Source organism: Pseudonaja textilis, chromosome 5, assembly GCF_049901715.1.
Source record: "Pseudonaja textilis isolate UNSWEBS1 chromosome 5, rPseTex1.2, whole genome shotgun sequence".
Taxonomy (NCBI): Eukaryota; Metazoa; Chordata; class Lepidosauria; order Squamata; family Elapidae; genus Pseudonaja; species Pseudonaja textilis.
Window position 1 is genome coordinate 41,269,128 of NC_141994.1, and position 265,930 is coordinate 41,535,057.

Genomic DNA, 265,930 nt, shown 5'->3' on the forward strand with positions numbered 1-265,930 from the left:
GGCTGAGTTCTGTGATAGAAAAGGGTTAGCAAGGAGAGAAGTATAGATTATGGTGATATGCTTTTCTCCTCGGTCACAGACAATAACTATATTTATAATAAGTAACAAATCTTAAAGACAATTCCAAAATGAAGTCAGAGACCTTTTTACAAATGAATGCCAGAATGTCAGACTTGCAGGTTTAAAATATTATGATCTATACATAACATCCTTTCAGCATGTTAGTAGGAGCAGGAGTAGAAGCAATTAAAGGCTAACATACTAGCATTTATTTTGCATAAACTAAAACTTATGTGATGCAGAAAATATTATCATATCGTAATTGACACTTGTAAACAAAACATTTTCTATTATTTTACAAAGTGAGTCACATCATTTTAGAAAGCATGAATGAAGTTGAAATCCATTCACAATTACAGATTAACTAAAGCATTTTATCCCAATCTAAGGACCTTCAGATATGGGGAACTGTAAATCCCGGCATTTTCATGTTGTCTAGTGATGATGGGAGTTATGTTCCATATATTCAGAGAACACCAGGCTGCAACAACGAAGTACATTAAGCCATTATTTTGTTACTTAATAAGTCACAACTGGCTGGGATTTTATGCCTAGTCACAAACCCTATATGCATAACACCCCAAGTCAAAATGAGACATCCACCGTACAGACTGGTCTGAGATATAAAGCCTATCTTCTGACTATACTTTAGTTAATAACTAATTGGCAGAACAAGTTGAATGAACAATTATACAACTGTGAGGTAGTCATTTTCAGACTCCAATGAACTTAATTGTACACATTGAATCTATAAATGGACTCCCAGATTCACAAAGAAATTCCCCTTGAAACTTCTGGAAGGTAAGTTGGCTTTAAGTTTTAATTTCCCTGCAGAATATACATGCACCATCAAATAGTGGATCAAAACTTTCTTTACAGATTTCATTTTATTCTTCATTTAAAAAGCTAAAACACTTTTTATGTATGAAAATGTAGTTTATAAGAGTGTAAGTAAATATCAAGAACAACAGGAAACAATTTAGTAGTTGTGCTTTTCCCAACTGGCATCTAAACCAATTGTCTGAAAGAGAACAAGGAAATTGCTGTAGCATAGCAACTATGATGTTAGCAAGCATTGAAATAGTATCATTAGCTACAACAGCACTCTTAGTATCTGTATGATTTGAAAGGAAATAAATCCATTTCCCACTAAGGCAGAACTGTAATTAGCAAACATGATTTTTTTCTTCATAAGAGATAATGTACATAAGAACCACTCCACTATGCCAAATAATTACAGCAATGACAGAATTAATGAGATGGGTTCCTTTTTTAAAATGACAAAGCTAAAGTCTGGATTCCAGCTCTTTGTGCTTTAAGAGAAAATGGCTCCAGTAGAAAATGCAAGTCACTGTGCTCCCTCAATGATTTCAGCCAATGCTCCCAGCCATTTTGTACAGCTTTTATTCTTTCCTTTGGCCATACTTATTTTCTTATTATTATATGCGTGATTATTTGTCAGTTCCATTCTGTATGGATCAACTACATACAAATTTTTGATGATACGGTATTCAATAAACTAAAAATGCAATCATAAGTAACTGAGGATAAGTGCAGGAGTAAATAAAAAAATACATGGCCTTCTTGATCTTGCTGAACTACAACTTCTAGGAAACTGCCAGAATGACCACACAGATAGGATACTGAACACTACAATTCAGAAGTATTTTGAAAGACATAGATTCCCTAGTTCTGGAATGAAAGAATAACTCCATTAATTTGTAAGTGCTTATTTTATCATGGGTGTGTGTGTGGTGTTTTATGGTTTTAATTGTTAAAGTTGATATTTGGAAGACTGTTCTGAATGTAAATTTGTTCTATTAATCTGTTCTAGAAGTTTCCTCCTGCAAAAATGCCATTAGGTAAATAATGGCAAACATTTATTAGGGTTTTTTTGTACCTGTTTGCTACCATCCAGGATTAATATGTATTTTAATAATAAGCCTCATAACAAGCTCAGTTTTTCTTCTGTGTACAATACAGTATGATTCTACTAATGGTGGCATTTCTATCTATTTTCATCAGATAGAAAAATAGGGAGTCAGATTTTTCTTCTTATTCAGTGTTGACCCCAGTATTATGAGGAAACCTGATATCCTTTTGAAGCAAATGTATTGGGCATATGTAAGTAAAGGAGCCACCCGATCAGGACGAAGTTCTTTGTACAATTTTATACTAGTTGAACATAAAATTGTTTAGTCTCTGTGTGTTCCTACTGCAGTCCTTGGTGTTCTTTTTGTTTTGATGGTGTTTCAAAATAGAACTGAACATTCCCCTAAGATTTCAGAGGACTCATCTGGGAATGATGTTGTTAAGAAATCAGACCAGTGGGTTCTATTGCTGTGAATCATTCAGAAAATTTGATTTGAAGAAAAGTTGCACGTAAGAGGCGTTGCTTGCTTTGTTTTGCTTTATGGGATGTTTGTAGAATAGGGACCAATTTATGTTCTTAAGAGCGGGAAACATCTTATTAGAACCATCAAGAGATATTTTTGTTATATAATTGAGAGTAGAATCTTAAGCTGCTACTTATTGGAAGAGGTTATAATACCAGGTATTGCATTAAGGTTGTTGTATAGGAAGGGATGCAATGGCTGGACTTATCAGCTGGGAAGCTGACAGCCTGGGTTCAAGAGCTGAATACGATGCAATGGGATGAGCTCCTTTCTTTGCCTCAACTTCTGCCTACCTAACAGTTTGAAAACATGGAAATGTGAGTAAATTAATAGGTACCACTTCAGTGGAAAGGTAAGAACATTCTGTGTGCCTTCGGCATATAGCCATGCTGGCCACATGATGATGGAAAATGTCTTTGGACAATGTTAGCTCCCTCGGCCAAGACAAGTATCATGCCCTAGAGCGGTGATGGCGAACCTATGGCATATGTGCTGGAAGTGACACACAGAGCCATTTCTGCTGGCATACAAGCCATCACCTGAAACTGATGCACTGTCCATGCACACGCTCCCCCCACCAGCCAACTAATTGTCGGGTATCTGTCATGCCTACGTGGGGGGAAGACGCCGTGCAGGAGACACATGCACATGCACAGGGGGCAGGGCATATGGGGAGGTCGAGCACGCATGTGCTGAAGGGGGTCTCATGCACATGCACAGAGGCATGTGGTGCACACATGGGGTCATGCATGCATGTACAGGGGCGGGGGGTATCACGCGCACTTTGCATTATGGGTGCAGGCATGCATGTGTGCGCACATGTACGCGCACACACACACACACACTTTCGGCACGCAACGACTAAAAGGTTAGCCATCACTGCCCTAGAGTCAGATATGACTGGACAGGGAAACTTTTAGCTTTTTATAACAACAGAGGCTTAATTGTATTGTGTTTGTATAGAAAAGAAACAAGTAAATCATGCTATGGTTGCAAATACAATAAGAATAAAGGTTAATTAAAACTTTGGTATGATTTACCCTTCATATATGAGACTTTGTAATAGTATTTTTGTGAAAGTATTTTTGAAAATCTGTATTATTTGGAGCTACTGTATTTTTGTGGAAATTGAAGGAGGAATAATGAAATAATGGCTTTGTCACTAGGCGAGAGATTTGTCATTCAGTTGCTTAAAGACAATTTTTGGGGCTCAATTACATGATGAATTAAAGATCTGATATTAATTGTGATTTACAAAAATACTTTTGGAAAGATGTGTAGAAAATTATAATGAAATATGATAATTCTTTATTAAAATGTTAATATTATGCACACAGACACATGTATGTGATGCCCCCTAATTTTTTTCTTTTCTGTTAAATTGAATAAAAGCATAATAATAAAGGCATTACAATAAAAATAGTAGAAAAGTCTATTTTGTCTTATTTTTCAAAACAAAAGTACATTTAAAACCAAATGACATATTTAAAATGTTGGAAGGTGGTCATATACTACCACTAATAATAGTAATACTAACTTACTTATTCCAGCACTACCATTAGTGATTGGTTGATTATGTGCCATCAAATTTGGTGTCAATTTTCAGCAACCACATAGATTTTCTCCATCACGTTCTGTCTCTAACTCAGTCCTTCAGGTTAATGGTTCATTCATTCATCATCAGGGTAATTAAGTTCATCCATCATACTGTTGGTCCTCTTCTTTTTCTCTTTTCTTCCACCTTTCACTGCCTCAGAGGCTTCTCCAGAGAACTAGGGCTTCACATAATGTATCCAAAGTATGATAATTTGACCCTGATCATTTGTATTTTGAGTGAGAACTCTGAGTTGATTTTTCTACGATCCATCAGTTTGTTTCCTTAGCTGTATATAATATTTAGAAATCTTCTCCAACACCAAAAGCATTAATAGTCTTTCTACCTTGCTTCATCGAAGTCCAACTTTTACTTCCATAGAATGTCACAAGGAATATTATGCTTGCATTTATATGATTTTTGTAGGTATAGATGCAATTCACAGCATCTAAATGTCTTTTCCAAGGGCTTCCTGAATTTTCTACCAACTGCTAGTTTGGAGAATATTTCTTGACAGCTTGTTCCCTTATTAACAGCTGATCCTAAAAGGCTGAAGATATTTACTACTTTGATATCTTCATTATACATTTTAAGCTAAATTGTACCTGTAGTCATTAGTTCGGTTGCCTTTAATTTTAGTCTCATTTTCTCACTGTGCTCCTTGAGTTTTCTTACTACGGTAGAACCTGTCAAACCTTTGTATTTTCTGCTATCAGTGTGTATGATTATTAACACCAACCAAATTTGCCAAAAACTATAGCCAAAGTTCATGTTCACTAATTTTTTTTCAATAGGTAGGAAAGAGAAGGGGGAAATGAGCAACAAGATCTTTCAGCAATAGGTTTTAAAATTCAATAGAAGAGTGAGTACTGCTTTAAGTGAATAAGGCTAGAATTGTCTACCTTTTCATTCTTTTTTAAAAAGTTTGGTACATTTTACATGTTTGGGAGGGTGAAATATCAAGTGTGTTGTGGACTGTCAAATAATGGTTACCACAATAAGTGTTTTTAGTTTCAAAACATTAACTTAAGCCGAAAGCCAACTGGTGATCTCAGAGATAAGCAACCTGCCAAAATTCAAAATATCAAATTACATATTTGTCCCATACAGTATACGAAAACACAGCTTAATAGAAATCAGACTGAGGATACTTAGAATACCCCATCCATTATATTTCAAAACAAATGCAATATTATCACTGGTGTCCATTGGTAGGCGAGATGGGTAGTCAAAAAGTCCAGATACCAATCTGTGCAGTTGAAGCCCTGCACTTTTCTACCTGTGTATGCATAGACAAAAACGTGGGGTCATTATATAGTCACAATTGTTATTTCACCTTTGACACACAATCCCCAACCTGTTGCAACTAAATATTTTTTCTTATTTATCAAGTGAAAGCTACAAGTCCAAATGCACCTTAAAAAAATGGTTAAAATACAATTCCAGCAATAAGCTGCAACTAGAATTAAATTATGCATAAACTAGTTATCAAAAGAGAGTGACCTTCTAAAAATTTGTTGCTTCATTTTACATCAAATGAATCTTTTATAAAGGCTGAACTAGACCATTGTTGTTTTTCAGGCAAAAAGAAAGCTCTAGAATCTAGATCGTTTTTCACTGAGACAACATTGGGTTGCTGTCAAGAAAAACTATAGTTTTCAGAAAGAAAATGAAAACAGATAGAGCAAAGTAATTTCTTGAGAACATAAGCTGATCATCCAAATTTTATAGGTAATCAGTAATAGATGGACTTGCATACAAGGAAATCCTTGCAGAAGTGGTAAACAAGTTTTATGTAGTTGAAAAATGATATTTAATCACTCCTGCAATATCAACAGTTTGGTTTGGTTTGCAAAGCTAATCACTATGATGGTTATTATGTAATTACATGCAATTTTTCAGTATAATTAAAATACATAGATTAATGCAATGTTTCCTTGGAAGCTGCAACACCTTAGGCAAGTCACATTAAAAAAAAGCCTGATCAGATTTACCCAGGCAAAGTGGGAACACTGTCAAAACTGTTCAACTTTCTTCCACATTTTGTCTGTTCAGGTCCCTAGTAGGCAATTCTAGTTCAAACTCTGAGAACCTTTCTGATACATAAAAAGTAATAATTAAAAGTGGTATATTTATTTATTTATTTATTTATTTTGTTTGTCAATTGCTTACAAGATAATAGGTATAAGTAAAAACATAGTTATGAATACATGGATACATATAAGAAAAATAAAAAAATATATAAAAGAAACAATAGGACAAGGACGGTAGGCACAGACCTCTTAAGAAAAGTGTGAGGTCAATAGTAGACAGTCTAAGGTTAAAGTTTTTGGGGTTTAGGGAAAAAAAACTACAGAGTCAGGTAGAGTATTCCGACGTTGACCACTCTGTTGCTGAAGTCGTATTTCCTGCAATCAAGTTTGGTGAGATTAAACTTGAGTTTGTATTTATTGTTTGCTCTTATGTTGTTATGGTTGAAGCTGAAGGGTTCATTGATAGGTAGAACATTGCAATGTATGATTTTATATACTATACTTAAATCGGACCAAAGGTGGCATAGTTCTAGGTTTTCTAGGTCTAGAATTTTGAGTCTGGTGGCATAAGGTGTTCTGCAACGAGTAGAGGAGTGGAGAACTCTTCTTGTGAAATATTTCTGGACTTTCTCAACTGTGTTAATATCAGATATGTAATGTGGGTTCCAGACTGATGAGCTGTATTCGAGTATTGGTCTAGCAAATGTTTTGTACGCTCTAGTTAGTAGTGTGATATTACCAGAGAAAAAGCTACGTAGGATTAGGTTAACAACTCTTAGTGCCTTTTTGGCTATGTAGTTACAGTGGGCTCTAGCACTTAGTACTCCAAGATCCTTGACAGAGTTTGGATCATCAACAAAGTCTTGACTATTCAGCCTGTATTCTATTTTCTGATTTTTTTTGGCAATATGTAAGGCAGAGCATTTATTTGTTGAGATTTGAAGTTGCCATTTCTTTGACCATTCTGACACATAGTCAAGGTCTTTTTGAAGGGAAGCAGTATTGTCTGTGGTGTTGAATAGCTTTACATCATCATCGAAGAGAACACAGTTGCTCTTGATATGATCACAGAGGTCATTTATGTAGAGATGAAGAGAGTTGGTCCTAGAACACTGCCTTGGGGGACACCACTGTTGACAGGTACAAAATTTGATAGGACACTCCCAATTTTGACCATTTGTTGTCTGTAAGATTTTAGTTTTAGGAGTAGCTTGTAGTGTACCACTGATTATTTCTTATCCAACTGTGACATCAGTGAAATTTGTGTAGAGGGATTTGTTTTATTTGCGTTGTAAGAATAACTTGGACTCATTTACCATTTTAAGGGACTGTAGCAGTGCAACGTTTAAAGCCCACTGGTTTACATTTCTGTTCTGCATGTTTCTTGTCTGGGGAACTGTTCCGTCATAATGTATTGAATACTGTTAAGCCATTCTCTAGATGGGCTATAAATGTTTAGGTATAGTAAGACAGATTAATGGTTGTATAGGGACATATATTATAGTCAGGAAACATAGCAATATAGTTTTCAATAAATATCACATTATTTTTTATATTCAGGCATAAGGATGGAAACCTGAACAGTTTGGGTTCAGGTTTCCAATAATTAGTCTGTTCTGTCAGATTTCTTCAATTGAGGATCCCTACTTCTCTTAGGTCATTTGGATATTGCTTGATCACAACTAGGAGTTACTCAGGAATTAAGTCAGCAAAAAGGATAGTAGTCTTTGGTGTGTTTTTTCAGATTTGAATCTTTTTAAAGTCACAGTAGGTATTTACAGAATCACTGTTTAGAAATATAGTTAGTGATAATGCATATACATCAGCATTAGTTTAAAATATTTGCAAACCCAAATTATTTCTCATCTCTTTAATTTCTTTTGGTAAGTACAGGAATTGCTTGGATACCCATATAAATTATATGGCTGAAATTCCTCAGCCTTGATGAGGCATTGTCAGTTAAGGCAATCATTCTTAACTAATAGATCAGTGAAATTAAGAATCATTAACTTAAAATTGACAATGCTTTCAGGTATCCCAATTATTAGATAGCATACACAGTAGAATGTTATGAAACTTCTTACCTAGCTGCACATTTACACTTTATTGTTTTCTAAATGGAATATGCAAGAAGTACCTTTCTATCTTTCAAGATTCCACAAGTCCTGTATTAATTATAGATTCAGATAAGCCAAAAGCTAATTTATTGAACCAACAGGTTAGCTTTTTTATTATGTCACTCACAAACATGTCTGTTGGTTCAGATTTCCAAATCATGAGTCCCTCTAGATTGCTATATAAAATTACTTAATGTTTACTCTTTCAAGAAAAAGCTTTCCTAAATTGGTATTTCAGGGAATTAATGTTTTTCAACACATCTCTATCAAGCAATGTAATAGTGTGTGAGCAGAAATACTGGTTTAGTTTGTTGTATTTCTCAGTTAAATCATCAGTTATCATTCTTGTCTGCTTATCCTTGTCCCACAGTCAAAATTAATTATATCTGCTTAATATAAGTAGGATTTAAATAGATTCAAGTGGGAGAATCTTAAAATTTTCACAAAGCCTTTCAGAGGTAATCCCAGTGTTGCAGTTCCCATAGACAGGTGCATTTATGTTGGAGTTGCCATTGAAAGGATGAATTGTCTGTATAGATGTTCAAGAAACAGGATTTTTGAAAGAGTGATTATTTTGTTTCCTATTTGTCCCAGAAATGAATCCAGAAATACCAAAAACACTTTTGCTAGGCGTCCTACAATTTTTTCCTACAATGCTCTTTTGCCACTCTTCTCAAAGATCTGCATTGCCAGTACTTGAGGCTCTAGCAACTTCATACAATGGTAGAACATTTGAAAACAAGTTTGGAAATAAATGTTTTATTGTTGCTTTCTGTCCATGGGAAATTATGTAACATCATAGAGATCCAGCCAGCAAATTAACCAGCCTATAGTATAGTCCATCCATTTATGAATTTTACACACTAAAATAACAGAAAAACAGAGTTGGAAGGGGCCTTGGAGGTCTTCCAGTCTAACCCCTGTTCAAGCTAGAAACCCTATACCATTTAGACAAATGGTTGTCCAATCTCTTCTTAATTTCCAGTGTTGGAGCACCCACATTTTCTTGAGGTAAACAACTCCACTGATAAATTTTTGTAACTCAAGATATTTCTACTTAGTTCTAGGTTGGTTCTCTCCTTGATCAATTTCCATACATTGCTTCTTGTCCTGCCTTCAGGTGCTTTGGAAAATAGGTTGACCCCCTCTTCTTTGTGGCAGCCCTTAGATATTGGAATACTGCTATATCTGCTCTGGTCTTTTTCATTAAACTAGACATACCCAGTTCCACGCAACTGTTCTTTGTATGTTTTATCCTCAGTCCCTAATCATCTTTGTTGCTCTTTACTCTAAACTCTTTCCAGAGTCTCAACATCTTTTATATCATGGTGATCAAAACTGATGCAATAGTGCAAGTGTAGTCTTACCAAAGTATTATAAAATGGTATTAACACTTTGCATGATCTTGTTTCTATACCTTTGTTAATACAGCCTAGGACTGTGTTGGCTTTTTTGGTAATTGCAGCACATTGCTGGTTCACATGGTATTTAAGTGATTGTCCACTAGGACTCCAAGATGCCTCTCGCAGTCACTACTATTGAGCCAGGTACCATCTATTCTATATCTATGCATTTGGTTTATCTTGCCTAAATATAGAACTTTACTTCTATCACCATTAAATTTCATTTTGTTAGATAGGATCCAATATTCAAGTCTGTCAAGATTGTTCTGCATCTTGAGCCTATCTTCTGGAATATTTGGTATTCCTACCAGCTTGGTGTCATCTGTAAATTTGATGAATTCTTCTTCTATACCCTTGTCTAAATAATACTAAATATAGTATATAAATAAAAATAAAATTATTTAAAAGAATCAGAGGTAAAAATTTAAAACAATGAAGTGATAGTTGTTCAGATATTATTGGGGAAAGGCAGTTCTCTCAAGTACCCATATCCTGAACCACATAGAGCTTTATAGCTAAAAACCAGCACCTTAATCTGCATTTAGAAACCTATTGAAAGCCAGTGTAGTTTCCGCAGGACAGTGTCACTTAGATGCACACAACTTCCACTGTGTTCTGAACTAGTTGAAGTTTCCACTTGGTCTTCAGGACAGCCCTATGTAGAGTGAACTACTCTTTTATTTTTAATAATTTTATTAAGAGATGATAAGTGTATGAGTGACCTTTTTCAGTGCATCTTGTTTCAGCTGGCGGCACTTAGGACACTGGCTCAAGCTATTAAAAGGTAATGGTCCCATCTGATATTTTGAGAAGGAACCTACTCTATCATAAGCCACAAATGGTAGTATTGGAATCAGCCCCGGAATCAACCATCACTCCAACTTGTTTGGGTTGTGTCAATTTGTTTTCCTTATTGAAACCCAATCCGCCACTAGACACTTGGTCATTTATATTCTATCTCTTAGTAGGCCAAGGGTGTAACTGAGTATCATTTGTGTATTGATATTTCACCCTCAACCAAAAGGAATCTCTCCAGTAATTTTATGTGGATCTTAAACAGGGGAAAAAAAGACTGAACTGAGATACTCATAACCAAATGGTGGATATAACTTATCACCTCTGATAACTATTTTATGACACCCATTTACTGTGTTTCCCATTTTCTTTTTTCCAAACCAAGCTTAGGACATGACCTCAAACCCCTCTTTGTCAGCCTCCCCTGAACCTGCTCCCAGAATCACCACAGAGCCACAGCTGTACCTTCAGCAGTAGTCTCCAGAACAATAAAGACTTCACACATTTTTATTACTTTAAAAAAAATTGAGGCCAAAGGCTCAAGACCATGTGTACAATACCTTTTCTCAACTCTTCTAAGCCATCAAGGATACAAGTAGTCCTTAAATTATAATGAAACTGGGATGGGACTTCCATTGCTAAGTGTTGCCTGTGTAAAATTCAACGTCACATGCCCACATCATTTAGCGACAGCAATCTTGGCAGTCCTTATTGCTATTGCAACCCCAGGATTGTACACATTGTTAAGTGGGAAGAGACAGGAGTCCCAGGCAGAGGGTAGAGGATTGCATGGATACCATACTACACTACAGAGAATGATCTACACCTCTACTCTGTGTTGTAGGGGGTAGGATATCACAGGCAGGACCTAAGAAGGGCAGGCAGGTTGGCGGAACCTGTAAGTGGCTTGGTGAGGACTGCAAGCCAGGTTGGCAGAGATTGATGGCAGGTGGTATACAGCATGGGGTTAGTCAGGAGAAAAAATAGCAGAAGCTATTTGCAGAGCAATTTGCAACTTACCAGAGCAATTTGCAACTTACCCTACTGGATTTTCCATTGACTTTGCTTGTGGGAAGCCAACAGGAAAGGTTGCAAATGGCAATCCTGATCATGGGATGCTGCAACTATTGTGTGAGCTGATTACCAAGCATCCAAATCATGATATGACCTCAGGGGTGTTGCAATGGCTGGAACTTCGAGGACTGGTTGCAAGTACTACTTGTTCAGCACTAACATAACTTTGAACAGTTGCTGAACAAAAGGTCATAATCCAAAGGCTGCCTGTAGTCAGCAGTATTAAAAGCAGCTGAAAAAACATCTAGGGGGATGATCATACCACTTCCATCCAAGCCCCTCCATAGGTCAACAATGAGTAATTAATGTAGTTTCTGTCCCATGCTCAGGTTTGAATCCAGACTGTCAAGGTTCTAAATAATTTCTGGCATTTTCCCATCTCTCAGAGACACATTGGCTTTAGATTGGAGATTGGATTTGCAGTCCCTGTCAGTTTAATTAGCCAGCTAGGATTAGAGGTCCAATCTATAAGTGGCGGAACTAAGTAAGATTACACAGAACTCAGTACTTAACTTGAGCCTACAATACTTGAGGTTTGAAAGCTTCCCAAGTAACATAATACATCACCTCTACCATGGCAAAAGATTCAGCCAGATATTAATTCAGAGTAAATATTTTTTCCACAAAAGGCTTATATTAAATTAAATTAGTCTTAATACATTAAGGCCAAGGAAACTTATTTATATTTTAAATATTAACTTTTTAAAATATAAAATGCTATCCATTTGTGTCCAATTCTGTGGACTAGCTCTCTCCATATTCTTCATGCTGTATGGTTTCTTTCAGTTGTTTTAGGTTCTAGCTCATTGACTTTGATGATATCTAGCCAACATGTTTTTTGGTAGCCTTGTTCCCTTGTACCACCAACCATTCTGAGCATAACTGCCTTTTCCAGTGAGTTTGAATATATGGCATGGCTGAAATAATACAAAATTTAATGATTTTGCCTCTCAGCAATATGCATGGGTTTATACGCTCCAGTACTTGTCATCTTTGTGGACCAAGGAATGAGCTCTCTCCAATACCACAGCTCAAGTAGATTTTTCTCCCATCTGTCTTGTTCATGGCCCGACTTTCACAACTCTAGGTAGCCATAAGTAACACAATACAGATAGCCCTTTATTCACAACCAGAATTGAACCCAAAATTTATGTTGCTAAGTGAGACATTTTTGAGTTTTGTCCCATTTTATGATTTTTCTTGCCAGTTGTTAAGTGAATGGCTGCACCTGTTAAATTAGTAACACGGTTGTTAATAAATCTAATTTTTCCATTGACTTTGCTTATCAGGTCACAAAAGGTCACTGCAATCATCCTAAATGAGTCAGTTGACTCACATGACCATGGGGATACTGTAGTAATCATAAATGTGAAAAACAGCATAACTCACTTTTTCAGTGTTGTTATAACTTTGAATAGTCACTAAACAAACTGTTGTAAGTCGAGGACTTTCGTGTAGACCATGGGTGTCAAACTCGCCATGTCACATTGCCGTCACATGATGTATCGTGACGTTTTTTTCCCCTTCGCAGAGTTGGGGTGGGCATGGCCTGTGCATGACGCATCCAGCCCACAGGCCCCAGTTTGACATCCCTGGTGTAGACTAACCTACATTTGGTTGGCAAACCAATGTCTTTTCCATACTTGATACATTTAAAATATGTATATGCATATATTTAATATATTCTGGAGTGATAGGTTTCTTTTTATCATATATAACAAAGATGTCTTTATCTGGCTGGCCTCTTTCAAAAAGGAATTGTTCCCTTTTATTTTTTAAAACTTCTGATTTTGATAGGAAATGATCAATGGCCATTGTTTCCCTGAAAGGAAAAGGCTGAAAGGAAATTAATACTGGAGGAGAGGAACGGAGAGAATGAAAAGTTAGCAGCCTTTTTCAGAAGACAGGCACACCAGAGCTTGATAGCCAGGCACCAGTTTTATTGGACAGTATGAAATACAGGACTGAGTGCTAGTTCAGCTAAATCTAAATTAGAGCTGAATGTCAAAATATACTCATAAACTCCCTCCCTGGCACTGTCTGAAATGAAGCAAACCATGGTTAGTCTTAGCAATTAATAGGTAAGCTAAAAAACTGAACTTGAAACATAACTTTTAAATTGTTTCCACTTACTTATTCAAATTAATCAGTTTAGGATTCAAATGAGACAAAATGCAACTAATATATAACAAAATTAGGATATGCCTTGAATATTTGTAATATTAATCTTAATTCTCTAAACACTAATATGAAAATAGCTTTAATTGTATTCCATATCTACCGCATCTAAGAAGTTACCCAAAGGGCAAGGTTCTGAACTAGTCCTCAGCTTTTACACAGATTCATATTTAGGAAACTGATTTATTAGAATTATTAAAATGTATATACAGTTTCAGGCAGAATAGTTTTTATAACATGGCACCAAAGAGATATACTCAGAAAAATATTTGAATATTTAAATGTACTCAAGAGAAACAACTAGGACATAAATTATTATTTTCATGTTTAGCTTGAATAGTAGTTATGCACATTATTTAACTTTACAATATGTTAAAATTAAATCAATATTAAATTCCGTAGGACAAAATTGAAAGACAAAAAGGACAAGTATAAAAAGTGGAAAGAGGGGCAAATAACTAAGGCAGAATACCAGCAAATAGCCCAAGCCTGTAAAGATGAAGTGAGGAAAGATAAGGCTCACAATGAACAAAGGCTTGCAACAAAAGTAAAAAATAATTTAAAAAAAGCTTCTTCCAACATGTTAAAAACAAGAAAAAAAGCCAAGGAAACAATTGGTCCATTGCTGGGAGAAAATGGCAAGAAGGTGACAAGCAACAGGGAGAAAACAGAACTACTTAACTCATTTTTTTACATCTGTCTTTACCCAAAGTGAAAAAACAGCCCAACCTATCAAAAACAGCATAAAAAAAAACAGGTTAGAAACACAAGTTAAAATAGGAAAGAAAATGATAAGTGAACACCTGTCTACCCTAGACGAGTTCAAATCACCAGGACCGGATGGATTACACCCCAAAGTTCTGAAGGAACTGGCAGATGAGATCTCAGAACCACTGAACTATACCTCTTTCAAAGATCCTGGAGCATTGGGGAACTGCCAGAGGACTGGAAAAGAGCTGATATGGTTCCCATCTTCAAAAAAGGAAAAAAAATAGAACCAAAAAGCTACAGGTCTATCAGCCTGACCTCAATACCAGGGAAGATTCTGGAAAAGGTAATCAAGCAACGAATCAGCGAACACCTAGAAGCAAACAAAGTAATAACCAAAAGCCAACATGAATTTGTTAAAAACAGATCATGTCAGACTAATCCTATTGCATTCTTTGACAAAGTGACAAAATTAGTTGACCAGAGGAATGCTGTCAATATAATTTACTTGGACTTTAGTAAGGCATTTGATAAAGTAGACCATAACCTACTCCTAGATAAAGTAGAAAAATGTGGGTTAGAAAGCCTCACAACCAGATGGATTCATAACTGGCTCAGCGTGTAGTCAGTCCTCAATGGAACTGCATCTACATGGATGGAAGTATGCAGTGGAGTACCCCAAGGCCTAGTACTCTTCAACATCTTCACCAATAACTTGGACAAGGGGGTGGATGGGGAACTCATCAAATTTGCAGATAACACCAAGCTGGCAGGAATAGCCAACACTCCAAAAGATAAGCTTAAGATACAGAAGGATCTTGACAGACTTAAACATTGGGCGCTATCTAACAAAATGAAATTCAATAGTGAAGAAAGTAAGGTTCTACATTTAGGCAAGAAAAATCAAATGCACAGATACAGTATATGTGGTATAGTACAGGTACAGTACACAGGTACAATATATTGCTCAATAGTAGTAACTGTGAGAGGGATCTCGGAGTCCTAGTGGACAACCATTTAAACATGAGCCAGCAGTGTGCAGCAGCTGCCAAAAAAGCCAACACAGTTCTAGGCTGCATAAACAGGGATAGAATCAAGATCACGTGAAGTGTTAATACCACTTTATAATGCCTTTGTAAGGCCACACTTGGAATACTTTATCCAGTTTTGGTTGCCACGATCTAAAAAGGATGTTGGGACTCTAGAAAGAGTGCAGAGAAGAGCAACAAAGATGATTAGGGGACTGGAAGCTACAGCATATAAAGAATGGTTGCTGGAACTGGGTATGTCTAATCTGATGAAAGGAAGGACTGAGGTGACATGATAGTAGTGTTCCAATATCTCAGGGGCTGCCACAAAGAAGAGGGAGTCAAACTATTCACCAAAGCACCTAAGGGCAGGACAAGAAGCAATAGGTGGAAACTAATCAAGGAGAGAAGCAACTTAGAACTAAGGAGAAATTTCCTGACAGTTAGAACAATTAATCAGTGGAACAACTTGCCTTGTAAATGCTCCAACACTGGAAGTTTTTAAAAAGATGTTAGATAACTATTTGTCTGAAGTGGTGTAAGGTTTCCTGCCTAGACAGGGGATTGGACTAGAAGACCTCCAATATCCCTTCCAACTCTGTTATTCTATTCTATTCTATTCTAAAATGACAGCAATGGAAGGAGAACTTTCTAAAGCACTAAAAAGGGCTTACTTAAGATCTTTTACATGTCAGAGGTGACATTAGCTGAATGAATTCCTAGCAAAAGGAACGTCTGGGTGACTTCTTTATTTATAGTTCAGTCACTATTCTATAACAAGGAAAAATATTCTAAATACAATATTTAGTATTCATTTATTTGATCAATTTTGATGTAAAAATTATTTTAGCTCAGAATTTGGTAACTAGTGTAAGTTTTGAATATTCTAATGACATTATCAAAACACAATTGAGGTTCAAAATTTTTACACTGTTGATTCTTTTAGGTATTATAAACCTCTAAACAAATCTTAAAAGCATGTTAATTTGAAGCACTTCAAAACATCCTGTATTGAACAATAGAAATATTCTTTTCAAGGTCCGATCAAAAGTGCAAGAAATAAAATGATTCCTTATTACACTATATTTTCACTTTATTTTATTACCCTGATAGTGTTAACATTGGACATTCAACAGACATCTATATTTCATTAGCTTTTTGGTATGATGTTACAAGGTGGAATCAAGAAATTTTCTTTGGTTCACTTAGGTCAGGTCTGTCAAACTCCCAGCCTGTTGGGTGAATGTGTCACATGGTAGCCACACTCATGCCGTTTAGCAAAAGGGAAAAAAGTTCTGATACATCACAAGCTGCCATGACTTTGATACCCCTGACCTAAGCTATAGGTTAACTGTTCTACACACATGTGCTTCAATACTATTTTATGACATGTTTGAAGTTAGTTGACATTCCTCACTTCAGATTTAGTGTCTGATTAAGGTTTTTAGCATTAGTTTTTCGATTACACACTGTGTGACATGAACCTTTTATACATCTAATTTATATATCCAATAATTTCTATATCCTACAATAGAGATCCATTAACAGCAATAGCATTTAGACTTATATACTGCTTTACAGCCCTCTCTAAGTGGTTTAGAGTCAGCATTTTGGGTCCTCATTTTACCTAACTCAGAAGGATGGAAGGCTGAGTCAACCTGGAGCCTGGTGAGATTTGAACTGCCAAATTGCAGGCAGACAACAGCAGAAGTAGCCTGCAGTACTGCACTCTAACCACTATGCATCCATCTAGTGAGGTCAGGAAGAGTAGGTAGGTTCCAGGTTCCATCAATCAAACATTGTATCTTCCTTATGACAACCTTCTAATCCTTTGAAATGACATCCTCAGAGGGGTCTATACTATTTCCTCTTAGTGACTTTATGTAAATTGTTGAAAGCTTGATTGTTTTCCCAGACCATGGACAGAGTCTGTATAATATGGCAAGGTACATTCTTATTTGACCGTATATTGTTTTCTTGTAATTATAGGCTTCCCAAAGTTACTGAGGAATTGTGGACTCTCAAAATTTAATTTATTTAAATACTGGTAATAAATTTATTATATTAGAAATATACATGGTAATATTTTGTAACGAAAGCTACTGGATTCTACCAGACTCTCAATTCTACAAAAATATTCCACAACATGCACTTTTACAGCATTTTATATTATTCTGTTTCTGCCCATTCATTACTCAGCTAAATCTTTCCCAACAGTATTTTGATTTCAAAATGTTTTTAATAAAAGTTTTTATTTTAAATAAAGATACACAACAAATAATCTTTTCTTTACAAATCACCATGTTCTTTTTCTTTCACTTGCTAGGTGTAGATGGTGGAACCCACTCTTGTATCTTCTTACGTGTTGTAGAGTATGGTACATATTGTTTAGGAGTACCACTTTCATTCATTTTATGATTTTGGAAAATGAATTTACGACTCACTGGTGGATGTGTAGTTGGGGGCTCTTCTGTCATACAGTGAATCCAACGATGCCTTGTAAAGAAAAATACAATAAAAAAGATTTCTTAAGGACATATATTTGCACACAAAGATTCACATCAAATTATGTTTTATGGGAAACAGTAATACTACCTAAAACATCAAAAATAGTTACATTTTAAAAATTATGCAGACTTATCAGTTAAATTTTATATTTAATAAATTTGAAGTCATAGAAATTAAATATAGTTGTCAAAAAACAGAGCAATTTCTCATCATTCAATAACTTGACAAAGCTAAGGCTACAAGATTTGAGCTGCAAATGCTACTAGTTTTATAGACCTTTCTGCTGCCAATGAATGGTAATCGGGAGTTTTGAAGTACAGATGCAGTAGTCCAAGAGAAACTTATGCTTATGACAAGCTGACTAAATAAAAATATGATGAAAGTAAATATGAGCATAGACTGAAAAATACGGTAATTTGTATGCCACCCATCTTGCCAGAAGCACTTTTAGGTGATCTACATACATTCAATTAAAATGTAGTAAAACATTAAAACAATAAATAAGGATCATAAATTTAAAATCCAATTAAAATAAAATTAACTAGGATGGAGAGGAAGGGAACAAAGTGTGCACAGGTAAGGAGTGGGGTGTTATTGTGGTAAATTAGCATAATTACTATGGCAATTGTTTGGACTATTGGCTCTCTCTCTCTCTCTCCCTCCCTCTCTCCTTCATATGTAATATTGTTTTTGGTTCTATCAAACTTTTTGTAACATTTTTTTTCAGATTTTATCACAATGAAATACCCAATAAGGCCATTTAATTTTTCCTCAGAATGCTACCAATCATTCTACAAGTACATAAAACAAAATTCCAAAGACACTGGTCAATTTCCAGTAATAAATATGCATTTATAGTGACGTTTGAACCTAACACTTTCACTGATCTGAAATAATGATTCATAATGATACATTTGCTGGTAAAGTGTTAGAGATTGAGGTATAGTTTAAAAGACTCTAATTAATTTACTTTATAAACAGAATTGTTCTAAGCTACCTGTTCTACAAGTTAATAAAAACATAAATAAATGTATGTATCAAACTATCTGATTTACCATTCAGGAGGTATCATGCTTCCATCTAAATCCCAGTATGTGTTCCTGCCATCCATTTCTGCAGTATATATGACCCACCTATGACGACCTAAAAGATAACCATTTTAAAAAGTATATTGGAATTTTTAAATGATGAGTCTATGTATGCTATTTTATTAATTACAAACTAATTCTCTTACAGTTACACAAAATCAAGTTTTGTGGTCATCTATATTTCTATTCTCAATTTTGAGAAGGACTAGCTTGACATATGGAAAGAAACAGGATAATTAGAAACCAAAAATATCATTCACATATACAGTTTTTTTTTTAAATCGAAGAATGCAGGACAACATATGTAACTTTGCTATGACTTCCCAGAAACCAATTTAGTTTAACAATTTAAATAACTATTATATTTGGTGGGGGGAACTTCTAATGGTAAAATTTCAAATGGAATTACAAGCACAAATACCTATTGGTTTTCTATAAGATAAACTACTTGTTTATACTTTTATTGTTGGTAAATATGTTAAATAATCCTAATTCTTTAGAAGAATAAACTCAGATAATCCATACATCCTTACTTACCAAAAAAGAATCTTTTGTCTTCATAGTATTTGTTTCCATATTTATCAGTCCCGACTAGGGTACCAACCTTCAGATCATTGACCCTGTGAATGTCCAAAATAAGATAAAATCTTCAAGGGGTTTATAGTTATGTGACAGTCTACAGGCTTTGCATGCAGAAAGTCTTGAATTTAACCTCTGCCATCTTCAAATAAATTGTGAAAATCTCTCTCTAAAAGCCTGGAGATCACCATTAAATAAATAATGCAAAACTACTGTATAAGGTAGCTTTGGTTGGTTTTACCTTTCAAATATCTTATTAGGGCAATCAAATGGATAAGAATTTGTTTTCAGTTGCTGCTCCAAATAAATAAAACTATTAGGGGAAGGTGAAAATAATAATGTCCCCTACATATTACTTTAATATTATTTATTACATTCTTAAAGTTTACAAATAACACTGCAGAAGTATTATTTCTACCTAACTTGCTTGCAGCTAGACAAGTTATCTGCCAAATGAGTTCACTCAAAATAGTGTTTTGGGTAGCAGCCTGAAAAATTATTCCCAAATAATTTTAATTAATTATCTGTTCTCTAAGTGACTAACCACCTCTGCTGTATTACTTAAACTATTGCTATCCCTTCCTTTAGCACAGCACCGGTGAAACAAGCAGCGCAGATGTCTTTCTTAGTCCAGTTACAGTAACCTTGTTAAAAAGCAAGGTCGAGAGGCAAGGAGCAGCTCGAAGTCAAGAGCTAGGCCAGAATGACAGAATGCAATCTGGACATCCCAAACCTTGGACGGCACCATAAACGGCGCCCCGTCCTTTCGCAGGGATTACGCCCCAGTCAAGAATAGCACAAAGTTAGAGAAATGTTCTCAAAAGTGATCTTCCCAACAACAGGCTTTGCAGCCACTATAAGGTCGCTCTAATTCCCATCTCGAGAGATGCCCGCTCCGGACATCAAAGGTCAGCTTCCCTTCGGCCCTTTTCTGCTTAACTCACGAATTTTTGGAAATACTCTTTCCTCTAACGATCCTGAGGGTCATGTCATTCAACCCTGCGAGACGCAGTTTCCAGCAAGGCATTCCCCAGCAGGGAAGAACCGGCCACCCTCGTTCCTCATGTTGGCGCAACCATCACATTTCACCTGAGCAGTTGCCACATAAGGCCACGAACGCCGCCATGTCCACCGAGCTGTTGCAAGGCCCTCTTCATCACCTGCACATATTCCGCCATTTTCCCTATTCTCGTGGAGCTCCGCCCCTCCTTACTCATTTCTGCGCCTGCGTCGCAGCTCCTTGATTTTTGAAGATTCAACAAGGGAAACTGTTCCGTTTCGCTCAGCTTGCGAAAGGCGATATTTTCAATTTTAACGCATAATTTAGAGCATAGCAATTAATTTGCGTGACAAAATTGAATATGAAAAGAATAACATTTAAACCATTTGGAAATATAACTTTTATCTTGCCATTTTATAACATTTTCAGTTTCAGTATTACCCAATGTGTATCAGACTCAGATTATTTTTTCTGTTGTGCTTCAAACTTGGTACAGTCTCTTAAAACAGGAAACCAAACTCAATTGTATAGAAACGGAGAAAGTAAACAGATAAGCAATAAACAACTGGAAAAACCCTAATGAAGACTCAGTGTGATCATTCACGTTAAATTTCAGAAAAATATTAAACAAATTACTGTATATTGAACTGTAATATTGATGTATAATTTGCCTAAACTTTCTTTAAATAATGCAATTAACAGGATTCTCTAATAAAAGTTACAATTTATTTTTTAAAAAATACAGGCAAAATAGAATTTACACTTCTTTAAGTTTAAAGACATTTACAACAGTATATTACACAATAAGGTAGTAATTGGGACATTATGATGTGTACATTACAAGCGAATCACTAAAACGAATAAAAAATTGGAATGGAATTCAGAATCAATTTCTACTGACTGCAGAACAGATTTACAGACACCATTTAGGGAGGTGTGCAATTCAAATGATTTTTAAATATGCTTTAAAACAGGACAATTTATATATGTAAGATGTTGCCAAAATACATCAAAAGCTACCACAACCGTAGATATGATTAATTTCTGCATGTGCCCAAGTATATGCATATATTTTGTGTGCATAAAAAATTAACTATTCATTATTATTAGGTGTTTCATTATGAAATATATAAAAGATATCCCTTTGTAGTCAAATAATTTTTAAAACCTTGAAGTAAATAATCTTATCTGTCACACATTACATAAACCCCTTTTTATTAATTAGTAGAGCCCATAATTTGATAAAAGTGGTTCTATTGCTGATTAAGAATATCTAAAGTAAGGTTGAATTGTATCATCACTGTATCAGTATCCCCTGATATAGTAATATATTGAATTAATGCTCAACTACCTTTACTAAACAACTAAGGAAAAACACACTTTTAATAAATCTGAAAAGTGCATTTGGAAAAGTTTTCAAAAGCTGAAAATACAAAGCAGCAAATTCAAACATGGAAACATAAAATATGAAATAGGATTCTAGTGCAATCACTGCTATTTAGGAACAACATGCCATTTAGTATGCAATACATATATTTCATCAAGGTTTATTCACTTACTGCCTTTTCAGATTATTTTTTCTAATTTTATCTGAATTCTTTTATGAAAACCTGGAACTTAAACTTTAAAGTTTTAAGAACATAGAGAAAATGAAAGATGGGAGAAGAGTTTTTCCACAGATTAAAGTCTTAAACCTTTAAGGTTTAAGTTGGTAATTTTTATCAATAAAAGTGATAATTTCATTCAGTAGTGTAATTCTAATAGTGGAATAGCATCAATCTGTGGAAAAACTCTTCTCCCATCTTTCATTTTCTCTATGTTCTTCCCAAATTTGCTCCAGGTTTAAGATAAGGGAGCAAACCTGGGATACACAAAAGGACTGAGGAAAAGTACAATGTGCAAGCTTCATTGCTCATATAACACTGGATGTGGCTGAATGTGTTGTTTCACAGAGTTGCATACAATGAAATTCAATATATTTCTCCAAATTTACCTAGATACATGTGCTTAAACATTATTAAAGCACAATCACAATGGCAAATGATTTTGCATGTATAAATAACAGGAGTTAGGAATAACAATTTTGATGTGATTAAAATATCTAGGATTATGTTTACTCTGAAATCTTGGCAACTGATAAATAACTTTGAACATAACAATTATTTGTACTTCAAATTAATCTAAGTACTGCAAAAGATGTAATCACTGATTTGGAAGGCTAACATGAGATAAAGCCCTGTTTTAAGTAATTCCAAAATCACCTGTTTCTGAATAAAAAATTAACTTCTGAAAAAAGTAGCTGAGTTATCCAGAATTGAAACTCTGTCTCAGAAATGGAAGCAGAAAGGAAACTGACAAAAGTAAACTTATAGAAACAAAATACTGAATCCAGAACATTTGGAGAAGAAATTTATTTGTCCTAGTATCAGGTTGAAATGTTTTTTTGAAGCTTCTCTTTATCAAAGGTTAACATGTGTATTTGCTTGAAGTTCACAAGTTCCATGTATAGCTAAGCTACAAAAATAGGATGAACTACACTTCTTGATTTTCACTAATTATCAGAAATGTACAAAGTTCTTGAAAATCAGATAAAAGGCAAGTCATCCTGTACCAGCGAAGATATTCCATTGTCTTTTCCAGATGAATTGCTAAAGAAGAATTAGCACCTTCCTTTATTTTTTGTGCTACACCTTCACAGGAAAACTTTTTTTTATCTCTTGGAGATAATGTACATTTAAATCACCACGATTGCCATGGTATAGAAACTGGTTTATTTATTTTTTTTATATAGTATGGCCAATTATTTGAGAGTTATAGTCTGCAGTCTCCATTCGTAGAATATATGGTATGATACTGTCAATCTGAACATTTCCAATGAGTCCTGCAAAAAACAGTTCTTCTGTGATAGCTGCACTCATCAGTCTTAAGGCTGGCAATCTGAGAAGTAGCCTAGAGAGCCTGGAAGACAGATTTGACAAACAGTGGCGCACTTTTACATGTATAGATGAGACTGATTCTTTAATACCAACAAATATTAGCAAACAAAAAGTATAGTTTTTCAGCAATAAATGCTAAATCAAGCATTATTCATATTTTTCATGATACAATCCTGTTGGCAACTCAAGCTAAATACCTCATTTCTGAAATTTTTGACAGACACAATATGAGGACCTCCATCCTCCCCACATACTTTACACCAGGGGTCGCCAACCTTTTGGACCTCAGGAACAACCAAACTCATAATTTTAGATCCCAGGGACCACTAACCGGTTCTGCGGGCATGGCCTAATTTGTGGGTGTGGCTTGATGGCTGGGCATGGCATATATGCAAATATTATAAATATTTATATACATATTTATTTATTTTTAAAAGAGCAACTTTTACCCAAAATCAGGCAAAGTAGGCAGGCAGATTGAGTTGCTCACGGAATCAGATTAATTCAGAAATTTATCTATCTGCCATTGGCTAGCTCAGTCTGTCACATAAAATTTGCTTGCAAGCAAACTCATAAAATTAACTCACAACACACCATGTATGTAAATATTGAATTTTTTTATTTAAAAAAGAGCAACTTTTACCCAAAATCAGGCAAAGCAGGCAGATTGAGTTGCTCACAGAATCATTCAGTGATCTATCTATCTGCCATTGGCTAGCTCAGTCTCTCAAATTTGCTTGCAGTGAGTCTGCACTGAATTCGCTTGCAAGCAAAACTTCAGTCCTAAGGGAGGTTCAGCTGTGCTTAAAAGCAGAGCCGAAGATCTAAAGACTAGCTAGAAAGCAAGAAATCCAACCATTTCCTGCATCCTAGCTAATCTAAATCTCCCGGCACAGCAGAACAGATGATGGTCAGAAAAAGGAAAAATAGAAATTTAGCAGGCAAGTTTACTGGGTAAGGAGTGGGTGGGAGGAGAGGGTTCCTGTGGGCCATGTGGGCGGCGCAGACTTGTGTTTTTGTGCAGCCTGGATTAATTGCTTTGGAGGGGTGCTCTGGGGGCAAGATTTCTCTGTGGCCCACCAAAATTTTCTCACTGCCCACCAGTGGGCAACCACTGTTCTAAAGCACCATTTTTGCTTTGAATCCAATATCATGAAGAGAACTACATTTGTAATTAAATTGAATATTCTGTCTGGGTAAACTTCACTACTATTATCTATGGGTTAGTTTTAGCAGAAAAAGCAATTTGATAAGTTCATTTTTGTCAGTGACCATCTTAAAACAAGATTTAACAGAATCCAGCTATGCATGTACAATTTATATGGATATAAGTAAAATAACACAGAACTACATTTTATTAACACTAAAATAAGAGCTAAAACTAATATTTAAGATTAGGTTAGATTTTTTTAAAAAGAATAAAAAATTAATTAAAAGTGAACTCTAAAACTAAATGCTTGGTTTATAGTGCAGTAAAATGTTATATAAAATTATATCCAATTATAAAATCTAATACATTAATAAGTGAACAATTGATTATTCATATATGATAATGTTTGAGAGAGCAAACATGAAGATATTATTCAAATAATCTAGAAATCAGTTGTTTGCATAAATTCAGAGTTGTGTGAAATTTTGCTACATTATGTATAATAAAGCTCCATGATTGTATATCTGACAGACTCAACAGCTTATTGTAGCCCTACGTGGAAATGAAACAAGTATGCTATCCTCCTTGCTAGGAAATTTTGATCTTGAATTATTATATTTCATTCATGTAATTTTGCACTAGCTTTTGCAAGTGATTCAGTCCTAAAAACTGTACAAGATCATACAATTAGGCCAAGTAACTTTTTAGTCCATCAGTCTTCCTCCAATAGGAAGCAATTAGATGTCATTGATTAGTTCACTAGCACACTAGATAGTATACTGAGGTTTACAGTATTGTCAAAAGGAGTAGGGGGTGGCAGTCATGGCCAAGAGGGTCTTTGTGCCAATTGTGTTGTGCACCAGTTGCACCCTTAGCTGGATCTGTACATGGTCCCTCATATCTTAGCTGGATCTGTACATGGTCCCTCAATCATCTCTTGGCTGCATTACTGCCTCATATTCTACATGGAGCTACCCTTGAGTAATTGGAAGCTGCAGCTGATGCAGAATGCAGTAGCATACAACACTTGGAGATCCTAGGACCACAACTGCACATGCTGTGCTGGTTACCTTCAGGATCCAATTCAAGGTGTTGGCTGTTACTTTTAAAGGCCTATATGGCATGGCAGGATATCTAAGGAGCTATGTCTCCTAAATGAGACTAACCTGCCCCACTCATGCCAGTGGAAGAGGTTGGTATGGATCCCATCCTCTGAGGAATTCTAGCAGCAGGTTCAAGAAGAGGCATTTCCACTGTGTTCCATCGCTGGGGAAAACTCTATCACTGGAGATGAGAACTGCTTCCAGCCTTTTGGCCTTCTGGAAGGGTATCAAAACTTGGCTTTGCCAGTTGGCATGGGACCCCAAGAAGGACATTCACCAATCGATGTGGCTGATGGGGTAAGAAGATTTCATTCATGTCCCCTGACTCTTGGTTCTGATGTCAGTATACTTTTAAAATCATAATCTGTGTAGTTTTAATGTTTTAATATTCTAATTTTTTTTTACTTATGCAGCAAGATGGAGATTTAGACTTCCTTGAGGGATTATTTGTCAGAGGGCAAGAATTAACCAGTCCAAATCTTAATTTTATAAGATTTTGTTATATTAATAATAATTGATTATTATTTATTGATAAAAAAGTTTTAGTGCCATAGGAAAAAGAGTTCAGTGTTCAAGTGAACACAATATTGCCTGGAACAGAAATGTTTTTTACAAATGGCACTAAATTTGAAATATTTACTTGTGCAAAATAACTGACAGGTTCTTGAGCTATGTGTACTTCAGTGGCACCATATAGTTTTTTATACTAATAAACATTTAAAAAGTGTGTGCAACCATACAGGATTTTTTTTACTAGACTTTATACAGTCTGTAACTTTACACCCTATTATTTTAGGAGAAAATCAAATATGAATTTAAATTGATATCTGCTCTCCATTTAATGTTAATCCTGCAAGAAAATACAACGAAGTAACACTATAGCAATATCATCGCACAATGAAGATAAAAAAAGGTTGAAGTTTCTCAAACAAATTTTAAAAGCATTTAAAATACTGGAAATAGATACATGTTCAGATTCTACACACCTGTAGGTATCATCTGGATATACTTTCATTACATAATCCTGGAATTCCATATATGCCTTTTCTTGAAATTTTTCAATCTGTTCCACATTTTCTAAGCCTGGATGATCTAAAACAAATCTACAGTTATATTTACTTGAAATAATATAGCTATAAGAAGGGTGCAACTAAACGTATTTTACGACAAATATTTTGATTTTAAAATTGTTCATCACATGTTGAAAATTAGGACTACATCATTTATACTTTGCTGGAATAGTAACATTTTATTTGAACAGGTAAAGACATCAGAACTCAATAGTTCCCATAAAAATTATCAGAACTTGAAATCTATTGAAGTAAAAAATGCTTTCTGACCCACTTATGGGGAAGATCATAGTCCTTGGGTAATAACAATTACATTACAAAATTGGACATTCCTTCCAAGATCTATCCAGAGTAAAGGATAGCATTTTATTAACTTGAGCTTCCTAGGCAATCATGGCAGATTTCCAAGTGAAACCCTGCCTTCCCAATAAAATTAAATGAATCCCAAGATCTTGCATTAGGTTATCAATATTTTGAGATTTTGACGATCCAGCCTCCAGAAATTATGAATGCTCCAACACTGGAAGTTTTTAAGAAGAGATTGGAAAACCATTTGTCTGAAATAGTGTGGACCTAGGGGTTCCTGCCTGAGCAAGATGTTGGACTAGAACTCCTCCTCCAGGGTCTCTTCCAACTCTGTTATGCTGTTTTGTTTTGTTCTGTTTTGTTCTGTTCTGTCCTGTCCTGTCCTATTCTTTTCTACTCTACTCTATTCCATCCCTATCCCTATCCCGAAATTTTGTTACTGAGACATACACATCGTCAGATTCCACAAATTGCTCCACTTCAGCATCATAACCATGTAAGAACTTAGCATCAATCTGGACCACATTCACAGCCCACATACTGATTTAGAGATGACTGAGACATCCATATATTTTTGTTAATTATTTGATTATATCTATGTGTTGGTAAGATGAAACATGAACAAAATTGATTATCTCAGTCAGTATATTTATAGAAAAGTTAACTATGGCACAAGCTATTTCCCTCATGGAGAGAATGTTTCCATGCCAAATACTGTATATTCAAATATGTCTGAATTAGATGTATTGAAATTAGTGTAATACCAAGTAAAATAGCTAAGGACAATCATTTTTATTGCCATGCATAAGAATTTATATATGACAAGGCAGCTATTCTGTTCCATATTTTCACACAGACAGAAGAAGGACAAATGCTTTAAATTCATCTATTTACATACCAGGACTGAAGAGGACAATTGCTTTCAAATAAGCATATTCATAACCATCAAGACAAAGCTTCACCATGCTGTTGCAGAACTCCTGAAGTTTGAAGATATGCTCCATCATTAGTTTTCCTCTATCTGCTGATAACTTATCTACATTAATACAAAGCAATACAAAGATTCTTACTATCTTAGAATTTTAAATTATTTTAAATTTAAATAAATTTAAATCCAGATAGCCACTATTATACTCTTAGTCAAAAAATTGTTAATTACACTTTTCACAATCTATGTAGCAGTTTATTACTCTAGCTGCAGAAATACATAATATATTTATATCTATCTATCTATCTATCTATCTATCTATCTATCTATCTATCTATCTCTATCCTGTTAGAATTAACTAAATTCTCAGCTAATTCACTGATATACTAATATTAATTGGATTGACATGGGCAGCTATAGAAATGGAATAAATTAACAAACAATTAACAGATGAATAGAAATAATGAATTAAGTATGAAATCATAGAGAAGATAGTGTAATAGGAGAGTGATATAAAAAAAACAGAATTATAATTGTTTCTACATTTACTCTTTTCCTTTCAATTGCCACGTTTTATTCATCTCCTTTTTGCATGAATTCAAATATCTCTAAATAATGACACATCCTTATGTTTTTTCTACACTATTATATTTGGCAAAAAAAAATTCTACCAGCCTGTCCAGAGGAAAATAATAAAAAAATAGCTTTTAAAAGATGCTGTCAAGCACAACTGGAGTTAGTGATTTACTGTCCTTTTATTAGTCAAGTAATGGTGACTATTTCCTGTTATTTTTATAATGAAATAGTGCCATTTCTGTTTTACTGAAAAAGACTGAAAACAGTCTCTTTTTGCCATGAATGCACTTAAATATACACATATCAATTCAGCATTATTTGTATTACCCCACAGAGTACATTAAACTTGTCTGACTATTATTAAAGATGAAGTTTAAAACTTGGACAGATTAAAATGGAAGAAAAAAAAGAAGGAAAAGGTATATAAGGAAAAAACAAATATAAGAAATACAATTAGATGCAAATAGGCCTTAAGATTTCAATAGCAAAACAAATAACACAAGTTACTGAGACCACCCATATCTATGTACCCTGGTAAGAATATATTTACCTTGCTGTAAACTATTGTGAAGATGATTAACAAATGCAGTTAAGATTGTTGCTACATTCATTACTTGTGAACACTGTGCCAGACCAAGTGTAAAAAGTTCATTCCAGCAGGCTTTTACTAATGATATGCTATTATCCTGCCTATTTAAAAACAAACAAAACCCATAATTATTTAATGAAAATATCTGCTTCAATTCAACATGTGCATAACTCTGTTATGCAGTCTTTCTTATTATACAAGGAAAATTTCCAGGCATAATTTTAATAAAATGTGTCTCATCAATAAATTTAGTGCGGCAATCAGGAAGAGGAAAAGAGATGGGGTAGTTGGTTCACACATATCACACAATGCCATAAACAATGCTTTATAAACTACAATGGTTGGATTCATACAATCAAACCAAATCAGTATTATAGTTCAGTATGAATGCATTTCAAAATCCACCCAAGTAACATGATAAAATTATTTTCCATAGAATACTATATGTAAGATGTTACTCATCTGTGTGGTACCAGTTCAGTTGGAAGTATTCTGACAAGACAGAAAATGAAATTGAAATGCTGAGAAAAGCCGATATTTATGAAGTATTTTAGTAAGATTAAAATAATTTATCCTCTTACTTGGCCTTTTGGGAATTGCATTTGGAAAATATCAGATTGGAAAAAGTTAAATTTTTGATATTTTTGATTTAATATAAGCCTCAAGTAATATAAAGCTGTGTTGTAAAGCAAGCTCAATTGGAAAAAATCCTGCTCTTACTTTTTGTTTCTAAAATAAAGGCCAGATAAACCAATCTATGGCACAATCCCTTTTTTTCTCATGTGTAAGGCAAAAAAACAAAACAAAAATTACAAGCAAACTTCAGGGATTTTATTTGGTCACGGCAAGTGCATTATCACTGTCTGCTAAGTATGATCAATAGTAGGTAATTATGACAGTTGTGTAAAATAAGCAAAGTATCTAGAATATTCTGGCCATAAAAGTTCTCTCTGTCAAGAAAAGTTGAAAGTGAGGTTGGAAGCTATTGGAAAATGCTAATCAGTGCTATTTATGCTTGTATGCTGTCCTCATCCCAGATAAAGGTAGGATTTTGTATAAAATGTTTGGCCAACTATAAATGTTTGGCTTGGCCAGCTAAAAATTATACATTTTTAAATGTCCATGCACCATAACAACAATATTAATGCAATTATATTACAATTATTCAACCTAAATATTTTGACATATGCCAAGAGAAATATTGCTTAGAAACTTGATTAATTCACCTTTTTCAGTACTTACCCTAAAGCTTGAAAAGAAGGAATAGAACGGGCCCAGTGCATAGATAAGAAAAGCAATCTGGACGCTGATTCACAAATATAATGAACATTCAAATATTCAGGCATAGGTGAAGGCATGGTGAGCTGTCAGAAAAGAATTTTAAAAATGAACTTTTCTGATATAAGTTGTATATAAAGTGTGTGTGTTTCAAAGCCTAGCATAGTATCAACTATCAGAATTGGAACACTTTTTAATTAATACCAATATTCTTAATAATCTGTCTCAGATAAATGAATTATTATAAAAACTTCACATAAATATAAATGTATTTCCTTCAATAAAACTATACTAAAAGAGAATAAAGAATAGCATATTCAAAATAGTTTACAGAATAAACAATGTCCATATAATCTGTTCCATTCCAATATCACTGTTAACTTAGCAAAGATAAATGCTTCTTTTTCCTTCTGACCCATTCTTATTTCCTTAAATTCTCTGTTGTGCCAGGTGGCATAACAGATTTGAGTGGGTCCCAACCTCCAGGCCGCCTGGAAGATGTTAAGACCTAGGCTGAGATACTACAAGAATTCCAAATTAAGTCACATAATAGTGTGGGAGGCATGTTTTATTTTAAAAAGGCCCATAACTAGTACATTCTAAAAAACCTGAATTTTTTAGAAACCTGAACTTTGTTTACTAAGAGATATGTTGCACTGGTTTTGATATGTGAAATAATTTATTCTTTAGCAGCATATTATTAAAATGCATAATTAAACTTGGCTTGGAAAAATTAAAATAGCTACATCCTATATAAATTACTTAATACTGTTTTATTTAATTTCACATCTAGTAAAATTAGTCTACAGAGCTCTCATGGTGGGTATTTAGCCTCCATATCTATCAGAATTTCTACTGAACCATTCTATTATGTTCAAAGAGCTGTGGTGGTGCAGTGGTTAGAATGCAGTACTTAGGCTACTTCTGTTGATCACCAGCTGCCAGCAGTTTGGGTCTAACTGGCTCAAGGTTGACTCAGCCGTCCATCCTTCTGAGGTCGGCTAAAATGAGGACCCAGATTGTTGGGGAAAAATATGCTGACTCTATAAACCGCTTAGAGAGGGCTGTAAAGCACTGTGAAGTCTAAGTCTAAGTCTGTAAGTCTAAGTGCTATTGCTATTTACTGCAAAAGTATCAATTCTCCTTACTACTAAATGTTCTGTATTGGTACTCCTTGTTTAGTGACTGCTTTATACAACAACTATGCACAGTTACAGTATTTACCACCTTTGGACGTCTGTAAAGCAAAACATGAAAATCACAAGCACAGTAACAGTTTTACTTAGAGACTGCTCAGCTTAATGACCAAGCTGCTGGTTCTATTTGTGAATGTTAAACGAGGAGCATCTGCATTGCTCAATTAAGCAATTGATGTTCTCTAGAGCTGTCAACCACTACAATTGAACTCAAATACATTCCTCAAATATTAAATATATATAAACTCAAACTTTAAAATAATCCCTACAGAAGTTAAAACAGCAGATTTATAGATAAATGCATATTTTAAGTACCCGGAAAGCTACATGAGCATCGGTAAGTAGTGGGCCTTCTATTTCAACAATATTCATGCTTGCTTCTTCTCCAGCTAAATGAGCACTTGCTTCCATACTTTCTGCAGAACTCGGACATGGTGTACTTTCTCCTGGGTTTAATGCTTTTGCAAGAGTATCAAATGCCCTATAAACAATACAATGGATACTAAGATTAATCAACTATGAAAGTTATTGATCCAAAGAATACCAATTAAATTAAATTGTAAGAGGAAAGGAAGAACCAGAAATAAGTTCCCAATCCTGAATTTTGAAGACCAACTAGGCAGAACCTGAAGATACAATTTCCTTTTAGTACAAAGTGCTGAGGTGTGAGCCACAAACACTAGGATCCTGTTAATTCATACAGTTCATTCTTACTATCTAATATGCCTACAGTTCAAAACTCAATCAGTCAATATTAAAAAGAAAACTGTTACATAATTTTGAGTATCAGCATATATTTAGGATATTCCAAGAAATTCTGGGACATACCTCCAGGAAATTAGTTATCAGAATCATAAATCAACTTCAATCTGTGATGCAAGGTTCTGTTTTTTTTTAATCTAGTTAAATAGTTTCCTAAATTGAAACTATTGTTAATTAACCCATAAAAAGATGGTTCAAGGCACTCTAAAAAGATAAGAATGCCAAAATAATGGAGCAAGTGAACATAATATTCATGCATGTATCTCCTGCTCGAAAATCAGGTAGCGAGCATGACCAGTTTCTGCACAGCTCTGGTTTGTGCACCAGCTGCAATCTTTCCTGGTTTCTGACTCCCAGTGCTGTTACTCAAGCCCTAGTCATCTCTCATCTGGACTACTGCATATCCAAGGGGTGAAATCCATTCAGAAGTTTCAGCTGGCATGAAGTGCAGTGGTGTTTGGAGCCCATTTTATACTTCTGCTCTGCAAACGTGATTGTCTACAATCTGCTTCTGAGGAAAGATCAAGGTATTATGATCTTTAAAGCCTTTAATGGTAGGTCTAAGTTACATGATGAATCTTAATGGCACAGGTACAGGTTTACCTTGCCTGTCCTACTCATGCCAGCAGAAAGGGCATACTATAGGTCCTGTTGGTCAAAGAACTCTGACTATCAGGATCCAGAAGAAGAGCCATCTCTGCAACAGCGCCTGTCCTTTGAAACATCCTAACCTCGAGAGTAATATCTGTCCCCACTCTCTTACCCTTCCATAGAAGTCTGAAGACCTGCCTTTGCCAGTTGGCCTGAGGACCCAATGGGGGAGTTCCATGCTTGAGGTGGATGCTTGATTGATGGCAAACTCCACCTCCCCTCCTTGCTCTCTGCTCTTCACCCATCCACCTTTTTGTTATTATATTGATATATCCTTATTGTTTTTTCATTATTTATTTCATTGTTTTATTTTACTTGTTTTGTTTACATTTTTCATTTCTTTCTTTTTACAGGTAGACTTTGATTTACAAACATAACTGAGTCCAACATTTTTGTTGCAAAGTTTTCTTGCCACAGCTGTAAGGTGAATCACTATGGTTGTTAAGTTAGTAACAGTCATTAAGTGAATCTGGCTTCCCTATTGACCTTGTTTCCTAGAAGATGATCACATGACCCCAGGACACTGCAATTGTCATAAATATGAGCCAGTCGCCATGTGTTTGAATTTGATCTCATGACCTTGGGGATGCTGCAATGGTTGTAAGTGTGATAAATTACTTTTTCCAATGCTGTTCTAACTTTCAACAGTCAATAAACAAATTATTATAAGTCAAGGATTACCTGTATTGTGTGTAAGCTGGTTAGAATAGCCCCATTGCCAGTTAGGCAGCAAATAAATTTGATTAATTAATCTCGATAATAAAATAAAGTACATGTATCCCAAATAGGTATCTCTGTTAAATTCTGTTAAACACTTAGGTGGCTGATTTATATTGCCTACTAAGATACAGTTGAACATTCAACATTATTTTTTCAAATTTCTTCAAGATTGCATTTCCTATGTTATGACAGAACATTTGGATACTATTACTCCTTACCTTGAAACATCAGCACTTGCATGTTCATCTTGCTGAAGCTCTGATAATGATGTATCTCCATTGCTTAAGTTTTCTATCATTGACAGATCATCACTATTTTGAGATATATCTTTGGACTTATTTAGATTTGCTAATGAAGTTACAACATTTGCTAAAGTACTTAAATCTCCTTGACACGTTTCAACCTAAAGAATGGGAAAAAGTAACTTTGTCATTATTGATAGGTAGTATTCCTGGCACTATTCTTATTATTGCAGAATATTTGTTGATAGTTTTATAAGGTGCTTGATTAATAGACAAAAATCAAAGTACTGATACTAGCCAAATCATTATATATTTTAATTAAAAGTTATTGTTTAGCAATGTTTTTGACAGAAAGCGTTTTATAAATACTAAACTGGTAGAAATTGCTACAATCTTTATGTTAATAACCACTGAAATATTAGATGATACACAACTAACAATGACTACCAACTCTTACTTGCAGAAACAAGAACCTCAATAAATCTTGCCATAAAATTTCCATTTGAGAGATTAGCATAATGTTGCAACCTAGGAATTTAAACACAGTCTCTGTCATGTATTGAAAGAGAAGTCATTTGGGTTTTGAATATAAAAAGGGGATTCTTGCACATCCAAATATCCTCTCTATGACAACTTTCTTTGGCAGAGATTACTCAGGAAGTACTTTTGTCTTCGACTGAATTCTGATGTATATTTAATCTTTTTGTGGTGAGAAAAGATTCAATCAAACTATCCAAAGATTAGGATAAACACTGAGGTGATGATACAAGGAGGAGATAAGCATTGAAGAATAGGCCAAAAGAAAGTATTTTAAAACAATGTACAAAAGATGCATTTTAACAGAAAAAGTACAAGTCTTTAAAAAAAGACAGTCAGATGAACTCACTTTCTAATCACATTCAGAAATGTTTAATTGAACTTTATAGATAATAATATATTCAAAACTGTGAACAGTTTGACACCTAGTAAAATTTATCTTCTTAGGTTTAAAATTTTTTAAACAGAGTAAAGAATTTAAAGCAATTATACAATTAGCAAAAAGAAAAAAATGAAAAAGATTTGACTTTAAGAAAGTTTTAAACAGATTGGAAAACCGAAAAGATTTTGGAATATTGTTATTTTTGTTGTAAGAATTGAAAAACAAAAATATAATTAAATAATATACTTATGGGAAACAACTCAAATGGATCTAAATTTGTATTGGGAATGAGACTTGATGAAGATTGCAAATGGACATTGCAGGGAACTTATCAGAAAAGAGTTAAAATGGCTAAGCCAGTTCAAAAGAATATAAATTTGGATTATTTGATCAGGAAAAAATTAACTGTTTGATATTTATGGTAATTCCTAATGACTTTTTGCTGAACAAAGACCGAAAAGATGGCAATTCCCTAACTGCATATAGTTAAAGTTAGGCTAAGGGGAGAAGTTTTTTTTTCCCACCTTCATTTGCAGGTGTATTTTCACCTTCATTCATGAGATTTTTTTAATTTGTTCTTTAAAAAGAGGGTGGAATGCTATTATATTACCTTATGGATGGTATGATAAAACTTGGAAGCCACTTCTTTAATATTATAAAAATATTGTAAAAATCATTTATTTTATCCAATACCTTATCTGCAGTCATCAGTACTGCAGGTTCATTCTTTAATCCAGACTGATGAATATTAACAAACATTCCAGACTCCAACATTCCTGTTGATCTGAAATGAAAGAACACAAACATTGCTTCATGATTTTAGAAAGGCCTCAATGTCAAAGAGATTGAAACTAGATTAACATTTACATACCTTGCTGTTTCGCTATCTGTTACAAAAGTAGGAGTTGCTGTAAGTGGGCTTCGCAAATCTTTTCGAATATAAATCTTTTCTGTAGAAGCTGCACAATTTGAAGATTTTTCTCGCGATGCTTCAACGGGTTTTCTTTCACATTGTACAGCTACAAAGAATGATGGAATTATCAAAATCAATTCAATATTCAACACATTTGGCTTTAATTTTAGAAAACTGTTTTGGATTTTTAGTTACTTGGTCAACTTGATAGTTTTAAATGTAATTGCTTCTTGTATCAAATCTAACCAATTTATTTTGAAACAACCTCAGATATTATTGATGATTATCTTATGGCTTGAAGTTTGGTATACAGAATAGCATACCATTATTTCTTTTATACGTAAATTCTAATAGAAACAGCATACGTATAAATATATATAAATGTATAAAGCTTATCAAGATTAATATTATAAGATCAGAATTCATGCAGGGGAAACAGGAGGTTAGGAATAAGAAGATCATAACTTTATAGTATTTTCTAATCACTTTTTATTACTGAAACATTCCCAGTATTGTATTTCTATCAATGCATAATTATGCAAAACCTAAATAAGAACATTTTTTACAGTATTGCCAATTTATGTAACTGTACATTTTCATAAGAAAATATTCGTTCGTTAACATTTCTACAACAGTAATTTCCAATCTTATATTGTCTCTGGAATGTTTGAAGATATTCATTCAATTATTTTCTCTCAAGTCTGTATTTGTTATCTCTGGAGAAATAGTGAGCCCAAAGGGCTTAGCAAAGACTAACAACAGGTTTATTTACTGTATAATTGTGTCCGTTTGCACAGCAAGCTCAATCCTCTCATTTGGTTGTATGTTTTAAAGCAATTACAATATCTTTGGTAAACCTCCAAGAAAATTGATACTTATTTTATTGAGAATCTCTAGAAGCCTCCTAAGGAATCTTGTGGTCTGTTCAAACAGAATTTGAAAGTGATTGGTCTGAAAAAACTGATGCCACTGTTTTGAGCATCAGAGAAAGATCTCTTTCAACCCAAGTAAATGAATGAGTTGTTTTTCATAGAGGTCAATATGTATAGTTCTCTGTTTTATAATGGCGGAAAAGAATGAGACTTGTAAAATCTAAAATATCTTACATCTTTAAGATATACTGCAAGCCTCTTTATCAGTATTATAAACTATGGTGGCGCAGTGGTTAGAGTACAGTACTGCAGGCTATTTCTGCTGACTGCTGGCTACCTGCAATTTGGCAGTTCAAATCTCACAGGCTCAAGGTTGACTCAGCCTTCCATCCTTCTGCATAAAATGAGGACCCAGATTGTTGGGGGCAATATGCTGACTCTGTAAACTGCTTAGAAAGGGCTATAAAGCACTTTGAAGCAGTATATAAGACTAAGTGCTATTGCTATTATATATGCACACATCTAAGAATTCTAACCTACAGATAGTCCCTGACTTACAACAGTTCATTTAGTGACCGTTCAAAGTTACGTCATTGAAAAAAGTGACTTATGATCATTTTTCACACTTACGACTATTGCAGCATCCTTATGGTCATGTGGTCAAAATTCAGACATTTGGCAACTGATTCATATTTATAACACTTTGCCTTGGCCGAATAGGTGGCAATATAAATTCAATAAATAAATAAATAATGTCCCAGAATCATGTGATTTTCTTTTGTGACCTTCTGACAAGCAAAGTCAATGGGGAAGCCAGATTCACCTAACAACCAAGTTACTAATTTAGCAACTGCAGTGATTTACTTAACAACTGTGGCAAAAAAGGTCATAAAATGGGGAAAAACTCACTTAATAAATGTTTCATTTAGCAACATAAATTTTGGGCTCAATTGTGGTCATAAGTCGAGAACTGCCTGTATAAGAATCCTAATAAGAAAGATCATTCCCAAAATAATTTAGTCTTTACGGCGTTAAGTGGCATTTTCTTTCTAAAACTTTTAATTTATTATTTACCAAGATAAATGTATCATGCAAGAATGGTGCAAAAAACAATACAGCATTACATGAGTGTATTTCTTTTAAACTTACAGTCTTGTTTCATTCCAAATGCAATACATCTCTGCAACCTACAGTACTGACATCTGTTTCTATGATGCTTGTTAATCACACAGTCTCTTGTTCCCCGACATGAATATACTAAATTCTTCCGTATACTTCTTTTAAAGAATCCTTTGCAACCTTCACAGGTCACTGCTCCATAATGGCGTCCTGATTTCATAACAAAATGTATTAATTTTACTCTAAGTTTGCTTCTGTTAATACACACTAACAAATGTACTGTTCTCAGAACTACTGTATGCTCAAAATGTTCTCAAAATACAAAATGTTTCATGCTTAAAATGAGATAAATGTTGCCACTGAGAAAAGAATGCAGGCTTATGGAATGCAGACATTTTTATATTTCTAGCATACACTCATCAGAGATACTCCTATCAAGTACATGGAAATAGAAATTGATATGCTCAAAGAACTGTGCTAGTTATCACATATAAGTGCTATTCAAAATGGCTCATTTTAAGCAGAATTATTTCAGGCTTTCAACAGTTTGATTTTTCCTTTCTAATATGTGGCAAATTGTTTTTAACAGCTCGTAGCTTTGATGCAGTCATATTTATGCAATGTTTATTACTCATAAAAGAAAAAGAAAATTAAATGCTTCATAAGATGAACATAGGTTAAACAGTCTTCCAATTCAATCTTCAAAGTATATAGTGATTTACCTGAAGCCTTGTCTCCACAAACAACACAAAGATCAAATACTTTATTTAAGGTTTGTTCTGCTAAAGAATTGTCTGTCAAAATCTGAAAAAAAAATTACAATATAATACATCTTGTTTTCACTTACTTGTTTGCTTAAAGTCATATCTATAGAAATCCCCAAAAACCAAGGAAGCTAAGCATATTTCAAAGGTGTGTGTATGGTAATATTTCAGAAATTATTATAGCTTTACCTATAATCCTGCACTTGGTAAAAAATGAACAGAAAAGAATAAAAATTATTATTATTAAAGGCTTATAAGTCTTTCTTTAATTTAATTTTTCTATTTTATTGAATCTATTCAAAATTAAATTGTATTTACTTTAAAATATTAAGATTTAATTTAAGATGCAGAATATGTAGAATGATTATGAATACAGTTTTATTATATTTTTTCTAATTTCATGAGTATCATAAACAATAAAACTATTCACTGGACTACATTCTTCATTATCTAATTTATATCAAAGAACTCAGTATTCCTCTTATCTCAAGTTGCTATATGTTGATAGCATGAAAATGCTTAGCATAATTACTGGGAACAAAGCTTTCATTTTTAAAAGTTGTATGAATAAACTATCATAAAATAGGACTTCATACCTGAATGTGCTGTGCAGATATATCTGGAGTTGTAAAAAATAGTTGGCCTCCTGCAGCATCGGGAGTTGTTAGAAAAACTTTTCCTGGTGTAGCATCTTGTCTTGCAAGGATCACTTTACTTGGGGTAGAACCATCATGATTTGTTAAAATGAACTGCTTGCTTGTTGCAGTCTGATCGAGTGCTGTCACAATCTGAATTTTCTGCCCTGTCTGTTGATCTGTAACGATCTGGTGACATATTTACTTCAACTTATTATTGTGGTTTATTATAATTTTTTAAAAAAGATGTGATCTAAGATAAGCTGTGATATTATCAAGTTTGACTGACAAAATGAATCTGCTTTCAGAAGGTCATCAAGTATAGTATTCCATGAATTAACATTAAGGACAACGATATTTCAGCCTTAAAAATTGTGCCCAGATAACTCTCAGAATCCTCGTCTGTGGAAAATTACTCAATGGAATACATTTTATAGTTGAGTTCTCAATTTACCAATAATTTTAAAAAATCTATACTTGCTGGCCTGAAAAGGATTTTATAACTTTTATTAAAGAGATAATAGAAATCAAAACCCTAAAAAATACATGCACATATTGGAATTGTTTCAATTCTTTTCAAGGCAAGAATTTATTCCTAAAAATGTACAATAGAAAGAATACTAGACAGCCATCCATCTTTCTCAGTCAACGTGTTGGAAAAAAATTATTATCAAACACATTGTCAGGTTTCCAAGTGATAAAATCCATTTTAAAAGAAAATAACAAAGTCCATCTTCAAAAAGATTTCTTTTATTCAGGAAAGCATCAAATTGGCAAAGTCCATAATAATTCCAGATCTGACCCAACCTGGAATTACCCCACAACATTAGAAGTTAGAAACAACCCCCAAAAGTCACATTCTCCAATAGAAGTAATTCAACGTTGCTTTGATGTCATAAATCTCCACCTCCAGGGACTCATTTCCCATAGGAAAGAAGATCACCTAGCCATAACAATCTCTTTATCTCCACTCCTCCCCCTTTAGGAATGTGTCAAGCCCGAAACCTTCCCCCCATTACTGCCACAGAGAAAATAAGAAAAAGAATATATATTAAGACAAACTAAAATGGCTATACTTAGGTCAATTTCGGGCTGAACAACATTAGAAGAAAAGAATTGGAAGGGACCTTGGAGGTCTTCTAGTCCAAAACCCTGCTTAGGCAGGAAACCCTACACCACTTCAGACAAATGGTTATCTAGTCTCTTCTTAAAAATGTCCAGTGTTGAAGCATTCACAACTTCTGGAGGCAAGTTGTTTCACTGATTAACTGTCAGGAAATTTCTTCTTAGTTCTAGGTTGCATCTCTCCTTGATTAGTTTCCACCCATTGCTTCTTGTCCTGCCCTCAGGTGCTCTGGAGAATAGCTTGACTCTCTCTTCTTTGTGGCAGCCCCTGAGATAATGGAACACTACTATCATGTCTTCTCTGCACTCTGAGTCTCAAAATCTTTTTTACATCGTGGTGACCAAAACTAAATTAGATGGGAAGGCTAATCTAATGCATTAATGAGAGACCATTCCTTTTATACTATTGTATGTAAGTAATATAAAGTACATCAGTCCCCTCAAATGTATAGTCTATTTCTGCATTCAGAAGATAATCTCTTCTCCATAAGAACACAGGGGAGCTTTCACAGTTGCTTGTGTTTTTCTGGAAAACACTTTTATATGGAAATGAAAGAAATCAATATTCTCACTGTTTTCTTCTGACTTGTTCCTTGGCTTGAAGAATTAAGAGGTACACAAATTGAAGAACAGAGTAACAGTTTGTAATCACCCTTTTTTTCTTTTCCAAATTACACATCTTTATTTTCATTGTTAACAGTACTATATCATAGATATTACATATACTTACATTTATTTCAATACATTAATCCTTATTCCTATGTTCTACCCACTTATACCATTTATCCCATACCACGTAGTATTCTGATTCCTCCTTGCCTTTTAGGTCTATTGTAAGTTTGTCCACATTCTGGTATTTTTTGTATTAACACCTCTTCAGATGGTATGTTTTCTAGTTTCCAACCCTGCATGAAAACTACCCTGGCTGCTGTTATTATGTGCAATGCGATGTATTGGATTTGTTTGCTAAATTTCCCTCTAATCATTCCCAGTAGGACAAGTTCGGGTTTAAGTTGTATTTGATGCTCTGTTATCACCTGTAGCCATCTCTGTACCTTCGTCCAATATTTTCTGGCTTTGGGGCATGTAATTACCCTCTAATACTGAAAATATTGGCAGCTTTCTTTTTACGGAATATTTCTTTTAAAAGATAATATCATATTATGTAATAAAAGAATGTATGTTATTCTAGATATTTCCATTTTATTATTTTTTTCTGTGTATTTTTCTAGGGCTTTAAAAATCATATTATTGTACATCTGATGTTTAGATACCAAAATTTTTTCAATTATTTAATTAAGTGCAAAAAGAGACAGCTTTTTACCTCTATCCGCTGTGGTAAGGAAAGTCCTGCATCAGCAGGAACAATCTGAATTCTTTGTGCTGTTCCGTCCATTAATGTCTGTGTAACAGATCCTTGGGAGTGTGTTATCTACAAAAAAAGAGTGAAAGCTGCATTCTTTATTGGAAGAAAACTCCTCTAGCACGAGATAAAGTTATTTGCTTTGTACTCAAGATGTCTATAAAATTCTAGCGTTGAATAATGACCTACTAGAAAATTTCTATAAACTCCTTATTATTAATAAAACTTGTTTAAAAATATAAATACCTCCCCCATTTGTTGTTCCATAATTTGATGGGCCAATTCCTCAATAGTTGCCATGATTCTGAATCATCAATATTCCCTGTTAAAGAGATATTTTCCTTTTAAAAAATTATAATACAAATAATGAACAATTTGGGTAAGAGAAGTAGTTGACCTCATGTTACTTTAATTTCCCTCTTTTTTGCAGAGAAAAATGTACCCCTTTCAAGGTCTATTCCATGTAGGTTCATGACATTAGCATTTCCTGCTTATGCAAAAAAGAACAAATAGTCTTCTGGCAACCACAACTGGTAACAAATAGTCTTCTTCAGGCAACCACAACTGGTACCAGCAATTTGATCATAAAGTGAAGCAGTCACTAAGTAAAACCTTTATTATATATATAAGTAAAACCAGCCTTTGTGATCTTATTTCAGTTTTCCTTTGCTGGAAGTCTTAAATGAAAGGATTGGACGTAAAATTATTTTTCATCACCTTCATCACTGCAAATAGTTGCTAAACAAGGTATAACTGCAAGCGAAGCAATCACTAATGAGGATTACTTCTATTGTTCTACATTCCTAGTTATTTATTCACCCAACATACTATATTAGCACAACAGGTAAAGAAAAGACCATGCTATATGGCTATATTTTTAAAAGTGGACTTGACTGTACACATAATTACTAAGTTTTTTTAAGGCATCTTTTAAAAGTTGATTTTGAACAAATATCTATCCATTACAGAAGTGTATATTTCCTTAATAATTAAGTATTAATTTCAAAGCCAGCATAATTTCTACAAATTTCCTCCCAAAGAACATACCTTCTAGGATAATGTTTTTGGAAGAAAATGTTTGTATAAGAAAATATCTAAATAGCAATCATAATAATAAATCCAGGAAAACAGGAAAATAGTTTTTTTCCCCATCTAAACTGAAGCCATAAAAGGCTACACTGGTGGCTTTCACAGATCTGATTCTGTCACTCACTACAGAGGCAATATAAATTTTATCTGAAATACCTGCTTGATTTTACTACACATAATCTTTGACTTACGACTACAATTGGGATCTAAATCTTGGTTGCTGAATGAAGTAGTTGTTAAACTCACGATTGATTCACTCAACAACTGTAATGCTGGCACTCTTGGCTGAGGTCATTAACTGATCTCCAGGGTGGTTAAGGAAGGGGACAGAGTGAAATAACAGCCTGTCAAAGGATTTTGGTTTCTCTCCATGCGTGGAACAGAATTTTGAGATCTGAACTCCGTTTCTGCAACCTAGTGAAGTTCAACTTCCTTCTGTGCACAAACAAAACGCCTTTGTCAGGCTGCAGGAATGGAACTTGGAGTTCCAGCATCCAGGATCTATTTCTGGAGTCCAGTAAAAGAATTTAGCTTCCCTTAGCAGGCAGCTTTTTGACCAGCCCCGGAGACAAGAATTCTTGGCAGGCAGCTGCAGCATTCCCTGTCGGCTTCTACATTGATTTTCTGGAGAAGCTGGTAGAGAAGATCGCAAATGGCAATCATATAATTACAAGGCACTTGGCAACTGGTTCTAAGTGCAAACAGCTTGCCAAGTGCCCCAAAAGCACAAACTGTGATCATGAGAGGGATGTTTTATGAGAGCTGTAATTACTTAATGAACCATAAAACATTTTCCAAGGCCATTATAACTTTGAATGGTTAAACCACCGGTTGTATGTTGAAGACTGTTCTTTTTTTTTTTTTCAAATTGTTTCTTTTCATTTTTAATATAATTAAATATAATTTCTGTATTAGATTTTCCAAATTATATCCATCCTAAATGATTCATCCACACTAGAATGCAGGCTTTATGTGCTTAAATACATAAACATTATTTATGAGTAGACTGATGTCAGGTGTTTAATTTTCCTTGTTTGTATTATTTTTATTTTTTTTCTTTTGTTAATTGTTCCAGTTGAATTGAATGATGAAATATAAACGAACAGAAATCAAGCATTCTTCTTACCATAGGTATAATGTTATACTTCAGTTCCTGTATGCATAATCATTATTTGAAGACTCCTGTGAGTTTATAGAAAGAAATATAATTCATTATAAAGCATTATGAAATCCAAAAATGGATTTATAGAAGAATTTTTAATTCAATGCAAAAATTAGCCAAATACCAAGCACATATATTTTATTAAAATTTAATTATTTGAAGTGAAGATTGTCAATGACTTTTCAATATTTTTAATTGATTATGAATATTTAATATATACATGCACACATTCAGATCTGGATTCTAAAGGGAAAGGTGATTGGGAATGCATACATCATATCTGTCAGCACCCCCTTAAAGTAGATGCATTTTCATTAAATTTGTGTAACAGTAGTTGTGTAAATTAGAAAAGGAATTACTGATAGTGCAAGATGAGTGCCCATATAGAGGAAAAGCAAGGACTGTTCAATGCTAGACTACCATCTAATCCTCTAACATTTGACTGAAAGTGTATTACATGGCAAACTCATTAGACAGCATTAATTGGATCTCAAGAAGCAGGATATGGGAGAAACCAAGTCTCATCCACTGATTATTGATCTTCCCACACTAATTATGAAAAATAACATCATACTAGTCCCATGCAGCTATTCAGACCATCTCTCCTCTCTCCAACAATATATACTCAGAAGGTGATGAAGCAGGGATGTACATTTGTCCCAACTTCATTCAACTACTCTATATTAGGCAAACTATCAAAAAAGTAACACCACCCACCTACTATGGACAATAATTAATTATTGGCCCTTAATTGGCTATAATAAAATTCTACTGGAAATATAAACATAAGTTTCTTGACCTAGATTTTTTTTTAAACCCTAAGATTTACTTCAAAAATCTGAAACTTAGGCATGCTAGGAAGGCCATTGTCAGGTCAAATACCTTAACAGCATTTTGTGTCTAGATGCAAATGAATCTGTACATTAGCTAGACTCAATGTTTCATCTTCACCTTTTCAAGAAGGGTATGGAATGGCATACTAATACAATAACATCCATACATATAGAAAAATTGAATGAATGTCCATGTCTATGTTACCCCTTTTATTTAAATTGGCATTAAAGACCCGATTACACTTCTTTTAACAAGAGACAGGCAAAATACAGATGCTAATCTTACTGACGCCTTTATAGCAGACCCTTTGGATATGACCTTAGGAGAGTGGCCATTTGTCCTGAGATAAGTTTAGTTTTCCCTATATAATTTTATAATCTTCTGATCAAAGTATTTTAAAAATCATCACATTCTATAATGTTATGCAACAATTAATGTTAGCTAATAAATGTGTATTACTTCATTTATGTTAACAGAGTTATCACTTAAGAAATTAAACATTCTAATTACAATTAACTTAAAAATTAAATATTTGAAGTTTTTTGTGATGGATAATTTAATATTTTAGTAATTTAGTAAATTAGCTCTGAATATTTTATACTGTTAGCTTTATAGATTTTTTAAACTCTTATTTATTTTATAATGGTCTACCATTTTATCGGAATTTACCTTTTTCTTTTAACGTAATGTTTTTATTTGTAGTTACTGGTAATAATAAAGCTATTACCACTAGTGCCTACATACATTGTTCTCTGAACTACTTTGCTCATTTGAAACTTTATCACTGCCTAACCCTAACATATATACACACACTTTATGAGATACTTTTTATGGCAACTAAGATTTTTTTCTTAATATAATAAATAAATAGCACATTAAAAAGCATATGCCCACTATTTTTGTTCTATCCAGTCATACCAGCATTCCCAGCTTCTATAATATTCTGATGTTTCTTTTTCCTTAAGTGCTAAGGTTAACTTATCCATCTCTGCACAGGCTGTTATCTTCTGAATAACCATTTCCTCTGTTGGAATATCTGCTTGTTTCCAACACTATGCAAAGGTTATTCTGCCTGCAGTAAGAATGTACAGTATTATATATTTGACTTTTTTAGAAATTTGTCTATTAAATATCCCCAATAAGAATAATTCTGGTTTTAATTCAATTTGCTCCACCGTTATTTCCTCTAACCATTTTTTAATTCTATGCCAGTATCTTTGGGCTTCAGTGCAGGACCACCACATGTGAAAGAATGTTCCCTGTTTCTTTTTACATTTCCAGCAATTCGGATTCATGTTAGGAGACATTTTTGCTAATCTCGAGGGTGAGAGATGCCATCTATAAAACATTTTATAGGCATTTTCTTTATATGTTGCCGATTTTGTAATTTTATTATTCCTTGATTAAAAATAGTTATCTTTTCCCATTCTAATAATGTAATGCTACGTCCTATGTTTCTGCTCCAAGCTTTCATGTTGCCTTCCTCTTCCTCTTTTTAAAAAGCATATGCCCACTATATGGCATTATGTACATTGCAAACCAAAATTTGTTCAAATTATATCAATAAATGTCTAGTTCCTAAGAATGCATCCTTCTAGCAATTACTTTCCAACCTTGAGAAAAAGCTAGATGTATTAGAAACTATGTTATAACAAATTCTTGGTTAATGCCATGTTTTTGTCTTTGTCAATGCACTGACTCTTGACTGCCCAGAGAAATCCCTGCAGTGTTCTTGGCAAGGGTTTTTGGAAGTTGTTTATCACTGCCTTAGGGCTGAGACAGACTGGCCTAAGATCATCCAAATTGGCTTCATGACTAAGGCAGGACCAGAACTAATGATATCCCAGTTTCTAGCCTTATGCCTTAACCACTACCCCAAATTGGTCTCTAGGTACCATATATTCTCAATTCCTTAAGTATTTTTATAACATTAATCTTCACTGTATCTGTTTACAGAAAGTTCTTGTTCATTATGAGTGGATTAAAAATTTAAGCTTCATATAAACAGTTTTCTATCCATGGAATATTTGAAATGATCATAATTTGTGTATCTGAAAAGATTTTTCTTCACAATTTCTGAAAATTTCTTAGGTTAAAGTTGTTGAGACATGTTATTCCATAGCTAATCTTGTTTGATTTTTTTTTGTGACTGAATGGACATTATTTTGTTGGAATCTTGGTTCCTGGAGATCTTATAGATTCATGCTAAGTCATTGTGATACTTCTAGCTACTATATTGTCTGTTGGTCTTCAATTACCTTTGATTCTTCCAAGCAAGATATGGATGATTCTTTACACTATATAGCCAAAATATTTAAGCTTTATTTTTTTATTAGCATTTTCAGTCTAATTTTTCTCCATGTAGCATTGACTGTTTTATTCTTACACTCTATAAAGTTCTCAATGAATTTATTGAGAACCACACTTCAAAGGCATCCATTTTTCTTCATTCGGCTTTTTGAATATGTTTTCAAAGCCATATTTTACAAATCAGAAAACTATGATCTTGACAATATTGTTTTAACTTTCTTGAGAATGTTATGTCTCTGCATGTACATGTAGTCTTCAACTTATAACAGTTTATTTAGTGAATGTTCAAAATTTTAATGGCACCAAAAAAGGTGATTTATGACCACTTTTCATACTTACAACCATTGCAGCATCCTCTGGTTTTTCTGAATTAAAATTCAGATGCTTGGCAACTGCTTCATATTTATGAGTTGCAGTGTCCCGGTATCATGCAATCCCCTTTTGCAATCTTTTGACAAGCAAAGTCAATGGGGAACTTAGATTCATTTAACAAATATGATACTAATTTAACAACTGTAGTGATTCACTTAACAACTGTGGCAAGAAAGATCATAAAATGGGGGCAAAACTCATTTTACTTTCTCATTTAGCAACAGAAATTTTGGCTCAATTGTATCATAAGTCAAGGACTGCCAATATTGTCTACATATTGTTATTCACTAACCTCATATCCTGGGTTTGCATTGCAAATAGGCTTTGGACATATGCGACTGCATAAACAGACTAAATTTGCACAACATGCTAATTTTGTACAGATAGTGCTCAACCTATGATAATTTTGTACAGATAGTGCTCAACCTATGACCAAAATTGGGACCAGAATTTCCACTGCTAAGCAAGGTGGTTATTGAGTGAGTCACACCCAATTTTACGGTCCTTTTGCATCGTTTGTAGGTGAAATACTGCAGCTGTAAATTGCATCATGTAGTCGTTAAGCAAGTCCAGCTTCCTTCATTGACTCTGCTTGCTGGAAGCTGAGTGAAAAAGTCGCACATTACCTGGGATGTTTGACACCTTTTGGAACAGCAAGCTATACTTTGTTTAGTAGATGAATTGCCTTCTCCTTACAATTTTTAAATTCACTTTTAAGTTTTTGGATTAAATAAAAGCAAAAAGAGTGGTCAGATTATTGGTTGTGGAAAATTAGCAATAGATTTAGGATTCAGATGGACTTTGAATTGTAATGTTAAATTATTGGAATTCCCCTCATGGGAAAGTGGGATTTCTTGGGTTTTCTTAGGTCAAACAAGATAATGGACATTGGAGATAGCTGGAATATAAGAAAGAGGACAACTGAATAAAGAATGGAAAATATTTTAACACCATGTTCTGATGAAAATTTATGAAAAATGGTCCTGAAATGTTTAGAAATGATGAATACATGGATTGTTAAGGAAAAGAACAACATTTTTTTCTGGATAAATTTGAAATTAATCTGAGTTTAGATATAAACTCAGTAGCAAACAGTATACAGAAAAGGATGTAGTTGACTTACAAATGAAACAGGATCATGCTTTATCCAAGCAATAATCCAGAAAAGAGATGATCTGCTAAAGTCTTGAACAATTTTTTGAAAAGTGACCAAAAAACTGTCCCCTTATTATATGCACAGAAGACACCTACAACAGTTTTAGAAGATTTTTGGTGAAAGGACAAAAAAAAAAGACAAGAAATTAAGCTCTGGCACTCCATTGCAAGGAGTTCAGAATTAAGAATCTTAAAATTATAGAGAAGGAATATAAAGTTGACTTATTCAATTAAGGTTAAGAAAGGTTAAGAAAGATAATTAGTTATATGTGGCATCACTCACTGGACTTTTGCTGATAAATTAAGAGAGAAGAGATGAACAGAATACATTCTGTATCGTAAGAGAGGTGATACATTGTTTGTACTTGTTGGGATGAAGAGTTGGAATGAAAAGTCACTACCTGTGAGATGGATGGCCATACAAATTTGATATGCAAGTAAATAAGTTAAGTTTTTCTTCATATTTTTCATTTCTATATTTTGTATGGTAATTTGTAAACTTTTTCTTTTACTTATACTGTTCAATAAAATTATTTAGAAAAAAAAGAAGTATAAAAATTGGAATAAAAGAGAAAGCAGGCTAACAATGAAGCAGGAAAACAAATACATCAATTAAGGAACTACCAAGGAGAAAACCAGACCTCCACCAAACCATCTTCTTGACCATGCTTTTAGTGTTTTTCAGTACCTTATTTGTTTTCCATTATGCTTGGATTTTTGTATTGCATGCTTTATCATGCCTCTATATGCCCAGAATCTATTAGGATTGCAGGAGAATATAAATACTGGAAATAAACATTACAATTAAGATGATGATATCTGTTCAATTGTGTCAGATTCTCAGTGATTGTATGGACCACCTCTCTCCATATTTTTCTACCTTACAGGTAAAACTCGAAAAATTAGAACATCGTGCAAAAGTTCATTTATTTCAGTAATGCAACATAAAAGGTGAAACTAATATATGAGATAGACTCATTACATGCAAAGCAAGATAGTTCAAGCCATGATTTGTCATAATTGTGATGATTATGGCTTACAGCTCATGAAAACCCCAAATCCACAATCTCAGAAAATTAGAATATTACATGCAATCAATAAAACAAGGATTGTACATAGAACAATAGTGGACCTCTGAAAATGTATATGTACTCAGTACTTGGTTTAGGCCCCTTTTGCAGCAATTACTGCCTCAATGCGGCATGGCATGGAAGCTATCAGCCTGTGGCACTGCTGAGGTGTTATGGAAGACCAGGATACTTCAATAGCGGCAAGTTTGCTGGCCAATCAAGCACAATAATCCCACGGTCATTGAACCAGGTTTTGGTGCTTTTGGCAGTGTGGGCAGGTGCCAAGTCCTGCTGGAAAATGAAGTCAGCATCCCCATAAAGCTCGTCTGCAGAAGGAAGCATGAAGCGCTCCAAAATCTCATGTTAGACAGCTGCATTGACCCCGGACTTAATGAAACACAGTGAACCAACACCTAGTCAACATGTTTTCAGGCAGCCTCTTTTTTATCACTAACCATTTTGAGCATATCTGGCTTTTCCAGTTAGTTTAATTGCATGACATGGCCAAAATAATTTATAATTTATGATTTTGCCTTCCAGTGAAATGCCTGGTTTTATATGGTCTTGTCACCTTTGCTGTCCAAGCCTTCTCCAACTCCACAGCTCAAACAAATTGATTTCCTCCTTTAATAGTTTTTTCATGGTCTAAAAACTAATGTATCAATACAGTAATAATACATTACAATAGTATAGGTAGCAAACACTCCTCCTCCAAATGCTTCCTAAAAAGTTATTTTTATTATTTTTCAGAAGATCATTAGTATGAGCACTGATTTGACAGTGAGATGTAAGTAATGAAATACCACTGACAGATGTGTTGGAATACATATATATGTTTCACACATAAGAAGGCAATCTTAAAAAGAATAGAAGCCAAATTACAGAGGTTTTAAGGTGAAAACCAGCATTCTGAATTGGACTTGGAAATCTATGAATAACCAACTCCATAGCAGTCAGCATTAATTGCAGCTTTTTGGTGATCTTAAAAGGCAGACTTTTACACATTACCAATCTGGCATGACAGTATCTTCATTTTACTATGGGAAATGGGTAACCATGTCACTACAAAAAATAGCTGTCACACTGTATTATAAAATCCTCAGATACTGCTGAATTATTGCAATTAATTTTTTACTATTAGCTATGCAGATTAAAGTTGCTAATAGTTATTCTATAACAGGGGTCGACAATCTTTTAGACCTCAGGGACCACCAAACTCATAATTTTAGATCCCAGGGACCACTAACTGGTTCTGTGGGTGTGGCCTAATTTGTAGGTGTGGCTTGGTGGCCATGTGACTGGCTGGGAATGGCTTGTATGTAAATATTATAAATATTTATATAAATATTGATTTTTTTTATAAAAAAAGACCAACTTTTACCCAAAATCAAGCAAAGCAGGCAGGTAGATTGAGTTGCTCACAGAATCACAGATTCATTCAGAAAACTATCTATCTGCCATTGGCTAGCTCAGTCTGTCACATAAAATTTGCTTGCAAGCAAACTCACAAAATTAACTCACAACACACCATGCATGTAAATATTGAATTTTTTATTTAAAAAAAGAGCAACTTTTACCCAAAATCAGGCAAAGTAGGCAGGCAGATTGAGTTGCTCACAGAATCACAGATTCATTCATAAATCAATCTATCTGCCATTGGCTAGCTCAGTCTGTCACATAAAATTTGCTTGCAAGCAAACTCACAAAATTAACTCACAACACACCATGCATGTAAATATTGAATTTTTTATTTTAAAAAAGAACAACTTTTACCCAAAATCAGGCAAAGCAGGCATACTGAGTTGCTCACAGAATCATTCAGTGATCTATCTATCTGCCATCGGCTAGCTCAGTCTCTCAAATTTGCTTGCCATGAGTCTGCACTGAATTTGTTTGTAAACAAACCTTCAGTCCTAAGGGAGGTTTGGCTGTGCTTAGCTAGAAACCAAGAAATCCAACCATTTCCTGCTTCCTAGCTAATCTAAATCTCCTGGCACAGCAGAACAGATGATGGTCAGAAAAAGGAAAAATAGCAACTTAGCAGACAAGTTTGCCGGATAAGGAGCAAGTGGGTGGGGAGGGTTCCCGCGGGCCATGTGGGCGGCACAGCCTTGTGTTTCTGCACAGCCTGGATTAATTGCTTTGGGGGGATGCTCTGGGGGTGAGATTTCTCTGCGGCCCACCAAAATCTTGCCGCAGCCCACTGGTTGGCGACTGCTATTCTATAATATCCTAAGCATCACAAACACCTTAATCCTGTTATAGCTTATGTTTCTATTTTTGGCAAATGTACAAATCACATCTAAAAATTACTTGTAAACACTTTAATCTGGATTGCTTATTCCTGGGTAAGGAATAATCTACAGAAAGTATCAGAATAGTTAATTTATATCAGGAAAAAAAAGGGAATCTACACTTATCAAGAAGTATTTAGGTACAGTTGTGATTTTTTTTGGCTATTCTTATTACTGACTTTATCAGTTGTAATACATGAACAATTTTTAGACCATGATTTTTAAGAAAACTCAATGGCTGCTTTAATACACACAATTAACAATACATAGAGAATAAGCAAATAGAAGCAGAAAAAAAGAGTTTTATACAGGGCAAAGAAGAGAAATAGTTCCAGTCAACCAAGGCAATCTAACAAATGCATGTTAAGATTAAGTAAGAGAATGGTCAAGGGAACACTTTTAATGTCATTTTTAAAGAAAACCTGACATGTATCTCTTTTATTGAATCAAAATACAACATCCCAGACTTTAAAATCAGATACTTTTTGATGTCATTAATGAGAAGTATTTTCACCACCAGGAGGCAGTATGTGTCTAGTTTTATTATGATTGGGACTCATTAGGTATATATAATTACAGACCTTTTCCAATGGGTTTATCAGGAATTGAATTTGCAGGCAACTGCACTTTAGAAGACTATGTATCTCCTCAAAATGAAGTCAGCAAAATTAAAACAAAAAACAAAATAAAGGCTCCATCACTATTATCATCCCCCCCCCCACCAAATATATTGTCAAGTGCCTCCAACATCTCCAGGGCAGAGGTGGTATTCAGCAGGTAGTAGTGGAAATTTTGAGTAGTTTGGAGAACCGGAAAATACACCTCTGACTGGAGATTTTACAGTATCCTTCCCCTGCCACGTCCACCAAGCCATGCCCATAGAACCAGTAGTGTAAAAAAAAACAAATTGGAATCCCACCACTGATCCATAGGCCATCAACTCCAGTTCTGCTGACACACTGCTAGCCTCTAAACAGCTGATCAGCATGCCAGGTATTCCTTTGCAGCTAATAATTATTAATTTATCAACATGACCCTTGTTGTATGATTCATTAGCTTTGGAAGTTATTCAGTCCTAGTGGTGAGTGCTATTGCAGGGAGGTATAAGGGGAATCATTAAGAGGGCATGACATAATGTAACATTTGCACTGTCTCTGGTGTAAAACTTAATAGTGGACTGTATATACCATGCTAAAAAGAAATGTAATTAGACATATTTTCTGGAGCAGAAACAGGTACATTGCTACATTAGTTATGGATGCCAGCTTAAAAGATTAGCCCACAGTAAATTTGTATCAGCCTGAGAAATTAATTAAATCATACTGAAAGCGTTTTGCCGTTAATTATGAGCCACATTGTGCATAAAAATAGATGCACAGGAGGAATGAATCAGAAAGTATTTATACCATTACTCAAAATTATGGGATAAAAGAACGAGAAATTTAAGCTTAATCTTTTAAAATTAAGAACAGAGGTTACCATCCCTTTTACACAATGTACCTGTACAGACTGAGAGTAATTCTTGCCTTCAGAGAGAGTAGCTACATAACTGTGTGTAACAACAACGTATCAGGAAAAACTAGGAAAGGGCTCCCCTTTCAGTGACACCTAACGTGCCTAAGGCTTTGTTGGAGGGTGTGCTGGTGCTGTTGTGGCCACCAACGTTCAAATGATACAGGAAGGGATTAGCCTAGTCAGCCCACTTCCTCTGGAGTTTTGAGTAACAGGCCTCAAGGGCTGAGCCCACCGAGAGACCCGTCCGTCAAGCAGTCGGAGGGAGGCACCAAGCCCGCTGTCACTCGCCGACACAAAATGGCTGCTGCGGGGCGAGACTGCAACGCTCCGAAGCCTTTCCACGCAGCAAAGCGGCAACCTAAGTAACGACCGGGCCGACTCCAACTCCATCGCTTTTCCCATAAACCAGAGGGCGAGGTCCACAATGAAGAAAAGGCCCCGGGGCGCGGCTAGGATCCGGGGAGGGGAGATACAAGCCTTTCCTGTGGGTGAAAGGTCAGAGGGGCGGCGGCGGCGGCAGCACCAGGAGGAACTACTTCTACCGCCCAGCACATGCATAACGGCATCCTGCCACTACAGGGCACGGAAGAGGCCGCAGTTAGGCAGCACCGCGACGACGCCTCGCCAGCCAAGATCCGAAGGAAGGGAAGGCCTCCCTGAGCTGGGATACTACCGGCGGCGCTTCGGCTCTCTATCCCCGCCCTCTCCTCCTCTTACCTGTCAGGCGCAGCTGTAGCTCTTCGGGGTTTATTTGTCGGTGGCGGCTCCGGATCTGGGAGGTCAGAGTTCGTGACCCCGCCTTCTACGTTCGGTCCTGTCCCGTCGTGTGGCGTGGCGTAACGTTCTGTTTCCCCTCCCCCTCCGCAGTTAGCCTCCGCCACTCGCAGAACGGCTGCGCATGCGCAAAGTCAGCCCTTAGCGAGGGGAAGAACGAACGTCACCGTGCCGGCGAGGGAAGGAAAGGAAGGAAGCCTTTCGCCTTTGGTAGCCGTAACAATGAGGGGAGGGCAGGGGAAGGGAAACAACACGAGAACTAGCTAAACATTTTCTGCGCGTGCTCGCGGGCTTTCCTGTCAGTCAGGTTTGGAATCCCCGTTCAGTATTCCGGGAATTTTTCAGAGACATGTACTAGGAATACATTTTATCGCTTGGAAGCCCCTGAAAGACTTCGTCTAAACTTGACACCAAGAAGGACTTGATCTACTAAGTACTCGGGTGGGTGGTCACCATTACTCTAGCCTAGGCTTTACTGGGAAATCGAGGGAGCACTTTGATGCCAAGAAACTGTACACTTGGATCTGTAGAAGTCCTTGGGATCAAGTTTAGAAAGCATCTTTAATCCGGCACGTTATTTAGTATGCTTTATAAGTGATCCCTTTGTACTTAACGTTTAAACATGGAGATGTCAGGACAGAAGGAACTGCAGGCAATTTTTGCCTCCTGAAAATCTGTTTGCTGTCAAAGTTAGAAACTATCAGAGCTTGTTATTGGTTACTATCACTAAAGAGGGCTGCTTCTTTTTCTTACCCTTTTGTCTTGTGAAAATGCTTGAACCCACCTTTCTTCATTCTTTAATTGGGAGCGGGGAAAAAGAGATGAAGAATTACTGGATTAAGAATATGGTTTGGTTTGTTAGGTTGTTGGCTCCAAGGGCCATTATGTGCTTGAGTAAAGGGAAATAAAGCTTGGTGTCATCAGTAGAATCAAGTTACTTCTGTAGGAAGGCAAGGTGAAGAGATCAAGAAGCCAGAAGATGATTGCTCCTGTTCTGTACCGGTTTCCCAGTGGTCTTGGGAGACCTCCCCTTCCACTTAGAGCAGTGGCCCCCAACCTTTTGAGCACCAGGGACTGGTTCCGTGGAGACAATTTTTTCCACAGACCGGAGGGAGCATGGTTTTGTGTCCTGTCTGCCTCCCGTGGATGGGGCTTCTCGTTTGCCCAGCCCAGTTTCTGGTATGTCACAGGCCGGTGCTAGTCCACAGACAGTGCAGTTTAATTTGGAACATGAACAGTTCTCATCCCTGATGAAAAAGAGTTTCTGGTTTTACATCACTCTGACCTAGCAAGGACTCAGATCTCTCTACCTGGCAAAGTACCACTCCAAATGATTGTACAAAGAATTTACTTCTCAATGAAATCCTCTTAGTGAAATGCTCTGTAAAAAAAATTCAGATAATGGCTGGACTGCTCAAGGCTAATCTGACTCCCAATCCATTGCAAAAGGTTGCAATATGTTTGAGGATATACCAGCTGCAAAGGGTGTGCTACAGTTTTTGCCAATTTTACTGAGTTTAAGAGATTGCCATCTGATCAGAGTTTAACAGGTCAGCTTCAATTACTGCGACCTAGAATTCAACAAGATATTGATGTAGTCACTGTTGCGTCATGATGGCTACTCAGATCCATATTTTTATGTATTTATAAATCATATTTAAGTGGCCTAGTGGTGAAGCCTCATATTCAGAAGGTAAAGCGTTCAATCCTAGATAGCGTAGAAAGAAAAAATTATCCGCTGCAAACTCCATAGGTGTCAGGAAGGGCATTTGGCCAATAAACATTCAGCTCTACCCAGTCACCCTGACACTATCCCTAAGTAAAGGGAGTACTGAGTTGTTAAAAAATTATAAATCACATGTATAAGTACCTTCAATAAGATGATGCTGGAGAGAGTACAATCAAATCTCCAATGCAATATGCAATCAAAAGGGGCAATAAATCAAGAATATAACAAAAACTCCCAAAAGTGCATAGTTCTCACCCAGCAGCTGGTGAAAGAAAGAAGTCTTAAAGGCTTGTTGAACTTTGGGATATTCTGTTCCAGAGGCCAGGCGCATTAAGTGAGAAGACTCATACATGCACCTTATCAGCTGGCAAAAAGATTGGCAAAAGATTGGAATCTGAAGCATTCTGGTTGCGTTGCATCTTATTGGATGAACAGAAATGATGGGAAAAAATTGGTCTCTCAGATACCCCAGCCTTTGTCTCTCAGATACCCCAGGCTTTGTAGGTCATCAGCATCAGTATCATTGACAACTGGTACAATTCATGTAGCAGTGTTACTACATAAGCGCATCTTGCCATTACTGCCTGTACAGCTGAATTATGGATCAGGTATAGCTTCCCAGTAGTTTTCAGGTAGAATCTAATTGGAGAAATCCAGTTAGTGGTCAGTACCTCTTTATTGAGGACATTATTGATGCCTTGAAATAACTACATCCATAGATTCTAAACAACAAGCACCCAAAAATAATTAATTAGGAAAGATTTCAGCCATGCAACTACAAGTATGACCAAAAGATTGTTTAAATCTTGTATAGTCTGGTTTCAGCCAGATATAGCACAGAAAGTCCATATCACTGTGCTCATATTCCTGTATTTCTAAGCAACTTTTAATAATACTAGCAAATTGGTTTGGGGGTATTGTTGGAATGGGTTGAGTATTTGCTAGAAAGTTGCAACTAGAAAATTATTTGTCCCCATGGCACTTGTATTATGAGGCACCAGAAGGTTCTATTCTTCTGGAACACAAGAAAGTAGTGGTCTATTGAGAATAGTGACCCAGAAATGTAAAGTGATATGTCATCAGGAAAACTGATGTTTGACAGATGTTTTGAGGTTGTGATAAAGTGGATAATGGCTAAAAATCTGAAGCTCAATCCAGATGATGGTTAGATTATTGCAAAACCTGGCAATAAAGTGGTAGCCAGTATTAGACAACATAGTACTCTCATAGTGCATAGCTCGAGGGTTCTCTTACTTGCTATCCCTGGAAATTACAGTGTTTGTTCTTAGCGGTCGGCAAGGCCAGTGGCTTCTTTTGTTTGCTAACTTCAGCCTTACTAAGCTAGTTTCTGTGTCTCATATCCTAATGGGTTTTGTGATTACTGTAATGTACTCTCTTGAAGATAAAACAAAAATACAAAGAAAAGAACTGAACCCACATGAACTCCTGGAAAGGTCATGTGATCGTGAAGAAACTTCTGCCAACTTGGAAGAACCAGCTTAAAAATAGTGTTGTTTTTTTAAAACAAAATGGGCAGCTATTTCATTTTTTCTTTTGATTCTAATTATACACATTTCTCTGTGATTTCTGGATAAAAATATTTATACCTGAATCAGGCATATAGATAGAAATATCTAGATAAAGAAAAAAGTCATCCTCCTGTAGCTTGTTACCCAACTGAACAATTAATGTTGCTTGACTATCCAAAGAGAGAGATCTAGAAGGAGTGGTATATTCTTAATCTTCCACTACAAATATTTGGGCTTTTTCTGCTATAATGTTTCATTAATTTTCTGGGAACGGGTCTAGTTCAGGCTTTAGTGAAAAAAGTATCACACAAAACCTTCCATATAGAGTACCAGAGAGTGTTCAGATGCAGCATTATGGAATATGAAAAAGATAAATAATATAAGAGATTAATGTGCAATTAATCATTATAAAGTTATTTGTACATTGCCTCATGTAGGCCAATTAATAAACTTAAACTTAGTTGTTTCAAATATGAAATAGTACTATATGTTTGGTAGAATGCACAGTAGTTCAGTTGATTTACCAAAGATTAAAAAAGCAAGAAATCCTAAAAGCTTACTGAAAAATCTTACATTCTGCATGTGTGAAATTAAATAACAAATGGAAAATTGTCCTTGGAACACAATAGAGAAATACCTTGCTGCACTTTTCCATTGAATGATACTGTGGTTTATAAGGTTCTGTAATCAAGGAAACTTTCAAATTCAGGTTGAGTTTCAGAAATGATTGACCATTAGCAAATGTAAAACAGTGGCAGAGTTTAATAAATAACATATTTTGTATGACAACAAGTATTCACATTTTTAAAAAAATCATTATTCCTGAATCAGAGACTAGGTTCAGACCACTTTTTTAAAAAAGGCTTTGCCCGGGCAAATTCATTGACTATAACATACAGAACTGTAATGTCATTTAGTTATCTGACATTGTCTTTAAACCTAGAATGTGCTACAATATTGTGGCTTCTTGGAAAGCTTCTATCCACCTATTGAAAAAGAGAAAACATTATTTTAATAACAAAACCACAACCCCATCCCCATATGCACTCTCATTAACCTGCCCACCAGCCTCTTCATTGAGAAGGCAAGCTGCTAGTTAAGGCATCTCTTTCTTGTTGTGAAAGAAGCACATGGTTTTGGCACATATGAAACAAGCAGCTTCTTTCAAATTCCTCCTTCCTGCTCATTTCTTTTTTTTTTTTTTCAAATCACTCAGGCGGTTGCTAGGCAAAACTCTGGAAACAAGTAGGATTTAAAATAACTATTTAGACTTAAAGTATAATTTGCAGAAAAAAGCATTTGCTAAGAGTAAGTACTGTATGAATGAACAAAGGATTATCTATTCTCTAAGGCAGTGATGGCGAACCTTTTTGTTGTGGTATGCCGAAAGTGTGCATGTGCGTGGTAACGCACGCGTGCCAGTATCCACAATGCAATGTGCCCCCATGCATGCGTGCACAAGGCCCCCCCTACCTGCACTGCGCATGTTCCACACCTCCCAGCTGATTTTCAGCCCATTTGAGGCTGTTTTCACCCTCCCAGAGGCTCAAAGGAAGCCTCTGCAGCCTCAGGAGGCTGAAAAACAGGCCTGTTTCATCACTTCCAAGCTCCAGGGGCCCTCCGGAAGCTGAAAGCGGGCACCTGGTATTTCCAGAAGGCCCGTTTTTCGGCCTCCCGAGGCTGCAGAGGTTTCCCTCAAGCCTCTGGTAGGGCGCAAAAGGCCTCAAACAGGCTGAAAAACAGCTAGGAGGCGCACATATGCACAATGCAGGTAAGTTTGGCTGGGGCTTGCGTCCCCTTGCGGCTCTAGGGAAATAGGAAAAGCTAGGAATTTATGTTTAATTTCTTTGCTGTATCTACTGGTTAATGGTTTCTTGTTTCTGATAGATTATTTCATATTCTATACATTTTTCTATGGGAAAAATGTTATCTGTAATGTTAGTTGCTCAGTATTTTTATCATCTCTGCTACTGAATGTTTTGTGTCTATTTAAAAATAGAAAAAAATCCTTTTCATTTCTTTTTAATAAAAGTTTTGATTCCATGTATATTCTGTACGATTGTTCTGTCTCTGTAAGGGGAGGTTGATCATTTTTCTAGTCAGCCAGCTTAACAGAGGGCCAGCAGATATTACAACATAGTGTTACAGCATTTATTTCCATTTGTCATTTTCTTTTGTTAGTAAGGCACATAGATTATGGGTGCCATATTTTCTCATGTGTCAGGGTTGGAGGAAGGTGCTAGATCAGGGTGTCAAACTTGATTTCATTGAGGGCCACATCAGGGTTGAGTTTGACCTCGGGGGGCTGAGGTGGGCATGGCCAGCTTGATGTCACTCATGTTGGGGGTGTCTGTGGTGGCCTGAGCAATCTGCCAGGGAAAATGGACTCCCAAGCTCAGTTTTTGGCTGTGATGGCCTCCTGCAACCTTCTGCCAGCGGAAACGGAACTCCGTTTTTGCTGGCAGAGGCACTGCAGGCCAGTCCTTCACTGTTTCCAGGGCAGCCCCGCAGGCCAGATTTAAGCACCCTGCTGGCCGGATCCATGGATCCCCTGGGCCTTGAATTTGACACCCCTGTGCTAGATAGAGATTTCTTTTGAAGACAGGTGAGAACAGTAATTACTACTAATAACACTAAGTCAGGAAAGGGAGCTCAGATATGTAAATCCAGACAACTTCTAGGAGTACAAGATTTCAAAATTTACAGCTGTGTTACTACATCAAGTATAATGATTTTCAGAATATATATAATTGGAGCATTCACCAAATTGGAATATTTAAATAATTGACTCAGTTTATCCTGATTTAACATAATTGCAATCAAAGCCACACTAGAGGATGTTAAAGTTAGTTTCCTTGAGGTAAGATGTGAGGCCTATTAATTTTATAAACAAGTAAAAGACCATGCATAATCCTAAATGACAAATGGTTAAGACAAGTTTTGATTTTTAAACAGCACCCTACTTTTTGGACCTGGCTTTTGAAAAAAGAAATGTTTTTTTTTCCTGTATTTTTGTTCAATTTATATACATATCAAATGCCTGCTTTTTTCTGCTAAACTCTAATGAAAAAAAACTTCATTTACTCTTGTTTTTAGGTACTTCATTGAGAATATTAAAAACATATCTATTTGTTGGCAAAGTAATTTCTATAAATCAGGGAATAATCAATAGGATCACAGTCAATACTGTATTTTGAAACTGTCAGAATATCCTTAATTTATAACACACACATACACATACGTACATATATTAAATAATTGGCCACTTACTTCTGTGCTGACTGGTAATCATCTGATCTGAATATGTAAAATAAAGTATTTTTGTGCAATAAATTGAAAACTTTAGATTCTAAGTGTTCATCTTTAACTTCAGCGACTGTAAAACCCAGTAAAGGTTGGCTCTCTAAAGCAGCTACATCCTAATATTAAAAAGAAACCCAGAATTAGATGCGACTTCATTTTTGAAACAATGAAAATGCCATACAAAAACATTTCTTGCAATTCTAGGCTAATGCCAAATCCTGAATTTGATTCTAAATCTCCCAGTTGTGAGCAAAATGGAATTATTTTGGTTCAGATCCTTCAATTATTTAGCTAATGGCTCAATGCATAGGATTTCAACCCTACACTTCCTTCCAAACTCATTATTATGGTTAGCCTGATATATATGCTACACAATAATTAATTTAGAATATAATCACTCATCAAAACTAGATGTCTGTTTAGGCTTCATGAAGCTACCCAGTTCCCTTGAAATCTATCAGAATTGCTGGCTATTGCTATATCTGAGAATAGTGAATTCCAACTATATACTGTTCATTGTTTTGTGTGAATCATTTTACATGTTATTTTTTTTCCAATGATTTGTTTAAAGATACTCTCAGTTTAGGTGCCCTTCACTTATTAATGACCAATCAAAATTATGACAGTGCTGATTTGAAAGGATTTATGAGACTTGCCTGAAGTTATGGCATTGCAGGGTCTCCACAGTCACATGTTTTGATCTGCAATCTGTTGTTACCTAGTTCTGCATTCATGTGATCACCATTTGCAATCTTGCCTACCAGCTTTCCCAGAAAACCAGCAGGGAAGGTACCAAGCTACTGTCACCTGCTGAGAAGACTCCCTCTGATTTCTAGTGGCTGGTGAAAAAGGTTCAACCAGAAATGATAGCTTGACAACATGATCACACACGGTCAGTAGTGCTGGGATTGTGGTCATTGAGAGAAACAGGCATGTGATCTCTCACTTAATAACCACTTCGCTCAACGATTGAGGATTCAAGTGTCAATTGTGGTCACAAGTCAAGAACTATCTGTAAATGGAATTCATAGGAGTAAAATTCCAACATTCTACCTATATGAAGTGTTTTCTCAGTTTTTCATTTCTTACCTCACTAGCAGCATATGTGTATAACACTTTATTTTTGATCACAAACCACAGGTGTTTCCATGGTTTCTTGGTGCCCTTTGATCTGTACAAGTAGCCACTTATTGAAGAATCTTCTGTATTAGCTGACACCTATAATGAACACAAGGATGTAGTTTAATTACAAGAGAATGTAGTATAACTGCTCCTCTCCCTGGTGTACTGATCATTATCTTCATTATAATCCTGCTAAAATATAAGTAATCTGAGTCAAGCATAACTGCTTGCTACATTTATATACTACATTTTTGTTGATTTACTGTCCAAATGCCCAAGTTCTGCTAGTTAACTGGCTTTTCAGCAACTTTTGTGCTCTATGACATTTTCAGCATTTCCAAAAAACCTAGGGATCACTCTTTCCTGCTAATTAGCCCTCCTTCAGTCAAGTAGAGAAGGGGTCCCTAATCCCCAGGCCACGAGTGGGCCACGGCCCCTTCAGAAATGGGCTGTAAAAGTGGTGGGTGCTTGTGTGCACACGTGTGCACATGCAGCTCCGCTTGCTTGAGCAGCAGGCACTCACATGAAGCTGCATTTGAATGAGTGGCAGGTGCTCATGTGCAAAACTTCATTTGTGTGAGTGGAGAGCTTGCGCCTGCAACTCACATGGAACTATCCCCTTCCCCCTTCCAGTCCGCCAAACCGGAAATGTTGGGGACCGCTGAAGTAGAGAACTATTTTTAAAAGAAACAAAATATTTTACAAATGCAATATAGAAAATAATGTTTGAAGTAAAGTAGAATAGAAAGCTTAATTGGATCAAGATTGACATCAAGGCATTATCTAACTTTCTGAACTCAGAACAGGCCCAGCTTTGGAGAAACTCCATTTTCTCCTCTACCCAAGATTCAGATGAAATCCTTACCCAATTTGCAGATCTGTGTCATTCCCTGAGAAAAATTTCAATAGTCAAACTTCCTATTACAAATTGTCAGAAATAAGTTCAAATTGGTTTGATCGGCTGTAGTGGTGCAGTGGTTAGAATACAGTACTGCAAGCTACTTCTGCTGACTCTTGGCTACAGTTTGGCAGTTCAAATCTCGCCAGGCTCAAGGCTGACTCAAAGCCTTCCATCTTTCCGAGGTGGGTAAAATAAGGACCCAAATTGTTGGGGGCAATATATTGACTTTGTAAACGGCTTAGAGAGAGCTGTAAAACAGTATATAAGTCTAAGTGCTATTGCTATTCTGTTTATGTAGGAGAAAAGCTATTGAAGGCAGCAATGTGTCAAGCCCTGGAACACCCTACCAAAAAAACCCATGCTAAAATGCTAAAAATTAGCACAAGAAGTTGTTAATATTTTTTTAAAAGTCTAGAGTTAAAATATGGTGGGATCTGGAAGTTTTAGCAAAAGGGACAACTTTCTTCTGGAATGTTATATCAGGTAGCATCATTGAAGGAACATAATGTAAATTGCAATTTGACATCAATTTGGGAGGATTTTGGGTTTTTGCAAATCTTTTTTCTAATTCTAACCATGGTCTCCCAGACAAATTACTAATACTGTAGCCTTTGAAAACCTTTCTCCCTGGCCTCCAGCGTATCAGGAATCAAATTTATAATTTGATCGCTAAAATCTAATAAGGCGCCTGTAGATTTTCTATTCCCAGAACTTTTGAAGACTCATATTGATCGGTGGGAGTTAGATTGGAAGTTGGCATTATACTCCCCCTATATAAAAATGGAGATAAAAGTGACACAAAAACCTACAGGCAGGTAAGCCTTATTGGAACTGTGGCTAAAATGTATATGAAACATCCGTTAAACAAAACAGAAAACTGGATAATGGAAATAAATCTCTTAATGGAGAAACGAGCTGGATTCAGACTAGAATGCTCCACAATAGACAATTATTTTGACCTTACACTATCTCATAACAATTAACAAATAGGAAGAAACTGTTTACCATATTTATGAATCTTAGTGTGGCTTTTGAGTCTAGAAACAGAAACATTCTATGGATGAAATTGGCCTGCTTAAATATGGAACCTAGACTCTATTCTTGGTTAAGTTCCTTTACTCAGAAACCTATTTGAAAGACTGTACAGGTGTTAATGGTTCTCTAATAAACAGTATACCCACCCAAATCAATGTCAAGACAGGATTGTATTCTAGCACTAATGCTTTTTAATTTCTGTGTCAATGATTACTAGGATTTCTGTATGCTGCAGATACTCATATTGCCAAAGACCCCTAATAATTTTATCTTCTTATATGTTGAGAACATGGTTCTAATTGTACATTTCCGAATAGGCCTGAGAAGACTGCTGCAAAAGCTAAATATCTACTGTGCTCTTAATTTTTTAAATATCAATAAAACTGTATTTAAAGTAAGGGTATTTACCAGAACAAGTGTGAAATATATCTGGGAAATATATGGGGAGCCTATTCAACAAATGCATTTTTTACCTATTTTGGGGGTGGCTTTTAACCAGAACTGGGTCATGGTTAAATCATTTCAAAAGAAACTCAGCAAGTGCAGAGGTAAGTAGTAAGTACTAGAAGATTATACAAATTTAACTACAACTACTTGGGTAGACCTGCGGTGGCACAGTGGTTAGAATGCAGCACTGCAGGGCTAACTCGGTGCTTATTCCAGGAGTTCAATTCTGAGCGGCTCAAGGTTGACTAAGCCTTCCATCCTTCCGAGATGGGTAAAATGAAGACCCAGACTGTTGGGGGCAATATGCTGACTCTGTAAACCGCTTAGAGAGGGCTGTAAAGCGGTATATAAGTCTTAAGTGCTACTGCTATTGCTATCTTGATCCTTATGGTGAAAGTATTCAAGGAAAAAATAATCCAATGCTATGCCCAGAATTGTGGGGCCTTAATAAAACTACAAAATTCTTCTTTGAGATGCAGTATTCATGTTAAAAAACAAAGACTTGCTTTTTAAGATGCATACTGGGAACTAATAAGAACACATCTTCCCCTTTCCTTGCACAGTCACTTACTTAACTAAAATATTCCTATACTGGCAGAGGATCCATTCAATGAACCCTTACAGACATTACAAAACATGCCCATCAGAACAGATAAGTATGGCCCAGCCCAATTCCTGGGTCAACCAACTTTTCAAAGTTATTTCACAACGCGGCTTTTCTACCCAACATCTACTCTTAATGGCCTTCCAGACAGAGGAAATTTTTAAAGCAATAGTCCTGGATATTAGCACTCAAATCAACATGGAATTAAACGGTTAAAAATAGATCCCAGAATTGGCTAACAATAACATGCTGGGTAACAAGAAATTTTTATTTTTAACCAGAGAAATATCTGTCATTAAATGACACAATCTTTAAAGACCTACTCTAGAGCAAGATTTGAGTTATTGGTTTCCATGGCCAAATATGGGTGCTTCCTCCACTTGCCTTTAGAGAAGATGACATTGAAAATATTTCTCATATTTTGTTTGACTGTCAATTATATGCCCTGATTAGACTTAAATACCTATCATCTCTTGGAAAGAATAGCCCACTGGGATCCTAACCACAAATTGTTGTATTTCCCTCTGCCCTCAAATGTACATAGAACTCCTAAGTTTATAACAAAGGGAGTGGCTTTATGAACCACTGTATTCTGTAAGGGAGATTCATTTATTTGGTTACTGTCTCTTTGTATTAGTTACACACATATATTTTATCACTTTATTTCTTCCTAGCTTATTGCAAAATTGGACTATGTATTATATTTGATTTGAAAGGTCATGAGACTAATAAATCAATAAACTACTACTATTACCACTCCCCGTCAACCCAAGGAAGGAGGCAAAGACATGAATTCTGAAAAATTGACAAATCAGTTTCAGATCTTCCACTATCTTGGTAGATCTTTGAATTACATTGTAGCAAAAGTGATCTAGAGCTTACATACTTTTGGAGCACATTTTAATTGGGTTTAATGTTGCCAAACTATGGTTCTCAGTTTTGTTACAAATATCAGATACAAAATGTGCCAGTTTAGTGCATTGTGTAAAACTTTTAAGGCTGCCGCTTCAAAGCTGCCATATACCATTGTGTCTTATCAATACATTCAAATTAAGACAAATAATGATGTTTCATGGTATAGATCTAGTCATTGTTCCACTTTCAATAGCTGAGAATAAGGCAAGTAATCTTGCCTGCTGTCCCCAGAAAGAATATTGGGAGAGAGAGAGAGGGGAAATCAGAAAGCAGAAAAAACAGAATAAAAATAAGCAGTTATTCTACAGCTACTATCTCTGAAAAGAGCAACAGTTAAGGTCAGTACATTTGGTCTCTCATTAAGCAACAGGTCTTTATTAGTAAAAACAAAAAAAATAGTGCTGAGAAAATCTGACATACTTCCTTCAGTGCAGCTGGAATTTTTTTCTGCTTTCTGCCAGATGGAATACTGTGTAATACTGTAGACAAAGTGTTAGTTGGCGATCGGTGATTCAGTGGAGATCCATTTTTAGAAGTGTACATATTATCTGAAATTAAGGTAACCATTACAGTTATTTCTGATTCAGAGAACTAAAGGAATAAGTTTTTAGTTTATCATTTATTAATTTTATAAGTTATACATCCATCTCTGATGATATTTGTATGCAGTATTTCAAAAACAGTTTGTAGCTTTTTAAAATGTCTTAATGTTCAAGTGATTGTACAGCTATTCTGAATGTTTTGCTTTCTCATTACGTCTGATCATAGGTGGAATTATTGGTGATCAAAGATGTGAAGGTAACAATTTTCATGTCAGACAGAGGCAAGTTTAAAAAAAAACAGTAGCAGGCATTGTAACTGAAAATGACTGACTGCAAATAATTTAAAAGAGTAAATAAGATAGTTTTAATCAAGATATATATTTTAATGCTTGAAGAACCACAATAATATAAACTAAAATGTTGCTAAATACTTCATAGGGTTTTATATTTAGAATTTTTTTTTGTATTTAACTCTTGAAGAAATTGATATACTGTATGCCATCCATTTTAAATGAAAGATTACTCTTGTAATCCTAAAAATTCTAATCCCTGAAAAGAACACCTAAAGTAAATATATGGCAAAAGTGAAAAACAGGCAAACATTTAATTTTACCCTGTTTCTGCAGCTCTTTAAAGCAATGATCACACACTCTTGCGGGATGATTTTTCATGTAGTCTAATCCATGTTTATTTGATGAACAAGCTTGGCAGATTATCTGAAAAACGAAACAGATAATATATGCACATGATGGAACTTTTTCAAATGCGTTTGTGTTCATTTTCTTCTTCTTTTTTTAAAGCTAACAATATTAATTTTTTACAACCTTCCCACAAGCTCTGCAGTGGTGCCTTCTCCATGTCAGAGTGAATTCACTGGTACAAATCATACACATGGTAGCTCTAGTATCAGGAATCCAAATTGGAGCTTTGGATCCTACAGGTCTTTCTTCTTCTTTTTCTTGGTCTGCCTAAGAGAGTGAGAAACAATGTATGCAGAAAAATAGATTTACAGGGTTTTGGTTTTTTAAAATCTATTTCTCATGTAGAAAAGCTCATATTACAGGCTCATTATCAATATCATAACAATTTCTTAGATTTCAAAGTATATAAGAATGGGAAATCAAAATGTTATTTGAAGGATAAACATTCTCAGCAAGGTGAAGAAGGTCCTTTTCTCATATCTCATACAATCAGAGTTGGGCAAAGACTGAATAGACTATTTTCCTGACCAGTACAGGAAATGGAAAGTTATAATATAACCCAACAATTGATTGCTCAGCCTTCTCTTGCATCTCAATGTACAGAAAGAATGATAAGGCCTCTTTTGAGTATTGAGTATGACATGGTTTCAACAGTTTATAATTTCACATAAAAATGTATACCCTCTAGAACAGTGGTCACCAACCAGTGGGCCGGGGACCACTGGTGGTTTGCAAAAATTTTTTGGTGGTCCTCAGAGAAATGTCACCCCCCAAATCACCCCCCTGAAGCAATTAATCCAGGCTGCGTGGGAACACAAGGCTGTGCCTCCCCCCCACCCCCACCCCCCACCCCCCCGGAGAACAGAGCTGGAGATGGTATCCTGCAATCCCAAATAAAGAATGACTGATCGGTAGAAAAACGAAGAATTTTCCTGAAGACTTTTGGGGGGATTTTCCCAGGGTCTCTGGTCTGCGGGATTTAAAATTATGAGTTTGATGGTCCCTGAAGTCCCAAAGGTTGGTGACTTCTGCTCTAGAAAGACAACCTACCTCTTCCAGACTTTTACTAGGGTTAAAAGTTATTCTTTTCTTGGTGTAGTCTTCAATTGATTGAGAGATGGTTTCTAACCATTCATCTCTCTCTGTAGCAGAACTGTTGGGTTAAATACACAGACTAGTTAAGCACTTTTCCCATAAAACATCACTAAATAGATTTTCCTTTGACTTTATGACCAACTCTCAGTTTTTGGGAGGGGAACAGGGCAGTTGCAGCACTTACTTTGCTGAGAGGATGAAGGATCGTTCTACACTTTCTATGTTCAATTCATTTTGATAAGCTTCATGGGTTGGTTTCTTAACCTGACAAAGTAGTAGAAGAAAGTATAAAAAGAGAAATGTCTATCATTTGTCATTTTGAAAAATTAAACAAATGAGAGAATGGCATATTATCCCAGCCATAAAGCCGGTTTGCATGGCAGGACTAGCCATGCTATGGTTCACTAATACATTTGTGCCACTGTTCTAATTATGTCTGCTTAGCAATATTTGCAAATGATCAAGTCTAAGATGCCATGGGAACAAACCAGTGAACTACAACTGACTTTAAAAAAAACTGAAAGGAATAAGCCATATATAGTTGTGCTCATAAGTTTACATACCCTATGGCCATTTTTCAGAGAATATAAATGATAACACAAAAACTTTTCTGTCACTCATGGTTAGCGTATGCCCGAAGCCATTTATTATCAGTCAACTGTGTTTACTCTTTTTAAATCATAATGACAACAGAAACTATCCAAATGACCCTGATCAAAAGTTTACATACCCTGGTGATTTTGGCCTGATAACATGCACACAGGTTAGCACAAAGGGGTTTGAATGACTATTAAAGGTAACCATCCTCACTTGTGGTCTGTTTGATTATAATTAGTGTGTGTGTATATAAGGTCAATGAGTTCCTGGACTCCAGACAGACCCTTGGATCTTTCATCCAGTGCTGCACTGACATTTCTGGCTTCTGAGTCATGGGGAAAGCAAAAGAATTGTCAAAGGATCTGCGGGAAAAGGTAGTTGAACTGTATAAAACAGGAAAGGGATATAAAAAGATATCCAAGGAATTGAGAATGCCAATCAGCAGTGTTCAAACACTAATCAAGAAGTGGAAAATTAGGGGTTCTATTGAAACCAAACCACGGTCAGGTAGACCAACTAAAATTTCAGCCACAACTTCCAGGAAAATTGTTTGGGATGCAAAGAAAAACTCACAAATAACTTCAGGTGAAATACAGGACTCCCTGAAAACATGTGGTGTGGCTGTTTTAAGATGCACAATAAGGAGGCACTGGAAGAAAGATGGGTTGCATGGTAGAATCGCCAGAAGAAAGCCATTACTACGCAAATGCCACAAAATATCCCGCTTACAATATACCAAACAGCACAGAGATAAGCCTCAAACCTTCTGGCACAAAGTCATTTGGAGTGAGGACACCAAAATTTAGCTTTTTGGCCACAACCATAAACACTACATTTGGAGAGGAATCAACAAGGCCTATGATGAAAAGTACACCATTCCTACTGTGAAACACAGAAGTGGATCGCTGATGTTTTGGGGATGCGTGAGCTACAACGGCACAGGAAAGTTGGTCAGAATTGATGGCAAGATGAATGCAGCATGTTATCAAAAGATACTGGAGGAAAATTTGCATTCATCAGCCCAGAAGCTGCTCATGGGACGTACTTGGACATTCCAACATGACAATGATCCGAAACACAAGGCCAAGTCAACCTGTCATTGGCTACAGCAGAATAAAGTGAAGGTTCTGGAGTGGCCATCTCAGTCTCCTGACCTCAATATCATTGAGCCACTCTGAGGAGATCTCAAATGTGCATTTCATGCAAAACAACCCAAGAATTTACAGGAACTGGAGACTTTTTGCCAGGAAGAACGGGCAGCTTACCATCTGAAAAGATAAAGAGCCTCATCCACACATACCACAAAAGACTGTCATTGATGTTAAAGGGGACAATACACTATTAAGAACTGGGGTATGTAAACTTTTGATCAGGGTCATTTGGATAGTTTCTGTTGTCATTATGATTCAAAAAGAATAAACATAGTTGATTGATAATAAACGGCTTCAGCCAACCACTAACCATAAGTGAAAGAAAAGTTTGTGTTATCATTCATATTTTCTGAAAAATGGCCAAGAAATAATAAATTCTTCCAGGGTATGTAAACTTATGAGCACAACTGTAGAAGGTCAGTCATAGGACATGTCTACCTGTAGAACAGCCAGCAGAGGAGATCTCCTGAAATAAGCTGGAGCATGGTACTTATTTGTTAGTGAGACCTGTTAAGGCTGTATGATGTAAACTGGCTCAAATGATAGAACTGGGAACAGTCTAACATACAGCCAGAAAATCTGGCAAGCTGTGGATAGAACTTGCCATCTCTGCTCTTTCCCTGCACTTCTTTTTTTATTAGTACCAACCTTTTCTGAAAATGAGACAGCCAATAGCTACATTTAGCATAATGTTCAGAGTAACTGATTTCTCAAATAGCAATTTCAGACTGCTAATTTTAGTGCACAAATTCAAACTCTGTTTTATAAGACAAGCTACTGTACAAATATATATATATATATATCTCACTCACTTTCATTCCAGCCAGTGATAGCATGTTGTTGAGTTTATACATTCCAGACTGCAGAGGAGTTGTATACAACAAGGTGTCATTAAACTGCAAAGTAAATTATTTTTTTAATGTAGCTGACATATCAACTTACAACTATACAAGTCTGGTGTGGAAGGTCTATCTCATTCCCCATCTTAATGGGCATATTTTGTGAATTGACATGAGATTTGTCTTCTTCCTTAGGGTTTTTCCTGCCCCATTTTTCAAGAGTGAAATTCAGATTTCAGAAATTTCTACATTTATGAAAATTACAAAAAATGATAAAATTGCACTGATAAACATGAAAACATTAATATTAATGAGTAACTGTCAATCTGTTAGGATAAACCCAAACAGGAAATACATACTCCACAGGAAATCTAGAATTATATATTTTATTGAAATTGGTTACAACTACAGATTCTTGGAAATCCAAAATATGTGTTACCTCCCCTCCTTCTTATACCTCAGTGAATAAAGGAAGCATTTGTCTCAGATGTTCCAAATATATTTGTACTTTAAAGTCATCTTCTGGATTTTTTACAGTAATATATTGGAGAAAGCAGTGAAAATAGCTAATCCTTAAAAATAGCCTTTTTAAATTTACAAAATCCATTTAAATTATTTGCTTTGTATGAAACAATGCAAATCTTGCAACACATTCTTGATTAACAAACATCCCATCCACTGCTATTTTTCCCCTGCAACTGGGAAAGTATTTGGCCCCAAAATACAAAGGTCACATTGAGCCTCAAAACTAATGGACTTACTTCTACAAATGCATCTAATTGCTCTTTTAAAACTATCCAGCTAGCAGTCACCCCTACTTCTTATGGGAATGAATTGTCCAAGTTAATTACATGCTGTGCCAAGACAATATTTCTTCTGTCTTAAATCTTCTAATTAGCTTCACTGGATGAAGCACGCCCTAGTGCAGTGGTGACTAACCCTTTTGGGCTCCTGTGCCAAAAACTGTGTGTGTGCTTGCACGCTCGTGTACCAGCATCCAGAAGGCATTGCGCGTGCCCCCCACGCCCCCTATGCATGCACGCGTAATCCCAACCTCCCTACCCCCTGCTGCCCCCTTACCTGCACTATACCTCACAGCTGATTTTTGGTGGGTTTGAGTCCTTTTTCAGCCTCTCAAAGGCTTGAGGAAGGCTTCTGCAGGCAAAAACTAGTCCCGTTTCGTCACTTCTGGTATTTTTGGAAAAACAGGAAGTGATGAAACAGGGCTACTTTTTGGCCTGCAAAGCCTGCAGAAGCCTCCCTCAAGCCTTTGGGAGGCTGAAAAAGGCCTCAAACCTGTCGAAAATCACCTGTGAGGTGCACACATGCACAGTGAGGTAAGTTTGCCTGCAGTTCATGTGCTGGCACAAATGGCTCTACGTGCCACCTGTGGCACGCATGCCATAGGTTTGCCATCACGGTCCTAGTGTTTTGAGAGAGAAAAACATTTTCCCCCTGTTTACTTTGTCCATGTCATGCTGGCTTCCATACACTTCAATTATATTCCTCCTATCGATCGTTTCCAGTTTAGCTTTCAGCCTACACACTCTAGTCAATTCCTACTTCCAGAATATACAGAACAGCTGGAAAAATCCAGTTGGCATTTATTTATTAAAAATTAGCAAAGATCAAAAACTTTTAACTGGCAAAAAAGTGGATGAAAGGCAAATATAACCAGGGAAAGAGACTCATGAAATCAGGCAAACATTTACATTATCTATATTAAAATATTAAATATATTAAAAGACAGAGGAGAAATCTTTTAGAGCAGTGGTCGCCAACTGATGGGCCACGGACCACTGGTGATCCACAAGAAAATTTTGGTGGTCCGCCGAGAAATGTCACCCCCAGAGCAACCCCCAAAGCAATTAATCAAGGCTGCACAGGAACACAAGGCTGCGCCACCCACATGACCCACGGGAACTCTCCCCATCCACTCACTCCTTACCTGGCAAACTTGCCTGCTAAGTTGCTATTTTTCCTTTTTCCAACAATTGGCTGTTCTGTGTTGGGAGATTTAGATTAGCTAGAAAGCAGGAAATTGTTGGATTTCTTGTTTTCTAGCTAATCTTTAGATCTTTGGCTCTGCTTTTAAGCAGAGCCAAAACTCCCTTAGGACTGAAGGTTCTATTATTCAGTTGCAGACTCAGATAGCTGATGGCAGAAACAGATCTCTAAGTGAATCTGATTCTGTGAGCAACTCAATCTGCCTGCCTGCTTTACCTGATTTTGGGTAAAACTTGCTCTTTTTTTATAAAAAATTCAATATTTACATAAATATTTATAATATTTACATACGAGCCAAGCCCAGCCAGTCACATGACCACCAAGCAAATAAGGCCACACCTAAGAACCAGTTAAGAAATTTGAATCCCACCCCTGCCTTTGTGTGTGTGTGAGAGAGAGAGGGAGAGAGAGAGGGAGAGACAGATAGGTTAGATCAGATCTCTCTCTCTCTCTCTCTCCCTCCACCCTCTTTCCCACCAACGTCAGCAAGCTACCATCAGTCAAAATTCATATTAGTGGTCCCCGAGATTTAAAATTATGAGTTTGGTGGTCCCTGAGGTCCAAAAGGTTGGCAACCCTTGTTTCAGAGTCACTGCAAACAGTACTGTCAGAAATTATGGACAGTCCAAAACAAATGGGACTTTGGTTATTCCAGTCTTAAGTCTTTTTTTGTACATAACAGCAGCAGAACAGAGATAGAAAGCAGGTCACTTAGATGATCCTCCTATTCTGTGCCATGTAAAAGTTCTACGAAATCCTACATTACTTGCTGGTCTTTAAGCTGGAATTGTTGTATTGTATGGTATTTTATTATATGGAATTTGTTGTATTGTAACTAGAATCTTGTTTTTTCTGAAGATTAATATGGTTCAGTGATTGGCTCATAAATCACAACAAGCTATCATTTCATTTTGTTTGGTTTCAGCTAAGTCAACTATGCACATTCAGTCAGTATTGTTGGTAAACAATGATCTATGGCTTAGTACAATTTTTTGCATCTTAAGCCAGATATTTAACATATTGTTAAAAGAATTATGTGATTATGAAATACATATTTGAATTGTACTTAGGCATATACCAAATACACTTCAAATATGTTATAGATGAAAAGTTTCAAATTACAAGAAGTGAGTTGCTTGAGGGAATCTTTCTCAAAAACAAAAAGACAATGAAGACCACCAACTACGGAGGAATGGTTACCTCAATTCACTTATAAAATATTAATGAAGCCACAATAAAAGAAAAACAATAGCATAAATTGCAGTGTAAATTATTCAAAACCATTAGCTGAAATTGCTAGCTGTTGGTATTTAAGTTCTCCATTAAAAACTGCTTTAGCATTAGGGTGTTCATCTTACCAAAAAAAACATTCTTGGCTGCATTACTTTCCGGGAGAGTTTCATCAATGTTCCTTCTTTCAAAAACACCTGATTAACAAACATACACACAAAATCAACCAAGATGAATATGAGTCTCCCATCTAGTAGTAATGTACCAAACTCCAGACCTTTTGATACGCCCTTGCGAATATGCTTTCCTTCTGACCTCTCGCTACCCCTGCAGCAAGAGAGTAAAGTTGCTTCTTACACAAAAAGTAACAAGCCTTACTTTCCATGTAGCGATTGGTTCTTCTTGGCAGAAAAAAGCCACTGTTTGCAGCTGGTTAGAACATTGTGTGTTGCTTTTTCCAAGCTAAGAATAAACAATCTTGAAGATTTTTCATGACTGTTTCTTTAAAAATATTTAATTTTGTGAATAATTTACTCTAAGTTATTTTCTCCTCTAGAAAACAAAAGGAGTCAAGTTTAAGAAAAACATTAGACATATTGGGTACAGAAGAAAGTTGCTTGACCTTTGGTGAAGAAGTTGTAGGAAAATTATATTGGTTTAGCTTTCATGTGGGAATATAATATTTTCACTTTGTCATTATGGGATACTAAGTGTAAATTAATTAGGAAAAAATGAATTTCAACAACTATAGAATCAGGCTGAGCATTACACAATTTACAAAAGTGAAGGGGGTCTGAATACTTTCTGAATGCACTGTACATGGAGCCCTGTTTGAAAATAGTTACAAATTCTGTAAAACCTTTGATTGTGTTGACAATGGTTCCACCCAACCTTCTTTTAGAGCTTTTGAAGATTTTTGTAAAGGCTGTTCCAGGATCAATGAAAAAGCCTGTGCTTTCAGACCTCTACGAGCTTCTTTGAATGTATATTGCATCTGGATTTTTTTAGGTGGGGGAGAGCTTACTATCTGGATAAACCTCCCCTCCCCAAAAGAAACTGCTATAGAGACATAGGGTGTCTCTTACAGCAACAGTATAAATAGCCACAAGGGTTATATTCCCTGAAGGGAGAGGGCAGTCCAATGACACTTTCCTGCAAGGGGATCAGACCTTGAGGGTTCCAGAGTTCCTTCAGACTCCTTTGTGCAACACATAATGTTTATGTAGGACATGATACTGCATTTTCTGGTGAAAAAAAAAAACCACTTGGTCCAACTTCATCGTGAGTATGTGTGTGATCCTTCTAACAAGTAAAGAAGGCTACAGAAGACAGATAGATCCCCAAAATAGGCAATGTTCATGGGATAGTAAAGCAATTTTTGCACAGGAGGAGAGGAACAGGGAAGCTGATTTATAATCCAGACTACTTTTAAAACTAGATGCTAGAAAGACAAGGCTATATTAGCTATGTAGACTTCATGGAGCACCAACAGCCACTATGAAACAGCGGACTGTGCTTGTGACATCATACTTTGCTTTGTCTCTTATAATGGTAGCACCTCTCTTGCTTTTCAAAAGGAACAGAAGTTAATATCCTAACTGGGATGAATAATTATAGGGCTTTTTTTTTTCCTTTCAGAGCTGTTAATCTGCAAAGGGAATGAGAGGAAAGACTTCAATCTATAGTTTTCCTGTGATATCTAAATGAACTTACCCTCCCAGGTTGCACGATTTCATGATGACCAGTTAAGCTGTATTGTATTTGCATAAGCTTCTGAAAATTATCCTAGAAGGTGAAAGTAGAAATGTTACTGTCTAGTTTTTAACATCTTTATTGTTTTATTTTTGTTCACTACTATATTCTTTTATTTATGAACTGCCCAAAGTTGTTGAGAGTTGAGCATTTAATAATAATCCAAAATAACTCACATGATATAAATATCAGAAATCATTCACGTGCAATTAGCCAATATGGCCATTACATCCTCTCATACACACACACACACACACACACACACACACACACACACACACATCTTTTAAAACAATTCTTGAATAAATAGCAATATTAAATATATTTCAATATAAACAAATTATCAACAGCATGTACAAATATGATATTCAATTTGTATACCTTTGAGCTTTGCGACAAAGCAATAATTCAAATTCATTATAACAAAAAATGGTGTCTGCCATTTTAAAACTTTAAGAGTTTTTACAACTGGAACACCACTTACCCCCTGTTTCATAATGTCATTTGCATGATTGGCCACTTCTATGACAACAGCAAGAGCATCTTAAAAAGAACATATAATTATTATTATATATTTTATATTGCTTTATTATATATTCAATACTTACATTCTAATTCTCCTATATAGGCACTGCTTGAAATGTATCAGAAAGAGATTACATATTCTAATTAGAAGAAAATTGGTACCCTTATTAATAAGACACTTTAAAAGCAGTCAAACTACAATAAACTTAAGGACCTCCAACCTATGGAGAAAACCTTAATGATAGTAGTTCATGAACTTGATTACTGCAGCATAGTCTATCTGTGGCTGTCTATGAAGATGATTCAGAGGTTGCAAATAGTACAAAATCAATGACCAAACTGCTAGCAAGGAAAACCAGATTTGGCAGAATATCACCCATTTTGAGTTGCTGCACCTATTATCAATTAACCTCTAGACCCAATTAAAATATTGTGTTTTAAATTTGAATGCATATGGCAGTGGCTGATGGAGCCTGCCCATTATGTAGGACCTCCAGATCATACCTGCTCAGAATTTCATCCAGGTATGTGGTAAAAAGAAACAGATCAGAAAAGGGGCTTCTCAGTGGCTTGCCCTATGCAAGGCAGCACAATGCACCCAAGGGTACACTTGGCTGTCCTTTTAAAGTAGGTTTTCTTAGCTTAAGCGGTGCTAGGAGACAGTTTGTTCTTTCACTGTAATCTAGAGTTAATTGTATTAAGTGAGACTACTGGATTGCCTCGTGCTATTTTACATAGTATTCTATATCTAGCAAAAATTGTAGCATTGGACAGTATAATTTTAATAGATAACAGATAATCAGAGTTGGAAGGGACCTTGTAGGTCATCTAGTCCAACCCCCCACCCAAGCGGGAGATCCTTCACCATTTCTGACAAATGGCAGTCTAATTTCTTCTTGAAAGTCTCAAGTGATGGCGCTCCCACAACTTCCGTGGGCAAGGTGTTCCATTGGTTGATTGTTTCACTGTCAGAAAGTTTCTCCTTGTTTTTAGGTTAAATCTCTCCTTGTTCAGTTTCCATCCATTGTTCCTTGTCTGGCCTACAGGCGCTTTAGAAAATAGCTTGACCCCTTCCTCTCTGTGGCAGCCCCTCAAATATTGGAAGATTGCTATCATGTCTCCCCTGGTCCTTCTCTTTACTAGACTAGCCAAGTTCAGTTCCTGTAACCATTCTTCGTATGTTTCCTGGTTGCTCTTCTCTGTACTTTTTCTAGAGTCTCAACATCTTTTTTATAATGTGGTGAACAAAACTGGATGCAGTACTCTAGGCGTGGTCTTACTAAGGCTTTATAGAGTGGTATTAGTACCTCCCTTGATCTTAATTGTATCCCTCTGTTAATACAACTTAGGATTGCATTAGTTTTTTGGGCTGCTGCTGCACACTGCTGGCTCATATTTAGCTGGTTGTCCACTAAGACTCCAACATCCCTCTCACAGTTACTGCTATTGAGCCTGGTTTCACCCAGTCTACATGTGTACTTTTGGTTTTTCTTGCCTCAGTGTAGGACTTTACTTTTCTCTACATTGAATTTCATTTTATTAGATATGGCCCAATGTTCTAGTCTGTCAAGATCCATCTGGATCTTGAGCCTATCTTCTTGGGTGTTAGCTATTCCTGCCAGCTTAGTACCATCTGCAAATTTGCTAAGTTCCCCTTCTATTCCCTCATCTAAGTCGTTAATGAAGATATTGAAGAATACTGGGCCTAAGACGGAACCTTGTGGGACCCCACTGCTTACTTCCCTCCATGTAGACTTAGACCCATTAAGGACTACTCGTTGAGTATGCTTTGTCAGCCAGTTGTGAGTGGTACTATCTATTCCACTTTTTTCTAGCTTACTAAGAAGTAGGTTGTGGTCTACTTTATCGAATGCTTTGCTGAAATCTAAATATATTATGTCCACAGTATTTTGTTGGTCTACTAATTTAGTCACTTTGTTGAAGAATGAAATAAGATTGGTTTGGCATGATCTGTTCTTAACAAACCCATATTTTAGAGGGAATAAAATTAAATATTTAATAAGTATATTTCAGGAAATGTTTTCAGCTTGCCCTAGAGAACTATGACTTTCTCTAAGTAGCTGCAGTTACAATCAGTATAAAACTGGCTGTATACTTAAGTTCAAACACTATGCAAACACTTAAGTGTTATCTTCCAGAATTTATTTGAATCGTTTAAATTCCTTACACAAGTTGCACATATGTTAATATATTATGGACGGCTACTTGGAATTATGGGACTTAAAACGTAACACATCTGGGAGAATACCAAGCTGGGAAGACCCCACATTGAGCATAGCATTTCTCTGCTATTCATTATGGGAGTTTCATTTTCAAACATGAAAATCTAGAAGGTCAAACTCCTTGAAAAAATAGTAGAGAGAACCTGTTCTTAAGTAAAGTCTAAGGCATTTCCTCAGAATCCGTTTTGAACTGTGCACAACCCAAAAAGTTATCTCTTCTTCCCTCTATGTCATATCACACTCAATTATAGCATCATGTCAAAAGGGGAAGTTCCAAACCCTCACTTCAGTTTCCCAAAGGGGCACATAAATCTTCTCAATTGCTTGACTACAATTAAACCATCCAGAATGGTAAACTTTATGTAGCTTTAGGATTTATTTAAGACTGATTTCTAGGCAATTACCAGAACACCTTTTCAGCTAAAATCAAAACTTTTTTGTTTTTGGAAACTCTGCTGTACTGATAAACCCATTCCTGATCTCAGAAGATTTTACATTCCTTGAGTCTGCAAGTATTTTTATTTCAATAACTAATATTCAACAAAATAATTACCCTGAGTATCTTTGAAGTCCGCTGAATCTTCTAAAAGGTTCTTCAGATAATCTGCAAGGGGAACAAAATCATGTTATTATCAAAAACAGGCATGGGATCAATAAAAATTAGTGACCTGAAATTTAAAAATATGAAGAAAAACTTTTGTACAAGCTAAACCAAGGATTTTTAACTATTGAAGGGTTATGACAAATTGAGATACAAAATACAGGCATATTGTATATGAGAAATATTTCTCTCTTTGCTACAAGGGAATCAGAAGCTTTTAGTTTCAAGGGAGAAAGAAATTATTCAAATTTCTAACAGCGCACTTTTATCATGGTGTTCAGTGACACTTTTCCACTAATAAATTGGACTGTGGTCTTACTAATAGTTTTGCTCTTGGCCACTAGGTGGCTGAGTTGAATACAGAATAATTCTAGCCCTCAAATCTGTGAAAACACAAAAGCCCCTGATTTTAAAGTGCTTGCTTTTTCTGCAAGAAGATTGCAGAAAGATGATGAAGGGAAGGGAAGAAATGGAGAGGAAGAGAGAGAACCCATTTCAGGTTCTTGCTAAAACAAAATAAAAAAAAAATATGGGCTGGTTTACAATAACAAAACTTATTGGAATTGGGCTAAATGCTTAAAATGGCATTGTCTTATCTAAATGGTAAGACATTCAAGGAGATTCTGACAAAGAAGTGGAACTGATATATTTTTATTTAATATATTTATTCCCAAACTTCCTTTCTCCTTTTCTGCCTTAATATGAGATCTATGCAGATCTCTCACACAATTTTTTTTTATTTCCATGAGATTTCCTTAAAATTCACAGTATAAATAACCCATATTCAGAATCCACTTTAACATAATTCTTTTTTTCCACATTTTTTTTTCTACATTCAAGTTTAACATGACAAAAATGTTAGGGGGGGAGGATTTATTTCTACTGAAACACAGAGATTTTGGAATATTTATTTCAAATATTTGAACTTCTAATTAATGCAAAAGTTAAGGAATACACAAAAGTGCTATTCTGGCAAAGAAGTACTATCAAAAAGAGGATATTGCAAGTAATAATAGTCTACAGAAAGAAGAGGAAGAGCAGAAGGATATGAGTAAACGGAAGGAAGGGAAATAAATGATCCTTTTGAGTCAGAAAGACCTGGAGGAACATTTTGGTCCTCTATTAAAGTAGTTCTGCTGGAACTTTTCTATCACAGATTAATCTTCTGAGCCAGAACTGTTCTAGAACCAGCTATCCTTTTCTATAGAACAAGGAACCCTGGAATATATAAAATTATGCCATTGTTTCCAAAGTATAGGTGAAACTTGTAACATGACCTAACCTGTTTATGTGACATTAGAAGGAAAATTTGCTAATTTAATGTATAATTCGGTTGAGCCCACATGCTATAAACCTACAACCATCTTAATTATTATGATTGCAAAAATACAACCCAAAGTTGTATCACATCTTGATTGACTTGAATTCTACCATTTTTACCACTACATTAAGAAAATAGCACAGGCAAAGAAGAACAAGTCATTAAGTTTTTCTTCAGCTGGAGGACACATAAAGGAAGTGGGGTTAATATAAGCTGATGCAGTTGAACCATTATACAATAGTATAATGTGTAAAAAGTACATTGTGCAGCTATTTTTTTGGTTTGACTTTCTCTAGTGTTTGTATACAATATCTTGACTAGGTAAGAGTCTTCCTAATCCTTTTCTCCGCCTCAGTTTACAAACAATTTGCTATATTATGAAGGTGCAGAAGTGGAGTGAAAAACTACCTAATAATATATTTTTATTATTAAATAAGAGTCCTGGAGACACTTTCCTACAGTACACAGAGTGTCCCCTATCTGGATCTTTTTAAAAAAATCAAATTTCTTTTAAAATTATGTTAGCAAGAATCTTGTGTTTCAATTCATTCCCATAATTTGTTATGATTGCAGTCAAAATATTGAAAACAAAATACACACGCCCAAAATTCTGTTTTCCATGCCAGTGTGGAATACAAAAATAATATTCAATTTACTGTTGAAGTTCTGTTTCATTTTTACTGAAAGCATCAACTGTGAACTTTTGGTTTAAATAATTTTAAAACACAGTTATTAATTCCAATCATAGCTATTACCCAGTGAAAGATTTACTGCATGTATAAAAATGGTTACCATTATATAGCAGTGGATGTCAAAGTAATCTATTAGGTGGACAGGAGGATCTAGAGCAGGGATATCAAATTGGATTACTTGAAAGGCTGGTTGGGGGGGAGGGGCCATCCAGGCCAAAAATGGAGTGTGCAGGGGCCGCTGTCCCCCCAAACCGCATTTTCACTAGCAGGATCAAGGGTTTTACAGAATAAAACACATCAAAAATGGCTTATGCAAAAGAATGACCATAGACTGGAAATTCCCACTTTTGTTACATAATTTTCTATTATTGCTTACCCAATTGTTATACATGCAAAATTTACTCATTAAAATAAAGAACGAAGTGATATTTTAAAACATTTAATTGGGGGGGGGATCAAATGGCCTATATAAAATACTGCTGCCCCTTTATTATACACATAATACACCCACCCACACAAATATTTTTACCTTGTAAAGCCTTACCTGTTAAAAGAAGCCTGTATTGAGGGATTCTCTGTACTGGCTTCAGCAAATAGTGTTTCAGTGCCAAGTTAGCACAGCGGGGACTCATCTGAAAAATAAAATTCTAGAATTTCCACACCAACTAACTTCATTTAAAGCAACCTAGTTTAAAATTTGCAGAGTGAGTTAATTTGAACCAGATGAAGCAGTTATCATCCTTGTGATATATTAATTTTTATATCACCAAAGAACTATTGTGGGCTGACTTCACTTTAGAAATGTCCTCTAAAAATAAATAGCATGTCATTTTGCTATGATTGAAAAAGCTTTACTGTTTTGTCTTTGCCCATTCATGAATGAGCCAAATATAATTCATCCATACTAGGCAGATACCCACTGTAAAACATTGAAGAAAATGGATATTTTTCTCCCTAGTGAAGCTGAGGCATTATGCCTTCAAAATAGATTCATGATAGATTCATAGATTTACATTCAGATATACAAAGAAACTAAACATGGAGGTGTGGTGATTTTGGCAAAATGTTTCATCTGAAGTAAAAATGGTTTTACCAAAAGTCTTGAATAATGCTAACATTTAATAGCAAAGTGATGGGGTGTTGTGATCATATTATATTAACCAAAGCTATCGTGGACCTTATAAGCATTTTAGGTCAATATTTTGACAGTTATATCAAAATATTGATATAGTTATATCAAAATATTGATATAGTTATATCAAAATATTGATGTTTTGTTTGTTAACCTTATGTTGACATATGTGCAATTTAACCTTCACAAAACCCTCATTCATATACAGTATATACTATATCTGGAAAAGAGATATGTGCATTTTATATCCTGAACTTACAATACATAAAACTGTCCTTAAACCCAGAGTCTGTAGAGGGGATGGAAACCAATATATTTGAAAAGATTAAATTACCTCAAATTCTCGAACAACAGCCGCAAACCCAGGGTTCTTTTTACAATGTTCATCAAGGAGGGCTATATTCCTATCAAATTCTTTTATGTAAGTTGAATACATCTTTAAGTAAGGCCCCTTTTTCACAAATATATCAGCAATTCTCTGATGGTCAATCCTAGAATTCAACACAGTGAAACAATTGGAATTTGCAGCTGAAGAATGCAACACAGGTAGTCCTCAACTTAAGACCACAATGAGACCAGAATTTCCACTGCTTAAACATAACAGCTGTCGAGTCACACCCAATTTATGATCTTTTTGCCATGATTTTTAAGTGAATCACTGCAGTTGTTAAGTGGCACATAGTCATTAAGTAAAACTGACTTCCCCAATTTTCCAACTTCACCTGTGAGAAATTGGCTGGGAAGGTCACAAATGGTGATTCCAGGATGCTGCAGCCATGCCAGTTGCCAAGTGCCCAAATTTTGGTCACAAAACTGTGACGATGTTGTCATGGTTGTAAGTGTGAGTACTGGTATTGGTGAGTGCTTTTTTCAATGCAGTTTTAACTTTGTATGGTCATTAAATGAATGGTTATAAGTTGAGGACTATTTGTGTATGTGTGTGTTTGTGTGTGTGTGTGTTTCTCTTTCTACCCATTCTGTCTTTATATATTCTGCATCCAGAAGTCAAGGAATCTCAAAAGAGGCCACACTCAGATCTAGGTATTCAGAGATAGGTTTCTTTGAAAATTTAATCCAGTTGCTGTAATAAACTCAAAATCAAAGGGAAATTACTTTCAACATATTCCAGAATATATTCCAAGTAGCTACCTAAATTCAAAGGGCTCCCAGTAGCTTGTGAACGAAATCTAGGCTTTAGACAATCATCTTATTCTCTACCCTAAATGTTATTGGATGTCTGGAACTATTCAAGATAGACATTCTATCAATCTCCACGAGAAGCAAAAGGTATAGAAAGAATGAGAGAGATAAAGAAAATATTACCAATGAGAAAGGCGTTCTTCTAGTTCTCTCAGGAGATCCCTATTAAGCTCATACAGCTGAGGTAGATAGTACAAGATCTGATTCAGGATCTTCTCTTCAATTACTGGCTTTCCAAACTGTCTAGAAGCATGTGCCACTGAATCTCGAAAATCCTATTACAGAGCAAGTGAGAAACATATACACATACTTTGAGAAACCAGTCTTCAAACAACAATGCAGGTTGCATTTCTTTCTTTTGTACAGACACTGATTATCCATTTACCCAACTTTCTAGAACCAGATAAGCAATCCAAGGTAAAATAGACTTTGGAAACAAGCTTGAACAAAATATAGATTCAATCTCTTGGAAAGTTTGCTTTGAAAAGACATGACTAATTCTATAAACCATTTCTCTGACTTAGTAAACTTCTATCTTAATTATATTGAAAATATATAAAGTAATTTTATACAACTTTAACTCTCCTTGTTTCCTGAAAAGAAAGCAGTAAATTGTAGTTTGGCAGGAAGGATTATTTGTAAAAAATTCTTCTATAGAACACTTTTTCCAAAAAGTTGTCAGTAAGATGTTTTATTATACACTTTAAATACATTTGATTCACTTATAAAATTAGAACACAACTTTATAAGTCTGATGTGATAAGGAATATACTGCATGAATTACAGCACTGATTATTTCTTGTGGCCTTCCAAGAGTTTCCGAGGAAAGTATCGTTAAAGTAGGTTGTATCAATTCAGGTTGAAATTTTGAAATACCTTAGTCTGTCCAGGATTGTAGATTTTGAAGATTTATAGAGCAAGTAGTAGCTGTAACATACATAACTCTTGATGTTCCATATTAGGGTTGCGCAAGGACCATTCAGTTAAAGAAATGGTTTTTTAAAAATGATTAATCCTGTGTTGTGACAGTAGCCAGTATTTTATGATCCTAGAGCATGTATCAGAAAAGCCGACCCCCACCTTCCATTCTAGAACATTAGAACATGACCACAAAGAATCACTCATGCCCCAATCATCTCCTGATTGGATTACTGTTAACATGCTCTACGTTGGATTACCCTTAAAAAGTATTTGGAAGCTACAACTGGTACAGAACACAGAAGCGTGGATAGTTCTGAATGCCCCTTGGATGGCATATATGACAAAGTACGAGCTGCACTGGCTGTCAGTTTGATTTCAGCTTCAATTCAAGATGTTAAATGTTATCCCTAAAGACCTTTCTGGGTCCAGGGTATCTGAGAAATTGCCTTACTCTGATCAGATTAGCCCATCCCACTTGATCCAGCAGAAAGGACCTAATTCAGATCCCAATGGCCAAATAATTTTGGCTGGCAAAGTTCAGGAAAAGAGCCTGGATAAATAAATAGGTGTGCATTACTCAAGGCTTCACTCCACTTTTTCTGTCTAAAATGCTGCAGTTTGTACGACTCTGGACTCTGTACATTTTACTCCTAGTAACTGCCAAGTATTGCACTAGATCAGGAGTGTCATTGAGGGCCACATCAGGGTTGTATTTTACCTCAGGGAGCAGGGGTGGGCATTGTCACTCATGTCAGGGGGGGCTATTATGGCTGTCAGCAAAAACAGGCTCCCGAGCTCTGTTTTTGGCTGCAACGGCATCCTGCAACTCTCTGCCAGCGGAAACAGAGCTCTATTTTCACTGGCAGAGGGTACCACGGACCTTTGCTGTTTCCAGGGCGGCCCCGCGGGCCAGATCTAAGAACCCCAGGGTCCAGATCTGGTCCCCCAGGCCTTGAGTTTGACACCCCTGCACAAGATGGAAATTTGGGAAAAGTAGTATAAAATTATGCCATGTTGTGTCCTGCATATAAACATGTGTAGTTATTTGACAGACTTGCTGGTAATTCCTGTATCTGTGCTTTTGATCTAATTATCAGACCATGGTCAATTGGTTCTGCTATATATTAGAATAGCCACATCATAGTTGAGAATCTTTTGTCAGCTGGCTAGGTCCTTGGAATTGACTCCTACTTGAATAACATTTGGAATTAGGTCATTTAAATTATTAAAAGTGCAGCTATTCATTTGAATATATAGATGTTATATTAGTACAGTATATGTCCGTGATAAGTGAACCTATGGCATGCATGCCACAGGTGGCACCCAGAACCGTTTGTGCAGGCACGCAAGCCCCAGCCAAACTTACCTGCATCATGCAAGCACGCGCCTCCCAGCTGATTTTCAACCTATTTGAGGCCGTTTTCACCCTCCCAGAGCCTCTGCAGCCCTGGGAGGCTGAAAAACGGGCCCCTTTAGTCCCTTCTGGTATTTCCAGAAATTACCAGAAGTGACTAAAGGGGCCTGTTTTTCAGCCTCCCAAGGTTGCAGAGGCTTCCCTTGAGCCCCCAAAAGTGCGGAAACGGCCTCAAATGGGCTGAACATCACCTGGGAGGCACGCGCGTGCACAGTGCAGGTAAGGGGGGTGTTGCGCATGCATGTGCAGGGGCGGGGCACATTGCATTGTGGGTGCGGCGCACATGCACGTGCACCATTTTGCACATGCACATTTTCAGCACACCAGAACAAAAAGGTTCGTCATCACTGGTATATGTCACGGATTTATTTTATATCACACTTATGATTTACTGTAATGTGTTACAATATTGTTTCATTGTGTTGATATTTTTCTTATAAACATATGATGAATAAAATTACTACTGTTGCTATTTTATGGAGAAAAAAATCTATTTACATATATGATCAGTTGGAGTTGAAAATGACTTGATGGTACATTATCAATCAATCCTACTTATTGTTTTTATGCAGATCTCCTAGCAAAATAGCTACATTACCATACAGAGTTTATCTAACAGGAGTTGTGTTTTATAAAATGTTTAGTTCTGCTATGTTTAAATTGCTTGGTATCTCTCCTGCAAAAGGTAGATCTGACTAAATTACATATCAATCTATATTCATTATTAAAATGTATATATCGCTTGTACAATATTCTATCACAATTAGTAAAATATACCACCTACAAACCAAATGATTCTTGTGCAAATCTAAATACACACTAAATAGAGAATTATTTGCCCCCACATCTGCCAATTTGAAATGGAATAACTGCATGCTTTTCAATGAAAATAAGGTACAGCAATTATATACACAGATGCACAGCTGTTTGAAACATTGGCTTGCGCACAATTTAAAAAACAGTGCATCAGAGGAATAAATATTGGTAGGTTTTCACTTTTTTTTTTTAGTTTCTTGTAACCTCCTTTTAACATTGCATGACCTAAAACTGGAATGGAAAGGGATGGAGATGCCTCTTGGTATTAAAGCCTAAAGTACATTAAATTCCAAGGTAAAACAGATAGATGGCTTTGTCCATATGGAAATAAAGTTTATTCATACAATGGGGGCCACATTTAACTAACTTCTTGCATTCTTGGCGGTTTATGATCTTTAGATACAAAGAAATAAGCCAACTAACTGGCAATCTGCAGGCCAGATACATCACATGCAGGCCACGTCCACCCTGGCTTCACAAAGGCAAAAAGCGTTGCGATACATCATGATCTGGCCTGTGATGCAATCGAGTTTGACACTCGTGCATTAAGCGAATAAACAAGCACAAAGTGGTTTCCAAAGGAATCCCTTTTAAACTAGTGTCTATTTGCCCAAATTCTAAATTTTCATTTGTTCTTGCTGCTTATGAAATCAAATGTTTTGCTAAAATTATATATCTAAAAATGAATAGTAAGCAATTTATAGGATGACACAATAAGAAAGACAAAGAATAAAAAATAAATAAAAGTGCTATTTGAAAATTGGAAAGATCTTTTTAAAAAAGAACTGTGTAGAGCTATCAATTTGAAATATAAACTTTTAATAGCCCATTCCATCAGTTTTAATAGTGATCATGTAATGAAGTCTAATTTTCTGCACAAACAAAAATTTAGATTGAGCTCTTTAAATATGCATCCAACTTCATGCTTTTAGCCTTACTCTTCAAAATATAAAGGAAAATAGGAGGTAGAATCTTTGCTTTAAATTTTGTGAAGGTATTTTAAATTTCACATGTGATAGGCTACAAAATTAAGAAATTCCAAACTGTCAAGCAGCCTGGGTCTCTGAACTTTGCCAAAAGAAAAGAAAAATCTCAACAGTCAACTTTAAGCATAGGTGCCTAATAAGTCAAGCTCACATACTTTTGGTAATACTCGAATATGCTCGGGTAGGGGGAATGGGACAGTTATTTAAAGTTTAGTTAAAGTAATACTATCAGAATATTCAAGTCTTATTGTATATTTCTCCATCACTAGTTTGACTGGGGTTTTTAACACATGTAAATAAAGCTTAAATATTCTAAGAGTGAAATAAATAACAATATATTATTTTGCTATTTTCCACTGTCTAATAGCAATATGTAACATTTGTTCCCAAAGCACCTCATAAGAGATTATATTCTGCTCTCATTTAATTGCATAAATTATCATAAACTATGTCCACTTTTTATAGGCTTATGGATCACAACTATGATTAGATTAAATGCATATAATAACATTATACCATATAGTTATATTATATTTTCCTAATAGCAATAGCATTTTGACTTATATATATCACTTTACTGTGCTCTCTAAGCGGTTTACAGAGTCAGCTTATTGCCCCAACAGTATGAAAGTTCACCTATGTACACACAAATGAAGAATGTTGAGATGTCAAAAACAAACCTCTGGTTCTACTACATTTTGACCTTTCTGAGAATGTATATGAATTCCTTTCTGTCTATCATGTGCTTATTTTCAGCATTGTTAGATCTGAATCTAAAGACTTAAGAACATCCTATTTCAAACAGGACTTGGTCCTGTCTACGATTCAAAACTTTTACAGACTTTGGATCAAACATCTTGACTTCCCTTCTGTTTTAACTTGTTAGCAGAGTTCCATGAGATTTAGGGTGGAGGAGAAAGAGGAAAATTAAAGAGGAACATTTTAACAATCCTAGTTTAAGACAATTTTTTAAAGAATTACAGAGATGATTAAACTAACATATGTTTATAAAAGTAAAATTAAATACTTACAATGTGCAGGAGCTTTAGAACATCTACAAACCTATTGCCAAAAGAAGAACAAAAGTATCTCAGTAGAAAGGGAGAGGAAAGGTAAGGGAAAGTAGATTTAATTAAGCACCACACAGATACTTACACTTTCTCTGAGCTCATGATTTCCTTAGCAATATGATAAACCTTTGTTTTCTTCTCAGCTACCCTAAACTAAAAATAAAAGCAAATATTTTAAAAATCAATATAAGAAGAGTAAAAAAGCAATATTACTGAATAATGTGTATTTTAGACATTAATTTTTTACACATAAAATGTCTCCTATAATTTTAATGCATGCAGCTCTATTGTCTATATTCAATTGCATAATATTCCATATGCAGGTAAATATTCAGTTATTATAATGATTGATAATATATTATAATTGGAATATTATAATGACAACTGGTTCCATTTCTACACATTTCTTGATAGATAAGATAGATAGATATTTGTTAAGAACAATAATAAGAATTGCAGTAAATTAATTTAGAATAGAAAAAGTAAAACAGAAAGAATGAACAAAAAGTTAAAAGTGCAATAAGAAAATACAGGTAGTTCTCAACTCATAACTATTTGTTTAGTGACTGTTCAACGTTACAGGGGCAGTGAAAAGGTGATTTATGACTGTTTTTCACACTTACATCTATTGCAATATCCCCCATGGTCACAAGATAAAAAAATCAGATGCTTGGCAACTGGCATGTATTTATGATAGTTGCAATATCCTGGAAACATATGATCACCTTTTGCGATCTTTGACAAGCGAAGTCCATCCGGGAGCCAGATTCACTTAACAACTATGTTACTAATTTAACAACTGCAGTGATTCACTTAACAACTGTGGCAAGGAAGCTCATAAAATGGGGCAAAACTCACTTAACAACTGTCTTGCTTAGCAATGGAAATTTTGGGCTCAATTGTGGTTATTAGTTGAGGACAACCTGTAGAAGAAATAGCAAGAGATAAAGAAAGAGATAAAGAAAAAGCCATAAAGAAGTGGCTTCTGATATTCTTTACAGCAGTTAGAAATATATTTTAGCCTCACTCTTTAAAATTACTTCATGACTTTTTTTTACTATCTAGCCTGTCAAATCATCAAAACCATAAAACATGTTCATTTTTTTCATTTTTTAATTAAAAACTTGGGGTTTTCCAAGTCATAAAAACTTAGGAAAGGGGGTTTCCAGTCATCAATAAATATAAATATTGTCTTTTCTATAATAAAAGAAGTCATGGCATATCTTTTTTTCTATTGCTTTCATTTTTTCCAATTGTTAACAATATCCTCTAAACACTCATTGACAAAATAGATTATTTAACTAAATGTTTTAGTCTTACTTGCTTGTTTTCTTGTGCATCAGACTCCCCTTTACTGGAGTCTGAATTTGTATCATCCTCATCCTCATCCGAGCTGTTCACATCTCTTGGCATTATTTCATCATCTGAATGTATATCTTCTAACATTAATTCTGATCCATCACGTTCTGTTGATGACCTACAATATTGTGCAACATAAGCAGAGTTCCATTTAATTGTTGGCTAAAGCACAGAATGCTATTCACTATTGAAATCTATTAACTATTAATACAACTAATGCAATCTTCAAAGAAAGAAATAAGTTTCATAAAAGAACACAAATCTTGTTCAAACACAATTGTTAACGTGATCATCCAAGCCTCTTTACAAATTACCTTGTTTGGTGGATCTCTTAAAAAAATCTTCACTGATAAAAACATTTCTCACGATATCATTCATTTTTCTGTCCCACAATGAGAGAGATGTGTTATTATTTTCTGATGACTTCAAAATCATGTTTACCCATACTCACTTTCAAACAAAAGCATATTGATATTCGAAGTTTTCTGAAGGCACAGTTAAAATATGTTATCCAAATGTTAATGTTATCTGTTCTATTATATAAGTATTAGCCAGCTCAGAACGTAAAATATACTTTCTTAGTAAATAAAAACACCTCAAAATATCATCATTGTTCATTAGCTGTATTTACCTTAGTCAGATTATCTTATATACTGATCTCCTGTAATAATATCAAATAATGAAATGTTTTAAATGTTGCATAAAAGGAACCTTACCAAATATTTTGGAGTAGCATACTAGTAAGCACATTAAGTTAGCATCAAAAATATGGCATGGCATTACATTCTGAATTAAGAATAAAATTGTATAAACTAGTTTAACAACATCAGCACCCCTAGCAGACAGTGTTGACTTTTGCCTTGTGCAAAGCACAGCTATGCTGCTGGAAATAAAATATGAAAATTGAAATTAATTGCCCGAAGTTGTTTTAGAATTAAACATCCTCTAATATTCCAGGTTCTAGTCTGAAATATTCAGGTACAGAGTGGATGTGTTACGTGGCATGATGATTCTGGAACACATTATGTAGACAATAAGAAGCTTAACTAAAATGTGGTTTCATTCTAATTTAGGGTGTTGTGAGAACTGAGACAATTGAGGGTTATTTGCCTAAGGAATGGCCCTAAGCCACAGCTCAAATGGCATAAATCATAGATTTTCAAACTGCAGACATAACTGAAAGTATCAAAAGTGCCTCAGGAACCATAATTGATCTTAGGCTTCTGAGAATTAATAAATTATGGGTTTTATATCTGCTTCCTGCATAAAGAAATTTAAATGATCAACAATCTGTAGTTTTAAAATTATTATTCATATTATAGAGAATTATTTTTGGTATATGCATACACATAAATATAATCAAAGTAGTATATTTCATTAGTAAAACCATTGGTTTTATTCATAAAGAGTTACAAAATTCATTTTAGAGAATTGTGATAACTCAAAGTCTGAGAACCCCTGCCATAAAATAAAGATATTAGACATATGCAGCTATATTGGAAAGCAGAGCAGAAGGCGCAAATGTCAAACACCCAGAAAGGCCAGATTTGTGGTTACTCAATTTCTCACATACTGATTTCAAGAGAGACCTGTCAAAAAAGGATAATTCTGAATATCAATGTATTTCAATATGTAAGCTAAAAATATAAGCATACGAGGCTCAATTAAAATACTCCCACATTGTCATGTTAAGGATTACCACACAGTAAGGTTTTTGGGTTTGGGGGGGTTTTTTTGGAAAGAGAAACTTCTGCATAAGCAGTCATGTGAAATAAATCACTACTGAGTCATTACACTGTTCTTTGATGAAAAAAATGGCTTGTCACAGCTTGTAAACCAACACGTCTTCTCATACCTAGAGAAAGCATTCTGGTTTGCTGAATGTAATTACTTGATTTTACTTTAAAGCAAATTAACTCAATTAAATAAAAGAATACTGCACTAGATTTTTGCTATGTTAACTTCAGAAGACAATTTCATTCCAGTGACTGTCGAGACAGATGCTCTTTGTCTTGATCTGCTTCTAATAATCATGTATAGCTTTTCCATAGAAAACCAATAATCTATCTGATCCCATCTGTCCAAATTTATCTGTTGAATTCCCTTTCTTCTATTTCCTCAACCTGGCTCACATAATTTATTATCCAGCCAGATGGTCCAAATATGCAAGTTTTGTCTTGCATATGTGGTTGTTTGTTCTTGCAGTCCACAATACACTTATTCTATTTCAAAATCAATAATTCAAAGCAGATGTAAAAGTATGTAGATCTGGTTTGAGTAGGAAGATGGGAGCTATGAACCAATAAGGGAGGGAAGAGTATTAGCCAGTCCTGGGAAAAAGGAAAAGCCTTGGAGAAAAACTCATAATAGCCCCGCCTTGATTTTGTTGCTCTAAAAATGTGGTAGAGTGAAACTGGTATCTTTGAAGTTTTTGCTATGCTACCTTTCAACAAAGAAGAGATTGCTGAAATTCTTGGTTTTCTATGTGTCCTTGCCTTCTTCAAAGGACTGACGGTATAGGTAGTCCTCAACTTAGAAGAATTAATTTAGTTATCGTTCAAAGTTACAATGGCATTGAAAAAAGTTCAATGTGACTATTTTTCACACTTACAACTGTGGCAGTATCCCCATGGTCACATGATCAAAATTCATATGCTTGGCAACTGATTCATATTTATGACAGTCGTAGCGTCTTGGGTTGCATATGATCACCTTTTACAAACTTTTGACAAGCAAACTCAATGAGAATGCCGGATTCACTTAACAACTGTGTTACTCACTTAACAGCTGCAATGATTCATTGAACCAACTGTGGCAAAATAGGTCGTAAAATGGGGCAATATTCACTTAACAACTGTCTAGCTTAGCAATGTAATTTTGGGCTTCCCTATGGTCGCAAGTCGAGGACTACCTGTAGTCTAATTTCTCTCACTTTTTCTTAGTGTCCAGTTTTCACAACCACTGGAAGATAATCACTTTTATGATTTTTCTCATCATGGTATGGCATCATCCTCCAAGATGTTATATGTTTTTGTTATTAATTTAGTTCTTAGGATTAATTTTCTCTTTGCTTCACCATTTTTATCTGTTTTAGAACAGAAGAAAATAAAACTATCATTCTCTTCTCTGCTATCAACCGTAATTAATTTCAGATATTTAAATTCACACGTTATTCAGGCAATACATTGTTTTGAAACACGGGCTAAATCTACTTTTTACAGATTTCATTCTTTAATATTTAAGGGGACATAGTTATAAAATCATAAGTTGTTTGTAGACTGATCATGGTAAATAATGAAAAAGAGCATGGTAAGTTCATTAAAACGAATAATTTTTCCTTCTTCTTTTCAAATCCATTTTTTGCATCAAATCTATTAAATTATAAATTCTGAAAACAAAAACTTAAATATATATATATATTTCAGAGAAAACTGACCTTGATCATTTTTTACTGAACTGGTTATGTTCAAGGTACTACACTGCTCAAAAAAATAAAGGGAACACTTGAATAACACAATGTAACTCCAAGTCAATCACACTTCTGTGAAATCAAACTGTCCTCTTAGGTAGCAACACTGATTGACAATCAATTTCACATGCTGTTGTGCAAGTGGAATAGACTACAGGTGGAAAGCATAGGCAGTTAGCAAGACATCCCCAATAAAGGAGTGGTTCTGCAGGTGGTGACCACAGACCACTTCTCAGTTCCTATGCTTTCTGGCTGATGGTTTGGCCACTTTTGAATTCTGGCAGTGCTTTCACTCTAGTGGTAGCATGAGACGGAGTCTACAACCCACAAAAGTGTCTCAGGTAGTGCAGCTCATCCAGGATGGCACATCAATGCGAGCTGTGGCAAGAAGGTTTGCTGTGTCTGTCAGCGTAGTGTCCAGAGCATGGAGGCAGTACCAGAAGACAGGCCAGTACATCAGGAGATGTGGAGGAGGCTGTGGAGGGCAATAACCCAGCATCAGGACCGCTACCTCCACCTTTGTGCAAGGAGGGACAGGAGCACTGCCAGAGCCCTGCAAAATGACCTTCAGCGGGCCACAAATGTGCATGTAGCTGCTCAAACAGTCAGAACCAGATTCCATGAGGGTGGTATGAGGGCCCGACGTCCACAGGTGGGGGTTGTGCTTACAGCCCAACACCATGCAGGATGTTTGGCATTTGCCAAAGAACACCAAGATTGGCAAATTCGCCACTGGCGCCCTGTGCTCTTCACAGATGAAAGCAGGTTCACACTGAGCACATGTGACAGGCATGACAGGGTCTGGAGACGCCATGGAGAACCTTCTGCTGCCTGCAACATTCTCCAGCATGACCGGTTTGGCAGTGGGTCAGTAACGGTGTGGGGTGGCATTTCTTTAGGGGGCCACACAGCCCTCCATGTGCTCGCCAGAGGTAGCCTGACTGCCATTAGGTACCGAGATGTGATCCTCAGACCGCTTGTGAGACCATATGCTGGTGCGGTTGGCCGTGGGTTCCTCCTAATGCAAGACAATGCTAGACCTCATGTGGATGGAGTGTGTCAGCAGTTCCTGCAGGACGAAGGCATTGATGCTACGGACTGGCCCGCCCGTTCCCTAGACCTGAATCCAATTGAGCACATCTGGGACATCATGTCTCACTCCATCCACCAACGCCAAGTTGCACCACAGACTGTCCAGGAGTTGGGGGCTGCTTTAGTCCAGGTGTGGGAGGAGATCCCTCAGGAGACCATCCGCCACCTCATCAGGAGCATGCCTAGGCGTTGTAGGGAGGTCATACAGGCACGTGGAGGCCACACACACTACTGAGCCTCATTTTGACTTGTTTTAAGGACATTACATCAAAGTTGGATCAGCATGTAGTGTTTTTTTTCCACTTTAATTTTGAGTGTAACTCCAAATCCAGACCTCCACAGGTTGCTAAATTTGATTTCTATTGATAAATTTTGTGTGATTTTGTTGTCAGCACATTCAACTTTGTAATGAACAAAGTATTTAATAAGAATACTTCATTCATTCAGATCTAGGATGTCTTATTTTTGTGTTCCCTTTATTTTTTTGAGCAGTGTATTTTATAAATATCTGATTAGTGTTATCATACAGTTTATGTTTTCTAGAATTAATTTATAATTTATCTGTAAAAAGCAGTAGCACTTCTATTGGCCAAAGCAAACTCTCTCTTGAAATAATACCTTATTTAGATCAGTTAAAAGTTTAAAATGTATTCATCAGCTACAAATCCTATGCCAGAAAAGAAGGAGACTTTTGCATCATTACACATTTTCTGTTACTTGAATGACAGTTTCCTGTCCTCACTAAATAATTTGATTTTAACTGATATCTTTTACCATATGATATGTTTCTATGGAATTTGGATTGATCTATATATTCTCTCAAAAGTACCACAGATTATTAGTCATTTTCTGGAGACAGACAAAAATACTTAAGTAGATTTGATTTTAGCACTTTTTCTTAACTATGGATTTAAAGTAGATATAGATGTATTCCAGATGTATCCCATAAATAGATTTGATTATATTTTGCCAATAGTTTGTACTAAAAAAACCTTTTACTTTGAGAGCTGACCCCAAATTTACAGTCAAGCAATATCTGATTATCAACCAAATTCTCACAGGCTATATATACATTTTCAGTTGACAAACAATTCCTGAGGTGTCAAAAAAGTTAAGGCTATGTCACATGTTTTTTTTTTAAAAAAAGCAATAGTTTTAACATGGCATCATATAATGCAATTATATGCAATTACATACAGTGCAATTTATTATACCTATTTCATTAGGTATAATAAATTGCACTATATGTAATTAGGTATAATAAATTGCACTATCTGCCATGTTTAGCAGAAAATTAAAGGAAAAAAGGACAAAAGATTAAAAAGATGGAATAAGTCCCATCCTACACAATAAAATCGTAAGTGCGCTGCATTTGTAAAGCATGAATAAAATAGTATCTAAAAACTTCCAAATGTACATTTCCAAAAATTAAACGTTAAAACACATTTTATATCAATTCAGATATCATGTTTCTCACAAAATAAGGCCGGGCCTTATTTTTTTTTTTGAGCTCTGAAAAAAGGGCTAGGACGTCTTTTCGGGGGTGAATTAATTCCCCCCGCCCCGCACACAAGCGCCGTCTCCAACAACGGCATCTGAGTCGCTCCCACTTTCCCTGGTCCCCGTAACAACAGGAAAAAAAAGATTTTGAAGTACCAGGGAGCGCCGCACACTGCATTTTGATTTAATCCCGAGTGACTGGGTGGGCGTGAGAAGAGTCGAGCGAGAGTCTCTGCTGCTGCTACCCTTGGTGCTCCAGCCTCGGGCTCTGCAAGTTTGCAAAAGTCCTGGTGCACAGCCCGTTCCTGCATTCCAAGTGCCCAGGCCGAGCTGCAACTGTCCCTCTCTCACCAGTGCCGTCTCCAATAACAGTGGCAGCAGCGGCGAGAACCGTGGAAGCGTTTCAGCTGCTTCTCGGGTGGGGGAGCTGCCTCTATAATTTCCACGGTTCCCGCCACTGCTGCCGCTGTTATTGGAGACTGCACTGGCGAGAGGGACAGCTGCAGCTCAGCCTGAGTGCATGGAATGCAGGAACAGACTGCGCACCAGGACTTTTGCAAACTTGCAGAGCCCGAGGCTGGAGCACCAAGGGTAGCAGCAGCGGAGACGCTCGCTCGGCTCTTCTCACGCCCACCCAGCCGCTCGGGATTAAACCAAAATGCAGCACGTGGTGCTCCCAGGTACCTCAAAATCTTTTTTTCCTATTGTTACGGGGACAGGGGAAAAGCTGGAGTGACTCAGACGCTGTTGTTGGAGATGGCGCTGGCGAGAGAGGCACTAGCACCAGTGAAAACCAGGGAAGCTACAGAGGCCTGAGAAGCAGCTGAAACGCTGCCGGACATCCACGCCCACGCCGCCCGCCAGCTGACCCGGGTAAGGGAGCCCTCTGTGCGCCACCATGGTGTTAGGAGTGGCTGACGGTAAGGCGTAGCTACCTGCAGGGCACTCCTAATGGAAAGATCCCCCTGCCTTCCCCCCCTCAATTTTGCATGTTTTAAACTAGGCCTAAATTTGGGGGGAGGGGCTTAATTTCATTTTATGCCTAGAAAACATGCTGGGTCTTCCTATTGAGGGGGGGCATATTGTTGGAGAAACACAGTATATATTCTGTAGTTTGTAAAATAAATTACATTATCGTTGCTTTCTTAAACAGTCATCTTTCTAAATTTCAATCTTTAGCTCTTTATGTCCCAAAAAAGGAACTATAATTTAACATTTATACAATTTCATATTTTTGCATTCTGTCCTATGACTCCTAATTTTAGTGCAATTTCTTAACATTTGTTCAAGTTTTATATGACATCATTTCTCAATTCAAAAGCTGAGTTATCTTTATTTTATACTACTTTGCTTCCTCATCTGTCTACTGACAGTGCAAAAAATGCAGAAAATAGAAAGTTTCATAGTAATATGATGTTCCCTCAAAAGTAAAAATATCTTTTGTAATGCAGATAATACCAAATGAAAGTTCTGCATATTTATATCAACACAGATCATAGAAGCAATTCAGGAGCAAACATGACAAAATGATTTCCAAGTTATTTTATTGTTCAAAACAACATGATCTTTTTTTTTTTAAAGCACAATATCAAAACATCAGGAATGCATACTACTTCAAGATAGGACTTCTATACCTTTTCAAATGTTGCCATTGTGTGCTACAGATACTATGCTATTCTTGCCAGGAAAAGCCCATCACTGGTATTCCTTCATGTTAATTAATGGTATGCTGTCAACTTATGCTTATCCTGGGAACCTATTCATCAGTACTAATGAGCTTCACATTATGAAGGAATTTGTTTTCTTTGCTTAAATACAGATAAGAATAGCCCTGATTGCTGCCATAAGGATCTTTAGAGAAATACTCTTACTATAACACATAATTGCTTTTAAGTTTTGTAACTTCAGGCTTCAAGAATAGAGGAGTATGAATTCAATGTTTCCTATATAAGCTTGTCATGGAGAAAGCTAGCTATTTGAATTATTCTCTATATGTGCAGGGAATGTAGGGTGTGTTTTTCTCCTGGAAAAAGATTTAGATCTTGCAGTCTCTGACATGTAGTCTGACATACAGTATATAATTTTGAAACAGGCTTGCCAGCTCATCTTATAATACTGCAATATAATACTGCAATATAGACAAGTTCAACAACTACCAAATGAATGTAGCAATTTCTGTTTTGAAACTATGAAAAACTAGACCATTTTATAATTCTAACAAGTATAGGTTTATATGTTGTGGATTTTTAATGCTGTAAGCTGTCAGAAGTAACCTGTGATTGGGGAGGGCAATGAATCAATAATACCTATTTTTATCATCTTCAAACTCCAGTGAAGTCATAAATGAGATTTGTATGCAAGTTTGCAATCATTTCATCAAATATAGTTCAGGTTTGCTTAAGGACATTTGCTAGTGAATTGGGATAAGAGTTACCATATTTTCAGAGTATAAGATGCACTTTTTCCACCCCCAAAAGTGGGTGGAAATGTCTGTGTGTCTTTTGCAGAGAATGTTGCCGAAGTCCTGCCCACCCAACGGCCTCCACCCTTTGGCCTCTGCCTCCTAGCAATTTGCCTCTTTACAACAAACAGCAAACAGCCTGGTCAGTTTCAGCCCAGCCTGATTAGGCTAAGCAGCTGATTGTTGGTAGGATCGTCCTCTCAACTATCAGCTGTTTCAGGCTGCAGGGATCGCCATTGCCTATTGCTACCTCTGTGCACCCTATCTTTGGCCTCCGTGCACTCCATTGTCCACCCGTTTCGATCCGTGCTGCCCAGAACAGGGTAAAAATGGGGCACACAGAAGCTGTAAATGGGATGCGGAGGCCAAAAATGGGGCAAGCGGAGGCGGCAATAAGCGATGGCGATCCCTGCAGCCTGAAACAGCTGATCGTTGGGAGGCCAATCCAACCAACAATCGGCTGCTTGTGCTAATCAGGCTGTGCTAAAGCTGACCAGGCTGTTTGCTGTTTGCTATAAGGAGGCAAATTGCTGGGAGACAGAGGCAGATCTTTTTTCTTGTTGCGCCTTATAAGAGTCTTAGTGGCGCAGTGGTTAGAGTACAGTATTGCAGGCTACCTCTGCTGACAGCCATTTGCCTGCAATTTGGCAGATCGAATCTCACCAGGCTCAAGGTTGACTCAAGTCTTCCATCCTTCTGAGGTGGGTAAAATGACCCAAATTGTTGGGGGCAATATGCTGACTCTGTAAACAACTTAGAGAGGGCTGAAAAAGCACTATAAAGTGGTATATAAGTCTAAGTGCTATTGCTATTATACTTTAGAGCATCTTATATGGTAAATTCAAAAAGTCAAATTATTATGCCATAAACTGCCTTCAGACAAAATCAAGCCGTTATCCATCGAAAACGTCCAAAGAAAAGTATGTATTTAAACAAAATATAAAAATGGGGAAGTAGCCTGTTCTAAAACAGCAACCAATAAAAGTTCTCTTGCAAACCATGTATCAGTAAAATAACAAAAGTGATTATGACATATATAGAGACCAAATGCACTATGCTTCTGCTTAAGTTAAAAGCTATTTTTGGAGCATAGAGATGTCAGCAATAATAAAATGTTTCACACATCATGCTAATTGCAGTTTTAAAAAGTATGCTTTCATGCATAATGCTATGCCATAAACAGTTTACAAACCACAATAGGTGAATGTACACAGCCAATTAAAAGCAAAAACAACCCTATAGATTGATGCTATGGGAAAACCACACCCATACATACACATATACATTTTCCATTTTAGCACCTTACCTGCCAAACTCTAAACAGCTCCCTGTAGGTTCATACAATTCTTCCACCTCATACATATTAGCATCCTGGTTTTCAACAATGTTAGAATTTTGCCTATCAAAATGTATGTTTTTGTCAGTAGCTGCAAAAGGCAAATTCTCATATTCTGGGATTTCTTCGTAATGGCTCACATTTTCATATTCATGTATGTTGTCTTGAGTAAGAGAACTCAAGTGTCCTTGTAATGAGAAAGTCTGTTCATCTAAAGACTTTGATCTTTGATTGATTTTAATTTCATTCTGAGCTCTGTTTTTTTGTTTGCCCTTTTGTGAGAAAAAGCTACCTATTTCTGCTGAGTGCGCCTTTGCTGGTTTAGCTTTTCTTCCATTTGCCATGGCAGTCGCATTCCCATTTTTGCCAGACCCCTCTCCACTAGGAATATCCCCATTAACATAATCTGTAGACTGTGTTCCTTTTGCCAGAAATTTCTGGAAGTCACTTTTCAACATCCAAACAGACCATTTCATGTTTAGGAATTTTTTTAGTGAACTTTTCTTTTGAGGTTCTTTTGGAGACTTGTGTATTCTGTCCATATCTACAGAAGACAAGGATTTGGCTCTAGGTTTTGTTACAACACTGAAGTTTTCTACTTTTTTTGCATTTTTTGTGTTTTTAAAGGTTTCTGGGTTTCCTGAAAATGGAAGAATAGGATGAGGTAATTTCCAAATTGGTTTTTCCGAAGATGATGTTGGAGTATCACACAATAGGACTGCATTTTGTTCTCTGCCTGAGAAATGCCTTGTCCGAGCCCCCTCCAAAGGAGCCTCTAAAGTTTTATTTTTACTAGAAAAGTAAGCACTTGTGTCTAATAGTTCCTCTGATGCAGATTTTTTCAAAAGCCCAGCAATGCCATGTCTTTGAGGTTTCTTCGGAATGAATCGAGATGAACATTCACCTTTTAAGTAAACATCTTTAGCTTCCTTCTTTTGTGCAGAGTCATCAAGGGTCACCAAGTCAGGTAAAGGTTGATTGCATGATAATTTTATTTGTTTAGGCAAACTCATCGATAGGTTACTACACCTTACAAAGCCAGTCTCTTTAGCATCAGTTGCCAACAAACTGTTATCTTCCATTATGTTAATGGAAGGTTTTATTGAATTAGGGTCTGAAGAATGCCCAATATTTTCTAAGAAGTGGCAGTGTTCATATACAATTTCAGATGACTGGCTTTGTGGAATCAGTTCTTTGGTATCAATAGATTCTGATGTTGGATGTACTTTTCTTACAGAATATGAAGCAACTTCAGATTTATGCACTGCAGTTTGATGTTCTTGATTTTTATAGGAAACACTTTGAACTAGAACATTAATTTTTGCTGTATTCTTAACGGCAAACTCATGAATCCCAGAACTATCACATTCATCCTCTCCTGAAGCATCTATGCCATCTTGGCGAACTAGAGAGGGAGTGTGTAGCTTTCTTGGTTTTGGAACTGGAAAAGGTTTAGTTGATATTACCGAGTTGGTTCCAAAGGAAAGTTTGTCAGTGTCTTTTGTGCAAGATATCATAGCTATATTATCCACATCCATTTTTTCCACATGTGCTGAGTTACTCAAAGAGAAACAATTATTGTTGTTTTCAGTCAAAAGAGGAACTTCTAACATTTCAGATTCAACAGCAATTAACCTTGCATCATTACCTGAACTCTCCTTAAGTTCTTCTACATTGGATATAGATGGGGAAAAGTCTGAAAATTCTATTTTAACATTTTTGTTAGAATTAACTGTATTAACTGTTTGAAGTTTACTTAAATGTTTTTGCGTCAAATGGCCATTATTAGGGTAAACATTTTTTATCATAACATCTTCAAGTTTTTCCTCTAGATCATTAGCCTTTAAGACAACCTTATAGTTATTTAAATTTTCATTATTGCTTTCAAATATTGTCCCACACTTTAGAGATGATGATGGTTGTTCATCTATATTAATGTTCTCTAGGTTTTCTAACTGTTCAAAAATGGTTGCATTTTTGTGGGTATCCTCCTGATTTCCACATTTATGAACGCATTCAAAATTGCAAGAACACAGTGATATAATATAAGCCGTATTGTCTGTTGGAATCCCATTTTTATAATTCAGATGAACCAAGTATTCAGATGAGTCTTTTTTGTGATCTTCTAAATTTCTCCTTATGGAAGCAGGGACAGTCTTAACTTCAGGAACAGTCAAGCATTTAAGCACCTTTGGTTTTGGTGCTATCGCTGGTTTTGTTTTTCTTGAGGACTGCAAAACATCCACCGCCACAACTTCTGGTTTTGGTGCTACAGGAGGTGGCACTATTTTGTGTCCTATCACCAGTCTTGGTTTTGGGGCCACTGGTGGCTTCTTAGTTTCTAGGAGGAAAAAAGAGAAATATTAGGTTGGTCAGAATATTATTGTGCAAGGTATAAAATGCAAGCCTTTGTAGTTTATGGAAATAGATCCCTCTCTCTCTAATGAAAAGCTTCAACAATGGATGAAAAGAAAGGTTAGTGCTAATGAGTCATCATTTAATTGTGTTTATTTATTTAATAAATTGATACACCACCCATCTCACTATCCCGAGTGACTCTAAATGTTTGTCTGCCAAGAATGGCTCTTCTGAGCAACAACAGAGTGGGAGTCATCTGGATCTACTTCATTCCAGGGAGAAAGCACAGTTACAGAAAGGACGTTTCCAGTGTCCTGGTAGATGGCATTCTTTAATTTAAGGAACTCAGAGAGCACCAACCCTTCAAAATCAAAATGGATGGATAGACGCTATCTCAAATAACTTGGTCCCATGCCATGTAGGGATTTATAGGTAATGATCAGCACCCTCAATTACACACAGAAGCAAACTGGCAACCAATACGATTCATGAAGCAGGGCTATAACATGCACATATCAAGGCATGTGTCCATTACTGCTCATGGCTTTGCATTCTGGACCATTGAAGTTTTTAGTTGTCTTCAAGAGCAGCCTACTATAAAGTATGTTGCAGTAGTCAAGCTGGGTAATGACTAGAGCATGGGTGACTATCTGAAGGGCCCACAATAAAAAAAAAAGTTGGAATTTCAGAATGTCCAAAGCCTTCCTGGCCACAGCTGTCACCTGTTCTTCAAGTAGGAGCTGCCTATCCAGGAAGACCCTTAGATTGTGCACCAATCTTGAAAGGGAAGTGCTACCTCATCCAAGATCAAAGATGGAATATCAGTATCCTCATATCTGGATGATCCTATCACCCACAACCACTTGGTCTTGGTAGGATTGAGTCAGAGATGGTTCCTCCCCATTAAAACCTGCACAGCTTCCAGGCCCTGGGATAGAATCTTGCCAGTTTTAATTAGCCATTTCAGATTTGAAATATATAATTGGGCATCATCAACATACTGATGACACCAAAGGCAAACTGGTAGATGGCCTCCCCTAACGATTTCATACAGAGATTGTTGGGGGAGGGGGAAGAGAGCATGACTTTATGGCACCCCACACAGGAGAGTGCTGGGGAAAAATCCTTTGCCCCTCCCCTTTCCAATCAAGCAATGACTGCACCCAGCATTATACCTTGACTATATTTATTTCTTCCACTAAAATACTTGCCTAAATGTTCCTATCAAGATACCAAAATCATGATTCCTAGCCCACAAACATTTGAAATTGTCTGCCTCACTATGACCTGGAAAAAAAGTACCAGTTAAACAGCTGGCTTAAGGCAATTCTGCAGTTTCTGACTTTAATCTCTTTGCCCTGAAAAGTAAGGAGCTCGTCAGGAGCATGCACCAACAAGAAAAATAGTACCGACGCTCTGAGGAATGAGACAAGATAAAAAACAAACAAACCAGGAATGTAATAACTTCAAAGAAAACCGTGTGGGGTTTGTTTTCTTTCTGTGGGAAACGGGAAATGAAATGAATCTATTTTAGAATATTATATCTGTAAATAAAGTTTCAGTCTTGCTCTCATTTGTTTGTAAATCTTCATTCATCATAGATGTCCTGGCTATTTGCAAGCCTACTCTAAGAGACCCTATGCAACTTGAAAATCAATATAATACATTCAGAACAGAAAACAACCTATTTTCCATGCAACTTTGTCAATAATTCTTGGCCACTTACACACTAGACAATTTAAGGTAACTCCCTTTCCCCCATCCTTTAAAGAAAACCGTTCCCCCCAACAGTGATAGGTCACCTTTTCTTGTTACATTGAGAATCTCTATGAATATTTGTTATCAATCTATAATCCCTTCACATACAATGACTGTGGAATCAGAGGACAGCATAACTAATGTATGTATTAGAGCTATTAGGAATGAGTTCATTTAAAACACAATGACCATCCTGTACTATAGCCCAAATTTGATATTAAAAAAAAACAAAACCTGGGCACCATTCTGAATATTTATGTAGTTTTGCAAAGAACATGTAAGCTAAAAAGGATACAAAACAGGAGGAATAAGTTAAGAAACACATTTTTGCACTTCAAAACAGAATCCCCTCTCCTATTCACAGCAGACACTTGTCCTGAACAACTAGAGACAAACATAATTTTAAAAAATAAACTGAGATTCTCTCCACACTGAGATGAAGTAGCCTACCCTCACTTTAACCTTCAGCAGATTAAAAAAGTGTAGAGACTAATACATCTAAATGTATCCTGAAGCTCCAAAAGCTGTAGTTGGAATAATCAGATGATCTTCCATTTCTCTCCAGTTCCCTTGTACTTCATGACTAAATTTTACCCTAATAACCTCTTTTGACCTACATTTTTACTCCAAAAAAATACGATCATCTGTTATGGCTCTATGAACAAACTAGTAGAGATTATTCTCAGGGATGTGATCCGACCAGTATAACTACTGGTTCTGTTGCTCTGCGTCACACGCGCATGCACGCAAGTCACGTGTGTGCAATTTACGACCTGCTGAGCTGCCTGGACAGCTGAGCAGCGCTGCGTGCAAGTGCGCAGCAGTTGGAAAAGCCCTTTTTTCCTGCTTTTTCAACCGCAGCTGTGTCGCACAAAGCAGCTGCGGTTGAAAAAGCAGGAAATAAAAGTCAGGTAAGAGCCTGGGCAGGCGGGTGGGCCAAAACAGCAGCAGACATAGAACCGGTTCTATGTATGCTCTCTGTCTGCTGCTCTTCAGAACTACCAGTTCTACAGAGGTGGACAGAACCGGTAGAATCCCACCCCTGATTATTCTATAAACATCACTAGAATTATGAAATATTTATGAATAGTCCTCAACTTACAACTCTTTGTTTAACAATGGTTCAAAGGTATGACAGCCTTGGAAAACAAAACTTACAACTTCACTTACTATCGCTGCACCCGCTTCACATGATTGCAATTTTGGTGCTAACCAACTAACATTTTTTACCCATTGCAGTAACTGTAGTTCTGGTTTGCAACCTTTCTTGCCAATTTCTGTAAAAATGCCCATTGGCCAAGTTGGATTCAGTTAACATCCATGTGATTACTTAACTACCACTGTCAATATTGTTGTAAAATCAGGTCTCATTTGATTTACAATCACAATGACTTACAACGAAAATCCCGGTCCCAAGTGTGATCATAAGTTGAGGACTGTCTGCAATATTAATAAGAAATATGGAAGACAGGAATCAGAATTCTGGAAAAATTGGCCTGAATTTGGCTCAGAATAAGGATTATTTATCAGCTATGACTTTCTTATCTAACCTCAGCCATCATTCAGCAGGACATACACCTAGTTAAAGTTAAGCTTTTAAATCAATGAATCTGCGTATTACTTTTACAGAAGTTATGGCAAAAAATGACAGTCTTTTCCATCAATTGGTGCCTTCTCTAATAATGAGGCTGCACAAGAATGCAACAATGAAGGTTAGATGTATAGATGATAGTGGATTTGCCACACATATCCAAACTCCAAAAGAACATAAAGAGAAATTTATTTATTTGTCAAATTTAGATACCACCCATCTCACTCATGGATTGATTTGGATGATGTACAATTAAAACATAAAACATAACAACCATATAAAATGCAGTACCTCAACAAAAATCCAGATAAAAACAATAATAAAATGTATTAAAAGGTTGAGGGATGGCCATCAAGGCACCAACCATCTTCAGGATAGCATTCTGTTCATTGATCCCCATTTAGCAGAGCCAGGTATTCAAGCTCCTACAAAAGGCCAGGAGAGTGGGGGCCTGCATCACTGCTACAAGAAAAATATTCCAGAGGGAGTGAGTCATGGTAGGGAAGGCCCTCTTCTTGGATGCTGCTGGTTAATTTTTTTTAACCAATGGGGGCCATAGTATATTTTCCCTAGACATAATGGATATGAGACAGTCCCTCAGATAACCTGGTCCCATACCATGTAGGGTTTTAAAAATAATAACCAGCACTTTGAATTGGATGCAGAAGGAAACTAGAGCCCTCTACCGTGTAATTTCTATATTAATTGCATTGTGCAGGCCTTTACCAAAGCCAAATTTTATTCTCTTGTCTTTGGTTCATAATTCAGTTTCCACATTATCTGGACCCATTTCAGTAGGGTTTGATTGGGGCAGTGGGCACCATTGATTACATTTTTAAGGAACCTCTGGTAAAATCAGAATTTGTATGGTATCCCGCAGAGAATTACAATGCTGATCCGGCCCTTGAAGAAATCCATTTTGACAACCCTGCTCTAGAAGTCATGTATGGACTAATAAAAAACACATGTGCTGTCCTGGAAGATCACCCAGAAGGTGTAGCCGATTCAGAATAAAAAGGTGGAGCATATCACACCTGCCTCAGTACATACATGTGATGCTCCTTCTCCACTACCACCTGCACTGATCACCAGTTGGCTTCCAAGTACAGTTAAGTACAAGTTAATATCTAAAAGTTCTTTGTAGCATAAGGGCTAATTATCTGAAAGATTTTCCTGTCTCAAATACTTTCTGCCATCTTGTATCAGGCTGAATGGGCATGTTCCAGCAATTAAACAATGTCTATTGGGACTCAGGAATCACTCCTATTCTGTCACAGTATCATCATCTGGAATTGTATCCTTATAGAGATCTATATGGTTCCCACCCTGACAAGTCCTTGAAAAGCTGACCAGTTCTGCAGAGCCTGGGTTATGGAGTGTGTGAAGGCCCTTCTGGATTTTATCTGTTAGTAGCCATTTTATTTTGAGACATACAGTGTTATTTTGCTTTTTTGTTTTTACTATCATAATGTTATACATCACACAGTCTTATGGAGTTGGGGGGCCTTATAATTTAAGAAATAAATATCATTATGCACTGATCATATTGTTATCCTTCCTGTATCCTAAGTAGGACTGAGACAAAGACTAATGCATTACATTAGTCTAACAGTTCAAAATATAGGAAATCAGCCATATAAAACAAAGGTGCTTTTATTTACTAAATGGTATACCAATCAACCCCCATGTCTGAAAAATGAACAACCAGATTTAACAAATGAAAATATATAAGGATAGCTTTGTGTTACACTGTTTCTAACATCTAATGTTCATTCTTGGGATCTATGCTCCAATCCAGTTGTAAATGGAAATATCTGATTAGAGCCTGGATAAGTCTCCATGGAAATCCATTTGAGGCTCTACTAGATAAAGTACTGGCTCAAACAAATAAGTAGGATCAACCTTTTAGCCCTCTTTGTATTTATAGACAGATAATTTTTTTCTGTGGAAGAATAAAACTTTATCTAATCATTGTTCATTGTGAGCTTACCCCGGTCTTTATCTATGCTATACTTAGGCAAAACCTGGAGCATTTTAAGCACAGAACTGAAGATCTTGATGTGCAAAAGGATAGATCTAACACTGTACACCTTTGTTGTAATGAATTCATGTTTAACCTCTTTTATTCTTTCACTTTGGTTCAAAGCTCCAAATATCCTTGACTGGAGACAAAAAACTCCCTCCACAAGCAGTTACAAAAAAGGAGGAAATGCCGTTTAAACTAAAAATGCCTATAAATTATAAAGAGTAAAAATAACACAAACCACATTGAAGCAATTAAGGGGACCAGGCAAGATAAGGACTTGAAGACATCCACAGATATCGGAACACACACTGGGAAGGACGCCAAACTCAGAGAGCAACGACAGACTAGAGATATTTCCACGCTTTGTTTCCAGCACTGGCCCATACGCATGTCAGTCCTTTTAACCAGTTCTCACAGCTGCAACCCATGAAGAGGATCAAGGCCCTTTCCTCTCCTGTAGACCACGCCATTCACATCTCTCCCTTATCCTCTACTCCTTGTGTGCCCTAGGATGGAGAGGGGATGGGCCTGGGTCTTCCTCTGACTGCCCAGCTGGCCTCTGCCCTTCCCCATCCTCCTCTACAACCTCCGCAGCCACACTTCCACTCCCTGTCAGCTGTTCCTCCTCTCCCTTGGAGTCAGTCTCCAACAGGCCCATGACACTTGATCTCCTCTCTAATGATAAATTATTTGGTCTGTAAACTTCTATTGCAATTTCCCCCAAATGGTCAAAGTTTATATTGTAGAAACTAGTTGTCACAATTTATGTTTGGCTGTGAATGCAGTTTTCAGGGTTTATATCTGCGGTTAGTTTTTAAAAAAACACTTTGAAAGTTAAAATTTGAAACTCTTTCCCGCTGGATTCTCATCATCCACAAATACCCACCAAATATTCAACATATCAAAACCTTCAAGGATATGGAAGATTTTCATGTCTCCATGTGTCAATATATTTTTCTAACACACCTGCAACTGACTTACTAGCATAATTAGTTTTTCTAAAATAGACAGCCAAATCTGAGAAAAGGTATCAATTTCAGAACATTTTAAACAAGTATTATCACATCCACTCCCACTTCTATTTTATTACTCCCTGATTTACATCATATTTACACATTATTTGCTTAATCATTATCTATTATTAAGCATATGTACCACAAGTGGCTGGTTCATACAACAAGCTAAGTTCTCAACTATACTGAAGAAACCAAATTGCTAAAAATACATGAAACAGGCCATAGCATAACTAATTGTGATACGCGAGCTCAGCTAATATGTGAATTTACCAAATGGTTTACTTCATTTCTCTAAAGGTTGTAATCAGTTTAAGGAACCCATGACCTACCAGATGTTGTTGAACTACAAATCCCAGCAGCTTACCATACACAACTGGCAAAGAGTATTTTCTTCTGCAGTATTTTCTATCATATTTGATTTTAATGCACTAGTTATGTCAAACAAATGATTTCAATTTGGCCATAATAAAAGAAGTTTCAAAAATTGTTGTTAGGCTTTTAGTTTGTTAGAAATCAAAATTCCACCTTTCTATAGAAAGCTGTGTGCATATACTGATACTATATTCTTTCTTAATCATAAAACACATATAAATAATCTAATGGACCACAGACCTATTTGGAGACATATAGTGTTGGGAAGAGTTGAATTCATTAATATTTTATCGTGGAATGCTCATAAGATTACTTTTGAGTAATCACTATCTCAGTTCAAATTACCCCAGAAAATTGTAGTGAGAATAAGGACAGACCTTCATATATACCACTTCAATTTTCAGAAGAAATCTGAAATGTAATTGTGTAACTATAACAAGAAAAACTATCCTATCTGTACAGGTTTTACAGAATACAAGTCTAAAAAAACCCAAGTCTCTTAGTAACTGAGAGTAAGACAGTACATTTAATTCAGAAGCTTTTATAGATTTATCCACTTTAGTGAAACTTAAACGGTAACACCCACATTTAACAAACCAATAAGACTAAAGGCTCTTTCATTCATGAGTTATACAGCACTTTATATTCAAAAGCAAAGAAGTGTTCTGGGATATATGGTGCTTTAATTATAGCACCTGTCTACAATTCTTTACACCAGACACATATTTTCCTCATATCACACATTAAATGCAGAAAGTAGATTCTTGGAAAAAATAGTTTCTGAATAAACCTGTCATATACAAATAGTGTCCTTGCCTTTATATCTACTTTATATCTACTTTCAAAGAAAAACAAACCCTCCTTTCTCTAGATTTGTCACATATTATGTTATCTGGATTGTATATGCTCTGGTGCAAGATACATTCTGTTCATTGTCAGTGACCACCAGATATTATGGACAATTGGTCAATCAATCCACATGTAACCTTTAAAAATAAATTTAGATCATTTTTTCTACAATACTCAACAGAAAGCCTGCTATTTTTTCTGCAAATAATAACTACTCTGAAGCTGATGACTAAAGATTTTCTTCCAAGCAATCCACTTTATTTTAAAGGAAAAATATCCTTTTAACCCTAATCCTAAATATACCTACTTTAATTCTAACCATTTTTATATATGCATTCAAAATGAAATTTTGCATTCTTAGAAGTTATAGCCTACTGTTTCCATTGTCTCAAGTTGTATTTTCAATAAATATTTATACTCTCAATTTTACCCTATGTCATGACTCCATTACACCAATTTGGGTTCTACAAATTAAGGTGAAGAGTTATCAGTGATCTCATAAAAGAATATTTTTCACAGGAAAGTCCCCAAATTGTTTAGCAGCCACAGACAGTTTTAATTAATGCACGACTCCTATATTGTTCATTTTACCACAGGTTGAAACTTGCCTTTTGATCTTCATAATCAAGTATATATCCTACAAAAAGTTTTATCAAGTATGAATCACAGTCAATGGCATTTAGTAATTCATTTTTCCTTCAAAATGCTTCAGACTTCTTTGCTCAATCATGATAGCAAATAATCTGTCAGTGGTTGCTTTGAAATGTAAAACTATCTGTAAAATCTCAGAATAAAAGCAAATTTCTTATACACAAAGGGAATTTCAACAAATACTTCCCTCGACTTTTGCTAATGAAGCAGTATTCTTCAAGCTTCATTATAAAATATCTCCTTTTATTCAGTCATAAATTTATTTTCTTTCTTAATTTATTTAAATGTTTCCTTACCACTGCTCTCCCATAATAGCCATTAGCATTATGCACAACAAAAATACATATTTCTTCTTCCAGTTTGATGCAAACTTAAAAATAATTGATGCTGTTTGTAAGATGACTGTGATATCTTTCAGGTGCTTGAAAGTGTAAACATAAAAGGAAATCACTCACAAAATCCCGAAGGTGTTGTTTAGAACTTTAAGGGATGAAGAAAGGGAGAAAAGATAGTTACCATGTAATGTTGGAACCTATCTCAATACTGGACTACTTCAACAATAATATTTATTCTAAACAAAACATTTACTGTGTTTCAGATAGGAAAAAAAACCTCCACTGGTTCATTCAAACTTCACTATTGCTAAAACTACTAACTAGCGTTTTTAAAAAATAAACAAATCCTTTCAACTGATTCCGCAAATCCTAGAAAATGTATGGTTAACCTAAAGACAAAGCTAACAGGAATACTAACTTAACACAATCTGAAAAAAAAAATAGAAATTCTATAATCATCAAAATTAAGAGTGCAACCTTTATGCAATGTTTACAAGAATTAAGCCAACTGTGTTCAACTACATTTTCTTCCAATTTATTGTACCTGCGAACAGTCATATGAGTTATAGTGCTCAACCAAGAGTAGCTTTTTTAAAAAGGAAATTTGGATAGACTTTTAATGTTCTTTTCATAATCATGTCTTTTGCTTCTCAACGAACAGTCATAGTCTAGTAGATGTCAACATTCCTCAAAAACACACTGAAAACAACTTTTCTTCAATTAATGAGAATTAAAAGTAGGAGCAGATGTTAACTCATATGTTCTTGCTATGTCAATGTTATCTGCCTAGCTTTCAAACAACTTTAAAATCAAGACTTTAAGCTGATTTGCAAGCCCAGAACAATGCTTACTTTTATCTTGATCAGCTTCTCTACCCTTTCTACCAGGAGCCATGGTGGTACAGTGGTTAGAATCAGGGGTGGGTTTCTACCGGTTCTGTCCACCTCTGTAGAACCGCTAGCTCTGAAGAGCAGCAGACACAGAACCAACTCTATGTCTGCTGATGTTTTTGCCCACCTGCCCGCCTGGGCTCTTACCTCACCTTTATTTCCTGCTTTTTCAGTTTAAAAAGCAGGAAAAAAGTGCTTTTTGAAGGCTGCTTATCAGCATGCAGTGTGCTGATGATGATTTACAGGCGTGTGCGCTTAGCGTGCAGAGAAGCACATCGTAAATCACTGAATCTCATAAATCACCGAACCGGTAGTTAACCCTGTCGGATCCCACCCCTGGTTAGAATGCAGCATTGAAGGCTAATTCTGCACTCCTGACTCAGCCTTCCATCCTTCCAAGGTTGGTATCTGACTTTCTCCATTGATTTTGCTTTTGGAAGCCAGCTGGGAAGATTGCAAATGGTGATCATATGACCCTGGGATGCTGCAATCATCATAAATTCCAAATGTCAACCACACAAATTTTGATCCTATGACTATAGGGATGCTGTGAGGGTTGTAAGTGTGAGTATTGATTGTCAGTTTTCCAGTGTTATTGTAACTTCAAAAGGTCACTAAGCCAATGGTTGCAAATTGATGACTACCTGCATTTATTAAAAACAGCTGTTTAGTAGCATTTCTTTCTTTTTTTTACTTCTATCACCAATATTGTTTTAGGAAAATATATAACATTACTAAAAGAAAAACAACTCTTTCTATAATTAATATGACTGTTATGAATCTGTAAAAAAATTAACCAAAATGAAGAAACTTAACAATATTGTAAGATATACCTATAGACAACTATGGATCAACTACAAGGCAAGGAATAAAAGTAAGAGAAAATGGGCTTCATCAAACATTACAATTACTAATTAGTCCTTTACAGTTATAGTTTACTATTTTACAGTTATAGTTTACTATTGCTACTTCAAAGTCACCTCAAAGGAGCTAATCTATATGTTTTATTATCATGCTTTGATTCAATGAAGAATTTATTTTCAATGTTATTCATATAGACAAAATATGACTACTAAGCTAGAGAAAATTAAAAGAAAATGGATAAATCTGAAAAAAATAAGTACAATGATTAACATACTTTTTTTAAAGTATGGCTTTCCTTTAGATTTCTAAATTGACAATTATCAACGAAGCTAAATCATGAGTGTTGGTCAAAAAAAGTATTATTCATGAATGTTTTGAGTCTTATTTTAACTTGATGGGACATGTATTCATAATTCATTTTCCTGAAAATTCAAAGTCCAATAATTAAAGTCAGTGGGCAGGCATTACTAAGGAACTGAATGCTTTCAAATACAAGGCTAAATTAAAATTTTATCAGAATTATTATCAGACTTATCAGGCCCCAGCAAATAAAAAGTAACATCTGATAATCTCCAAATAAGCTTCCTTAGAAAAGCCTACTTGGAAGGGTAGGTGATGGATTTTGCCACAATTTCTTTCAAGATATCAAATGATTTGTAGTAAATGTATCAATTTATTGCAAATGATTAGATAATTTAAAAGAAATTTAGATCTAATGCCTTGGCCATCCTGATCTTGATTAAGGTAGTTTATATACTTAAAAAGTAAGAAATATTACAATGAAAGTTGCATTAAATATTAAGGCACCTAAAGCAAAATAGCATTAAGAAATATTAACTATTAATGGTAAATGTATGTATTCAGCATTGCATCTCACACAAGTATAGTTCTCCAATAAAAAAGTAGCAACTAGACCTAATGATAGTTTACGAAGTCCAGAGCTCATCCAGAATATAAACTATGTGTCAGCATCATCAAATGGATAACAGATAAGAATTTGAGCTTTACTCCTATACAGACTTAATCCTATAGACAACAATCACTATCAAAAATCTAGTGGTGCTTTCAGTATGCACTTAAATTCCAAAGGTTCAGAAATTTCTAGACTACCAAGTCTATATTGATTCTTTTCCATGCCACTTTTCATGTCTATCGTTAGCTAGTATGACTGCTCTCATTCCTAATATAGAAATATTATTTATTCCTCATAGAAAAAAAGAAGCTGCATAATCACGCAATTCTGGTTAGTTCAAAGAAAAATAAGTTCATAAATAGTAACGTATAACTTTATATACTAATAAAATGCAGCATACAAGTACAAGAAGTATATATACATATTTACAAAAACAGACTAAAATATCTGTATCCAGATGAACCATCTCCTGTTCCATTTCTTCATCACACTAGAATGACATGGAGGGAATTATAGATACACACTTTATTATGAAGTTGCTTAACAACTATTTTTTATCCAATTGTTTACTTCGCTGCCAGTGAATTTACAGTATATTTTCCAGTAAAGCACTATTATTCAGAGCACTTTAGTACTGACAGCTCCTATGAGAAACCCAGAGAACAAAATATCACAATTACTGCCATACCATATATTTGATTAGGCCAGTCTCCAGACTCAGAGTGAAACACGCTATACATTTCTAGCCATAGCTTCAATTCTATATGCATTTACAAGAAAACAATGAAATCCAAAAAGAAGAAAACTGTAAATTCAATTGTTTGCAATTAAGTATGATGCAAACAAAAGATTGGGCAAAAGTAGTGTCTAAAATGAAGCTTTCTATCATAATTATATGTCAACCAGTGTCTGGTTTTCTGATTAAGTTCAATTTTACATGCTCCCAAGAAATAGCTGTTTTCAAAACACAGTGATCATAAACTAATTTAGCAGGCTGCGTTTATTAAAATATGTTATTTAAATGTAATTCGGTAGTCTGCTATTTAGTATGTCAAGGCACCCTTTAAGCACCACTGATTCCCCTGGAATTTACTTTTGAATATACATGTATACGATTGTTCTATAAGTAAATCAATAGGTCATAAAAAAAAACTTTGATTTACTCTCAAAATACTCTATTTAAAAACGCACTGCAGACCATTTAATGTGTGAATTCCCACATTTGAAATAGAAACAATGTATGTTTTCTCTGAGAAGAGCAATGGCATTCACATGAAAGTAACAGATAGCAAAAACTGTGCCAATGACTTAGGCACAGATAAGAAAACAATTATAAACAATTATATTTTTGAATGGCACAGCAGTTTAAATCAGAAAACTCTTACTATGGTATTTCAAGTCTATTCCTGAACACTTATTTGTAATTAACAGCTTTAGAGTTACTTTCATATTCCATATTCAAAATGTCAACAAAAAGTATTAATTACAAAATGCCCTTAACAATTGCCTCAACATACTTGTGTAACTTTTCAAGAAAGGATCCCTTAAATCAGGGGTTCCCAATGACGATATTCCAGGGGGTGCGAGAAAAGTCCAGGTAAATAATAGGATATTGGCTATATGTTGGCATTTTTATTTATTATGCAATGGATTAACTTTGTTTTCATTTTAGAGTTAAGTATCAATATTTAGTGGCCGTTACATACATAGCTGAAAAGATTATATCCTACCATATATTTAATGCGTTCAGTAGTTCCCAAAGTCTAAATTTCAGGGAGTGCGAGATTCGGGTGAAATTTCTTTAGGGGCAAAAAAAAGGTTGGGAACCACTGCCTTAAATCATTCCCTTACGTATCTGCACAAAATACAGCAAGACTGATTGAAATTCTTAGACATAAAACACAAATCCTATAAATGTTTTTAATCCTTAAATCTTGCCTTGAAAAAGCTTATTCTTTATTTCATACACTACTTCCCCGGTCTATTTAAGGTGATCTCCGCACACCCAAAAAGGGTGGGAAAAGAAAAAGAAAACACAGAGCAAAAATGGATTCTTTTCCAACTACAGAAGGCAGGAAATTGAGCGTTTGTTTATTCCAGTTTTCCTCCAGATGTGTTAGCCTACAGGTCTCCTCAATCCTGGCAACAACGAAGGAAAGTGTAGTTCAGTTCTCCCAATTGATAAGAACGAGAGGGGGGAAAAAACTTTATTAGACAATATTTAACAGTTCAGGAAGAGTTACTTTTTCACTCTCTGCTGTCGCTCAAGAGAACACGGGCTAGGAAAACTTAATAACACAGATCTCACAGATAAGAACAGGGGTTGAGAAATAAAGTAAACGTGGAGGGCATGGAAGTCCTGGAGACCTTTTATTTCGAGGACAGTTGATCTTCCCTCGCTTCTCCCTCACTCAGGAAAGATAAGAAAACAAAGAACTCCGGGGTCCTTGGTGCTCTCCGAGTTTGGTTGTTTTCTTGAAGACGTTTCATTACTCAAACTAGATAACCAGCACTGATGAAGTTACCTAGTTTGGCTAACGTAACGAAGAACTCAGAACTGAAGACCAACGCCAGACAGGGAAAAGAGATCTGCACTTCCAACCCTGAGGAGTTTCTCACAAGTAGACCCTTAAGCCACCTCCCATCTCTGTTGGTGTTTTAAGGCACAAGGGCAAGGAGAGGAGAGGGCTCTGTGGAGGAGAAGCCATTTCCTCCTATTATGTCCCTCTCGTTCAGCTGGCTGTGGGGCATTTTTAAAATCTGCACTTTGACCCGCCACATCTGTCGCGGTGGCGGTCGCCAGAAAAGTTCCCAGCGCTTTTACTTCGCTCCCCGCTCGTCGCGTCGAGCACTCACCCGCTGAACTCATGGTGCCTCCCTTCCATGCGCTTTGCCTCACTCCGCTCCTTGTCCCTCTTTAAAGCATAACAACCCCTCACAGTGGCTGCATAGAAGGGTAAAATCCACCGAAAAGCGCAGCCCGACGCTCCGGTTCCTGTATAACATTCCCGCAGCGAAGAGAGGAAGAGCGCGACTGACCGAACGGGCTCTGACGGTCTTTGCCGTCTAAGCGAAGTTCCCTGATTTACCCCGCGCGAGTTGCAACATGGAGACCTCTGCAGGCCAGAAGCCATCAATGCAGGCGCCCCCTACTTCGCTAGACCTCGTCTGCCCGTTCAATCTGCGCAGCAACACCAGATTCTTCTCCTCCCCTTCTTCCCGCAGTGGCTATTGGGTAGCCATAGTTGTTTGGCCGCCGCGGTGGGGCTTTGTGAGTGGGTGGGGGGGCATTATAACGCCGGGCTCGGTGGACTCGCTTTCCCATGGTGCCTGAGGAGAGGGGAACGGATGGCGGAGAAGGATGACACCGGAGTTTGACGACGAAGTGGTGTTTGAGGTGCGTAGCGTAGCAAAAGGGGTCGGTGGAGAGATTTGGGGTGCCTGAGAGATGGCGAGGCTAGCTTCTTTTTTTTCTCTCTCTCTCACGCTGCCGTTGGCGAAACGAGGTGGCGCCGTAGAACGGGCGTGTGCCCAGGGCAGGTGGAGCTCTTTGCAGGGCCCTCTAAGGCAGGGCTCTCCAAGCTTGGCCACTTTAAGCCTGACGGACTTCAACTCCCAGAATTCCCCAGCCAGCAAAAACTTTGCTGGCTGGGGAATTCTGGGAGTTGAAGTCCGTCAGGCTTAAAGTGGCCAAAGTTGGAGAGACCTGCTCTAAGGAGCATTTCCCAGGGCGGTTGAATTCAGCCGCGTCTCTGGTCGTGAAACCTCTCCTCTGAAGGGCGGGAACAGTGCTATTAGTGGAGTTGGAGAAGTTTGGTGTGAACCAAAGTGTGACTAGCAGATTATTCATGCCTAGTTCGAAATAAGTGCCACTGAGTACAGTACGAACTTACCATCGCAACCTAAGAATAATTGAGGAAAGGTTACACACCACATCTCCCAGAAATAAAGCGTATTTGCAGCGAGGTAATACTACTTGCTTTCAGCAAAACAGTATCCTCTAGAAGGATAAGTGCTAAGCATTTTATTACGACACATTTCGGTGAACTGGTTTTTCTTCAAGATGTATAAATTACCACGTTAATATCCCTTCGTTTATTTGTATACAACTTTTGTGTATTGTCTACTATCTGGGACTCAAGATGGTTTGTAATCTGGAACCAAAATAACACATGCAACTACATTAACAAAAACTAACGCTATTAATTGGTTTGCTAGAAAACATTAGGGGAATCTTTAGCGTGATCTACCCAAGTCTAATCAGTGGGATAGAATTGATAAAAATAAAGAATTGATAAATTCTAATTTCTGTATATAAAAGTTCCCTATGATATACCATATGAATCTGTTTTGGAAAAATGTTAGTAATAAGGCCAAAAGTTTTTCTACTGTTGTCTCCCACGGCTCACTAGAAGAATGTAATTGAATTCTGCTTTGAAAATACTACCAATTGTAAATTGCATGTGAACAGAATAATCAAAAATTTAAACATCACCTCTATTTATTAGAATTCATGCAACAAGTACTATATAAGTATGTGAGCAGTTTTGATATATACTAATGCTGCAGAAGCCTAGATTGGCTTCTAGTTATTAGTGAGATGATCCCTTTCTAAACTTTACAATTCAAAATACATAATGCAAAGAAAGGAAGGAGGCAGCATTACAGCATTAGTGATCAGCTGCAATAAAAATAAGGTAGTGTAACAGAGTGGCTGCTGGCTGGGCTACAGTTGGATAAAGCACAAGTCTGCAGCATGTTAAAATGGCTGCTGTTAAGTACCGTATTTATCGGCGTATAACACGCACAGGCGTATAACACGCATTCCCTTTAATATGCGGCGGGCGCAGCGTCACGACGCTGCGCCGCCGCTAGGCACTATTGGGAAACGGGACATCGGCGTATAACACGCATACATCATTTGCCCCCTATTTTCAGGGGGAAAAAGTGCGTGTTATACGCCGATAAATACGGTAGTTTATGATAATGAATGTAGCTTAAGGCATAAGTAATCCATTACATTATTATATATGTATATGTATATATATATTGATAATAGTATTTATACAGTATTGATTAGAGACTATTAACACTAATGTTTTGATAATTAGACCTTTAAGGAGAAAAAGATATATCAGTGTTAGCTACGATTTGAAATGTGGATGTAAGAGCTTGTTTAAATTTTGCATCCAAAGCTAAATTTAGTGTTAATAAATAATTGCAAGTAACATCAAATTATTTTTGTACAACAAAGGTTTCTGTCTTAAACTGAATACTTAATACCAAGGTACAATATTGTTGCTTAGCTTTCTGCTTTGCTCTTCCCATATTCATGAAAAAGTAGCTATAAGAAAGGCATTGGAAACTTCTAATGTCAATTTGAATGGTTTATAGATTTAACAAGCCATCATTATTTTATAGCACTATTCAGATATTAAACTGATAGTAATCTAAAACTATTGGGCTTTTAAAAGTGAATTGTGTATACAGCCCAAATATCCAAATGATCTACCTGCCTACTATGGGTCTGTATATCCAACTATAATTGCTTAGTTTCATTTTGGGAAAACTTACCTGATAAGAATATTTCCCTCAGAAGATATGGTCCCGGCATCCAAAACAAAATATGAAAGTAGACTATAGTTAAATGGAGAAGGGAATTATTGAGGATGAGAGCAAAAATGTGAAAGCTTGAAATGGTCCCTACTGACATGTAGAATAAAAAGCAAAATACATTTGATGGTTTTTCAAACCATCCTCAGTGTTATAGGATTTTTTTCCAAAATGCATATTTTTTGTTTTTGAAGAATACCATTGCTAAGATTGTTGCTTATAACATTGCTAATGAACAGGCCTTAAATGTATAAGTTCAAGCTTCACACCAGCTGATAATAAATCATAAATCTCCAAACCTTATTCAGCATTCAGCTTCACTGCGGAAGACTCTCAGATACAATTTGGCTAGGTTAGAATATTCTGATCCTCTCCGCCTGCCCTTCTGAGTTAATGAATATTCTGCTAGGTCTCTTAATGGACTTGAAAGGCAATTGAGATAACTTTGTATAATGGTTCTAGTCTAGTAACCAATTGTTCTTTGTGAGTTTCAACCTTAATACTTTTCCTATTTTCTCTTTCCTTCCCTCGATGACTCTGAATGTGTCACATGCTTCTCACCTCCCTATTTCTGGTAATGGGTAGCTGGAGGGTACTGTGCCACCTCTTCCATTTTCATTTCTCTTTTGGCTGGATCTGAAAAAATTTACCCCCTTTCAATCCCTCCATTTTATGACACGGAAGGAGATGTTTCTAACTTTTAATTCCTCAGCATTAAAAACTTCTGGCAGCTACAAAGACCTTGTTTGCCAGTCAGATAATTTGGACTTATATGTTACAAATGGAACTGTTAAAGAAGATGTGTTACTTGAGTGTCATCTGCCATATCTCAAGTATATTCAGTTTCTGGATAGTTTTTACAGTGGATCAAGTATTCAAATCCACCCATCCTATATTGACAGACAAAAATGCATTCTACACTGAATTATTTTCCCCTGCCCATTTGAATGGAAGATTGTGTTCCAGGACCAGGAGAACAGTGAAGAACTATATTTTAGATTTATGCTGTTAGAGAGAGGGGGGCAATAAACTAGACATTCAGTTTCATAGCCAGTTGGGTAGAAAGCTGAAATCCAGTACAAAGAGAGACATGATCCCCAACAATAATCAGGGAGGATCTTTCTGATATGAAATCAGAAGAATTATGGAAGTCCTTGGCATGATTTGATTGATCTTTAAGAAGGTGCAAAGAAACCTGATAATTCTTAGACAAAACAAATTATCTGAAAGAAGAAAAGGCCTGGAACTGTTTATCAAAAAGTGCAGGTGGCAATCATAGTTGGCCTGAAATTACTTCATTCAAGTGGAGAATGAACTGAGTTATTATATAACAAACCCATCTTTATATAACAAACCCATCCATAAAGAAAGGTCATGCCCATTGTCTTGCTGCTAGATTACAATGAAGCAGTGAAAGTATTGTTCTAAATTTGCATTTGTCCTCTGCACTTGTACATCTGACTATGGGTGATGGGTAGAAGGCAACTAAAGTTTTACATCCAGTTGTAGAAATGCAGTTTTAAAATCTTCCATGAAGATTGGATTGGCCAAGCTTTAATTTTGGAAAATTTGCTCAATGACCAACAAACTATTTCAGAAGCGTAGGAAAAAGCAGAACAGACCATCTACCAACAAAATAGCATTGTGAAGGTCACATGTAATGCTCCAGAAAAACCTCCCCAGGGGAGATGATAGAGCAGTCCAGATAGCATGCTGATGAGAAATTGGCATGAAAAAAACATGACAAGAAAAAGATACAGGCCTTGACATCTCTAATGCAAGGCTGCCAAAAGTTTCCTCCCCCCAAAAATGGGTCATTTTGATTTATCCCCAAGGCTGCAGGCACAGATCTGATGGGCAGGCAAGGTCTCTAGGCTTTCTCCTTTCCAAATACATCAGCCTCCTTTGTGTACTTGGCAGGCAGGAGTGAAAGTTATACTTGCAGACAAGTGTTAAAAGATGGAAATGTAAGCTCCTGCAGACTTAGTTTTGCATTCTAGACAATCAAAAGTGATTTTGTTGTGGCATAAATGAATATGTGGATTCTGAAGCCCATGGCTCCTCCAGCAACAGGATTACAACATATGTGGTCTCTCAGTTGTGGGACAGTTTGTCCCACGTGCCAGGGTAGTTGGTTCATCATGTGGCCTAACTGGTTCTCATATTGGAGCAATATATTGCCAATATTGCCAATATTTATTTATTTATATTTGACTTTATATGGCTAACTCTCGATAACTAACTTGAGGTCTGCAGCTTAGTTAAATTGTTGGTCTCTTGTGATGCTAGAGGAAGGAGATAATAGATACCTGAGAAGCTAGTTCCTATCTCAGTCCTCATCACCCCATTTATGACTTCAATCAGGACAATCATGTAATTGAAATGCTTAGGCCTTCAGAATAGAACATGGTTTGTGACAATATTTATTCTTTATGTATGTTTTCAATATCTGTATGATTCTGTTCATTTGTTGAGGATAATTTTAAATTCTAAGATTATTCTTGGAGCACAGTTATTGAGCAGTCTTGAGGGGAAATTAGTGTGTTTTTTTGTTCTTGAAATTGTCAAGAGACAATTACAGAAGATAAAGTTAAACAATATTTGAAGGAAGCAGAATTACCTAAAATATCGGAAGAAATTAAATTAATGCTAGAAGAAAAGATATGGAATGGAATTAACAGAAGCATTAAACAGACAAAACAACGGGAAGGCTCCTGGCCTGGCTGGGCTACCAGCAGAACTATATAAAATATTACAAGATTCTCTTTGCAATATAATGTTAGAGGTATTAAATGAAGTACTGATAAAAGCCAAAGTACCAAATTCATGGATGGAGGCTTACATTACTCTTGTACTGAAAGAAGACTCTGACTTACAACAGATAAAAAACTATAGACCGATATCCTTGTTGAATGCGGATTATAAAATATTTACTTCAATAATGGCAGAAAGATTAAAGAGATTCTTAAATCATTTTATACATGGGCCAAAATGGCTTTTTGCCTAAGAGACAAGATAACATGAGGACAAAAATAACATGAGGACAATATTGAATACACTGGAATACTATGAAGCACATCCAGAAAAGCAGATGGCGTTGGTATTTTTAGACACACAGAACTGGCAATTTATGTTGGCGCAAATGGAAAAAATGGGTTTTGGGGAAAGGTTTATCGAAATGATTAAGGTAATATATCAGTTCATTTGTTGAGGATAATTTTGAATTCCAAGATCATTTATTGGAGCACAGTTATTAAGCAGTTTTGAGAGGAAATTAGTGTGTTTTTTGTTCTTGAAATCTTGTATTTAATTGTGTTAACTTGAAAATGAGATTTTGAATGTTTCTTCAGGTGAATCTTATGAAAAAGGCTCTAATATAAAAACAACAGAACTAGTAACATAGGTAGAAAATTTTTAGAATTGCCTAGATCATACTGTATAGATGTTTCCGACAACATGTGAAAAGCTGACATTGTATGAAATGCCTAGGAAATCTATAGAATGTGTGATGTTTTAGACAAAATATGAAGTCTATTATTTTAATATATAGTTTTCCTAACTATTGTAGGCATTATGCAGAATGGCAAGATCTATTTGGGCAAAGTAATGAAAAGAGAATCATGAAAAGGGTTTGAGTTTCTAACCCTTTCTTGAAAAAACATATATGAAAATGAAAGAAGAAATGCAAAATAAAGGACTTTCTTACTTAAAAAGAAAAAGGATTGACCTACTTGTTGCAACAAGGAAGGCTAGAATGGCATTTTAGCAGTAGTATTTTACACTTTGCTTGTTTGCCTTTTGGCATTGCTTAGAATGCCTAAGAAATGTGTGAAATATTAAGCATTTGATACTTTGATACTTTCCCATTTTTGGTATTTTTCCTAGGCATTCTATAAAATGCTTAATTCACACATTGATGGTAACATATACATGTCCAGTATCGCTCTCCCATACTTACCTGAAATGAGATTAGAGTAATTGATAAGTAAACCAAGATGATTATGCTCCAAGAACGTATGACTAAGACTTTTAAATAGAATTGCTTGCCAAGATCTGCAAAAGATTTTATTGATGTGCATCATTTCGTTTAAGCATCAGCTTTCTAAAAGCCTTTCATATCTTTATCAGCTGATGCTGGGTTCCTCCTATTGCACAGGAACAGAAGAAACATCTTAGTGAGCTGCTTCTGGCTGCAATGCCAGAAAAATGTACTTGGATGAAAGTAGAGGTGCAGTTTCTCTGATTTATACTTCAGATTTTCTGCTCCAGTCACCCTGGAGAGACAAGTAGAAAGAAATGGGGAGGTGGAAGAAATTCTCTCGGATGCACTGGAAGTGTATTTAAGAGAAAGGTGGAATCATATTTTCCAGGAGACAAGATTCATTTTGCCTGTAAGTTTTCTGGACATGTTTTAGCATGAACTTTCAGCTGCATTTATTTTAGCAATTAAAAAATTGTCTCACAAGACAGGTGAAGGTAATTCTTGAAGAGTGTTCCTTAACTTCTAACTTTTGATCCATCTTTACTGTGGCTTTAAACAAGGATATAATGGTCTTTTAATATGTAGCAGTTTGTAAATTTATGTAATTAAGCATTAATAAAAAGGTTTGGTATACAGGAGATAAAATAGGGTGGAGTAGGGAAGACCTAATGGAGAAAGTCTTAGTCATTTCCTTTACCTTGCATCAGCAGAAATGTTCTCAGTATGCCTTAAATATAGGCAGTTATGATAATGCATTTGATCACTATTCATGTGTATATATATCTTAGTTTCAAATTATTTTTAAAAAATAAGTTTATTTTTTATAGAATGCATTCAGTATGTTAATTAAAAGGATGTTAATGTGAAAAAAGCAATAGTAAACTTTGTTTTGCTTTAACTTTTTCATAATCTTTTGTGTGCTTATTCTTTCCTACCTGCTAACTTTTATTTTTGCATTGTAGTTGAATGATTATTTCTGTTTATTTTGGAAGCATTTAGTCTTTATTCATGGTATTGTAATATAGTATTACAAACCTAAAACAAAACAATTGGTTACAGCATCTTAACTATAAAAATATTTTATAACTTTTGATCTTGTATATTTAATGACTATTCCATTGTTAGACTAATTCAGTGGTGTATAATATGAAATGCTAACTGTGAGCTTTGTCAGTTATCCATTATCCTGTTGCCTTGATGAAATATACGAAAGGCAGTAACTAATATGAAAATTAACTATATGGCATATGTACTTTTAAGACCAACTGTTAGTAGCTAGAAAAATGGACTATGGAAATGAACTTGGGGAAATGAGGGAAAAGATGCTGCCTGGGAAACAGACAAGAGACCATGAGCCTCCAATGGCTTAATGGTTAAAGAAAAAAAAATTAGAAATGACCTGCCCTAATGGATCAAGCAGTTAAATGTAGCAGTGGGAAATTTTGTGCTTTTAGACTTGCAAGATTCTGTTAATGTAGCTGTACAATAAAGTAGATTTAACTCATCTACTGTGTTTCTCCAACAATATGCCCCCCCTCAATAGGAAGACCCAGCATGTTTTCTAGGCATAAAATGAAATTAAGCCCCTCCCCCCAAATTTAGGCCTAGTTTAAAGCATGCGAAATTGGGGGGGGAAGGCGGGGGGAACTTGCCATTAGAAGCGTTTCAGCTGCTTCTCGGGTGGGGGAGCTGCCTCTGTAACTTCTACGGTTCCCGCCATTGCTGCCACTGTTATTGGAGACGGTGCTGGCGAGAGAGGGACAGCTACAGTTCGGCCTGGGCGCTTGGAATGCAGGAACGGGCTGCACACTGGGACTTTTGCAAACTTGCAGAGCCTGAGGCTGGAGCACCAAGGGTAGCAGCAGCAGAGATGCTCGCTCAGCTCTTCTCACGCCCACCCAGCCGCTCGGGATTAAACCAAAACGCAGCGCGCGACGCTCCCAGGTGCCTCAAAATCTTTTTTTTTCCTGTTGTTACGGGGACAGGGGAAACACGGGAGTGACTCAGACACTGTTGTTGGAGATGGCGCTGGTGCGCGCGGGGGGAAGAAATTAATTCACCCCCGAAAAGACGTCCTAGCTGTTTTGGGGGCTCAAAAAAAAAAATAAGGCCCAGCCTTATTTTGTGAGAAACACGGTAGTCATGTTTGGATTACCTGGACAGGCTGACAAAGTCATAAATGCCTGCCTAATTTTTTTCACCTCTCTTTTGTACTTAAGAAAGCCTTTCCAAAGTTCTATGCACTTCTAAATCTCATCAGAGGAACTCCTCCTTCCAGGAATAGGTCTACAGGTAAGTCCTCAACTTATGACCATTCCAAAGTTATAACTGGTCCACTGCAACATTTCCACAGTCACATGATCAAAATTGAGGCACCTGACAACCATAATATATTTACAACAATTGCAGCATCCCAGGGTCATGTGACTGCCATTTGAGACCTTTCCAGAGTCTTCCAACAAACAAAATCAATGGGGGAAACTGGGTTCACTTAATATCCATGGGGGTCGCTTAATGACTTTAGGGAAAAAGTCATAAAACTGGGTGCATCACACTTAACAACTACATTGCTTCATGATGGATGTTCTGGTCCTAATTGTGGTCATAAATTGTGGACTACCTGTAGTTCCAATAGAGAACAGGTTTTCTTATACTTAAGCTGGATTCCCTTTATGTTTTTGCAAAACATGCAGTTGGCTTTTAAAGTAGCCTCACCAATGTCATTTCTTGACATTTTTGGCTCCATTTGCATTGCAAACAATGCATCCGATGTGTTTCATCTAATGTTTTGTAATATTTCAGTAAACTATAATTTCCAGGTCTTCTTTACAAACAAACTACTTATTTCTTTTTTCTTTTTTAATTTCATTTTAGAATTCACCGCTTTATCAGTACTTACAGGATCTGGGACATACTGATTTTGAAATATGCTCACCATTGTTGCAGAAGTCAGAAGAATGCACATCGAAAGAGGGACCAAAAGATATGGATGTAAGTGTCATTCAGGAGGTAGGTAGGTAGTGTTATACACTATATATAAAATCTGCTGTGAAAAATTTGATAACAAGTATCTGTTTAAAATTGCATTGTCCTTACATAACTTGCCCTATGTTTGCATGTAAATGCTTTTGGTGACATTGTGTATTTGTTGGCTAATGCCTTTGCTTTTGGATCTATTATGCCAGTTGTTCAGAATTTTAGGTTTTAAGGAGCTATTAAAGTAATAGACACTGTATTTTTGCCTGCTGTGTTTTGGGGTAGTTGCAGTAATTCGGAAGACACTTGCTACTTTTTCTTGTCTTATCCATGTTATTAGACCTTAATATTGTGTTTCTGTTTTCAGTTGTTCCAAGAGTTCTGTCTCATCTAGGAGATAGAGTTAAAGTGTGTTTTCTTCTTTGGCAGAAGCCAAAACATGAGAGATCAGTGATTTGAACCCCAAAGGGTGCATTTTATGGATGAAAGAGAAATATGGACTATTATGAAATGATAAGCAGCTCTACCAGTTTTCATAATTTTCTGTTCCAATTTGACTATTGTGCTATTTTCATTGCCTTAAGGCTCATAGTCCAAAAATAAAGGAAAGGAAAGGATGGATGGATGGAAAATAAAAAATCTCAGGTACCAAAGTGGTATTAAATCAGATTGGAATCATTAATTGGACTGGAATGCATGTGTGTAGAATGACGAAAAGGAAATGATGTTTCTGGAAAAGAAAAAATGTAGAAACTCCAACTGAATGTTCTAAAGAACTCTTGATAATTAGGTTCCTTGATGTAATTGTTCTTTTGAGAGTGATTGATCAGGGGTAGTTTCCTATATGTTTATATTGGAATTCATGAATCCTAAGCTTTGTTTGTAATTTGTATTTATTCTCTGGTTGGTGATGCAGTACAGTGCAGGAAGAAATGAAGTCTGCATGGGTTTGCCACATAACTAAGGTATCTTCATGGTACAAAATTACCCACAAAATTACTGGTTCTTAATTTCAGGTATTTTTTCCTGGGTTTTAGCATTACAGTTCCAAAACAGAAGTTCCCATGGATAATACAACCCCTGCAGGTTGCTGCTTTTGTTTTAAGCAAAATAGCAACTATACTTATCTTGTGAGACTTGGTCAGAAATCTGGAATCTAATTCCCTGTTATTTTCCTGTAAGTTAAAATAAGCTTATTGTTTACATCAAGTTCAGTCTGAAGGCTTTCATTTTAAAATACAGTATATATTTGGAGTAAAAACAAGGTCTGTTTATTTTAGTAGAGATAAGATGAGATGATGAAAATTCTGATGGATTGCATGAAAAAGAAGAGAATCAATCAATTCAGTTTAGTGGTTAAGATTCCAAGTAGAAACTGAGATCTGATCCCACCTTACTCTTATAATCCACCTGACGGACTATAGGTCCGTCACAATTTTCAGTTTCCTCTCCATTCTTAATCTGAAAGCATCAAGTTCTTTTCCTGAACTTCCCTCATTTTTCTTGGTGATTGCTAGATTTGCCCAGCTATTCATTTCCTTCTTTCCTTATGTGGAACTAGGTTTCACTCCTCTCCCCTCTTTTTTAGGCTTCTTCTCACTAAGTGGTTTGTTTATATGGCAACATTTATGGCATTTATGGCAACCACTAAGTGGTTTGTTTGTATGGCAACATTTATGGCAAAAAAGGTCTTGATATATGCTTTAATACAGTGTTTCATTTAAGCAGTTTAACCTAATATTGAATAATGCTAACATATTTAGTTCCTAATTATACTGTAGATAATAGAGTTAGTTAAGCTGGCATTCTCGAGTGGGATTTACTCCTCTGGACTAGCCATATATGATCATTTCCTTTCTTTCTTCAGCTTTTTCAAAGCTATCTGCATTGGGTAGATTTTTCCATGGCTGTACTTTTGTTCCTTCAATGCTACTTTAAATCTCTTTCCATTCACAATCAGTTAAAGAGACATTCCCCCTGGAAACAATAAACATTCAACAGGTTTGTTGGTCTGGTAGTCATTACATCTTTTTTTCTCTTCTATTTTCTTTTCTTTAAATTAAAAGTGACTTAGCTTCCTATAGGAAGTTATAAAAATCTTGCTATCTATCTACTCTTGGGATTTATTAACAGTGGAAAGTACAATATTTCTGGTTGGTTGGATAAGTTGCAAAAGTCATGGGCAACTACATATTATCACATCCCTTCTTTATAAAATGCGTTGGTTATGGTTAGAGTAGCAAAGTTCAGAATTGTTTTTAAAAACAATTGTCAAAGCCTCCCAATGGGAGATGGCTAAGGAGGAATGGATTCTACTTGTTGGATTAGCACCAGGAAGATCCAAGTGAAGTGCCCATTCTGGCAATCTGGCACAAATGCTTACTGCATGACTTTGAGCTAGATACTATCTCATAGCCCAACCTAACTCATTTGTTACGAGCAAAAAAAAAATGGATTAAGAATGAAATGTAGGCTGCCATGAGCTCTTGAGCAAAAGGCGGGATATAAGTCTAATAAATCATACATTGTACATAGGCCATCCTGTTGATTGACCATAAAGGTAAAAGCACTAGCAGGGGAAGTAGTGGAACAAATGAAACTTTTCTGTAGACTCTCATTGATAAATTCCTTTAGATGTATCTGACATTGGGTAGTGATATTTTGGGAATCTAGGCTCTAGGATTGATAGTGGAGTCATAGAACTGATGAGAGGGATCAAGGTCTGTTTCTCCCTTTTCAGCAGCATATCTACATACAAATTTAGCAGCCAAAATTGAACAACGCACTTACTGAGAGATGATGATGTTGGTCTGAGGCCCGCAGTTTTGCATCTTGGGCACTCTAAGATGTTGTTACCTGGCCCCTGTGATGATGAAGATTGTGAATCTGTGGTCAATGTTTTCTATAGACCATTACAGAATACAAAGTTGCACAAACCTGTCACGATTTCTGATGATTTGCAAAGGTTTGGAATACTTTGTGATGGGTGTTGAGAATAAGTCCTTCAGAAGTGTGGTGGCGGTGATTCTTACAAGGACATTTATGTATAGTATGGACAAGGTCTCCATAAAATAAATATACAATTTATGTGCATGAGTGCAACTTGTCTCACGCAGAAGACAAGAGGTATTCTTTTCCAAAAGAGTATGATTGGGAGACATGATCCGTGTATCTTTGTGTATGCATAAATAGAATACTTGTCATTATCCTTTCAATTTTAATTATATCTAAGGATGTCATTCCAAGATACATAAATAACTTAATAAGGGGGTAATCATTGGTATATATTGACAGAATATTGGCTTGGTGTATTTTCAAGTGCTAACTAGTTAACACATCATTCTAGAATAAGATTTTATGCATTAAAATGCTGGGTACTCTTATTGAATTGTAAAGCAGATTTATTAAAGTGCATAGATAATATATTAGTTTTTTTTAATGTACGATTTTATAAACACCACATTTAGTACTGTTTATAATTTTAAAAACTACTTGACTTGCTATACATTAACTTGGTGTGCTGCCAACAATCCATAAACTGATCTCTAATATGTTATGGCCTGCTTGCTTTAGAGTATGGTTTCTTTGAACTTGGTTTGAATGCAAATAATGTTTATATATTTAAGACTTCAGACAGTTTTTAATTCTTTACAGAAAGACATCCTGTCAAACCTATTTGAGAGGTTAAAAAGCTGGCTTCCTTTTTCCCTATATAAGAAAAGGCATGATATGTTTCATCAGTTGGTAAGCACCTGTTATTACCAGGTCACTTTCCTGTCAAACAATTCATCCATTTTCCTTAATATTTTTATATTTAATTTCCTTATGAAATATTTTCTCATTTTATTAAGCATTTGTTGATCATATGACATAGTATTCAAACGGAAATGTTTGGTGTTTAAATCTAAATAGAAGGTAATCTAGATGTGAGGGAACTTAAACTGCCTTAACTGCTTAGGAATCATTATTTTTATATGTGTTAGAAACATAAGTACTCATACAAATGAAGCTGCTAATAAGTATATCTTTTAATTTTTTGTTGTTTTTATTTTTGTTTTCAAAATAAATATGACATTAATACTAAAAACAGATCTTCATGTAAAAATCTTGCGAATTAAATTTAATCCAAAATTGATGTAAGAAGAGTAGCTTGCTGGCAATTGGTTCTCAGTCCTATTTCAAATAATCACTCCTACACATATTGCTATCTCTTGCCTCAGTTATTCTTTCCCACTCTGGAATGTTACCAATTGAGGAGACAAGCACTGTTAAAACAAAATGCTATCAGGTTACTGCCGGGTCCATAGTCTGTGCATCTCTTTTGAAGACTAGATCCTTGAAAATAAGTATCTGTTTCATTCATTTGAACAAATGAAAAACCCATCAGACAGGCTGAGAAGATCCAGAGCTGCTATAATCTTTGGCACAAATATTTGTGGCTCCTGATATAGTATTACTACACTAAGGGCAGAGCCTAAAAGCAGGAGGTGTACTAAGCTGGCATTTTCTTTCTAGCACCCAAACTCTATCTTTAACTGGTCGGTCAGAGACTTCAAATATTTGCTTCAAGAACTCACGAGTCTCTCAATTTTCCTCAACACAGACAGCTGCATGTTGCTTACTTTTTCTTCTTTCCCCCCATTCTTCTGTGCAAATTTAAAGTTATAAGCACTCTAGAAGATTATGAGTGATGGCTAAATTAAACATACATTGGTGGCATTGGTAGTATGTAATAAAAACAAAATTACAAATGATATAAGTTTAATGCTTGCTTTTGTGCATGAACATGGTGGGTTGATGTGTTTTTCTCTTCCCTCTGCTTTAAGGATGTTGGTTTTCGTTCAGAGTCACTCTGCACCATCCTGCAACAGGAAGTTCTGCTACAGGAGGATGTTGAACTGATTGAACTATTTGATCCTAGTATCCTGTCTGCAGGACAGCTCAAACAGCAGGAATATGGACATCTTCCAACATTATGCTCCCTAGCAACTCCTAATATGTGGTATTGACTTGAGCTACATACATGTTATGTGAACATATATATATTGTTAGAGGAAGTGTATTTGCATACATGACCTCCCAGCGAATAGAAGTATTATTTAGTTTGTTTTCTCTCTTTGTTTTATAGCTCATGATTTTGGTATTGGCTACATCTCTATGTATTCCTTGTTAATTTTCAGGAATATGTTTTGCTTTATCGTATTTTCCCAACAGGCAAATGACCTGAAGTTTAGACATCCTTCCCTGAAAAAAAATTAGAAACATTAAAATTCTAAATAGAAACATTGAGCAGAATGTAATATCTTCAGATCTTATGTTTCTATGTGTGAATTTGTTTTAAAATATAAACTTGGATCACTAATTATAAAAATAAGAATCAGAACTTTGAAAATCAAGCCATACTTAGATATGTCTTGTGTTGTTGTTTTTTGCAGGGATATTTCATTATTATTTCTCTTCATCAGCACACTGGTGACGATTCCTTCTTTATGGAGTGGATTCCTTGGGTCCATTTTGGGAGTAGTTTTCTTGGTTTACATAACTATGCGAGGTTTGGACATAACAAGGATTGCAAAGTTGCAAATGTCTCTTAAAAAATGTCATCTCCAACTAGAAGATATAGTGGTTAATTGCCGTGCCTTCACTAACCTTGTGAGGAAAGCATTGCGACTCATTCAAGAAACTGAAGTAATTTCCAGGGGATTTACTCTGTGAGTCTGAATTGATTTGCACCCATTTTTCAAATCTTAAGTTAATGAATGGTGAAGAAAATTTTCCTTTCAAATTCAATCTCAGATTTTAAAAATGTATGCAGTTTTATCTGATATAACAAGTGAATTCCTGGCCCTCACATCATGCATACTGTATGTGTAGAAAGATGATACAGTATTGTAACAAGGGCAAATTTATTGTTTGGCATCTTAACTTTTTACTAAACGGTGTAAACATTTCAGTCAAGGAGACTTGAATTAGTATCGTAACTGAGAGAGACAAGGAAGAGTAAATTCTTTGACTGCTGAAATGTGAATACCAAATGCAATATACACATAAAATTATATGTATGCCTCTTCCTAAAATTTATAGGACAGCATCTAACTACCTATTATGAAGTTTTAATAGACTAGGCTTAACTACAGATGTTTTCCATGTATGAATACACGCTAGTTTGTTTTTATATTAGCACACAAAAATGGAAATGTACATTTTTGATTATTGATTATTATAGATTACTTGACAGATTGAATCATCTATGAGTATTTCTCTATCCCTCCCCTCCCAATTTTTGGGAATTCATTTTTACAACAGGTTTTCCACAAGTATGTATTCTAATTAAATGGAAAAATTAACCTGTGAAATTCAAGTTTAAATTGAATGGTTCAAAACAACAGTTCTAATTTGTCAAATTCTTATACACTTCATACATATTTGATCACTTATTTTGAAGCACATGTAGACAATAAACTGTTGTTTGCCAGTTCAAATAACTTTGTTTAAAAATTGTAGATGTCTTCAGTTCTCAAATCATGGATAATAAATCTGCATTGCACTTACCAAATACACTTTTTCTTTTTAAATATTCAGGCTTGTATAAGGCTGCCTAGGTCCATTAGTGATAAAATAAATGTACAATTAAAAATGTTAACCCCACTGTTAACATGAGGTTTCAAAAAGTATAGCTGCAATATGAAAGAGATTCTTCTTTGTTGTCATTGAAAATTATTGTGGGAATACCATAAGAAGAGACATGTATGTTAACCCTAGTAAAATTGAAAGCCAATTTGGTCCAGTGCTTGAGGCACCAAGATAGAAACTAGAAGACTGAGTTCTAGTTCCGCCTTAAGTATGTAAGCCAGCAAGATGACTTTGGACCAATCACACTTTCTTAACTCACAATGTAAGATTAGGGTGACAAGCCAAGTCAATCAGTTCCTGTCACAACCAATGGATCAACACTTATTTGATCTGAAAAAAGTGGACCCTGCACTTGAAAAAAAAAAAAAACTGCTAGGAAGAAAAAAATGTCATAAGTTGATGCATATGTTTTAATTTTAAGACTCAAATATCATGAAATTTAAGCAATAGAAGCCCTCTATTTTGTTTCATATAAAAGTCTAGAAAATAATATTGCGCACAATAGTTTAAGAGAGGAACAGATTGCAAGCAATTGTTATAGAACAATATGGTATATGCTTGCTATGTTTTCATACAATATATAAATACTGCAAGTCTATGAAATAATATTTTTAAACTATTGCAATTAGTTTGAATATGGCATTCCTGTTTATATCTTCTACCTATATATATAAAAATGAAATACCACTCACACAGCATCATGAAATCTCCAGAACTGTAAAGCCTACAAACTGGAAATTTGGCCTGTATGTTCCCCTTGGCTTCTAGGTGCTCACTAAGAAAGGATTTTTCCAAATGACCACCAGAGCATTAGTATTTCGTATATTAACACGCTATGATGCTAAGGAGTTCCACTCCCCTTCCCCATCGGAAATGAAATCTGTTCCAACTACCAGTTGCTATTACCATAGTAACTTCATGTCCATTTGCACCACCTGAGAATACAGACAAGCCTCCAAGTTTCGTCAGCGACTCTCTAAAAGGATGCAGCAATGGAACAGAGAAAGGAAAGGAAAAGAAAGGATAAAAGGAAAGGAAAGGAGGAAAGACGGACAGGAAAGGAGGAAGGGAAAGAAAAAGTAAGGAAGGGGAAGGAGGACAGAAGGAAAGGAAGGGAAAGGAGGAAAGAAAGGGAAAGGAAAGGAAGAAAGGAAGGGAAAGGAAAGGAAAGAAGGAAAGGAGGATAGGAAGGGAAAGGAGGAAAGAAGGAAAGGGAAGGAAGGGAAGGGAAAAGAGGAAAAAGGAAAGGAAAGAAGGAAAGGGAAGGAAAGGAGGAAGGGAAGGGACAGGACAAAAGAAGGAAAGGAAAGAAGGGAAGGGACAGGAGGAAAGAAGGAAAGGAACAGAAGAAAGACAGAAAGGAAGGGAAAGGAAAGGAAGGAAGGAAAGGTAAGGAGGACAGGAAGGGAAAGGAGGAAAGAAGGAAAGGAAAGAAGGAAAGATAAGGAAAAGAAAGGAGGAAGGGAAGGGAAAGGAGGAAAGAAGGAAAGGAAGAAAGACAGATAGGAAGGGGAAGGAAGGAAAGGAAAGAAGGAAAGGTAAGGAAAAGAAAGGAGGAAGGGAAGGGACAGGAGGAAAGAAGGAAAGGAGGACAGGAAGAGAAAGGAGGAAAGAAGGGAAAGGAAGGGAAGGGAAGGGAAAGGAGGAAAGAAGGGAAGGAGGAAGGGAAGGGACAGGAGGAAAGAAGGAAAGGAAAGGAGGAAGGCCCAGGCTCTTTCATAGTCTGATTACAAAGTTTCGTCGCAAAGCACAGGTACCCAGCTAGTTGTAGAATAAACTCATTATTTCTTATGGTTATGTATTGAATTTTAAAATAGTGGTAGAATATTAGCTTATAATTCCATATATCTTTCACATTCCTTTTTTAAAAAAAATAATACGTTTAACTTCCAATGAATGATACTAATAGGCTTAACGTGGAAGTATGTTTTTCTCATGTTAAGAATGGTCTAACAAGGCAAACATGTTTATCCATACTTATATAAAAAGTAATTCTTGAAGGTAAAAATAAATATCTCAGAAGGAATAACTATGACAAGGAAGTATAAAAATATATACTTATTGAAAAAATCCATTTTGTTTTCATACATATAGAAAGGAAATTGAATCCAGTTTGATGCCTGACCCCAAAAGCTTTTACTTCCTATCTGAATCCTTTAGAAATTATTTTCAAATAGAAACAGTGTGCCTGTTTTAAAAGTAAATCCATTTTTTGTTTATTTGTATAGTTAATTTCATTATTTTAAGCATTGCCAAATAAATGTAAAGGCCATTTTGCAGTTTAGATCCAAATTAATAAGTCTTAAACTAAGAATTTCAGGACTGTTAATTTTACAGAATTGGAAAGAAGAAAGTAGAAATCCAAGCTCCGGTGCATTTTCATTTAAATTTTAATAGTCAATATTTTAGTAAATGGCTTATTTGCTACATAATATTTCAATTTGTAAATTGAAATAATATCTCAGGATACATGAAAATATATTCTATAAATTCAGAGAAAAGGGTGTATTATTGTTTTATATTTTTGTCATTCTTTAGGACATCTGTACAGTTGTATCACATTTTACTTTTCAAGTTTGCTTGACAGGGTTAGTGCTGCTTGCCCATATAATAAAGGTGGACAACATCCTTGTCAGCATCTGATTGGTCTTAGAAAAGCTGTGTATCGATCAGTAAGAGCCAACCTCAGAGCTTCAAGACTCGCTACCTTATATATGCTTAAACAATATCCTTTTAAAAGTAATAGATATCGGGGTGGAAATTAGTAAACCATGGTGATTGGCTGCTATGCAGGAAGAATATGGTAAATTGCCTAGGTTTTAATTAAAAGTTCTATGTTCCACCCTTTTTCTTAAAAGTTCATTTCAATTCTTTAACAACCTTAACACTAAGTAAACTTACCCACTGAATTCTGAGAGTGACAATGTCACAAACTACATATGTGTGGTGCCTTTTAAGGAGCTTGGTTTGGGATTAAATGAAGAACAAGTATCTGAAGAAGAAGCACACAACCTCACGGATGGCTTCAGCTTGCCTGCACTAAAGGTAATCTAGTATCATTTCAGTGATTATACCATCCACTATTCTATCATTGCTTTCAGCCTATAGAAGCTAAACAAAACAGAATGATCCTGAATTACACTATTATTTTAAAGTTTTAAATACATTAGGTTTATATGATTCTGTAACTTTCTTTGAATCTGTTTTTAGTTCATGCTAAGACATATTATAGCTTAGATCTGAATAAGCCTAATCATGACTCATGGCTATACTATGAGCAGGCATTCATGGTTTATTGTACTTATTATAATTTGGCAAGCCTAGTATTTTGAATCACACCATGAAACCAATCCATTCATTTCTTTCTTTAGCCTGTTACAAGTTCCTGATTTTCAAAACATTCTGAATAAGTCATGTAGGAATGTTTAAAATTTGTTGTCTATTCCAATTTACAAGAAGAACCTTTGGATGTACTCTGTTCACAATTAAACTGTTATAGCATACTGCATTTTGGGTGGATAAGTATTATTTTGGATGATTTTACTCTGAAAGAGTATTTTAATTTCCAATATAAATTGATACAAAAATAATTTTCCCCATGTTATTTGTACTATTGTACAAAAGGAACCCAGCATGTAAAATAAATTACAAATAATTTATAATATGTGCATTATTACCTAATTTTTATTATGTTTGTACAACTAGTCCTTGTGGTAGGACTGTTCATTCAGCAACCATTCAACATTATGATAGCACTGAACAAATGGTATTTACAACCGATCCCCAGCTATAATTTCAGCTGTTAACACCATCCCTGAGATCACATGATCACAATCTGGGGACTTGGCACCCACTGTATGATTACATCACTGCAAATTGTGATCACATGATCACTATGCCCGACAATCCCTTCCAACTTCCCACAGGCAATCATTGGGGAAGGCAGCAGGAAGTAAGAAGTCATAGTCATGCAAGGTGCTCATTTACAAACCTGCACTGTCCTTATTAAATAACAACAATCAGAACTGCCAGAATTGCTCACATGATCATTTGATGTGCTTTATTACCATATCATTTAGCAACAGCAGTTCTGAGCCCAAGTGCCCCCATAAAGGAGAGGACTACCAGTATATGGAAGTGTTAAATCTCTACCCCAAAAGAATTAGCCTTTTTGGGGGGGGGGAATAAAGTAGAGGGATCTGCATAGTTCTAATGGATAGATCAATATTTAATTCACGATAATTTATTTAGTTTAAATTATTTAAAATATTTTTAAATAATTTATATCTACCTCTCCCACCTTTCAAGATAATCAGTGTCATTCCTTTGCTTAAATATACTGTTCATGGGAAAATAGGGAAAATAGATAACAATTGATTCCTTTTGTTTCTTAGGTTTTATTTCAGCTTTGGGTCGGTCAAAGTTCTGAATTCTTTAGGCGACTACTTCTTCTGCTATCTCCCTCTAATGCATCTCTCAAGAGCCTGATTACACCAGAACGTTTGCCTCTTTGTATCTTTTCTGATATAATTCAAGGTCTACCACATGCTCATGCTGCTTGTTTAGAAGAACTTAAAAGGAGTTATGAATTTTACCGGTATTTTGAAACACATCATCAATCTTATCTGGAACGCCCAGTCAAAGCTAAACCAAAATCAGGATCACTAAGCCATCTCCACACTGCTGTGCGCAGTTTGCAACTCCATCTAAAAGCCTTACTGAATGAGTAAGTTAAATATAGGAATAATTTCTCAGAGTTAATAATTCTAGTTTTAGGGATTGTACTTTTAAAAATAACTCAATATCAATTTTTACCATGATTGGTGGAGATAGTTATTACTGTTACCTCTTTATTCTTATCATTCCAAATTAATCTAATTTTTTTTTTTCTATATGTGACAGTTGGGTGTAAAATGCTTAAGGAATTTGTTACTACTACCAATCAATTTCACCATAAATTGGAATTTCACTTAAGAAATACAAATGTAGTACTATTTTTGTTCAACCACTTTTCTGTGGTCAGATACATCAACAGTATGGTTCATATTAACCCTTCAGAATTATTATTGCCAGCCATTTTTATCCGCTTGTTTAGCAGGAACTGACAATGCAACTTTGTGCCTGCTACTTATAGATCAGTTCACTGAATTTAATAAAACTTTTTCTGAAATAATTCTATATCATGCAGTTATACATGTATCAACAATTATGTATATATAACATCTACAGTATAATGGCAGCATACCAGATTAGGAACCCAGAGATCATGGGTTCTAGTCCTGCCTTTTTTAGGCACAAAGCCAGTCACCCTTTCTCAGCCCTAATAAGAAAGCATTGATAAACCACTTAAAAAAATGTTGCCAAGAAACCTTTATAGACTTGTCCAGGCTGTCATGATGAGACAAGTCAGATTCAAAAACACAAAAATATGTTTTGATTATGTAGCTTTACTTTGTAGGGTTTAAAAATAAAAACATACTTTATATATGGCAAGTGTTACATTGCTCATCACTTTGTTGAACCCTCTCATTCACACAAAGTTGACCTAACAATTTAAAGAGATCAAGGATGTGAGATAAATCCTTATGCATAAAGGGAAACTCTGTGTGTGTGTGTGTGTATGTATGTATGTGTGTAGAGAGAGAGAGAGAGGTGTGGTGGCAAGAGAGAGAGAAAGATCTTAATTTTATTAGGAATGTAAGGACTTATCTTTAAACTTTCTGGAAAACCTAGGTTGTAATCAGATGAAGAGCAAAACTTGCTACTTTCAATCCTTGCAATAATTTTCATTTTTTGAACCTTCCAAGTACTTTTGTTATTATGTTCCATCACATTATTGTCAATTCTTAGCAATCATGTAGATAGATTTTATTCATGACAATCTAACCCTAAGTTTGCCTTTCATGTCTTTCAGTAATGCACCCACTGCCACTTTAACTAAGTCCATCCACCTTGCTGCTGGTTGTTCTACTTTTGCCTTCCACCTTTCTCACTATTAGAACTTCACCAGAGGTCTAGATATTTGGTTAATCGGGTGGGATAATTTGAGCCTCATTATTTGTGCCTCAAGTGAAAACTCTGGGTTAATTTGTTTGATGACCCATTGTTTAGTTTTCTTGGCTGTCCACAGTATTCTCAGGATCTTCCCTAACAGCAAAGTTAAAAAAAGTACCTACATGTCTCCTCAAAGTTTAACTTTCACTTTCATAGTGTCACAGGGAATACCATTGTTTGTACTGTTCAGATATTTGTCGATATAGACAAATCTGAATATTTTTTTCTAAGGCCTTCGTGGCTGCTCTATCAAATGCTCGTATGTGTATTTCTTTACTGCTTGTTCCTTACTGTTCATGACTTTTTTTTTATTAACATCTCCCTCTCTCCCCTCCCTCCCCCTCTCCCCCCTCTCTCTATATCTATCTGTCTATCTATTCTCTTCAGCCTTGCAATTATTTGAATTTATCAGTGTAGATTCTTCAGTTCTATGTAAAGAAAGACTTTAAGTCATGAGATTCTCTGTTCTTTGATGTTCTGGTTCTTTTTTCTGTGTTTGCATACCTTTTTTTCCTTAATAGGCTAATAACCTTGGTTTTGTAGGGACACGGTCGCTCAGTATCTAAGAAGTGTCTAAGTTTGTCAATCAGAAAGGTCGGCGGTTCAAATCTCTAGTACTGCGTAACAGAGTGAGCTCCTGTTACTTGTCCCAGCTTCTGCGAATCTAGCAGTTCGAAAGCATGTAAAAATGCAAGTAGGGACCACTTCAGTGGGAAGGTAACAGTGTTCCATGCACCTCTGACATTTAGTCATGCCAGACACATGACCACGGAGACATCTTCAGATAGCGCTGACTCTTTGGCTTTGTAACAGAGATGAGACAGTCTCCTAGAGCCGGAAATTACTAGCACATATGTGCAAGCGGAACCTTTACCTTAACCTTGGTTTACTGATCAAAACTATTTGTAATTTCCTCCCTGTTTTTTCTGAAATACTTGTATGAGATTATATTTTTTATTTTTTGTTTTTACAGAATGATAATTCTTGAGGATGAACTTGAGAAGGTTATGAATTCCAAGGAAAGCCCAGAATTAACTTGGGAGGCCTACCAAATTGCAGATCAAAAATTTAAATTGATTCAGCCTCATATGCATGCGAGCAATAGTTGTTGGGAAGAGGCTATTTCTCAGGTGGAAAAAATGATTCGAAGAAATTCTGATAAAAAAGGTATGCCATTTTCATGTGGTATGAAAATGCATATAACAAAAACTGAAGGTTTAGGACAGAGGAATCTGTAAAGCCACATTGTTTGGGTTAGATCTAAAAGGAAAGGTTCTCATTTCTGATGTATGTGCACAAAATGGATCATCTGACATTAGGATATAATTAAAGGCATTCACAGCGAATTTTCTATGCAGATAAAACTTTAAAATAGTAGTACTCATCTACTAATGGTCTAATCCTAGCTAAAATTTGTTTTGCGGCAATTGGGTTATAATTCAATAAGGCTTAATCTGAGGGAAAGAATAGAGTTCTGATTGATTAATTCTAACATGAGCTGTTCAGAGAATCCAGTAGTGGGAGGTGCTTCAATCTCTGCATGTCTAGGCTGGGCTTAATTTGTGGAACGCTCCTCCTCCTCCACGGAACTCCTCCCCAGCGTTCCCCAGTTTTTGCTCAGCCTCGTTGTGGGTAGGCAGTGCTTTTTGTTCTTCCTTGGCCGAAACAGGAGTATTACTCAGCAGGTTTGGATATAGTCCAGTTCGTTTTTTCAGGCTTTTAGCCTCCAAATCACTTTACGATCTCCCGACGTTAGCTCTCTCCATCTGGTCGTCGATCATTTGCATTTTCGGGCAGCGCTGTTTCATGCCCAAAGCGGCAGGCAGCTTCGGCATTGCTCCAAGCCCCCGCCATCTGCTTGTTCTACCCCCTGCCACTGTGATTCCGCATTGCCTTTCTCTATATCGGCAATAGCGGCATGGGCATTTTTGCTCTCATCTGAGTCGTATCGTTGAGTTTTCCCCTCAGAACACCGTCTTGGTGTGGAAAGCAGTAAGAATTCGTTCCACCCCTTCCCCCACCATTCCTTTTAGCCACAAGGAGAAGCCGTGGGAGGCATTTCCCCACGCGGCAGGAGTTTGTTGCTGGGAAGCATGCGCGCGCCAAAATAACGCCCATTGTTTTTGCCTTTACTTTTAAAAAAAACAACTGCGTGGCCATTTGTAACTCGAGCTGTGTGAGATAGTTTTCCTTCCCGATCAGAGGTTTTTCCTTCTGATAACCTAAGGAATTATTACACCTCGTTTTCTTATTAGATTCGAGGCCATCCGTGTATTATTGTTGGCTTAACCCTCACAGCCTTACCCAGTGGCACAACAGCGAGCACCATGGCCCATGTCCGCCTGTGCAGGGAAGCTGTTGAAGGCCTCTCTTTATTACCTTGGCCTTTCGGGCGTTCTTAATTTGGCTGTTTGGATATTCACTCTATCAAGCTGTTTCTCTATTAATTTAGATATATATTTCTATCTATATGTATGGCATTCGGCTTTGTTCGGGTATTTTCCCACGTCATAGTAGTTGTGCTTTTAAAGTTGTAGCAACATTTCAGCAGAATCTCATCGTCACTACAACTTTAAAAGCACAACTACTATGACGTGGGAAAATACCCGAACAAAGCCAAATGCCATACATGTAAGTACCCGCGAAAACTTAAGAAAACTTCTATCTATATCTATATACATATATTGGTGACTTTCATTCACTCCAACAATAATAATAATTATAATAATATTATTATTATTATTATTATTATTCAGTATTAATATCTTAATAAGGAAAGATATTATTACTGTGATATGACTCATATTATATATGCATATATCTTAATTAAAAAACAAAACAAAACAAGGGGATAAGATTATCAGGGCAACCGGTCCCTTCTTGGATCAGGCCCCTGGGCGTGCCAACCGCCTCAACAAGAGGCGGTCAGGACATTTGGACAGCCGGTGGTGGACCTCTTTGCTTCTCCCCTCAACGCTGAGCTCCTGAGATTTTTTTCCAGGTACCCCTCGCAAGGAGCGGAGAACTTCAATTCACTCCACTGTCGTTGGCCCCCAGGACTTCTGTATGCATTCCTGCCACTTCCACTGCTTCCCAAGGTCATCCAGAAACTGTTAGATGAGAGGGTGGAGCTGCTTCTAGTAGTTCCTTACTGGCCCAGACGGCCATGGTTTGCAGACCTCTGCAGTCTATCCATATCAACACCATGGAAAATTCCGCCAGACAGGGTCTTGCTAACCCAGGGACCCCTTCAACATCCAGACCCTCAGTGGTTGCACCTGACCGTCTGGAGGTTGAGTGGAGTCATCTGAAGAGCGAAAAGTTTTCCAACAGAGTTATCGCCACCATCCAAGCTGCCAGACACCCCTCAACAACTCGCATTTACAATGCCACATGGTCCAGTTTCTGCAAATGGTGTACCAAGTCTCGAATTGATCCTATCTCTTCATCTGTGGCTCAAACCCTAGAGTTCTTGCAAGAGGGACTTGACGAGATTATCACCTAATACGTTGAAAAGACAGGTGGCAGCCTTGGCATCAGTTCTCACTTGTGAAGGTCTTCTATCTCTTTCCCATCATCCACGCATACAGAGTTTCCTTCGAGGCGCCACAAATTTACGCCCTCCAGCGGTTATCCCACCTGGGACCTTAACAAGGTCCTCGTCGCGCTCACTAAGGGCCCTTTCGAACCCTTGAAATTGTCAAGGTTCCAATTTCTGACATATAAAGTAGTTTTCCTTGTAGCGATCACTTCTGCTCATCGTATTTCGGAACTTGCAGCTTTGTCTATCAGACAAGATCTTTGTGTTTTCCATTCTGACCGGCTGGTCCTTCGTCCTGATCCTATGTTTATTCCCAAAATTAACTCGGTTTTTCATAAGGCACAAGAGCTGATGCTTCCTAATTTTTGTCCCAGACCATTCCAAGGGTTTGAACTACAATGGCATAGGCTTGATGTGAGGCAAGCATTGTGAATATATATTAACTGCACAGCAACTTTCAGAAAAACGGAAGCCTTATTTGTGTCGTTTCAGCCCAACACTCAGGGATGCAAGGTCTCATCTTCTACAATAGGCCGTTGGCTACGGGCCGCGATAGCGAAAACGTATCACACTCAATCACTGCAGGTGCCCAGGGGCATAACAGCTCATTCAACAAGGAGGCCACACAGGCACCAATAACTGCAATTTGTTGAGCCGCAACCTGGGCCTCTCCATCACCATTCATTAGGCATTATAAAATAGATGCGTTTGCATCCGCTGAGGCCTCCTTTGGCAGAAGAGTTCTGCAACGGGTCCACAGGGACCAGGAGGGGTTTCCAGGCCAGATTGAGTCCCTTCCGTAGGACAGGCCAAGCTTTGGTATGTCCCACTACTGGATGCTCTGAACAGCTCATGGGAGAAAGAGCATTGGTACTTACCTGACATGCCCATTCTCTTTGAGCTGTGAAGAGCATCCAGCCCCACCCTTTTTCCGTCTGGGGTCCTGTTTCAGCCAACGTATTTGTTAGGGCATTGAGACCGAGGGCATTTATTTCTCTTGTCTTCGCCAAAACTGGGGAACGCTGGGAAGGAGTCGGAGCGTTCCACAAATTAAGCCCAGCCTAGACATGCAGAGACTGAAGCACCTCCCACTACTGGATGCTCTTCACAGCTTAAAGAGAGTGGGCGTGTCAGGTAAGTACCAACGCCCTTTTTAAGTTCAATTGAATATTTGTACTCTGGTCAGCTCAGATGATAAAGTTAAATTGACATTTGCTACAGATGTCAATTTGAATGGTATTTTGCTACTTTCCAAACCAATTTATTAATATTTCTGTACCAATAAATACGAATCTTGCATTTACCATACTCCTGCAGTAATAGATTTGCTTAATTAGGCTGTTCTTAACTGAAAGTTACTAAAACATAATACACACAAATATTTGATCATGTATGGAGCCCATTATTCACTTGAATCACAATTCAGCCAGGAAGACCAATTTAAAACCAAACTGGAATATTAAATATAATACAGCCGTTTGAAAAAGCTTTCCTGGCTTTAGGTAGTTTCTGGACCAAATCTAACTAAAAGGTTCTAATTCTGATTACATTGAAAAACTGGAATAAAACAGTAGGTATAGATTGTAATAAACAAAACTGATGAACCAATATGACTAAAACTGATCATAATATATCCTTAAGAAAATCTTTCTACATTATTATTCCAAATATTCCAATCTTATGATATACCTTTTTACCTCCAGGTAAACCTGAACCATTTTGTGAAAACAAGCATTGCCCTACTGTACCTTTAATGCAGCCGACTGTGCATATAGAAGACAAAGACCCTGTTCCTGAAGAACAGGTAATCATAGTATAGAACTTTAGAAAGGTTTTATTCACAAAATAAAATGTAGAGATTATTCTTCATGCATTCAGATAGGAAAATCATTATTAATAACTGCTACAATTTTTTGCAACAAATTCTTTGTTTTTTAGGGGAGGAGGAATTAAGTGGGTTATCAATAGAGTGCATATTTGTCAGTTTGCATCCTATCGTTCTATTCAATTCAGAAACAGTATTGTGTAACCTATCAACCCCCAGAATTTTCCATCTTTTGTGAGAAATAACTTCAAATTTGGAGGCTAGAGCAGAGAAAATATCATATTTTGTGTGGAAGAGACAAATCTTAATATTTTATTTTGCACTATTTACAAATATTGGTAGTTTTCTGCTATGGTATTTAAAAATATATGTTGCACTTCAAATATGCAAAATTGCACTCCTTAAAAATGTGTTTCAGTGGTGCCACTTCATGCAACACTCTACTTCACATGTTCACGCAATAAAGAAAAGCTGAAGTAAGATCGTAAGCATAGTTGCAGTTTCACTTAGTGACTGCTTCATTTAGCAACAAAGTTGCCGGTTACATTTGTGACTGTAATTAAGGACTACCTGTATCTATTAACAGGACAGAAATAGTTACCAAATCCATTTTATATCCTCCTGTTTGCTATATATTAGCAAAAGAAATAACTGTTCCTGCTTACTATCACTAAATTGTGTTTTAAAGAATTATATTATAGTTTAAATTATACTATTAATGCCAGTTAAACTTATTACTTGGCTGAAAAGAGTTTATTCCCAGGGTTAAAGGTAAAAATCAAGATTGGGCATTAAAAATAGAATTATTTTATTATTTCAGTCATTAGAAATTCTGTAGTCTGCATCTGTGTATCCACATTATAGAAATGTAATCACAGATAACTGAACTGAATTTAGTGTGCCTTGACTATCATCTTGCTTGGGTTGAGTAATGTGCCAGTTTGGGATAAGGTATTATTAGTATACAGATGATTTTCAGGTATATATTTCACCCTGGGCTAAATAGGGTTCATGGCAGAAGTCTTTATCCAGTCCTTGGTGGCTTGAATGAATGAAGAGAATCCAGTTCAGAACTGGACTCAACCCAAACCAGACAGAGTGACACTTAATTCAGAAGCCTACTAATTTCCTACTAAGTCCCCTGGAGCAGGGGTAGCCAAGCTTTTGGACTTCAGGGACCACCAAACTCATAATTTTAGATCCCAGGGACTACTAACTGGTTCTGTGGGTGTGGCCTAATTTGTGGGTGTGGCTTGGTCATGTGACTGGCTGGGCATGGCTTGTATGTAAATATTATAAATATTTGTATAAATATTGATTTTTTTATTAAAAAAGAGCAACTTTTACCCAAAATCAGGCAAAGCAAGCAGGCAGATTGAGTTGCTCACAGAATCACAGATTCATTCATAAATCAATCTATCTGCCATTGGCTAGCTCAGTCTGTCACATAAAATTTGCTTGCAAGCAAACTCACAAAATTAACTCACAACATACCATGCATGTAAATATTGAATTTTTTATTTTAAAAAAGAGCAACTTTTACCCAAAATCAGGCAAAGCAGGCAGATTGAGTTGCTTACAGAATCATTCAGTGATCTATCTATCTGCCATCGGCTAGCTCAGTCTCTCAAATTTGCTTGCAGTGAGTCTGCACTGAATTTGTTTGCAAGCAAACCTTCAGTCCTAAGGAAGGTTTGGCCATACTTAAAAGTAGAGCCGAAGATCTAAAGACTAGCTAGAAAGCAAGAAATCCAACCATTTCCTGCTTCCTAGCTAATATAAATCTCCTGGCACAGCAGAATAGATGATGGTTGGAAAAAGGAAAAATAGCAATTTAGCAGGCAAGTTACTGGGTAAGAATGAGTGGGTGGGGAGGGTTCCCGTGGGCCATGTGGGCGGCGCAGCCTTGTGTTTCTGCACAGCCTGGATTAATTGCTTTGGGGGAGTGCTCTGGGGGTGAGATTTCTCTGCGGCCCACCAAAATTTTCTCACGTGGGCCGTGGACCACTGGTTGGCAACCTCTGCCCTGGAGAGATAGGCCAATCACTTGGAGATTCTTCTAGACTCAGATCCTGCTGGAGGAGCTATGGCAATAAGGGGCCTTGCCCAACTTCATTTGGTACACTAATTGCAGCCTTACAGGGAACAGGTTGCACTGAGGATAGACTTTCATGCCCTTGTCATCTTACAACTGGATGGCTGTAACTTGCTCTACATGAGATGTTCTTAAAGATTATCTGAAAACTGCAGCTGGTTCAAAAATACAACATGGGGCATTCTTAGAACTTCCATTGATTACTGATGTGTTTCTGAGTAGAATTTAAAGTGCTGATTATTTTCTATAAAACCTTGTATGGTTATCTAAATCCGTTGGCTTTTCTAGAAGATCACTGAAAATTGATCACTGTGGAGCCATTAATGCCAGGATAATATATATTATATTAGACATTTGCTGGTATTTCTTTCCTCACCTAAATGGTGTACATTGCCTGCACTCCTTGTAGAATAAGTGAGAAATAAATTCTAGAAGTAAGTATTTCAGAAAATTCCTTTGGAATTTTAACTCCATTTGAAATCTGCTTCTTTAAAATATAAATTAATAGATGATCAAAAGTGCTAAAAATTTACAGGATATGGTAATATATAACTGAAACCAAGTATTTGTTGACTTTTCTTCAGGAACTTGAAGCATATGTTGATGATATAGATATGGACGAGTGTAAGAAAGATGATTTTTATTACTTTTCTCTGGAAGACAGACAAAGACAAAAACGTGAAAGAGAAGAATCTAAGAGAGTGCTGCAGGAACTGAAATCTGTGTTGGGATTTAAAGCTTCAGAGGCAGAAAGACAAAAGTGGAAACAACTGCTATTTAGTGATCAAGGTAGAGATAACAATGTAACTATTTTTTAATATAGAACATGATAAATCATGATGTATTTGCAATCTTCATTTATATAGCAAATTATTCCAATTGTTCCAACTTATCTGAATTTGTATTTTGTAAATTAATTTCTGCTCATCAGAAGATTTCTGAATGATGTGATCTGAGTATATACAAAAAATTATATACAATTTATTATGTTGTGTTCTATTATTTCTTGAGAGGAAATATGATTTACAGCATTTACAGTCTAACATCTGTATAAAATAGAAATTTTATTCTTTTTAAAAAATTAAAGCAAAAACTTTGTGTATTGGTTACTTAGAGTATTCATTTTATTTTTCTCTTTACCAAGCTGCAATGAACACTTCTACTTCAGAGAACTGTGTACCAAATTCGGAATTACTTAAAAATTCAGACAGAGACATGCAGGATTGTAGCAAAAGTGAAAATCTAGAAGAAACCATTTCTGACCATAAAATGAAAGTTCCCAAAAATGAAAAAGAAACGATTGAATATTTATTTGATGGCCTTGGAATGAATGAACATGATGATGTTGCTATTGCTGCCTCACCAGAAGTTGAAAAAAGAACATGTTTCCAGTGCAACGGAGAAGATGAGGAATCTAAACAAAGTGCTGTAGATAGAGTAAATATGACAGAGTCATCTGAAAATAAACAGTCTTCTGTCAAACAAAGGTTGGCTGAACTCCATATATCCACAGATTTTAATTTTACATCAGGTCTAGCAGCACAGGTTGCTGCCAAATCCCTCACATTTAGAACCATGAAAGAACAGATGTTTGGAGAAGATGAGGAAGCGATGGAGATTCAGGAGAATGAGGACATTTTTGAAAAAACAGAAACTACATGACTGAAAATGACATTTTAAAGCTCACTTTAAATTTGCTTTGCTGACTTGAAAGCAAGGGGCACAAGAAAATCAGAATTTAGCAATGGATGACAAGGGATATGTATATCTATTGTTATTAAACTCATATTATTTACTAGTCTTTTGAAATGTATACAAGTGCAAATACAAGCCAGGCTCAAGATGTACAGTACAATTCTTATTGCTGCCAGAGGTGACAGAGTGTTTTTATTAATATTTTATTTATTTATATTATGAGGGTTTTTTCCTAATAGAAAATTATTTGTTGTTTCCTTAATAGCAACACTAATTTAAATAAAAATACTTGAAATTATTAACAGTTTCTTGTGGTTCTCATACCAGCTTTATTTCTTCTATTGATTCTGCTTTATATCACTAGGTTTTGTTGATCCGTTACTTCATCGTGGTTCTATGCTAAGAAGTATCCTATTGAAATAAAAAAATCACATCCATTATTGATGTATGATAGCAAAGAATTAAATCATTTGCCTATGTTCACTTCTGACTGGAAAAAATAATTTGAATTTATCATGTATTTGCAACATTTCTTTGTACTAAATTTCTAGCCTATTCATTATAACTATTCAGTACCCTATTTGTACATGAGAAAAATTAAACAAATTTTGAACCAATCTTCCTCTTTGCTCCTTCTGTTAATTTCTTTGATGAATAAAAGCAATTTTGTTTCTTCTATAAACATTCTGATACTTGATTGTAATAGTGTACATATCTGATTTATATCAGTTACTCTCTATTCAGGTAACTCAATTTATTTTATTTTTAGTCTGAATATTTCAGATTAGTAATTATTTAACACTATTGATTGTCATTAAACAACATTAGACTATTTTGCCAAACATAAGGTTAGGGCCTAAGACTACATGCTTTTATGAATTAGATTGCATATCTTAAAAAGCAAGAAAGGGTGGATTAGGCTTGTAGCAATATTCACTTTTATTAAAATAATAAATGGGTTTATGATAAACGTGCTAGTTCTCCAGATGAGCTGTTCAGAGCATCCATTGTTTGGGATGATGCTTCTGTCACTCATTTGATAGGCTGGGCTTTGTTGCTAAGTAACATATATCTTTAAAACTAACAACTGCTAGGGCATTTTTGTTTTAGATAGGAGTTCATATGGGCAACTTGGCCTTGTGGTCTCAAGAGATAGTGGTTGAATACAAGTCAAAGTGTTAAATTGTCCAAAATAAGAGGAATAAAGCTGCATACATGTAGACATAATACCTGTAACAATCCTGTACTCTCTGAGCCAAAGATGATTGGATATCCATGAATAAAATTTGTTTTACTGATAATCTCTTAATGCTACTGCACTGCAGTCTCTTATGAGATAAAAATTGTACTGTGGGGGGGACGACGACTCAAAATCATGAATGATTGTTATTAATTTTGCAGATTAGAAAGGAAATATAATTAAATACCAGTTTCCATTCTTCACTCCTTTGGAATATTACAGAGTATCTAAATGAATATTCTAAAACATCTGAGGATATACAAAATTCCATGTCATATTTATGAATTAATAGTATACTATACTATATATACTATATATAAAGTAATTATTGTAAAATGGATGTATAGGTTGAATTAAAAAATACCTATCTCTAAAAATATGAATATTTGGGAATGCAATGAGAAGATGTACACACATAAACACACAATTTAACCAGTTTTTGAATGGGGGGAATCTTAATATATAATTTATACAGTGTATTCTAGAAGCTAATGGAAACAAATATACTTGTTAGTAAAAGGTTCATTGTTTAATGTATCAGATTTGCTTTAATCTGAAGACAACTAAAATTACAGTATTTACACTCCTCTAAGAATCCATTTACAAAGGTAGCAGATAGATTTGAATCTGGGCTTCCCCAGTGTCAATCCAACATTTAACTTCTATATCTCACTGACTGTTACTAAATTCATCCAACTTTCTGGATTTGAACAGCAAACGTAATTTATTGTTGACTAGTAATTCAGGGGTCAAGCAAACATTGTAGTAAAAACACAGGAGCTGTTCTTCCTGAGACCATTGTCTATGAACTGTCCCTAAATACCACAGTTTGTTTCCTGCTATGTTATAGAGCCCCTGATTACGACCTTAGTTATATGAACAAGCTAAGTGCACTACTAATGTGGGCAGCTTCCTCCCGTCACCCCCTTATCTTTCTTGGTGACCTCAATTTGCCTATTATTAACTGGACCCTAAACGAATGTACAACTGAACCTATACATGCAACCCTGTACAGCGCTGTTATGCTTTGGGGTTGGAGCAGTTGGTAAAGAACAACACTTGGCTCAACAATTACTTAGATTACTTGGCTCAACAATTACTCATCTTCTGCAATAGCTTAAACTCAATTTATGGCCTACAGGTTAATGAACCTTTTTCCAACAGTGATCACAGCATGATTGATTTTGATCTCAATTTGTGTCCTTGCAAAGAGGATCATAATGAAAGAACCCCAAATTATAACTTTAAAAGCCAACTATGATATCATAGCTGCTGACCTTGTCTCTCTTGATTGGCACCTTCTGTTCACAGTTGTATAACTGCAGAAGACCATTATAACACTTTTTTGCTCAAATTCAATAGAGTCATTAATCTATACATATCTAAAATAACCCCTAAAGCAAAAGAAAAAAGCATTACCCATAACAATAAGAAAGTTACAATCCAAAAAAAAAAAAATCTCTTTGGCGAGAAAACAAAACTGTCAGTTTGTATCCTAACCCTAACCCTAACTTTAAAAACCGCTACAAAACTTTAAGCTTCCAGATAAAGGCCAAATGTACCAATCATCATTGCAAACACGAAGAAGAGCTGTTAAACTCGAACCCCACCCAAGCCTTCTATAATTTCGTAAATGCCAAACTTAAAGACTCAAAAACTATCCCACCCCCGAAAGGGCCTAATGGGGAAAACTAACAATGAAGCTGTTAAGGCCAACCTCTTTAATATGTTCTTCACTTCAGTCTTGGTTGACAGCAAAGGCTGCTGTCCCCCATTTCCTAGTCGTACCACAACAAATTGTAACTATTTACTACATACTGATTTTACAGTAGATAACATTGAAACTGCACTACATAACCTGAAGCCATCTCTATCCATTGGCCCTGATGGATTATATGCCTACTTCTTGAAAAAGCCCTAGCTGAACCTCTATGCACAATCTATGAGGTATCTTTCAGAATCAGCTCCTTGCCAGACTTGTGGTCATTAGCCACGGTCATACCTATTTTTAAAAGAGAGACCTAGTCTAGTAGAAAATTACAGACCAATCTTACCGTGTTGTGTCACCTTTAAAGTCATGGAATCAATTATAAACCAATCCATCATCCTCCACTTAGAAACAAACAACCTGCTTTCTAACAAGCATTTTGGTTTCAGGAAAAATTTGTCCTGTAATCTGCAACTCCTACACTGCAGAAACATTTGGACCACACATCTTGACCAGGATAAAGCAATAGACGCAATTTACATGGACTTCTGCAAAGCCTTTGATTCAGTGGTGCCCGACAAACTACTGTTGAAATTAAGCTCTTACAGATCCCTGCACAAGTGGGTAGCTGTGTTCCTGTCAATCAGGCAACAAATAGTCAAAATAGGGAGGGCCCTATCAAATCTGGCACCAGTTAACAGCAGTGTCCCCCAAGGCAGTGTTTTAAGACCCACACTGTTTCTGCTTTACATCAGTGAGCTATGATGTAAAATTATTTAACACCACTGACAACGCTGTTGCCCTACAAAGCAACTTTGACTACGTGTCAGAATGGTCGTGTAATTGGCAACTTCAACTTTCAACTAATAAAAGCTCTGTCCTACACATTGGCAATAAAAATCAGAATACCAAATACAAGTTGGGCAGAAACGATCTCATAGACAACCCTCACTCTGTCAGGGACCTAGGAGTACTCATCTCAAATGATCTAAGCCCCAGAGCCAAAAAGGCATTAACAGTTGTTAACCTTATTTTGCGAAGCTTCATTGAATTGATAACTAGGGCATACAAATCCTTTGCCAGACCAATTCTTAAATACAGCTCATCAGCCTGGAACCCACATGGTATATCGGACATTAACATGATTGAGCAGGTTCAGAAATATTTCTCAAGAGTACTCCACTCCTTTACTCACAATAAAATTCCCTATGGCTCCAGGGTTGTAATTATGGGCTTGGACAATCTAGAACTGCGCCGCCTGCGGTTCGATCTAAGCATAGTATGCAAAATTGTCTGCTACAATGTCTTGCCTGTCAACGATTTCTTCAGCTTCAACCACGATAATACACAGGCAAACAATCGATACAAATTCAAGGTAAACCGCTTCAAACTGGATTGCAGAAAATATGACTTCAGCAACAGAGTGGTCAATGCCTGGAACGCTCTACCCTACTCCGTTATTACAGCCTCAAACCTTCACAGCTTCAACCTCAAACTGTCTACCATGGACCTCATCCCATTCTTAAGAGGGGGTGTGCATAAGTGCACAATCATGCCTACCGTCCCTGTCTTACTGTCCCCATTTATCTGTATTTACTTCCTTTGTTCATGTTTATATTCATATTTATACTTGTTATTTTGTACATGTTTGACAAACCAATAAAATAAAAATAAATAGGTGGACAAATATTAAACCCATAATTTCAATTTTGTATTCCCTTAAATAGCCTGCCATTTTCTTTTTCTTTTCTAATTTGCTTTATTCAATGTCCTGCTTTAGTCTTTCTTCCTGGCATCATCCTCTCTTCTTTCAGTGATTACTTTAATCTGTACTTTAGTCTATATAGCCTTTTCTTTCCCCATTTTTCTTCTTAAATGGATGGTATGAAATTCAAAATTCCCAGACGATAACATGAACAACTATAAACCTTATATACTTACTCTATTTTTCTGCCAAAACAAGTTCTTCCATTACTTGATAAGAAATCAATGTTGCATTAAATTATGAAGTATTTTGCTTATAATTTATTCTGATGCTTAAGATCAGTATATTTAGTACAAATTATAGGAAACTATGTTCATTCAGTCATAACGGATAGTCAGGAAAAATGTGGAAAAGATAAGTTAGCCCTACTTTGTGGAAATATAATTTCATTTACTTATTTTAATATTGAATTTCTTAATTACTGCTTTAAAAAATAACCTTAGTTGCCTCCTGTAAGGTTCTGCTGTGTATTTCAGAAAAGCTTGGGACAATTTAGATGACAAATTCTTTGCCTGGCTCTTTGGAGAAGAATAAACAGATGCAGGGACTCAATGCAAAGAATTTCTAACGTTTTATTGTACCAGTGTGGTTTCCATAATTACATGATAAGCAGCAGGAAGCTTGGAAGATTTTTCTCTTGGCATAGAGATGTGGCAATTAAGGGAGCATCTTCTCCTGAACTATTGCCTATTATAACATTGATGAAAACACGTGTAATTTGTATAACAAAATAATACTACTCTAATGATTGACTGTAAAAATATAGGTCTAAATTGCTATTTATCTGGCTTCTAACAGCAATATGTCAACTGCTAAAATCTTAGCTGTGTGGCAGCTGATCCAGAGAACAAACTGTACTTCTACTTTCCAGTGTGGAGATAGAACAGTTCACATCAGTCTCCAATTCTTTCTTTCTTTCTTTCTTTCTTTCTTTCTTTCTTTCTTTCTTTCTTTCTTTCTTTCTTTCTTTCTTTCTTTCTTTCTTTCTTTCTTTCTTTCTTACCATGACCAGTTGTAAAGCTAACACTGAGAGAACATTATACAGTGAACCTCATGCTGGATATCGGGGATTTGCAAAATGAGGTTAAAAACCTAGATGGCAGCCACAAACTTCATGATCAAAGTCCTGTCTATTTTATACAAGCATGAGACAGTGGAAAGGAATTGTGGAAACAAAACTTTAGTTTTGTGTGTGTGTGTGTAAAACTTTTATTTAGGAAATAATGTAGGGATCATTTTGGAGAGAAAATAAGTCAGGTAAAATATCTGAAGTATAGAGATATATACTATAAAGTATATAGAGTCAGAAGAAAACTGAAATGAGAATGGAAGGAAGTGATGAAAACCCTGAGAATAGCTGTCCAATCAATAGGATACAGTTTACGTACAAATATGCAAAGACTTGTAGACAAGCACAGGATCTTATCGCTAATGTTTACAAGTATTCCTTGAGATATGATGACTTATTTAGCAACTGTTGAAAGTTACAACAGTGCTGAATGAGAGAGACTTGCAAGTGGTACTTGAAGTTCCTGCTATTTCACTATCCCCATGGTCATGTAGTAATTCAAGTGGTGGAAAATTTGTTGGACTTTAAATGGTTATAGAGCCCCATGTCACATGACTTCCATTTGTGAGCTTGCCTGCTAGCTTGCCACAAGCAAAGTCAGTGGAGAAGCCAGCAGGAGGTTGCAAGTTACTTTGGTAAGTTGTTCTTGCTCTTGCTGTTTTATCTTCCACAAAATGCCTGGGGGGCTAGGGGAATGTGGGCTGTGGGTGGCTGGGCCAGCTACCCACTCAGCCGCATTCACACCATGTTGCAGCATTCACCCATGTATCCAGGAGCACTCATGTCATGCTATAGCACCCACCTGTACACTCTGCCATACTTGCACACTAGCACCATCCACATTACTGGATGCAGCACCTTCCCTCCACCCACTTGCACTTCCACATGGCTGGCCTGCTTGGAAGTTGCCTAAGGAAAGCCTTGTAACTACGGTTTCCAATTTCCTGGTGGTTTCCCCATTGACTTTGTTTATAAGAAGCTGGCAAGAAGTTGAAAATGATAGTAACATGAGCTCCACACTTAACAATTCTCATTTAAAGATGGCAATGGAAGCTGCTACAATTGCTATCACTAGGTGATGCAGTCATCAACATCATGCTTTACAACTGGATTAGTTAGCAGTGCAAATTCTGTTGTAACTCAAGGACAAGTACATGTATTTCTCCAGCAATCAATAGGTTTAAAATAAATAGGCTCAACTTTGCCTTATATTGAATGGGCCAACATGCCACGTCAATGAAAATTAACTATATGTGCCTCTGCCAAATGAATCAGAAGTTACTGGCTGCCCAACTCCAGTATTATTATAAAACAGATACAGTAATGCCAGATACTGATCCCAAAGGAATAAGTTATTCTGGAAATTGTTTGAAAAATTACAATATCTTTTCTTTTGAAATTTACACATTTTTTTATTTCTCAATCTCATGTTGAAGGTTACCACTAGGTAGGAACAAACAAGCAACTCAATCTCCAACAAATACTTGGACAACATCATGGAAGGTCCTTGGCTGGGATTGTTTTTTAATGCAGAAGTACAGCCCCACTGCAATAGCCCTTTCACAACTATATACTAGCATGAAGAACTTCTTACTTTCTTCTATGTGGATCAGGTAGCACAATGTTCTGCCACTTCCTTCAATATTTTCTATCTGCAAATAATATTTGACTATACAACAAAATCGTGCCTCAGTAATTCTGTGCCATGTATCAGATATTGTAGTAATTGTACGCTACTAGTTTTACCTGACATGTCTGAATGGGTGTGGCTGCCATTTCATGTGGTAAAAATTATCTTCAATGTTTCATGATAGGAAGGGACTTTTCACCATAAAGTCAAGTAGGTATCAAACTGTTAGCCTCTGACTCCAGGACTCAATCATTGGAGGCCGTACTTCTTTCATGACAAGAAGAAGAAAACAAAATCCAGTCTGTCCTTCAAATCATAAAACTGTTACTTCAAAAGCAAGCTTTGCAATCATAACTTTGCAATTATTTTTCCCCAGGAAAAAAACAAAAAAAACTAATGTGACCTACGTATTAACTGAGTCATCAAGATTTCCTACTCCCTACCATTTACACTGGTGAAGAAGGATGGCTCCACTTTCATTAGTCACCATGCCTCCTTCTTGATTAAATAGCAATGCTGTGGTTGCAGGAATCCAAAACCAGTTTTTCTTGGTACAATTCAGAAAAGCACAGTAATTCAGGACTCAGTTTTAATCTTTTAATTAACATACCTATATTTTAATAATTTCATCATATTTTTTCACATAGTATTCAAGACACAGTATTCAAGACTGGTGTGCATGACAAATATGACTGCACAATCTATTCAGAAATAAGCAAATAAATATGGAATCATTAAATTGCTTTACAGTGGGAAAGTATAACTATAAAATGTGCAATTGTCTGAAAAGTTCAAGGAGACTGATTTTGTAAGCCTTTATTCCAAGTGCATTTCACTGACATGTATTATATATTTTGCTTTACTTTTATCCAAAGCAAATTCCAAATATCAGTTGCTTTGACTTTAATCTACAAACAATATTCATGGAAATATTTACTTTTAATTTTTTTCACTGTAAATATATTTTCTCTTTCCCCAAGGGAAGATAAATGTTTAAAAAAAGAACTTTTGCCGTTACATGCCCTACAACACTAGTGACATGCATGTCAAAGGTGTCAACCATAACATTTTGGGTGATACATCAGTGTTCTCCAACACCTGAAAATAACTATTCTCTAGGTCTCTAAACTCATGGGCCACACCCACCCCTGGCTTAGTGAAGGGGAAAAAAGTTGTGATAACATCATGTGACATGTCATTGTGAGTTTGACACTCTTGCTCTAAAGTATACCCCATTTTTGCATGATTTGGGAAGGTTGCAAAGGCTGCATGAGAACAGGATGTGTTCTCACACAACCTCCAGATCCTTCAAAAGTTCTGTGAGAGGGCCATGCTCTTACATGGTCTCCAGAGTCATAGAAAGGGCTGAGAATATAATTTTTTGTATTCTGCATCTTCTCTTAGAACCAATGAAGTCTTTACACCAAGTGTTTTTCTTCATTAGCAGTAGTTATACCTGAATTGTACAAGGGACAAACAGGTAGAGAAAAAAAAGAAAATGAGTGATGTCTCTACATAGCAAGTTGTGACATAATCACTCTTTCTATCCAAATTTATATTACTCTATGCCACACAATCACCTGGCCTACAGATTTCAGTCACTTTCTTAATTCACTCTGAAGTTGGGCATGCTGTAAATTTTGAATGTTCATTATTGTAAAATGTCTGTATATAGTTGTTTTCATTCCATTTTGTCAACAGCCCTTCTCAATCTGGTGTCTTGCAGATTTAAATGAACTAGTGTTACTTTGTAGGGAATATAAGCATGTTTACCTGGAATTCACCAGCTTGAAGACAGTTATGCTATACCATTAAACTAGCCTTGCCAGTATTTTCAGTTAGCTTGGAAACTTTGGTTAGGACAGCATATATTGCTATATCTAAAAGGAGACAAATAGATTAATAACTAAAAAAAATCAAAACTATTAATTTTTAAAATAAAAACCATTCACCAGACTGACATTTTATTTCTTTTGTTGAAGCTTTGCAAATGTTTGACTAAAATCCATGCAATATTTTATTGTGCTTTAAAAGTACAAAATGAACAGTAGTCAACTTCTCTATAATGGGGGGAAAACGTTGGCAAAAAAGCATTGTTTTAAACATATTTCAGTAACGTATCAAGTATACAATCCAAAAGTGTCTGTGATAACTACAGTTGTTTCACTGAACAATAGCTAAACAATAATTAATCAAGATGTTCAACCATTTTACAGAATAAACAGAGAAAAATATTAGTTTAGTTTAGCAACGTTTAGTTTACTTTATTGTGATTGCACTTCGTACAACAAAATCAAACACCATCTTCAGTGCACATCATGACCATGAAAATAAACACAAATACACATCCTTCACACTCCACACATTGAACCAAAAACCGCCGACACTGCACCCACACTGCACTATACAGTAGAATTCAAAAGAGCTACTGCCCTGGGATAGAAGCTGTTTTTCAGCCTATTTGTCCTTGTTTTTTTATTCTGTACCATCTGCCATATGGTAATAGTTCAAAGAAAGGGTTGCTAGGATGAGATGGATTTTTGAGAATGTCTTGAACCTTCTTAAGGCAGCGGGAGCTATAAAGCTCTTTCAAAGAGGGGAGAGGGCAACCAGTGATCTTCTGGGCAATGACATTAACCCCCTGGAGTGCTTTCCTGTCTGCCACTGTGCAATTGGCAAACCATACAGGTGCAGTAAGTTAATATACTCTCTATGGTGCAGCAGTAGGTTACCAGCAGTTTTTCATTCAGTTGTTTTCTGAGAAGTCTCAGATAATATAATCTCTATTAGGCCCTTTTGACTCGTGCTGCAATGTGAGCACCCCAGGTCCAGGTCCTCTTTTATGGTAACACCCAGAAACTTAAAACTGGCCACTTGCTCCACTCGGTCTCCATTGATAAGCAAGGGCTTTCCTAAATAAAAGGAACTGTTTTTGGAAGATGGACTTTGTTCTTTTCTTTTTAAATGGATTTCATCTCTTGGAAACCTGACAGCCTGGATGTCTGATCTGTTCCTTCTATAGTCAATTATAAGCTCCTTGGTGTTATTGGTGTTCAGGACCAAGTTACTGTCTCCACACCACGAAAACAACTGGTCCACCTCATCTTGGTAGGCAGACTCATCCCCCACAGAGATATGTTTTTATATCAAGCTTTAATTAGTTCAATTCATCAAATACTTTGTCATTTGCTGTTGGATGAAGAGCTGCTATCCATTTCATAATATTTTTTTCTGGCCTAATCACTCCATCATCATTCATATAAACTCTTATCTCGCTATAATGCTTCCTGCATGATAGAAAAGGAGCATAGTCTACAAAAGCTCACACTAATATATATAGAACTGATTTAAAAATTTGGGTTATATTATCAGTGGCTTATCCAATGATGGTATGATCTACCAAAATTGCTTTGTTCAGATAATTATTTTTCCATTTGGAATGCTTTTAGCAATTTTTTCCTTTACCCGTATTCATAGATCATATAAGAATGTAACAGTTTTTAAATTCAAGACAAAGCAAATCTGTACTTGTTTTTCCAAACAGCCTCAGATAAAAGTTTGTAACTGTAAGCTACTTGGAAACTGCTTAAAGAGGTTATGCATTCTCTTTGTAAGCTTTTTTTGAAGTGATCTGAAATTTAACTATAATGTTTATTCAAAAGCAAAGCCAGTGCAAGTAGGCTTACTTCCTGATAAATGTATTTAAGATTTATAATTTTACTTATGTTAAAAGCATTTCCTCCTATTATCACATGATCAGACTCCCTTTTATTTGATGAGATCAAATGATATTAAATTAAACTATCAATCAATTAATCCATAGCGCAATTCTTAAAAGGCTGGCTGAGTCTGCTTGTTCTGTAGTAAATAAGGCCCATGGAGATGACAGACTAGTCTACCTATTAATGTTTATTGCAAAGATTTACTTTGTAATGTTGCTTTAATGGGAGAGAATAACAGGTTTGTCAAAATTCAAACATATATTATCTCTGTTTTGATGGCTTTGAGAAACCAGCTGAAAAAAATGGCTCATTTCCATATTGTTGATTTTGGAGATGAAAAAAGAGAAATGAAAACATACAGCCATGACAGCTCTGCTCCCCTGCAATACTGTACAGCAATACATTTAATCATTAAACAATATTTTCAATGGCTAATATCCAAGGATAACAAATACTCAGGGTATTCACTTTTGTTCCCTTTTTGAAATATAGACATGCTTTTTTTTTCTCTCACCCTTGAAAAGTGAGTGTTCTTTAATGAATAATTTGAAATTTTTATTTATTTGTATTCAAACCTTTATTATGCTTACAAATAACGCAAGGCAGCATATCCAACATACCTAATTTTGCCTAGTTTCTCAATTTTATTTTAGGTGGTTATGTATTTTTGTCAAATTATCAGTCTGTATGAATGATAAAAACAAGCTTTTTGCAGAAAAATAAGCCTGGTAACTTTAATAACTATTTCTTTTTTTCTGTAAATGTTTTCCTCAACCTAGTGCCTTTTTGTTATATGTAATTTCACCTCTCAGTAACTACAGTAGCTGAATATTCTGAAAGTTTTAGCCCCAGCACATTTGAAAGGCATCAAGTTATATAATACTATGGATTTTCTGCAACAAATTCTTATAAATAGAAGTCTTCTATTAATACTTTTGGACACCCAATACATTTAAATAAATAAATACTAGGTCAACAATTGCTTTCTCCCTCCTAAAAGAATCCACCTATCATTGTCAATGGCAAAGTCCTTAAGAATACTATAACAGCTATACAAAGAGCTTCCTAAAGGACAATTGAAAGTATAAAGGGGGGAGTACAGCAATGGAATTTCCTTCAAGGTCACAACTTTTGACTAGTATCTATACAAGCCACTACGTGCGCCATTTCAGTTAAGAGAGATATAAAGGCATGGTTTATTATACCTTGTAATTCATCATATTTAGTGGAAAAATATGGCATATAGCAGTTTTATTTCAGTTTCCCCATAATTTATTTTAGTCTATATTTATTTAAAAGACTAAAATGGGTGCTGGTCACCTTAAATCATAACTCAGGGCAGCTGTTAGACATCAAGTAATAAAGTTAATCAAAGTAAAACATGCAGGCTATTAATTATACATCACAAGTAGCAAATCATTATAGATGCCCATAGTATTTAAGTGAAAGAAAGTTAAGGAGTTAAGAAAATTTGCTCTGATATTATCAAGCCAATATCAAGCCATTATAACTGAAGGGCATAGGACACCTTTTTGCCGACCAAATGAAAACAGGCACTTAATAATACTGACTCAAGCTCAATAGTGTTGGCAAAGAAACTTGGCAATAATCAGTCAAATACATTACAAAATGAAGACCAAGATTTTAGCGCTAGGTATATGTGCCAACTGAGGTGATAAGTTCTAAAAGAATTCCTTTTTCCATTCAAACCCAAAGTACTTCACCTTCTTATTATATGACTTAATAACAGTCAAGAACATCAAAATTAGCATAGTTGTGGTTGAAGTAAAATTTGCCCTTGGAAATCCTCAATCAAGTATTTTCTTTCTCAGTCTTGATTCTTTACCTTCCAGGATAACAGGCTGAGGCACTGGGTATAAAGAAGTATCATTTTAAGAGTTTCCCAGCTCTAACAACTGGGAAACAAAAGCCCTGTTTACATTGTGATGTAGAATAAAAAGGCAACTCTTTCAGTCATTTCCTTGGATGCAGCCTATCTTGTGCAATTACAGCTAGTTTGGGAACATGATGTACAGAATGCACACACCTACTATAAATAATAGCAAATAAAAAGTGCTTAATGGTTGACTATTCAAATAGTTGATAATCAAATTCAGATAATTTGACACAAATATAACAAATGTGCCTTTTGCATATGACATGTGGGGCAAATACACACATTCACCTCCAAATATACTAGAAAGTTAACAGAGTTGGAAGGGACCTTGGAGATCTTCTAGTCCAACTCCCTGCTCAGGCAGGAAGCTCTATAACATTTCAGACAAATGATTATCCAATTTCTTCTTTAAAATTTCCAGTGTTGGAGCATTCACAACTTCTGGAGGCAAGTTGTTCCACTGATTGTTCTGGCTATGGTCACAAGTCCCTCCCTCTCTCCTATATTTGTTCACTAGCGAAGGCACTAATTACCTTGGCACATGACACTTTCTTGGCTTGGGAAAAGCTTTGTAGGTACTTGGCACATATATTTTACTTTTATCAAATTAAATTACATTAAAATCATTTTGTAACTTAAATAAGTCTTCTCATGCATCCTACGTCTAACTAGTCACATCTCCTTTCATAGAAAAAGCTGTAAACATCAATTAAATTAACTGCATATTAAATTGAATCTATAGCTATCTCTTAGTGGATAGGAATATATATGTGTGTGTGTGTGTGTGTGTGTATATGTATATTTATATGTAGGTCTAGGTGTGTTCGGGTCTTTTCCCGTGTAAGATTAAGAGTATCTTGGCGACGTTTCGGCGAGCTCCCACTCACCATCCTCAGGCTGGTGCTTTCGGCTTTGTGACAGTGCAAGCAGTGTGTGATCGGAGCTGCTGTCTCTCTATAAACATGTGACAATCTACGAAAACATATATATATATGTGTGTGTGTGTGTGTGTGTGTGCGTGTTCATAGATTTTCATGGGTACAGGTATGCAGGTCTTGGTGTGTTTGGGTCTTTTCCCATGTAAGATTGAGAGTATCTTGGTCCCACTCACCGTCTTCACCATCGAAAGCACTAGCCTGAAAATGGCGAGTGGGACCTTGTCGAAACGTCGCCAAGATACTCTCAATCTTACACGGGAAAAGACCCGAACACGCCAAGATCTGCATATACACACACACACACAAATTGGGTGCAAACCCAATTGGTTTTAATTTACAAAACAAGATTATAATTTTACATGTGCTAACTTATGCTTTATAATTTATTCAACAGACTATGGTCAAAACAGAATGTAGCTTAGCCTCAGAACAATGAGGATCCAGCTTAGACACTTGTCTACATTTCTTCTTTCGATATACTTAGGTAGTAAAAAATCAAGGCTGCTTTTCAAGGTATTGTAAATTGTATATCAGGAATATGTTGAATTGTAACAGGCTATTTACAGGCATGAGATCCAATTTCCCAATTTCACGTTTCTTTTAAAAGCTTTAAACTAAGTCACAGAATTCTATACCACCTTATAGTGCAGTATTCAATTATTTATTAGCCTTGGGCCTTATCAAGTGCAAAGTTCCAGAAACAATTACTAAAATTTAATAAATGCAATTTAAAATGGAATTGGATAAAATACAATTTAAAATGAAATTGGAATAAAATACGATTTAAAATGAAATTGGACTAAAATATAGTCTAAAATGAAATTGGAATAATACAATAATTTAACATATAAAATATGATAAAATTATATTTCGGTGTCACCCCTGCAATCTACCCCAATCAGTCCCACATATGCAGATCTCAACTGAACCATTTTGCTTAAGTACTGTGCTGTATTAAATGTTACTTTCAGATTGAAAACTGTCCAAATCTTTTTTTCCTAGGGTTGTCATCGTAAACTTTTAAGCACACAAAGTGGCCACGGTTTTCATTAAAGTTTTCATCTGAAGCAGACTTCAGCATAAAAACTTTTGCTGCAGTAACTGTGATTCCGTTGGTGCTTAGCTGGAAACTAGTTTCATTCAGTTCAGCGGGGCTCATTTCCAACTGAATCCGGCTTTAATCACTCGTCGTGTTCTTTCCTGCAAGATAAATCTGTAAAACTCAGAACCATAATATAGTTTGGTGGGAAAGACGGAGACCTACTAACTCTATATAAAAGAACAATTAAATTCCCACGAAGAGCCACAGAGCACTTCGCAACTCAAACCTCGCGGAACCTTCCAGGCGCACGTGCCGACAACCGCCTCCTTGCCGAGTTCTCCACTTTCCCGGCGTGCCTCACTCCTGCACCATAGAGTAGCCGGAGCACGAGCGGCAGCCCTTTCCGATATCTTGCCCCTTCTGTGCCTGCTGTTAGTGGCAGTCTTGGGAACGTCGATGAGCGCTCAACATGGCGGGCGTGGAGCAAGAAGCCATCCCCGTGGAGGAAAAACACCTGAACGGAGAGCTGCTTTTGGAGCCCGAGGAAAGAGAAAGCACCGGTGGGGTTGCCGCCGATGAAAACGCCAAGAAAAAACGCAAGAAGAAAAAGAAAAGCAAAGGAGGAGCTGTCGGTACGAAGGGACCTGGGCCGGGCAAGGCAAGCTAGGGTGGAGAGGCCCGGCCGCCACAGGGAAAGGAAAGGTTGGAGTGGCCGAGGAAGCAACTTTTCCGAAAGCAGGGCGGAATAGTTGCCTGAATATGGGGAAGCGTGACAGGGGAACGAAGGTGTTGGCCATATTTAAGTTCGCATTCGAGTGGAACAACAGTGGACCAACCCTTTGGTTCCCGTGGAAAGGCGTTTGAATGATACCGGACGATCGCCTTGTTCCCTGGTGCCCTACCGCTGCTGCTGGAGAATTTAAAAAATGTTTTCGGGAAGTGATGGCGGGGAACATAAGTCATTTTGGTATTAATGGTGGGAATACTGTGATATATGAAAGTTAAATTTAGTGCGCTGTGTTCAGGAGGATTTCTTGCATAAGAAATCTTGTCTTAACAAGGGCATATTTCCACTGTTCTGTAAAGAAACAGGGCTTGTGAACTGGATTGAGGGAGAGATTTTATTAAAAATTTAAGCACAGTATTTACATAGATGAGGAGAAATTGTACTTAACAGAATTCACAATTAATACATTATTTAATACAATATTTTCAAGTGGTGACTGATCTTTTAGATGAATGTCTAAATAGGTTGAGCAGTAGGGATAAAATAAATTATTGCAAAATGGCACTAAACTGTGTGATTGTCATAGTTTAGAAAAATAAGATATAAGAATATAAGCTGATTGTGGAGATAGAAAGTGTAAATGGGTTTAAACTCTTTCAGTAGAAGAGTTTAGGTTAAGTGAACAATAGATTAGAATGTATAGCTATGCTTTCTAAAATGTGTAGTTTTTTATTCATTGTGAAGAATTACATAAGATCACTGATATCTGGGAGTTTGACATTCTGTTAACTTACTTGTTTATTTTACAAATAGGACAACAAGAGGCTGAAAAAGAGTTAGAGACAACATTAGATGAGGTAGCAAACCAACTAGATAAACAAACACTGGAAGAAAAGGAAAAAGATGATGACGATGAAGGTAAATATTCATGTGACTTTGTGCTAGAAGTATTTGTAGAATAAGAGTTTACTAGAATGGAGAACTGAAATTCATGTTGAAACAGTCTTATATAGATTATAGTAAATATGGTTTGGTTCACATAATCTTTAGCAGTGGATATTTAATTATGTTTATTGAATAAATAATGTTGCAAAAGGTATTTGGATTGCAGTAGGTTAGAAATGCCAAAAAGAAATAGGTTGAAGTGTCATCTAACTCTGATTTACAAATCTTGTAGATTGATAGATTGTCAAAAGCAAACAAGCCATGCTGCATGCGTATGACGCTGTGCTAACTCTTTGATTAAAAGGTTATGAAATATATATAAAATTCTAGATGATTGGAAGAAACAGATGAATACACATATCACATTTGTTTTCAGCCTGTTACATGGAGCATAATAATATTTAAACTTGTATGCTACCAATGTCTCTGGATGGTGCACAACATTTTTTTTAGCCAAAATTTTATTTATGTGTTAATACTATAAGATACATAAATACAAAAGAAAATAGTAGGGAAGTTAGGATAGGGAAAAGTGTGGGGAAAAGGCTAAAAAAAGAAAAACAGGCAACTTTCAATTTCCTTTGGTGCAGTAGAATAAAAAAGTAACATCAAAACTTACTTTTACATAACAGTATAAGCTATAAATACAGTACAGTATAAAGCTATGTAATTGTTAAAAGGCAAAATCAAAGTTTTGTTTTTTTCCACCTCAACCACAAAGTCTAGAACCGGCTTCCAAGTAGAAACAAAAGTAGTTGTATTTTTGTCTTTAATCAAAGCAGTCAGTTTTGCCATCTCTGCTAACTCCATCAACGTCTGCAGATATTCATCCATTGTGGGAATCAAAGTGTCCTTCCATTTTTGTGCATAAAATAATCTTGCTGCCATCAACATAGATAGCATCAAAGTTCCAGATTTTTTCCCCAAGTCTTCTTCCATTAAATGCAAAAGAAAAGTTTCTGGTTTTATCTTTGTATTTACTTTGAGAATCTTCTGTATTAAGATATAACTCCTCCAATGTTTCTTTGCTTTGTCACGTGTCTACCACAAGTGATAAAAGGTCCCTTCTTTACTTTTACATTTCCAACATTCTTTTGAAATACATTTATGCATTCTTGAAAACTTACCTGGTGTTAAATACCACTGAAACATTTTATAAAATTTTTCTTTTAAGTTATAATTTAATGTAAATTTTAATCCTTTCATCCACATATTGTCCCATTGTTCAAGCATGACATTATATCCAAAATTCCTTGTCCACTGAATCATGCAGTGCAGTATATATTCATTCTTCAAATTCAAAGTCAATAACAGTTTATAAACTTTAGCAATATGTTCATGACTACCACACAGTAGGATCTCTAAGTCATTTTTCACAAAATCAGAGCCATAACTCTTTTTATCTGCTTTAAATCTTTCAGTTGTAAATATGTAAACCAATGGCAGACATATCCTGATTCTAATTCCTCCTTAAGGATAGGATCACCAGAGTTAAAAGATATTATTTGACCATAAGTCTACCAATTACTTTGATCACGCACAACAATTAAACAGTATGCTAGTTTAAAGATAAAATGTAAACGCTACCTGAAAGGGTGGATGACATGTAAGTTTAAACAGTTTCATCAGTTCAAATACAGTGCTATCCACAGTAAACTTGCATACACATAGTTAATGTTATTTTGTAGAGTTCTTTGTGCTGCCTGAACTTGGTTGTTTGCATACGTTTCATTATTCAACTAGTTGCCCAGAGTCATTTAGGAGAGATCGATAGTATAGAAATGTAATGAATAAGTAAACTAGATAACATAATCAATGCTGGGATGACTGGGATTTGCTGCCTGTTTATATATGCAATATCTTGCCCTCAATTTTGTTCGGAATGTGGTTTCCTCCTGTGTAATTCCTTGATTAGAACATTGTTTTCTGCTTGATTGTTTTTCTGGTGTTGAGCTCTGCTTATTGCAGTGTTGGTTGCTGGAGACGACGATATGTTCTCTGTCTAATCTTAGACTAAGCCAAATCTAAAAATGCTAGGGAATTTCTGGAAGCTTGGCATTTAGCCAAATCAGCCATGAGTAAACACATGAGGATAAACCATATTTACACACCTTTCAAAGAGATGTTTTAAAAAAAAAACCTAGGAAGGCAATAAAAAGATGAACAAAATTAATCATAGTTTACAGATCATTTTTTTGGTGGGGAAAAAATGGGAAGTGGGAGCTCGTTGTGTCTTTTTTCCAGTTTGTTCAAAAAAAGCTGGGGTATAAATAAACTGATTATATGTGATCTAGTGCACAATATCAGCAGTATTTGCGATAAAACATTGCTATGACTTTATCATCAAATTAATGTTCTGGAAGAAAACTGGATGTCTAAATGTTGTTCTTTTAGGACATTTTCAGTATTTAATATTTTATCTGATTTGTGTAGATGGTGAAGGAGACGGTGACAGTGCAGCAGGAAAGAAAAAGAAGAAAAAGAAGAAAAAGAAAGGACGTAGGTGTTGGTTAAACATGAAATGCTTGTGAAATACTACTTTATTCTGAATAAAGGCAATGATTCATTGCCTAGTTGGCTGCCATATAGCATTGGCACACTTGAGCAACATTCTTAAGTATTGGATTTGCCCTTGTTGATCAGTGAAAGAACGCTGATCTTCCATTCTGATTAAAATGTAATATCAACACAGTATCTTGATTTGGTCTTCTATGGATGCTTGCACACATTTGGATTCTGAGATTAAACATACTATCAGGTACTTAATTGTTTTTTTTTCCCAGACGCAGTAAATACTTTCAGTATCTGAGACAAAGGATTTAATCGATGCTTTAAAATGTTTATAAAATAAATTAATATATGTACAGACAGAAAATGACTACAGGTAATCCTCATTCAGTGACTTTAAAGTTACGAGGGTACTGAAAGAGGATTTTTAATTGTTTCTCATAGTTGTAGCTGTTGCAGTATCCTGTGGACACTTGATTACAATTCGGGGTCTTGGCCACCGGTTCACAATTTATGGTTGCAGGTCACATTTGTAACCTTCACTCTGGCAAGCAAGTCAATAGGAAGCCAGCAGGAAGTTACAAATGCTGATCATGCGACCATTGAGTTCTTCAGCTGTGTGGGATTCGCCTAAAAACTGCAACTAGAACTGCAGCAACTACCGTCATAAGTCAGTTTGGTCATATGATGTCATGTTTTTTGACTTCACTTAGTGATGTCCCAAAGGTACTTTTTCAAAAGGCAACTGGATTTTCTTTGTTTTGCTTGAAGACATTTTGCTTCTCATCCAAGAAATTCCTCCAGTTTTGACTGAATGGCAGAGAATGGAAGGATTTATATTCCTAGTAGAAATCTTTCCATTCTCCACCATTCAGCTAGAACTGGAGAAGCAAAATGTCTTCAAGCAAAATAGTTGCATTTTGAAAACCTTTGAGACAACCATGACCTGGATGACTGAAACCTCTGTAGACATTCACTTAAGTGATGGAGTTACTGCTCCAAATTACTATTATTAAGTGGATTCTACCTATATAGCATTATACAGCATGCAAGTATTTTGTGAAGGAGAGTTCTCCAACAGTGATCCTTAAAAAGATAAGCCATTTTTTCTCAATGAAATACAAATGTAAGACTAAAGGGACTTTTAAAAGCTAAGGAACTGTAGTGTCTGTGTGCATACCCAAATACACAGGTAATACACAACTATTTTATTTTTAACAAAAGATAGCCTTAATGCTTTATGAGTAGTGTAGATTCTATCCTAGAGTCATGTGAATATTTATGTTAATATTGTTTTAAAGAAACTCACATGGTATCCATAAGACAAGCAATTTATCTGGCCAAGAAAAACTTTGGGGAGAATTTTGAGCATTCTGAGAATTGTTCATTTAACATGTACTCGGTTTTTGACTAAAACTCGGACAATAAGTAAGGATTATTTTAAAAAGAAATATCTGTTGACAATGGTTTTTTTATTCTAAGACAGACTAAGTCTCTTTCTCTAACAGCAAAGCTGCAGACAGACCCACCATCTATTCCAATATGTGACTTGTTTCCCAGTGGGATATTTCCAAAAGGCGAAGAATGCGAGTATCCAGCAACGCAAGATGGGTATGTGTCTTGATATGTCTTTTTCAATTTAGGGTTCAAGACACTGATAATTTAATTGATAAGGATATTACTTTTGAAGACTCATCTACACTTCAAATATTTTATTTTGCACTTTATAATATATCTGGGCAAGAAATAGGTTTGGCATGCATTTGTGTGATTTATAGTATATCAGCAAGTTTCTAATAATGGCAGCAGTAGGTATGTATATATGTGTATGCATGTATTTATGTATCACAATTGGCCTCAGAAACAGTGTATAACCAAAGAAAACCCACCCATAGGGCCTTAGGTTTTGCACTACCCCAAAGATTGGGAAAATAGCCAGATCTTTAATAGTGTCCTGAGCATCCTGAGAAAATGGAATATAACCATTGCAGAGTAAGGCTGATAATTATGGATAATATATACTGGTACCCAAATCCCCTTTTTTAAATCTCAGCATATAATTTGGCAGATCTATGTAGTTGATTAGTAGCTGAATGCAATATTTTGATGTTTAAAGAGATAACTGTAAGTACTTGACAGTTTAAAGAATTATTTGGCATTTTTGTAGAATCATATGGCAAAAAATATCAATGTCAACTTGGAGTTAGATGAAAATTAATATTTTGAAAAGTTACATTTTTTTAGTGGACTCCACTACCACCCTCTGCACCCTCCCACCCCCAAATTGAAATTCATCTAATACTTGGTTTGGATTTCACGTTATGATGACAAATATCTGACTTTTCTTTTCAATATTAAAGGAGAACGGCTGCTTGGAGGACTACAAGTGATGAAAAGAGAGCGCTAGATCAAGCAAGTGAAGAGATCTGGAATGATTTCAGAGAGGCTGCTGAAGCACATAGACAAGTGAGGAAATACGTTATGAGCTGGATCAAGCCTGGAATGACCATGATCGAAATTTGGTAATAATAAAATATAGTAACTTTTTTAAAAAAATAATGAAAGTCTAACATTTTAACTTAAAAAAAGATAGCATAGTAGATCACATTTTTGTAGGTTTAACTTTTAATTATTTTCACTGTACAAGCCTTGATGAATGTGGAAGCTTAGCATAACAATTCTATAAAGCAATAAAAATTGTTCTTCATTTATTTTGAATAATTAAATATGGATATATAAGGTTATCAGTAGTCTCCTAGTATTATGCAAAACTGTTTAAAATACTGTGAAATATCTCTAGGTTTGCATATCAAATCAAAATTTCCACAGAATTTATACTTCTGAAACAAAACGTTAGTCTTACACAGTACTGTGTAATGTCAATGGTATGCCTGGATATAATAGATAACTAGAAACAGCTGAAACATGGCTTCTATACAGCTAAGTAAACCTATGGAAACAAACCTTTTTGTTTACTTTTTCTAGTGAAAAACTAGAAGATTGTTCACGGAAGTTGATACGAGAAAATGGCTTAAATGCTGGGCTTGCATTTCCCACAGGGTGTTCTCTGAATAATTGTGCAGCCCACTATACCCCCAATGCTGGAGATCCAACTGTTTTGCAGTATGATGATATCTGCAAGATAGATTTTGGAACACATATTAATGGTGAGTTCCTCTTTCTTAAAACATAATCATATAATTTAGTTGGAAGCAAGTTATTTTATCTCCTTTTATCTAATTTCAGGTCGTATCATTGACTGTGCTTTTACTGTCACATTCAATCCAAAATATGACAGGCTCTTACAAGCTGTAAAAGATGCAACTAATACTGGAATAAAGGTATACTCCGAAATAGTACAATTCTGTCCTTATCTATACTGTAAAAGTGAAGATAAAAATAATTTTCATTTTCTCTTGTATATAAATAGTGTGCTGGAATAGATGTTCGCCTCTGTGATGTTGGTGAAGCTATCCAGGAAGTCATGGAATCTTATGAAGTTGAAATTGATGGTAAAACCTATCAAGGTGATTTATGTTCCAACTAATATGTATGGTTATCTTGATAAAAACTGAAGAGTTTGCTTATATAATACCTACAATAAAATATTTTGAAGCTGATTTTTAAAACATCAATATATTTTTCTAAACTCTGAATATTGAGTTTTTTAAATTGCTTATTTCAGAAGATATAATTTTTCTAGTTATTAAATATATGCAAATCAGCCAAAACTAACTTAAGATTCAAGTTGCATTTGTAAAACTCAAATCTTATGAAAATGCACAAAGTCCATTAAATCTCACATTTCCTGTGATGTTTTACACTGCCCTCTTACTTACATGCATCTATTTATCTTAATATTTTTCATTTTATGTAGTGAAACCTATTCGGAATTTGAATGGACACTCTATTGGGCCATACAGGATACACGCAGGCAAAACTGTTCCCATTGTGAAAGGAGGGGAAGCAACAAGAATGGAAGTAAGTATAGATAAACAGTCTGATCATACTCATGCTTACTTGGAGGTACCACTGATTTCAATATTTTTAACTTCCAATAAATGTTTTGACCAGCAGGAGCATTTTGGGATTTTGTAAAAATGTCATGGATGCAACTACAAAACGCTATTGGAATGCAAACTGGGTGCCAAGTAGTGCAATCAGTCACAACACCCATAATGTAGAAAAGCAAATTAAGGAAACCAAATATGGATGGACTGGGTTGAAAAAAAATTCTGGTCAGTGGGATGTCAAAACAATTACGTTCTTGTACCACTGATCTTTTGTTATCTGTACAATAATTGCTCTTTAAAAATAATTCCAAATTAACTGTTCATATGATTAAATGTGGTTGCTCATCAAAATTAAGATGTTGTGAGATAGATTAAAAATCTAATAAATATACAATACAGTTTTAGTACAGTGCATTGATACTTGCCATTTTGCAGGTGGATAGCCTTCACTGACAACTTCATGTAAACATTGAATAAAAAGGTACCTTATGGTCTTCACAAGAAAGGACCTTTTACTGCTAAATGGATGCTCCATTAGGAACTTTGTTATAAGAAAAATATACATTCCCTTTCAGAACTGCTAATTTGCAGGAAGTAAATAACTTTACTCTGAACAAAGACTTACTGGTTAATTCAGCCAATCTTCCTGACACGAGGAATGAAATGATTACGTTTCTTCTTAATAAAAAAAAATTGGCGTATGACATGTGTAAACAGCATTATGACCAGATTAATTTTGGAGCGGGTAGCCCAGTTCAGATTCATAATTTTGGACATAGTATATACATATACTAAATTCATATATGTTTCTTTTTAATAGGAAGGAGAAGTATACGCTATAGAAACCTTCGGTAGCACAGGAAAGGGGGTTGTTCATGATGATATGGAATGTTCTCATTATATGAAGAACTTTGATGTTGGACATGTGCCTATAAGGTTAGTGCTGATTTTACTGCATTATATGAAGATGTAATTTTAAGTATTCTTACGTTATGGGGGGAAAAGATTCAAAACTTGAAAAGGGTGGTAAGAACATAGTGCTTATATGAAACATAGTTGTAGTTCCTCTTGTGAAACATCCAAAAATATAAGTTGTGTTTCTCTGAGCAGATGGGAGCAGATAATAAACAGCATAACAACAATAATAAAATAATAAAAAGTAGGCAAATTATCACCAAAAACTGCTTTACTGGAATTGGCATATTAAAAGCAGACATTTCTGCCAAATTCATCTTTGAAGATGAATTTGGAGGTCATATTTCAAAGTTACACCTAGCTTCTTTGGCATGGTTTGGGCCTTGCTCTGAAAATTGTGAGTTCATCTGGAACATTACCATTTTGGGACTTGGATCTATTGATGGAGGGAAAATTAGATTTGGACAAATTAGAAATTGGTGTACCAGTGTAATATCTGCAGTCCAATTAAATTAGTGTCCTAATTTTGTGCCTTCAAGTTATTTTAATGTCATGAATGGCTTCAGTTGTTTATTTTCTAGCATTTTTATTATGCTTAACCTGACAGATTCTGGATAGTTAATATTCATCTCATAAAGGAATCATATTGACATGTCATCACAGTAATAATAAAACAATGGTACTAACACATATGAAGTAATAAGGACAATTCATGTTGTGGGCAATAAGGATTTCAGTTAGTTGCATATTAAGGATGGGATGGTTATTGAAAAGACTATCCCAAATCCTAAGGAATGTGTCTCCTCACTAAAGAATGAAAATTCACCATGATTAATAGTTGTTTTTCTGCATGGAAATAAAGCCAATAAACCAAATAAAGCTGCATTGCACTTCCTAAATGTGCTCGTTACCATATTCCTTGATCACAATCCTGGAAAACACTTTCCCAGGCAGTTTTAACCGGCTAATCTTGCTGTAGTTTTTGCATTCACTCTTACTACCCTTCCCTTTGTATAAGTGAACAGTATTGGCATTCTTTCCAGTTGTTAAGCAAGTTTTCACACACAAAGAATTTGCCCAGTCACTCTAAAAGCAACCCACACCTATGTAATCTCTCATGTTAATTTTTTTGCAGGACTCCTTATATAAATTTTCTTATCTGCAAACTATCTTTCCCCCAAGCATCCTTGTTCATACTTCCTGTTTGTGTAGTTCCATATGATTCTTTAAAACAATTGTTTTAATTATTCCAAGCATCTTTCATATCTTTTTTCATTGCATCTATTTCTATTCTATGGGGACATTTCATTATTTACATTCACTCTTACTTTTGCTCTCATTTCTTTCATTTTTTTTCATAAATTGTTCTCCCGTTATTGAAAACCACATACTGATAGGCTGCACAGAGTAACTGATGAGGAATCAAATATTGAATGTCTGATATGATTCTGTATAATTATTTCAATTTTCATTAATACCTGCTTTAAATGTATACATTTATTATTCTCTTTCTTTCAGGCTTCCAAGAGCAAAACACTTGCTGAATGTTATCAATGAAAATTTTGGTACTCTTGCCTTTTGCCGTAGATGGTTAGATCGTCTGGGAGAAAGTAAATATCTAATGGCACTGAAGAACCTATGTGACTTGGGTATAGTGGACCCATATCCTCCCCTATGTGATATTAAAGGCTCATACACAGCACAGTTTGAGCACACCATATTATTGCGTCCAATGTGCAAAGAAGTTGTCAGCAGAGGAGATGACTATTGAAATTTCAAAGCCATTACCTCATTTATGTACTCTGTTGGAACATGTTATGCCAGAATAAATTTGCAGTCTGTTTTAACAGTCAACTTAATGTGATAACTTTCCATGTTCAGAAGAAAAGAATTTAATCAAAGGCAAGTTCTCTAATGTAACTAAGGAAAAAAACAGCTACTGGGGCTTCTAGAATGTTTCAGATTACTTCTATATTTTTCTTTTGTGAGAAATATGCTACAAAGTGTTATTTTTAGTTTGGAATGAGTTATACATATTGTTTGAAATATTTCTGAAAAAATGCTTTTCAGGTATATATATTATCATATTCTTACTTGAATGCTTTGAATGATCACAAATGATTTCTGCACCTAAGCTGTCTTTGCTGTTGCCTTTTAAACTGCCTGGAATGCATTTTGTAAAATAAATAAATAAATCACAAATTCAAATAGTTTTTAAAAGTGTCACAATCCAAGGCAGTAACACACTGGAAAATCTCTCCCATTAATCCACCTTTTGATAGAAAAAGTTTCCAGTGTAAGCACAGCAAGCAAATACAAAGTATGCTTTAATTTTAGCTGCATTGTGTACGTTTTTATTTTGCTTCATTATTTTGCTTTGAATCAAATTACTGGGTTTTCTTTCTGATATGCTTTATAATAGAGTGGGCTAGGACTAGCCATTTTTCTTGCAGTGAAATGCTGCATTTTTTTAACCTTACAAGGGATTTAAGAGAAGTAAATGGTGAATCATGATGGGCTGGCATAGAATTTGAGGGAATTTTGAAGCTGCTTGACCTGGTTGTAAAATTAATTAAGCAGCACTGAAGGGGCAACATATGGTAAACCCAAGGCTGTATTGTAGACTTAGAATTTAAAAAAAAACCAATGTAAATACTTTTATGGTATTTTTAGAAAATTGCAGTGGTGTATCCATGAAGTCATGTGGAATCAACTCAAAGGCCATTTTATTTTTTTGGCACTGTATTGCTTATTAAAAAGTACAGTGTTGTTACAACCCTCTCAAATTCCAAGTGTGGGATCTACTCACTTGGTGAATTCTGGAGGCTACTACTGAAATAGGCTAGTACGTTTATTCTCTGCCATTCCTGTATGATAAACACTAGCTAGTGTTTATAGAAGCCTGTCTTATAACAGGCTATTTCTTCTAACTACAGTGTGAGCTTCTATATTTTTAACTTACTAGAAATTTTTACTTATAAAAGCTTGATACAAGGAGTTCATCTCCTATGCAGTACAGTTGAAGCCAATCAAAATCACACAGAATCATTCTGTTCTTAACGTACAAAAAGTTTGAACCGTAGTGCTTTTTGTTCTATTCAAACCAGGATTAATGGAACATCCAAAGGTTAAAATCGTTAAAATATTTGGTGGAGCTACTATGTCGTAACGGTAGAGCTCATTAAGGTATTGTATAAACTAAGAGGTTTCTTAGTTGCAGTACTATTTAACTTGGAAAGGTTGAAGCTGTTAAATATATTATAGCTTTGCCAACCTATAATCTTGGCTATTGCGATTAAAAATACACAATGCTGGATTCTTCAGAAGCTAGAAGGAATATTTCAGTTTTAATAACTTTCCATGTTTTTATAGATACTAAAATAATATTTTAAATATTGAGCTCTTATTATTTGTGTTAGAAAAAGTATACATATAAAAAGTTGCAAACAAGTTGTAATCTGCAGGCTGCTGGGATACGGCTTTATAGTAGTGTAAATAGTTTCACAAACCTCGCAGAGAACTGATGAGAAATCAAGTATAATTCCTAAGTTCCTGCGAAAACTTAAGAAAACATATATATATATTTAGCTCAAAGACAATAGAACTGAAAACAGCTGAACAATTAGCACTATGTTTAAGACTTTTGAAAAACAAAGTATAAAAAATAAGCATGCTATTTTTGACTTTTTATGTAATAAAGCTGGAGCCTTTCCTTCACACCCTAGCACAGGTCTCCAAACCTAGCAACTTTTAAGACTTGTGGACTTCAACTCCCAGATTTCTGGGATTTGAAGTCCACAAGTCTTAAAAGTTGCTAAGTTTGGAGACCCCTGTCCTGGCATATTTTTTCTTTGCAAGAGAAACCAAGCAGGTCTTTGAGATTAAAATATCTATTGTCGCTAATGGTATTACTTAAAGGATAAGAGGATAGGTGGAACTCTTTCTTGGCAAGCATATAAAAAAAATTAAAGGTTTTACATTTGGAATTTATGATAACCTAAATGTTAAAAGCACAGGCTAAGAACTACCTGAACTGATTGTACAGACACTGGGGCTTCTTTTAAAAGATTAAATCTGTGTCATAGAATACAAATTCAGCATGGAAATGAAATCTGATGCATTGTAATTGTCTTTTAAGTTCATTATTCTCATTGAGATTTTCCTCAGTCCTTTTAATTTCTTAATCATTTTTCTTCTATTTCTGTTCTGTTCCTGTCACATAGTTTTATTTACAGAAAATCTTGTGCATCTTTTAAAGTGATAAAAACAGAGTTTGTGCCCTCTAAATTTGTAATGTTATCTGCCTCCATTGTGTTCTCAAGACTGAACTATTATATCTTTTGCTACCTCGTGTGATGCAGAAAATACATGGAAAAGTATCTGCTGAGTAGGCTTGCCTTGCAAATAATAGCCATTAATATGAAACATGCAGAGGAAGGCAAGTTTTGTTGTAAATGAAAATCACAATTAACCACCATAAGATATCTGAAGCAAGTATTTTAAACTCTTTAAGAATAAGACTCAATGTAATTATTATTGTAACTTGGACAAAGACCTTCTCTGTATTACACTTCCTGATTTGGCTTTCTGTGGATCTATTCTATGGCAAGAAATCAATTATTCAAGAGTGCTAACTTGATTCTTAAAAGTTTCCTATGAAGAGAATTAAAATAGATTTCTATGTAAATTCAGCTATATCTAAAGTCATTTTTGCAAACCTGTTTTCAGAAGAAGGCACGAGTGTTTATTTTCCACATGAATGTTCCTATATGAGAAAGTATGGTATTAGCCTTTCTTGCCATTGAGAAACTTGCACAGGATATTTCACAACAGATAAGAATGGTTTCTCCAAACCATGGAGAAATTTTTTTGAGAGAATGTGAGAGAACTGTAGTTCAGATACCTTCATATTTAGATCAGTAGGACAAAAAGTTAAAGGCAATTTTGGTGGGTTTTGTTATGCTCTGGAGAATTTTAATTTGAGCCTCATTGATGCAGTAGTATGAACATTGAAAAGTATTACAATCTAGTCATAATGTAAATTTCCCTCCAATTTGCTCTGAATGACCCACTTAATTGCCAAAGCTAGCCTATGCTGTAGTTTTGCATTGGATAAATGAACATAAGGAGCAGCTGAAATTGAAGCGCTCAAAAAAAAAAAAAGACCACGAAGACCTTTACATTTAGAAAGGGACACGCTAGATAAAAAATCATTAATATGTATAGAGTAATATTTTGAATGTTGTTTTCCAGTAGAAACTATAAACAGTATTTAGGAAAAATTAAGGCAATAATCTGACTGACATGTGCTGTAAAACCTTAGTAATCAAAAAAATATTCCAGATATGTTAATAGCAAAAAAAGTTTAATTATCTTCCATTGATTTTACTATGGCAAGTGACAGATCAGAGTACAGTTATTCAACTTATGATCATAACTGACCCTGGAATTAAAATGTAAGTCATGCTGGTTATTAAGTGGGTCATCACATGATTTTGTATTTTGTGATCATTAAGCAAATTACCATGGTCATTAAACAAATCCACTATCCACAATGGGTATTTTTACAGAGCCAGAAGAAAACGCCTGTTTCTGGGTTCCCCAAATGCAATCATGCTGTTGGGGAGAGGGGTCCGTCATAACTTCAATCACTAAGTGACCAATCATAAGTCAAAGACTTATGTACACTGGATTAGATATAGAACCTGGGGCAGAAAGCTTAGTTCAGCAGTATACTTGAGTGAACCAATAAATAGGCTATGGAAATAATATTTAAATGTTCTTGCTACCTTTCTAGTGATTTAGTGCTTTAATAATATAAATGTGAGGAGTGTTGTACTACTTAAACTCTTTGCTTACAGAAGAGAAAGAACATTTTAACATGGCCAGAAGAAAACTTAAAACGCATTTGTTACCATCACATCTTTTAATCATGGAAGCAAGACAGATTCCTGTAGACAACATCCACAGTATTGCTAGTAGTAGTATAAAACACAGCTTTTAATTTAAAAATAGTCCAGAGTTTGCCCGCCCATATTCCTCATCTAAATTTCCTATTTCAAAATATTAAAATGCTGAAAAACAGCTTGAGGTAAAATTTAAAGATTCAAATGGAAAATTTTCTCTTAACAATTGAGATATATATGTTAATAACTTGGGAAGTTACAGTCATGAATGAGTTTAAAAGGTACAAAAGATCTGAACACGTAATAGGGTTTGGCTCCAGAAGGCAGATTTAGTACATTATTGCGCAATTCAAACTTATTCTGTACATAGCAATTTGGTTCTGAATTAGCTGTCACTTTTCGCATTGGAGCCATTAACTTCAGTATTTGCCTGTTTCCCAGATGGTGAATCAAGACCTGACATTCTCCAATGTCCATTCATTAGAGTAACTCGTTGGGTATAAAATAAAATATATGCCTGGGCCTTGCATACTTCTTCCATAGTGCACATGGTGAGCTTGGAATCATTGCAGTGTACCCAGAACCCTAGAACAACAAAAATAAGAGTAATAAAAATGGTAATGTTGATGTTTTCTTCTAAAAGCACAGAACTGATATTTTATAATTTAAGAAACTACAGTTATTCAGTATATAACCAGACCAAATATTTAATTAATGCAGCACTGCACAGCCATAGTAACAACCATTCCCCTATGAAGGCCACAACCAAATTACATTTTTCATTCACTCTGTGTAGTGATTTGTAATTAGAGGCAAACAAAGGCAACATTCCTGGTGTAATCAAAACACACATACACACCTTTCAAAGCTGTCCAATACAGAAACAACCATCTGAAATAATTACAGTATATGAAACAGTTTTTAATATTCAGGGGAAATGGGATTTCATGCAAGGCAGTACAGCTGCCTTATCTTTCAATGTGATATGCTATAATTTTTTCAGATTTCCAAATTATGAATCTCAAGAATGTAAACATTGTTTATAACATAAAATCTCCAAAAAGTATTGCCATTAAAAGATAGCCTTATTAATTGCATTTCTCATATAAATCCAATAATCTGTGCACTTTCATACGAATTACCTCCATCTGAATTATAGCAATAGGCAGTGTAGTGTCCTGAACCAAATCCTTTTCCATGATGCATCACAACAGCAGACAAATCATAGATAAAGTAATCTGCCATAAGAGATTTTAGAGATTTTCTGCAACAATAGGGTTCCATGTTTAGAATCTCATCAAAGTTGACATGCACACCAATCTTCTCACGATGATTGCGTCCTGACCATCTACAGGAGAAAAATGAAACTTAGGGTTATTTTTCTTGTTCTGAAAGAATATGTTATTTATTTCATTTTTATAAGTTATTTTATAATAACATATTGCATATTAGTCCAATAATCTAAAAACATTGTACACGGGAGTATCACTTTTGTTCAGTATCATAGCAATGAATCCAAACTGGGTTATCATCATATCGTCTGTTCAACGCAGGAAAATCTGAATTAGACAGCTGTAACTGGCCTCAAATTGAAGATCTCTAATACCAGCAAACATTCTCCAACAATCTTGCTACTTAATTTGACTTCACCTTCAAACTATTCTTACTTTTAAGAAATTTCTTCTAATATTTAAAATACCTTGTAATTTAACCACAAAATATTTGCTCTTATATGTTTTCTTTTTGAATTTAAAAACCCAAATTCATTTTATCTCCCCTGTCTATTAATACTATTTAATCCTGCTACTGGAATTTGTCTCTTATAGTATATTTGGGTGATTAGTTCAAATTCCTCTTAATCTGTCATTCTTAAATCAATAATTCTGCATTGTCATTGGTTCCACAGGGTTCCAGCTATAGATTTTGAAAAGGCCTTATAGGCATTTTATGGAAGAATCTCACCAGTTGTATAGGTTTCAATCTTATTAGTTGTGGAAAAATATACTGGACTTTATTTTTAGTTAATTTTTTGTATATTGCTTTTGTGATTCACTACTCTTACAGGTTTGTTTAATTACTACATCAATGAGTGATCCGTTATAATTATAACAGCGATGAAAACATAATTTCACAACCAGTTCTTGCATTTGAAACATTTGATAAAAGCAAAGCTGAAATAAATTCATAAGCACAGTTGTTTCACTTAACTGCTTTGCTTAATGACTGAGGTGCCAGCCTCAATTGTCGTTGCTAAACAAGAACTACCTGTATATGGACTCCACCCCAAGAACTCTCACTGAGGTTCCCAGTGAGTTGCATAGTATTTTTCTCATTTTCTTTCATGTTTTAACAGTTTTATTAGCTTGTTATATAAAATACAAAAGCAAATAAAGGTAATTCCCAGGTTATGAGTGTTCTGTTAGCAAATGTTTGACGTTACGCATTTAAGCACTCCATAATATTTACGAACAAATCCTGAAATTATGAATACTGTAGCACCACGGCACTTGTTCATCCTTACAAACGACTGCAGAGGCTCTGCAACATCACCCACCCTATTCCCCGTTTCTTTGCCTGCATTCGCAGAGAACAGACGCCTAACATGCCGCAAGATCAGTAGTGGGAGATCTTGTGTAATCTCGCACTTTAGGCCTCTATTCTCTGCAAATTGAGGCCTGGACTTTTGCAAAAGGAGGTAAGGTTTTAGTCCTTCAGGCCTTCCCTCCATTTGCTGTTTCCTTGCCGAAGCCTGCAGGGAGATTGCATTCTTGTAGGCTTCAGCAGCCCTTTGCAAAATGCCTTCATTGGCATAGCAGAGCTTGGAAGGAGCAGGCACGTCTCTCTGAAGCCCTGGTCCTACCGGCAAAGGCTTTTTGCAAAGGGCTGACAAAGCCTACAGGGACACAAGTGCTTTGCCAATGAGAAAGCAGCCCAGAAAGGCTGTGTGTGGCCTTTCAGGGCTTATTTCTTGGTGCCCGAAGCCTCGTCAAACTAATTTGGGGCAAGAAAGCAACCCTGAAAAGTTGTGCAGGGCCTTTTAGGGCTGCTTTCTTGGCGCTGGAGGCCTCAAGCCTTTTGCTGACAAGAAAGCAGGGGACAAAGAAACAGGCTGGAGGAGACAGATCTTCCTAAGGTAAGTCACCCAGTGTGGCAGGATGTGGGGAGAAGCAATTGTGGGGGGCCCAGAGGAGGGAGAATGAGGTATCCTGAGGGTCAGGGATGGCCTTGGGTGGTCTGAAGTAGGTGGCTTGTTTCTTCACTAGGACCCCCCCCCAACCTTTTCTACCCCGAATACTCATGTGCATTTAATGAGCCGCGCATTCATTCACACATTAAATTAGCAAATGCTTCAGCAAAAGCAGGGAGCAATATCTGTTCAAGGTACAAGATTCACTCCCACTAATTCTCAAGTCACGGATGAAATAGGCAGGCTCCACTACATTCATAACTTGAGGACTACCTATAGTACAAAACAAAAGGGAAGGAAAGAGAAAGAGAGAAGTGTAGAAAAGGAGGGGGAAAAGAAGTGTAGATTTCCAGCTCCCTTTGATGCAATAGAATAAGGCATTAAAATCAAGCCTCAACTTTTTACTTTTCCATATAGTATAAACTAGCATTTCTACAACAACAAAGCTATCTAATCAGTAAAATCCAGTATTCCTTTCATCTTCAAACTTTATGGAAAGTCTTAATTTAAGTCCAATCAACAATTTTGCTTTCTCTCATAAATCTACTTGTTTTAGAATGGGTAAAATGTTTAAAACACTTTATATCAGCTGTAATTATTACAAAACATTTCTTAACTGCTTTCTTAAACACATAATTATGGTGCCATATAGAGAATAGGTAGCTTGCTAACCATTAAAGAAACAATTCATTGAAAAAAAGTAAAAAATAAACTGCACGAAGACAGTTTAGTTACCTGAATCGCTTAAGGTGTAACCGCAGAATCTGAGGTAGGTGGCACACCAGAAGCTGCTTCTGGGCCTCTGTGAGTAGAACAGGTTTAGAAGAAAATTTTCTCCGTTTTGCTGTAAGAAAAATAGCCTCCCTCTAATTTATAGCAGATCACATTATAAAATTAGATTAATACCCTTTAATGTGTGCACAATATACAGGATACAAATACAAATGAGATATTCTAGAACTATTCCAAAATACAGTAACAGAATTTTTTGTGCATACCAAGTTAAATTAGAAAGAAGCAATCATACTAGAACTATCATAAAATTCATTTTGATTGGCAGAACAGTCAAGATACAATCACTGGTAAGCATGCAAAATATAAAGAGTAGCCATTTGTGCTAATGATGTAAGCACAAAGTTTGTTTCACATTCTGTTATTAAATATCTCACATAGGTAACATTTTTTAAAATAACCCTATTAGATAGTTAACATCATATATTAAAATCAGATCCATGAGTACATACAGTCGTTACTCACTGTTGCACTGGTTACAGGCATATATCTTCCCTTCTAAAGCTTCAGTTTCTGTAAATTTGGCTAACATCTCTGTCAACAAGCATGGATACTGACAGGTTGTCTCCCTCCCATTGCAGTGGTATCTTTCAGGAAATTCCAATGACAAGTCCCAGAAAGGCTCTACAGTATTTGATTTGTTGTCACATGCAAGGCATGTTACCTGTCGATATAAACCATCAGTTAATTTGAATTTATAGCTCTGTTTCAAGAATTTAAAACAGCTAACTATATATGAATAAATGATGCAAAGAGAAATTACTTATCCTCATCCTTAATTTCAAGTGGATCCACTGCCATTTAAAAATTAAATCAAAAATTGGAAACTAGCTTTTCCCTCAAAATAGTTTATCTTTGAAAGGGAAGGGTTCAGGAGTGGGATTCAAAATTTTTAACAACCGGTCCTGTGAGAATGGCTTAGGTGGTGGGCATGGCTTAGGTGGTCATGTGACTGGGTGGACATGGCTTGGTGGTCATGTTATTGGCTGGGTATGGCCAACTCAATATCACTCCACATTGAGGCACACATCTCTTCACATGGCCTCTCATGACTGTGGGGATGCTGCAACAGTCGTAAGTGTGAAAAATGGTCACAAATCACTTTTTTCAGTGCCATTGTAACTTTGAATGGTCACTCCACACAAGCAAAATACCAGCAAAGGAGGGGAAAAAAACTCCGGAGATGATCCTGAGACAGGAAGTCTAGTCCTGCCAAGAATGTAATAATGGTTAACAGAGAGGCAGTTTCCTTCCTGCCTTCCTTAGAGGATTAGGCCAGTAATTTCTTCTAACAACCGGTTTTCCTAACTGCTTAGAATGTTAACAAGCGGTTCTGGCAAATAGATGCGAACTGGTAGAATCCCACCCCTGGAAGGGTTAGTAATATTATGGCAAAGTACAGTCTTATAGAAATCATATAATGTCATACAACTGTATATCTTAAAATTAAAAAACTTTGTAGAAAAAGCCCAGATCTGGGCAAAGTATATTTGGATCATCACATTGTACTAAGTTCCCAATTCAAACAAACCCAGGAAATGTACAATAACGATATTATGGATGGATATACTGCATATTATAATTGTATGTCACTGTAGAAAATTTGTATAAATATATACATTGTGTGCATAAATATATATAGAAAAGACCACTGAAGAACAAATTAACTGAAATGAAGATGACAAAGAATACAGTACAGTCTGAACTATTTGGATATTTGTACAGTGTAAATATTTGCATCTAGAGAACAAGTTGCTTTAGATCCAGTGTGGGCACTTTATTCTACCTAATGGCAGTTCCTTAACATTATTCTCTTCCTAAGCCTGCATGATAGACTCGTAGCTTTAGGAAACGCAATCAGGAGATCTTATGGAAAGTATAATAGCATGTTTCATCATCTCCCCATCTTAAATGCATAATTTCCAGAGATGTGCAAGCCCAGAGAAGACATGACTTTTTACTAATGATTGACGCAGCAAGGATGCTAAAGTAGGATCCAAAGTACAGGGTCCATTTCACATCTCAATACTCTTACATTTCTTCTCTGAAGTATAGTATATAACTAAAATCTTATAGGAAATATAAAGAATGTTGCTATAGTTTAAATATATTTACTATCATATGCATTATGAATTATTTCTCTTCTCCCTTCAAATAAAAAATTCAAGGCATGCAAAGTGAGGATGAGCAATCTAATTTTGAGCTCACACTGAAAACTCCTAGCTTTAACTATTGACTTTAGAAATGATTTTGCTTAGTAATTTAACCTAGGCAGACCACCAACTAAAACAACTTTGCTTAACACATAAGCTATTTGTCTTTACAAATGTGAAGAGTTATAGTTGTGGTTCACGAGTCTCTTCATCCTTGATCCCATGGTCCTTCTTGTATAACAAAACAAGAGAGATGGGTGGCTCAGCATATGCTGTTACTTGGAAATATCTGGGGGAATCGCCATACAAATATCATCAAAAACCCTTGTTTCCAAATTTGTGTAAATATACCACCAGCCTTCAGTGGACTATACTATTTTTCAAACTCTTGTAAATATCTCAGAATGTGCGTATCATGACAAGAGATTGTTTGCAGATCAACAGTAAGGGATTCTTACAATTGTGGATCTGTGGATCTGGGCTCAAAGGAGTGTGTAAATGAAGACCATGTTCACCTAAGAATCTGTCACCTGACTATGAAATGAACTCTTCCCTCATAAAGATCAGACCTAGCGCAGATCCTTTAAAAGCAAACTTTCCAACTACAAAATAATTATCCAATGATAGCTATCATTATAGGGCATTACTCTCTCTCTGTCCAACTCAACTCACAAGGGTGTGATGGAGAAAATAGGAGGAGGATGGAGTATTATGTTTATTTGCTGTGTTGAGTCATTTATAAAAAATAATTGCAATGGGATAACAATCTAATAAATAAGTCTAATTAAATCTAACAATCTAATAAATAAGGATAAATTACACTAACCCCAAACAAAGCATTAATGACATACATGAATAAAATATATTTGGACAACAGAGTAAATTCTAACAAACTATCTGAATTGGAATTCAACCTCAAATTCCAGACCAGTTCCATCAAAGAAAGTCAAGACCTTTTGGAGTAATTGAATTATGAATCAAAGTGCTGGGAGCTTGACAAGATGGATTTTTGAAACAGATCCAAAGGAGCACATTGTTTAAATGTACATTGTTACATTACATAACAAGTAAGAAAAACATATCATTTTAAAAAAATCAGGATGACTCTATTAGAACCTTTTTCAATTAACACATTTTTATTAAAATGCATTAATTTTGTGAAATGCAATTCACTTCATTAGATGTGAGCTATAGCTCACAAAAGCTTAAGCTAAGCGAAGCTAAAATTGTTTAGTTGGAAAAGATGGTACCACCATAGACAAACACAGCCCTAACAGAGTTAAATACCCATTCTGCAGCTAAGTGGAAGCAATTTTTCATTTAATCAAGTTTTAAATTATGCAAATACTGTTGCTTATTTTTAGATGTTCTACTTATTTTTACATTATTTCACTTCTGAAATTACCTCAAGATCTGTACTAAAGAACAAGTCTTTTTTATATTTGTTAAAATACAGGTAGTCCTCGACTTACAATTCATTTAGGTCACATGATCAAAATTCAGACACTTGGCAACTGACTCGTATTTATGATAGCTGCAATGTCCTGGGTCATATGATCACCTTTTGTGACCTTCTGATAAGCAAAGTCAATGAGAAAGCCAGGTTCTTTTTACAGTTTTGTTACTAATTTAAGAACTGCAATGATTCACTTAACAACAGTGGCGAGAAAGGCTATAAAAAGGGGCAAAATTCATTCAACAGTCTCATTTAGTAACAGAAATTTTGGGCTCAATTGTGGTCATAAGTGAGGAATAGTTGTAGTTCTAAAGTTTCATCTACAGAGAATCCCTATGTAATATAAATAAAATTGAAATTAAGTTCTAGGTTATTAAATATAACAATTTTAGAAGCAGAAAATCCTTCAAACAGTGATGCACACAAAAAAGATTAAAGTAATTTTAAAATCTTTGCCAGGAGAAATACTGGGTTGATGCCAGTTATACTTTCTTGTGACTCAGTGTAAGAGTATTGCCACAAATAATGTCTTCTTTTTAAAAACATTCTGCTTGTGTATTAATGGGAATCTGCTAACTACTGGTATGTCTTTACACAAGCCTTTTTATACAATCATAATATGCTGGCAAAACTGTAAGAAAGAATACAATTCTTAATTTAAGAAATAAGTGATGTAGTAAGCAGGGATAGAAGCCTGCTTGAAACAGTACAAAATACTGCTTACTCAAAATACAATACTAAGTTAGATTCTTATTTAGCATAAGACAGTCAGGAAGTTCAGTTTTCAATGTTATACTACCCTGAATTTTCTATCACTCACTCACTCACTGAATCATCTTATTCTACAATATTTACCTGACTTAAAAGCTGTCCATGAAAAATAGTGTTGACCACATTAAAAACTTTTTTAATGAGTTTCCTTTGAGAAGCAGGAATGAGGGCTGGGCTTTTTGCTCTAACTGTCTCCAATTCTTGTTGGACTTTATCCAAAAGTTCACAAAGAAATTCCTGAGCATCTTGTTGGGCATAACCATGGAAGGCTGGGATTAGTCTCCACACAGAATGGAGCATGGCAAAAGGAGACACCAATGCCCACTTGCCAGACCACATAACTTGAAACAAAGTATGTAATTCATGACAAAGAGAAATGTACTTTGAACTTGGTTCCTTGGGCTGAATAAGTTCCATATTTCTATTACTTGATCCACCACCACTTAAACCTGATGATGTACTAAATCGCCTTGTGAAAAATGTCAGGTCCTTAACAAAGGTTTTCTGTTCTTGAACATCAAAGCTAGCAGATAGAGGCTGCTTTGTAGATGATCTTGTTTTGCCACTGGCTGCAACTGCTAACAACTCTTGTGTTTGGTTTAAATCAAGCTTTAAAAAACATTCCCGAAATATGAACAAATGACTCAATACCTGAAGAATTGAGTTCATATAGCAAGTATTTCCCAAGTTTCGTAGTCCTGTCACACCAGGAGTCATAGTAGGTCTTCGTTTGGCTGGAGAATCATTAATTTTTTTTAACTTTACATCATCTGAGGTAGCTGCTACTTTCAGCTCTATATCAGAGCCCAAATTTTGTGGCATTTTTAGTACACACACTGAAGATTCATTTTGTTTTTGCAAGCGAAAGCTTTTCCTTGGTGGTATTTTTTCCATTTCCTCCTTCAATTGGCGCTTTCGTTCTTCTCTTTTCTTCCTAGCATTGACTCGTCTTTCTTCTGCCTGTTCACACAGCTTATCTTCTTCTAAAATCCTTTTCCCAGTTGGTGTTAATTCAAACCAAGTTCTAAATACTTTGCCCATTAATGCATACCTCCTGTGCCATAGGGCTGTGAACATACGGTCTTGACTTCGAAGCAAAGCCTGAGCATTATTATGTGAAATATCATCACTTATGCCCATAGATCGCAAAATCCTACCACTCCGAGTAGTGCAGTCATAATTCTGGCTCTTGATTGCACTTAATATACTTCGTAAAAGTTTTATGTCACCAGTGGTGTTATCATTAAGAACATAATCATCACAAAGGTAGCAAAAAATGTACAGCTCATTTACTTCCAATGCTACTGGATGATTGCTTTCATGAAAGTGCTTTAGTGCATGTTCTTCAATATATCTTCCACAAGCAACATGTGAGCAACTGAGACAGGCCCATACAGATTCTGTAGTATTGCATACCATGCAATGCCATTTGTGAGGATTCACTATTGAATGGTCCTGGGCAAGCCGCAGTCGGCCTACATGCTTACATTTATCCATTGTCAATCTCACAATGTTGAGAATATACTACAGAAATTCATCAGCCCAACAGCTTCTTAGGTTTTGCATTTTCACCTGAAAATGAGGAGGGAAAAGGTGCTTTTAGTATCATGCCACAAAAATGAAACCATTCAGACTCTCAGGTCAATACGCAAAGAAAGTAAGATAGATGTATATATGTTCATAACATATAGGAAGCTATGTAAAAACATCCAAATTTGAACGACAGTTTTATGGTAAAAAAAATTGTCCATTTTGAAAATGTTTTGAGGTGAAAACAGCACTTTGTTCCACATATAGAGACCTAAATCACAAAATCAATTCCACTTAGAACTGTCTTTAAACAAAACAGAACACACAATGTATATTTATTATAATGACTGATACACTGTGGCCTGATTTTTATCCATATTAGAAATCCTTATTGCTCTTATGCTGGAGGTCAAGCTTATATCCTGAAATGGCAGCTATTACAAGAGAGGTTTTAAAAAATTAGTATAGGTTAGCCCTCTTTTTTTTTAAAGAAAAAGCTTTTCTTAATCAAAAAGTCAGTTTTATGATTTATTCAAAAGCAAACCATCAACCATTAAACATGCCTAAGTTGTAATATGAGATCTAAGTTTGATATGAGGGGCCATCATGACCACAGATATATCCAACCCTCTATTTCTATCAAATTATTAAAATTTCATAAAGCTATATCCCTTTTATCTTAGCACATTGTCTTTTTCAATCATGTGGGATGGGGTTTTTGAGAAGGTTAAAAATGAACAAAACTGTTTTCCTACATTTCACAGTGGCAGAGACACTGCAGACCAAAACCCTTTCTCTGATAGAGAAATCTAAGAGAAGAGCCTCAATTAAACATTACTGTTTAGGTGCTCCAGCTTAGATTTCAGCCAGTTTATTCCATACCACCTGCCCAGTTTTCCATTATATCCTTTCTCATAATTTCCCATAATCATTCAGCTATTCAGTGTAGCTGTTTTGTTTTTTTAAAAAGTTTAGAAATATCAAGATTCTCCTCAGCCTGCTGATACTGGTGCTTCAGTAAAACTTGACTTCATTCAAACATTATTTATTCCCAAGAATCAAAGCTATTTATTTAATATAAGAAGTCCTTGATTTATGATCACATGTTCAGCCACTATTCAAAGCTACAAGGCAATGAACTAAAGGACTTACTACCTTTTTGCCTGGTGATCATGTGATTGGAATTCAGGCACTTTGCAGCCCACCCACACAACTGCAGGGAACTTTCTTTTAACCATTCTGCAGCCTGTTATCCTAACTGACCTTTTCTGTCTTCTTGCTCCCAATGCTAACAAAAGATGCCTGGTTCAGCCCAGCAAGACAGCTGCTGGCTCCACAAGGCTTTCTTTCCAAAGTTGTGCATGGTGGCTTCTTAGTGAGACATGAGGAAGATGGCTGACATGGTTTTCCTTGTGAAGGGCCAGGATGGGAATGTCTCATCAGCAATGGAAGCAAGAAGATATCAAAGGTCAGCTGGGGCAGCAGGAGAGTTGGAGAGTAGGTAGGAAGGATGGGTAAAGCTGGGACTGGGCTGGAGCATTTCCCAGGATGCTGAGGTTTTGAGATGCACTGTTGTGGAGGATCCCAGGACTCTGAGGCTTAGCGTCGCGAGAGCTTCCTGTGGTGCAGTTTTGTCATGAAGGTATAGGCCCTAGTTACCCAAATCTTGCTATTTTGCTGGATAATACAGAATGCATTCAGATTCCAGAAATAATGAGATACTTACAAATATATTATTTCATCCTGAGATAATTTAATTGCAACTTCACATTAAGCAGTTAGATTTGTTAGTTTACTTCACAGCAGCTACTGGATGAGATATATGCAGAATAAATTATCAAATCCAACTTGTCTATTTATCTTAAAATAAATCTTTCTTTTGTAAGGTTTATTCATTTTAATAAATATCTGTAGAAAATTATAAAAACACAGCATTTAGATATTTAAGATCATTTGTCCTATTTACAAATATAATCCTAATTGAGAACAGAAAAATGAATGTTCCATTTTCCATTGTATATTGACTATTAATCTTGTATCTATCTCACCTGTGTTAGCCATTAACTAAAGTTCTTAACCAGTATCTCAACTTCCAAAACAAAGATTCATGAGCAAGATCGTCTTTCCAGGAAAAAGGCAGCCAATTTAATATCCAACCACAATTCTTTCTAGACTAATTTTTAGACATTAGCAACAATACAAACATATTTTAACTGCAGCAACTACTTCCTCCAGAAGTTTATTTCTATTATTCTGCCGGCAGAAATCTTAATCGGTTCATAACTCTTCCTTTTTTCCCCACTGTCTCTCATTCTGGTACGATGTAACTAACCCATAAAAACCAAGCAAGACTAACACCGTGATTGGATTCATTCATCCTGTTATACTATGGGTTGTTGAATAAACTTCGTACTTGCTGGCTTTGCAGAACACAGAGCAATGTATACACGCACATGAGAAAGTTTTAAACACTTCCTTACGAGCCAACCATTTCCAAAAGCCGAAAAAGGCTTTAACCTATAAAGCTCAACAATGTTTTTTGTTTTTTAAAAAGTACCCTCTGTATTACTGCGACGGGGGAGGGAGCAGAGAAAAAGGAGTGAAAATGAACAAGAGAATTGGGAGAGTTAGATTAGTAGAAGACAGGCAGAAAAATTAACCCGCTCCAAGTTCCGGACTCCTCTCCCAAGGCAGTCCTGGCGCCGCCAGATTTCGCCTTGCTCCTCCACTCCTCCGAGGCAAAACTGTAATTACAGGCGAGGGCGGCTTCCAGGGCCAGCGGCATAAATGTTCGTCGCCCAGCTTCTTCGACGACGTCAACACCGAGGACCGGGATGGGGCTGCCCGAGAGATGGGGAGGGCCAAAGGTCAGTGGGAAGCAACGGGCATCCCCTACCTCCTTCCCTCCCCCGCTTGCACCCCGGCTGCCCCCTCCCTCCCGGGACCCCTGCTACCGCCGGTTCTCACCCGACTGGCCCGAGCCATGTCGGTGGCCGAAGCCACTCAGCTATTCGGTCCTTCGCGCAATCGCCGACCTCGCCAGAAACCCTTGCCAGGAGCCGCCATCTTAAGCGCCTCAGGCTTCTGGGGTTCTGAAGCCCCGCCCCCTCGGCGCGTCACGCCGCGGCTCCCTCGGGCAGCTCCTCAGCGGCGGGGATTCCTCGTGTGAGTGGGCGCTGACCGTGCGTGAAGCGGGGGTGGGCAGAACTGCTGTTGGTGAACTTGTCACAATAGAAGACTTCCGCGTCTCTCGAGTCGTGTTTCCTCTTTGCGTTAGTCTTGGGTACCTAAACTATGGTTTACTCATATCAGTTACCAGGATTCGCATAATATAGCGCGCTGGATCAGAGCGAAACTACAGCCCAGAACTGGAAAACGAGCCGCAAACTAACCGGCCCCTTTTTAGCTGATAAGTACAGCGACAGTCTTTATTTGGGAGAGGGGGCGTTAGGAATGAGGTAGAAATTCATTCAATGAACTACAGCCTGGTTTAGCTAATTTGCTAAGCCAAATAAAGTGGAGCCTAGTTAACATTAAAGAATTAATTTAGTTAAATTTAATTTAGTTATAAAATGTTCAAACTATCACACATTGCACCCATTTCACATGCTAGTAAAGTTATGCTTAAAATCCTTCAACCTAGGCTCCAGCAGTATGTGTATGGAGAACTACCAGAAGTACAGGCAGGATTCAAAGAGGCAGAGAAACTAGAGGTCAAATTGCCAATATACACTGGATCATGGAGAAAGCTAACATCTACTTCAACTTCATTGACTATGCCAAAGCCTTTGATTGTGTGGATCACAACAAATTGTGGCAATTTCTCAAAGAGAACTTTAAACTACGCAATCTAAAACCATCTCTATCTATTGGACTGGATGGGATATGTGCCTACTCCTTAAAAAAAGCTATCCACTGCCATAGCAGAACCTCTAAGCATAATCTTTGAAAAATCTTTCAGGACCAGCTCCTTGCCTAATTTATGGTCACAAGCCACAGTCATCCCCATCTTCAAAAAGGGAGACCCCAGACTAGTTGAAAATTACAGACCAATCTCCTTATGCTGCATCACCTGTAAAGTCATGGAATCAATTATTAACCAATCCATTATCCTCCACTTAGAGATAAACAACCTACTCTCCAATAAACAATTTGGTTTCAGAAAAAAACTATCCTGTGATCTGCAACTCTTACACTGCAAAAACATATGGACTACACAGCTCGATCAGGGCAAAGCAATAGATGCAAACTACATAGACTTCTGTAAAGCCTTTGATTCAGTGGTACACGACAAACTACTAAAACTAAAATCTTATGGTATCTCTGGACACCTGCATAACTGGATAGAAGCATTCCTGTCAAACAGACAACAAATGGTCAAAATTGGGAGCGTCCTATCAAATTCTGTACCTGTCAACAGTGGTGTCCCCAAGGCAGTGTTCTAGGACAAACTCTTTTCATACTCTACATAAATGACCTCTGTGATCATATCAAGAGCAACTGCGTTCTCTTCGCTGATGATGTAAAACTGTTCAATACCACAGACAATATTGCTACCCTTCAAAAAGACCTCGACTATGTATCAGAATGGTCAAACAAATGGCAACTTCAAATCTCAACAAATAAATGCTCTGTCTTACATATTGGCAAAAAAAAATCAGAAAATAAAATACAGGCCGAATAGTCAAGACCTTGTTGATGATCCAAACTCTGTCAAGGATCTTGGAATACTCATCTCTAATGATCTAAGTGCTAGAGCCCACTGTAATTACATAGCCAAAAAGGCATTGAGTTGTTAACCTAATCTTACATAGTTTTTTCTCTGGTAATATTACACTACTAACTAGAGCATACGAAACATTTGCTAGACCAATACTCAAATACAGTTCATCAGTCTGGAACCCACATTACGTATCTGATATTAACACAGTTGAGAAAGTCCAGAGATATTTCACAAGAAGAGTTCTCCACTCCTCTATTCTAGACCTAGAAAACCTAGAACTATGCCGCCTTCGGTCCGATCTACCGTATTTCTCACAAAATAAGGCCGGGCCTTAACTTTTTTTTACCCCCCAAAAGACAGCCAGACCGTCTTTTCGGGGGTGACTTAATTCCCCCCCCTTGCATCCTCGGGCGGGAGACCTTCCGCCACCGTTGCATTCCCTTCTCTCTTGTGGCGTTTATAGCAACGCCACGGCGTTTGGCGCAGCCACGTGCAGCCAGCCAGGGCTCCTCCCTGCAACCGGAACCCGGTGGAGACACTCAGCTTCAGGCGCTCCTGTCGCTGCCTTCCCTTTGCCTTCAAAGGTAAAGCCAATTATTTTAAAAATGACACCCTAATACAACAAAGCCTCCCCTGTCCGAGAGGGCAGACCAACCCCATGGGGGGAGGCAAATCTCCCAGGACCGCAGCGCAGGATTGGCCCACCTCGGGAGAAGCACCCAGCCGCCATCCCTGCCTGGCGCATTAGATATGCAGATGATACCACTTTAATGGCAGAAAGTGAAGAGGAACTAAAGAGCCTCTTGATGTGGGTGAAGGAGGAGAGTGCAAAAGTTGGCTTAAAATTCAACATTAAGAAATCTAAGATCATGGCATCCAGCCCTCTCAATTCCTGGCAAATAGATGGGGAAGAAATGGAGGTAGTGACAGATTTTATTTTCCTGGGCTCCAAGATCACCGCAGATGGGGACTATAGCTAAGAAATTAAAAGACACTTCCTCCTGCAGAGGAAAGCTGTGGCAAATCTAGATAGCATATTAAAAAGCAGAGACATCACCCTGCCAACAAAAGTGCATATAGTCAAGGCTATGGTTTTTCCCAGTTGCAATGTATGGCTATGAAAGTTGGACCATAAGAAAGGCTGAGCGCCAAAGAATTGAGGCCTTTGAACTCTGGTGCTGGAAAAGACTCCTGCAAATCCCTTGGACTGCAAAGCGATCAAACCCGGGGTGGGATTCTACGGGTTTTGTCTGGCTTTGTAGAACCGGTAGCTCTGAAGAGCAGCAGACATAGAACCGGTTTTGACCCACCTGCCTGCCTGGGCTCTTAGCTGACCTTTATTTCCTGCTTTTTCAACCTCAGCTGCTTTGCAAGGCACAGCTATGATTGAAAAAGTAGGAAAAAAGTGCTTTTTCAAATGCTGCACACCCATGCACAGCACTGCTCAGCAGTCCAGGCAGCAAGCTGATGATGTTATACACGCACATGCAGCGTGCATACAAAATGTAAAGCCACCAAACTGGTAGTTACACCAGTCGGATCCCACCCCTGGATCAAACTGGTCAAACCTAGAGGAGATCAACCCTGACTGCTCTTTAGAAGGCCAGATCATGAAGATGAAACTCAAATACTTTGACCACCTAATGAGAAGGAAGAACTCACTGGAGAAGAGCCTAATGCTGGGAACAATTGAGGGCAAAAGAAGGAGGGGACAGCAGAGAATAAGGTGGATGGATGGAGTCACTGAAGCAGTCAGCATGAGCTTAAATGGACTCTGGGGATGGTAGAGGACAGGAAGGCCTGGAGGAACGTTGTCCATGGGGTCGCGATTGGTTGGACACAACTTTGCAACAACAACAAAGTTAACGTTTGGATCGGGAGTATCAGACAATATCAGGCCTGGGGAAAATGGGAAGAGGTTGGGAAAGTGTGACAAATTCATAGAGCGTGTGAGTCTGAAAAATTTACTCCCATGAATCTAACTAATGTCCATCTAATCTTTGATCTAACTTTGAATCTAAGTTTACATACCATATAATATAATGTAGTTGCTTGTTTGCTCTTCAGATGTATGCTTTGTGAAACCAACAGTTGTAGACAATGCATGACAGTACAGGTAGTCTTCAACTTATAGCCATTTACTTAGTCACCATTCAAAGTTACAATGGCACTGAAAAAAGTGACCTGTGTCCATTTTACACTTACAATCACTGCAACAACACAGGGTCATGTGATCAAAATTCTGATGCTTGGTAACTGGTGCATACTTGTGAGGAATGCAGTGTTCTGGAGTCTGGTGATCACTATTGGCTACTTTCGATATTAAAAGTCAATGGGGAAACGAGATTGCACTTAACCACTGCACTTAACAACAATGGATTCACTTAACAATTAACAATTTCAGTTAAAAATTATAATTGAAAGGGGACAAAAAGTAATAGCAACATTTGAGAAGTATGATATGGCTTTATGCTGAGATGGGTCTATGTAGATTAGTTTGTTGTTGTTTAGTAAGACATTAGAAATGTATAATGTGAAAACAATTGTTTAATTTGAGAAAAAAATATTGTTTAATGTGAGAAAAGTCATCAAAGAAAAAGTAGTGGAATGTTTTTTGAAACATGGCATCAAAGAAGGAATTGGAAGAAGATGGAATAAAAATATGCATGGCTGTAAATTAGATGAGGTGAGATTGAGCAGGAACTATGCCAGGGATGGGTAATAACTTTACTCTTTAATAGAGGGGGCACAATGGCTCAGGGGTTAAAGACATTGGGTTTGACATCCAAACACCTCAGAACAGGTGAGCTCCCATTCCTAACCCACCTCCTGCCTGTCTAGCAGTTTGAAAGCATGGAAAAGCAAATAAATTAATAGGTGCCATTTCAGTGGGAAAGTAACAGCATTAGCACTGCCCCCTTGAATCAGATATTACTGCACAGGGAAACCTTAACCCTTTATCTTTCCTCTTTAATACATGAATAAATATACAAAACGCTTTTGGTGGCATTAAAGAATTACTGTGGTGGGGGTCATGACCGTATTTTTTTACCCAGACGGTGCTGATTTTTTTTGGCTGAAAAACTGTTTGCAACAAATATTAGATTGTATAGTGCAATGAGGAGTATGGATCTAATCATTAATACTAATTTAGGTGCTTGGCAACTAGCATGTACTTATGATAGTTGCCATGTTCCAGTGTCATGTGATCATCATTTGTAACTTTTCCAGTTAGTTTCCAACAAGTGAACTCAAAGGATGAAGCCAGATTCACTTAACAACTACAGTTAGTTTGCTTAACAACTGTGGCAAAAAAGATTATAAAATGCCGCAAAACTCACTTAACAAGTGTCTTGCTTAGTAATGGAAATTTTGGGCTCAATTGTTATCATAAGTCAAGGACTACCTGTACACCAGATGGAATTGCACTTTGCAATCTGTAATCTGTATTTGAATTCCCATGTGTTATAGTAGCAGATGGCTGAGGATGGGTACAGTAGCAGGTACATTATATCTACAATGCTGCCTGTACCCATCCTCAGCCATCGTACCTCATAGCAGTCACCATTCATTAGTTTGGTTTTATATGGAACTAGCCCTAAAACAGTTTGAGAAACTTCAATTCATAGAAAACACACTAGCTTGACTATGAAGCAGTATGCAATACTCTGGCTAGGACTAAAAGATATCAGTGGTTGTCAGTTGTTTTCCAGACATAATTTACAGTATTAGTATCAGTCTCTAGGGGTCTAAAATATGTAAAGCATTTTAAAGAACTATGTACCTTAATATAAATTTACTTTGCAGTAAGAACAGCAGAAGATAACCTATTAATGACTAACTTCAATTTCCAAAGTCTATTTATTGACTCCAAAAGAAGAATGTTCTCCAATATTGCTCCCATGGTTTGCATCTCTGAAGCCAAAGAATACTATATATATATATAGTATACTATATATATACTTTCTGCTTTTTAGGAAGGTTTCTCTTCAGCCAAGTATTTTCTGAATGACCATTTTAATAGATTTCCAATAGTTTGTATATGGTTTGCTTTTATTGTTCACCTCTTTGATTGCACCAGTAAAAGACAGGCTAACAGTGTTATTGATGCTCTTACTACTTATGCTTCTACTGTTACTAACAATAATTATAGCATCACTGTGTTCATTTAGGACCAACCAAATGCCTGTATGCGTATTAAATACACATTTGTTTTATCTGCTGTAAACTAGGAGTAATAGGCTACAGATGTAAGTGGGGGGGGGATCTGTCCACTGCTCTTACTTTAATGTTATAGTGCACATCACCTGTGACAATGCCAGCTGGTTGTTCCGTCAAGAAACAGGGTTACTAATATTTTTGATTAGTGCATTTCTCTTATTTGAAAATGAATGGAATATTTAAGGCATGCCTAGTGATGGACTGGATTATAATTTCAAGAGCATAGTAACACTGGTACTAGTAAATCTATCTGTGCATTAAAATTCGTTTCAAATATTTCCCTGGAAAGGATTTTCTTAGTATCATAGACTGGTTAGTAGGAATGGTAGCATGCTTGCTTGTGTTAATTTCTTTGCTTTTTTAAAAAAAGTTTCTTTAAACAAGGCAGCACATAACAATATTTAAGTAAATAAATAATAAACCTGCAAGGATTAAGTAGTTACTAATAGAATAACAAGTAAGCATCTGCCCTGCAAAATTGAAATTTTATTGGCTAGATATTTCACTAAGAAATCTTTATATTTTATTTATTTATTTGTCAAGAGTTTATAATATAACAGAAACAAGAACAAACGTAAGTTTAAATACAAGAAATAGGAACTAATAATTGGGGACAATAGGACAGGGATGGTAGGCACAATTGTGCGTTTATGCATGCCCCTTAAAGACCTCTTAGGAATGGGATGAGGTCAATAGAGGTTAGTTTGAGGGTAAAGGAGTGGGGGTTTGAGCAAGTAACAACAGAATCAGGTAGTGAGTTCCAGACATTGACCATTCAGTTGCAGAAATCGTACTTCTGACAAGCTTGGAGTGGTTTACATTTAGTTTATAGCCTTTGACCAGAAGATGGCACTCCAGGATAACCTTGGCTTACAGAAATGATTTTTTTTTTTTTCCCCCTCACCCCCACTCCACCCCAAATGAAGGCAAATATGTATCCCAGAATAATTTTGCAGGTTCCAATCTAGGTCAGTCAGTCATCCAAACCTTTGGATTTGTTCTGGAGCCCATCCTCAGGAAAATTCTCTCTCACCAGAATGTCGTCCCCCCCCCGCCCCCAGGTTTATCAGGTATAATTTTCTTGAAAATTTTCATTTTTATAACTTTAAGATGTCATTAAAATAATTATATTTTATTTATTTATTAGATTTTGAAAGAAAACAAGGGTTTCAGAAATCCAATATATATATTTTAAATTGTTTCTGCCTCTCAGTTAATAAAAGTCTCAAGACAGCTGAAAACAATTGAACGTTTGATTACATTTTTTTTTCTTCTGTTCATTTTTGTCCAATTCTCAGAGGTTGCCTGGACAAGTCCCTACAGTTTTCTTGGTACTTCTTTCCAAAAGTGGTTTATCACTGTTCCTTCCTAGGTTGAACAGAAAATGAGTGGTACCCTTCAGTGGGTCCCAGCCTTTTCTGCTGTGGTGCCCACCTTATGGAACATTCTTTCTCCCAAGATTAGATTAGCTCAATATCTTAGTATCTTCCAATATTTTGGAAGTTCCTTAAGACCTGCTTTCTTTATCAGGTTCTGGGTTCCCAAGGAACTGGAAACATGTTTGAATGGATTTATTGCTAAGATGGCCATTCTTATCATGTTTGAATAGGATTTGTATGTTTTATGTGTTTGTATCTGTTGTTTTTATATTCATTGTTTTATTTAATAGTTGTATGCCACCCAGAGTCACTTTCTGAGAGATGGGCAGATATGCAAATTTGATTAGTAAATAAATAAAAATAAATGTTTATGGAGCTTCTCAGTCATCCATGTTTGTCCTGACAGTGCTTTTTCAAAGGCAACAGGACTTTGTCTTTCCTTGAAAACTTTTCACTTCTCATCCAAGAAGCTTCTTCAGTTCTGACTGAAAGGTGGATGATGGAAGGATTTATATTCCTTGTCATCTGGTTGTTAGACTGTTTCTGAAAGTCTTTAAGGCCACTTGGAGGTTTATCTGTACCCTCAGGGTCACCTGAATGGTGCAAATGGGTGTAAAACTTTCTTGGAACCTCGGGGCAACCAAGGAATGCTCAGAGAATAGCAAATTTTATCTTCCCAAATATCCTCTTTACCACCTGCTTTCTGTGAATTCTAGGAACCTTGAACCCTTTTTCATTAGTTAACAGAAAAGGGCAAGTTACATCCCACTATGATATTTAGCTTTACCAGCTTGAAAAGATATAGTTTCAGCTCCAAAATGTGATTTTTATCTACCATTAACAATATATATTTAAACAGTGCAGCAAAATAATGTAAATTCCAAAATAAAACAAATTTTTGATTCAAAAGTTTCCTAACAATGACAAATATTACAACAATGAAATTGTACTAAAATGTTATCTAACTTTGATAATGTTTGAAATAATTATCCTTTGGAGCTGTAATAATATGAAATATATGTACACAGAGAGATGAAAATGGAGTAACCTTTTAATATCTTAATTGATAGTCAATTTTACGGACTTCATTAATTTATAATTTCAGCATTATAGTTAAAAGTAATTTATTTCAGATAATTCACTATTGGATAATTAATGTAAAATATTATTTTCATCTTCAGCTACATTTTTAAAATGATTTATTACTGTGCAGCTACTATACATCTGTTTTCCTTAGCTATATCTTTTTACCTCTTAAACATACTACTTGTAATTGTATGATAAATATAAATAACCTTAAGGTATCATATTTGAGGAGAAATTCCAATCCCTTGCTTGAATATATAACATTGCTAACATATTTTTTAAAAATGAGGAACTAGTTTCAAGATGATTACCTTTCCAGATTTTTAAATGATCAAAGAAATGGCACAAGGGAAAAATGAATAATCTTTGTTATTTAAATGTGGTTTATTAGACAGTGAGAGTTATTTTTTTTAAAAAAAATTAAGATAAACAAGCTAGATTCAATGGCATGTTTTAGTTAGTAGAACTCAATTCTGCTAAAGGACAGAGAAGAAAACTGCTTCTATGCAGTTTGAACATCTGTATCAGAAGGGTAAGACTTTGAAGGTATACATGTATATACAGGCAGAGGAGAATTGTAATTTCACTCTAATTGAAAGATAACATATCAATTATCCTTACTGTTAAGTTTGAGCAATGAGAGGCTGAACCAGAGCATGAGTGCAACAATACTTTATTATAACAATAAAGGGCTGACCGTGCTTGCCACGCCTGGAACTGGCTCGCAGCAATCAGCAACTGGTTGGACCCCGCAGCCAGCTTTTATAGCTGGCTGCTGGGGAGAACCAACCAATGAGGAAAGGGGGAAGAACGCCCACACAAAGTGAGTGGACCTGAGTGAGAACTCCTAGAGTTCTCAGGACATAACACCCCTTCCCCCCAGATGCGAACATGCATAATCTTTGAGGTAGGCAGGAGGTTTATGTTGGCGCCCGGAACGGCGTAGCTCTGGAACATCGTCTGTCTGTCCGGGGTCTGCCTGGGAAGGCAGAGTCGGCAAAGTGTCACCAGTGTGCCCCTCGGTTTGGGCCTGCCCGGGGCTCGTAGGGTTGATCACTGGGGATGTGCTCCCGTGAGACTGGATCGGGCTGGTCAACTGTCTGGGCGCCGCTGTCTGTGTTCGGGCTTTCGGAACCGGCTGTAGGTGTGAACTGATCGCTGGGCGTGATGTGGATGTGAGGCTGAGGATGAGGCCTCCCCTCGTCTTGTGCCTCTGGGTCCCTGCTGGCGATGGTGCTGAGGCGTCTACGCAGTTGGTCTATGTGCCTTCTCCAGACGCGGCCATCCTCCAGTCTGACCCGATACGACCGCGGCCCGGTGATGGCTACGATCTCTCCTGGGATCCACAGGGGGTCTCCAGCGAAGTTCCTCGCGAAAACTGGCTCCTGTAAGATAAAATGTCTAACCCCGATGTGGAAGCGAGGGAGAGTCAGGGCAGTATTGTGGGTGTAGTCTGTCCAATACAGTCCTCAGACGCCTGCCCATCAGGAGCTCAGCTGGGGACTTATTGGTGACTGAACAAGGAGTTGAGTGCTGGCTCATCAGGAACCGCGAGAGTTTGTGGTGCCAGTCATCCTTGTTGAACCTTGCCAGGGCTTCTTTAGTGGTCCTGACGGCCCTTTCAGCCAATCCGTTACTGGCAGGATGAAATGGGGCTGTGAAAATGTGGCGGATACCTAGGTTGGCAGCGAAACGGCTGAACTCAGTCGATGCGACTGTGGGCCATTGTCGGAGACAATGGAGTCGGGTAGCCCGTGCGTTACGAACAGGCGTGTTAACACGTTGGTGATTGCTAGTGTGGTGGTCGTGGATAGCTGTGCTACGTCAATCCATTTGGAATAGGCGTCCACGACCACTAGGAACATCTTCCCATGCAGAGGGCCGGCCAGGTCGATGTGAATTCTGGACCAAGGAGCGCTGGCGCTTTCCCATCTAGTAGGGGTGGCAATGGGGGGAGCAGGACGGGATTCCTGGCAAATGCTGCAGGAACTTACCCAATTGACAATGTCCTCGTCTAGACCCAGCCACCACACATAGCTGCGTGCTAACGCCTTCATTCTCACGATGCCAGGATGTCCCTCGTGCAACGCTTCCAGAACTCGGGTACGCAGTGAGGCCGGGATGACCACTCGAGTGCCCCATAGTAGACAGCCCTGCAGACTGGACAACTCCTGCATGCGAGTCTTAAAAGGCGTGAATTTGTTATCAACATTGCCACCCGGCCACCCCCTCCTCACCCAGTCGAGCACCTGGGCGAGCGTTTGGTCTGCCTTGGTTTTAGCAGCAATGTCCAGGGCAGTGATGGGTAGGTCCAACTGGGTGATCTCGAAAATAGCGTGGACAGGAGCAGGGTCTTCAGCCGGGGCTGGCAAGGGGCAGCGACTGAGTGCGTCAGCGTGGGACAGTGTTTTACCCGGGCGGTGTATAAGTCTGTAGGAGTAGGCTGCTAGGAAGAGAGTCCACCTTGTCATCCTAGGGGAGAGGACTTGAGGGGTCTGCTTGTCCCCGGCTAGTAGGCCCAGGAGGGGTTTGTGGTCCGTGACCAGCTCGAAAAAATGGCCAAAAAGGAATTCGTGAAATTTTTTCACGGCTGCAACAGCTGCTAGGGCTTCCTTATCGATCTGGCTGTAATTGCGCTCCGTTGCAGAGAGCGTCCTTGAGAAAAAGGCGATGGGAGCCTCGGCGCCATTGGGAAGCCTGTGACTTAGTACCGCCCCAATTCCAAAAGGGAGGCGTCTGCTGCCAGTACTAAAGGGAGGTTAGGGTCGAATTGAATAAGTACCGCCTCTGACGTGAGTAGTGATTTGACGGCGTGAAAGGCATGGTCTTCTTTGTGCCCCCAGTGCCACGGTGACTTTTTATCCAGTAATCTGTGTAGGGGTTCAGCTACTGATGCTTTATGGGGCAAAAAGGATGCGTAAAAGTTCAATAGCCCCAAGAACGCCTGTAGTTCAGTTTTGGAGGTTGGAATGGGTGCCTCGTGGATTGCCTTAACCTTGGACTCCAGGGGTGAATGCCAGAGGCGTCAATTTTATAACCCAGAAAGTCCACCTGTCTAGTGGCAATGGCACATTTTTCTTTTTTCAACTTGAGGCCATGCTGTCTGAACCTCTCTAACACAGCTCGAACTCTTTGGAAGAGTTGGGGTCTGTCCCTGGCCGAGACTAAGATGTCGTCGAAGTAGGGTACTACACCAGGGAGGCCCTGCAAAATCCGCTCCATGAGGGATTGAAAAATACCCGGGGCAACACTTACGCCAAATTGGAGACGCTTGCATCGGAAGGCACCCCTGTGAGTGACAATTGTCTGGAGTTCCGCTGTTTGGTTATCTACAGGGAACTGCTGATATGCTTGAGACATGTCCAATTTAGCAAAAATGCTGCCTGGTTCGAATGTGTGTAATAAGTGCTGGATGACGGGCACAGGATAAGCGCTAACTTGTAGAAATTTATTGATTGTCGTCTTGTAGTCCGAGCAAATTCTCAGGCTACCGTCTTTTTGAGGGTGTGACAATGGGCGTCTCCCACTTGGCGAAATCTGTTGGCTCAATGACCCCTTGTTTTAATAGTTTATCCAATTCCGCATCAAGTTTTGGCCGAATAGCAAATGGGACCCTACGCGGTTTTAGCCTGATTGGGACTGCTTGGGGGTCAACTGAGAATGAGATGGGGGTACCGTTATAACACCCCAGCTCTTCGCTGAATACGTCTGAGTAATCAGCGAATAAGGAGTCAGTGTCTGAGGTTGAGACAGCATGGACTCCTGTTAGCCCTAGGCCGAGATGGGGAAACCAATCGAGCCCCAATAAGGTGGGTAGATTGCCGTTAACTACCACTAGAGGTAGGTGACCTTTAAAAGCTTTAAAACTGACAAGAAACTTGCCTCTGTCGATTACAGGAATGGTCTTCCCCTGGTAGTCCTTCAGGCCAAACTGGCATCTCTGGAGCCGGCTAGTGGATAGGCTTGGTTGGAGCCTCTTAAGGGTGTTCCACGAGATAATTGAGAGCGCTGACCCTGTGTCAACCTCCATGCGGCACGGTTTACCTTCTAGGGAAACGGAGAGAGAAATTTTACTAACAGTGTGGCAAGTGTGCTTGGCAAGGTGGTGCGTGCAACAGTTCAATACTCGCCTCTGTGGTCCCGAGTGCGAGGGAGGGTGCCTTTGTGCTGCGCTTTGGGGGGCTTGGCAGACTCTCGCGATGTGTCCCCTTTTATGGCAGTTATTGCAGGTGGCTCCTTTAAACTTGCAGGTGGCCCTCTGATGAGATCCCCCACAGGCTAGGCACAGGGTGATGTGCTTGGGTGGACCAATGTTTTCTTGTTTGGCTCCTACCTGTGGCCGTCTGTCATTGGAGAGGCGGTGGACTTCGTTTTCATCACTGATGGTTTCCTCTGCTACCACCTCCTCGGAGTGGACTGGAAGTGATGTCAGCTTGGCACTTGGGCCCTGGATTTCGGTGGCTGAGTTTGTTGCCAGCTCAGCTGCTAAGGCCTCCTCGACTGCTAGTGCGAGGTTGAGGTCTTTTTTTGCGAGAAGGCGCCTTTGCAGGTGGAGGTCCTTGACCCCGCAGACTAATTGATCGAGGAGCATGTCCTCCAGGTAGGTTCCAAACCCACAATGCAGTGCTGCTGTTCTGAGAGCAGCCATATATTGATTGATGGTCTCCTTGCTCGATTGCTTCCTCATACGGAAGGTGAATCTCCTGGCAATCTGTGAGGGCCTGGGGGAATAGTGGTTAGTGAGAATTTCAAGTAACTCAGACCACGGAACGTTTTTCAACTCACGAGGAGCCACGAGCGCCGTGGCAGTATCGTAGACGGTGGCTCCACAGTAGATTAGGAAATACGATTTTTTCCGATGCTCTCCCGCATCCGCCAGGCCAACTGCATCGATATAATGATTAAAGCGGTTCTTATACGATTCCCACTTCTCCTCGTCTGGTTTGAACGCCGGGAAGACTGGATTGGAACTCATGGTGCTGGGACCGGTTGAACAACCTGTGGAAAAAATCTCTCTGGGGCAGCAGACGATGTTTTAGTGCCCGTGGTGGGCAAGTGATTTCAGCTCAGGAGAGGCTGTTTGCAATCCTCTCTTTCTCTCTGGGTTAACCACGTTTGGCTGTTAGCCGTTGATGGCGTTTGGATTCGCGCCTGTGTGGGCGTCAGTGACTGGCTACAGCGCTGTGCTGTACCTTTTAGGTTTGAAATTCAAATGACAACCGTTTGAATTTCGCGCCTGATACTGAGCGGCTGCGGCTCGCAGCGCTTCACTTTCCCTGTAGCTGGGCTAACAAGCGGCTACAGACGCTTCTAACTTTCGATTCTGACCGCTCTCTCCGGCTGCGGATCAGCGTTTCTCTTATCGCCGGCCGATCGCTCTCTCTGGGCTGCGGATCGGCGGCTAGTGACTCAGCGGTTGCATGGTGCTTCTGGTAGCCATCCCATCCTCGTCGCCAGTGTTAAGTTTGAGCAATTAGAGGCTGAACCAGAGCATGAGTGCAACAATACTTTATTATAACAATAAAGGGCTGACCGTGCTTGCCACGCCTGGAACTGGCTCGCAGCAATCAGCAACTGGTTGGACCCCGCAGCCTGCTTTTATAGCTGGCTGCTGGGGAGAACCAACCAATGAGGAAAGGGGGAAGAACGCCCACACAAAGTGAGTGGACCTGAGTGAGAACTCCTAGAGTTCTCAGGACATAACACTTACATATCTGTTTTCCAGTGTTGCATTTCTCTTTCTAAAGTTATAAGCAATCATTTAAAGCAGCAGTCCCCAAATTTTGGAGCACCAGGGACCAGTTTTGTGGAGATAGGTTTCTCCACGGACTGTGGGAGGCGTGCTTTCATGTGTTGCTTGCATCCTGTGGATGGGGCTTCTTCACTTGTTTGAGTGGTCCAGTTTATGGCATGCTGCGGACCAGTGCCAGTCCATGGACCGGGAGTTGGGGACCCTTGATTTAAGGAATAGTTCTTACAAGATAGTTACAGTATAATAGAAATACAAAAGCTGCAATCTTACAGAAACATACATTGGATAAGCCTAAGAAGACAAGGTTTTTCCAAATTTCAACTTAAGATTCTCAATGGATGCAAAGCCTTATATAAGGTTTTTGGCTGAACTTGGATCCAGAGCATCTCACTCCAAACATGGAGACAAATGGAAAGATCTAAAATTGATTTAGATTACTTGAAAACGTTTCCTACTATTCTTTTTCTAGCCTCTTTAGCATAATATAGCTGTTCAACTCTCTCTATGTAGAAATTTCCTGATTCTTTGTGAAATTCTTTCCACTTGCTTTTTAAAGATTTTTTTCCCAGAAATCATATGTATTACAAAGCACTGAAAAGTTGTTGACTTTTTGGTATCATTTTAAATAGGAAAATGGTATTAACCTCTTTGCATCATATTTAAAGATAAAACTCTAGTACTGTAATTAATTATATATAATGGCTCTGTTTACCTATATGGAAGAAAAAATGAGAAAATCAGCAATATGTAGAATTGCTGGAAATAAGACATTCAGCAATTTGGAACTGGTAATAAAAGATACAGAGCCTTTTTATTTTCCTCTTGGAAAAACTCTGTAATGCTATTTCTTGATTTTTTTTTCAGTCCTTGAAACCAAGCCCAAATATCATTTTTCACCTCTTTTAAAATCATTTTAAGGTGACATTCAGATACTTGGTTTGCATCTATGCTGTGTAATAATGGTGTTAATTTGAATGGAATACATATGCAATATGTAAATAGTTGACTCAAGGCAATTGTTCCATTCACATGAACGGACCTTTTAAGCTTCTCTGCCCTTTCTGCCCTGTTGTTGAATAAAATAATAAAGAAAAGATCCTATTGTTTTTTTGTATGTGAAGTCTAACTTAAATGTATTTGCTGAACCAAGAGAATTCAGTAACTTATTGCTGCTTAAGTAGCTTAGTACAATATCTATAAATAAACGATTGAAAGAGCAGTGCTTTGAGGAAGGGTGTGTTGAAGTTAGACTCTCTTTAATGTCTCAACAACAGTAGGATCTTTCCCAGACATGCAGCAAGAAGTCTTGCCACTGATGCAATGGGGTACAATTAAGTTAGACCTTTTCCCCTCCGACTGTGCTGCCCTGAACGCTCACATAGCAAGGAATTCAAGGTTTTAATTCAAACCACCCAGCAGATTTTCAGGTAGAACCCATGTTAAGTGAGTCCAGTCATTTAACTCAGCACAACAAGAGACATTAGGCAGAAATCCAGTCTCAATAGAACACAAACAGAGTCCAAAGTCAGGATCAGCTTGTGGAGAACCTGCTCCTTCAATTGTTAGGATTCTTGCCTCATCCCAGTTCTTCACTACCCTGAAAGCTGTCTTTTAAGAGAAAGATACTTTATAAGTTTGCAGGTCCTCTTCTTAGAATATTTAAGGAGGATTTTTATATGTACTATGTTCAAATAAATGGGTAAAATAATGTAAGGATATGGGTGAAAAAGTGCAAAAATATTTTATTTATGCATGTAGTGCCATTGGAGCATTATTATTTTTTTGTTTCTGTAAGATATGTGGCAGCTCAGGTGGCATAGTGATTCTATGCCCCCTTTCCTAATCTTTGTAACTACAATTGGTAGAGGACAAGGCAATCATAGATCTTTTTCAAATGCTTTGAAATATTAGGAATAGAAAGGGTGATGGTGTAGAAATGTCTTTAGAATTATTTTAATTTAAGGAATAAATGGAGTAGAGAATACTGATAAGGATTACTTAGACTGCATTTTTCAACAAATAACTCTTCCTAAGTTTGAATTCCAAATGAATGCATCCGAACCTTTCTTTTCCCATAACAATTTAAAAGCAACTAAGAAGATATTCTTGTTTACCATTCGTAGAAATGGTACTGTAGACTGAAATCTTCAATAAAAATATGTCTCACTAGGCTGTCGTTCACTGGCTTGGCTTCAGAATGGAGAATGTCATGCTAATTTAGCTAGATATTTTGGGGTTTTAGTTGTGATTTGCTTCATTACTGTTATTTGCCCAGGGATTAACTGAATAAAAGTTCTCAATACGCTATTTCTTAAAACCATCAGCATACTATTTTCTCAAGAGATAATAATTTTGCTTAGTATGATGCTCTAGAAAATCTAACAAAATATTGAAATGAAAACATTTAGGCTTGAAACAGTGAAGGAGACAAACTTCATAGTTAAAGAAAGCAATGGTGTTTGTATAGTTTGGAAAAATGTGTTGGGTCTGTTGTTTGGCTGCAGAGAAACACGTACAAGGTGGTAAAAATGTCAAGGTCATAATGTTCATAAAAGTCTCTTGACCAGTTAGGAATTTTTATTAATTCTTTAAATGCAAATACCATGGCACTGTGGACAAGTTCCATACCTCCTGCAGAGCAAAAGGTGGAAAATTATAATTAGCTTTTCAGAAGTGAATGTTACATACGAAGCACAAGAAGCCAAATTTTTTTGTTTAAAATCTAAATACAACTGTATCTCTTAAATTGAGAACTTTCCAGATTATCAATATTAGAACATCTTATTCTTACAGTAAAAGTAAAAGACTTTTGGGGCCAACAAGATTTGCTCTTGTTTCAGGGATGCTAAATACATTTCTTCACTTTTCATATATCAAAAGAGAAGAATACGTATTTTTCCGCTTTGACAATTTAATGTTATATGTATTCCTGGAATTCTTATTGAGAAATAACTAGTTTTCTGAGAGATCTAGCAAAGGTGGTTTTTCTATAAGCCTCTAACTATTTAAACACTTGTAGAATAGGAATGAAATGTGCTATTTGTCTGAAATTGATACAGAAAGGGAAAAATTCTTTCCCAAGTGGTTCTCCTCACAAATGTTTTTCTGGCTGTTGAGCTTATATAAGGGAACACTTCTGTACCTAATTGGCTATCCCTAAACCTATCTTAATCTTTTTGCTTAAAAAACAGAAAATCTTAGCCTTCCAGGAGGATGTTAAAAACTTGGCTTTTTCCCAAATAGTAGAGCCAAGATAAGGAAGTGCAATATATGTATACATTTTAACATTTAACCATAATCCTAAGAAAGCTAATAGGGTATGCAAAATTCTTTTTCAAGATACTTGTTTCTGCATATTTTTTTCAAGTTAGGTGAAATGAACTTTTAAAGCAAATTCTGTGGCATAAATCGTACTGTCCTAAGAGTTAAATTGCAATTATCCAGGTAATATGAAGACTAGAACAGAAGTGGGTTATATGCAGTGTACGGTAATAATTAAATTCACATAAGAGGCACTGTCAAAAGAGTCAGATAAATTCTAGCATTAAATCACAGCTAATATATATCAAAATAACTCTTGGCTATGAAGTACTTTATATTACATGCAAAATTAATAATCTCCTTGATTACAATGCATTAAGTAGTTTGTATAAACACAAGCACATATCCATCTTAATTCTTTGAATAATTGGGTGAATTGGAGGCTATTTATGTTCTGTTTTGCATTTTCTCTATATTAAATTGCAAACCATTATTTTAAAGTAAGAATTGCCCTGAGTGAATCAGAAAAGTTCTTTATAAACAAACTAAGAAAGAGAGTAAATCAGTGGCTATTAGAAATGTGGTCTTTGTCTGAACTTTCTCATATTTATTGAAGAAGTTGTTATGTTTTTGCACAGTTCAAAAAAAGAATCAAGATGGAAATTATTGCAATAAAATATTGGTAAAGGAAAGGTGATATACCCCCTTAGCCAGAGGTGGTATTCAGCAGATTCTGACCAGTTCTGGAGAACTGGTAGCGGAAATTTTGAGTAGTTCAGAGAACCAGCAAATCCCACCTCTGACTGGCCCTGCCCCCATCAATTCTCCACCTCCTGAGTCCCAGCTGATTGGCTGTGTCTTCTTTGGTTGCCCTGCACTGGAGAATGGAGCTGGAAAGCAGGTTAGTAGGGTGGGGAGGGAATGGGGATTTTGCAGTATCCTTCCACTGCCACTCCCACCAAGCCACTCCCACCAAGCCACACCCACAGAACTGGTAGTAAAATATTTTGAATCCCACCACTGTCCTTAGCCTTTGACTCAGGACAAAGCATAAGATAAATGGGAAGCAAAGTAAGCAGGAGATGGTACTTTTTCTTGCTTGACATTGCAACAGGAGCCTAGCATTTCGGTCACAGTAGCAGCATATTTAGCTTCAAAATCATGGCATGCTAAATATTTTAATTTCTAATCTTTTGCTTTGTACAGTAGATTACAGTGTACTAATATTTCAGTATGTCTTGAAGTTTTTCCATATATAGAATATTTCCAGAAATATTTGCCTACTTGTTTTTCTTTCTATGGCTCCCCACCCCTCTCTCATTAATGTGGAACAGTAGTAAATATTTCCTTACTGAATTGTGGGAAAAGACTTGACCTTTCTGCAAGGTTAGATTTCAGAACTGAAGAAAACCAGTAAGAAAATATAGAAACTCTGAGTAGCAGCAAGTATGGTTGCTCATCTCTTCAGTGTGATCTTTAAAGGTAGGGGGTAATTCTAAAAAAAATCACTTGACTGTATTTAATTGAATATCTAAAAATATAGGCTGCAGATTTGTTCCAAAACTATCCGTTATTTATGGCAATCTTAGCTCTCCATTTAGATACTGTAGTAGAACTAGATTTTCCGTCATTTTTAGTAAAAGGAAGATATAGTCCTCGGAAGTAATTATATTAAAATTCAACCTTGTTCATATAATTTCCCACTGAAAACTATCTGGGCACTTGCATATTTGCAAGGCTGAGATATGCACCCAAACATAGTCACTTGAATGAAAGATGATAATTGTCAAGCAAGTGTAAACATCCTTCACTTAATTGCAACCTAGAGAGGAGCAAACCAACCCTTCACAGAAAGAGCAAGTTACTGCAAATAATTTTGTACATTTTTTTCTTGATTAAAATTTGAAAGATCATCTAAATGACTATAGAAGAGCAATTACTTATAGATAACTGTGATACTATGACTGTGACCGTCATATATTACAGTTAATTTCAAGCAGGAACCTATAATACTTGCATTTAGTCCTACAATACAAATAAGACTGCAGTCCTGTATACATGTATCTTAGTGTAAGGTCTGTGAGTCTCAGCAGGACTAATTTATCTGTTAATGGGTGTATATTTGTATGTAACCATCAAGTGTACAAAGCCATGGATGACTGTTTTATTTACATTGTATGGTGCCTTTGCCTTTATTTTTTGTATGTTCATTTGCCCTAATCCTAGTGACCAGTATTACAATTTGAATACACATAAAATTTTCAAATATTTTCCACTTAAGATTTTGACAGGTTATGCTATTGCAAAAACATATCATGACAATTTTTAGAATTGTAACATATTTATTATATACATAAAGTAGAAAAACAACATCTAAAACAGTATCATTTTTTAGAATCCATAGGATCACAGTAAAAAATAACAGATGAGCCATGGATGACTGTTTTATTTACATTGTATGGTGCCTTTGCCTTTATTTTTTGTATGTTCATATAAATAGGATATTTTGGTGCTTATGTTTGTGTTAATAGAACAATGTAGATACCAGTGATGAAGTTCGAGATATATAAAATATATGCAATTTTGGAAGAGTATGTACACCATATGTAGAAGCAGAAGATGACAATTTAAGAAAACAGTTGAAATCTAAATATTACAAAACTAAAAACTAAGGCCAGCATTGTGCTAGGAAAGTTCATCACACTTTTCATAAACTTCCATTGGTTTTTTTTATGTTTACTCTTATCATAACTGATACCAAGCAAATAAAATTATTATTTTGAAGTTGGTGCTCCACTGTAAATACAATATATTCTTTTTCACAAGTTATCTTTAGTTTTTCTGAATGGCTTTTGCTATGCTTTAAGGAAAGCAATTATCCTAGTAGGTTTAGCAAGATTCTGTTCCCTCATCCTTTCTCCTATGCTGTCCCTGTTCCCCAAAATTAGATTGCTCACACTGGAAAGGGGAAGGCAATAAAGTGCTTTATATATAAAATATTTGAAGTCAAAATTCTACTAAAGGGATAGATTCCATTTTTATTACTTGTTTTAAGTGCTCATGACTGCAACATCCCGCACAATCCCCCAAAAGCCATTGATTTAACCAATTTGAGTCAGCATTCTTTTATATTTCAGTGAAGATTCTATGCACTACTTTTATAAATTTGATCATTAATACATTGGTCATTTCCATTTATATCTACAGAAACCTGAATATAAACCTAACCAAATTCCCCTTTATGATTGCAATACACTAACTAATGTAATATTCAGTTAATCTCGTTCATTACAACAGTACAATCCATCGCAAGTGTATATACATATTTCCAAAGAAGAAAATGAAAGCTTCAACTTTTAGATTATCCATACATTTCTGTGCAACTTAAATAAAACATTTAAATTGGATATTAAATCTATATGAGAACTTTAAGGAAGTAATGACAAAGCAAATTCTGCCAAATTAATGGGTTTTATTTTTAAGTATCTTGGTCCAGTCCAGAGAAAAAACTGTGAGGAAATTCTGTTCACAAAATGCTTTGTGAAACTGATGATTGTTAATAAAATGAAAATGCTAGAGCTGCAGGAATGCAGATGTGGATGTATACCTTATTACTCACTTGTAGATTGTTACATTTAGTTCATACTTCTCAGCCTACTGCATAGAAAAAGGGGATTGTGTAAGAAAGCTCAACTATTTCTGCAATCTGAAATGGGGTGTTTTGAGTCAAGGTGAACGGCCTATGAATTAAAGTTCTTTTTATACTACATTTGGCACTGTTCCCTCACATTCCAGTTTTAATCTAAGAGGTTGTTCATAAAGTTTTACACATATGTTTTTATGCATAAACAAATGTCCTTTCAGACACATTTTTTAAAAACCTGTAAGATCTTTTTCCTCAGAGCTGATTTCCACTGATGAACAAAGCTTTTCATATTGACTATCAGTCTGCTTGTATGAACATCTTCATATCCTGCCACAAGATATTTCAATCCTGCCGATAAAATAGACATATGCTATATCTTAATTATTTGTGCTTAACTTATATTGGATAAATATTACTTATCATGAAAGATTAAAAAATTAGTTAATTACAAGCAAAGGAGAAATAATGTACATGAGAGTACTGCTGTAAATTATCCAGAGTCACTTCAGTGAAATAGGTTGTGTGGAAATTTAATAAATAAAATTAAAATAAAGTAGTTTTAGATAGAATTTTCATCATGTTTACTGTAACAAATGCAATGCTTGATTGCCAGTTAGTCAATATATTTTTGTTATTTCTGCAACAGTCATAAGTGTGAAAAATGGTCATAAGTCACTTATTTCAGTGCCATTGTAACTTTGAATGGTCATTCCACACAAAGTACCAACAAAAGAGGGGGGAAAAAAACTCCAGAGAAGTTCCTGAGACAGGAAGTCTAGTCCTACCAAGAATGTAATAAGGGTTAACAGAGAGACAGTTTCTGTAAGCAACACCAGAATGTTTCCTTCCTGCCTTCTTTACAGGATTAGGCCAGTAATTTCTTCTAACAGCTGGTTCTCCTAACTGCATCAAATGTTAACATCCAGTTCTAGCAAATAGGTGCAAATTGGTAGAATCCCACCCCTGGCAGTATGGCAGTTTCATTTTCAGAAGCATCAAGCTTTTAGCACATGGAACAAAATGAAATTTATGTAAATATACAAACTATCTGTATAATTTATACAATCAATTAATATAATTAAGATTTTATGAAATAAACATGAAATAAATATATATAAAAACTTACCAGGATTAAGTATTGGGCAGGTACAACCTCTGTTAGTCCATGATTCTGGGTAAAGGATCCGTTTTCCTTGGGAAATCTTCAGTTTTGTAGATTTCAGTACTTTCTGGATCATCACATTGACTTCAGCATGAGACCCTTTATCATGAGCAGATAAAATCTTTGCCTTTACCACTGTGGGAAGACAATTTCAGAAGGAAGAATATATCTTCTCTTTTTATTCCACTGGAATGGAACGAAACATAAATATTGACAAAAACAGTATGTGCAGTGTAAATAGATCCTTTCAGAATTATTTTTACTTACTGTTAAAAGCCGTACAGTGATGTTTTATGTATTTCCATATTCCATTGTACACTGCATAATGCATATACACACATGCATACACATACACAAATATATGTGAAACAAGAAGAGAGAAATCCATTGAAATAGTGTGAGATCCTATCTTTAATACAAGGTTACAACTATAATGGAGCTTGCCCATCATGGTCATGGGTTGAGAGGAGGTTCAGTAAATGAATCAGGGTCATTAAGTGTGCAAGGTACACATTAGGTGTACCTTAGGATGGGGAAGACCTTGGGTGGCCTAATGAAGGACCAAAATCACCTGCCTCCAGCGTCCCAAGGCCTCCTCCCATCCACTAAGATAACCCATGCTCTATTTCCCACCCTTTGTGGTCCTCACAGCTGTTTGGGAGTTCTCCATATCAATCCCCTGATACTGATTGGTCACTTTTTAAAACTCTCCAGTGCTCGGATGTCAGAGTAGGAAAGGAGGTGACTCCATTGCTGGACCATGTGACAGAAAAGTGGCCAATTTTTTCTCAGACACTGGCAAAACTGTTTTCCTTTTGTCGCTAAACAGTAGCCTTCTCTCCCCTCTGGAAATAATGGTGTGAAGACAATGGGAAATCTCGCCTTCCTATCTGCTTGTCTCCTTTTAGTGAACATATGCAGACAATGAGAATGCAAGCATGTAGGTAGGTAGGCTGCATGCGTTCACTGGGAAGAGGCAAGCAGATAGGAAGGCGAGATTTGCCATTGGTTGCATGCTTCCCCCTCCCCTCCCATTATTTTCAGAGCAGTGATGGGATTCAATTGTTTTTACTACCAGTTCTGTGGGCGTGGCTTGGTGGGCGTGGCAGGGGAAGGATACTGTAAAATTTCCAGTCAGAGGTTGTATTTGCTGGTTCTCCAAACTACTCATAATTTCCATTACCGGTTCTCCAGAACTGGTCAGAACCTGCTAAATACCACCTCTGTTCCAGGGAGGAGAGAAAGGTAGCATTTAGCGACAAAAGGCTACTGTAAGTGTTAAGTTTGAGCAATGAGAGGCTGAACCAGAGCATGAGTGCAACAATACTTTATTATAACAATAAAGGGCTGACCGTGCTTGCCACGCCTGGAAATGGCTCGCAGCAATCAGCGACTGGTTGGACCCCGCAGCCTGCTTTTATAGCTGGCTGCTGGGGGGAATCAACCAATGAGGAAAAGGGTAATAACGCCCACACAAAGTGAGTGGACCTGAGTGAGAACTCCTAGAGTCCTCAGGACATAACACCCCTTCCCCCCAGATGCGAACATGCATAGTCCTTGAGGTAGACGGGGGGTTTGTGTTGGCGCCCGGAACGGCGCAGCTCGGGAGCATTGTCTGTCTGTTCAGAACCAGTCTGTGACGGTTGAGCCGGCAGTGTGTCGCCAACGCGCTCACCGGATTGGGCATCCTCGGAACTCACAGGGTTGGATACTGGGGGCGAGTTCCCGTGGGCTGGATCAGGCTGGTCAACTCTCGGGGCGCTGTTGTCCGAGTTCGGGCTGACCGGAACGGCTGTTGGTGCGGACTGGACGTTGGGTGCGATGAGGCTGAGAGGCGGATGAGGCGGTTCCCCTTCGTCTGGTGATTCTGGATTTCTGCTGGCAAGGGTGCTGTGGCGCCTCCGCAGTTGGTCTATGTGCCTCCTCCAGACGCGACCATCCTCCAGCCTGACCCTATACGATCTTGGCCCGGTGATGGCGATGACCACGCCTGGTATCCATAGTGGGTCCCCGGCGAAATTCCTCGCGAATACAGGCTCCTGTAACATAAAATGTCTAACCCCCGAAGTGGAAGCAAGGGGAGAGTCAGGGCAGTAATGTGGGTGAAGTCTGTCCAATACAGTCCTCAGGCGCCGGCCCATCAGGAGCTCCGCTGGGGACTTATTGGTGACTGAACAGGGGGTTGAGTGCTGGCTCATCAGGAACCGTGAGAGTTTGTGGTGCCAGTCATCCCTGCTGAACCTGGCGAGGGCTTCTTTGGTGGTCCTGACGGCTCTTTCCGCCAAACCATTACTGGCAGGGTGAAAAGGGGCTGTGAAAATGTGGCGGATGCCCAGGTTGGCAGCAAAACGGCTGAACTCTATAGATGCGAACTGTGGGCCATTATCGGAGACGATGGAGTCGGGTAGCCCATGCGTAACGAACAGGCGCGTTAACACATTGGTGATTGCTAGTGTGGTGGTCGTGGATAGCTGTGCTACATCAATCCATTTGGAATAAGCATCCACGACCACTAGGAACATCTTCCCATGCAAGGGGCCGGCCAGATCGATATGGATTCTAGACCAAGGGCCGCTGGCGCTCTCCCATCTGGTAGGGGTGGCAATGGGGGGAGCAGGACGGGATTCCTGACAGATGTTGCAGGAACTTACCCAATTGACAATGTCCTCGTCTAGACCCAGCCACCACACGTAGCTGCGTGCTAATGCTTTCATTCTCACGATGCCAGGGTGTCCTTCATGCAACGCCTCCAGGACTCGGGTACGCAGCGAGGTCGGAATGACCACTCGAGTGCCCCATAGTAGACAACCCTGCAAACTTGACAGCTCCTGCATGCGAGTTTTAAATGGAGTTAATTTGTTATCAACGATGCCACCTGGCCACCCCCTCCTCACCCAGTCGAGCACCTGGGCGAGCGTTTGGTCTGCCTTGGTTTTGGCGGCGATGTCAAGGGCGGTGATGGGCAGGTCCAACTGGGTGATCTCGAAAATGGCGTTGACAGGAGCGGGGTCTTCAGCCGGAGCGGGTAAGGGGCAGCGACTGAGAGCGTCGGCATGGGACAGTGTTTTGCCTGGGCGGTGAATAAGTTTGTAGGAGTAGGCCGCTAGGAAGAGTGTCCACCTTGTCATTCTAGGGGAAAGGACCTGAGGGGTCTGTTTGTCCCCAGCCAGTAGGCCCAGGAGGGGCTTATGGTCCGTAACCAGTTCGAAAGAATGGCCAAAAAGGAATTCGTGAAACTTTTTCACGGCCGCAACAGCTGCTAGGGCTTCCTTGTCGATCTGGCTGTAATTGCGTTCCGTGGCCGAGAGCGTCCTTGAGAAAAAGGCGATGGGAGCCTCAGCGCCATTGGGAAGTCTGTGACTAAGGACCGCCCCAATTCCAAAAGGGGATGCGTCTGCTGCCAGTACTAAAGGAAGGTTAGGGTCGAATTGGATAAGCACCGCCTCTGACGTGAGTAGTGATTTGACGGCGTTAAACGCCTGGTCTTCTTTGTGCCCCCAGTGCCATGGTGACTGTTTGTCCAATAATCTGTGAAGGGGTTCGGCTACTGAGGCTTTGTGGGGCAAGAAGGATGCGTAAAAGTTCAGCAGCCCCAAGAAGGCTTGCAGCTCTGTTTTGGAGGTTGGAGTGGGAGCCTCGTGGATTGCCCTGACCTTGGACTCCAGGGGGTGAATGCCAGAGGCGTCAATTTTATAACCCAGAAAGTCCACCTGTCTAGTGGCAATGGCGCATTTTTCTTTTTTTAACTTGAGGCCATGCTGTCTGAACCTCTCTAACACTGCTCGCACTCTCTGGAAAAGTTGGGGTCTGTCCCTGGCCGAGACCAAGATGTCGTCGAAGTAGGGTACTACACCAGGGAGGCCCTGTAAAATCCGTTCCATGAGGGACTGAAAAATCCCTGGGGCAACACTTACGCCAAATTGGAGACACTTGCATCGGAAGGCACCCCTGTGAGTGACGATGGTCTGGAGTTCCGCTGTTTGGTTATCAACAGGGAACTGCTGATACGCTTGAGACATGTCCAATTTAGCGAAAATACTGCCCGGCTCGAATGTGTGCAATAAGTGCTGAATGACGGGCACAGGGTAGGCGCTAACTTGTAAATATTTATTGATTGTTGTCTTGTAGTCCGAGCAAATTCTCAGGCTACCATCTTTTTTGAGGGGTGTGACGATGGGCGTCTCCCACTTGGCGAAATCTGTTGGCTCAATGACCCCTTGTTTTAATAGTTTATCTAATTCAGCGTCTAGTTTTGGTCGAATAGCAAATGGAACTCTACGCGGTTTTAGTCTGATTGGGACTGCCTGGGGGTCAACTGTGAATGAGATGGGGGTTCCGTTATAACACCCCAGCTCTTCGCTGAACACATCTGCGAAATCAGCGAATAAGGAGTCAGTGTCTAAGGTTGAGACAGCATGGACTCCTGTTAGCCCTAGGCCGAGGTGGGGAAACCAATCGAGCCCCAATAAGGTGGGTAAATTGCCGTTAACTACCACTAGAGGTAGGTGACCTTTAAAAGTTCTAAAACTGACAAAAAACTTGCCTCTGCCGATCACAGGAATGGTCTTCCCCTGGTAGTCCTTCAGGCCGAACTCGCATCTTTGAAGCCGAGTGGTAGATAGGCTGGGGTGGAGCCTCTTGAGGGTGTTCCACGAAATTATTGAGAGCGCTGACCCTGTGTCAACCTCCATGTGGCACGGTTTACCTTCTAGGGAAACGGAGAGAGAAATTTTACTAACAGTGTGGCAAGCACGCTTGGCAAGGCGGTGCGTGCGACAGTTTAATACTTGCCTCTGAGGTCCCGAGTGCGAGGGAGGGAGTCTGTGTGCAGCGCTTTGGGGGTTTGGCAGACTCTCGCGATGTGCCCCTTTTATGGCAGTTGTTACAGGTGGCTCCTTTAAACTTGCAGGTGGCCCTTTGATGCGATCCCCACAGGCTAGGCACAGTGTGATGTGCTTGGGTGGACCGGTGTTTTCTTGTTTGGCCCCTACCTGCGGCCGTTTGTCGTAGGCGAGGCGGTGGACATCGTTTTCGTCGTTGAGGTTTTCCTCTGCTACCACCTCCTCGGAATGGACTGGGAACGATGCCAGCTTGGCGCTTGGGCCCTGTATTTCGGTGGCTGAGTTCGTTGCCAGCTCGGCTGCCAGGGCCTCCTCGACTGCTTGTGCGAGGTTGAGGTCTTTTTTTGCTAGAAGGCGCCTCTGTAGGTTGAGGTCCTTGACCCCACAAACTAATTGATCGAGGAGCATGTCCTCCAGGTATGTTCCAAACCCGCAGTGCAGGGCTGCTGTTCTGAGGGCGGCCATATATTGATTGATGGTCTCCTTACTCGATTGCTTCCTCATACGAAAAGTGAACCTCCTGGCGATCTGTGACGGCCTGGGAGCATAGTGGTTAGTGAGGATCTCAAGCAACTCGGACCACGGAACGTTTTTCAACTCTCTAGGAGCTACGAGTGCTGCGGCAATATCGTAAACGGTGGCTCCGCAGTAGATTAGGAAATAGGATTTTTTCCGATGCTCTCCCGCATCTGCCAGGCCGACCGCATCGATGTAATGGTTGAAGCGGTTCTTATACGATTCCCACTTCTCTTCGTCTGGCTTGAACGCCGGGAATACTGGGTTGGAACTCATGGTGCTGGGAGCGGCTGGGCTACCTGTGGGAAAAAATCTCTCTGGGGACAACGGGCGCTCGTGGGTTGCAAGTGAAATCAGCTCTGGAGAGGGTTTTTTGCTATCCTCTCTTTCTCTCTGGGTTAACCACGTTGGCTGTTAGCCGTTGGAGGTGTCTAGATTCGCGCCAGCGTGGGCATTAGTGACTTACTACAGCGCTGTGCTGTGTCTCTCTTGGTTTGAAATTCAAATGACACCCGTTTGAATTTCGCGCCTAATACTGAGCGACTGCGGCTCGCAGCGCTTCGCTTTACCCGTAGCTGGGCTAACAAGCGGCTACAGATGCTTCTAACTTTTGAACCAGACCGCTCTCTCTGGCTGCGGATCAACGTTCGCTCTTTTCGTCGGCTGGCCGCTCTCTCTGGCTGCGGTCAGCGTTTCTCTTGTAGTCGGCCGATCGCTCTCTCTGGGTTGCGGATCGGTGACTAGTGACTCAGCGGTTGCATGGTGCTTCTGGTAGCCATCCCATCCTCGTCGCCAGGGTTAAGTTTGAGCAATGAGAGGCTGAACCAGAGCATGAGTGCAACAATACTTTATTATAACAATAAAGGGCTGACCGTGCTTGCCACGCCTGGAACTGGCTCGCAGCAATCAGCGACTGGTTGGACCCCGCAGCCTGCTTTTATAGCTGGCTGCTGGGGGGAATCAACCAATGAGGAAAAGGGTAATAACGCCCACACAAAGTGAGTGGACCTGAGTGAGAACTCCTAGAGTCCTCAGGACATAACAGTAAGACTAGCAGAACTAATGGTGAGGAGGAGGAAAGTGCCAGTTTTGAGAACACTTTGCCAATGTTTGAGAAAAAGATGGCCGCTTTTCTGCCATGTGGCCCAGCAATGTCCTCCTTTCTTACCCCAGCACTCTGAGCTCTGGAGATCTTTGAAAGGTAAATGAGTGGTTGTTGACAGGGGTGGGGAGGAGCATGTGGAACACAGGCCCAATTCCTGTGGGGGACCTTGTGGAACAAGATAGGGGAGGAATAGGTGGGCATTTTGCTGCATTTTTACAGTTGATCATAAAGGTGAATGACCACAGGGGTGCTGCAACACGCACAACTTTGGGACTAGGTTGTGAATACTCGGGGGGGAGGGTCTGTTGTAATTGTGAACAATCACTAATTGATCTGTCATAATTTGAGGACTACCTGTATAACTGATTTGTTCTATGACCTGATTTTAAGAATTATATATTATTATCTGTTTAGAATAACATGAGTTCTGGCTTATTCATCATTTTAGATTTTTTACATAAAAACAAAAAAACCCAAGTGATGCTTTTCCTCAATATTATTATAAAACAAGTTGATTTCTTACAAGCAAGATAATTCAGACATTTAAAGTTATCTTTGTAAATGAAAAAAACCTTAGAGTTTCTACTTATTTCTTGCCCCACTGAAACATGAGTAGAATTAAAGTTAGAAACCTAGAAATAGTTCTGTCATCACAAATAATTATCAGAAGTAAAGTGATGTACTTTAGGGAAGAATAGATTTCATACCATACATCAAATTATACTGTTTTCATGGAACATCTCTTATTAATAGGACACATATCAATAATAAAACAGATAATCTGTTGGAAAGACTATAAGTAGTACTAAAAATATTTTGGTAGCTTTCCCAGTTTATTAAAAAGAAATTCCTAAATCAAAGAGTATAATGTAGCCTAGCAGTTGAAAAATGTAGTCCTCATAACCAATTTTCCATTTTGAATGATGTTGTCTGCATAATTAGTAAATCATTTCACACTAATATCCAGTTCTGCTAATATTAGAAATAGTCATTTTCATACATACTATTATGTACATTTTTTCCCCTGGTATTTTAACATATTTACTGCTAATATCCGTAGCAATACGGGGACATCTACAGGATTTATAGTGAAGATAGGATCTTCTGGTAGGAGCAGAGGGAAATCTGGAATCTTCTATTTTTTAAATTGTCAAAAGAGCATCTTCTTTATCACAATAGGATTTGCTGCTGATGGTATATTTTGTGCACCTAACACAACATAAGATTCTTCTCTATTTCACTGAAACAATGCAGCAGACAGCAGCTTATAGTTTTTTAACATGACCACAACACATTTGCCTTCTCCCTTATTCTTTGTTTTAACATCCAGTAAAAAATATATATTGTGAAATCAATCATATATGTTTTTATTGCTGTTACACTTGTTCAGATGCTGCCTATAAAGCAGCATCTGAAAAAGCTATAATTAGATGCATGTTATTTGCTATAAAGCTATAATTAGATGCATGTCATTATAAGGAAAAATAGCAACTTAGCAGGCAAGTTTGATGGCGCGCATGCCAGGTAAGAAGTGAGTGGGTGGGGCGGGGGGTCCAGCCAGTGGCACAATTTTCTGGTTTTCCATCAGGTAGAATCCCACCCCTGATGACAGTGCATTTTGCACGCCCGTGTAGACCATTTCCTAAAAACCTTAGCTGTGCCACCGGACAGCTTACAAGCGCTGCACGAGGGTGCACAGAGTTTGAAAATCCTCTTCTTTCCTGCTTTTTCAATCTCAGCTGTGCTGTGCAAAGCAGCTGAAGTTGAAAAAGTAGGAAATAAAGGACAGCCAAGAACTTGCATGGGCCAAACGGAGCAGCAGACACTGAACCAGTGTTTTCAGAGCTACCAGTTCTATAGAACCGGGCCGAACCAGTAGCATCCCATCCCTGCTGTAGACCTTATTCTTACTGATTTCTCTTCAGGCTGCTTTTCAACTTAGTCCAGACTAAGAGAAGTTGCTTCCTTAAAGTAAGACGAATGTAGTTGGAACAAATACAGTTTCCAATTTGAAAGAAGCAAACTGTTTCTCCAAGCTAAGGCCTACCCAACCCTATAAAGGTTCACAACAAAGATACTTAAAATCATGATAGAAGTCAAGATATCTTCTTACCTATCCAGTATAAAATCATTTCTATTTATTTTTGTGAATCATGTTTGTAGGATTAAAGAATTTGAAATAAATAAATGTCTGCTAAGGAATCTTCTGCAAGAAAAAAAATGTACTTGAATCCTGCTATGGTTGCCAACTGATTTTTTGTAATATCTCTGTCCTTAACACTTGTCTGATTTCATTTCCCTGTCAGGAAAATTCTTGTCCAATTAACTGCTGGCCCTAATGCAACAGTTAAAAGCACTGGAAACCTGCCAAGAAAAACCTGATAATTTGTGCACTTTCCATCTATAGAACAATTAAAATGATACATTAATAACTTCTTAATATCAGGATATCCCACCTGCATAACTATAAATAAAAAGTAGACATTGAAAAGTGTTTATAATTTTCTCTAATTTGTTTATTAGAAATTAGTACAAACAGCCTAGTGCTTAGAAACAACATGAGATGGTAAAGTTGTTATGTTATATTGCTTCAGATTTACATAATTAAATGTGCACCATAATTCCCCCCCCTATTTTTAAATTAATTTCTGTAACTGTTCAGCCATACATTAGACATGAATTTGAAATTTTAATTTTGCCTCATCAGAAGTGCAGCATTCAGCTTAAGTGCAAAGGAACTGTTAGATCTGAGAAAAAGAAACTTCGCAATATACAGTTCAGAAGCTGCCTGTGTTCTCTGCTTACAAAATAAAATTATAATTATAGAGTCAGCTATAAAGTGAGGATGAATTAAAAGAAAAAATGAATCATTTTTGGAAACATGCTTCTTGGTGCTAGACTACTAAGCAAACACTGAGAGGAAACAGGCATAAATTATCAACATTGCTCACTAAAGATAGAGAAGCAGCAGCATGTGAATTATGCTGTGGTTCTAAGCTAAATGTTAAGCACATTAAAGTGTTTGTATCTAAAGTATTTGTTCAGGTTCCTAAAGGAAAAGAACACCAACTATTTTGGATAATTAAAATGTCAGAATATTAACTAGCCAATTAATGAGCTGGGTTGCAAAGAGTAAGGCACCATTGTTCTATTAAAGTTAAATTATATAATATGGAAAGATAAAAAAAACAAATACTAATGGGTTGCATGTCATGAATTAATTCAGACATCTCACTAGAAAAAGAAAAAATGCAGAACCCCAATCATCAGAGTTACATGCAGCTGCTGCCCTAAAAGACTATGGTTTTCAGTGAAATGGATGACTAGAAAGAAGATATTTAAGAAGATGCAGTAAAGAAGTGCCAACCAAAATATTTTGTATTTTGGCCAAAAAGTAAAAGACCAGAAATCTCCTTATGGTAGAACAGTAGCAAAGTGCTAAATGCTGAAGCAGAAAAATGAGTACGAGACAAGAAAGAAGAGATAACTCAAGGGAGAAAGATCATTAGACAAATTTTCTCATTAGCTTAGTTCCTTTCCTTTTAATCTTCCTGGCATCCCTCAAGACCTGTTTATACCATCAAGCCTGAAGACTTGTTTAGATAGCTGCACTATCGAGATTGAGTTATTTTGCAAATGGATTACTTGGTGATGATGTAGGCTGGGCATACCTTGGATATCCTACTACTGTGGGGAGGAGTTTCCAGTGTTGAAACTCAAGGATCTCAGACTACATCTTCACAGTCCTTATTTTCTGGCAGAGTAAATATATATAACTTTAATAAACTAGTACTCTAAGGCATTGAAAATTCTGCATATGGTATGAAGCGTTATCTATTCCTTATTTTTCCAGTTACAGTAGTTTTGATTAATTTTATATTAATTAGTCTATTCACACACGTGTGAAACATATGGATATATGTGTGTGTATTTTGACTCACCATATGTATATTTCATGGCACAAAAGATCTTAAAATTTTGCAGAACTTGGTCTTTACATTCACACTTGCCTGTGGAAACACCAAAACACCTGTTACTATGAATCATTTCTAACTACTATTACATCATATTAAAGTCCCCAAATGCATGATATGGTTGCCCATATTCCCTGAAGTGAACTTGAAAGGAATGTATTATATATAAGAATATATAATACTTAATGTATTGTAATTTGGAAGGATATATTTTTTCAAGAAATGGATTATTTTTGCATGAAATACTGTTTGTGTATCATGGTGAGACTGCAAGTCCTGTATTGCTCAGAATATTTGAAGAAGCTCCTTGAAGTCTTAATAGGCTACAAATGGGGAACATTTTGAAGGAGCTTAATTTTGGGATTAATATTTCTGAAATTCTAGCTATACATTGGATCAAATTGCCCACAAATACTAATTACTGTGGAAAGACTATTTTTTTTTGGGGGGGGGGTTAGGTCTCCATCTCCTTTTGTGTCAGAGGCATCTGGATAACTACTATGAGAAACAAAATGCTGAAATAAGAAATAACTCTTGGCCTAATCCAGCAGGATTTTCTTGAGTTCTTGTGGCTTTCTCCCCAGGTTTCCAACTGGTCCTTGTTTGTTTCATAAAAGAAATGTAAAACTTCAGAATATATTCTTCCACTACCAACAATTCTTCTAAAATTTCTTCAGGAAAAGAAACTTATCATAGGCTAATTCAGACTAAATCTTCTGACACTTCATAGTTTTTCTGTGTGGGATTCTTAACCTTGCTAACAATAATTTCCTCCTTTAGTTAGATGCACTAGAAAGAATATAAAAAGGAAAAAAAAACTTTATATTTCTGCCCAATCCAATAATATAAATATTAATAAATATTTTGTCATGAAATCACAAGGGATAGCTTACCCAATCCTGCAGGCGATGGTTTTAATGAGATACACTTTCTTTTAATATACCAAGCTAAAATGTTAGAAGGAATTGATTTGGGGAGAAAAGGAAAAAGAAAAGTACCCAACAGTGATACACGTAAAAGTCTAAAATCAATAATTTAAACCTAACAATATTAGTTACTTATTTGCATAAAAATTTGGCTTTCAGCACACAGGTAATGTTCATTCCAGAAACAATGAATGGAGAGAGTTTATCAGGGCCAGGAAGAGGAATATGTCCCTCAGAAAAGCAGTATCTTGCCTACCCATGCTCTAATTCTTGCTCAGTTTATTCTTAATTTTCTGGCTTTTTAAAACATAGGCCTAGAAATTTGGGTAATTAAAATCACTTCATCAGAATATGATTCTAGATTAGATCTTGTTTCATTTACTGAAGATTTTGTCTTTTATTTGTGATCTTCTAATGGTTTTCCCATCATTTCTCAAAATCAACTTTTCATTGATTATTTATCAATAAGACTATCCTCCTAATGAGATGACTAGCAGGCCTATGAACACATTCTTACCTGAATGTCGAAGAGCAGAGTATCCTTGTTCTTCCTCCCACTCCCAAGCAACTTCACTCTTGTTATGTACAGCATAGAGACCAGGGATTTCATGGTACCATTCTATGTCTGCATTGCTAAAATCAAAGAAATAATATAAAAATTTTCTTAAGAAATCAGTTCAGTTCAAGCATTATTATAGAGAACTGTTTTTATAAGATTTAAGGAGTCAGAAGTAAGTTAAAAAATAATCATGTTAAGAATTTATATGTCATATTTTAATCAGCATTGTTTTCTGTTTGTTTATTTTAAAACTTGCTAGAGGTCTGAACACATTTAATTTCCTTATCAAATATTCTATATTGTTTTTTGGTTCTTGCAGAAATATAACCAAATCATCAGCAAAGATGATTTTATAAACTTCCCTCTTAATATTCATACCTCTTATTTTCCCACCTTGTCTAATATCTCTATTCAAAACTTCCATCACCAAGATAAACAACAACCAAGATAAAGGAATCCTTATTTCGTACCCTTTCGGATTTCACATGAGTTAGTTAAGTTAATAACAATTTTTGCTTGCTGTGATATATAAACAGTGTTGACCCCCTTGAATAAAATTTTCACTAAAGTCCATTTATTCCAGGACTTTAAACATAAAAACCCAATTTAAGTTGTCAAAGACCTTTTAAATATAATACGTATGCATACACACACACACACACACACACACACACACACACACATATGCAGGTCTTGGCGTGTTCGGGTCTTTTCCCCTGTAAGATTGAGAGTACCTTGGCGACGTTTCAACGAGGTCCCACTCGCCATCTTCAGGCTGGTGCTGAAGATGGCAAATGGGACCTCGTTGAAACGTCACCAATATACTCTCAATCTTACACGGGAAAAGACCCGAACACACCAAGACCTGCATAACTGTACCCGTGAAAATCTACGAAAACAAATATGTATGTATATATGTATGTATGTATGCATCTCAGAAGGAAAAGTCATAATGTTAATTTTATATATCTTGCAAGTACTACTAAGCTTTTTTATTTTTGTTCATAAAAGTGTGAATCTGTAAATTTGTGCTTTTTTTGGTGACCTCTACTTCAGACACAGTATTAAAGGTAAATTCTTGCCCCTTTTATGATAAGTCAATTTGTTCAATTTTTCTACTCACCTGTTAATGCAGTCTCCATTGATCGAATCACAACTTCCTGCACAATCACATGGTCGACAGCCATAATGTCCAAATCCCCAGTATCCTACCATACACCGATCACACTGAGGACCAGCCACTCCAGGTTTGCAGGGACAATCACCATTGCTAGGGTCACAGAAAGTGCTGTTGCTAAAAGGAAGCATGGCTGATCCAATGGGGTTGCAAGAGCACACTGCAATATCAGAACATACATATGAGAGGCTGTTCTTCATATTCAATATAAATGACAGCTTGCTTTGTTTGCATATTGTTTCTCTTGGTTATTTTGTCCTGAATATTTAATTTATTTATAGTATCCAGGGGAAATATTCCTCTAGAGTCTTCCAAATATTCCTTTAAAGCTTCTCCTGAAAATTATGCTCTTCTCAAATATATGAGTTTACAGCTAAATACAAAGCAAAAAAGGTTAAATTAATTAAATGAGTACATTTCAAACCCAACAATATAGACAGAGCGGGCATTAGGTTCAAGAAGACATGTATAAATTAGGTGCATGAAATAATGCACACATTATACAGCAAAAGCTTTATTCTAATCTTAGCTCATGGAATAGAATTCAGTTCATCTATAACACTAGAAATAAACATTTGAGGTAAAGGCCAGGGTGTACATAAACATCAATTGTTTTCCTTCCCATTTTTCTAATATCTCTGCTCATTACATTGATTTCTCTGTTTTAGCTAACTAGAACATCATGCTTTAAAGGCGTCTTTGATTCCATCATTTCTGATTTGGCTATAACGTTAAATATTATTTAGATCTTTTTTGGCATCACTCAACAAACTCTGAAGTGCTCTTAATATTTTGAAAAGACTAAATTCATTTTAATGTATGTATAGTTGAGGATTTTTATATTATATGATGTTTACCACTTTATTAATGTGGAAAGCAACTGTATAACAAATGCCAAATGGTATCTGTTTGTATTAATTGTGTGAATTACATTTGGCAAACTTTATAAAAAAGATATAAAGAGCTAAATACCACCAGAATCTGTAATCATCTCTCTCTGCTTAACTGGATACTGAGATTATGAATTCAAACAAACCAATTTACATTTACAAATATAATCCCCACTTTTTAAAAAAGGGTTCATTGCTGTTTTGTTGTGTTTTTAAGAATTAAGAACAATAAAATTATAAACATGAGATCAAGGTAATGATAAAGGTTTAAATTTGAAAAAATACTTTGGGACATATAGGAATGTACATAAAGCATCTATTTGCAATTCATTAGAGGTAATTTGTCAGGATTGTGTAGCTACTTTAAGGAATAAAACAAAGCCTGTTCAATGCATTGTAGATAGAAGTTGTGTTCACTGTACTCTATATTCCTTCTAAACTGAATCCAAAGCACTGCACAGTTCATCATCATGCAAAGCACATAATCCCTCTAATGGCAGCTCTAAAATTATATAAATAATTCTGACCGCTCTATTTGCCTGGGTTAAAGCTAATAAAATTCATAGTTGAACAGAAATGTAGTTGAGATTGAATTAAAACTCAGGTTCCCTTGTTCCAACTCTATGTTGCATGAATATTGTGTCCAGTATTTATTTAGAGAACCTAAAATATTGGTATTAAATAACATGTAAAATAAGTATATTTTAAATTCTCTCCTAAACCATAGCAAGAAATGAACTGTTTCCTCTGCAGTACTTGCTAGTTGTATTTTTTTTAAATATCCAAAGTATATACATCTTTCAGGTATGTATACATAAAAGAAGCCTAAGGTAAAAACCCTAACATATTAATTTTAGAAATCATCCAAATGTTGGAAGCTTGCAAAATTAGTATTGGCTTACATTTGCAGATGTCAGGAGCAGAAAAAGGCTTTCTAAGATCTCGATAATAGCCTGGCTTGCAACGTTCACAGTGCTGTCCTTCAGTATTATGTTGACAGTTGTCACAAATGCCCCCACTTTGGTTCCCTGATGCCAGCCATGTGTCCATATCAAAGTGACAAGTGTCAGAATGCCCATTGCATTTACAAGCTGAAACATACCCAAGATTAAGGAGGGTGGAAGAGAAAGAAAATCAAGATTTTGTTGTTTTGTAAAGAAAGGTACACAACATGGAAACTGTAAATATTGAAAGCAAATGATATTAGAATATATGCTTTCATAAAATGAGCAGATTGTATTACTGTCTAATTTTTCTAGTATATTTAGTTTGTCATACGTGAAATTGATAAAATTATCATTATATAGATGGATAGATGGATGGATAAATAGACAGATATAATTTTTATTTTAATAATATTTCCAATAAAATACTGTAAAAGCAAGATAATGCAATTAAAATTCATTGTCATTTAAAAATGTTAAATTTAATCAAATTTCAAATCAGTTTTTCTTGGCATACATTTAGGATTATTGTAAACCAGGGGTGTCAAACCCAGGACCCGTGGGTTGGATCCGGCCCACAGGTTGCTTAGATCTGGCCCGTGGGATCACCCCAAAACAGCGAAGGACCGGCCCACAGTGCTTCTGCCAGTGAAAATGGAGCTCTGTTTTTATGACAGAAGGTTGCAGGAAGCTGTTGCAACCGAAAATGGAACTCAGGAGCCCGTTTTCACTGGCAGAGTGTTCAGGACACCACAGGCACCCCCTGACACAGGTGATGAGCTGGCCATGCTCCCTGGCCACACACACACCCTGGTTAAACACAACCCTAATGTTGCCCTCAATGAAATCGAGTTTGACACCACTGCTGTAAACAGTGTTTGTTTCTAGGTACCTTTTATATTTTAAATGAAGGCTGCAAACCTTCTGGTTTTAATTCAGAAAATTTTATTTAAATGCTATGGGAAAATATAAGTAACAGTTCCTTGACTTTTCAGTAGACCAAACAATATGACTTTATTCAATCTGATGCTTTCCATATAGTACTAAATAATCTGTTAAGGACTGTTTTTTAAACTTTCTCTCAGTATTTTCAAACAGGATCCCATCACTGAGCAATAAATGGAATTAGATTACCTATATTTCCAAATAATATATTCTAGAGCATGATGATTCTAATTCTCAGCTAACATGGTCTATTTGAAATTAGGAGATTTGTAGTCCATTATATCAAGGCCCCCAGTTCAGGGAAGCTTCAAATAATACCTTCTCAGTAAGTATCTGTTCTTATTTTTGAAAACTGAGACATTCTTTAAAAGGATGCAGATGGTAGTTTTAGTTTTGTCTTGAACTATTTGTCTTGAACTATCATTTGCAGAAGAGAACTTTGTTTTTACACAATAACTTATACATTATTTCATTACTTTGGTCTTATACTTACATTTGCATCCATTTGGAGCTCCTGTTCGGCCATTTGCAGCAAGCCATGGTTGGTCATTGTAAAGAGGGGCACAATGTTGGCAATGAGTTCCTGCAGTATTATGTTTGCAAATACATCTCCCATGGACCTAATAGTTGAAAACAACCATGTCTACAATAGCATGTATACAGATTTCAACATTCAGATATCTCCATTTCACAATTTCACAGAATATGTACTACTCTAAAGCAATAGAATAGCCCTTTGGAACGAAAATAATTCCTTTTTGAAAACTGATGACTGAGAGCTCATCCAATAGATAATCAGCACACTTCTGTACCATGCATTTCATGGCATGTAATACCTTCTAGTTTTAAGAGTATTTAATATTCTTAATGCTGTTTCCTACATAACCCATTTATAGAATTAAGCAAATGCATAGATGCTGGGAAACAGAATAGGGAGAGGCTGCTATAGCTCACACAATAACTATTATTCACATTTCAGTCTTCTATTACATACTTATACTACACAACTTTCCCAACATAGAAGCAATAATACTGAAAAAATTCTGCCAAAAATGAAATGTATTTTTCTGAAAGAAAGTATCACTTAAGCATCACAAACACACCCTGTAGAAAATAAATGATACTGTTGCATTTGTTGAATAATCTTGGAATGACTGATTCCTATTTAATTCTATTTAAAAATAAGATATACATATATTAAACCAGCTGGTTTATATAAAATTATACCCATTGTAATTGACCTTCCTTTAAATACTTGTCTGTTCCTTTTTATATTATTTTTCTTAGTACTTTGTAATTTCAGATTTATTTTGGCTCCAAAGTAGTAAAAAAGAGTGGCCATCTGCTGTACACACTTCATGTATCATACTGTATGTGTTGTAGAATCAAGCTAGAAGATGAAAATGCAATCTTTGGAGGAGCAGGAAAAGTATTGTAGACAAAGATATTTTCTTAAGAAGGCCTGATTGTGGTGGGAAAGGATTTACAGTATTGCAGGGATATTTATGGAAATCATATTATAAAATATTCTTACGATCCTGCAGTGCAACATTATTCAATTTTGCTTAGAATATTGTGACAAGGGTACATAATGGCAGGGAAGACTTAATGGACTTAATACTTCAATGTTTTTATACCCGCATGTCAACTATATGATTTAGGATATTCAAACAAGACATTCAGTTGCATCTGATTTATCATTGCACATATTTACATTGATGATGGAATGTACATATTGAGGCCAGTGTTCTATATAGAGGATTGGAAGTAGAACCCAAGGGAGGCATTCATAACAGTAGGTTTCCTTCCAGCTTCAACAAACGATGACTTTTTGCAGAGACTTCAAGCCCCTAATTTTTATATATAAATGTATTTTGCATGATTACCAATTAACATCTGTAGTTGATTCTGGAATGTAAACATTTCCTTTGGTAATCCTAAAGATATTTTTTCAAGAGGCAACCGGACTTTCTGGTTTTTCTTTGAAGATGTTTCACTTCTCATCCACAAAGTTTCTTCAGCTCAGAACTGAAGAAGCTTCTTGGATGAGAAGCGATATATCTTCAAAGAAAAACCAGAAAGTTCAGTTGTCTCTTGAAAAAGCACCTTTGGGACAACCATGACCTGGATGACTGAGAACCTCCATAGACATTTCCTTTTGTAAATATGAAAAATCTCAGTATTCCTGCTCAGTGATATGGAAAAGACAATATCCCATATAGTGCATCATGTGATACCATATTCATAAAAAGCATGTCAGTTACGAGTTGCATCCCAACATTTCTAGAGGATACTAGATGAACACAGATCTAAATATTTCCATTTGAAAATGTCTTAAGGAATGGCTAAACAGACACATTTCCCAGGCTATTTCATTATTTTGTGAATCAACACAAGGAAGTTCATTTAACCAGAATCCTTTTACACACATGCTATTTTTCATTCTGTCACTAGACCTTTCCCTTTCACTTCACTCTCAGACTGCTTTTCTTCTTAGCTTGACAGCTCTCTCGTAATGTCATTTATTATGCTATACAACGCAAACAGTGTTACAAAAGTTGACCTATGTAAGATAAACGAGTGACTGATTTTCACACATGAAGACAGTTGCTAGGGCATGTTTCCTTCCATTGCCTTTTTGTTCTTGAATTAATATATTCAATTAGTTCTTTTCAAACTGCCTCTTGTTTTTTAAGAAAATCCCTCATGACTTATGTTCCCCCATATACTGTATCAAGAAAGGAGTGACTAATCAGCTGTAGACTAAGTTGCCTTCTCTATACCCCCTTTTATTATTCTTAATTGTATTGAAAGATGCCTTGGGTTTTAATTTAGAAGTGCAGGGAGGTTTGTTTTTAATAGATGTCAGAGGAATGCATGCTGAAAAAGTAAAAGCCTTTGAAACAATATCAAAAAAATAACAGAAAACCATCCTTAGGAAATGGTTTTAAACTATCAATCTTGCACTACACTTTCTTCAAGAGAATGAGAGGCAAAATGCCACAGCAATAAATATCTTCTGTTCAGAAACTACACAAAATAAAGGCTTTTTTTGGTATCGTATGACTTGTCTTGAAGCCACTTTGATTAACTACATTTTTATTTTCATTTTGAGTGTATAATTATACTGTGATTGTGAGAATGTTTAAATGGAAATTTATTTATTTATTTATTTGATTTGTCAATCGCTTACAAGATAATAGGTATAAGTATAAACATGAGTAAGAATACAGGAAATAGGTACAAATAAACGGGGACAATAGGACAGGGACAGGAGGCACGATGGTGCACTTATGCACGCCCCTTACAGACCTCTTAGGAATGGCATGAGGTCAAATATATTTTCTAAATAAAAAAGGCTTTTCCAGTTTGGATATTAGCTTTTCTACTATTTCTACTGTTGAACAAGTAATCCTACATCCTATTAAAATTACAAATGAAAGATTTCATTAGATAAAGAATTCATTAACGATAACATTTAAATACTAACAAGTTATACAAGCTGTGGACTAGTTATTTGTCTACATCCACCGACTGACAAAAATGTAGTATTTTTTAAGAAACTTTAAAAATATTTAAATTAATTAATTATTAACCAACCGAAACACTGTAAATTTATGAAGGAGGATGATGTTTTTATGTTTTATGTTTTATGTGTTTTTGTTCGTGGTTAAAATTAATAAAACTTTTTTTCAAAAAAAATATTTAAATTAATTATCTGAAAGATTGCTAAGAAGGTCATTTCAATAGCCTTAAGACCAGGTCCTAAAGAGGGCTAAGAATTCTGAGACTGAGGTTGTAATGAATTATAAAAAAGAACTTAAAAGGTTTTATTAGATATGTGTGGAACTTGAAGAAAGATAAGGAAATTATTAGAGTGCTTGTAGGAAAAGATGCCAAGAGTTAAATATAATAGGGAGAAGGCTGAACTGCTTAATTACTTCTTTGCATCTCTTTTTAATCAAAAGAAAAAAATAGTCCAATCTATCAAAAAATGCACCATGGGGGATAAAAGACAAACAGCAGTCAAATTAGCAAAGATGTTATGAGATAACATGGCGTTTTTAATGAAGTTGCTAGGGTTAGAAGGATTGCATGCCAAGAAATGGAAGATGTGATTTGGAACCACTAACTGTAATTTTTGAGAACTTCTGGAGTACAGGGGAAATGCCAGAAGACTAGTAAAAACTAACATCGTTCCTATTTTTTTTAAAAAGGAACAAAGGAAACCCATGGAACTACAGACCAATCAGCTTGATCTTAATATCTGGAAAAATTCTAAAAAAGATAACCAGCAAGTTTGTAAATGCTTAGAAGAGACAAGGCAATCACTAGAAGTCCACATGGGATTGTGGCAGAATAAACTATTTTTCTGACAAATTGATTAATAGACAAAAAAATGCTTTGGTAAACTTTAGCATTTGTTAAAGTTGACCATAACCTCCCTTCTTAATAAACAAAACAATATGGGATGGATAATCCCACTACCAGGTGGAGTTATAGTGTCTGAACAACCATATCCAGTGCCTGGATCTAAATCTATGTTTACACGGAGGGAGATAGCTCAGGATTCCCTCCTGGACCCAGTCTTCTGCAACATTGATATTATTTACTATATCTTTAATAACACTGAAGTTATTATAGAAATAATCCTTGATTTATTACTGTAATTTAGTCTGGAATTACAGTTGTTACTCTTTGCAGTAGTAATTCTTGGCATCACATGACTACACCTGATTGTTCCAATTTTTTTGAGGTGGTCGTTAAATAAATCAACTTTCCCCAATGTATGTTTTTTGCTGGAAACTAGAAATAAATGTTGCAATTGTCATGTGACCATGGGACACTGCAAATGGCCATAATAGGGAGAAGGAAAGAAGGCTCAGCAATTGAAAAACATAGCATAGTAGAAAATGGTCAAAAGGTTTCAATCCAATATAGCAAAAAAAAAAAAAAATCTTTAACATCTGAAATAGGCCCTTTCTACTAGAACAAATGGGGTGAGCTAGTCTGTCTCCAGCAGCTTAGGCAGAGAGGCAGGCAACCTTTTATGATAATCATAAATTGTGCATGGATAAAGGGAAAAGAACATCATTTATAATTCAAGCAACTGGAAAAAGATCATGGAAAAAAGATCACGGGTATGCTAAAACCTCCAGAAATAGGCAGTGACATAACCAGTTTCGACAAAGCAGTCAATCAGGAAAAAATTTCTATCTGAAACAAGTGTTGAGGTCCAAGGGACAGCTAAATGCATGCAGCCCATATAGGTTTTCAAGAACTTTAATGCCATTTCAAAAGATTGGGATTTGAGGTCCTACTGAATTGATTCAGTAACAACCATTTATATTAATCTATTTTATTAATAAGCATATCCATTTATATGCATATAAATATGTATGTACATATGTATACCCATTTATATGTATACCCATTCCATTCAAAGTGCTAGCAAGACTTCTGCATCTTCTTTTAGCCTGAGGCACCTGATGACGTAAGCTAGGAGAAGCAAAATCTGTCATAACTGGCTCATCTATATGGAGCCAAATCTCTGTAATTAGTGCCTATTGCAGAAATGAACTCATAAGTCAATTTTAATTCAAAGTGATCTCAAGTTCCATAAAAACCATAGTATTTGCCACTAAAGTTATGTGGATAATTATATTTTCCAGACAAATCCTTTGAGTTTTTGGGGAGAAGTGAAGAATAATTTGTGTGATTCATGTTAGGATAGGTATTGTTATTATACTGGAGCAGATTAGAATTATAGAATTGTAATTATACAATTATACAAAGTCCTAGACCTCACCTCTCTCTTGTATAACAATATGCTCATATTGTTAAAATAATAGTTGGGTGTGATATAAAAACTAGAATTCCTATTTGCTGTAAATTAAACAAATGCCTTTTTTCTTTGATATTTTTCTGCTCCAATGAGGATCTTTGCCCCTTCATATTTAATAGATTTGCATATATTAAGTGGAACCATCATCTAAGGCTGAATACAAATAGCAGTATTCCCCAATTAGTCCCATACTAAAGACATTTTTAAATCCTAAGTGTGTTTATTAAATTAGTTTCTTGAACATAATTCTTGAACAACAGAAGTTGCAAAAAGAAACAAGAAACAAAACTTAAAGCTTCACTCATATTGGATCCTACAGTTTCTAAATATTTTTGACATGGGTACTTCTCAAAATAAAATCAATAAAGCTATTAGCTTGTTCTAGTGTTTGTGTTATGGATCCTAATATAGCTAAGATGTCTGCCAAAATATTGATTGTTAATATACAGTAGTCTGTTTTGACATTATTGGCTGTCACTGTAACATTTTAAAGTATAGGCTCCTAATAAAGAATAATTTTTTCTTCATTATTATTCTAAGGCATCTAATATTTCAGAGAAGTCATCTGGAAATTCTAATGTTCCATCAAAATGGCATCTGGTTGAGCACAAGATTTTCAAAGAATTATTTACTCTTCCAAGATTTGAACATTACAAACTTACCACGTGGAAGACTCCTGCTGCTTTGACAGGCTTAAAACCTTTAAGAGGTGCACAGCGATCTGCATGTCCATTGCAAAAACAGCTCCCCTTCACAATAAAATCATAGATTGCGTAGTAAGTTAGCTGTGGTGGGTTTGCATTCAGATCATTGCTATGACATGGGCAGGATTGTCGCTTAAGCAGTTGTACTCGAAGGTTTGTGATTTTCAACTGTGCCTGAATTTTAAGACTGTAAGGGTCATCAGCAGAGTTCGGAGGTGACAGAGCTCGATATATAACCTGAAAATAATAAATAAATTGAAACTAATCAGTGAAACAAAACAAGTACGTCAACTCAGAATTTAAAAATGTTTGTGTATATCACCAGGCTGAGCCTGAGAGAGGGGTTACACTTATGATCAGTTTCAAGTCCCTTTACACCCACAAGAGATCTAAATCTATCCCACCTAGAATTCTGTTGACTCTTCAACATTCAATTTGTTTTGACTGTTAGTTAGTAAATCAAATTCTTGAAGGAAGTCTTAGCATATATTCATTTGAACTGCCTTGGCTCCTGATTTCTTGTGCCTGACAGCTTGTGAAGCTGTTAGCACCTCAAACATAGAGCAAGATATAGTTCCTCGTAGGTTTTATTTATTGAAAGCCTGTGACCTCTAGACTTTATTTACAGAGATTTTAAATTTTAGATTTTAAGATTGTCATTGTATGAGGGTTTTTAGTGTTGGAAAAATGCCTTTGAATAAACCAATAATAAAGCTCCTAGCTTTGTCCTGTCCTTGAGGCTGTAAAATATTTCACCATGAACAAGATTTCATACATTTATGAAACAGAATTGCTAGCTTGTCTTTCTTCCCTTAATAATAAAGGAATCAAACATTTGTATCTATGTTAATCATGAAACAAATAAGTTCTAGATCCAGGGAGAGGAAAAGAAATAATGATCATCTAAATTTCTGCCGAATAATGCTGCGGTAGTTTAGTTTCAATGTACACTACAAACGTGAAATGTAAATACAACTACTCATCTATACCAATCGTTTTGCCATCATAATCCCTGTTCCTGAAGTAAGGATATAACAAATATGTTCCAGTAATATCTCAAATCATCTGAATATATGTATTCTGTATTAAACTGCAGCAGAAGAAGCATGTTTTATGTCCCATCCATTAAAGGCTGTCATCTGGTGGAACCCAGGAAGAAAGACTTTCCTGTTGTACCACCTTTTCTAGAGAATATCATTCCACACCCGCCACCCCAAGAGATCAGATTGGCTCTGACATTGTAGGCTGTTTATAAGTCTCTGAAAATGTGGTTATGTTCAAAGTATGGGGTTGTAGGATCAGTTGAAGCCTGTGAAATAATTGTATTGAAATGGTTGTATTGATGACTCTCTCTCTCATTCTCTCTCTCTCTCTCTCATTTTTAAAAATCACATCAGCTGATCGATATTTAGAATTTTGTTTGTGTGTTTTCTGCTGTTTGTTGTTGGTTTTGTTTTTTGCTAGCTACTCAGAGCTGCTTGTTTGAGGCAGGTGGCCTTGTGAATTATATAAACGGAACTAAATAAATAAGTTATGCAACCAAACATACTTTGAAACTCAAAAGATTTAAATCAGGCCATTATGTTTTTATGAATCTGGTTGCAACTTCTGTCTCAGTTTTTCAGGATTTTTTACAGATGATAAATATGAATTGAACCTAATCACTGGTTCTTTCCTTCAATTCTATAGTATAGTATACAATAAATTGTATTCTATTCTATAGTATACGATAAATTGTAATCAGCATTGTAAGTCATTGAAAACAGTTATGGATGTCAGACACAAAAATCCAGGACCGCATGCAAAGTTCCAATTAAATTAATTTATTGCTTATGCCTATGCACAGAAATGTATTCAAGTAACATTGAGCACTACTTGGCACTGGATAAGGATTAACAGAATTCAAGGAGGGGTTGGATTAAGTCCATTTGTGGCTATATAGAAATTCAGGTTGATTCCTCTCTTGACTCCATTCCCACATTCTGCCACAATTTCACCTATAATGGAAGAAGTAAACACAAGGGTTCTATGGGGAAAAAAACCCCTTTTAAAATAATAAAAGTGATGTACAAATTGACACACAAAACTGATGCAATCTTGTCCAAAGCCTATCTTTTCATTAATTCTAATGGAATGATTTAGTTGGGTTTCTGATTCCACTAGCACACCTAATTGTCAGATTGTTTCACCTTCTAACTGCTGTAGAGATATGGTGTTGATTCCAAAATTGTCATATCTAATCACTTTTTTTATCAGGCTGAAGTTTCTTTGCTGACCCAGTATTGGCTTCCTTTTTGAACTACCAAACTTCCCTTAGAGACTGGGGCCACTCATGGTAGGGAGGGGTTGAAAGAAAAAAGAAAGGATTTAGATAATTTACATTTCTGAACAGAATGAATGCATCATGCTTTTGTCTATTCTGTCAGCATGCCAAATTAGGCAGGGGCCAATGTGACAGAGACAAACTCAACTGGATATTTGAATGCCAGCAAGCATGACTTTTGAATATATATATCTAAGGGTTTTTATATAATAATAATAATAATCATCATCATCATCATCATCAGAGAGAGAGAGAGAGTAGGAAAGGAAACAGAGAGAAAGGTTAAATTTATTTATAAAAAAATAAAGCATCAAAATGCATACATATGCAAACTTACAAAACAAGAACCTTTAAAGTAAAATTTTCTTTTATATCAGAATTTTTGAACTCTAACAATTTTTAGATATTCCGTTTACCATATAAATGATATTTATGATACCATTTACAATACTAAATGCAGTTTTGGGAAAATTTAAGACATGTTCATACTGTCTCAGAGTTTCTTTTGTTTTTAAAAAGGATAATTAAGATGTAGAAATTTAAGACCCATGAAATTATACTGAAGGAACTGGGAATGTTTAGCCATGAGAAAAGGAGATGAGGTGGGTTGGAGGTTATTATATCACTCTAAATAGTAAAACAATAATATACAGAAAGCTAAATCTGATTCTCCATCATTCTGGAGTCCAGAACAAGTTATCAATGGATTAAAGTTATATAAAAGAAGATTCCAGCTGAATCTGCTTCAAATGGCAAGAGTAGTTTGATTGATCTGCTTTAATTTGGATCCTTGCACTGGGCAGAGGATCAACCTTAATGGTTTAATTAGCCACATCTAGATTTTATGAAATTTGTTTAAAATATTTATATGTAGTGCTGTGCAACACTTCTGATTTCCAAAAAATGCTTCAGAAGGCTATATACTATTGCTAAACATTTATTTAGAACCCATTTAATCTCATTAGTTGACCTGGGGTATTTCCAGACAGATGACTACTATTGCTAATACATTTTTCTTGTTCTTCTAAGTCATAAACAGAATTGCAAGTGTCTGTCAGTATTATATAAATACATCCCATTTCTTACATGCTTATTTTACAGGTTTATAAGCTTCTTTAGTTCTGTTCATAATCCCATTATGCATAAACTAGATTAAAACAACTAAGAAAAACTGATCAAAAAAACCACATTACAAGGTAAAATATTTCTATGATGAGGAACTATAAAAACCCATATAGGTTATTTATTGTTATATTCTGTCTCTGCCAGCATACTTCCTATTCTCCAGTTGCTGTATGAACAAATGCCAGCATTCTTGTAAGAAACATCTATTTCAGAGTTACTGGGTCTGGATGTTATGCAATTGGAAATTTTTCTCTTGACAAATGTTGATAAAAAATTTCATTGATAACAGAATAGGAGGGTCTCAGGTATTTGTAGATAGAGTCAATACATTCCTTTTAATTAGTTCTTTAATCTTGCAATTATTTTCTATGAATATTTCAATGTATTTTCAAAAGAGGTTTTCTATCCTGAATGGGAAAAATAAAAATCACCCCTTCTACCTTGAACTTTGAAGGTTTTTGGCCTCTAATGGGGACATATAAATATTCCTCAGACAAGTTTCTTCCTTTGTCCAAAGATTTATGTTCTTAAGAGTCAGCATGCCATCATTGTGTGTGGATATTTGTCAGATTAAAAGAAATGAATTTCATGAATTTTCAATCCAAAACTAAGTCAAAGAGTAAGGGACGGAATGAGCAACTTTACTTTCTAGCCAGGATAAAGAACCATCAGAACATTCACAGAACAATCTCCTATCACTGAGCACTTTGCTATGTACAAAAGCAAAGGCCTGCAAAACCATCATCAACATTGTGATTGTAGGGTAGCAATGTGAGTACAGAAAACAGCAGTGTGAGTACAGAAATATTTTTATTAGTATCTTCCATATACAATGGAATAAATTAATATATTCCACTTACAAAATGCTTTAATAGGAAGACCCTTTAGATCTTTCAATAGATTGTTTTGCCTAGATTGTGGCTTCCATCCAGTCTATATAGATTTTGCATGAAGAAAATGAATTACATTCTGAGATTCTCATTTTCCCAAGAATATTCCACAGCTTGACCTGGTTGATATAATTTAAGACTTTTCTATAGTTAATAAAGGAGATACTGACTTCTTAATTATCCAACAAACATCAATAATAATATTCTTCTTTTTTTACAAAGAATGTAAACACCTGGCATCTCCTTTCTATATCAGCATGATCCTATTCATAATTTTGCTAGCATGTGAAATAGTGCGATAGTTTGAACTCTTTGTTAAAATGGTGTCCTTTTTTGACATTGGTTTTACTGTTCTTCTCACATATGCTAGCTAGCTATTTTTGGGTTGCTTGCCATGATTCTATAGATTCCTGTACCCTTGTAATTTGGTAATGACTGGAATGCTGATCTGACTTCATTTTCTAATTCTTCTAAATAGATCTTCTCTTCTGATACCCATCTTCCCAAAGCATACTGCTATATTGCTGCTGCCCAATATAGTTGCCTGGTAAATATCTGGGATGAACTACAAGCCTTGGGTGATTTCTGGAAGTACATATTTTTTTGCATACACTCATTCAGATGTTTCATAATTAATAATGTGTATCTAACTCTAAAAAAATGAAGCAATTCTAAGTGGCACATTTTATTAGAGAAAATATTTGTTAACATATTGAGGCTGTAACAAATCTACATTGTTGCAGCTGTTTTAATTACTGGATAAGTATCTTTCTTGCTAACAAGATCATGTATGAGGAAATGGTTAATTGAGGTGCTACAGAATATGCAAGTAGAAGTCCATACATGAATATATACATGAATGCATCATATACATATATACCTTGTAATAACATACAAAAGCAGTCACTGAAAATTCTCAGTTCTGGGAGGAAAATATGCATTCCTTTATCTATTATGTCATAACTGCTCAATAGGAAGAATACCAGCAACTACTCAGACAATAAAATAACTGGAGAAGACAGAAATTAAATTATGATTTCCTTGGGGCTTTATTACCACATATAGAGAAGCTGAAGGTAGCTATCTAAGACGTTCTACTAATTTTATCTGGAGATCTAATTTAGAGGTTTTTAACTTTAAAATATTCAGGATGAATATTTAATGTAATTTCATCTTTTTATGTCATTTTTTCTGGTTGCCATTGGCCCCTTGAGAAATCAAGGCAGGCTAAAATCATTTTCTGTTTTTAAGCCATAGAAAACAAATGAAAAAGGTGGAGGTGGAGGTGGTGGTGAAGAAGGAGGAGGAGGAGAAGGAGGAGGAGAAGGATTAAAGTGTTCTCAATGACTCTGGTCAACTTATGAAAAGCACATGGGAAAATATAAAAAGTAAGTCATATTGAATATTTTAAAGTTGAAAACCTCTAAATTAAATCTTTAGTCCCTGCTTGCTTCCTGCTTCTCCTGCTCCCACACCTGCAATGACCCAGAAGCCAACAGAGGTTCTTCAAGAGCATCTCTTGCCTTTCCCAAGTGCACTGAATGCAAACAATGCATGCAAGATGTTAAGAGTAGGGAAACTAAACTATTAGAAGTGAATCTTCAGTGGCACCAACTTTTTTGCATTTCACAACCTCCTGATTATAAAGTGCAATGGGACATAGACAGTTATGAATTTAGTTATTTATATCTACACTTGCTGTTTAAACTGTTCTGGCCTTGCAGTCATAGTTGCATGAGTTCTCACTTAATAACCTGTGTGGTCCTGGGGGTTGCAATGGCAACTGGGACTGCCAGGATTGTTGTCACTAAACAATTTGGTCATATGACATTGTATTTTACAACCACATCTCTTAGTGATGGAAATTCTGCTCCAATTTCCCTCACAACCCAAGGACTAGCTTAATTATATTCAGATTAGACAGCAAGCTACTACATCATCCATTGGACAATTCTCTTGCTGCTGTGCCTTTCTACCTTTCTCTTCCAGGAAAGCAATGGATAATCACTTTTTCTCTTGTGAGTCGACACATATACTTTGTGGTGTTTGTGTATGTATATGCACATGTTTGTGTGTGTGTGTATTTGGCACATGAAGCACACATATAGGTGTACGCACTCGCACAATATTAACTACAAAGACAGAGCATCAAGATACACAGACATGTTTCCATACAAAATATGGACTGACGCAATGTATATAAACCACTTTATTAGCATAATTATTTGACAATTTTACATTTCATTTTTGGTTTTCATGGAAAGGAGCAAAGAGCTTTTGGTCTTTAATTCTCCTATTGAGGCTTCTGAAATTGATCACTACTTTTCCCAATCAATCTTTGCATTCCATGGTGTGTATGCCTACTTTTATTAAGATTAAAGATATTTTACTTCTTCTAGTTACTAATTCTTGAGCTTGTGTAGTGTGATTGTCCAGCCTATACTAAATAACTTGATCTCAGTTTATAAAACATATGAGTACAGAGGAAAATCTTGTATCTCCTCCTTCTAGAAGTCTGTTTGTTACACTAGGTCACTTGATTTTTGTGTGACAATACTCTAGAACAATTGAAAGAACTTCAGATCAAATAGAGAAGCACATAATTAGCACAGCAAGGATATCTTCATTCACTGGGACGAGTGACAAACAAATTTAATAAATAAAATAAACTTACACCTACCAACAGTTTTGCTACTATGAGTGAATCAACTGCTACATTAGACAGTTAACTTCTTTAGTATGACTTCCTGACAAAAAAGAGGAATAAAATAGCAGGAAATGGCTAATGGCTGATGTCAGGCATTCAGGGTGTGAGATGAAGAATTTGATAAGTACACTCTACATACCAATAATAGGTTGGTTTTCTATTATAGCAATTTGTTTTACCATAATTTTCTCAACATTTAAAGAGAATGAGTGTCATTTGCAAAGAATGGTAATAAAATACCCAGCTATAGACAAAGAAGACAAAGCTCACAAGTCTTCAAGCAACCAATATTGTGCCTAGAAATATAAATGAGCAATCTTTATCTTTTATCTTTCCATTTAGTATAACAAAAACTGATATTCTTTTTAAACATAGTAATTTAAAAACAAGGTTTCAGATGCAGGTGGCAGCATCTGGCCAACTTTGCCTGGCATTTGGAAGTTCACCAGAGTTGGACCTGCTTAATAATTGGATGGGACACTTCCCGGTAATATTAGTATTGTAGGCTAGACTGGAAACTTCTTTACCTTTTACTGAGAAATAGAAAGTGGAGGACATTACAGTTTTTAAGCAACACTGAATTGTTTATTGTCATGGATATCTTAATGAACTCACCTCTCCTCCAGTGCAGGGGAAATGGCTGGAGTATCTTGAAGTGCAAAGTGCCTCTTTCTTAGTTACGTCATCATCCAACCCAAAGGCTGCTGAGCAGTTGATGGAAAAATACTTATAAGGTTTCCAAGTTTTTCCAAAATCCTGAGATCGCTCTAGGACCATGGCTGCTGGTCTTGGTGACTTGAATATCATGATCAAATGAGTGAAATAAAATTCAGCTTCCAAATTGAGCTGGATCTTCTCCCTTTGTATTCCTTGTGCTGATTGCCACCATGTGTGTGGTAATCTAAAAGATGAATCAACCATAGCAGAAGGAGGATGAGCCAGATGTATATTCATAGAGTTGCATTTGCTACACTTAGGCCGCTTGCATAGGAGGTCTGCATTTTCACTGTAAGAACAGTATAATTCTGTGGAGTTGTATCCACATGTTGTATCTGTCCACAATTTACGTCCATGGCCCAGGTTTCCCATTTGAGGATTGCATGCCTTCTCACAGTGAGACACAGTTCCAAGAATACTATTCAATCCTAAATAAGAAAAAAAAAGGCTTCAATGAAACTCCTCATATGTATCCAATCCAAACATTTATCAAGGAAGAGGGGAAAAAAGAAAAAAGGAGCAGACACAATGGGGGAATTATTTGTTGAAATAAGATGGGATTTGCAAGATATAAAGGAAATGATGAAAATGAAACTGGAAATGTGTAACAATTTATTACAGAAGTTAGAAATGGCGACTCAGCTTGCAAAGGAACAAAGAGAACCAGAGGGGGAGGAGTCAAACAAAGAGGAAGCCAGCTTTGAAGATAAAGTGGAACAACGATCATTTAAGCGGGGGGTGGGGGTGGGGAATAATTAAAATTAAAAATCAGTGGTCTGATGTGATAATGAAAGGGGGAATGGTTCGGAAAATGAAAAAAAAAGGAAAGGGAAAAAGCAGAAAAGGGAAGTGCAGAAGAAAGACCAAGAGAGGGAGGGAGATAAATTAAATAATTGGAATGAGAAATGGAGGGGAATAATAATGGGGGAAAAGGGAATTAAGAGAAAGGACCAGAAAATAAAGAGAAATAGGAAGCAAACAAGAATGAAAAGGAATTATATTGTTAGGAGAGTGAGAGATAATGGGTAAAAAAAAGGGATAGGAAAGGTGATTCCGCAAGGTAATATGCTGTGATATATAAGAATAAGTATTGAAAATAGATAAGATTGTAACTGATATCAGTTTTTAAAATCTCTTTTATTTCTTCTTTTTAACTAAAGGATTATCGCTACATTAGATATGGAACTTAATGAAATAAATGGGAATTTATAATAAGAATATTATATATTAATTGATGATCAGTGATGCATAAAATATGAGAATTATTATGGAAAGATTTATCAGTTGCTATAATTAATTGATTATATTAATGTTTTTGCAATGTGTAAATGACTTATAAGGTGATCAAGAAAATGTTATGCGGAATCTGATATAAAATATGTGTATGTGTGATATGTAGTAAATAGGGAAATATTGTTATTAAAGTAGAATGAGGGTGGTTAGCTTGAATTATTAACCAAAGGGGACAATTTTAAAAATTAATAGAATAAAGATTGATAAAATTGCAAATGTGACAGATAAAGGCAATATGGGAAATGAATATAGAAATGAGACAAGAATTTTAGATAACACTGTAAAATAAGATATGAGAATATCCTAAGAAAAATGAAATAAGTTATAATATGAACTGAGATTGGATAAAATAAGTCTAAGGAATTTAATATTAACAAGGAGTACTGGGATATGAAATTGAATAAGTAAAATGAAGAGGTAACTACGGTCATGTTTGTACTGAGATGTGAAACCTGAAACCACATTGTTTGCCAAATGAGAATTTTTATTTAAAATAAAAAATAGGAGAGGAAATTGAATAATGAAATTACTAGGCATGTTTAAATGATATGGTGGTTGGCACTAGGAGAGAGTACTGAAATATTGAAAATAATCAATGAAGGATTATGATTTAATGTGAATATGTGTATTAAGAGACATGATTGGTATTATTAATTTTGCTTATACTAAAATGTATGATGTATTGATGCCACACTATTTATGTATTGTTGTGTATGTGTAGATTGAAACAAAAAAAAACTTGATTAAAATATGTATCCAATCCAGTGAGATATTGAGTTTGTTTTCTTACAAAATACAAAATACAGTAAGAAAACATAGTTAAATAAACAATGGATCCATTATACTCTCAATCTCAGACCAGCTCCATTGTATATCTAGATAGATAATAATACTCAACTATTTTATAAGGCTGTTTTAAGGAATATTGTGATAATTTTTGTTAAAAACATTGACCATTTATATCAAATGCTTTTACTAAGAAATGAATTTGTCCAAAACTCTTGAAATACTCAATTTCATGGTAACTAAATTAATTCCAAGCAGGTCTTCATTTACAGGATTGCTCAGTTATAATACGTTTTATAAAGTTGTACAACACATACTTTTCATGCTCAAATATTAACATCACCAACTACAAATCTCTTCTGCCAGAAACCTTGAAGGACCCCTGCCAGTCAGTGACAATTACTTGGGAAAGAATGGATTACTGGCTCAGTATAAAGCAACTACTTAAGTTCTCGTGCAAGTCTAAACATTACAAAATGATATACTGCGCATTACCAAGAAATTACTAAAAATTGTTAAATGGAAGATCATTATTAAATACATGTCAAGAATACATAGATAATAATATTATTGTCTGTTTTATGCCTAAGGCATCCCTTTTTCTTTTCTTTTTGACTCATGAAATGTATTTCAAAGTTTTCTGTTTACATAAACACTCAATTAAAACAAATTTAAAATAGGAGGGTAAGATCAATAGTTAACAGCAAATGTATGCATACTATTTTCAGAGGCTGTCTACTCCAGACATTTCTTCTTCTGCTCTGTTCATCCTATCACTTTTTGCTTAAACAATGAAATGTTCATATGCAATAAATTATACTGATTTCTCAGAAAAAAACATGGTTAGGATCAAGGTTGATTTTTTTACTTTGAAAAGAAAAATTGTCCTATCTTAGATGCAGACAGCATGCTTAAGCCTACAAAAGTAAATAAGTACACTAGTAAAAGTCACATTATAATATCCAACTCTTTTCAAAGTGCTGTACAAACATTAACTAATCTATATAGGTCTCCTGAGAAGTAAGGAAATATTTTCAGGTGTGTTATCACTCACAATTGCCATAAATTGCCTCAGTTAACATGCTGGCTGTTAAATTCTTCACTTTCATTATGCTACATAGGTCCTTTACCTACTATATAATCAGGTTTCCTGTAGCAATTTGATGTCTATGGAGATTTTCAGTTACCCATGGTCGTAATAAAGGCAATTGGGCTTCCTTTGTTTTTTTCTTGAAGATGCTTCTCATCCAAGAAGAAAGAGAAGTGAAATGTCTTCAAGGGAAAAACAAAGTCTAGTTGCTTTTTGAAAAAGCATCTTTGGGTAGCAGCTTAATCTATTCCATTTATTTGCAATCTAGCAAAGAAAAAATCAGAAGCATAAAAAATTTACCTTAGAGAAAATAAGTAATCTTATGTATATCCTATGAGTTAAAATACATTGTCTTTTTTGAAAAAGTTTGCCTTGCCTTTTAAACTCAAATGTCTAGTCAATACAGGATTAGATAAAATACTGAAAACATGCAAAATTAGGCTTATGCTTCATGAGTCTTGGTCAACACTCTTTAGAAAAATAGCCAGCGGGAATTTCGCAATCAAAGGAAGAAATCAGGAGAGCAAACAGGGATAAGAGCTTTGTCAGAGAATTTAGCAGGAGAGGAAGAAGCTGGCTTGAGATACTGTCAAAAGGATGGCATCAGTGGCATCAGTGGAGCACTGAGAACTTGGAAGCTGTGTGCTGTGTTTACCAGAAAATTATGCTAATTACCTCTGTGGCAAATACTAGCATTTCTCCTTGCAGAAGGAAAGGGGGAAAGAACTGGAGGCTAGCCATTCTTTTTCATACACATCAGGGATTGTGACAATCACAGCAGAATTGCACAAACAGCTTTCCACAAAGGCTGACAGAATGAGGCCTTTAAGGAGGAGGGCACAGGAAGTCATCTTGAGACAAGGTCAATAAGAGAGCAGCACAAGAAGGAAAAAAAGCACTCCAGGGGAGGGATGAGAATTTGGAGGATTGTGGCAAGAGCAGTGGGGTGAACATGATGGTCCTCCAAACCAAGGAGTTGATCAAAGAATGCAAACATGGAAGCCAAGCACCATCTACCTGAGAAAGTTCTATTATTCCAGCCTCTCCAGCTCTGGTCAACAAAACCAAGAAACCCAATTGAAACTTCCACTAAGGAGGAAAAGAAGTGCAGTAGTGGTAGTGGTGAAAAAATCACTAGTACACCAGATATAAGGAGCCATAGTAAGGGGAACTCCATGTTGGTGCACAAATTCAGAATATGAAGAAAAGATTACCAAGACTCATCAATCTGATCACGATCCATTCTTGCTTATCCATGTGTGGTTAACCAATGTTGCTAAAAGAGGGTTGTGAAAAAAAAAAAACGAGGGTAAAAAGATAAAGCTATATGGATTGTAGGAAGTGTTGTCAAGGAACAATAAAGGAAATAAAATTTGGGGGGTGAAATCCTGGGGCCATGAAAATGGTGTTGTCAAGAAAGATTTGGATTCTTAAACCATGGTCTTCAGCAGTAAAAGATACTCTTAGTGATGTGGTGAAGTGCACCTCATAAAAACAGGAGGCAATTATTTTGAGAAGAATCTTGTGAATTTAATGCCAGTAAGGTTCTTGTGTCTCCTGATAAGATGCGCACAGGGCCATAGTGTTAAAAAAAAAAAGAAACAAAAGCCAGTTGTTCTTAATTCAGAAGATCCTTAAAACAAATATAAAATTGAAACATTTTCTTTCAGGACTTTGGATAAACAACTTGAGAAAAAGTGGAACTTTGTTACTGCATATGTTGACTGTGGCTTATAGGCACACAAATGGAAATACACATCATTTCCACAATGGAAGATGTGACGGAGAAAGCGATGGAACTGGCAGAGATGGCAAAACTTGCTTTAATTAAAGAAAATAACTTATCCAGTTTTGTTTCTACTTGGAAACTGTTTCTGGACTTTATGCTCAAACAAAAAATGAAATGTTGATCTTATGCTTTGATGATTAGATTATTTTGTTGTTATATAAATGGCTAGTACTTACTAATATGTAAAGCAAAAAAGTTGAGGTTGTAACTGTATTTTATATTCCACTGTACTGAAAAAGTTGTAAGTCACTGCTTTTTTTTCTTTCCCTTTTACTTTGCATCTTTCCCCCTTCTCTTCCTTCCTTTCTCTGTTCCATTAATATCTGTTTCTATCTGTATTTTATATAATAAACTTCAATTAAAAAAGAAAAATCTAATCTAATCAGCTAAACACAACATTATGAAAAACATTTTTGACATCAGTTCCCTATTTTACTTACTGCTTTTATATTTCTCCTTTTTTTTCTTCCTCTCTCAGTCCAAAGTTTATTGTCAAGCTGCACTTTATTAGATTTCAATCCTGTGTTAATGCAAGAGTTCGAGGAAGTGTACATATTCCTTTGTCTTCTTTTTCTCACAACAGTCCTGTGAGGGTGGACTGATTATTCATACACCATACAGGACTGAAATCTGTAGTATCAGACAAGACCCTGCATGAGGTAATACTGTAAAAGGATTTAGAGCTGATCTTGGGAAAGATATGAAGGAGCCATTAAGCCTGAAAGAAAGGAGTAAGCCATTAAGGAGAGTCTTTGACAAGAGATTATGCAGTCCAGAGATAGAAAGATGCATGAAAAAGAAACTCAGAATAACCCCACCTTGATTTTGTTTTGTATAAACAAAAAGAGAACAGAGAAAAATTTGGACAGGATTTCCAGATTGATGCCAACCCTTTGAAGTAGGCCAGGGGAAGAAATACTTTATTGTTGTAAGGTATATTAACAGAATCTTGAAAACCTGTCCAAAGTTTTCTCTCAAAGGAAACCCAAGGTGGAATTAGTTTGAGTTTCTTTTTTCATGCTTCCTAGTTTCAGGACAGTGTAGTCCAAGTCCCTTAATTAATCCTTGCTGCACTTTTTCTATATTACATTGCCTGGTCTGAATATAAATAATGTAGCTGCATTAACAGCTTTTTTTTTTTTATTCCTCAAATCTATATGAGCTATTTTCCGCTATTTAAAGTAAAAATGCCAGCATGTGGCATTCATGGAATGGATATCAGAGCAAAAGTATAGTCCTCGGGTATAAATATTCAGAAGGAAAATCAATGTACAATGTACAAAGAATGCCAGTAGATCACAATAATCTCTAATTTGTTCATTGCAACTAATGCTAATCAGAGAAAACAATTGTCACACACATTCCAAAGAGTAATTCTCTGAAATCATGCCACTGGAATTACCTTAAGTATCTTTTTTCTGCTTTAAACAATTGTACTATTTACTTAATGTGTAAAGAATGAAGTAGTAAGTAAATTCTGCCATCCTACATTGCCACATAGGTATGCAAGTTAGTCTTTCTTTAATTCCACTTAAATGACACATACACATTTGTGTTGATTCTGAGGAACTAATAAGGCCCGTTTAGGATCCAGGGCTATATGTTTAGTTCTGTGTACAGTATACCTTCTATAGAAATACTCTTTATTTTCTGAGTGCATATATTGTTGCACCCTGCCAGTGAATGAACTAATAAGATCAACAGTTCTGCATACCTTTTTTGGACAGGCCTTGTGCCTTTGAGTAAGTGTTGATCTATTCTTGCAGTTTTCTTGGCAAGGGGTTTCAGAAGTGATTTGCCATCGCTTTCTTCCTAGGGTTGAGAGAGCCCGACTGGCCCAAGGTCACCCAGATAGCTTTGTGCCTAAGGCAGGACTAGAATTCATGGTCTCAGTTTCTAGCCTGGTGCCTTAATCACTATACCAAACTGACTCTCCCTGAACACCCATTACAATAGAATACCCACTATTCAGTATTTTTCAAGTGAGGAAGGAAAGCTGCAATATTATAACAAAATTATTTTATATTCGGCGATTGTAAAATTCCATTTCCTTAAGGTTATGATAATCATACGCAAAAACGTAGTATATTATAGTATATCTGCCGAATAGTTTTAAGAAATTCGTCTTTCTCTCTTGCGCAGCTCCAGCCCTTTAATGACTTTCTTCTAATCTCACGGAACCGCTACCATCGTTTAGTTTAGAAAGCGAATTTAATCTCGTTTATTTACAATATAAGCACCTCTGCCCTGCGTTCAGTCGAAGGAGGAACTCTGCGAGTGACAGGGGACATTGTTCAGCTTCTGTCCCAAGCAGGGTAGGGAACCGTGCGGGAGAAGCACCCCCGAGTCAACCGCGCGCCAACCTCCCCCGCGAGGAACCGTTTCTAAAAGCGTCTCTTCTCCAACTATCAGCAGACCTGCGGGGGGAAGAGCTACTACACCCAGCACTCCCGCGGGCTCCGAGACACCCACCTGCAGAGCAGCCCAGCAACACGAGGTGCCAGAAGGGACTCCCCATGGCGGAGCGCGGGGCACCGAGCAGGCATGCAGTCCTGGGGGCGCGAACCCTCTCGATCTGGGCGCCGCTAAGGACGACAGGCAGGCTGCCTCGCCACAGGCCCCCACAGGGCGACGGCCCGAGGACCGTTTGAGCCAACCCGAACGGCATGCGCAACCGCGGGCATCTTTTTCGCTCCTAGTCGTAGCCGATCACCGCCAGCTCTGCTCCCTCGTCGCCTTTGCCGCCACCTATTTCTCCCCGCTGGGGGATCCCCGGCCAGGTGCATGAAGAAGCGGCGCCGATCCTCCTATCCCGCCCCTCCGGCTCGTCTCCTCGTCCCGAGTGACAGCCTGAGAGGGGAGTGGCGGCGGCTGAGGCTGAGGCTCATACTAGAGGAGCGGCGGCGGCGGCGGCGGCGGCGGCGCCCCAGGACGAAGAGAAGGGCCGGCTCCAGCTGCTCCCACCCCTCCCGTCTGTCTTGGGGAATAGTGGAGACCGCCTTTCTCGTCCCCCGCTCGCCCCCGGTGCCTGCCTTCCTTCCCCACCCAGCCGGCCTCGGCCCTCCAGGGGGCCTGGTACTGTGGTAAGCAAAGACCGGGCTGCCCCCTGACCCAGCGCCGCCCTCCCGGCTCTCTTCTCGCGGCATTCCTCAAACCCACTGACTTGTCCGCTGTCACTTCGCGGCGCGCCAAGGTGCTTCAGCCGGGCGGTCGGCAAGGAGAAGGGAGAGGATTTCTCCGCTTCTTTCCTCACTTCTTCTTTTTCTTTTTCTTTTAGCCTTATCACCCCGCTGCCTTCTTCCCTCCCAGCTTACCTCGGAGGGCGACTGACCTCTTACCCTGCAGTCACCGCGGCCAGCTTCCATGGAAGGTACTTCTTGCCTTGACACAATAGAAAAAAAGGCCACCTGGGCCGCCTTCTTTTTCTTTCTCTGATTGCTTCCTGCACCATCTTCCTAATCCACTTTTTTTAAAAAAAATCAAAAATTAAACCAATGTCTCCAGTTCAGATATTAAAGAGGAGTGTGCAGACTTGACTGCATTGGCCATGAATGCTGTCCATTGCTCATTTTACACATATTAAGTCTTCGGAAAATAATATTTGTATTTATTAATTAAATTTGTACAGCTACACATCTCCACAAAAGCACCTCTGGTGGCACACAGTAATTAAAAGATAAAAAGATTTCCCCTGTACTGTCCCATTCTAGGGAGCCATGCTCAGCTCTGTTTCCTAGTCAAGGAAGCCAGTGTTGTCAGAAGATGCTTCAGTGGACAGCATGACTATAACCTGAGACACAGAACATTGTTACTTTCCTACTGAAATTGACCTATTTATCTCCTTGCATTTGCATGCTTTCAACCTGCTAGGTTCAGGAGGTGGAGCAGGATTGGGAGCCCATGCTGTCATGCTTGGGTCTTGAACTGCCAACCTTCTGGTTGACAAACCCAGCATCTTAATCACTAAGCTACTTTGCTCCTGTACAACAATTCAATTTCACTAAAATAAGGTTTCGATTTTTTTTTTTTTTTGCTTTTGTTATGAAAACATTTTATTCACTGGATTCACAAGCTGTAAACTGCAATAGTCTCAGAAGGAACCCATTAAAAAAAAAGCAAGCTGATTAGGTTTGTCCAATCAAAGCTGGAGTATTGTAGAAACTTGTTCCAGCTTTGCCTATGTCTGAAGCAGGGCTGTGTTTGCTTAGGAGCAAGGGTTGATAGCCAATAGCAATAGCCAACTGCAAAAAAATAATCTGCCAAAGACATGGTGAGACTGCTGAATGTCCTCCACCCACTGGCAACTTCTAGCATGACATGTAATAGTAGACCCATTCTCTTTGGATTATCTGTAGTGTACAATATTTGTTAATAAAGTTCAGAATTTTCTCCACTTATTTTAATTGTCAAGCCTTTTTAAAATAAGAAACACAGGGGCTAGCTAAGTATGTTTAGCTAGGGCTTGATCAGTGCTTGGTGCTGTGCCATAGTGCTCCTGTAGTAAACATACAAATTACTTTTTCTGTATTATAGCTTTTGGACCCTTTTAGTACCCATTGCAGATTACAAATATTTTTAGTCTGCTTGTATTCATATATCTACAGTTTGCAGACAGAATATTTATGAGATCATTGCTCAGCTTGAATTACCTGATAACTCAACACAGAAAATAGCAGCCCAACCTACCTGGAATGGCAAATTACGGCATCATTTCATGGTGGCAGGTCAGGGCTTCCACGGAGTGAAGGGCTTGTTTTTATCTCTTACGACTCTTTTGCATCTGGAGATTTAAAATTGGCAGAAGGGAGTAAAACTGTAGGTGCAGAATACTTTTTCAAATGGTCCTTTTTGGTGGTAGTGAGGAGTGCATTATGTTCTTTTGTTGTTGCTGGTTTGGGATGACGTTGTTGTGGACAGAGAACAGCTTGATTGCAGCTGCTGTAATGATTAAATTCCAATGGAAATGAAATGCTACAACCTAGCAGAGATGTTGGAGTCAGGGGAGATAATGAGAAATCCCCCCATGGAAAACAAGCCCAATCATAATGTTAGCCACCACCCCTTTTCAAGAAAAGGACTTAGCATCATATCCAAAAGCCAAGGAAAAGAAGGAGTACGCTTCATATCCAAAGTTATTCTATAATGCAGAGAAACAACCAATCTGGGCCTCTAATGGTCATTGTCTGGACTTGGCACCATCCCTGCCCCTTTGACAAACTGGTGCAATCCAGACAGGATTTTTAAATGTTGCCTTATCTCACTGTTTCTGAAGCAACTTTAAAAATTTCCTGTCTGGATTGTACTAATTTGTCAAAGGGGCAGGGTGGGTCTGAGTCCAGACAACAACCACTGCAGGCTCTGATTGGTTGTGCCCCTGATTCTTGCCTTTCACGTCCATGAGGGGAAAGGAAAGCCTCATTCTCTGTTTTAGTGTGTGCACGCGTGTGTGTGTGTGTATCTGTATGTGCTAGTTTACCAGTACCTGCCTTTTCCTTCAAAACCTTTTTGTTGGTTCCCCATTTTTTTTATTCACTTTCCCAGATATTTGACCACTTAGATGCCTTCACACCCCCTTCCCATAATCTCTCCTTTGATACTAATGCACCCTCCACCCTCACTGTATTATTGATTCTCTGGTATTCCATGATTAAAACAAAGAAAAAAAAATGCTTGTTTCTTGGTCTCTTTATTACACCTTGGGACAATTGAAACATTGTAGTAAGCAAGGACTGATAGTTCAGATAAGAACAAGGAGCATTTAGGGGTACTTTGTAACTTGATTTCAACATGCACATGTTGCAACTTAAAGATAAGAAGGGAAAGGGGAGGGGAAGGGAGGAGACGATTAGATGGGGCATGAAGAAAAGAGTACACTTTGCCCAGCTTGGAGAGAAACTGAAAGAATGTCCATGAGGAGATGCCAGGGTGGAATGAAGGTGTGCTGGGTGAAGAGGTGGAGAAAACATGGTAGCCTGAAGATTTACTGCCTTCCATGGTCCTTATGGGTCATCCCTGGGGTAACTGGAATATATAAAGATAAAGGAAGCTGCTGACTGGTTGAGAACATAGCAATTCAGCAACCTGGGATGAAATAGCCATACTATAATCAGGTGCTAGAAATATGGGCATGCCAGATACTGTAGCCAGTTGAAATTGAGGATGTTCCTAGACTGGAACGAACCTTGAGACAGAAGGCCTTAAGACAGCTTAGTTTGGGAAATAGTATGGCTGAGGCAAAGCAAAGTTTCAAAATGCAGGCAGGAGCATGTACTGTGGCCTGGAAATGGGTGGAAGACCATGATATCTATTCCTGCTTTCCAAAAATGGCGGTTAGCCCATTCTGGCAACTGGGCAAACAGAAAATGTTGCCTGGACTAGATACAGATTTGGCAGCAGATAGAATATTCCACTGGTGGACAAAGGGAACAACAGTTGGAGTTCTGAAGTGTTTAGGAAAGAATGTTTAATTTTTTAAAAAAACAAATGTATATTTACTTTTTACTTTTCTATTAGGGTGATTTAAATTATTAAACATTTTATTATAATAATTAAAAGTGGACAGTGGGGTTTATTTTTTAACTACAAGCCTGACCAAAGTTCACTATTTAATATATTGGTGTCTGTATAAGTATGTAGCATTCTTGTTATAATTTAACAGGATGTCTTTGCATGGGGTGCAATTATTCAGATTCTTTTAGCCATCTGAATTTGTGTCATGTGTTTGGCTTGGTATGGTCAATTTTTGGGGGGGAGGGGTGTCAATTTTCTTCCCATTTTTTTCCAGTGAAGTTCCACTGCAATGTATGCATGTATGTATAATCCTCATTTAATGACCACAGTTGGGACTGGCAACTCCATCACTGAGTGACAGGATCATTAAGACTTCATGTGACCACTGGTTTGCTATCAATTTCTCCATTGACTCTGCCTGTTGAAACCTGTTGTAAAGCATGTAAATGGCAATTGTACCGCTATAGAACACTGTGATGTTTCTATATGCTTACTAGTTGCAAAGTGCACAAACCTTGATCACATGAGAGCAGGGATGCTTCATCAGTTGTAAATGTGAAGACTCGTAAAGTTGTTTTTTCAAACAGTTGCTAAAAAGGCAGTCGTTAAGCAAGGAGTAACTGTTTGAATGTATTCAATATGTATGGCCACCCATCTCAAATCCATGACTTTGTATGGCTAACAACATATATCAAGTAAAAAAGGAACAACCAACAACTAACATAACCATTATGCAGCTTCTGCTATAGATCCAGATCACCAAACTGAGTAAAAAACTGCATCTTTAAGATCTTACACAATACTACCAGATTTAGGCCAATCTAATCTTGGGCAGGGGGAGAGGGGGATTAATGTTCCAAAGAATAGGTACCATAACAGAAAAGGCTATCTTCCTGGGTCCTGCCAGATGACACACTCTGCTTGTATTAGCTTCTTGATATTCATCAAGGGCAGCCCCATGTAAAGCAAATTGCAATAGTCTTTTTGGGAGGTAAATAAGACAAGCATGACTATCAGAAGTCTTCTTGTCCAGGAGTGGCCACAATTGGTACACATAAAAGCGTGCAAAGGTCCTCCTGACCACGCCTGCCACCTCAAAACAAGAGCCTTGAGTTCTGGAGGACTTCCAAATTTCACATTTATTCTGTTTGGGATAGCGCAATTCCATCCAGAGCTAAAGATGGAAAGTGCCTGAAACCATGGAGGCCCTTATACTCAAAAGTAATTCAGTATTACTAGGGTTGAGTTGAAGTCTATTGTTCTCCATTCAAATCCTCACAGCTTCCAGACATTGAAGCAGAATCTCCATAATATCACTTGGACTGTGGGGAAGAGATAATATTTACCTGGTAATATCAGCAAACTAATGATAGTTTATCCTGTGAGGCATTCATTATAGTGAAGTGAATGACTTCACTCCAGTACCTTCATATAGAATAGGAGTGGAAATAGTACTAAACCCTATAGAACAACACAAACTATTGTATGAGTGGGGCTGTATCGTGGACCTATCTCCCCCCCAATACTGATTGTAATCACAGAGAAGGAAGAGTATCAGCATAACACAATAGTGCTACTCCCAAATCACAGAACTGATCCAGAAGGATACCTTGATTGATGCTCAGAGGCCAGAAAACTAAGGATGGATGCCCCATACCTATTCCGCTCCCATCAACAATCATTTACAAGTGCAGTCAATGCTTTTATCTCTGTACCCAGGTCTGAATCCTATCTGAAAGGAACCCGGATAATCTGCTCCTTCCATCATTCTCTGGACTCATCATGCACACAAGGATTGGATAAAAATTGTTCATCTAGCAATGACTTCTTGACTCTTTAAGAGATATTAAGACTATCCTGTACCTTAAGGAAGAATTCACCACTGCCAGAATCCAGCCACATGACACTTCCCAGGTGGCTTTAGCCAATCAGTAGGCATATGGTCATAACACGCAGTAGGCAAGCTAACAGTCTAGAGAAATCAATCCTGTGTTAATGCCCATCCACCTGTGCCATTTGCTTTTCAGGACTAAAAAGCATTAAAAAAACATAAATAAGGAGCACAGCCAATTTTGTTGTTAGAGTGTTCTCTTCCTTGGTTTTTCTCTACTATATGAATTCACCAAAGAGACTGCAAAGTAACTAACATTTTATTTTTAGAAAGCTTTGGAATCTTTTCAAGCCAACAGGATTCCATGCCTGAGTATAATTTCTTATATTAGAATTAATATTACCTGAAATCAACCATTAGTCTTAAAGCTATGCTATTCACTATAAAAAAAGGAGTAAAAATAGTTACTCACATATATATACACATATATATTGACACACATATACTATTTCTGATAACCAGCTATTTCTTTTTCCTCAGTAAAATTTTAAAAAACCTATTTCCCATGTGAACCTTGCTTGAAAAGTTAAACAGAATCTCAAGGCCCCACTTGACCTCTAATTCATAAAGATGAAAGGCAGAGACTGAAAAATAGGTCCTACCTGGGCATCTAACACTCAATCAAAATTCCTCTATGACCTTTTATGGAAAAGTTAATTTCTGTCTCCATGTCTCTTTCATTTATTGCTTTATGAAGAGAAAAATGAAGCATCATATCAATACTGAATCTTCAAAGTTTTCCCTTTACTGGCAATACCCTATCCCTCAGTATACACAATGTATTCAATATTATACAATTATATGAGTTGTCAACATTTTCAGAATTCAGTTAAATTGCAAGACTAATATATATATTATATATATAATATATAATATATATATATATTCTGAGGTTCTCACGGGTATTTGTATGTGGATCTTTGGTTGTTGGGTTTCTCGCGAAGATTCGAAGTATCTAGGCAACGTTTCGATGAAGTCTCATTCATCATCTTCAGGCTTCTGTCTTCGGCTCTTGCTTCTCTGAGAAGCAAGAGCTGAAGACAGAAGCCTGAAGATGATGAATGAAGATGATGAATGAGACTTCATCAAACGTTGCCTAGATACTCGAATCTTACGCTGAGAGAAACCCGAACAACCAAAGATCCACATATATATATATATATATATATATATATATATATATATATATATATATATATATATATGTATATGTATATGTATATGTATATGTATAAGTATATATGTATATATATAGTTCATGACTAAAGTACTGAAAAGTACAGAAATCATTGTGTTTATCACTTTTACAATTCTTCCACTATGAATTCCATCAGTGAAATCAGAACATTTATTCAGCTGTTCAGCTTTAACTGTTCAGTTAAAATTTATCAAAAATAATGAAGAATTGGCATTGAATTTCAATCACAGGGGAGGTGTACACATGAAACAAAATAGACTAAATAACAAGAGATAGTGGGATCCAACATAAATTATGTGGAGAAGTCCTAATTAAAATTGAATTATTCATAATTGAATAATGATGGTGACATCTAGTGTCAGCTACAAGAATCAACCGGTCAAAATTCAAATAATACTTTTAAAAAATGACATACTAGAAGTTGATTTCTGAATCTAGTTTATATGAGTCATTGAATCAACTTCGTATATAATAGTTAACTGCTGCTCATATTTGTCACCTGCAGTATATTATAAGTAACTTACAAATTATACTTTATAATATCTTTCCATTGATCTCTGGATATGAATTTTAGCCATCAAAATGTTACAGTGAATTATTAATATATAATCATTTATGCTACATGAATATATGAATATATACTATATGAACATATGAATAATCATTATATATAATTGTGAATATATAATCATTTCTCCACTAAATTTGATAAGTAAATGTAAAGAAAGCCTCAGCAATGGACAGTTTATATATTTTAGAGCCATATGGAATTTTTCCCAAATCCTCATTTGGAAAAGGTGGGAAAGTTCTATAATGGATTATAAATTATATTTTAAAATTAATATTAAGGCTATATGTTTATTAGAATACTTTATGATAACTTGGAATATTTCTAAAGAAAATAACTTAGAAATAAAATAATGTTAAATTCCATTATAGAGGAGAATGTAAAAATTTCCAGATTTTTCAGAATGAGAACTATTTATCAGCATCTCTCTCTGTCCCCATCTCTCTCTCTCTCCCTCCCTCACTTCCCCACTCTCTTAAACTACCATGATGGTGGATTTCATTTAAAAATGTATAAACAGCTGCATCTATTGCTGTTTTATTATTTGTTTCAAGAACTCAGACTTGTTCTGACTGGCAATATATTCCAGTTCTAGAGCCTCTAGGACAGGGCTGTCAAACTCCCGCCCCATGGGTCGGATGCATCATGCTCTGGCCACGCCCACGCCCAGTTTAGCAAAGGGGGTGGAAATCTCAATACCTCATGTGATGCTGCCATGATGATAGGATTTAACACCCCTGCTCTAGGAAGACAAATGAACTCTCTTTCAAATTTGAGTTTGCCTTTTAACTTAATTGGAAAGTTCAGCAAATTGCACAATTAGTTTGCATTGGAACTTCTGAAATAATTGAAATTGACTTTTCTGAAATGTGCCTAAATCAGGGTTCCAGGGAAAGGCAGTAGAGAAATAATACATATTGATCAAAGAAAGATATAATGGATGTCATGCCTGTTAATTACAGTATATTGCTGTCAAATTGAGAACTACTACTATTTGCTGCTGCTTGTGACAAATGAGCTAGATCAGCTTTTTCCAACCTTTTGCCTTTTCATACTCAAAAAGGAGCGTTTGGGAAAATTTAAGAATATGTTTGTTTGCAGTGCTGTTATTTTCAATTGAAAAAGTAAAAGCAATATATTACTATTATTGCACCTAGTAGACAGGTTTTGTTACTCATTACCTGCCCAACGCATGTGAGTTTGCTGACTAAAATAGCTGCTTGGTAATTTTAAATTGTACTTCAGAAGAAAGAATTTCTATTGGCACATAACCTTTAAATGAAAAATGCTAAGAATTCCTTTGCTTTCATTTATGGCTGCAAGCCACTTGGTTCCTTGCCAGTTTCCTTAGCAAGGTAAAAGGTAGGATACCACACAAAATACAGCCAAACTAGAACAGTTACCCTGGAGGGGGATCTGCTCTTGCATCTTGCAGTAGATTCCTTTAGTATGGGCGTGCACACAAGGGCTGTGATTTATAGAGTTTTTAGAGACTGTTAAAAGTTCGGCTTTTAGAGACAGTTTGGCTTTCTGTCTTTCTATATTTTCTCTGTACTTGAAGTTTTAATACTCAGAAGGAAAACAAAAAGTAACCTACTTGGTACATTCCACTCTGTTAGAAGAGAAAACTGTAAATGCTGCAGAGCCAGCCCAGAGTTTCCTAAACTGCTTCACTTACTCCAAATCTTAAAGAGAGGGTAAGTCACAACCCCCAAAACCCTGTCCGAAAACAACTGCCCAAAATTGCAGTGTGGTTTCCAGTCATTTGATTTAACACAAAATAAAAGAGAGAGGGAAAAAAACCCCATCCAATGCTGTTTATTAAATCTTTTATGATGGACAATGACCAGCTGTCCCACCTACTTTGCATCCTCAACCTGCCCAATTGGATTTTCCCAGGCCACAAAAGTTTTGCCCATTTCAGTTATAGAAGCTTCTATGCTCTTCTCAGCATTCAGTTGAATCAATCCAGCCATTCCTCTTCAATTGAATTTGGGGTGAGGCACACCTTTACTTAAGCCAATGAAATATCTTGGGCTGGCTGTATCCTAAGACCATAGACTATAGTACTATTTTTTCACACTATGCTAACACTAACATTTACTTAATAGGGACTAGAGATTTTAAATTTTTCCATAGTTCAAACTTTTGAAATAGACGAGCTTAGGAAGTAGGGAGAATAAAAGAATGTGCTTGTGGTGATCCCAGTTTTATTCTTATAGGATTCAGAAATAGTTCTTAGCTATTTTCCCTGGAGGAATGATTGATTTTAAACAATGGTTAATAGGAGAGAAGTATTGTTTCTTGCAGTACACAGAGGAATGTATTTTTTTAAATACCACTCTCACTCCTAGCTGTCTTAATTTTCAAAGATATGTCAAGCAATATAACACTAGTAAGTCTTTATCATTTGTAAAAGTGGGTTGAATCCTTTTGTGATGAGAAAGATCACTTTCCAAATTCTTGCATTGTTTTCAAAAACGAAGCATCTGTCTCCACCCTATGATTCATAATAAATGCATTTTTCTTCCAATTTCATTTTATTGATTCAATTGCAGAACCACAGTTTCCTGGCAAAACTGACTATGATCTTCAGAAAGCTTTAATCCCTGCAGATCTTAATGGCACCAGATCAGAAAAAAACTAGTGCAGACTATAAAGCTAATTCAGATAGCCTTCCATGGATTTTATGATCTTCTATATTTTGTCTCCCTCTCTCTGAGGTATCTCCAAAGATGGCACCAGAATAACTATTTTTACTTTACTTTTATAATTACTTTTTAATTACGTAAACTATAATGTGCTTTGTTTTCTTCATTTCAACTATTTTTTTATCCTTTCAAATTTCCTTACAATACATACTGAGTCTTCCTCTCAAACTCTTGTTATGTTTCGCATACATTTGGTATTACATCATACTTGCTATGCCTAGATATCCTTCTCTATTCCACTGAACTGATAAATGGATTTTTTTACCCGACTCACTACTGGTATCTCTGCCCCTTCATTTCAGGTTCCTAGTCATGTTTTTCCCTTTTTCACCACAGTCAATTGTAAGCTGTCTGGGAGAAATTATCTCAAATGAATATAAAACAATGAAACACAACATAGACACCAGTGCCTGCCAAAGCATTTCAAAGCAATTTTTGTCTGTGGTATTTTTTGGGTTTTTTTTGTTGAGCCCCAGAGAAATCTCATCTCCAGAGCACCACCCCCAAAAGCAATTAATCCAGGCTACTCAGAAACACAAGGCTGCGCCACCTACATGGCCCGCGGGAACCCTCCCTGCCCACTCACTCCTTACCTGGCAAACTTGCCTGCTAAATTGCTATTTTTCCTTTTTCCGACGATCATCTGTTCTGCTGTGCTGGGAGATTTAGATTAGCTAGGAAGCAGGAAATGGTTGGATTTCTTGCTTTCTAGCTAGTCTTTAGATCTTCAGCTCTGCTTTTAAGCACAGCCGAACCTCCCTTAGGACTGAAGGTTTACTTGCAAGCAAATTCAGTGCAGACTCACGGCAAGCAAGTTTGAGAGACTGAGCTAGTTGATGGCAGATAGATAGATCACTGAATGAGTCTGTGAGCAACTCAATCTGCCTGCTTTGCCTGATTTTGGGTAAAAGTTGCTCTTTTTTAAAATAAAAATTCAATATTTACATACATGGTGTGTTGTGAGTTAATTTTGTGAGTTTGCTTGCAAGCAAATTTTATGTGACAGACTGAGCTAGTCAGTGGCAGATAGATAGATCTCTGAATGAATTTGTGATTCTGTGAGCAACTCAATCTGCCTGCTTGCTTTGCCTGATTTTGGATAAAAGTTGCTCTTTTTTAATAAAAAAATCAATATTTATATAAATATTTATAATATTTACATACAAGTCATGCCCAGCCAATCACATGACCACCAAGCCACACCCACAAATTAGGCCAAACCCACAGAACCAGTTAGTGGTCCCTGGGATGTAAAATTATGAGTTTGGTGGTCCCTGAGGTCCAAAATGTTGGCGACCCCTGCTTTAAAGTATGAATTCAAGAGTCAAATAATTTTACTGTTCAAGAATGTGTAGCAATTATATTTAGTTCATATATTTGAAACTAAATTTAGTCTGTGTGGTTAGTCCATACTCATACATCCATCAGGATAATAATTATAGATCATTCTATATCATCTCTTCACTCTTAAAACAAGTTCTATAATACATTTCAAAAATAAAAGTGTAATTATTAAGTCTGAGTTAATCAGATTAATGTTGGCCTAAGAAAGAAAGTGGGGAATGAATTTACTTAATTATTTTGACTGAAAATACAGATGTTTAATAAAATTATTATCAAACATACTGTATTCATGGGAAGCAATGTGTTTCAGTACATTTTTGATACTTCAGAGAAGGCAATATGTAGCTATTCTATAGTATATATTTCAAATGAATTTATTGCATGATAATTGTGACAAAAAATATCTAGTCAACTTTCTGAATTTTCTGAGTTACAGTTGTTTGCAAAATTCTGAAGGAAATACGAAGTACAACTGAAAATACCTGATAAGCTAGCTATACTTCTGCACAGTAGTCCATTTTACAAAACAATACTTCATTTCATCTATGTCTGGCTGTTAATTGTTAAAAATGGTCTAATAGCTAGAGAATTTATATTATGATAATATATCGTACTGATAAATAAATTTTTAAAAAGGATTTTTTTTCCAGATACAAGGACCATATGTTAACTTCCTGAGTAATTTTAATACATCAGCCAGTTTCTTTTGGATGTCCAGGGAAACAAAATAATTTGGAAGCCAATAAAAAGGACAGAATACTGATAGGTTATGATCATGTCACCTAAATCAAGTCTCTCAAGTGCTAGAAAGCTGACCATTGTGATCTCTTCAAGAAAATGTTGTTTTATAATACTATTGCAGTTATCTCAATGGATATGAGGGCCTGATTCACTGGAGTCAATTAGTCTACTCTAGACTCTAGGCCAGGGGTCAGCAACCCATGGCTCTGGAGCCACATGTGGCTCTTTCATCCCTCTGCTGCAGCTCCCTGTCCCCAGTCGGTAAAAGGAAAAAGGATGCTGCGTTAGGAGGAGACTCTGTGGTAGGGGAATCAGAGTTCTGGTCAGCAGAAGACAAAGGACACCATGCTAGGAGGAGGCTCTATGATGGGGGAACCGGACTTCTGGTCAGCAGAAGAAAAAGGATGCCACACTTGGAGGAGACTCTGTGGTGGGGGAAACAGACTTCTGGTCGGCTCCAGAAATGAACAGGGATATTCGTGGATCTTTGAGTGTTTAAGGTTGCTGACCCCTGCTCTAGGCTGATCAGATTGTGCTAGTGCAAGTATGATTGGCTGGCCATTGTTTAGGACAGGATTGTACAATGCCATCTTCTACATATGATAGCAGTAAGGCAATTTCTGCCTGTTCTGTCTTGCTATAAATTAAAAATAATGTTTTCTGGCTCTAGTGCAAGTGTGCTGCCTGGTTTACCTGCCATGCTACATTCCTTCAAACAGGATATCCACCTGTCCTATAAAGTATCTTCTTTCTTCCAATCACATGTGAACTTTGTTCTTTTGTTTCATTTTTAATGCTATAAGCTACTCTGTCTTGTGTGGAATTAGAGGGCCTCTGCACCTGCAATAAATGCATGCATGAATGAAGTTGAAACCAGGGCAATCTATCTTACTAAACTACATAGATATATCCATGAAGTCTTCAGAGTTGAGTACAAATTGAAGAAGGCTTTGTTGAAAAATTGATTAAATTCAGTTACATAAAGCACTATCTTCATATACATCTTCTGTATTATTGCAATCATATCCTACCTATATAGGGTGTCAAGGATCCTAGCCTGTAAACTTAACTTTTGGGTGGGTGTCAAGGATCCTGGGTGTCAAGGATCCTAGCCTGTAAACTTAACTTTTGGCTTACATTCTTTATAATATTGTCCTATTCCTTGGTATTGAATTATAATTAAATTATTACTGTATTCCAATGTTCTGAACAACATATATTATTATTTACAATATATGTTATTAAAAACATGTTCATTAATATATTTTCAAATATCTGATTTCAACTCTTATTAATGTTTTAAGGATTTTGCTTAGACAAGATGCCAATCGTTTATTTACTCTTTATCTTTGCCACTTATGGAAATCATACGATAAAATTTAATATATATATCTTTTAAAAATCTAAAATATACATCAAATCTAACTTATTATTTATCTCTAATTTTAAAAAGGCAAGGAATTTAATAGTAGACAATTGTAAAACAAGCAACCCACCATGACATTAATCTGGTTAAGATACCATTCTATATTCTATATTTTTAGTTATGAAATTTGACATCCATTATTAAACAGATTTTGACTGTAATGTTCTTAGTATTTAAAATTTATTACATTATTTAAAATTTCTGTCTATAATTTTATGCTACCCTAACTTGAACACAGAACTATGGATGTAAAATTTACTTGAGCAATTGTTCCAGAAAATTTATAATCCTTTGTTAATTAATTTATTTTAATTAATTAATAATTAATTAACTGAGCCTATTTCTAGTTGTCTCTTTGAAAAACGAGTATGTATTTATTTTACAAGGCTTCTACATTGTTTCAGTTAAAACTGATTCTGTAGTGTAGAATTCCCATCTTTATAAACACAGATTAAAACAAAATAATAAACAAAGGAACATACAACAATAATTCAGCAATTCTACCAAACAATGTATTTAAAAATGGGAACATACAACAATTAACAGTCCAATGTTAAAACCATCATTCTTTTGTAGAGGTAGCAATTACAACATTCCAGCACCAAAGTGAAACAATATTTTAGGCAATTTCTAAAACCAGTCAGGAAAGGGCCCTGCAGATGTCCTGGTCCATAATTACCTTTGTGTCGCAACTACGTAACACATGCGTTTGCATCGAAGCCACAGTGACCTGAAGAATGGCATTCCTCTTTATCAGAATAAACCCTGTATCATAATTATATGCACAGTCTATGTAAAATGCTGTGAGGTGAAACTCTATGCATTAACCACAATTCATGTGATTGAGTTCATATGAATAATTATCATTAAAAATGGTAATGAAGGGTAATGAGGGGAAATCATTATAAATATCGAGTCCCAGGAAACTCGGGTTAGATCCAACTTTATTTTGTTTGCTTAGCTATTATCTCGGACTCCTTGCGAAGGAAGGAATAAACAATAAGCTTTTGTGTTACAAAATACTGAAGTGAAGAGTGTCTTATTTTCTCCCTGCATTTGTGCCAAAGAGTAGCTGAGAATTTGTGACTGAAAAGACACATATCAGACGCATATCTTCCTAAGAGGAAACACACAGAACGTCTCTTCTCTAAGTGATCTTATTGAACTAAGAGAAAGTACTCCCCCAGACACCCAGGCCCTGAGCCATGAACTTGTTGTAAAGTT

At 36.6% G+C, this 265,930-nt stretch overlaps 8 protein-coding genes across 27 annotated transcripts; 3 read left to right on the forward strand and 5 right to left on the reverse strand.

Moving 5' to 3' along the window:
* Positions 1-16,458: 16,458 nt before the first annotated feature.
* NDUFA12 (NADH:ubiquinone oxidoreductase subunit A12) lies at positions 16,459-20,772 on the reverse strand. Its single transcript, XM_026698600.2, has 4 exons — positions 20,651-20,772; positions 19,520-19,602; positions 18,950-19,037; positions 16,459-17,882 (listed from the first exon to the last, which is right to left on the reverse strand). Exons 1-4 carry the CDS (start codon positions 20,737-20,739, stop codon positions 17,702-17,704), a joined length of 441 nt encoding a protein of 146 aa, XP_026554385.2. The 5' UTR covers positions 20,740-20,772; the 3' UTR covers positions 16,459-17,701.
* Positions 20,773-21,270: 498 nt separating this feature from the next.
* On the reverse strand, positions 21,271-54,353 carry NR2C1 (nuclear receptor subfamily 2 group C member 1). 6 transcript variants are annotated; one of them, XM_087934606.1, is made up of 17 exons: positions 54,297-54,353; positions 45,782-45,935; positions 43,994-44,049; positions 42,025-42,100; positions 41,740-41,847; positions 39,252-39,479; positions 38,614-38,695; positions 37,922-38,101; positions 35,859-36,006; positions 35,681-35,771; positions 34,045-34,229; positions 32,009-32,174; positions 30,462-30,583; positions 29,181-29,320; positions 28,025-28,162; positions 26,737-26,842; positions 21,271-23,519 (listed from the first exon to the last, which is right to left on the reverse strand). In XM_087934606.1, exons 4-17 carry the CDS (start codon positions 42,076-42,078, stop codon positions 23,345-23,347), a joined length of 1,923 nt encoding a protein of 640 aa, XP_087790732.1. In that variant the 5' UTR covers positions 42,079-42,100; positions 43,994-44,049; positions 45,782-45,935; positions 54,297-54,353; the 3' UTR covers positions 21,271-23,344. The 6 variants fall into 6 exon arrangements, with proteins under 6 accessions (XP_087790732.1, XP_026554357.1, XP_087790734.1 ...); XM_026698572.2 differs by lacking the exon at positions 45,782-45,935; XM_087934608.1 differs by lacking the exon at positions 42,025-42,100.
* A 4,002-nt stretch (positions 54,354-58,355) lies between these two features.
* Positions 58,356-116,821, reverse strand: FGD6 (FYVE, RhoGEF and PH domain containing 6). The gene is made up of 21 exons (XM_026698459.2): positions 116,470-116,821; positions 99,961-102,331; positions 90,094-90,250; positions 88,859-88,926; positions 88,735-88,765; positions 83,690-83,841; positions 82,701-82,857; positions 81,779-81,866; positions 79,174-79,224; positions 76,337-76,395; positions 75,814-75,885; positions 74,229-74,297; positions 70,837-70,920; positions 68,461-68,540; positions 68,232-68,334; positions 67,305-67,448; positions 67,094-67,196; positions 66,359-66,486; positions 62,004-62,132; positions 60,882-61,030; positions 58,356-58,597 (listed from the first exon to the last, which is right to left on the reverse strand). The coding sequence occupies exons 1-21, from the start codon at positions 116,480-116,482 to the stop codon at positions 58,561-58,563; spliced, it is 4,245 nt and encodes a 1,414-aa protein (XP_026554244.1). The 5' UTR covers positions 116,483-116,821; the 3' UTR covers positions 58,356-58,560.
* Positions 116,822-116,836: 15 nt separating this feature from the next.
* On the forward strand, positions 116,837-148,644 carry VEZT (vezatin, adherens junctions transmembrane protein). Of its 6 annotated transcripts, none has more exons than XM_026698470.2 (12): positions 116,837-117,010; positions 126,083-126,217; positions 129,839-129,928; positions 131,011-131,186; positions 131,620-131,895; positions 135,393-135,542; positions 135,715-135,862; positions 137,212-137,543; positions 139,845-140,038; positions 144,116-144,216; positions 146,917-147,121; positions 147,477-148,644. In XM_026698470.2, exons 1-12 carry the CDS (start codon positions 116,975-116,977, stop codon positions 147,992-147,994), a joined length of 2,361 nt encoding a protein of 786 aa, XP_026554255.2. In that variant the 5' UTR covers positions 116,837-116,974; the 3' UTR covers positions 147,995-148,644. The 6 variants fall into 6 exon arrangements, with proteins under 6 accessions (XP_026554255.2, XP_026554263.2, XP_026554273.2 ...); XM_026698478.2 differs by having other exon boundaries at positions 135,405-135,542; XM_026698488.2 differs by having other exon boundaries at positions 126,083-126,199.
* A 2,304-nt stretch (positions 148,645-150,948) lies between these two features.
* Positions 150,949-153,889, forward strand: LOC148125611 (uncharacterized). Its single transcript, XM_087935519.1, has 3 exons — positions 150,949-151,066; positions 151,731-152,507; positions 153,753-153,889. The coding sequence occupies exons 1-3, from the start codon at positions 150,949-150,951 to the stop codon at positions 153,887-153,889; spliced, it is 1,032 nt and encodes a 343-aa protein (XP_087791645.1).
* Positions 153,890-163,472: 9,583 nt separating this feature from the next.
* On the forward strand, positions 163,473-174,000 carry METAP2 (methionyl aminopeptidase 2). Its single transcript, XM_026698558.2, has 11 exons — positions 163,473-163,670; positions 164,579-164,683; positions 167,144-167,209; positions 168,727-168,829; positions 169,579-169,740; positions 170,204-170,385; positions 170,465-170,559; positions 170,649-170,745; positions 171,096-171,199; positions 172,052-172,167; positions 173,665-174,000. The coding sequence occupies exons 1-11, from the start codon at positions 163,508-163,510 to the stop codon at positions 173,915-173,917; spliced, it is 1,446 nt and encodes a 481-aa protein (XP_026554343.1). The 5' UTR covers positions 163,473-163,507; the 3' UTR covers positions 173,918-174,000.
* A 4,053-nt stretch (positions 174,001-178,053) lies between these two features.
* USP44 (ubiquitin specific peptidase 44) lies at positions 178,054-191,027 on the reverse strand. 8 transcript variants are annotated; one of them, XM_087934620.1, is made up of 8 exons: positions 190,909-191,027; positions 190,602-190,781; positions 189,668-189,750; positions 186,496-187,983; positions 182,497-182,695; positions 181,975-182,041; positions 179,195-179,400; positions 178,054-178,637 (listed from the first exon to the last, which is right to left on the reverse strand). In XM_087934620.1, the coding sequence occupies exons 4-8, from the start codon at positions 187,906-187,908 to the stop codon at positions 178,438-178,440; spliced, it is 2,085 nt and encodes a 694-aa protein (XP_087790746.1). In that variant the 5' UTR covers positions 187,909-187,983; positions 189,668-189,750; positions 190,602-190,781; positions 190,909-191,027; the 3' UTR covers positions 178,054-178,437. The 8 variants fall into 8 exon arrangements, with proteins under 8 accessions (XP_087790746.1, XP_087790742.1, XP_087790747.1 ...); XM_087934616.1 differs by having other exon boundaries at positions 181,975-182,083; XM_087934621.1 differs by having other exon boundaries at positions 189,668-189,849.
* A 19,506-nt stretch (positions 191,028-210,533) lies between these two features.
* On the reverse strand, positions 210,534-251,406 carry NTN4 (netrin 4). 3 transcript variants are annotated; one of them, XM_026698448.2, is made up of 10 exons: positions 250,790-251,406; positions 243,258-243,787; positions 235,556-235,834; positions 229,542-229,668; positions 228,062-228,250; positions 226,216-226,429; positions 225,051-225,166; positions 223,575-223,643; positions 213,136-213,306; positions 210,534-212,357 (listed from the first exon to the last, which is right to left on the reverse strand). In XM_026698448.2, exons 1-10 carry the CDS (start codon positions 250,983-250,985, stop codon positions 212,224-212,226), a joined length of 2,025 nt encoding a protein of 674 aa, XP_026554233.1. In that variant the 5' UTR covers positions 250,986-251,406; the 3' UTR covers positions 210,534-212,223. The 3 variants fall into 3 exon arrangements, with proteins under 3 accessions (XP_026554233.1, XP_087790737.1, XP_087790736.1); XM_087934611.1 differs by lacking the exon at positions 250,790-251,406 and adding an exon at positions 248,758-249,035 and having other exon boundaries at positions 210,691-212,357; XM_087934610.1 differs by lacking the exon at positions 223,575-223,643 and having other exon boundaries at positions 210,691-212,357.
* Between the last annotated feature and the right edge of the window lie 14,524 nt (positions 251,407-265,930).

Bases quoted from the DNA above. Each gene is read 5' to 3' on its own strand.
- NDUFA12 (XM_026698600.2), bottom strand. From the start codon at position 20,739: ATGGCGGAATATGTGCAGGTGATGAAGAGGGCCTTGCAACAGCTCGGT. The intron at 19,603-20,650 runs GTGAAATGTGAT...GGACATTCACAG, and splicing joins CTTATGTGGCAACTGCTCAG to GGTCAATGATCTGAAGGTTG. The intron at 19,038-19,519 runs GTAAGTAAGGAT...GTTATCTTTTAG, and splicing joins AGACAAAAGATTCTTTTTTG to GTCGTCATAGGTGGGTCATA.
- NR2C1 (XM_087934607.1), bottom strand. From the start codon at position 42,078: ATGGCAACTATTGAGGAATTGGCCCATCAAATTATGGAACAACAAATG. The intron at 28,163-29,180 runs GTAAATATATTC...GTATTAATGTAG, and splicing joins TCACAATAGTTTACAGCAAG to ATAAGTTATCAGCAGATAGA. The intron at 23,520-26,736 runs GTGTGTAGAATC...TCTGTCTTCCAG, and splicing joins TATCCAGATGATACCTACAG to GCTCTCTAGGCTACTTCTCA.
- FGD6 (XM_026698459.2), bottom strand. The intron at 79,225-81,778 runs GTAAGGCTTTAC...TTCCCCTTGCAG, and splicing joins ATACAGGCTTCTTTTAACAG to ATTATCTGAAGAACCTTTTA. The intron at 58,598-60,881 runs GTAAGTGGCCAA...CTTTTTCAATAG, and splicing joins GATTACCAGTCAGCACAGAA to GTGGATAGAAGCTTTCCAAG.
- VEZT (XM_026698470.2), top strand. From the start codon at position 116,975: ATGACACCGGAGTTTGACGACGAAGTGGTGTTTGAG. The intron at 129,929-131,010 runs GTAAGCACCTGT...CTCTGCTTTAAG, and splicing joins ATGATATGTTTCATCAGTTG to GATGTTGGTTTTCGTTCAGA. The intron at 131,896-135,392 runs GTGAGTCTGAAT...TTACTTTTCAAG, and splicing joins ATTTCCAGGGGATTTACTCT to TTTGCTTGACAGGGTTAGTG.
- LOC148125611 (XM_087935519.1), top strand. From the start codon at position 150,949: ATGGGGAAAACTAACAATGAAGCTGTTAAGGCCAACCTCTTTAATATG. The intron at 151,067-151,730 runs GTAACTATTTAC...GCTTTACATCAG, and splicing joins TAGTCGTACCACAACAAATT to TGAGCTATGATGTAAAATTA. The intron at 152,508-153,752 runs GTGTGCATAAGT...TACCATGACCAG, and splicing joins CATCCCATTCTTAAGAGGGG to TTGTAAAGCTAACACTGAGA.
- METAP2 (XM_026698558.2), top strand. From the start codon at position 163,508: ATGGCGGGCGTGGAGCAAGAAGCCATCCCCGTGGAGGAAAAACACCTG. The intron at 168,830-169,578 runs GTATGTGTCTTG...TCAATATTAAAG, and splicing joins TATCCAGCAACGCAAGATGG to GAGAACGGCTGCTTGGAGGA. The intron at 169,741-170,203 runs GTAATAATAAAA...TACTTTTTCTAG, and splicing joins ATGACCATGATCGAAATTTG to TGAAAAACTAGAAGATTGTT.
- USP44 (XM_026698508.2), bottom strand. From the start codon at position 187,908: ATGGATAAATGTAAGCATGTAGGCCGACTGCGGCTTGCCCAGGACCAT. The intron at 182,084-182,496 runs GTGAGTAACGAC...TTTTTCTTACAG, and splicing joins TGCCTGTAACCAGTGCAACA to CAAAACGGAGAAAATTTTCT. The intron at 178,638-179,194 runs GTAATTCGTATG...TTGTTGTTCTAG, and splicing joins TTGCTATAATTCAGATGGAG to GGTTCTGGGTACACTGCAAT.
- NTN4 (XM_026698448.2), bottom strand. From the start codon at position 250,985: ATGCCGTTCGGGTTGGCTCAAACGGTCCTCGGGCCGTCGCCCTGTGGG. The intron at 235,835-243,257 runs GTGAGTTCATTA...TATTATTTTCAG, and splicing joins TCCCCTGCACTGGAGGAGAG to GTTATATATCGAGCTCTGTC. The intron at 223,644-225,050 runs GTAAGAATGTGT...GTGTTTCCACAG, and splicing joins CTCTGCTCTTCGACATTCAG to GCAAGTGTGAATGTAAAGAC.